Here is a 288,358-nt window from a genome sequence, read left to right as displayed (position 1 = left end):
TCAGTTTTACATATACATGTATCTATTCTTTTTCAAATTCTTTTCCCATTTAGGTTATTACAGAGTATTGAGCAGTGTTCCCTGCGCTATACAGTAGGTTCTTGATGGTTATCTATTTCAAATATAGTAGTGTCCTAGCTTATGGTGAACTTTAGAAAATGTTTCCTGTGCATAAGAATGAAAACAGTGAGCATTCTGCAGTTGTGAGCTGTAATGATTTGTGTACGTCAATGAAGTCAAGATGTTACTCATTCTTTTCCAGTCTTTCCCGTACTTACTGGGTTTTGGTCTACTTTTCTATCAGATGGTTATTAAGGGTAGGGTTTGTCTATTTCCTTTTTTAGTTACATTTTTACTTTATATATATATGTATATATATTGAAGTTTTGTTATTAGGTGATCTATCAGTCATTTGTTGTTGCACAACAAGCATCCACAAAATCTTAGTGGCATACAGCAGTAACTACTTAGTTAGTTCTCACTCATGGGCATACAGATCAGCTGAGGTAGCACAGCTGCAGATTGGCTGGACTTAGTTCCTGGCTGTTATCTATTCCAAATGTCTCATTCTGGGGCTTAGGTTGAAGGGGCAGTGCCTTCCTGGGGCTATTAGTTTCATCATGGAGGTTAGAAACTCTCAGAAAGACAAATGGAAATATGCATTCCCTCTTAAGGCCCATGCTCAGAGCTGGCAATCTGGCACTTCTATTTACATTCCATTGGACAAAGCAATTCATTCCCATGGACAAGCCTAACTTCAATGGAATAGAGAAGTGTATTTCTCTATGGAGGTGGTGAGGAAGGGTTAAGTAGTAGATATTTGCTGAACAATGATCTAATCCAGATGTGCTTACAATTAGCAATTTTATATGATCTTATTGGATAGATTCCTTTATCATTGTTAAATGTGTCTTATCTCCAGTAAATTTTTTTTGCTTTAATTCTACTTTGTTATTAATATAGTTTCACCAACTTCCTTTAGGTTAGTGTTGCTTGATATATAATTTTCCATCCTTTTAATGTCATTCTAAGTGTCTTTATATTTCAAACATGTCCCTTATAAGTAGCATATACTGGAGTTTTGTTTTTTAATCCAATATGATCATCTTTATCTTTTAATTGGAGTGTTCAGTAGATTAACACTTAATATAATTATTCATACATTCTGGTTTAAGTTGACTATCTGACTGTTTTCTTTAAGTTCCATATGTTCTACGTTCCTTTTTCTATCCTTTTATTTCCTTGCTTTCAATTTACTAAGAATTTTTATTATTCTATTTTTCCCCTTTACTAACTTGTTAGATATAAATTTTTTTCACTATTTTTAGGAGTGGCTCCAGAAATAACATGTGTTCTTGTTTTATTCAAGTCTAATGTAGAATAGTACTTTTGTTACTTTCTAAATAGCAGAAGGACCCTAGAACCTTTTAACTGCATTTCTTTTTTTTTTGCCTTTTATTCTACGGCTAGCGTATATTTTGATTATATATATTATTTATAAACAGTTGAACCTTGAACAACATGGGTTTGAACTATGTGGGTCCACTTATACATGGATTTTTTTCAATAGGAAATTCTACAGTACTAAGCAATCTGTAGTTGGTTGATCCAGGGATGTGGGACAGCAGATGTGGAGGAACCCAACTGCATATATGTAGGGCTGACTATAAGTTATATGTGGATTTTCCACTCCACGGAGGGTCAGTGCCCCAACTCTCTCTTGATTCAAGATCAACTGTATATATATATACATATGTATATAACTTCTGTATGTAGATAACTGTATATATATACATATATATAATATCACAAGATATTGTTGTTTTTTTAACATCTTTATTGGAGTACAAGATATTGTTGTTATTTTATTATTACTGTTGTTATTTCATGCAGTCAATATTCTTTCAAATTTACCCATGTATTTATCTTTTATTTTTTTATTGAAGTATAGTTGCTTTTCAATGTTGTATTAGTTTCAAGTGTACAGCAAACTAATTCAGTTATTTATATATATGTATAGAGATTCCTTTTTAGATTCTTTTCCATTTTATAGGTTATTACAAGATATTGAGTACAGTTCCCTGTGCTATACAGTAGGTCCTTGCTGTTTACTTATTTTAGATATAGAAGTATGTGCATGTTAATCTCAAACTCCTAATTTATCCCTCCCTGCCCCACTCTCCCCACTCTCCCCTCTGGTAACCGTAAGTTTGTTTTCTGTCTGTGAGTCTTTTCCTGTTTTGTAAATAAGTTCATATGCATCATATTTTAGATTCCACATACAAGTGATGTCATACGATATTTGTCTTCCTCTAACTTACTTCCCTTAAAATGATACTCTCTAGGTCTATCCATGTTGCTGCAAATGGCATTGTTTCACAAGTCGAGGAAGCACAGAGAGTCCCATACAGGATAAATACAAGGAGAAACAAGACACATATTACAAGACACATATTACAAGACACATAATACAAGACACATATTAATCAATATCAAAAATTAAATACAAAGAAAAAATATTAAAAGCAGCAAGGGAAAAACAACAAATAACACACAAGGGAATCCCCATAAGAATAACAGCTGATCTTTCAGCAGAAACTCTGCAAGCCAGAAGAGAGTGGCAGGACATATTTAAAGTGATGAAGGAGAAAAAACTACAACCAAGATTACTCTACCCAGAAAGGATCTCATTCAGATTCAATGGAGAAATCAAAAGCTTTACAGACAAGCAAAAGCTAAGAGAATTCAGCACCACCAAACCAGCTTTACAACAAAAGCTAAAGGAACTTTTCTAGGCAGGAAACACAAGAGAAGAAAAAGACCCATAAGAACAAACCCAAAACAATTAAGAAATTGGTAATAGGAACACACATATCAATAATTACCTTGAATGTAAATGCATTAAGTGCTTCAAACAAAAGACACAGACTGGCTAACTGGATACAAAAACAAGACCCGTATATATGCTGTCTACAAGAGACCCACTTCAGATCTAGGGACATGTACAGACTGAAACTATGGGGATGGAAAAAGATATTACATGCAAATGGAAATCAAAAGAAAGATGGAGTAGCAATACTCATATCAGATAAAATAGACTTTAAAATAAAGACTGTTACAAGAGATAAGGAAGGAAACTACATAATGATCAAGGGATCAGTCCAAGAAAAGATATAACAATTATAAATATTTATGCACCCAGCATAGGAGCACCTCAACATATAAGGCAAATGCTAATGTTCATAAAAGGGGAAACTGACAGTAACACAGTAATACTGGGGGACTTTAACACCCCACTTTCACCAATGGACAGATCATCCAGACAGAAAATAAATAAGGAAACACAAGCTTTAAATGACACAATAGACCAGATAGATTTAATTGATATTTATAGGACATTCCACCTGAAAGTGGCAGAATACACTTTCTTCTCAAGTGAACACAGAACATTCTCCAGGATAGATCACATCTTGGGTCACAAATCAAGCCTTGATAAATTTAAGAAAATTGAAATTGTATCAAGTATCTTTTCCGACCACAATGCTATGAGACTAGATATCAATTACAGGAAAAAAAATCTGTAAAAAATACAAACACATGGAGGCTAAACAATACACTACTTAATAACCAAGAGATCACTGAAGAAATCAAAGAGGAAATCAAAAAATACCTAGAAACAAATGACAATGAAAACACGACTACCCAAAACTTACAGGATGCAGCAAAAGCAGTTCTAAGAGGGAAGTTTATAGCAATACGCTCCTACCTTAAGAAACAAGAAACATCTCAAATAAACAACCTAACCTTAAACCTAAAGCAATTAGGGAAAGAACAAAAAAACCCCAAAGTTAGCAGAAGGAAAGAAATCATAAAGATCAGATCAGAAATAAATGAAAAAGAAATGACAGAAACGATAGCAAAGATCAATAAAACTAAAAGCTGGTTCTTTTAGAAGATAAACAAAATTGATAAACCATTAGCCAGACTCATCACGAAAAAAAAGAGGACTCATATCAATAGAATTAGAAATGAAAAAGGAGAAGTAACAACTGACACTGCAGAAATACAAAGGATCATGAGAGATTACTACAAGCAACTATATGCCAATAAAATGGACAACCTGGAAGAAATGGGCATTGTTTCATTCTTTTTTATGGCTGAGTAATATTCCATTGTATATACGTATATACACCACACCTTCTTTATCCATTCATCTGTCAATGGACATTTAGGTTGCTTCCATGTCTTGGCTATTGTAAATAGTGCTGCTATAAACACTGAGGTGCATGTATCTTTTTGAATTAGAGTTTTCTCCAGATATGTGCCCAGGAGTGGGATTGCAGGATCATATGGTAACTCTATATTTAGTTTTTTGAGGAACATCCATACTGTTCTCTATAGTGACTGCACCAATTTACATTCCTACCAGCAGTGTAGGTTGGTTCCTTATTCTCCATACGCTTTCTACCATTTATTATTGGTAGACTTTTTAATGATGGCCATTCTGACTGCTGTGAGGTGATACCTCATTGTAGTTTTGATTTGCACTTCTCTAATAATTAGCAATATTGAGCATCTTTTCATGTGCCTGTTTGCCATCTGTATGTCTTCTTTGGAGAAATGTCTGTTTAGGTCTTCTGGCCATCTTTAGATTGGGTTGTTTTGTTTGTGATATTAAGCTATATGGGCTGTTTGGATAGTTTGGAAATTAATCCCTTGTCGGTCACATCATTTGCAAATATTTTCTCCTAATTTGTAGGTTGCCGTTTCATTTTGTTTACAGTTTCTTTGCTGTACAAAAACTTTTAAGTTTAATTAGGTCCCATTTGTTTATTCTTGTTTTTATTTCCATTACTCTAAGAGACAGATCCAAAAAAATATTGCTACAATTTATGTCAAAGAGCGTTCTGCTTATGTTTTCCTCTAGGACCTTTATAGTATCTGGTCTTATATTTAGATCTTTAATCCATTTTTAGTTTATTTTTGTATATGGTGTTAGAGAATGTTCTAATTTCATTCTTTTACATATCCAGTTTTCCCAGCACCACTTATTAAAGAGACTGTCTTTTTCCCATTGTATATTCTTGCCTCCTCTGTTGTAGATTAATTGACCATAAGTGTGTGGGTTTATTTCTGGGCTTTCCATCATGTTCCACTGATTTATATGTCTGTGTTTGTGCCAGGGCCATACTGTTTTGATTACTGTAGCTTCGTAGTATAGCCTGAAGTCAGGGAGCATGATTCCTCCAGTTTCATTCTTCTTTCTCAAGATCGTTTTGGCTATTTGGGGTCTTTTGTGTTTCCGTACAAATTAAAAAAAATATTTGTTCTAGTTCTGTGAAAAATGCCCTTGGTAATTTGACAGGGATTGCATTGAGTCTGTAGATTACCTTGGGTAGTATGGTCATTTTAACAATATTGATTCTTCCAATTCAAGAACATGGTATATATTTCCATCTGTTGTTTTGTCTTCAATTTATTTTACCAGTATCTTATAGTTTTCAGAGTACAGGTCTTTTGCTCCCTAAGTAGGTTTATTCCTAGGTATTTTATTATTTTTGCTGTGACGGTAAATGGGATTGTTTCCTTAAGTTCTCTTCCTTTTTTGTTGTTAGTATATAGAAAATCAGGAGATTTCTATATATTAATTTTGTATCCAGCAACTTTACTGAGTTCATTAATGAGCTCTAGTAGTTTTCTGGTAGCATCTTCAGGATTTTCTATGTATAGCATCATGTCATCTGCAAACAGTGACAATTTTACCTTTTCTTTTCCATGTTAGATTCCCTTTATTTCTTTTTCTTCTCTGATTGCTGTGGCTAGAACTTCCAAAACTGTGTTGAATAAAAGTGGTGAGAGTGGGCATCCTGGTATTGTTCCTAATCTTAGGGGACATGCTTTCAGCCTTTCACTGTGGAGTATGATCTTATCTGTGGGTTTGTCATATATGGCCTTTATTATGTTGAGGTACGTTCCCTCTAAGCCCACTTTCTGGAAAGTTTTTATCATAAATTTATGTTAAATTGTATCAATAGTTTTCTTCACCTATTGAGATGATCATATGGCTTTTATTCTTCATTTTGTTAATGTTAATATTATTCTTTAATTTATCACATTGATTGATTAGCAGATATTGAAAAATACTTGCATCCCTGGGATAAATCCCAGTTGATTATGGTGTATGATCCTTTGAATGTATTGTTGGAGTCCATTTGCTAGTATTTTGTTGAGTATTTTTGCATCTATGTTCATAAGTGATATTGGCCTGTAATTTTCCTTTTTTGGTGATATCTTTGTCTTGTTTTGGTATCAGGATGATGGTGCACTCATAGAATGAGTTCAGAAATGTTCCTTCCTCTGCAGTTTTTTGGAATAGTTTCAGAAGGATAGGTATTAACTCTTCTCAAAATGTTTGGTAGAATTCACCTGTGAAGTCATCTATTCCTGGACTTTTGCTTGTTGGGTGTTTTATAATCCCTGATTCAATCAGTACTGATAATTGGTCTATTCATATTTTCTATTTCTTCCTGCTTCAGTCTTGGAAGATTGTACATTTCTAAAGATTTGTCCATTTCTTCTAGGTTGTCCATTTTATTGGAGTATAGCTGCTCATAGTAGTATCTTATGATCCTTTGTATTGCTGTGGTGTCAGTTGTAACTTCTTTTTTATTTCTGATTTTATTGATTTGGGCCCTCTCCCTTTTTCTCCTGATGAGTCTGGCTAAAGGATTATCAATTTTGTTTATCTTTTCAAAGAACCAGCTTTTAATTTCTTTGATCTTTTCTATTGTTTTCTTCTGTATTTCATTTATTTATGCTCTGATCCTTATGATTTCTTTCCACTACTAACTTTGAGTTTTGTTTGTTCTTCTTTCTTTAGTTGATTTAAGCATAAGGTTAGGTTGTTTGAGATTTTTCTTGTTTCCTGAGGTAAGCCTGTATCACTATAAACTTCCATCTTAGAACTGCTTTTGCTGCAAACTGTAGGTTTTGAATCATCATGTTTTCATTTTCATTTGTCTCTAGGTATTTACCTTTTCTTATTGATCTTCACTCCCTCTTGCTTCTGGCTTGATTCATTGTCCTTTTTCCTGAAGGACTGTTATTAAATGTGCTGGTGATGAATTCTCCAATTTTTTGATTGTCTAAAAGTATCTTTCTTTAGCCTTTTTTTTAAAGAATATTTTTACTGGCTGTAGAATTCTTGACAAATATTTTCTCCCAGTGCTTTGAGGATCACATGACTTTGTCCTTCAGCTTCCACTGAGAGGTTAGCTCTAAGTTTTAGTATTGCTAATTAGAAGGTACTATATCATTTTATTCTAGCTGCTTTTGTTATTTTGCTCTTGGTCAGCTATTTCATTATATATTTTGTTGTGAAATTCTTTGTATTTATCCTGTTTGGAGTTTAGAGTTCTTCTTAAATCAGTAGCTTGATGGAAGCTTGTGTCAGACTGAGATAATCTTTAAATATTGCATCTGTCTAATTCTCTCCTCCCTCTCCTTCTGTGCATTAGATGTTTCCACCATTAGCTACATGTCTTTTATGCTCTTCTCTATATCTTCTGTCATGTTTTTCTCATTACTTAAGTCTGGATATTTTCTTCCAACCCATCTTCATCAAATCTCTCTCCTGTTATATCTAATAGCTCTTATACATATCCATTAAATTATTAATTTGGGTTATTTTTGTTTTCTGTTCTAAAACTCAAATGTGGTTTTTATTTTTTTATAGATTTCAAGTCTCCTGAAAATGTCCATTTAGTCATCAAATTTCTTAAACATATTAGTTATATGCGAGTCCATGTCAATATCTGGATCTCCTATGGATCTATTGCTTTCTAATTTTCCTATTATTTCCCAATCATGTGGTATTGCCTCCTGGCATCCCTGATTCTTTTTTTAAACTGAATTCTGAGCATTTTGTTTAACGAATTATAGAAATAATTTTACCCTATGTGATATTTTCTTTCTTCAGAGAAGATATAGCAATGAAGGTAGATGAAAGATAACCTTAATCCAATCAGATTTATGCTGCTTTGAAACTGACCATCAGCCTTTAATGATAGCTGGTCTATTTCCAGTTTATACTTACTCTCTTAGCATGTAGCTCTTCTGAGGTCCTAACTAAAAATCTGAAGTGCTTACCAGATCCTCTCTTCTTTGGTGGTGTTAAGCGCCAATTTTTGTCCTCTCAGACTTATAGGACAATTAGCATTTCTGCTCAGATGCCACTTACTGTTCTGATTTTTAACTACTCTGCTTCTGATTTTGTGTTAAAAATCAATGGACGACTTAAGGCAGAAAGCAGTATCAAATGTCATCATAACTTCCCTTCAGTTATATTGATCCCTCAAATTTCAGCTGTTTTGGTACATCTCTGGTACTATCAAAATTCAAAAAAGTATATACTTATATATTTAACATTTGCTTTATTTTTAAAGTTGTTTTGGGGAGGGAATTTGGTCTTCAATACACTAGTCTGCCATTACCAAATAGGACATCAAATTTAATTGCTTTCACTTTAATTTGGCATCCTTACCATAATCAGAATGCATATCAGGTGCTAAAATCAGATTCCACTATCCAAATGATTTAGAATTAAAATAGTTTTATATTGTTTTGATGTGGAAACAATTAAAAGTTGTTCTAAGGAAATACAGAAATATCCACTAGACCAGAGAAAAAATACCTGATCTAGGAGCTGCTGATAGGAATACTCCAGTTGAAATGGCGATTAAACAACCTAATTGGAGTCTCCTAATTTATGGACACTAAAGATAAAAGTCATAGGCTCAATGTTAGAGAAACAATATCCATGAGGAAAGTGGATTAGGGCTGCCTCTAATCTGAATGTACTCCAATTCCAATCCAACAACCTCTCTCTTTTTCTTAAACTAATCTGACATTCTCCTTGTCCCTTAATGACCATAATGTGATATCAATCATATTATCGATAAAAAAGCAAGTTAGGTGTCCTCCTTTCTCATCCTTAAAATGTCCATTTCTTACTCCTATCTTTTAACATACACTAATAATTCCGTAATAACAGGAAAAGAATAATAGTTTGAGTGGTCAGTCTTGTTTAGTTTCTAATTTTAATAAAAAAGCCTCTGATAATTCACTGTTAGTATGATGTTAGATGTCAGCATATAGCCCATGTTTTTATCAAGTTATAGTGATCCATTTTAGTTGTAAAGAGATATTATCAAAATAGATATTGAACTTTGTGGATTTTCAAAATTTATTGAGATTATTATATATTTCTTCTTGTTGGACCAATTATAAAAATTTCTAATATTAAAAGATCATTACATTCCATGAAAAAACCTATTAATTGATACACCATTTCATAAACCATTAAATTAACATGTATTTGAGAAGTGTTAACATATATTTATAATTAAAAGTGATTGATATTTAGGTTTCAGTATCTAGATTTTCGTAACTTAGTTATTTTTCTCAATTTAATTTTTTATATTGGAGTATAGTTGATTTACAATGTTGTGTTAGTTTCAGGTATACAGCAAAGTGATACAATTATACATATACATATATCCACTCTTTTTCAGATTCTTTTCCTATGTAGGTTATTACAGAATATTGAGTAGAGGTCCCTGTGCTATACAGTAGGTCCTTGTTGATTATTTTATATATCGTAGTGTGTATATGTTAATCCCAAACTCCTAATTTATCCCTCCTACTGACCTTTCCCCTTTGGTAACCATAAATTTGTTTTTGAAGTCTGGTGAGTCTGTGTCTGTTTTGTAAATAAGTTCATTTGTGTCATTGTTTTAGACTCCACATGTGATATCATATGATATTTGTCTTTCTGTGTCTGACTTACTTCACTTAGTATGATAATCTCTAGGTCTATGCATATTGCTACAAAAGGCATTATTTCATTCTTTTTTATAGCTGAGTACTATTCCATTGTATATATGTACCACATTCTTTATCCATTCCACTCTGTCAATGGGCATTTAGGTTTCTGCATGTCTTGGCTGTTGTAAATAGTGCATGTATCTTTTTGAATTACATTTTTTTCTAGATATATGCCAAGAAGTGGGATTGCTGGTTCATATGATAGTTCTATTTTTAGTTTTTTAAGGACCCTCCATACTGTTCTCCTTAGTGGCTGTACCAATTTACATTCCCACCAACAGTGTAGGAGGGTTCTTTCTCCACACCCTCTCCAGCATTTATTGTTTGTAGAATTTTTTGATGATGACCATTCTGACCAGTGTGAGGTGATACCTCATTGCAGTTTTGATTTGCATTTCTCTAATTAATTAGTGACATTGAGCATCTTTTCATGTGCCTTTTGGCCATATGTATGTCTTCTTTGGAGAAATGTTTGTTTAGACCTTCTGCCCATTTTTTGAATGGGTCATTTGTTTTTTTGTTATTAAGCTGCATGAGCTGCTTGTATATTTTGGAGATTAATCCCTCATCAGTCATTTCAATTGCAAATATTTTCTCCCATTCCATGGATTGTCTTTTTGTTTGGTTTATGGTTTCCTTTGCTGTGCAAAAGCGTTTGAGTTTAATTAGGTCCCATTTGTTTATTTTTGTTTTTATTTCCATTACTCTAGGAGACAGACTGGAAAAGATATTGCTGCAATTTATGTCAAAAGTGTTCTTTCTTTGTTTTTCGTTAGGAGTTTTATAGTATCCAGTCTTACATTTAGGTCTTTAATTCATTTTGAGTTTATTTTTGTGTACAGTGTTAGAGAATGTTCTAATTTCATTCTTTTACATGTAGCTGTCCAGTTTTCCCAGCACCACTTATTAAAGGATTGTCTTTTCTCCATTGTATATTCTTGCCTCTTTTGTCATAGATTAATTGACCATATGTGTATGGGTTTATTTCTGGGCTTTCTATCCTGTTCTATTGATCTATATTTCTGTTTTTGTGCCAGTACCATACTGTTTTGATTAGTGTAGATTTGTATTATACTCTGAAGTCAGGGAGCCTGATTCCTCCAGCTCCACTTTGCTTCTCAGGATTGCTTTGAATATACAGAATCTTTTGTGTTTCCATACAAATTAAAAAATTTTTTTGTTCCAGTTCTGTGAAAAATGCCATTGGCAATGTGATAGGGATTGCACTGAATCTGTAGATTGCCTTGGGTAGTATAGTCATTTTTATATTTATTCTTCCAATTCAAGAACATGATATATCTTTCCATCTGTTTTTGTCATCTTTGATTTCTTTCATTAGCATCTTATAGTTTATAGAGTACAGGTCTTTTGTTTCCTTAGATAGGTTTATTCCTAGGTATTTTATTCTTTTTGATATGATGGTAAATGGGACTGTTTCCTTAATTGCTCTTTCTGATCTTTTGTTGTTAGTGTATGGACATGCAACAGATTTCTGTGTATTAATTTTGTATCCTGCAACTTTACCGAATTCATTGATGAGGTCTAATAGTTGTCTGGTAGCATCTTTAGGATTTTCTATGTATAGTATCATGTCATCTGCAAACAGTGACAGTTTTTTTCCCTAGAATTTTATTAGTTTTAGATTTTACATTTAGGTCTGTGAGTTGATTTTGCATAAGGTGTAGGGTATTGATCAAGGTCTTTCTTATCTATGTATACATACAAATGTATGTATGTATGTGTATATATATATATATATATATACACACACACACATACACACATATATAATACATATATTATTTGCTTCTAAATGTCCAAATGTTCTAGCACATTTCTTAAAAAATACTGTAATTTCTCTGTTGAACTCTTTTGTAGCTTTATCAAAAATCCACTGACCATAAATAAAATGGTTTATTTCTAGACTCTCAATTCTGTTTCATTGATCTATATTCCTATCCTTTTGACATTATCATACTGTCTATAAGTCTTGAAATTAGGTAGTATGAGATCTCCAACTCTGTTCTTTTTCTAATTTTTCTGTTTGTGTATTTTTAAGCTATTCTGGTTCCCTTGACTTTTCATATAAAATTTTTGTTTGTTTGTTTTTGTGGTACGTGGGCCTCTCACTGTTGTGGCCTCTCCCATTTTGGAGCACAGGCTCCGGACGTGCAGGCTCAGTGGCCATGGCTCACGGGCCCAGCCACTCCGCGGCTTGTGGGATCTTCCCAGACCGGGGCACAAACCTGTGTCCCCTGCATTGGCAGGCAGACTCTCAACCACTGCGCCATCAGGGAAGCCCAAGAATTGACTTCTTAACAATACTGAATCTTCCAATTCATGAATAGTGTATGTCTCTGCATTTTTTAAGATCTTTCGTTTTTCTTGTCAATCTTTTGTAGTTTTTAGCATATACATTCTGCACAAGTTTTGTAGGTTAATACCTAAGTACTTCACTTATTTTTGGTACTATTGTAGATGGTATTTTAAAAATCTTGAATTAATTGGGATTCCTTTTATTTCTTTTTCCTCTCTGATTGCCATGGCTAGGACTTCCAAAACTATGTTGAATAAAAGTTGTGGGAGTGGACATCCTTGTCTTTTTCCTGATCTTAGAGGAAATGCTTTCAGCCTTTGACTGTTGAGTATGATGTTAGCTGTAGGTTTGTCATATATGATCTTTATTATGTTGAGGTTTGTTCCCTCTCCAGTTTCTGGAGAGTTTTTTTCATAAATGGGTGTTGAATTTTGTCAAAAGCTCTTTCTGCATCTGTTTAGATGACTGCATGGTTTTTATTCTTCAGTTTGTTAATGTGTATCACACTGATTGATTTGTGGATATTGAAGAATCCTTGCATCCCTGGGATAAATCCCTCTTGACCATGGTGTATGATCCTTTTGTTTTCTTCTCTATTTCATTTATTTCTCTTCTGACTTTATTCTACTAACTTCGGGTTTTGCTTTCTCTAGCTGTTTTAGGTGTAAGCTTAGGTTGTTTATTTGAGATTTTCCTTGTTTCCTGAGGCAAGATTGTACCACTAAAAACTTCCCCCTTAGTACTGCTTTTGGTGCATCCATAGGTTTTGGATTGTCGTTTTTTCATTCTCATTTGTCTCTAGGTATTTTTTATTTCCTCTTTGATTTCTTCAGTGATCCATTGATTCTTTAGTAACATATAGTGTAGCCTCTACGTGTTTGTGTTTTTTACAGTTTTTTTTTCTTGTAGTCGACTTCTAATCTCATAGCATTGTGGTCAGAAAAGATTCTTGATATGATTTCAGTTTTCTTATATTTACCAAGGTTTGCTTTGTGTCCCAGCATGTGATCTATCCTGGAGAATGTTCCATGTGCACTTGAGAAGAATGTGTATTCTCCTGCTTTCGGATGGAGTGTTCTATAGATATCAATTAAGTCCATCTGGTCTATTGTATCATTTAGGGCCTAAGTTTCCTTATTGATTTTTTTCAGGAGTCTGTCCTTTGATGTAAGTGGGGTGTTAAAGTTTCCCGCTATTATTGTGTTACTGTCAAGTTCTCCTTTCATAGCTGTAAGCATTTGATTTACATGTGAGTTACTCCTATGTTGGCTGCATATATATTTACAAGTATTGTATCTTCTACTTGTATTGATCCCTTGACCATTATGTACTGTCCTATTTGTCTCTTGTAACAGTCTTTATTTTAAAGTCTATTTTGTCTGATATGACTATTGCTACTCCAGCTTTATTTTGATTTTCATTTGCATGGAATATCTTTTTCCATACCCTCACTTTCAGTCTGTGTGTGTCCCTAGATCTGAAGTGGGTCTCTTGTAGACAGCATATATACAGGTCTTGTTTTTGTATCCATTCAGCCAGTCTATGTGTTTTGGTTGGAGCAGTTAATCCATTTGCGTTTAAGGTAATTATTGATATGTATGTTCTTATGGTCATTTTGTTGATTGTTTTGAAGTTGTTTTTGTAGGTCTTTTTTTTCCCCTTCCACTTCTCTTCTCTTGTGATTTGATGACTATCTTTAGTGTTGTGTTTGGATTGCTTTTTATTTTTTGTGTATGTATCTATTGTAGATTTTTGCTTTGTGGTTACCATTAAGTTTTGATATAGCAGTCTATATATAAACAACGTTATTTTAAGTTCCTGGTTTCTTAATTCCATATGTATTTCCAATATCCTGCATTTGTACTCTCCTTATCTCATGATTGTTAGTTTTGATGCCATATTTGTTTGCAGATGATATCCTACCTTTCCTGTATTTTCACTTTTACCAGTCAGCTTTTCCATTCATAATTTTCTTGTTTCTAGTTCTGTGCTTTTCTTTTCCACCTAGAGAAGTTCCTTTAGCATCTGTTGTAAAGCTGGTTTGGTGGTGCTGAATTCCCTTAGCTATCCTCTTCTGTAAAGCTTTTAATTTCTCCATCAAATCTGAATGACAGCCTTGCTGGATAGAGTATTCTTGGTTGTAGGTTTCTCCCTTTCATCACTTTAAATATACCATGCCACTCCCTTCTGGCTGCAGAGTTTCTGCTGAAAAATCAGCTGATAACCGTATGGGGGTTCCCTTGTATGTTATTTTTTGCTTTTCTCTTGTTGCTTTTAACATTTTCTCTTTGTCTTTAATTTTTGATTAATAAATGTCTTGGCAAGTTCCTCCTTGACTTTTTCCTGTATGGGGCTCTCTGCACTTCCTGGACTTGAGTGAGTGTTTCCTTTCTCATGTTAGGGAAGTTTTCAGTTATTATCTCTTCAAATATTTTCTAAGGCCCTTTCTCTGTCTCTTCTCCTTCTTGGACCCCTATAATGTGAATGTTAGTGCATTCATTGTTATTCCAGAGGTCTCTTAGACTGGCCTAATTTCTTTTCAGTCTTTTTTCTTTATTCTGTTCTACAGCAGTGGTTTCCACCATTCTATCTTCCAGCTCACTTATTCGTTCTTAGGCCTCATTCACTCTGCCGTTGTTTCCTTCTAGTGTATTTTTCATTCCAGTTATTGTATTGTTCAACTCTTGGTTTGTTCTTTAAATCTTGTAGCTCTTTGGTAAACATTTCTTGTGGGGAATTCCCTGGCAGACCAGTGGTTAGGACTCTGTGTTTTCACTGCTGAGGGCCTGGATTCAATCCTTGGTCAGGGAACAAAGATCCCAGAAGCTGTGCAGTGTGACCAAAAAAACATTTGTTGTATCTTCTGGTCTGTGCTTCCGTTCTTTTTCCAATATCTTGGATCATCTTCACTATCATTATTCTGAATTCATTTTCAGGCAGATTTCCTATCTCAACTTCACTTATTAGCTCTTCTGGGTTTTTATCTTGTTCCTTCATGTAGAAAATATTTCTCTGCCATCTCGTTTTGTTTAACTCTCTGTTTGTAGGCTCCATTCTGCAGGCTGCAGGATTGTAGTTCTTCTTGCTTCTGGTGCCTGCCTCCTGGTGGGTGAGGTTGGTCCAGGGGCTTGTTCAGGTTTCCTGGTGGGAGGGACTGGTGTCTGCCCACTGGCGGGTGGGGCTGGTTCATGTCCCTCTGGTAGGCAGGGCCATGTCAGGTTGCATGTCTAGAGGTAGCTGTGGGATCAGGACAACTTTACGCAGGCTGTAAAGGGTGTGGCACTGTTCACACTCTGTTGGTTGTTTCACCTGAGGTACCCCAGCATTGGAGCCTGCAAGCTGTTGGGTGGGGTCAGGTCTCAGTGCCAAAATGGCAACCTGTGGGAGATCTCATACTGAGTAATAGTCCCTGGGGCCTCCACCACCAGTGTCCTTGCCCCCACTGTGGGCCATAGCCAACCTTCACTTCCCCAGTAGAACCTCCAAGACCCGTAGGTAGGTCTGGCTCAGGCTCCTATGGAGTCACTGCTTTGCCCTGGGTTCCAGTGCATGTGAAACGTTGTGTGCACCCGCCAAGAGTGGAGTTCTGTTTCCCCCAGTTCTGTGGAGCTCCTGCACTCAAGTCTCACTGGCCTTCAAAGCTGAATGCTCTGGGGGCTCCTCCCCTGATGCCAGACCCCAAGGCTGGGAAGCCTGATGGGGGCTCAGAACTTTCACTTCTGTGGGAGAACCTGCCATATAATTATTTTCCAGTTTGTGGGTCACCCATCCAGCAGGTATGGGATTTGATTATATTGTAAAAAGCACCCCTCCTACCATCTCATTATGGCTTCTTTTTTGTCTTTAGTTGTAGAATATCTTTTTTGGTAGGTTCCAGTCTTTTTTTGTCAGTGGTTGTTCAGCAGTTAGTTATAATTTTGGTGTTTTGTGAGAGGAGGTGAGCTCAAGTCCTTCTACTCCATCATCATGTCCTTGTTCTATTTATCATATACTCAGATCATTTGCAATGGTGTTGAATTTCACTTCATTTCTTCTGTCAAAGACTGAAAAAATATGTATAAGTAAGTTTGACACCAACATTGTGCCTCTGGATGTATTTCATGGTATTACCATGTTTTTGCTTCATTTATTTTGAAACTGAATTTTGTAGCCTTAAAAGATCATGAAAGTTTTGTCTTCACTGTGGGTTATACCTCTTATCATTATAATGATATTATAAAATGGAACTCTTTTATAGTTTAATGTTTTTTCTTTGAATTTCACTTTCTGTGATGTTAATATTTCCACCTTGTTCTTTCTTTTTTAGAAGTCACCATGTATATCTTTGCCCATCATGGCAGCTTTAATGTTTCTGTATCATTTTGTTATATGCTTAAAGCACCATATCATTAGATTTTTGTTTCTTAAATCTGTGCCTTTTAATGAGGATACTTAAAACTTTGTATTTAATACCACTGTGATTTTTACATATACTGTTATAAATTATGGGTTTAATTTATTCAACTGTCTTATTTGATCATTTTTGTTGTAAACTTCCTTTCTCTACTTTTATTTTTGCCATAAAAATAGACAAAAGAGCTAAAGTTCATCAAGCTATCAGCCAGCAGTGTTCTGTATACTATTTAAAAAAAGTCTTTATTCATTATAACATCCTTGTAAGGTAGAAGTTCCATTTTTAAAAACGAAGATACTGAGTGTGTCTGAGACCATTAACTTGCCTAAGTCACTTAGCCAGTAAGTGATGGAGTCAGGATTGATGTCCAGTACTTCTTCAGTACAAAATGAAAATTCATGACCAATCTCTTTCCCTTTCTCTCTCCCCGCCCCTCTCTTCGGCTTCATTGTTTTATCATCTCTAGTGAATTGGAACATATAGCTTGTGACCTTCTGATTATAAAATGGTCTACTGAGCATATGATGCAGTATTTCTTTTAAGAAACAAACCATGGAAAAATATTAAAGAGGGTTTTTAAGTGAATTTACCTATTGTCAAATCAAAAGGGTGATTACTTAGAAGACCAGATATTAAGCAGTTACTGAGAAACTGAAAGCAGTTCTGATGGTACTAAAGAGAGAAATAGTAACTTGAAAGTATGCAGGGGTGAACAGAAAAGTACCAACACAAAAAAGTAGGAGAAAAATCAGAAAGTTTCCTGATTAGACAAGTAGAAGCCAGGAAGAGGGGAAAGTAAAAGGGTACCAATAGGGAGGGACTTTGGTTGGAGTAATGCATGAGCAAATACACATGGCATCAGACAGGCAACTGCAACTGGGTGACATGTTTCATTGTAGGACCAGAGCTCGGGAAGAAGAGAGTGCCTCCCTTTGGCTGATGATGTCAGGGAAGAACAATAAGTACTGGAGGCCAGAATAATATTACCTGGTGTACCCTATCTGGCAGCATATGCCCACATAAAATCAAATTTCTCCATAAAGTATGGAGCTCAAGCCCTAGAAGCTGCTGCTACTTCTCCACAAAGCTATGTAGTTGGGAACCTCAACTGCAAAGTTCATAAGCAAAAGAGCAAAAAAAAAAAAAAGTATATATAATACACAGACAAGCTCTACCCACCACCAGTCCCTCCCATCAGGAAACTTGCACAAGTCTCTGAGATGGCCTCATCCACCAGAGGGCAGACAGCAGAATGAATAAGAACTACAGTCCTGCAGCCTGTGGAACAAAAACCACATTCACAGAAAGATAGACAAGATGAAAAGGCAGAGGGCTAGGTACCAGATGAAGGAACAAGATAAAACTGAAGAAACACAACTAAATGAAGTGGAGATAGGCAACCTTACAAAAAAAGAATTCAGAATAATGATAGTGAAGAATATCCGGGACCTCGGAAAAAGAATGGAGGCAAAGATCAAGAAGATGCAAGAAATGTTTAAAAAACACCTAGAAGAATTAAAGAACAAACGAACAGAGATGAACAATACAATAACTGAAATGAAAACTACACTAGAAGGAATCAATAGCAGAATAACTGAGGCAGAAGAACGGATAAGTGACCTGGAAGACAGAATGGTGGAATTCACTGCTGCGGAACAGAATAAAGAAAAAAGAATGAAAAGAAATGAAGACAGCCTAAGAGGCCTCAGGGACAACATTAAACACAACAACATTCTAATTATAGGGGTTCCAGAAGGAGAAGAGAGAGAGAAAGGACCAGAGAAAATGTTTGAAGAGATTATAGTCAAAAACTTCTCTAACATGGGAAAGGAAATAGCCACCCAAATCCAGGAAGTGCAGCAAGTCCCATAGAGGATAAACCCAAGGAGAAACACGCCGAGACACATAGTAATCAAATTGGCAAAAATTAAAGACAAAGAAAAATTATTGAAAGCAGCAAGGGAAAAATGACAAATAACATACAAGGGAACTCCCATAAGGTTAACAGCTGATTTGTCAGCAGAAACTCTACAAGCCAGAAGGCAGTGGCATGATATACTTACAGTGATGAAAGGGAAGAACCTACAACGAAGATTACTCTACCCGGCAAGGATCTCATTCATATTCGATGGAGAAATCAAAAGCTTTACAGACAAGCAAAAGCTAAGAGAATTCAGTACCACCACACCAGCTCTACAACAAATGCTAAAGGAACTTCTCTAAGTGGGAAACACAAGGGAAGAAAAGGACCTACAAAAACAAACCCAAAATGATTAAGAAAATGGTCGTAGGAACATACATATCGATAATTACCTTAAATGTAAATGGATTAAATGCTGCGACCAAAAGACACAGGCTTGCTGAATGGATGCAAAAACAAGACCCATATATATGCTGTCTACAAGAGACCCACTTCAGACTTAGGGACACACACAGACTGAAAGTGAGGGGATGGAAAAAGATATTCCATGCAAATGGAAATCAAAAGAAAGCTGGAGTAGCAATGCTCATAACAGATAAAATAGACTTTAAAGAATGTTACAAGAGATAAGGAAGGACACTACATAATGATCAAGGGATCAATCCAAGAAGAAGGTATAACAATTATAAATATATATGAACCCAACATAGGAGCACCTCAATACATTAGGCAACTGCTAACAGCTATAAAAGAGGAAATCAACAGTAACACAATAATAGTGGGGGACTTTAAGACCTCATTTACACCAATGGACAGATCATCCAAAATGAAAATAAATAAGAAAACAGAAGCTTTAAATGACACAATAGACCAGATAGATTTAATTGATATTTATAGGACATTCCATCCAAAAACAGCAGATTACACTTTCTTCTCAAGTGCGCACGGACCATTCTCCAGGATAGATCACATCTTGGGTCACAAATCAAGCCTCGGTAAATTTAAGAAAATTGAAATCATATCAAGCATCTTTTCTGACCACAACGCGATGAGATTAGAAATGAATTACAGGGAAAAAAACGTAAAAAACACAAACACATGGAGGCTAAACAATACGTTACTAAATAACCAAGAGACCACTGAAGAAATCAAAGAGGAAATAAAAAAATACCTAGACACAAATGACAACGAAAACATGATGATCTGAAACCTATAGGATGCAGCAAGAGCAGTTCTAAGAGGGAAGTTTATAGCTATAAAAGCTACCTCAAGAAACAAGAAAAATCTCAAACAATCTAACATTACACCTAAAGGAACTAGAGAGAGAAGAACAAACAAAACCCAAAGTTAGCAGAAGGAAAGAAATCATAAAGATCAGAGCAGAAAGAAATGAAATAGAAACAAAGAAAACAATAGCAAAGATCAATAAAACGAAAAGCTGGTTCTTTGAGAAGATAAACAAAATTGATAAACCATTAGCCAGACTCATCAAGAAAAAGACGAAGAGGAATCAAATCAATAAAATTAGAAATGAAAAAGGAGAAGTTACAACAGGCACCACAGATATACAAAGCATCCTAAGAGACTACTACAAGCAACTCTATGCCAATAAAATGGACAACCTGGAAGAAATGGACAAATTTTTAGAAAGGTATAACCTGCCGAGACTGAACCATGAAGAAACAGAAAATATGAACAGACCAATCACAAGTAATGAAATTGAAACTGTGACTAAAAACCTTCCAACAAACAGAATTCCAGGACCAGATAGCTTCACAGGTGAATTCTATCAAACATTTAGGGAAGAGCTAACACCTATCCTTCTCAAACTCTTCCAAAAAATTGTGGAGGGAGGAACACTCCCAGACTCATTTTATGAGGCCACCATCACCCTGATACCAAAACCAGAGAAAGATACTACAAAAAAAGAAAATTACAGACCAATATCACTGATGAATATAGATGCAAAAATCCTCAACAAAACACTAGCAAACAGAATCCAACAACACATTAAAAGGATCATAAACCATGATGAAGTGGGATTTATCCCAGAGATGCAAGTTTTCTTCAATATACTCAAATCAATCAATGTGATACACCATATTTACAAATTGAAGAAGAAAAACCATATGATCGTCTCAATAGATGCAGAAAAACTTTTGACAAAATTCAACATCCATTCATGATAAAAACTCTCCAGAAAGTGAGCATAGAGGGAACCTACCTCAACATAATAAAGGCCATATACAACAAACCCACAGCAAACGTCATTCTCAATGGTGAAAAACTGAAAGCATTTCCTCTAAGATCAGGAACAAGACAAGGATGTCCACTCTCACCACTATTATTCAACATAGTTTTGGAAGTCCTAGCCACGGAAATCAGAGAAGAAAAAGAAATAAAAGGAATACAAATTGGAAAAGAAGAAGTAAAACTGTCACTGTTTGCAGATGACATGATACTATACATAGAGAATCCTAAAGATGCCACCAGAAAACTACTAGAGCTAATCAATGTGTTTGGTAAAGTTGCAGGATACAAAATTAATGCACAGAAATCTCTTGCATTCCTATACACTAATGATGAAAAATCTAAAAGAGAAATTAAGGAAACACTCCCATTTACCATTGCAACAAAAAGAATAAAATACCTAGGAATAAACCTACCTAGGGCGACAAAAGACCTGTATGCAGAAAACTATAAGACACTGATGAAAGAAATTAAAGATGATACCAACAGATGGAGAGGTATACCATGTTCTTGGATTGGAAGAATCAATATTGTGAAAATGGTTATACTACTCAAAGCAATCTACAGACTCAATGCAATCCCTATCAACTTACCAATGGCATATTTTATGGAACTAGAACAAAAAATCTTAAAATTTGTATGGAGACACAAAAGACCCCAAATAGACAAAGCAGTCTTGATGGAAAATAACGGAGCTGGAGGCATCAGACTCCCTGACTTCAGACTATACTACAAAGCTACAGTAATGAAGGCAATATGGTTCTGGCACAAAAACAGAAACATAGATCAATGGAACAAGATAGAAAGCCCAGAGATAAACCCACGCACCTATGGTCAACTAATCTACGACAAAGGAGGCAAGGATATACAATGGAGAAAAGACAGCCTCTTCAATAAGTGGCGCTGGGAAAACTGGACAGCTACATGTAAAAGAATGAAATTAGAACACTCCCTAACACCATACACTTAAAATAAACTCAAAATGCATTAGAGACCTAAATGTTAAGACTGGACACTATAAAACTCTTAGAGGAAAACATAGGAAGAACACTCTTTGACATAAATCACAGCAAGATCTTTTTTGATCCACCTCCTAGAGTAATGAAAATAAAAACAAAAATAAACAAATGGGACCTAATGAAACTTCAGAGCTTTTGCACAGCAAAGGAAATGATAAACAAGACAAAAAGACAACACTCAGAATGGGAGAAAATATTTGCAAACAAATCAAGGGACAAAGGATTAATCTCCAAAATATATAAACAGCTCATGCAGCTCAATATTTAAAAAATAAACAACCCAACCCAAAAATGGGCAGAAGACCTAAATAGACAATTCTCCAAAGAAGACATACAGATGGCCAAGAAGCACATGAAAAGCTGCTCAACATCACTAATTATTAGAGAAATGCAAATCAAAACTATAATGAGGTACCATCTCACACCAGTTAGAATGGGCATCATCAGAAAATCTACAAACAACAAATGCTGGAGATGGTGTGGAGAAAAGGGAACCCTCTTGCACTGTTGGTGGGAATGTAAATTGATACAGCCACTGTGGAGAACAGTATGGAGGTTCCTTAAAAAACTGAAAATAAAATTACCATATGATCCAGCAATCCCACTACTGGGCATATACCCAGAGAAAACCATTATTCAAAAAGACACATGCACTCCAGTGTTCATTGCAGCACTCTTTAGAATAGCCAAGTCATGGGAGCAACCTAAATGCCCATCGACAGACGAATGGGTAAAGAAGATGTGGTACATATATACAATGGAATATTACTCAGCCATAAAAAGGAATAAGACTGGGTCATTTGTTGAGACATGGATGGATCTAGAGACTGTCATACAGAGTGAAGTAAGTCAGAAAGAGAAAAACAAATATCATATTAACACATATATGTGGAACCTAGAAAAATGGTACAGGGCAGGGCAGAAATTGAGACACAGATTTCAGGGCAGAAATTGAGACACAGATGTAGAGAACAAACATATGGACACCAAGGGGGGAAAGCTGCGTGGGGGTGGGGGTGGGGGTGTGATGAATTGGGTGATTGGGATTGACATATATACACTGATGTGTATAAAATTGATGACTAATAAGAACCTGATGTATAAAAAATATAGACAAAAAAGCCTAGGGCCTATGTGAAGAAAATAAAAAATTATACTGTAAGCAAAAAGAAAAGGCTGAAACAAAGAAAAGGTAGAACAAATTGTAAAGCTTACTGCCAAAGTAATATTGACATATTGGTGAAAAAACAACTCCAGCTGAAATCTCAAGGGAATTTTTCAAACTAAAAATCCAATTATGAAGTGAAATTATAAGAATAAATGAAAAAATAACATAAAAGTATAAACATTAGAAACTGGCATTGTTACATATTAAAGTATATACCGTATCTACAGTCATTAGAGAGTGCGGCACTACTGTAAAAACAGACACATCAAAGAATAGAATAGGAAACCTAGAAATAAAAGCCAGTGAATATAGAAATTTAAGACAGGTTTATAAGCTCTCATCTCCAATTCCAAAATCTCCAAAAATCTCTAAAAGCCAAACTTTTTTTTCCAGAACTAGTTTGGAGGAAACACTGGAAGTTAATTGATATGAGGCTATTTGTAGACTCTTAAAATCCCATGTAGAAGGGGTACTCAGAAGTTTCATTATAGAAATAGTAATATGTTTGACTACAGGGTGCAGCAGAGGTGTTATATAATATGTGGTATATTCCATATAAATTTTTTCTGAAGGATTGGGGTAACATCAGAAATATACTAAAATCTAGATGGGTGAGTAAAATTTTCACTAATGTGGACTTTATGTCTCATATGAAAAGTTATCTAAGTCTTAGTGTTTTTACATGTAGAAAACTTTAAAGGCAATATATTTTATTACCCAAGGAAGGGTGCCAAATTCTATTATATTTTTAAGGCTTCTTATGGAAGAAAGAAGGTTATTAATTGTTTCTGCTCTATTTTAAATGGATAAATGTGAGTAGTTCTGCATATAAACTGAGTGGATATGCTTGATGGAAAGGGAGAGACAAGGGAAGTGAAAGAGCATGGTTGATTCAGAGAGATGCTCAAAGAGAAGGGTTAAGATGGAATACAGAGCAGAGAGAAGCACTCACCAGAGGTGAAGGAGAAGGGCCTCCTCCCCACGCTGGAGGGGAGAAAAGAATAACTCCATGTGTGGGGATTAGGGAGTTAGAGATCGCCCATAACAGGAACAGGAACATGTCCTCTGCCAATTATCAGCTGAGAGTTAGGAGTGTGAGGTTAAAGGAGTAGGTAGCTTCAAGAGAGTAATGAAATGACTGAACTTGTCAGTGAGAAAGGAGAGTATATGTACTTGGTTGAATAGAGAGAGAGAGAGAGAGAGAGAGAGGGAGTGTGTGTGTGTGTGTGTGTGTGTGTGTGTGTGTGTGTGTGTGTGTTTTCAGAATGCTAGGACTATCAGGGAATAAAGACTCTAAGCAGAGTCTCATACACTGGCATTCACCTGGTCCCCTAATAGTAAAGCCATTTATAGCCAGAAGCATTCTGCAGTCCTGTGTCCTCCACTGGCCACAGCAGGACTAGTAGCTTGTCCCTCTCTGGACTGAGAACCACTTTGGCTCTGGCTACTGCTGCCTCTCCCATGGGCAGTGAACTGGTCCTGGCTCCCAACAGTTCTTACTCAACATCTGTCTCCAGGGCTCAGCTGGCACAAGATTACCAACGAGTTGACGAAAAAAGAGATATAAGTCACATAAACTGGGCAGGTGCTGTCCTCAGGACTGAGGGAGACAAAAGGAGAGTAAAATGATAAGGAAGAGTACCAGATTCTCTTAGCTGAGACCAAAAGACTCAAATCAGCGCAACTGGATACTGGGACACTTTAGCCTTAAAGAGTGGATCTTTTATAGATTAAAAAGTCCTATTCACTGAGTGTGACTCAGATCGTTGTCCCACCAAATGAATAAGTATTTGTTTCTCTCCAGGGATAGGATATCTAAGAAACCATGACAAATCTTAGCATTATTGATGAATTTGTGCTGCTTTGATTGTCTAGTGACCCGGATATCCAGACCATGCTCTTTGTTCTCTTCCTGGGGATTTACCTCCTGACCCTGATAGGGAACCTGATGATGATCCTGTTGATCAGGGCTGATTCTCACCTCCACATGCCCATGTACTTCTTCCTTGGACATTTATCTTTCCTAGACATATGCTACTCTTTAGTCACTGTGCCCAAGATGCTGCAGAATTTCCTATCTCAGAAGAAAACCATTTCGGTGTGGGGCTGCATTACCCAGAGTTTCTTTTTCATGATTTCTGGAATCACTGAGAGCTGCTTGCTCTCTGCTATGGCCTATGACCGCTATGCTGCCATGTGTCACCCTCTGCTCTACACCGTGGTCATGAATAGACCTCTCTGCACTGCAATCGTTGGTACAGCATGGGTGATGGGGTTTCTGAACTCACTAGTGAATCATCTTTGTGTTCAGAACTTACAGTTCTATGGTCCCAATATCATCTCCCATTTCAGTTGTGAACTTCCTTCACACTTCCCTCTGTCCTGCAGTGATACCACACCTAACACCATCCTGCTGGCTAGGTTTTTTGCATTTCTAGGACTTGTGACACTTCCCCTGATTCTCTTCTCTTACTCAAAAATTATTCTTGCCATTCTAAGTACCTCTTCCTCTAAAAGCCAAGGTGAAGCCTTCTCCACCCGCTACTCCCATCTCACCGTGGTGCTCTTGTTCTATGGGACGGCTCTATTCAGGTACATCAGCTCCTTTTCAGGACCAGTACTGTAGTGAGTTATCTCTATACGGTATGGTGTGATCACTTCCTTATTAAACCCTCTCATTTACAGCTTCAAGAACTAGGAGGTAAGGGCAGCTCTGCAGAGGATGCTGAGGCAGCAAATATGTGTCTCAGGGTAAGAAACCTCAACATGATGTTTGTTCTATAAGAGAACCAATCTACAAGGGCTGAGAACTTTGTAAGCTTAGAGCTCATGTATAACTTGATTTTTAATTAAATTCAACTGTTTTTATTTCTTATTCAAAGTTAAGTAACTTCCAAAAGATAAGCAATATAGTCAGAGAAGTATTTGGCCCATCCTGGGTTTTAGGGGAAAGGTTCACAGACATTAGCTCCTACCATAGCCTTTGGAAACTAATCCAGAAAGAATGACTTCACTACAGTTGAGGAGGCTGAACCAGAACAAAGACTCTGACAAGAACTAAGATTCTGAACCCAGGACTTTTACCTGTGGAGTTACACAAAGGAACCCATTAGTAGAAGGGCACAGAACAAGTAAACTACACGCAGACAATGCTCCAGGATAAGACAGTTCAGCACCCTCCATTCACCTGACCTGGTGGCACCATAGGCATCAAATGGCATGTGTGCCTGCAAACAGTCAAAGAATAGTGAACACAAAGAATGAACATATTAAATGTCCATGAACAGGTGAATGGATAAAGAAAATGTGATATATACATACAATGGAGTATTATTCAGCTTTAAAACAAGTAGGCAATTCTACAGTGTGTGACAACATAGATTGAGACCATTGTGTTAAGTGAGAGAAGCCAGTCGCAGGAGAAATACTGTGTAGCTCTACTTATATGAGATATCTAAAGCAAACTCACAGAAGCAGAAAGCAGAATGGTGGTTGCCAGGGACTAGGGGAAAGGGGGAACTGGGAAGTTGCTACTCATTGGGTATAGAGTTTCAGTCAAGAAGATAAAAATAGTTCTGAAGATCTTCTACACAGCAATATGCATATAGTTAACAATACTGTACAGTTAAAATTTGTTAAGAGGGTAAAATTTATGTTTTGTGTTTTTTACCACAATAAAAATAAATATATATATAAGAAGATTGAACATATTGTTACGCTAAAAATTGATTTTTCATTCTGCTACAGCCTCTTGCCTGAAGGCATACATTATAAAATGCAGCATTTGTATTTGATGTATAAACATTCTGTAAACAAAAAAAAGCAGAAGTAAATTAAAGCAAATTAAAACATCAAGAGAGCATTATTTTTATATTTATCTTAACAAACATAAAGAAATATCAAGAAATACAATGATAAAATGGGCACACAGATATGTGTATACATTGTTGACCATGCTTTATTTTAGCTAAACCTTTCATAAATCAATCTAGTTATATGTATCAATATTAAGAGTTATAACATGATCATACAGGTTTTAAAACACCACTGTTACTATAAGTGAAGAAGTTCTTACACCTTCCCCTAAATGAAGATGCACACTGTCCCACTAGTCATTGTAGCTACCCTGGCTAAATTCATCACTACACATATTCCACCACAGTATCACAAAATAATCTGTTCCTTAAAGATTAAACTGCGAGTGAGATCAGCAAAATGAAGAAATAGGAATACTCAATCGTTGTTCCCCCATAGAAACAGCGATGTAAAAATTATACATGAACCAAAATACCTTTATGAGAATTCCAGATTCCAAATAAGAAGTTTCAGCACCCCAGATAAGCACAAAAACCAAGAACAGCCACGCTGAAATGGGTAAGAAGAGCAATTTCACTTTAACTGCATTAGCCCCTCCCTGCAAACTGCACAGCCCAGGGCCAAGAGAGATCTCCTCAGCCAATGACTTCTCCCATGGTGGGGAAAAGAGAATAGAGTGTGCGCTCAGCCTCCCAGCCTTTCAGTGCACTCACTACCCAAGAGTCCAGGTCCTGTCTCACCTCACACCAAGTGCTGAAGGAACTAGCATAGTCCAGATGCCTGGGGCAGCTAAGAACAAAGGAAAAGCAGAGGGTGGCTTCCTACAGCTAGCAAGGATCTTCAAGATTGGGAAAATGTGCAGAACTGAGGCTTCTCCCTCAGAAGGGAGGCAGAGGAGTAGGGCATGCCTCCAATGTCTTTACCTTTCAGGGTCCTACCCACGGCACTAGCTTCTGTGTAGCCTCACATCAAGTGCTGACAGAACCAGCAAAGTTAGACACCAGAGGGAATGAGAGATTACAGCCTCCATTAAAAAAAAAAAAAAAAAAGGCTGGTCATCTGGAGCAATTTAGAGTGTTTGTGTCTTCAAAAAATGCAGACATCAGCACAAAGCTACAAGGGACTCGACTGATCTTTCAGGAAAATATAACATAGTCAAAGGAGAAAAATAAATCTCTAGTAACTGACCCTAAAGAAATAGAGATCTCTGAATTTGCTGACAAAATTCAAAACAATCTTCTAAAAGAAGCTCAGTGAGTTACAGTAGAACTCAGTCAATTAAGCGAATTCAGGAAAATGATATATGAACAAAATGAAAAACATCAATAAAGAGATAGAAACAATAAAAAGAACCACTCAGAAATACTGGAGATGAGAACAGATTGGTGGTTGCCAGAAGTGGGGGATGGGGGTTGGATAAAATGGGTGATGGTGTCAAAAGGTACAAACTTCCAGTTATAAAATAACTCCTGGGGATGTAATGTACAGCATGACGAATATGTTAATACTCTATTGTATACTTGAAAGTTGCTAAGAGAGTAACCTTAAAAGTTCTCATCACAAGAGAAAAAAAACGTAACTATGTGTGGTGATGGATGCTAGCTAAACTTATTGAGGTGATCATTTTGCAGTATATACATACATCAACCATTATGTTGTACACCTAAAACGAACACAATGTTATATGTCAATATCTCAATTAAAAAAAAAAACCTCACCATTTAAAAAATGACCATAAAGATACAGAAAAGGAGAAAAACTGGCAACAACACTATGGATTTTAAATGAGAGAGGAACAGTTGCTAAAATCCAGGTGGAATTTCAACCAACTGTTTCATTGATGATGGACTGAAAACATACTTTTAAACTACTTTTCATGATCCCTTCCCTCTGAAACATGACAGATGATGTCAAAACCCAGGGAAAATTTGGCATCCCCTACCCACACTGTCTGCATTTAACTCCAGTATGCAGGTACTTTGCTGACCATAAACAAACACCTACTGAGGCAGAGAGAACTAAAGTTCTATTATTTACCTTCTCTTCCACCTCCTAATCTCATTAGCATCTATCTCTCCTTTAATTCAGAAACAAGTCCCAGAAACAACACAGCAGAAAGAGGGATTCTGTGGGTCAGAAATTGGAAAGGGCACAGTAAGGATGACTTTTATGTGCTTCACCCCATCTGGGCTTCAGCTAGGAGGAGTCAAAGGCTTGGGGTGACTCAACAGCTGGGAGCTGAGATTACCTATATGCTCCTTCAGTCACAGAATCTGACACATAGGCTGGAAGGACTTGATGACAGAGAATGCCCATCAGAGTGGTTTGGCTTCATCACTGCATGGTACCCTTTGGATAGTCAGACTTATGCATGGCATTCCTGGGCTCTGAGTATGAGAGTTCAAGAGAAGAAGGTAAAAGTAGCATGGACTTTTCTGGCCTTACCTATGAAGTCATCCAGCATCACTTCTACTTCACTCTGATTACAAGTGAGTCTAAGCCCACTCAGATTTGAGGTCAAGAGCAGACCCACTAATCAGTGAGAATGTCAAAGGAGATATTGCATCATCTTTAGAAGATAGAATCTGCCATACCCTGTAAAAGAAACTAATAAAATAAAATAAAAATACTGGAGCTGAAGAGTGCAATGACTGCAGTGAAAAATTCAACAGCAGACTTAGAAAAAAAACAGAAGAAGCAATCAGTGAACTCAAAGACAGAGCATTTAAATTATACAGCCAGAGGATCAAAAAGGAAAAAGAAAGAAAAAGGTGAAGAAAGCCTAAAGGGCTCAGGGAACTCCATCAACTGAGCCAATGTACACATTTTAGGAGTCCTGAAAGAGAAGAGATAGAGAAAGGGGCAGAAAGCTTATTTAAGGAAATAATGGCTGAAAACTTCCCAGATGTGGAGAGAGAAATGGGCATCCACATTCAGGATGCCAAAGGATGTCAAATAGAAGAAACCAAGAAGTCTATACTGATACATTATAATCACATTTTCAAAGATAAAGAAAGAATTTTCAAAGCAGCAAGAGAAAAGCAACTCATCACATATAAGGGAACCGCATAAGGCTATCAGTGGATTTCTCAGCAGAAACCTCTCAATCCAGGAAAGATTGAGATGATATATTCAAAGTGCTGAAAGAAAAAAATTAAGAACCAAGAAGACTGTACCCAGTAAAACTGTTCCTTAGAAATAAAGGCAAGATAAAGTCTTCCAGAAAAACAAAAGAAGAAATAGAAAACCTTAACTGGCCAATATAAATAAAGAGATTATCAGAAAAAGTAAATAACCACATTAAAAAATGGGCAACAGAACTGAATAGACATTTTCCACAGAAAACATACAAATGGTCAACAAGTATATGAAAAAGTGCTAAATATCAGTAATCATCAGGGAAATGCAAATCAAAAACAGTGAGATATCACCTCAAACCTATTAGAATGACTATTACAAAAACAAACAAAAGATAAAAAGTGTTGTTAAGGATCTGGAGAAATTGGAACCATCTACTCTGTTGGTGGGAATGTAAATTGGTACAGTGGCTGTAGAAAACAGCACTTATATTAGGTGCATATTTGTTTATGATTGTTATATCTTCTTGGATTGATCCCTTGATCATTATGTAGTGTCCTTCTTTGCTTCTTGTAATAGTCTTTATTTTAAAGTCTATTTTGACTGATATGAGAATTGCTACTCCAGCTTTCTTTTGATTTCCATTTGCATGGAATATCTTTTTCCATCCCCTCACTTTCAGTCTGTATGTGTCCCTAGGTCTGAAGTGGGTCTCTTGTAGACAGCAAATATATGCGTCTTGTTTTTGTATCCATTCAGCCAGTCTATGTCTTTTGGTTGGAGCATTAATGTAGAACAATGTTAACTCTCATTTGGGAAAAAGGTTTAGTTACCCATTATGTAGTAAAGTTAATTCGGCCCAAAATTGTACTATTAGGGATTTATCCTAGAGAAACTCATACACACTGTACCAAAATAAATGTACAAAAATGTTCATGGTAGCCATGTTTGTAATAACCAAATATAGGAAATAACTCATGGACACGTACAATAGAAATTAAAAGATAAATTTTGATATATCCATACTGTGAAGTGAATACAACCAAAGAAAATGAATAAACCTTTTCACATGAAGTAGCATGGATCAATCTTAGATATAATATTGAACAAAATGATACATAAAACATTATTCCATTCATATAAAGTTCAAATAAAGGCAAACAGGACTATATTATTTAGGGTTGCACGTATAAATGATAAAACTATTTAAAAAGTAAGGAAGTCAGTAAGAATGTTAGGGCAACCTGTATTATCACTAAGAGGAGAAGGAACAGGGTTCTTGTAGCAGAGTTGTGTACAGTCCCAGTGCTGGTAATGTACTATCTCTTAACCTTTAAAATTTTTTCTTGTACAGTGGTCACATAGATCTTTGCTTTACAATTATTTGTTAAATTGTACATGTATGTTGTGTGTACTTTTCAGTATATATGGCATATTTTACTTTCTTGAATAAACTGTAAACAACAAGATAAATGGTGAAATACTAAAATAATTTCTATTAAAACCAGATATTGGGCAGAGATGCCTGTTTTCTCCACTATTTCCTAACATTGTTTTGAAAGTTATAACTAATGTAATAGACATGAAGATGAAATACTTAGAATAATTATAAAATACCAAATTACTTATTTTGTATGCACATGATATGATTATATTCTTGGACTCAATAGGCTGAGGGTTGGGGGGAAGAATGAGAATTAATAAGAGATTAATTTGGCAACACAAAAAATAAATACACAAAAAATAGTCTTTCACTATCCTATTAATAATCAATTTGAACTGAAAATAGGAGAAAATCCATTCACATTAGCAACAAAATCATAAAATAACTAGTAATAAATTTAACCAAAACAGGTATAGAATTTGTATGACTAAAACTATATTTAGTGTCATAAAACAAGATCTGTATAAAAATTTCTGAAAACAAATGTTTGTAGAATTACTATCCTTTTGTTTAAGCTTGATCAAATACACCAGGAAAACCACCTGGACCTTGGGTTTCCTTCTGATTTATGGTTACAAATTCAATTTATTTAGTTGATATGGGACTACTGTGGTTTCCTATATTTTCTTGTAATTTGGTAATTTGTGTCTTTCAAAGAATCTGTCCACTTCAACTAAATTGTCAAATTCATTGGCATAAAATCATTTATAACATTCTCTTATTAGGTTTTAAGTCTGTGAAGGATCTGTAGTGATACACTCTTTTATTCCTGATACTGATAATTTGTCTTTTCTCTTTTTCTCTTAATCAATCTAATGGAGGTTTATTAACTTTACTGATTTTTTAAAAAAGTTTTTGGTTTAATTCATTTTCTTTATTGTTTCTTATTTTGTTGACTTCAACTTTGTTTCTTTATATTTATTTTCAGTCTACGTTGATTTTTTCTGACCTCTTAAGATGGATTTTAGACCTTTCTTCTTTTCTAATATAAGCATTTAATTTCCCTTTAAGTATTAATTTAGCTGTACCCCACAAATGCTGATGTTTTCATTTTCATTCAGTTAAAAAATAATTTACTATTTCCTTTGTGGTTTCTTCTTTGACCTCTGGGGTTATTTGAAAGTGTGTTGTTTGACATTTAACTATTTTGGGATTTTCCATATACTTTCAAATATTGATTTATAATTTAGTTCCGTTGTGATCAATTTCCTTAATGGATAATCATAGTTCTAGCTTCAGACTGTTCCATGTGTATTCAGCTGTTGTTGAATGGAGTGTTCTATAAATGTCTACTAGATAAAGTTTGTGGTTATGTTATTCAAGTCTTCTATATCCTTACTGATTTTCTGTCTACTTTTTGTATTAATTAGTGAGAAAGGAGAGTTAAAATAAATTCACAAGTATCATTGAGAATTTGTCTATTTCTTCTTTCAATTCCATTAGTTTTTCCTTCATTATTTTGAAGCTCTGTTGTGTCTTCTTGGAAAATTGATTTTTTTATTATCATGAAGTGTCCTTATTTATCCCTAGTAGTATGGCTTGTTCTGAAGTATACTTTTCCCTATACTATGGCTTGTTCTGAAGTCTACTTTGCCCTAGATTTCTATAACGCCTTCACTTTCTCATAATTGTATATAATGTTATATCCTTTCCCATCCTTTTACTTTTAAACTAAGGCAAAGGCTGCCATTGCCAATAAGAGTGTGCACACATAGAGGGAAAAGAGCTGACTTGAACTCCAGACCTGCCTCTGACCAGGGCAGAAGCAACCTTTCCAGTGTATGTGTCCCTGCCTACATTTGGAAGGAGCAAAACTAGTTCCAGGGTGGAGACCACCAAAGCCTGTAGGAGAAAAACCAGCTTAATAGTGTAGCGCCAGGCACTGAGGCCCCAACCCAGCCTCTAACTAAGGCATATACACAGAGGAAAAAGTGAAACCAGCATAGAAGTGCAGTCCCTCAGGCCCCAGCCATAACCCAACCAAGGCAAAGACTACCATCACACCCAGGAGAAATACAACTGCTTCAGGGGTCCTGCTCCAGCACCTTGGGCCCCAAACCTGCCTCCAACAGGGTGGTAATAGCCATTAAGCATAGGAAAAGTCCTGATCACACTTGGCTCTGGCTCTAGCCCTTCAAATCCATCCCTACTTCCCACCAAGGTGGTGGTTGCCAGCAGAACCCAGGGTAAGATGTGGCCCATGCTCACTTCATATCCAGCTCTCCTACCAAAGCCACTGGGCACATGCAGACTACATAGGGATGCTCCCACACAAGGAAATGACTTCAAGACTGAGATAGGTAACTGCTTCACCTAATTTCATAAAGAAAGAGAAAGTTAAAAACAAGATGAGAAGACAAAGGAATATGTTTCAAACAAAAGAACAAGAAAAAAACCACCCTAATGAAACAAAGATAAGTAATTTACCTGATAAAGAGTTCAAAGCAATAGTAATAAGAATGCTAACTGAACTTGGGAAAAGAATAAATGAACACAGCAAGAATTCTTAAAAAGAACTAGAAAATATAAAAAAAGAGCCAGTCAGAGCTGAAGAATACAATAACTGAAATAAAAATTACACTAGAAGGAATTAACAGCAGCTTAATGATACAGAACACACAAGTGATCTGGAAGATAGAATAATGGAAACAACCTTATCAGAACAGCAAAAAGAAAAACACATTAAAAAAATAAGGATAGTTTAAGGGACCTCTATGACAATGTCAAACATACACCAAGAAGGAGAAGAGAGAGACAAAAGGGGGTAGAAAATGTATTTGATGAAATTACAGTTGAAAACTTCCTGAACCTAAAGAAAGAAATAGATGTCCAGGTACAGGAAGCAAAGAGAGTCCTAAACAAGATGAAACCAAAAAGACCCACACCAAGACATGTCATAATTAAAATGCCAGAAGTTAAAGAGATAATTTTAAAGGCAGCAAGAGAAAAACAAAGGGTCACATACAAGGGAACCCCTGTAAGGCTATCAGCTGATTTTTCTGCAGAAATTTTGCAGGCCAAAAAGAAGTGGAATAATATGTTTAATGTGCTGAAAGAGAAAAACCTACAATCTAGGATACTCTACCCAGCAAGGTTATCATTCAGAATTAAAGGAAAGATAAAGAGCTTCTCAGACAAGCAAGATCTAAAGAGTTAATCAAAACTAAACTGACCTTACAAAGTGTTTAAGGGTCTTCTTTAACTGAAATAGAAAAGACTACAACAAAAATAAGACATTATAGGAAAGGAAAAATCCCACATGTAAAGGCAAATATATGGTAAGGCTGTGGATCAACCACTTAAATAAGTTAGTACAAAGATTAAAAGACAAATGGTAAAATCAACTATAACTACAATAAACAGTTAAAGGATAGACACAAAGGTGTAAAACATGATATTGAAAACACAAAACATAGTGGGGGAGGGTAAAAATGTAGAGCTTTCAGAATGTGTTTGAACTGAAATAAGATTAAAACGAGTAGGTAAGCTATAATAGGTCAACATATATGAACTCTATGGTAACCACAAATCAAAAACCTCCAATAGATACATAAAAACTAGAGAGAAAAGAATACAAGCGTACCACTAAAGAAAATCATCAAACCACAAGGGAAGAGACTAAAAGAAGAAAAGAACAGAGGAGAACTACCAAAACAACTAGAAAACAACTAACAAAATGTTAATAAGTACATACCTATCAATAATCACTTTAAATGTCAATGAACTAAATGCTCCAATCAAAAGAAACAGGATGGGTTGTTTGTATAAAAAACAAGACCCATCTATATGCTGCTATAAGAGACTTATTTCAGAGATAAAGACAAAGAATGAAAGTGCAGGGATGGAAAAATATACTCCAAGCAAATGGAAACAGAAAGCTGGAGTAGCAATACTCATGTCAGGCAAAATAGACTTTAAAACGAAGTCTATAACAAAAGACAAAGAAGGGCATCATGTAATGATAAAGGCATCGATACAAAAAGAGGATATAACACTCATAAACAAATATGCACCTAATATAAGAGCACTTAAATATAAAACAAGTACTAACAGACATAAAGGGAGAAATTGAAAATAATACAATAATAAGAGGACACTTTAACACCCCACTTACATCAATGGACAGATCATCCAGACAGAAATCCACTAAGAAAACTATGGCCTTAAATGACACATTAGACCAGTTGGACTTAATAGATATCCACAGGGCATTCCATCAAAAAACGGCAGAATAAAACAAACAAACAAAAAACAGCAGAATACATATTCTTTTCAAGTGCACATGGAACTTTCTCTGGGATACCTCACATGCTAGATCACAAAGCAAGTCTCAACAAATGTAATAGGATAGAAATTATATCAAGCACATTTTCCAACTATAATTGCATGAAACTAGAAATCAATCACAGGATGAAAAATGGAAAAAACACAAACAAGTGAAGACTAAACAACATGCTACTAAAAATCCAACGGGTCAACAAAGATATCAAAGAGGAAATTAGAAAATAGCTTGAGACAAATGAAAACAAAAATACAACTTTCCAAGTCTATGGGATGCAGTAAAAGCAGTTTAAGAGGGAAATTTATAGTGATATGGGCATACCTTAAGAAACAAGAAAAATCTCAAACAACTTAAACTACCACCTAAAGAAATTAGAAAAAAGAGAAAAAACAAAGCCCAAAGTCAGGGGAAGGAAGGAAATAATAAGGATCAGAGAGGAAATAAATAAAATAGAGACCAAAATAATAGAAAAGATTAATGAAACCAAGAGTTGGTTCTTTGGAAAGATAAATAAAATTGATAAGCCTTTAGCCAGGCTCATCAAGAAAAAAGAGAGGGCCCAAATAAAATAAGAAATGAAAGAGGAGGAATTACAACCGATATCACAGAGATACAAATACTACAAGCAATGTATTCATGTAGTATTCATGAGAAAATACTACAAACAATTACATGCCAACAAATTGGACATACTAGAAGGAATGGATAGATTCCTAGAAACATACAATCTTCCAAAACTTAACCAGGAAAAAACAGATAATCTGAACAGACTGATTACTAGTATTGAAATTGAATCAGAATGAAAAAAACTCCTAAGAAACAAAAGTCCAGGACCAGAGAGCTTCAAGGGGAAATATACCAAACATATAAAGAAGAGCTAATACCTATCCTTCTCAAACTATTCAAAAAAACTGGAGAGGACAGAATACTACCAAATTCATTCTATGAGTTCACCATTACCCTGATACCACAACCAGACAAAGACACTACCAAAAATAAAGAAAACTATAGGCCAATATCCATGATTAATATATATAAACCTCAACAATATATTAGCAAGCTGAATTCAACAATATATAAAATGAATCGTACACCGTGATGAAGTGGGATTATTCCAAGGGTGCAAGGATGGTTTAATATTCACAAGCCAATCAATGTGATACACCACATTAACAAAGCAAAGGATAAAAATCACATGATCATATCAATTGACACAGAAAAAGCATTTGGCAAAATTCAACATCTCTAATGATTAAAAACCTCAACAAATTTGGTATAGAGGGAACATATCTCAACATAGCAAAGTCCATTTATGACAAAATCAAAGCTAGCATCACACTCAATGGTGAAAGCTGAAAGCTTTTCCTCTAAAATCAGGAACAAGACAATGATGCCCACTCTCACCATTTCTATTTAATATAGTATTGGAAGTCCTAGCCACAGCAATCAGACAAGAAAAAGGAATAAATGGCATCCAAGTTGGAAGGGAAGAAATAAAACTGTAACTATTTGCAGGTGACATGATGCTATATATAGAAAACCCTAAAATCTCTACCAAAAAAATTTAGAATAAATGAATTTAGGAAAGTTGCAGGATACAAAATTAATATACAGAAATCCATTGCTTCTCTATACACTAATAATGAGCTATCAAAAAGAGAAAGCAAAAAAACCCATTCAATATCACATCAAAAAGAATAAAATACCTAGGAATAAACTTAACCAAGGAGGTGAAAGACCTGTACTCTGAGAAATATAAGACATTGATGAAGGAAAGTGAAGATGATACAAATAAATGGAAAGACAGCCATGTTCATGAATTACAATTAGAAAAAGTAATATTGTTAAAATGGCCATACTACCCAAAACAATCTACAGATGTAATGCAATCCCTATCAAAATACCCAGGACGTTTTTCACAGAACAAGAACAAACAATCCTAAAATTTATAGGGAACCACAAAAGACCCTAAAATAGCCAAATCAATCTTGAGAAAGAAGAACAAAACTGGAGGAATCATGCCCCCTGACTTCAGATTATACTTCAAAGCTACAGTAATCAAAACAGTATGGTACTGGCACAAGCACAGACACATAGATCAATGGAACAGAATAGAAAGCCCAAAAATAAATCCATGCACTGCGGTAAATTAATCTATGACAAAGGTGGAAAAAACATACAATGGGAAAAAGACAGTCTCTTCAATAGCTGGTGCCAGGAAAACTGGACAGCTACATGTAAAAGAATGAAATTAGAACATTTTCTCATGCCATATACAAAAATAAACCCTCAATTTGGATTAAAGATCTAAATGTAAGACCAGAAACCATAAAACTCTTAGAGGAAAACATAGGCAGTACACTCTTTGACATAAGTCTTAGCAATATTTTTTATGGATCGGTCTCCTTAGGCAAGAAAAACAAAAGCAAAAATAAACAAACAAATGAGACCTGATTAAACTTAGAAGCTTAGAAAGCATCAACAAAACAAAAGGACAACCTACCGAATTTGGAGAAAATATTTACATTGGTATGTCTGATAAGGGGCAATATCTAAAACATGTAAAAAGCTCATACAACTCAATATCAAAAGACCAACCTGATTAAAAATGGGTAGATTGCCTGAATAGACATTTTTCCAAAGAAGAGATACAGGTGGCCAACAGGCACATGCAAACATGCTCAACATCACTAATAATCAGGGAACTGCAAATCAAAACCACACTGGGTTATTACCTCACACCTGTCAGAATGGCTATCAGCAAAAAGACAACAAATAATAAATGTTGGCCAGAATGTGGAGAAAAGGGAGCCCTAGTACACTGTTGGTGGGAATGTACATTGGTACAGCCCCTGTGGAAAACAGTATGGAGTTTCCTCAAAAATAAAAATAGAACTATCATATTATTCAGCAACTCCACTCCTGGTTATATATCCAAAGAAAATGAGAAAACACTAATTGGAAAAGATATATGCACCCCAATGTTTATAGCAGTATTATTCACAATAGCCAAGATATGGAAGCAATCTAAGTGTCCACCAACAGATGAATGGATAAAGAAACTGTGATTATATATATATATATAAAATCATACACACACACACACACACACACACACACACACACACACACACAATGGCATATTACTCAGCCATAAAAACGAGCATGAAAATTTGCCATTTGCAACAACATGGATGGACCGGAAGAGTATTATGCTTGGTGACATAAGGCAGACAGAAAGACAAATACTGTATGTTTTCACTTATATGTGGAATGTTAAAAATAAAACAAATGAATGAATATAACAACACAGAAACATACTCAGAGGTACAGAGAACAAACTAGTGGTTACCAGTGAGGAGAGGGGTGAGGGGAGAGGCAAGATAGGGGAAAGGGATTAAGAGATACAAACTAGTAGGTATAAACTAAATAAGAAAGGCAAATATATTGTACAGCACAGGGAGTATAGCCAATATATTATATTTACTTTAAATGGGGTAAAATCTATAAAAATATTAAATCACTGCTGTACACCTGAAACTAATATAATATTGTAAATCAACTATACTTCAATTTAAAAAAAGACAACAAATAACTAAATTAAGAAACTATACTATGTCAATGAGAAATCTGCTTAGAGTAAGTTTGTGCACTATAAAATAATGGCAATTTGAGATTACACCACTTTGAAGCCGTCTGCCTGTAACATGATATTTCACAAGTGCTAGAATTCCCTGGTGATCCTGTGGCTAGGACTCCGTGCTTCCACTGCAGGGGGCCTGGGTTCGACCCCTGGTCAGGGAACTAAGATTTTGCAAGCCTCACAGCATGGCCAAAAAAAAAAACCAAGTGCTGTCTTGACCCAGTCTTCCTGCCATGACTGAAACCCTCTATTCCACTTAACCTGCAATTTGTCAAATCCCCATCCCAACTACTTCCCTTATCAGGCTCTAACATTACTGGGTTATTTCTTTTTCTTTATTTTTTTGGCTGTGTCAGGTCTTAGTTGCGGCCTGAGTGGTCTTCGTTGCAGCCTGCGGGATCTTTGTTGTGGCTCGCGGGCTTCTCTCTAGTTATGGCCTGCAGGTTTTCTCTCTCTAGTTGTGACGCATGGGCTCCAGAGTGCATGGGCTCTGTAGTTTGTGGCATGCAGGCTCCAGAGCACGTGGGCTCTGTAGTTTGTGGCACGCAGGCTCTCTCGTTGAGGCGTATGAGCTCAGTAGTTGTGGCACGCTGGCTTAGTTGCCCCACGGCATGCGGGATCTTAGTTCCCCGACCAGGGATGAACCCGCATCACCTGCATTGGAAGGCGGATTCTCTACCACTGGACCACCAGGGAAGTGCCCACTCTTGGGTTATAATACATATATACCCAACTGCCAGAGGCCCCCTTCTCCATACCTATACCGAGGGACAGCCCCTTCTTTCTTAGGCCTGAAGAATTATTCAAAATACCCAATACCCTAGAAGCCTATGAAACCTAGCTACTCCTGTTTGCCATACATAAGCATTTCCTGCAGTTCCAGCTTACTGTTACCTATCCCTGGGTGCAAATTCCTGTGTGGCCCTGTGTGACAGCCTTGTCTGGTTTGGAGCTATAAGTAACAAAGAGTTCTGCCTTTCATCTATCTGTCTTTGAGTTGTGTCCCATCATCAAAAAAACTTTAAATCTTATAAAACATCTAGTCTTACCCTGACTGCAACACCAGCTGTCACTAACTGACAGCTGCCTGTACTTGGTTCACTATTTACACTGACTACAAATTATTTCTGCCAAGTAGCGCCAATTGCCAACTTCTTGCCTTTAAATAGTGCTTTATAAGTTTTATACCATATGCCTATATTTTTCCTTAATTTAGTCCTCACAACAGCTTTTAAGGAAAAAATGGCATGATATTACACCAATTTGATTGATGAGGTTAAGGCTCTAATCTGTCACCCAGAGGCAAAGCCAGAACTAAAAACAAATCTTCTGGTTCTTAGTTTAGTGCTATTTCTAGCACAACTTTGTGCCCACCATTCAATTTAGCACTATCTTTTAAATTAAAATTTTCCTATTTAAAGAGTACACAAGAAACTGTTAACTCCTTGTAAGGCCACTCCTTTCCTCCCCCTCAATATCAAGGACAATAGGACTTAAGGGTAAGCCACAGAACTCCCTAAGCCTTGACACCATCACCACCATTGCCAAGCGTGATTTAAGGGACCTCGGAACTCTGGCACTTCTGGAAAGACAGCCCCTCTAGCCTTAACTCTGTCCACAATAGGATTGGAAGGGGGTCCACAAGTGCAGCACACTTCTAATGAGATCCTCATTCTACCACACACACCTCATCTACTCACTCCCAGCCAACCCTTATACCTTACCTCACCACTGACAAGATGACTAGACCAGTCCCAAGAAGGGGGCTATAATTAGAACTGATTATCCACCTACCCCTGAGAGTACTAATCCCCTCATGTCCTATATCTCTGCTTACAACACAAGAATCCTTGGCCTCCAGATCATTCCTCATCATAGAGATTCTTACCCTATCATAGTCCTCTACACTGCCTAATTTGAATTAGACTCTAACCCCCCAAATAACATCTAACTCCTTCCACTGTGACCTCTGGAATTCAGGATTTGTCATCAGTAAAATCGAGTAAATATTCTCTTTGCTCTTCATTGCTGCCTCAAGTACCACTTTCCTCCTTCCTCCCTAAATAATGTCCTGATGCTTTGAGACATCAAGCCATTCCACACACTACCCTTCCTTGTTATTATCACCTACCATAGTCCTGGTCATTCTCCTTCTTTCATTAAAGACTCCCTCAACTAGCTTGCTATCTCACTCTCCATAACCCCATCATCGTTCCTGGTAATATCCATGTGGACGATCCATCTTATGGCCTGGGTTCGACTGCACAAGTATGATCATTAAAATACTGAAACATTTTCATAGCCACTAGTGCCTCCAAGACCCCGCATAGCACGATAGGCTACATTCATTTTGATGGATCCATGCCTACCCCTAGTACTGGCAGTTAAATATTTTGATTACTATCCCTGCTAACACCAAGCCTCCCAGTTCTTTGACTTTTTCTTACCTTAAATGATCTTGTCCACCACCTCAGTCACCCACTTTCACAATCATATCCTATATCTAGTTAGTACCAACAACTGCAACCCCCATCCTAATCTCCAGTCAAAGCATCCTACTCTGCCACCTACACCTTCAGCTTCAACCAATTTGTCTACCTCACTGTGACTCAGGAATAAAATTTATCTTTCATCCCATCTTTGCTCTGTCCCACCCTACTAAAGTCTTCTTTTCACCCATTATGCAGCTTCAATTCCTAAGTCTTATCATTTACTCTATTCTTACTATGTATTAAATTGTCTATTTTGTCAACTGAAAAAAAGTGCACAATGTGAAAGTTGTGAGTTAAGTTTTATTTGGGGCAAAATGAGGACTATAGCCTGGGAGACAGCCACTCAGATAGCTCTGAGGAATTGCTTCGAAGAGGTGTGTGTGGGGGAGGTCAGTATATATGTGATTTTGCTGAAGGGCGATACGTGCAATCAAAGCACACATTTTGGCAGAAGGTTACTGCTGGTCACAAGAAGGTTGCTGATAGTCACAAGGAGTAGATGTCTCCATTAATGATTTTAGTGCTTTCCTAGATATGAGAAGATGCAAAAAATTGGGCTCATTAAAACCTTCTCCTAAAAATATCTAACTATCTGAAGGCCTGTTCTGTCAGTTTTTCCCAGAGCACAGAGTGCCTCATTCCTGACCTCCACCCTGAACTCCTTTTAGGGTGTGTTGAAGGTCAGCAACTACAGTGGCTAGTGACCTAATCCTTGTAGAGGCAGATGGTGAGTGACATTTTTTTTTTTTTTTTTTGCAGTATGTGGGCCTCTCACTGCTGTGGCCTCTCCCGTTGCGGAGCACAGGCTCCGGACGCGCAGGCTCAGTGGCCATGGCTCACGGGCCCAGCCGCTCCGCGGCATGTGGGGTCTTCCCAGACCGGGGCACAAACCCATGTCCCCTGCATCGGCAAGCGGACTCTCAACCACTGCATCACCAGGTAAGCCCAACGAGTGACAATTTTAAGGTGGCAATTTACATCATCTCATTTACTCTTCACAGCAACCCTACAAAGTAGGTATAATGATTTTCATTTTATTAATTAGGAAACAGGTATATCTACATAAATCTGCCCAGGATTATAAAAATAAAAAGTGAGATTCTACGATTTTAAATGTCTGAACCACTATTTCCTTAAAAATAAACTAGGGATAAAGATAATTTATCTATCTCCCTGAGTTGTGAAGATCACATGTACAAAAAAGCACTTTGTAAATTGTGAAGTGCTCTACAAATACCAGTTTTAATTATCGACTACTGACTAGGGGACCCTTACCCTTTCTTTCCACAGGAATCCTAACCTGACACTTCCCTCAACCTTCCTCTTTCTTTTATAGTCCTAGACATAGTGGACATAAACAGCTGCACTGCCCTGTTGGTAGAAAACTCATCTCTGACATCAAGCTTCAAAACTTTGAATGGAAGAAAAGCAGTGTTATAAATGGTGATTAGACTCTAATTAGCAACGGGAGGTATGGTTTATTATAGCGGAAAAGGTTTTTGTAAGCCAAGCTGCTAATTCATTGCAATCAACTGACTAATAAAGAAACTCTTATAACACAATCCTAAACTGGTGAACACCTGCATTATATGTTTTTATTCAAACCACAGCAGAACAAGAGTTCAGAAATGAAGGAGCTAAGGCTGACAGGCAAGAGACTGAGTCTCTTAAGGTCTTTTGAAGTCCAAAGGAGAACTTGGAACCTTAAATGATTGTGACCTCTCCCTGAGCCCCAGGAAGAACACAGCTGTGTCCTGAGGAACTGTACTCCACACACTAGAATCTGGCTTTGGGTCCAACTCATCCCATTCGGTCGTTCTGAACTCTATCAACAGGGCAGCCCTGGATGACCAAGTTTCCTTAGAATGATATAATTGGACCCACCAGGTATATCACTTCCTTATAACACTAAATATAGTGACTCTCTATTACTTGATATGGCAAATTAAAAATCCTTGACCCACTATTCTAATCTTTCTATCAATTTCCCCATTTCTTCTCTACTCTAGATAGGCATGTCCACACCTGTGTGTTCTTCACCCCACAGCAGGTACACTTCTGCCTTCTGATTCTACCCAAGGTGCTGTTCCTACATTTTGCCTTCAAAGCTGATCTTGAAACTCTTCCACCAGAAAGTCTTAAAAAGATGGAATCACCTGCCTGCTACTCACTGCATATTTAATTACCCCACCTTACACAGGAGTTTGGACTTGTCCATATATTACTGTGAAAGGTAAAGTACCACTCTGGTGACAGGTGCACCAGATTATAAGTCTAAGGCCAGGGTTCAATTCCTAATTTTGCCTTTTGGCTCACTGGATGCTCCTAAACCCACGCTGAGATAATATCTACAGTTTGCCGATTGAAAGCTAAAGAGATGGCACATTAAAGCTAATAAGCTAAATATAAAGGTATTTTATATTTTTTTCCCTGTGATGTTAAAAAACAAAGTTCTGGCATAAAGTAGATGTTTATTAAATATTAATGACCCATTATTGGGTCATCAGGCCAAAGATGACTATTTTGCCTCCTTTTTCTTTCCTCTTTTGATATAATCTGCCAGCTCTCCCCAAATCTCTCTTTCAAGTAAAGACAGCTTGGTTATTTAACTTAATTTAATTATATGTGTGACAGAGGCAATGCTAATTGTTCATCAAACCCCATTTCCTTTTCTACTGGGGTGCACACACTTTACAGCCGCCCTGCAGTTAGGTGGAACCATATGATCATGCACCTTAGTCATGAATTCTGGCTAAGGAAATGGGTGAAAATGATGGAGAGCACTTCCAGGGCTTGTCCCTGATATCTCCAAGAAGTCAGCCACAGCTTTCCTCCTTTACCTGAGGCCCACAGATTGGATGATTCCAAGGCACCAGGGGATGGTAGAACCACAAGATAGAAGAAACCTGGTCTTTCCATGATTGCAAGGAGCAGACACCCCACCCACTGGCTCCAACAAGCCTGCTACACACTGTGACTTATGTGAAACATAAGCTTTTATTATGTTAAACCACTGAGACACTGGTATTGTTAACATACCCAGATTAACATACCTTGTATTTCTCACCTGTGGAAACATAAATGCAAAGAACCCCTGGACTTAGTTCCAGGACCTGAGATACAAATCCTGGCTTAACACCTCCCCCAAATACCCTATGATCTGCTCTACAACATGGTCTATACCCTTCCTCAACTGCATGTCTAGCACATTCTCCTCTTTTTTTTTTTTTTCTGGTACGCGGGCCTCTCACTGTTGTGGCCTCTCCCGTTGCGGAGCACAGGCTCCAGAGGCGCAGGCTCAGCTGCCATGGCTCACGGGCCCAGCCGCTCCGCGGCATGTGGGATCTTCCCAGACTGGGGCACGAACCTGTCTCCCCTGCATTGGAAGGCGGACTCTCAACCACTGCGCCACCAGGGAAGCCCACATTCTCCTCTTTTTCATTAATGGAGACCTCCCCACTCTTCTCTCCCTCAAGACTTCTGTCAGGCCTATCTCTGACCTCCCACCCATACATGTTTACTTCTTTGCTCCTAGTGCAAAGTATATTCCTCTACTTCAGCATTTGTCACATTTTATTGCAAATATTTGTTGACATGTGTTTCCACAGACTGAGTTCTTGAATCCACAGACAGACAATTCCTTTGGGACATTTGACTTCCAGGATTTAGTTACAGTGCCTGGCACATAGCAAAAAATAAATATATATTAAAGGAATGTTTGTCACCTATGACCTTAAGTGAGTCACTTATTTTTTAAGTCTATAAAATAAAATTGTACAGAATTGTTCAGATGATGAAGTAATGAATGTGATTTGTAGATTATAAACAGATTCTAACAGTAGTCTGTTTATTCTGTTTTGTAGGCCCTTTCTCATCTTTTCCAGTCAAATCTGTCTAATGCTTCGAGGTAGCTTTGTCCAGTAGAAATAAAATGTAAGCGGCAAATATAAACACCTTAGTACCCATAATTTTAAAAGTTGAAAGAAAGAATCAACATTGTGAAAATGACTCTACTACCCAAAGCAATCTACAAATTCAATGCAATCCCTATCAAACTACCACTGTCATTTTTCACAGAACTAGAACAAAAAATTTCACAATTTGTATGGAAACACAAAAGACCCCGAATAGACAAAGCACTCTTGAGAACGAAAAACCTAGCTGGAGGAATCAGGCTCCCTGACTTCAGACTACACTACAAAGCTACAGTAATCAAGACAGCATGGTACTGGCACAAAAACAGAAAGATCAATGGAACAGAATAGAAAGCCCAGAGATAAACCCACGCACATATGGTCACCTTATCTTTGATAAAGGAGGCACGAATGTACAGTGGAGAAAGGACAGCCTCTTCAATAAGTGGTGCTGGGAAAACTGGACAGGTACATGTAAAAGTATGAGATGTATGAGATTACCCAATAAAGATGTTAAAAAAAAAAAGTATGAGATTAGATCACTCCCTAACACCATACACAAAAATAAGCTCAAAATGGATTAAAGACCTAAATGTAAGGCCAGAAACTATCAAACTCTTAGAGGAAAACATAGGCAGAACACTCTATGACATAAATCACAGCAAAGATCCTTTTTGACCCACCTCCTCCTACAGAAATGGAAATAAAAACAAAAATAAACAATGAAACGTATGAAGCTTAATGAAACGTAAAAGCTTTTGCACAGCAAAGGAAACCATAAACAAGACCAAAAGACAGCCCTCAGAATGGGAGAAAATATTTTCAAATGACGCAACTGACAAAGGATTAATTTCCAAAATTTACAAGCAGCTCATGCAGCTCAATAACAAAAAAACAAACAACCCAATCCAAAAATGGGCAGAAGACCTAAATAGACATTTCTCCAAAGAAGATATACAGACTGCCAACAAACACATGAAAGAATGCTCAACATCATTAATCATTAGAGAAATGCAAATCAAAACTACAATGAGATACATCTCACACCAGTCAGAATGGCCATCATCAAAAAATCTAGAAACAATAAATGCTGGATAGGGTGTGGAGAAAAGGGAACACTTCTGCACTGCTGGTGGGAATGTGAATTGATACAACCACTATGGAGAACAGTATGGAGGTTCCTTAAAAAGCTACAAATAGAACTACCATATGACCCAGCAATCCCATTACTGGGCATATACCCTGAGAAAACCATAATTCAAAAAGAGTCATGTACCAAAATGTTCATTGCAGCTCTATTTACAATAGCCCAGAGATGGAAACAACCTAAGTGCCCATCATCAGATGAATGGATAAAGAAGATGTGGCACATATATACAATGGAATATTACTCAGCCATAAAAAGAAATGAAATCGAGCTATTTGTAATGAGGTGGATAGACCCAGAGTCTGTCACACAGAGTGAAGTAAGTCAGAAAGAGAAAGACAAATACCGTATGTTAACACATATATATGGAATTTAAGAAAAAAAAGTCATGAAAAACCTAGGGGTAAGACAGGAATAAAGACACAGACGTACTGGAGAACGGACTTGAGGATATGGGGAGGTGGAAGGGTGAGCTGTGACAAAGCGCGAGAGAGGCATGGACATATATACAGTACCAAACGTAAGGTAGATAGCTAGTGGGAAGCAGCCGCATGGCACAGGGATATCAGCTCGGTGCTTTGTGACCGCCTGGAGGGGTGGGATAGGGAGGGTGGGAGGGAGGGAGATGCAAGAGGGAAGAGATATGGGAACATATGTATATGTATAACTGATTCACTTTGTTATAAAGCAGAAATTAACACACCATTGTAAAGCAATTATACCCCAATAAAGATGTTAAAAAAATAAAGTATTAAAAAGTTGAAAGAGGTGAAGTGAATATCAACAATACATTTTAGCCGAACATATTCAAAATATTGCTTATTAGCTATTGTACATTTTGTTAATTAAGTCTTCTAAATCTGGTGTGTATGTTACAACACACCTCAATCCGGAGGCTGGTGGCTCCCGCAAATTGGACAATGCAGGCGCAAGGCCGACTTCAGACACACGTCTTGGTGAAGTCAACCTCGTTCAGAATTAGTGACTCCTCCTCAACGCTCTCTCCAGCCCCTTATCATCACCCTGGCTATCCTGAAACCTAGAAGGTGAGCTCCTTGAGGAATTCCAGACCGTTGTCTCGAGAAATCTCTCTCACATCGATCGTTGGCATGTGAGGATAGGTTGTTAAATGTCGAGGTAATTAATGAACCTGTGTGCAAAGGACCCCACGGGAGGCCGCGTGGCCAGGACGGAAGATGGTCAGTCAGGGAGAGGGCGGGGTCGAGCCGCCAAGGTCGGCCGGGATCCTGGCGCCTGGGCCCACGGCGTCCAGGGGCGTCGGGCGCCGAGATGCGGGTCCGGGCCGCCTGGGGGCCCTGGAGGCGCAGCCCGTCCCCCGCCCCGGCCCCCACGCCCCTCGGCGCCGCCGCGGCCGCCGAGCCCCGGAAGCGGGCGGGGATTTCCTGTGCCCGCCCCGCCCGCGCCCGCTGGGCCGCCGTCTCCGCCTGTCGCTGGCTCCGCGGCCGCCGGCTCCGAGGAAGCGAGGGCAGAGGGGAGGGGCAGGCGGCGTCCGGGAGGGAGGCACCGGGCCACAGGCCAAGACGACCGGGGTGAGTGGGGCCGGGCGGAGGGAGTCGCGGCTGGAGGGAGGGACGCCTGGCTTCCCGGGGCGGTGAGTGGGGCCGGTCACCCGTGGGGGCGGGGAGGAGGGTCGTCGCGGCCTCTGGGTCGCTGCCATTCTGGGGGGATGTGGGTCGGCCACACTGACACTCTGTGCTCGCCCCTCCCGTCTCCCCGTCCCCCCATCGTCGCTGTCAGGCCCCGCGGGTTCGCACCGCTGTCACCGCTCGCAGGTTACCCCGCGGCTCCTTTTTCTTCACTTGCTCATGCCCCAGTTCACGAGAAACCTGTTTTCTGACCTCACTTCCCCTGCTCCAGCTCTGCCTCTCTCGGGTTCTCTGAAATCTGACCCTCTCCAGGGGCACTGTGACAAGGAGGGCAGAAGCAACCTTACTCTGGAGCGGGCGCCCGTCCCGCCCACGCCCCGCCCGGGACAGGGGCCAGGCTTCTCTGACACCGCGACTGTCCCTGTGTCCTTGGACTACTCATTTCGGTAGCATGGCCCTTTCTCTATCCAACAACACTTGCTGCAGAAACCAACTTCTGCAGGTGCTATGCCCCCCAGATATGTGAGGAAAAGGGGGAAGTGAAAGTCTTAGAACCCCGACTCCAGTAGGCCTGGGATCATCCTGGAGCCGGGAGAAACCAGGTTAGGGCTGACACCTTAACTGCCCAGATGCTGGCTCTGAGAGAGGAAATATTTTAGCAAATGCAGTTTGAGGACAAGTACCTGCCCCCTCCTTTGCTGATATTTCTGCTAGCACTTCCACAGGTTTTCTGTCAGTGGTCTGGAGAGGCTCACATCTGGCCTGTGAAAGAGGCTTCCTATCAAGGGACTCTGCTGCTGGAGAGATGGAGAAGTGGGTCTCAGAGGTGTCCAGATATTTACCTAGAGGTAAAGTCCTGAAAGAGGACTTTCAAACGGAGCTAGAGAATGAGGAAGACATCTGGTGAAGAGAGGGAATCCATGCTTTACATGTTAAAAGTTAAGTGAATACAGGGGCTGGAATTCAGAGGAAAAAGCTAAAATGGAACTTTTCCTTTATTGCTTTATTGGGAATTGTCCTTTCTCATGAGAATTCTCTGAAAAGGAAACCTTGTAAGCTGGGAATCAGTCCAGGATGCTCCCATGAGGCCCTGAGACATCTCTGGACTTCTGAGATGAAAGGGAAATTTGTTCCCTTCCTGTGCATTGAGCTTAGAGTTCCCACCTACCTCTTTTGTCGAAGACAAATAGGCAAGAAAATAAACAACTTGACAGTTGTCATTACCAATCCTGGGCTCCTGGATTCTTACAAATGTTTTTGGATGGATATGAGTGAGCCAGAACAGTTACCAAGGTTCTGACCTGTTTTTGGAAGACTTTCACTGGCTCTGACTGCTTGGGCATTGAGTAAGAATCACAAAAATATGACGTTGCCAAGCAAAAAGGGACTCTTCACAGTCTCATAGACTATTTCCCTGCTGTAAGTCAGGGAGACCGCTATCACAACACAACCTGTCCTGCTCCTAAGATGTCCAGAGCAAAAAGCCTTCAACCAGGTCCTATGCACTGCAGGATTATTAGGAATGTTTTTTTAATCTAACCTAAATCTCTTCTCTTGCAATCAAGAGAAGAGATCTACATAGAGATAGAAAACATCTCTTTTTATTCATTGGCAGCATCATTCATCAGCCTTCTTCCCTAGTCAAGAGAAGACTATGTCCACTGTTTTGAACTTTCCCCCAGTGTACATATTTCCCATCCCTTTCTTCACTTTTGTTTCTTCTGATGGAACACACTCTGGCTTGACCATACACTTCTTTAAAATTGAGTACATTTTTATAATGAGATCTGACTGGTTCTATCCTGTGTCTCAGGTTCTTTCCTGTGTCTTAAATCACAGGGCTGTTAATTCACCCCAGGGTCATGTTAGCAGCACCTGCTTCCCCTTTTCTACCTAGTCCAAACCCTTTCTTTTTTTCTTTTCCCAATCAGACATTAGCTCCTCACTGACCAACAGTTTCTCTTATCTTTTAGGGTTGCTTTAGAGTCTTATACTTGCTTTCCAAGTTATTGATCTTTCTACCATATTTACTACCAGTTCTCATTTTCTGCAACAGAGTGACAAGTTATATGTCTGTTTGTTGAGGCTTGTCCTAAGTAAGGCACCATTTGGTACAGCCTCATAAAAAATACACCCTTTGACTAGGATTTCTACCTATAGTAATCATTTCATTCTAAACTAATTGATGAGAATGGGATTTGTGGCAGAAAATCTTATGTGTAATTACATCTGTTTTTGTTGAGTGCAAGTCTGTTTGCATCCTGTCCTGCATATTTCCAGATTGCTTACATTCAGTGGTTGAAATTTCCAGTTAAGTATTTTCAGTTGTTGAAATTAATTGATAGCTTTTGAATTTCCAGAATTGTTCTTTTTTTTTAAAATGAAGTTCTTCCAGCCCCAAAATAACCATTTGTGACTTTGCTATGTAGCACCTGCTCTTTTCTGGCTCAGCTTCAATTGATTGGAACACATCAAGCTTTTAAAGTTCATCTTTCATCAAGCTCCTCCTATCCAGTGTCATCTTTTATCCCTGGGCTGTTCTCCATAACTCTCTTAGGAATATCACCCCTTTCCATTTTCATGGGCATAACTGATATGAATTTGTTCCAGGTCACAATTTGGGTTTGTAGCAAAGATGCTTTCAGAACAGACTGCAGCCTTGGGGACAGGATGGGAGTCAATGAGTGTTCAGCTGGATGGAGCAGAGCCCCAGGTGGAAAGGGGAAGCCAGGAAGAGGGGCCATGGAGGACAGCACCAGGGCCACTGGAGCACCTGTGCTGTGACCTTGAAGAGGAGCCACAGTCGCTTCAGGAGAAGGGTGAGAGCCCGGAGGGGGTGTGTGTGGGAAGCACAGTGCAGAGAATAGTCTTCTAATCTCTGTTGAAAAAGTAGAGTTAAAAATCCCCAAATCGCCATGGACTGACTGCACAGCATAGTCAGTACCAGGACTAGGTCACAGAAATATAAGGAACTTCTGGACTCTGGTCACAGAAATACTAATATAATGAACACCTGGATTCTGCAAACCATGTAACTGGGCTTCTCCCGTTTCTTGCATAATCACTCCCTCCACGTGCTACATGGTTAGTGGTAACAAATATGGGAGACAAAGGAAGTGACAGAAACACTGACTGCTGTTGGAAAACACACTCAGTAAAATGCACTTTACAAGATGAAAATTACATTCAAATAATATAAGTTCAAACCACAGCTAGTCGAGTAGAAATGGATGAGATAAATACTCTACTAACAACCACTCAGTACCCTTTCAGGATATTTTGAGGGAGGGTCTTTTCTACTACATTTATGCATTGGAGTCTTACCAATGGGTATAAATATAGAAAAAAAAAGTGACCCTTAAGCCCCTCTAAAATAGGGCCCAGGCTCTAACTGGGAAAGATGGATGCTCCATGTCTAATGGTTCCTCTCTCCCCTCACCAGCTCAGTCGGCTCCCTGGGTTCCTGCCATTCCCCAGGAAGGGAGCACTGGAGATTGGGAGATGGCAGCTGCACTGCTTGCAGCTGGATCACAGGTGGGCTGTGTTCTTCCTTTGGCCTCTCTCAGGGTTTTCTCAACGCTGCCTTTCTACAGCCTTTGCATCATTCCATTGATTTGTCATTTCACATGACCACTAATGGTATGTCCATTTTATGTCTGAACAGATTCTGTCCCTTTCCAAGGGGCTCATAATACCCTTTTAAAAAATGAATGGAGGCATGATGAGAAGAAGGGAATTCCTAGAGGTTAGGTGTTTTTTTTTTTTTTTTAATGGATGGCTGTGCTATCCACAGGGGGAATTTAAGAATAATTCATTAATGTCCTTTAAGAAATGAATCTGGAAATATTAGGAAAAGAGGACCTGAAGGAAGCTTAGAAGAACATAAAGTAGACAGGATTGGGTGGATGATAGAGCATTTATGGAAAAGAATAGAAGATAGAAAGATGTAAAAAGGGGCAGAGCCAGAGAGAGAAAACAGGTTTAGATTCAGAAGGCAAGGGGAGAGCCGTGGGAAGACAGTAATAATAGTAGTAGTAGTATCCATACTCCCAAAGTGCTTACCATGCTTGCTGTTCTCTGAGTGCTTTATGTATATTAACTCATTTTACCCTGAGAGAAACTCAGTTATCCCCATTTTACAGATGAGAAAATTGGACAGGAAAAGATTAAGGCACTTGTGTAAGGTCATACTGCTAATAAGTGGCAGAGCTAGGAGTCATTTGGCTCCAGAATCTGGGCTCCTAACTGCCACACTATGCTGCCTTAAAAGACAAGGATATGGCATAATGGGGGAAGGGGGCAAGAAAGAATATTTTCTCTATATTCTTTCGTGCTGATAGGAAAGGAAAGGTCAAGTGGAGCAAGGAGGAGCTAGGACACAATTTCTACAAGGAAAAGAATAAGGCCGGTGAGAAGAGACTGGGCAGACACCTGTAACTAAACAGGGACCAAAGAGTTTGTGGTGCCTCCAACTTCTCATGGTCCCAATTTGGGAAAATCCTCTACAGCCGTTTTCCTCACTCATTCACGGACCATTACCTTTACCCCTTTCCTCATTTCCTCTTCACCAAAACCATGTGCCCTGCCCAGGGACCTCTGGGCAGTTCTTTTTCTAGACACTCTCTTGCCCTCTCCCCTCTACTACTACCTCAGCCTTTTATACTGAGAACCCATTTCCCTTAAGGAACAGCTGCTGACAGATGATGCTACATTTTGTTTCAGGGCCTGGTAACCATCAAGGATGTGTCACTGTGTTTCTCTCAGGAGGAGTGGCGGAGCCTGGACCCTTCTCAGACAGACTTTTATGGAGAATACGTCATGCAGGAAAACTGTGGGATAGTAGTCTCTCTAAGTAAGCATGACCTTCCCCAGCCACTAAATGACTGTACTCTGGGAGAATGGAGTCGTCTGCTCCAGGGCTGTTGGAGAGCGTCTATTTGGGGTTCTTTTCTAGGCAGAGAATCTGTCTAAGCTTCCACTAGAGAAAGAATGCTAGAGTTAATTCAAAGGGAATGGAAGTAAAGTGTCATATTTTTAAAAACAACAAAATGATGTGAATTATTAGAGAAGAGAACTTTAGGCTCTTCTTGGTTGGGAATTGGGAGGTTCTTTCAAAGCAGAGAGAAGGACGTCTAAGAGATGGAACTGAGTCCTTGGAAACTCAGAAACCACCTAGGGAAAGATGGGAGTGTAGGTGGTGAGACAGCTGCAGTAGGGCTAATTAAGTGAAGTTATGACCAGAAAAGACAGTGGGACTGGAAGTATTTGAAATTTGAGTGGAAGAGAGCACTCATTGGGAAGAAAGTATGATTTTCTGAAAGAAAGAAGAGGGACTGAACAGAAACGGGAGGGGGGAAGAGGGAAAGGCTTGTATCTGGCCTTCTGTCTTTTCATTTTTTAATATTTCTCTGCTGATGTGGTTGCGCTGTGTCTTAGCTGCGGCACACGGGATCTAGTTCCCTGACCAGGGATCGAACCCGGGCCCCCTGCCTTGGGAGCATGGAGTCTTAACCGCTGTACCACCAGGGAAGTCCCCTGGCCTTTCTTTTATCTATAGAGTTCCAGGGAATAATCTAGGAAACAGCTTTTTTCAGAAATGAGAATTACGGTTGAACTAAGTGACATCTCTGTTTCCCTTTCCCATGGGCAGGATTTCCAATCCCCAAACTGGACATGCTTTCTCAACTAGAAGGAGGGGAAGAGCAATGGGTTCCTGACCCCCAGGACTTAGAAGAGAGGGACATTCTGAAGGTCACATATACAGGTAATGACATAGAACACACTCAGCCACGGCCTTCACCCCTCTTGGAGTTTCATCATTACACGTCCCTCTAACCCCTCCTCTGCCTCAGAGAGTTACAGTACTGAAAGGTTTAGAGATCTTTTTCTTCAAAAGCAAGACGGTGTAACACAGTGGTTTAGAGGGCAGGCTCTGGAGCTAAACTTTGTGGATCTGAATCCAGGACCATACCTGTGGAACCTTGGAAAAGTAATTAACTTATCTTTGGGTTCCTCATCTATAAATTATCGTGAGATTTAAATATGTAACCATAGTAGAACAGTACCAGCCACATAATAAGCACTCAATAAATGTTAATTGTTGTTGTTGTTCAACCTGCCACCCATTGTGGAAATGCCTTCCACAATGTCTCTAGTGCTGACAGGTGGTCACCCAGCCAGTGATGATTGTAGCACGTTTCTTAACTCTCTCCATCTATGCTTAGGCAGGAAGATGGTGATTAATAGTTTTTTTTTAAGTGCTAAATAAATAACAGTAATAAATAAGTAACAACAATAGCATAGACCATTTACTAGTGCTTACTATATGCAGGTACTATCCTATCTGTCTTATAACATCTATCTTATAATGATTCCCATTTTACAGAAGAAGAAATGAAAGCCTACAGAAGTTAAGTGGGAAAGCTGAGATTCAAAATTGGGTATCTGTCTCCTAAGCCTAGGCTTTTAACCTCTGTACCTCTTGCACTGTCTTATACAACATTAAAATCTGTTCTCTCAGCCTTTATGGGGTGAGGTTTAGGCCCTAATAGGCATCATACAACCTCACCTCTGACTCAGGTCCTGGGGTACTCCCTTGTGACTCCCCTCTTGGGGTCGGTATTTTCCCTTCTCCACAGGAGATGGAAGTGAGCACGAAGGGGATACCCCTGAACTAGAAGCAGAACCTCCCAGAATGTTATCTAGTGTGTCTGAAGATACCGTTCTCTGGAACCCAGAGCAGGATGAGAGCTGGGATTCCATGCCCAGGAGCTCCAGAGGCATGCTCCTTGGCCCACCATTTCTTCAGGAAGATAGCTTCTCAAACCTTCTGTGTAGCACAGAAATGGATTCCCTGTTAAGACCGCACACATGCCCCCAGTGTGGGAAACAGTTTGTGTGGGGCTCCCACCTTGCCAGGCACCAGCAAACACACACTGGGGAGAGGCCCTACAGCTGCCTCAAGTGTGAGAAGAGCTTTGGGAGAAGACATCACCTGATCCGACACCAGAAAACCCACCTACGTGACAAACCCAGCAAGTGCTCTGAGTGTGGCAAGAATTTCCGATGCAACTCCCATCTGGCCAGCCACCAGAGAGTACATGCAGAAGGCAAGTCCTGCAAGGGCCAAGAGGTTGGAGAGAGCCCTGGGGCTCGGAAGCGGCAGCGCGCTCCCCCAGTGCCGAAGTGCCACGTGTGCACTGAGTGTGGGAAGAGCTTTGGCCGACGGCACCACCTGGTGAGACACTGGCTGACGCACACCGGGGAGAAGCCCTTCCAGTGCCCGCGCTGTGAGAAGAGCTTCGGCCGTAAACATCACCTGGACAGGCACCTGCTGACCCACCAGGGACAGAGTCCCCGGAGCAGCTGGGACAGAGGGACATCTGTCTTTTAAAATCTGTTTCTGTTGCAGCTGTGGTCACATCTTTCAACCGGTGCTACCAGGAGTCTCTGCCAGAGCTGACCCTCTCCTGCACCCCCGTGGCCAGAGTCATGAGTCCCAGTCCATCCCTAGAAAGATGAGGTTCCAGCATTGCCCAGAGTATTTCTCACCAGTTCTATGAGATGCCACATAAAGTAGAGTTCTTTGGGCAAAACTTTTGGGAAACAGTGCCTACTGCATGGGCTGATATTCAGCCTGAGCCCATTCTCCAGGGTACAGTGGTACCAGCAGTTTTTGGCCAAGGCCCAAACTGCTTGGATTGGTTGGTTGGAGCTTATGCCATACCAGTCATTAAATATTTTGAGTATCACCCTTCCGTAACATAACTATTCTCTCTCTCTCTCTTTCTCTCTCTCTCTCTATATCTATATCTATATCTATATCTATATCTATATCTATCTATATATATATATACACATATATATATATGAAGAGAAAGACCATATTGGCATATTAAAGGCTCTGAAAATTTATGCAGTAGAGCAAATGGTTAAGCCTCTTTTAATGCAGTGTTTCCTAAATTTATTTGACTTCAGTATCCTTTTTATCTCACATCCCACAGAACTGGTGACTCCATGAAACATACTGGTGAACACTGGGTTAGAGAGTAACGAGGAAACAGGAAAGAGAGAGTGATCAGGCACCCAGAGCCCCCTTTTTTATCCAGATGAAAGCTGAGGGGCCGACCTCCTTCTTGTGTGGGCCCATCATCCTTACACCGATCATCTGAACATACATCCACACCTCTCACCCAACCTGCTGAAAAACAGAAACAACAACCTTCTCACCCCTATTCCTGCTCCCTTCACCCTGCATATACATATATCCAGCTGAGAGACCACACTACAGTGCTAAGAGATGGACCTTATACCCCCAAGTAACCCAGGCCCACACAGAAGAAAAATACTTTATCCCCTTGAACAGACCCCTTTCCTCTTGACAGTGTCTTTATGTGTCTGTGTATCTGTGTGCAGGGTCTTTGAAGAGAGCATGCAAAGTGCAAACTGTATAAGCTAGATTTTCTAGGGGCTGTGTTCTGGGGATGAGGGTAGTGGGGATTGTAAGGATTTTTTGTTTTGTTTCAAGATAGTAAGTAAGCTGAGTGATCAAGGGAGCCCTAGTGGAAAGGGTTAAGTTGTGGGAGTTGAGATATAAAGCCTTCCCCAGTATCACTGAGATCAAGACAACTGTAGATATTTAAGTCTAGGTCTGAATCTCTGGGCCACAGATTCTTTTTGCCAAAGTGGAGAGAGAAAGAGACATCCTCAGTGAGGTGAGCTGTTTCTTAATTGATTTTAAGCAAGGTACATATAGAAGCTTTGTGCTTAGTGGATTTTTTGGTCTTGTTTGAAGTGCTGGGAAATTAAGGCAGGAGTCACAGTGCCTGCAGGTTGTTATCGTCACTCTTGTTTGACCCTGACTGCCTCATCAAGGGGGCAGAGTTATTCTTGTGGATCTCATTCCCCTAAACAGAACTTTAGGGGAAATGGCTGTGGCTTAGCTATTCAGCTGTTGCAGGGTAATGAGCTTTCTGGTTGATTTTCATCCCAATTCTGGAAAGGTGTTTGCACTAAGACTCTTAACTCCAGAACTTGCATAAGTATTCTAGCATCCATTAGTTGATGAGTTGGTCATTGTTTCTCTTTGTTGATGATGTGTTAATACCAATCTTATCATTTAAAAATTACCTTGTATGTAAGAGCAGTTTGGGGTTAGGGAGGGAGAAAAGCAAAGAGGATGGAAGTGGGATATTTTCTCTTTAATGCTTAGATTCCGGTTTTTCCTTAACACACGTTTCTCAACCACAGTTGGTGGAATTAACCAGAGAGGCAAGAGGAAGTTAGCTGCAACAGTCTAGTTTAATGACTGTTCCACTTGCTTAGGAAAAACTGGGTGAATCATAGCTCCTTAGAGTCCTGGGCCCAAATGGAGCCAAAAATAGGGTCATTTTGCTCACTGGGCTTCTTAGAGTGGATATGCCTTGAGCAACCCAGCCCCTACCTCCCTTCTACTCAGAGCAGCCTTCCCTCTTTGCCCAGAATGTACTTCTCTTGCTTATGTTCCTATGAATAGAGCAAAATGGCCAGCCCTTTGTAAGGCATCCTTGTCCCAGGTCCTCAGAGACAGGAGCATTTTAGGATCAGTATTAGGAGATGCCCCAGGGCACAGGAAAATATTGGGTTCCACTGGCAAAACTGGACTGTGCCATTTCTTTTACCCTCCCACTATGCCTCATTCATTACAAATCAGCTCTTTGTGAGCAATGGTTCAGTACCTGTTTTGGATCACAGGCCCTTTTGAGAATCTGATAAAAACCAGAAACTCACTTTTGAGGAAAAAAAGATCTTAGTAATTCACTTAGTTTTGCATACACATTTAACAGGTTCAGAGCTCATCCACGGATTCACTAAACAGGGGTCACAGAAAGGGAGTCACCCTGACCCAATATGGTCATTATATATTTGTGTCAAGAATTACAAGGCAAGGATCACTGAACATTTTAAGGACTAAGATACCAGAGGCAATAGGATATAAGGAGTGTCTAGTCTTTAATGACTTGAAGGGTAGTGCTTACATTCTACTCTATGTTTTTTAAAAAATTCATATGACATGCTGACAAATCCAGCTCCTCACGAACCTTGTTTTAAAGACTTGTATGAGGTGACTGTCCGTACCATCGGATCATGCCTCTTAACGACCAGGTGTTAACCTCCAGCCTTTGATCTGTTTTAGTAATTGTAAGGTGAGAAAGTGAAGCCCCCAAAGTGTAGGTGCACTCATAGCACCCAACTGAAAGGCAGCATGGCGTCTAAGGGCATTCTGCAGAAGGGGCATCCCTTTAGGTCATTTCTGCTGTACTGCTGTCTTCTCTACCTCCGTCCAACACCACTTCCCTTGGACGAAAAATAAAATAAGCAACAGCCATCAGCTGGGCAAAGAGATTTGAGTGGTTTTTCCCACAGGGAACACTCCCATCTTCCTCCCAACTGCCTCTGCCACATGTCTACCCTATCCTATCCCCTTTAAATAAAAAATATCTCCGTGTTCTCTCTGAGCAAAATGTAAAATAGGGAAGTCCATCTTTAGGGACCTGTCACCTTTTTCCCTCTGTGTGGTGCCTCTACCCTATTCAGAGCCCAAGTATCCTTGCCTTTCCACCCCATCAGAGTATCTCTGCAAAGAATCCCTTACAATGGAGATTGTAACCAAAGGGTTAGCTTTCTCAGAGCTATCTACGTTTTAAACTGTAGTTCTGATGGTGGCAGTGGAAAAGGGAAAAGATTTTCCCTTGTTAAAGTGATGTTACGCCTTCAGGGAGCAAAGGGGTGATGACTGGGGACAAAATCCTCCCTTTTCCAGCACTCCTACAGTCAAACCACTGTTTCCTATTTCCATCAAGGGCAAGGTGAGCCCTGACTCAGAACCAGAGGTTCCAGAAGACAAGTTCTTTCCACCTCTATTCAGTTGAGTACACTGGATGGGGGTGAGTGGGGTTGGGCAACAACGGAAAAGTGAAATCTATTCCCTTAGGCCCCTTAGAGATCCTGAGATGGCAAAGTTTACTTCTATTCCTCAGAGTGCTGTACTAGGCCATGGATCTCAAAATGCAATCTTCGGACCAGAAGCATCAATATCACCTGAAACTTGTCTTAGAAATGCAAATTCTCACCCTGGACAAACTGAATCAGAAACTTTGGGGATGGAACCCAGGAATCGGTCTTTTAACATGCCTTTTAACCAGGGTATTTGATGTAGGCTTAAGTTTAAGAACCACTGGCTAGGAGATTCAAATTCCATTTTAATCAGTGGTTCCTCACCGTCTTCAAATAGGGAGAGATGGAATCTTCACACCCCTGTTCTCAGATTTATTTTCTGCAAAATCCTAGGCTAGTTGCTCCTCAGTTCAATTCCTCTCGAGTCCCAAGTTATTCCCCCACCCTTAAGTCAGTGAAAGAACTGGGTTAGTCACCAATTTCAGAAACTGTGGTGGGGTAACTACCAAGCTGTTGTAATTGGTTGGGGCTGGAGCTTCTTAAATGGGTATTGAGAATTCATGGGTCTAGAAATCTGAAAAGACAAAAAGGAGCAGACACCTCAAAGAAGGTAAATCCAATGTAAAACTGAAAAATCCAAAGAAATGGTCCTCCTTTGTTAGATATCTGGTCCTTTTTCAGGCCTAATAAGTTGCCCTGGAGGTAGGCGGGGTGGGCATTTAGCACAAAGGTAGAGAGTAAGGCCATCTGTCCCAAGCCCCTAAGGACCCACGTATTCCTACCCCACAATTGCACTGGAGACCAATAAGGGGCCATGCAGAGGATTCCTAACCATGATTTGGCCAACCCAAATCATGGGCAAGGGCAGCAGGAGTATTAGAGATTCCCCCAGGACATAAGAGGAAACCAGGGTCATTTAGTAAGATATGACACAAGCAAGATTTGAACCTAGACTCTGTTTACTAGGTAGAGGATGTAACCAATTAAGCCATGGTACCTATGTCAAAACTGCTTCCTCCTGCTTTGAAGATTCTGTCCAGTTCAGGCTACAGGAAGGGATCTGTCTTGCAGGCCCTGGCCCTGATACCTCCTCCACCCCCTCTCCTAGACATACCCATGAAGATAGTTGCAAACCTGCCACCTCTGTGGGGCTCTGCAACGTCAGAAGGTTAGAGTGAACCCAGGTTTCTTTGGGGGAGGCAATCAACCCCTGTCTCCTAAGGCAGAGAAGGGTGGCTACAGCTTTCTTCAATTCCAGGCCTCAGGCTCTCCCTCTCTCCTTTCCTGCCACAGCCTCCATCCAGTAAGCAGAGCTCTTCCTCCACTCTTCACTCCCACTTCTGTTTTTCAGTTGGTTTGGTTTGGTTTGGCTTTCTGTTTTGTTTTGTCTGGGGAATGCCACACCTTTCCAAGGGTATTTGTTCTTCCCAATTCCTCTCCTTCTTCCATTATAGTTTCTCACTTCACGTTTCTAGCCAATTCCATTCCATTGTGAGCCCACTTGCTACCTGTCCCTCTGCCTATTGTCGCGTTTCTTTTCTGTCATCTTCAAGCCTAAGTAGAGTCCATTGCTCCTATTTCCCACTTTCTTCCCTCAGATTCTTGGCTTGGCTGTAGCATCTCAGCTGCCATCTCCCCACTCTACCTCTCTCTCTCATACACATCTCCGCACATCTGGACTTGGCCAAGGTTGCCTGTACTGACAAATCCAGGCTCTTTACTCCCTCCCTACAGGCTCTTCTTCCCTTGATGAAGTTTCCATTTTTTGCGTGCTTACTACGTCCCAGGCACTGGCTGTCCCAGGCCTGGGAGACTCAGTATGGTGATGGCCCCTGTACTTAGCATGTTCCTCAGCCGACCCCTCCACTGCCACCACTTTCCTGCCACACCTCAGGACACTGTGCGCCAAGGGACCCTCTTCCAGGCAACTCTGGGGGTGTATGCCCACTGGCCATCCAGCCCAACAGCTTAGTGCCTGCCAGATTTCTAGCTATTGTCTGACTTGGTTCCCTCTGATGGACAGTGAACTTCCCATTGATTACCCAACCAGGGACCTTCATCTGTATCTTTAGAGATCTATAATACAGTATGATCCCTGTCAGTTGAATAAAGGATGTATTGGCTGTGTCGCTGACTTCCTTTCTCCATCCTCTCCTCTCCCTTCCATTCTCAGCTCTTCTCTCCTGATAAAAAGGCTGCAGCAGAGTGGGAAACACCAGATGGCTCCAGGGGGAGTCACGCAGCCATGCAGGAGCCCCCTCGCCGCCCCTCCCAAAACACACACCTCAAGATACCACAAGTTAGGTCTCCCCACCTCCCTCCTAGTGTCTTGGCTCCCAGATGTCACTCCCAACAACTAGGGAGGCAACCCATTCTGGAGCCTCAGGGAGCAGAGTGCTGAGCAGGCCGGGCCAAGGGTGAGCTGAGTGAGGGCCTAGCACATGAATTTAAGGACGCCTTCCATCTCAGGGTCGTTTAAGGGCTGATCCACTCTTGAGAGACCCTTAGAGTGCTGAGCCTGAGTCTGGAGCCTGAGGTGGTGGTGGTGACTGAACTGACCCCCTAGACAAATTTGCAATTATTGGAGGTTTGGGGGGAGCCAGAGGAAACCTGCACAGATGGGGTTAGACAGGAACTGGGTCCGCCAGATGCATTCACCTTTGAGGGTGAAGAGGATGGGCATCTGGTAGAGGGTATCAAGAGGACAGGGTAAGAAACAGTGTGGGGAAAAAACATGGAAACCTGGCCTGGGTAAAACCACCAGCCTGTGACCCACTGACATGGCCTCTCACCCATGGAGCTTCACTGGGGTGGGGAGAGGGAATCACTTTGCAGGCATTGGGTGCAGCCCAAAGGCTTTGCTCTTCTTCATGGGAGTTGCCTTCAAGAGCTTCAGTCCTACTGCTTAGGGGGTGATCTGCCTCTGCAGCTTTCTTAACACCAGCCAGGCTGTTTTGCTACCTGCCTCGTACTGCGTATGTTTCATTATTTTCTTGCGTTCACTCTTACTTCCCCCCCCAGGCACTTGGAGTAAAACGTTTGACATGTCTGATCTTTCCCCTAACCAAAAAGGGGAAGAGGGAAGGAACTGACAGAGGGAGGAGAAACACAACTGTGATTGTTCATTGATGGGCCTGTTCTCTCAGCCAGTTCCAGTGGTCGACTGAAATCCTGACTTCCTTCTACTTACTCTCCTATCAGTGTCTTTCCTAGCATTGACAGGACTCATGCTGACACTCCGTCAGTCTTCAGTTCCTCTCTTCCAAATTCTTTGGCTTTTTTAAAGTCCTTTCCAGCATGGTGTCCATCAATTAATTCCCCAAGCAACCTGTCTTCCTGTCCTTGCTAGGCCCTTAGGTTTTGGCTGGATCTGCAGCCCAACCAGACAGCCTTGCCATGTTAGAAGTCCTCAGAGGAGAAAGAAGAATAGGAGAAATCTATTGCTTTGAGACCACTGACAAATGGAAATATTTTCATGTTCTGAAAACACACTCCCCCCAATGTGTTGGAGAACACTTTTCCCTACAAGAAACCGCTAAATTATTAAAACACTCAAGTGTATAAATGAATTCTAAACTTCTGACCTTTCCCTACATAAAAAAAGATGTAGAGCTAATGAGTAGATGGTGAGGCCCCACTCAACATCTATAACTGTAGTGAAGAGAGCACTGGATTTGCAGTTAAAAGTCAATTTCTAAATTGTACATTTTCTAAACATTAGCTTTTTAATTTAAAATCTAAGAGATTGTAGTGAAGTAAAATGAAATAGTGCATGCGAAAGTATAAACCACCTTATAAACGAAAAAGCTATAACTGACAATTATGTGGAAATTTCTACCTTCTTTTTGAACAAGTTACAATTTATACGAATCTGAAAATGTGTTAAATGAAACACATTTCTATGTGTTTCCTACAATTCCCATCACCTTCCCTCACAATAGAGAACCACTTAGATTTTTTGTGTGTAATCTACCAGAGTTTCTTTATACAATTGCAAAGAGATATGTTTTCCTTCATTTTACACAAAAGGTAGTCTGTATACTCAATGTCTTGAATTTTTTCCACTTAATTTATCTTGGGGAGCTTGTCATAACAATACATAGAGAATCTCCCCCTTTTTGTAGCTGTATGCTGTTTCACTGTATTGAAGGTTCACAGTTTAACCAGTCCCCTAGTGATATTTCCATTAATATCATTTAGTGCAATGCTGCAGTAAATACCTTGGACATAAGTCTTTTCACAAATGCATTAATATCTAAAAGGTAAATTCCTAAAAGTGGTTCCACTGGGTCAAAGGACATCTGAATTTGTAATTCTGAAAGCCAAATTTCTTCCACTGGGGTCATGGAGATTTACACTCCCACTAGCATTGTATGTGAGTGCCTGTTTCCCCACAGCCTCACCAATGGAGTAGGTTCTTAAACATTTTAGATTAAAAATGCTGTCTTATTGTTTTAATGTGCATTTCCCTTATGAGTAAAGTTACACTTTTTTCATATATATATATATATATATATATATATATATGTGGGGGGGGGGGGTATACGCGGGCCTCTCACTGTTGTGCCCTCTCCCGTTGCGGAGCACAGGCTCCGGACGCGCAGGCTCAGCGGCCATGGCTCACGGGCCCAGCGGCTCGGCGGCACGTAGGATCCTCCCAGACCGGGGCATGAACCCGCGTCCCCTGCATCGGCAGGCAGACTCTCAACCACTGCGCCACCAGGGAAGCCCACTTTTTTCACATTTTTAAAGGCCATTTGTATTTTTTTTCAACAACTATTGAATATTTGATGCTAGAGGACATTACAACTCTAAGGTCCAACAATTTTCTGATCATCGTTACACTAGGCAGTTGAGATAAAAGAAGAGCAAAGAATTGATGTCAGGGATGTCCTATTTGCTCTGACCAAGGTTAAATACCCGAATATGCCATTAGAATGTGAGCACTGAAAAGTGGGGATTATGTTTTATCCATCTTTAGTCCCAGCAAAGGGTTTAGAATCTTGCAGACACTTAGTCATTTGTGAACAACAGGGATGAGATGAGTTATTCTTAGGAATTTCTTCCACAGAAGTATGGTCTAGATAATCTGGATAGCCTACCTATGAGTTAAGGTCATTTCTCATATTTCATCAGAACCACCCTAAAGCTTATAAATGAAAAATAATCTGAAATGACCATTGTTAGCTATGTAAGTTATATAAGTCTGGCACTTAATAAATTTGATAAGTTTACTGAGTGAATGAAGTTTGCTTAAATGAAGAAATCATCATAATACAAACAGAAGCATGAAGATTCTTAGGAAATCTAGAAAACAAATTGTTGTCAGTGTCCTTCCCATCCTAACTTAGGGGAAAAGGATTTCTAATTCCAGACCATCTTGTTCTTTAGGTAAAAACATCCTGGGACTATGAAGGAGCAATACATCTGGCTATCACAAGAGCATTTGATTAATTTTGTTCTGTGTTCAATAGACAATGTTTCTCATTACCTCTTTTCAGGTGTCTATTTTCTGACCGTTTGCTTCATTCTGCCACTCACAGACAATTCAAGTGCACAATAAACCTAACTACAGCAGGGGCAGATTTCAAAGTTCAAATCATCTATTGATGAGATACACTGCAAGCATTTTGCTGTTACACTGTATAGGCTTAAAGCAGTGATTCCCATTTAAGGGTGTGAGAGTGAATATCAGCATCACTTAAGTCTGTTTGTTTTAAATACAAATCCTGTTCCCCCTTGTAGAAGATATCAGACTTCCCTGGGGAAAGACTGGTCAGGTATACTCTAAAAAAACACTGATGTTTACTTCCCTAGGCATCATTTCTGTGTCCTGTCATGGCCTATGGCCTGAGAACTACTCTCGCACTGTGCTTAAGCCCTGCTTTCAGAACCCAAAGAAATCGTACATTTGCTCCAATTTGGTATATAATGCTTAGTACATGTTGTTTTTTTAAGAAGAGCAAAGACCTAGCTATTCATTATTTAGCCTTCTCCGTCTTATATTTCTGATATGCATTCTGTATATCTTAATAGTTTCCTCTCTAGGAGCTATTACTTTCCCAGTTGATAATTCCCTTAATGCATTTTGTCAATCAAAGCATATACCATGATGTCTAAGTCCCTCTTATCATTTTGCTGACACTTAATATCACCTAAAATAATCCTAGTCCAATTCCAACTTTTTTTTACAGAGAAGGAAACCAAGACCATGAATGATTAAGTGAATAACTCAGCTAAGGTCAGAGTGGCAGAACTCTGACTAGAATCCTGGTCTCATTAAGTACTGATCCAGTGTAGTTTTCTGCTGTAGCACATTATCACTCCATCACAAATTAGTTATACTCATATTTAACTCTCTGTGATAAGCACCTACCATGTGTCAAGCCTTGTGCTAGCTTTCACACACACTGTTACTTAACTAAGGATTAACATATGAGACATATTTTCTAAGTTAAAACAATTATCAAATCAGGGCAAAAACTACCAACCCATTACAATCAATTTTGGGAGAAGGGATTTTTTCCTAAAAGGAATTTCAGGTAAGAACACTTTGGATCAGTGGGACCACTTAGCCTAAAGGCTGTCTATTCTTCTCTTGCCCCAGTGATGCCCACACTTCTCTCCTTACATGCCCGTCCCCCCAGAACTCAATATGTATTTGCTAGGGTATCTAACATTAATTCAACACTTCGTCTAATCCCATGAAGTTGCTGGCTTTCTTCTACCTGTTTTCTTTCCTTCTGAAAGGCATTTTCTTGGCTCCTGCAACAGGAACCGAATCTCAACTCCTTTTTCTCTCTTCACCCGTCATGCTTCTGCTACAGGTCTCGCCTCAATACCCACCCTTTCCCTTCCAGGTGCGGCAGAGAGGAAACAGACACAATGTGGTGGAAAGGTCTTGTAAATAGTTTTGCCCATTTCAGTGAGTATGGAGCTGCTCTCATTGGAGCCTGCGGGGAAAGGCATCTGTGCCCGGAGGAAGGGAAGTTGCTCCCGCACTATGGATTCCTGGCTGCATTCTGAGGACCTTCAGATTTAATGGCAGTCTTTGTGCGAGCAGCCCTTGGGTCACGAGTCCTCCCCCGCCTATTCGAAGCCCTGTCGGTTTTAACGGAGGTTGGCTTCTGGATGGTACATTTCACCGGCTTCTCCGGGGCCTGTTTCTTTGCTTCCCTGGGCTTCGAGCGTGGCCTCTTCTTGTCTGGGGTCCTGGGCCTGATGTCTTCCTTCTCGGTCCGTCCTCTCCCCTCGTCCACTGCCTTGGCCCTCCCTTCCTCCTTGGCTCTGGAACTCACCGGTTCCCTGGCCCTTGGCCTTAGCCTCCTCATCCTCATGTCTGCCCTCAAGCTCTGTCTCCACACTTCCTGGGCCTTCTTGGCCGCCCTGCGTCTCCCGCAGCGCCTGCGTGGGCTCCGCGTCCAGAGAAGGGTTCTCCTGGGCGAGCGGACACCCTCCTCCAAACTCTGGCGTCCCGGCTTTCTCTTCGACTTCATAATCTTCCAGACCCTGAAGCAGCCGGCGGCGTCGCTGCCGCTGACCCGGAGGAGGGTGCCCTTCACACGAGACCCGGACCCTTCGTGCAAGTGGTGGCCGCAGTTCCTGCTCACTCTGTAGCCAGAATTTCTGAGCTCCTTTTTGAGAGCTGCCAGAGTCAGCCCTTTGTGTGCAGCGATGGCTTGGAGCAACAGCTGGGACACTTTGAGCACGGAGAGCGGGCCCCGCCTCGGCGGTCCCCCGAGGACGTTTTCCGTGGTCTGCTGGGTTTTAACGTCAGCACCTTGGGATTCGCCCATGGTCTCGGCCCCCTCAGCCATGGCCCCGCTCCCACTTCCGCGGGGCCGCTGGCTTTGGACCTCACTCACCAAGGTGTGAGCTAAGGCTGAGGCTGGCTGGGCCACGTCACAAAGGCAGGTACGTCACGTCCTAGTAAGAGGGCGGCAGATTCCAACCAGGTAGCGGGTCTTTCTCACTTTGAATAGCCAATCAGACGCCACTTCCTTCTAGGTCTAAACCAATCCGGATTTTCAGAGCCTATGCAGACCTAAAGAATCACCTTCATAATGTCCAGGGTTTTGTTTCCTGCTCTTATGTTCATACTTCTCATTGATCTTGATCTCAGCTGCTTTCTGAAGGTCACTATTTTTCCTGTGGTCCCGCACGCCATCTATCCACATTCTCCAAAGTGAGAGAAGTTGCTCCCAACCATCCACAAGTAATACGATGCCTTCAGAAAGTAGGTGTAGTAGTCTATAAAACACAACCCGGCCGAGAAACTCCCACCTTTAGGTCCCACCAGATAGATACATGCAGTCATATCTCCCTGACTCTCTGCACGGTCGATTTTTTGCAAGACTATGAAACAAAGGAAGAACCCACTGTGGTCCCTCTATCCTAAACATAATTCCCACACCTAGGAAGTTCAGATGCTTCATTTAATTGGATTGGAACAATCCAGATTCCAAATAGCCTAAGAACATTGGTCTAATCATTATTCTCCGAACAGACTTTGTGCTTTTCTGCTTCTTGTCCTGATTGCCTATCCCTTCCCTGTCTAGATAAATCCTGCTCATCTTTCAAAGTCCTACTAAATGCTTCCTTCACTGAAGCCTCCTCAGACTCTTTCAGTCAAATAATTTCTCTCCTTTTAACTCCCACAATTACTTCTGCAATCCTATACTGTTTTTTCTTTATCTTAAATTAATTTGGTATTAGATGGTACAATGTGGCACAATATTTAAAAAAAGAAAAAAACCTGGACCTGGAAAATATGGATACATATCCTAGCTCTTTAATAGCCATATGACATTAATAATCCCTTAATATTTTTGAATCCTACTTGTTTATCTAAAAAAATAAAATAAAAAGCCTTAATAATCCCTTCCTACCAATATCACAGAATTATTGCAAAGATTCAAAAGAGGTGATGGTAGATAACAAAGAGCTACTCAAATATAAAGCATAAAATTAGCATAAAGTTATTTTACTCTGAATGTTAATGTCTTTCCAACTAAATAAAAAGGTCCTTGAGAGTCAGACAGTCTTTGAATTTCTATGCCCCATGCTGTACCTAACACTATCCTTCATTATATATAGCAGGCATTTGATTGAGTCTGCTTAAGTTCCTTGCTGGTGAGGAGGCTTTCTCTGGATTCAGAAGGAAACTCCCAGAAAATCAGGAGAAAAGAGCAGGATGAATTTCAAAGGACTGGAAATGAAGGCAACCAAGGAAGCCAGTTGCTCAAGTGCCTCTTATTTTGGACACAGTTTAGCTGGGAATAATTCAAAGAATACCTCAAATTGCAAAGCATATCATACTTTTCCAGAGAACATTCACATATAATCTGCAGTCATAGGCTAGACTGTGGCATTGTTTCTTCCAGGAATCAAAGTTCCAGGAAGTTGCTTAGACCAGTGCTTCTTAAACTTTAATGTGCACTTACTTCATAAAGTGCAGATTCCAATACATTAGATCTGGGATGGATCCAGAGATTTTACCTTTCCAACAAGCTCCCAGGTAGTTCCTGGTTAAAACACAAGTGTTGGGGGGTGGGGGAGAGTAGACAATGAGAAGGGAAGTGGCAGGAGATGAGGCTGGAAAGGTGGGTTAGGGCCAAGGTGTGAAGGACAGATACAATAATAATGACACAGATGTCAGTGGTCACACAGTAGTACATGGTAGAGTTTGGATTTAAACCTAAGTCTACTTAATTCTAAGGCCTGAGCTCTTAAAACTACTATGCTAGGTTTCCTTTTCTCCAAGGTTGACCCTCCCCACCCCCTTATACATCTCCATTATAGACTAGAGGGAAGTTTATAATCACAGCTCAGAATCAAGAGTATCTATAAGCACTCACTGTACCTTCTCCCAATCTTTTAATCAGGGCAGAGTACTGGGACGCTGAGGATCTCCAGGGGCAGGGGCTAACACATCAGCACAGGGACAGTGCATCAAGGAAGAGTTGCCAGATGGAGAGGCAGAACCACATGGTGCTGATTTCTCCCATGTGTGGCTATTCTTCATGGTTGCATAGGCCAGTGGTCACAGGATGGGGCAACCACCAGAGAAAAAAAGAAACTAAAGCGTTTGCTTTGAGAATAGGAGGAAAGTCAATGAAGTCTGACCTTCAAATCAGCTGACTCCAGGTAAAATCAGGTTGGCTGCACATAATGGTATCATCACAAAAGAAAGACAAGAACCAGATCAAACAACCATGTTTATTGATACCCCTGTGATTAGAAAGGAGGCCAACTGGAAACCTTTGGGAGAGGTTGAAATCAAAGGAAAAGAAATACATGAAAAAATATCAAAAACACCTATGGCAAAAAAGAGCAAACATCTTGATTTATATATAACCATTCATTTCATATAGATTTCTGTATAAATATGCTGTAAGTAATAGAGGAATAACCAAAAATGGGAGGTAGGAAACAAATGCCCCACCACCACTCAGCTGGTTCAGAGGGCAAGAAAGCCAGTTGACATTTTCCATAGCACCAATCCCTCCCTCTTTAGAATAAATCTACGTGCTAGCCCCCATTATCTGACACCCCAAAAGGAAAAGATACTTCAGGAAAAAATGATTTCTTCAGGAAAACAGTCAGTGCAAACCAACATCATACCCCCAATCAGGAATTACCAACCCCAGCTGCAGAAATATAAGACTCAACTATCCCTTCCAATTTTAATAGTCTATGATTACAAACTAGAAGTTATCACCTAGAGAGGACAGCACCACCCTGTTGTGAGAAAGAACAATAGCTCTTAATTTCTGGAAGTCCTGGGGGCTGGAGGTGGCAGAGGGTGGGGGGAGAGGAAAAAGTATACTTGGGAATAATGTCTGGTCGTAATCCTTCTGCTTCAAGTTCCAGAGCAAGATCGTTTTGTCCTTGGTTGGAAACAAGACCCTTCCTCTAGGGTAGTCATGCCTCTATGAGGTGTCTATAGAGTATCTTCGTTGATTTAGACAATAAGCAACCTTTAATTACTATACTAAATTCTAAGAACATCAAGGTTTTATTAATCTCATTCCCTCATACAGAGTTATATAACTCTAACGTCACCAAGGATAACTCCATGTCAGAGCACAGCAAAATTCAGTAGCACACTCTGATCTAACCTCAATCTATATCTCACTGCCCTTCCCTGATCCACAGGCCTGGGGTTCCCAGGGGCTAGGTCTTTCTGACTCAGTTATCTTGCACTGATTTGATTTATCTCTCCCCAAACTGAATGACAGAAACCTGTTCAACAATCTATTACAACTGACCTTAAACTGCTAGCTCTTTTTTTGCAAAAGTAACTTGCCATCTCATTTTGTTTTATATTGTAAAACCCTTTTCCTCTTCTGAACTATTGTGCCTTCCACTTTAATGCAAAGAACCCCACAACAGTTATCTGAGCAAATAAGCCCACTAGTCCACTCATGGCTTTCGGGAGGACTAAAGTGGTTTCACAAAAAGGAATGCAAAGATAAAATATCAAGATTCCTTAAAAGCATGGAGACAGTCTGGCAATTGGACATTCATCATTTTAATCCTCAGCCCAACTGTTCAGAAGTGAGTACAGAGAATCTAGATCCAGGTGATCTTACTGGAGGACCAGGCAAACCTCTCAGCAATTAGCCTGCAGATATGAAGATCTGGTTTCCCTAACCCCTCCCAAGAAGCTCTAAGAATACCCATCCCCACATACATAAAATCTATATCCCCCAAAAAAATGACAGCAAGAAAGAAATATGGGCTTTGGTATTACTGAAATCTAACCCAAACAAAGATATGCTATACAAATTAAGCCTTTCATCCAAGGCTTATTAATAGTTAAGTCTTTCCATGAGTCTAAAATATGGGACATCTAAGAACTGTTCTACTACAGTCAGTTACATCTCAAGCTGAAAACCCATTTCTCTGAGGATTTATACTTTCAACATGAGGCTTGGAAAATCGTAAGACACAGTCATACTGCAGCCCCCCAATAACACTACATCCTGGGGATCATTCAATTCTGTTATCATAATTCCCAGCCATCCACCCCTTTTCAAATTCCCAGAATATTGTACAAATGAAGCCAAAGCAGAAACAGAAATTTGCAAAGTAGCAATCATTTACCATGTATATGTTAACTCCTATAGTCCGAGAATTAAAACATCTCATACCTACATGCCCAATTTGATATACCAATCCCACCATGAAGAACTTTATTTCTATCCTAATCTCTAAACACCTAAAGTTCCACAAAACTGAATTCACTTATTAAAAATTGCTTTTTTTTTCCATGCTAAAGAATACAGCCAAAAGCAGGCTTTATTTGCATTCCCATTTAACAATACACATTCTTGTATTATACTGTATAACTTCCCCCAATTTTTTCTTCAAAATTCCAGTTCTAAATATTTCAATTCAAAAAACAATTCTCGGGCTTCCCTGGTGGCGCAGTGGTTGAGAGTCCGCCTGCCGATGCAGGGGACATGGGTTCGTGGCCCGGTCCGGGAAGATCCCACATGCCGCAGAGTGGCTGGGCCCGTGAGCCATGGCCGCTGAGCCTGCGCATCGGGAGCCTGTGCTCCGCAACGGGAGAGGCCACAAGAGTGAGAGGCCCGCGTACCACAAAACAAACCAAAAAAACAATTCTCCATTTCCTGGGAAAATAATACCCATTTTTAAATTTTAACACAACTACTCTCCCATGGATTTTTGTCAGCCTTTGATCCATCTAGGGAAGAAGAGCTACTATTTATTGAAGGCCTATGGACCAGGCATTACAATTAGTTATAAATTATCACTAATTCTTTCAACAACACTGACAAGTGGATAATATTATTCACATTTACAGATGAGAAGGTAAATGGTGTATAAAAGAAAAATTTCAGAATGAGAATTCTCCACATCTCACAAGTAAACCCAACAAGGATCTCAAATTTTCCTCTTCCACCTAGGGAAGAGAAATTGCAGCACCATCTCTCTTTTCTTATATCATTTCACTAATCAAAGCTTTGAACAAGCAATACATATTCTCCTTTTCCTACCATAATTTCTACCATACTAGCTATTCCAGTTACCAGTTTATTGCCTCTTCACCAAATTAACCCTCTGTTGTGGGATATGTGAAAATGGATCTGGGCCTTTTAAATACTTTTCCTTTTCCAGCTGACATGATGTTAAGCCTTGTCAGTAGAGGGCACTGGAGAGACACTGCAGGAGGAAAGGGTTTTTCCTCCTTTACTCAACACAAGAAAATTCCTACTGGTGAGAAATGCTGTGAATGTAATTAATGTGGAAGATGTTTCAGTACTACTCTTAACTTTCTATGCATATGGGAATACATAATGAAGGGAAACCCTAAGAGTGTAAGAACTATAGGAAGGCCTTTGGTTATCACTCATCCCTTTGGATACATATGAGAATTCACACTAGAATAGAACACTATGAACATAAGTGTGTTTTTGAGTCTTTAGCATTAGATCTGTCCCTGGAGGGCATGAGAATTCATACTGGGGACAATCCCTATAAATGTAATTGATATGGAAAGGCTTTCAGTGTAAATTCTACCTGCACTGCACACATAAGACTGGTGAGAAACTCTATGAATGCCATGATTGTGAAACAATCTTCAGGAAGCACTCATGAGAACTCACACCTGAGAAAACCCTATGCTTATAATCAATATGAAAAATCCTTCAGGAGTAGCTTTTCCCTTACTGTGTAAAACAGAACACAAAATGGAATTCTCTGACTGTGGGAAAGCCTTCAGTGCTACTTCATCCCCTAGGAAACATGACAAACCACATCAGAGAAAAGCCCTATGAATGTAATCAGTAGAGAAAATCCTTCCACTGAAGTTCTTTGCTCACTGTGCATAAGAGAGTACTCAGTAGGGAGAACTCCTATGAATGCAATGAGTGTTGAAAAGCACTTATTGATCTTTCATCCCTTAGACAATCTAAGAGAATTCACACTGGACAGAAATCTTATGAATGTTACCAATGAGTAGGGGGCAATTTCTCTATCCTTAGGTAATGGATGAGCAGTCACACCATGGAGAAACACTTTGAATGTCATCAGTGTGAATGAGCCTTCTATTTTGCACAAGATAAATAACACAACAGGAATACATAAGGAATGCGCATCCCTCATCTTTTACACTGGAGAAAATTTCTTTAATGTAATTAGCAGGGCCAGGTTCTTGGGCATGTGACTAGTGCAGTCACACAGGGCTCCATGTGTGAAGTTTAATACTGAGGTTGCTATCTTAAAATTCTTAATAACTTTATTTTTGAATTTGTGTCTGGTAAGTGAAATTGTATGGGACAATTAAGCATGAGCTGGAAGCCTGGAAGCTCATGCATGGTCTTGCCTCATACCACCCCCTGCCTCTTGGGGACAAATTATCTATATCAATATATATGAGAGTTCTGAAATTATTTTTACAGCTAAGTATTATACAAAAAAGTCTCCTTTGACACTAATATACAAAAATATGCCAAAAAGAGGTGCAACCTTCTCTACAAATACTAAAAGAAATAAATACATGGACCTGTGGACCTAGGCTAGAAATCTGGATTATCTACCAATACTACAACTGCAAGACGACTACAAACTTAACAGATTAAAGAACTAACTTTACAAAGCACTTAAACTGATTCAGAAGTTATACTATTAAAAACATAGAATTCTACTATTCATATTATGTGCTACAGAATCATTTATCTAGCATAAACTGACACAAAACAGCACATGTTGGAAACAAATCCCACATATTTCAATCCCCACCCTCATCACCACCAGAAGTAGTTTTGTCCTTCAACAACTACACTGCTCTTCTAAAACAACAGATATGATGGTTCAACACTCAAGGATAACTCCAACTTGAAATCAACCCAAAGTTTTCATATATAAAATACCTGGCAAGCTTTTCCTCTTACACTGGATTCCTGTTGGCCTATCAGATTCCACCTTTCATAGATTTCAGGAAAACCGAGATACTCTTTCTTTGCCACTCATTTCCAATTTCCCTTATTGGATGCTTGGGAAACATTCCCCTTCATAGTTCCTGTCCCACTTTCTTACATGCTTCCTCCTTCAACCATCAAAAGAGTAAAAGTTATGGTTTAAACTTATTTTTTAACTATTTTTAAAACCAATAGGGAAAAAGCCTCTAGGGTCTCTGTCAATAAAGTATGTTTAAACATTAGCAAAAAAAATTAGGTTTCAAGATTAGTATCCAAAGGCCTTAATTATCCAAAAGAGGGTAAAATCACATTCATTTCATGTATCAGAATTCTAAAATATGACTTTCCAGAAGAAAAGGACCAGACTACAGATAAAATACCTAGTCTGCTGAGAACTATTATTTCGGCACTGTAAGAACTTTCAGATACAGCTGCTCCTTTTTCCTAATCTACTAATTGCTTTTATCAAGCGATTCTTCATATGTTCCTCACCTGTGTCCTTTCGCCAGGATTCAGTTGCCTTAAGATCCTTAAGATACAGTACCAAGTCTCTTTGTGCCTGTAGCTGGATAAGGTTGAAGAAGGCACCTTGAGTCCTAAAAAATTGAAACAATATGTTAGATAAACTAATTCTGCCCTGTCTGCAGCCTCTGAACTTCAACAATTATTTTTCTTTTCAAATAATATTTATATCCTATTTTTCTGATTCATATAGGTGCATTATTAAGAATGTGGAAAATACAAAAAGTGCTACAGATAAATAAATAAATAAATAAGGGCTTCCCTGGTGGCGCAGTGGTTAAGAATCCGCCTGCCAATGCAGGTGACACAGGTTCAAGCCCTGGTCCAGGAAGATCCCACATGCTGCAGAGCAACTAAGCCTGTGCGCCACAACTACTGAGCCTGCGCTCTACAGCTCGCATGCCACAACTACTGAGCCCACGTGTCACAACTACTGAAGCCCGCACGCCTAGAGCCCGTGCTCTGCAACAAGAGAAGCCACCGCAATGAGAAGCCCGCGCACCGCAACGAAGAGTAGCCCCTGCTCGCCGCAACCAGAGAAAGCCTGTGCGCAGCAACGAGGACCCAATGCAGACAAAAATAAAAACAAAAAATAAATAAATTTATAAAAATAGATAAATAAATAAGAGTATTCCTAAAGGAGCCTTAAAAATGAAAGCATCTACTCTGAAGAAGTTAAGGTACGCCTTTTTTAGAAAGAGAAAATTAAGGACAGGGAAAGAATGCCCAAATAAATTAAGACTCCAAGGAGGACTGCTCCTCCCGTGGTCACAAAGATGTAGGGGTTTTCAATCCATAAAAGACAGGGAAATTTTCTCAAAGAAAATTTGAGAAATTTTCTCAAAAAAGTGAATCTTCCTCCTGTTCGCTTTACCCGCACTGATTACATAATGAATCTCCATCTGCCTCTTCCATTCCTTCCACAGTTGTTTATCATTTATACATTCTCAAAGGCATAAACTAGCAGTAACACTGGGAGTTAATTTTAATAACACTACTTGTCAAAACTTGCTGATGGGCAGGAGAATGAGGTAAAGAGAAAGCGTGAGTGCTCAAGGCCACTACAAGCACGCTAAATGGAGAGCCTGTAGTGGGAAAGAACATCAAAAAACCGTCAGAAAACCTCCATTAACGGGTCTTCTAAAACCCGGTTTCAAAAATTCTTAATCTTTCTCACCTCCAGAAGCGAGGGGTCACAACAGGAAGTCCTGTGAGTGATGTAGGCAGAAGGCTTGCCAGGGAGGTTGCGGGGCCCCTCAGGAGCTCAGAGTAATCCACATTAAAACGATGGTTTCCAGAAAACCTCCTTCAGAGAGAGGGTAGAACCTCCCGGAGCTGCCCCGCCCACAGAGGAAGGTAACCCAGTGCCTTGAGGACCGGGAAACCATGCGCCCAATAGCAGTGAAGTCCAGTAATTAGGGCAGTGCTTCCCCTCCCAGGAACCACCCCCTCCCCAAAGGTGGGGGGGCAGGGAAGCAAACGTTGGCCAATGAGAGCAGCTTTCCCCTGGCCCCGCCCCTGCTGTGTTCCCACCCTTTGCCCCGAGGCGGTAGGTAGGAGGCGCCTCAGAGCCTAGAACGGGAATTGTGAAGGGAATTGGTAACCGCTGGTGAAGAGCACGTGCCGAGAGGGATACCCGGAGCAAAAAAAAGACAAACAGTTAAGGCGTGAAAAGTCTCTATTAGGGTAAGGCCAAAGAGCAAAAGGAACGCAGAGAACAAAGGTTACTTCGCTAGGCCGGGGAGAGGAACATGCTGGCCAAGTGGACCGCTCAGGAGACTCCTGAGGTGAGGAAGAGTTGCTTATCAAAGGACTAGGCTGGGCAGAGAAAAGGAAACAAGGCATTTAGTCAGAATGAATGGCGTGGGCAGAGCCAGGAGACGGCCTTTCCCCAGCGCTTAGAGATTTCTGAATAATTAACGAAAATACCCTTTCCCTTCCTGCGTTTCCTCCGCCTTTTGATGTTCTTTCCCACTACAGGCTCTCCATCTAGCGTGCTTGTAGTGGCCTTGAGCACGCAGGCTTTCTCTTTACCTCATTCTCCTGCCCATCAGCAAGTTTTGACAAGCAGTGTTATTAAAATTAACTCCCGTATTACTGCTAGTTTATGCCTTTGAGAATGTATAAACAAGATACGTGTAAATATATCTTCAGGAGAATTTCGGTTTTTTTGTCATGCTGGGAACTAATTCTCAAACTATACATATTAGAATCACTTGAAGAGCCTGTTAAAAAAACATTGCTGGGTCCTACTCCAGAAGTTTCTGGTTTAGTATATTTAGGGTTAGGCCCAAGAATTTGCATTTTGTTTGTTTTTATATAATTAACATATAGCATTATATGAGTTTCAGGTGTACAACATAGTGATTCTATATTTGTATATATTGTCTAGTTACCATCTATATATATAGTTACAAAATTGTTTTTCTTGAGAACTTTTAAGATCTACTCTTAGCAACTTTCAAATATGCAATGCAGTATAATTAACTCTAGTCACCATGCTGTACATTACAACCCCATGACTTAGCTATTTTATAACTGGAAATTTGCACATTTTGACTCCCTTCACTTATTTCACCCACCCGCACCCCCCACTTCTGGCAACCACCAGTCTGTTCTCTGTATCTATGAGCTTGTGCTTTTTTTTTTAGATTCCACAGATAAGTGAGCTCATATGGTGTTTATCTTTCTCTGTCTGAGCATAATACCTTCCACATCCATGCTTGTTGTCGCAAATGGCAAGATTTCATTTCATTACTCAGCCATAAAAGGCTGAGTAATATGCCATTTTGTGTGTGTGTGTGTGTGTGTGTGTGTGTACACATGTACATACCTCATCTTTATCCATTCACCTGTTGATGGGCACTTAGGTTGCTTCCATATCTTGCCTATTGTAAATAAAGCTGTGATGAAATTAGAGGTGCATATATCTTTTCTAATTAGTGTTTTTGTTTTCTTCAGATTAATTTCTAGGAGTGGTATTGCTGGAACATATGGTAGTTCTAGTTTTAATTTTTGAGGAACCTCCATACTGTTTTCCATAGTGGCTGCACCAATTTACAATACCAACAGCAGTGCACGAGGGTTCCCTTTTCTCCATGTCCTTGCCAATACTCATTATTTCTTGTGTTTTTGGTAATAGCCACTCTGACAGGTGTGAGGTGATAGCTCATTGTGGTTTTGACTTGTATTTCCCTGATGATTAGTGATGTTGGGCATTTTTTCTATACCTGTTAGCCATCTTTATGTCTTAATAATTTGCATTTTTAATAAATTCCCAGCTGATGCTGTTCTGGGAACCACATTTTGAGAACTACTTGTCTAGCATATCTAATTGGTAAAATTTATTGAATTTCAGGCATTCTACTAAATGAGTGGTTTATTTTACATGAAATTCTTATAAAAACTGTAACAGAGGGCTTCCCTGGTGGCGCAGTGGTTGAGGGTCCGCCTGCCGTTGCAGGGGACACAGGTTCGTGCCCCGGTCTGGGAAGATCCCACATTACGCGGAGCGGCTGGGCCCGTGAGCCATGGCCGCTGAGCCTGCGCGTCCGGAGCCTGTGCTCCGCAACGGGAGAGGCCACGGCAGTGAGAGGCCCGCGTACCGCAAAAAAACAAAACAAACAAAAAAACTGTAACAGATAGGGGTTAATATTTCTCTAACAGCAGAAGAAACCTGACTGAACATAATGACTGATATTATTCATTCTCAGAGAAGGCTACTGGAGTTTACAAAAAACACACCTCTCCACCTTCAGGCCAGCCACCAGCTTCACATTCTTCTCTGATCTAAAGAATAAACAGTCACAGAACACTATTGCCCTATGGTTTAAAATACCTGTGCAGATAAAGACAGGCATATACACTACTGGGACAGAATAGAGAGCCCAGAAAGTAAACCCTCCCATACACAGTCAAATGATTTTTTTTTTTTTTTTTTTTGCGGTACATGGGCCTCTCACTGTTGTGGCCTCTCCCATTGCGGAGCACACGCTCCGGACGTGCAGGCTCCAGACGCACAGGCTCAGCGGCCATGGCTCACGGGCCCAGCCGCCCCGCGGCATAGTGGGATCCTCCCAGACCGGGGCACGAACCCGTGTCCCCTGCATCGGCAGGCGGACTCTCAGCCACTGCGCCACCAGGGAAGCCCCAGTCAAATGATTTTTGATAAGGGTGCCAAGATCATTGACTAGAGAAGGATAGTCTTTAAACAAATAGTGCCGGTAAAACTGTATATCTACATGCAAAAGAATGAAGGTGGACCTTTACCTAATACCATATACAAAAATTAATTCAAAATGGATCAAGGACCCAGATGTAAGACCTAAAATAATAAAACTCTTAGAAGAAAACATAGGACCAAAGCTTCACAACATTGGACTTGGTAATGATTTATTGGATATGACACCAAAGGCATGTAACAAAAGAAAAAATAGACAAATTGGACTTACAAAAATTTTTTAAATTTGTACATCAAAAACCACTATCCACAGAGTAAAGAGGCAACCTACAGAATGGGACAAAATATTTTCAAATCGTATATCTGATAAAGGATTAATATCCAGAATATACAGAGAACTACTAAAATTCAACAACAAAAAAGCAAACAGCCTGATTCAAAAATGGGCAAAGGACTTGAATAGACTTTTCTTCATAGAAGATATAGGAATGGCCAATAAGCACATGAAAAGATGGTCAACATCACTAAGAATTGGGGAAATGCAAATCAAAACTGCAATGAGGGCTTCCCTGGTGGCGCAGTGGTTGAGAGTCCGCCTGCCGATGCAGGGGACACGGGTTCGTGCCCCGGTCCGGGAGGATCCCACATGCCGCGGAGCGGCTGGACCCGTGAGCCATGGCCGCTGAGCCTGCGCGTCCGGAGCCTGTGCTCCACAACGGGAGAGGCCACAACAGTGAGAGGCCCGCGTACCGCAAAAAAAAAAAAAAAAAAAAAAAAAAAACTGCAATGAGATACAGCCTCACACCCATTAGGGTGGCTACTGCTGAAAACAAACAAACAAACAGAAAACAAGTGATGTGGAAAAATTGGAGCCCTTGTGCTCTGTTAGTGGGAATATAAAATGGTATAGCTGCTATGGAAAACAGTATTGTTCTTCAAAAAATTAAAAATAGAATTACCATATGATCCAGCAATTCCACTTTTGTGTATATATCCAAAAGAATTGAAAGCAGGGTCTCAAAGAGATAGTTGTATACCCGTGTTCATAGCAGCATTATTCATAATAGCTAAAACATGGAAGCAATCCAAATGTTCATTGATAATAAATGGATAAGCAAAATGTGATATATATATCTAATGAATATTTTTCACCCATAAACAGGAAGGCAATTCTGACATATGCTGCAACATGGATGAACCTTGAGGACATTATGCTAAATGGAATAAGCCAGTAACAAAAAGACAAATACCATATGATTCCACTTATTTGAGGTACTTATTAGAGTTGTCAAAATCATAGACAGAAAGTAGAATGGTGGTTGCCAGGGCTGAGTGGGAGGGGAGAATGGGGAGTTATTGTTTATAGGTATAGAGTTTCAGTTTTACAAGATGAAAAAGTTATGGGGTTGGATGGCGGTGATGGCTGCACAGTAATGTGAATGAATGTATATATAATACCACTCAACTGTACACTTAAAAATGGTTAAGATGGTAAACTTTATGTTATGTATATTTTAACACAGTAAAAAACATTTGTTTACATACCTTTGCTGAACTGTGTTCCCTAGGAGAGTAGCTTTGGGCAAATTATTTCACCTCTCCAAGCCTAGGTATCCTCAAAATGGGCAGGTTGACTACAGCAGTGAGACCATCAGGAACCCTAACTTGTTACTATTTTTCCTCCTTGGGTCTCATGCTTTGAAAGATTCTGTCTTGTAAGGTACATACCATATTTATTAAAAAAAACTGTTTTCTATTTCTTATTAATTAAAGAAATTTTTGTTTCTGATTAGCATAGGATAAACATGATTGCCACCCTGAGTTGCTATGTCAGTCAAAACCAAAAAACAAGGTTTTATTTAGCATGCACAGACTTAGGTAGCTATGTGATTTCTATGAGAACATTTGAAATATTGAAAATTGTTTATGAATTCCTACAGGTTTGGAGACCACACGCTTGACATCCCAGAAATGTTTGATTTTCAAGGTTATTCTTCCTAATACTATGATTCTGAAGGTCTGGCTTCCTATAGGCTTAGTGCTGACATAAGGTTATGGAAACTTGTACTACATCAATTATAATTGGCTTGACCAAGGCTTGAGTCTGTAGGATAATTCCATAGATATCTCTGTTTCTTTACTTTGGCCCAGAGATGAAATAGGAATGAGAAGTGAAAATGGAGTTCAGAAAAATGAAATTCAGTTTATATCAACACATTGCTTGGGATCTGGAGCCCAGTTCAAAGAGTCAGAGCACAAAGTTCAGCCACAAAGCCTGGCTTGCACTGTTGTCATGCTTAAGAGCATAGACTTTGGAGTTGGGCCGACTTGGGTTTGAATCATAGCTCTGTCACTTATTTGCTGTGTGACCTTGGGGAAGTGACTTAACCCCTCTCAATTTCATCTACAAAATGTAGATATTTTGGGGAATAAATAAGGCTAATATTTCTAGAGCGCTCAGTGCTTTATAGACAGTGTTGTTATCATTTAAGAAAGCAAATACAGTAGTCTTTTACCTTAGCTCTTAATATCCTCCTTCTCATTTCAACATGTGGAAATCATAAGTTCTCCTCTACTTTGAGACCAGTTTCAAAATATACCTCTTCATGAAGTTGTTCTGATTTCCCTCAATATAATATAACCTTTGCTTCTGCTTAAAATTCAAGCATTTTGTGCCTCATTAGTGTGCTCCCTTTGTCCCTCAGTAGATTATAAGCTCCTTGGCACAAATAATTCCTAGAACCTAACACATTACCTTGCATATAATATAGGGTCAATACATGTCTAGTGGAATTTATCACCAGTTACTTTTGTATTTATGCTGTCTACGCTCTTCAGCCAAAAGCTACAGGAACACTTGCAGTTAAATTAGTTGAATCTATTACTCATTGTAGCAAGGTAGAACACACACCATGGGAAGCTGTGCGGTGTCTCAGTAAGAGGATGTTAGCAAAAACTTATTCTGGGATTTTGACTGATAATTTTGGGGAGAGTCTAAGGAAGCGGACATTCTAGATTTGGTGGTGTCAAAAAGCAGGGACAACACTATGATTGGATATATCAATAAATTTTATCTATAGGGAGAGGAAACTAGAGCAAAGGTAAAGCTATAATGGTAAAGAAGAAGCAATCATTCATTTAGGTGACAGGGAAATATTTGGTATTTTGTGGGGTTGTTGAATAATCTTATCTGGAGTGGATGTTCTTGTGAGACTGTTTATGTCCAGGGACAACATAGCTTAGCTGTATCAAATCAGTTCCTGGATATTAAGGGTAGTTTTTTTTTTCTTTCTCACCACATTTCACTTATAAAAACCTCATTTGATGTTTCTAATTCAAAAATTATAAAAGGTAGTTTTGCTTTGCTCTTGTTATTGAACTCTAAAATTTAGGCTATCACAAATAAGTGTTGGAGGGCTCTCTAATTGGTCTTGGACCTAAGAAAAATTTTTCCTTTTGGGAACTTCTCCCCTCAAAAGTTTTGCATTTTGAGCAGTATAAGAACTCCTTGATATACATGTAGATAGAAATATTTTATTACCCTTGATTAATTAACCATGATCATAACATAAAGGTTTTAAAGTGACCTTGGAGTCAGGCCATCTAGGTTTATTTCTCAACTCTGACACTTGCTGGCTTTGTGATTTTTAGAAAGTTGTTTAATTTCTCTGTTCGTCAGGTTGCCTTATCTATAAAATAGGTTTAATAATACCTATGAGACATTGTTGGAAGGATTATATAAGATAACTCATGAACTCTACTAGAAAATAAGCCCAGTGAAAGCAAGAATCTTGTCCAAGTTGTTAACCACCCTATTCTCACTAGCACAGTGCCTACTAGCACATACCAGGTGCTCAATAAATATTGGTTAAATGATTGAATGTAAAGCACTTATCATGGCCTTACAACATATTAAGCATTCAAAACTGTTGGTTATTATATTTATTGTTATCACTATTATTATTCTCATAAGGATATGAGAATATCCTTTTACCCAAATGAAATTGCCCATTCATCTCATTCTCTAGAGCTATACCAGCAATGTAGGTATAATACTGTTTGGATCCAGTCATATTACAGCAGCTGTACTTTGCTTATATCTTTTAATTGGGTCTAAACTTTTATTATGCTCATAAGCTTTCTACCATCAAGTTTAACCTGCCATCACAGTGTTATATAGTGAACTCCTTCAGCAAACCCACTGAAGCCCTTATTCTTACCCCTCTCTATAAAACCATTTCAAAGTCTATGTGGCAGTTTCACTTGGAGCCTGACCCTTACCACACCATAACCCTGAAATATGTGTGAGCCCTGCTCTTACGCCTCTTTACCAGTTGGACTTCCTTAGACTTGCTTCTTGGTTACATTTTCTATTCTCTTCTTATTTATGGTGGAATTACTTCCATAAGCTCAGATGATATCTGCAACCGTGGGATACACTTTTGTCAAAATTTTAAAAGGCCTGGAGTTTGATCATATTCTTCTCCAAGTTCTGTGTTAATTATTAAATAATGGCTCATGGTGAGAGGAAATGATATATCTGGTTTTGAGCATTTTGCATTTGAGTTAATAAAAGGAGATATTCCAGAAGGAAGTAAAAATATGAAAATTAAGCTTCAGTGAAAGTTAAGCATATAGAAACAGTTTTAAATATTTTATCATGAATAGATTTATATCCTATTAGTATATTACAAATTTTTCCCTAACCTCATTCCTGAAATCTCACCCAGTCCTTGACCCTATTTGGCAAAGCTCAGAATTGGAATAAAGCCAAGGATTTGGGTAAGGCTCAGTGATAAAAATAATAGGGCCTGATGCTTGGTAATTAAAAATAACAAAAGCTTTATAAAGCAGTATTAACATGTCACCAGGGTCACTAAATCAGTTTGGAACATGGCAGCACCTGTGCATAAGAGCATCCAGATTTTAAAATGGGTCATGGAGTCTGGGTACTTTTGGAAAATCTTGTTTTTCCTTGTGAACTCTTCGTTGCATAGGGACTAATTTTTGACAATCGTTTAGCCAGTCCAGCTAGTCTGGATTAGTACTTGCTGACGTGTTGTAGGCTGCTACATTTTTTAAATGTTCCTATTCATTTCTAAAAGAAATGCATACTAATTAATCACAGTTTGGAAATACTGAAAATTAGAAAGAAGGGAAAAAATTTCCCATAGCCCCGCCATCTAAATATACTATTCGTATTTAGGAGTATTTCCTAAATCTTTTTTTTTTCCTTTGGAAATTTTTTAAAAAATAGAATCATACTGATGTATAACTATGAGTGCTGCTTTCCTTATTAAATGTTATGTCATAATTGTGTTCCTATGTTGCTACTTAGAGCCATAAATATTGACTTTCAAGTGTTTTTTTTTTAAATTAAATAACAGAAAGTTAAATAAGATCAAACTTAAACTACTGTGAATTATTCCTTTTTGCCAGTTATTTAGGTTTTCCAGTTTTTACTATTATAAACATGCTACAATAAATATCCTTTTATATTCCTCTTTGTGTACATGTGCATATAATTCTCTAGGAGAGATTTCAAGAAATGGAATTCCTGGTTGAAAGGTACTTGCGTATAATATTTTGGTAGATATTGTCAAATTGCCATCCAAAAAGCCTGGACCAATTTAAATTAACACCAACAGTGTTTTACTGTTTTAATTTGCATTTTCCTATTGGTGCAGTTGAGCATCTTTTCATGTGTTTAATTATTCATTTTTATTTTTTCTTTTGTGAATTACTGTTCTTATACTTCCCTAATGTTTTATTGTGTTGTCTATTGTTTTGTTATTGACTTCTACGAGAAACAAAAATGACAGGTGTCAGATAGAAAGAGCTAGCCTGCAACTAGTACTTAGGCCCAGGCGTTCCCTACTTAATATAAACAACTACAGAGAATAACCAATGTCAGACAAGGTTATTCTGTGATTCCAATGGAGCAGGACAACAATGCAACCATTCTGAAATTATCTGAGCACAGATAAAAACAAGAACACTGTACAAATCACAAAAAAATGACCAAACATCTCCTTCTCCCAGGGAACAGGAGGGCCTGCTGCTGCTTTACCAATTACAGCTTCAGCTCCATTCAGTTTCTCTCACATCCTAGATAAAAATTAAGATATCCAATCATAGAATTGCCCCGATTTCTGAAAGACTCTCCGCAAATGTAACACAAGCCCAAATCACAAAACAATCCCCTCTTAACCCCATCTTACAGAAATGTCCCCCTTGTTGCCCATGGTGTGCAGTCTTCCTTGCTGCAGTAAGTATTAGACTCAACTCTGCTTGCCTACTGTTGTGTTTCCTGGTACTTTTGGCTGGTGGGCACAAACATCTGGATGTTGATTGCTCTCGTGCATGACACAGATATTTTTTTCCTTGTCTGTCTCTTGTCTCTTAACCTTGTTTATGGTATCTTCTGTTATTCATAAGTTTCTAATTTTATGTTGTCAGTTTTTTAAATTAATTTTTATTGGAGCATAGTTGCTTTACAATGTTGGGTTAGTGTCTACCGTACAGCAAAATGAATCAGCTATACATATATCCCCTTTTTTTTTGGATTTCCTTCCCATTTTGGTCACCACATTGCATTAAGTAGAGTTCCTTGTGCTATACAGTATGTTCTATGTTGTCAGTTTTATCAGTCTTCTCCTTGATGACTTCTTAGTTTTGTGACTTGTTTCCCTGCCTTAGATCATAGAAAGAGTATTAGTATCCTATATTTTCTTTTAATACTTCTACTTTATTTTTTTTAATGTTTAGCTCTTTAATCATCTGGACTTCAATTTCTTTTTTGGGCTTTAATTTTGTGTATAGATAATGAGGATTGAAGTTCTTTACAAATATAGGTCACTTCAGAACTTAATTCACATCCATCACTTTCTCTGGACGGCTTTCCTTGACTCTCTCCCCCTCCATTTTAATGGTCTGGGTTAGGAGTCTTTGCCTTTTGTTCCCATACCACACGTCACAACAATCATCGCTTCTGTCGTAGAATAGTTTGCAGGAGAGCAAGGGCAGCACTTTATTTATTGTTTTACCTCCGTGTCTAATGTGTTGCCAACATAGGAGTTTAATAAATATTTATCGATTGACTGTCATCTTTACTTCGTCTCCTGGAGAACAAGGGCCAGGTCTTATTTGATGGGCCTCTACCAGTGTTTGTTGATCTGAGAATGAAAGAAAAGAGAAATTTTTGTCCCTGGGCTATTTATGTTGCCTTGGTAACGGGGCGGGCCTTTCAGGCCTGCAACTGCACTTGTGCATTACAATTGGATAAAAAATTGACTGCTTATCTCATTCTTGTTAACAATTTTCTCCCCACCTACTACACTTAAAACTAAAATTATGCAAGCTGCAGGAATAATTTCAATGAAGATTCGCCAAAGCCCCTTTTGTGGGGCTTTGGCTCCTCCTTCTTGTCTTAAGGCTGAGGGGACACACGCAGCGGACTCCCGTCCTCAAAGGACGACGGGCATCGAAAAGAGGGACGATGTGGGGTCCCGGGACTACCAAAAGAGGTGGAGAAAGACTGCGCGCCTGGAGTGGGTGAAAGCCAAAAGCTCCGGTCTTGTTGCTCACCCCTTTCCGGTACTCTGAAGGCTGGGTGGGTCTAACTTGTCAATACTCCAATCGCGGGGTTGGGGGAGATAGGGGGCGGAGGAGAATCTGGTGCTAATGGTCAGAGCATGCGTGCCCCCTCAAAAAGCTGTTCTGTGGCCACAAGCGGAGCGGTGGTTTCTGGGAAATGTAGTCTCAGAGCCTCCTGTATCCTGAGGCTGATGTGGAGCCTGAGAGGCCGCTAAGCCTCAAGATGCTGTCGTGGTCATTTGCCTCTGAAGGAAAAAGGCTGTTGTGCTCCTTATTAATGAGACAGAGAAGAATAAGAAATAGGTAGAAAGATAGCTATAGACAATCTGGAGTAGAATTTGGCAGCCTCCTAAGTTTCACCCTCCTGAACAGGCCCTACTCTCCTTCAGTCTCTTGCCTTGGAACCGCGGAGTGTTCCAGAATCTGACTAGGACTTTTGTTCACCCAAGCATTAGGTGTGGAAGTGAGGATGTGTTTAGTTTTTGTTTCTCCCCGAGAGTGCCAATTGGAAAGCCCCAAATATGTGAAGATGCTCAGCACAGTGCTTGGCACAAAAAAGCTAGTAGATATTGGTGTTTGTTTGTACCCTAACATGGTAAAGGGCTCTGGGAATAAAAGTATTACCCATTATGGGTTAGGAACTTGGAAGGGAGCAATATATGGTGTGGGTCAGAGGCTCCATGGATCTGCCCTTGTCCATTGCTTGACTACTTACAGTAGGTCTTGGCCAGCTCTCTCATTTCACAGCAGAGAAAACAGAGATAAAAGGCCCCGCCCAGGGTTTCACCACTGTATAGCAAAAACATTGAAACTAGTACCCAGGGCTCTCCCTCTAATGACTTAGCTCTAAGTGAGCCAATGAAGTATGGAAATCAGCTTCTCACACCTCCGGGGGTGCATAAAGGCCAGGCAGGCAGTGTCAGGGAAAGGTAATGTTAGAATCTGGGTTTTCTGCCTAGACAAATGGAAGCCTCCTGCTCTTAGGGAATATGTTGTGTAGCTTGGCTCTACAAAGAGAGCTTACCCTTCCTTTGAGCTTCAGGACAGGAGGATTAACTGTTTGAATCCCCAGTGACAAGGAACTTGGGACACATGAAATTAGTAAAGTGGACATATTCAGTTGTATCACACAGTCCGGCCTAAACTAGATTATCCTTTCCATTTCATGTCTCTTCCTCCTCTTAATGATTCTTATCAATTCTAAACTAACCTCTGAAATGATGGGTTTAGAGGGTTTCATTCTTTCTTTCCTAGATAACTTTAGAAATTGAATTTCTAATTGAGTGATGACCCCCAACATGGAAAATGGAAAGAACAGAGGCCTTGGTCTTAGAAAAGCCTAGATTCAAATAGCAGCTCTATCATTAAATCTGACATAATCAAGTTACTTCTCTGAGTTTTCTCATCTACTAAATGGGGATACGAATACTTCATAAGGCTGTGGTAGATAGTCTTGAAAAAAAAACCTCACAAATGAGATTTTTATCAGAGTAAAGCACTAACACATGGTAGAAAGCACACTGGTTTCAAGGGTTTTGAACTTGGCTTCTCTCTGGTCCCCAAATGTCTGTGAATTATAGTTGAAGAACTAGAAAAGCAGGATACACAAATAAACGCTTTTAGAGGAAATCCTGGAAGAAGATCTTTCTCCCTGAGGGAACAGTGTATGACAGAAATTTGGAATGCTATCACATAGACTGAGTTAGTGTTTAATTTCCATATAGCTCCTGTATTCACAGGGCTGCACTTCTGAAGCCTGTATCTCTTTTCACCTGGGAATAAAGGAGGCCTAAGGAGGCCAAAGACCTGTATGCGGAAAACTATAAGATACTGATGAAAGAAATCAAAGGTGACACAAACAGATGGAGAGATATACCATGTTCTTGGATTGGAAGAATAAATATTGTGAAAATGAATATACTACCCAAAGCAATCTACAGATTCAATGCAATTCCTATCAAATTACCAATGGCAGTTTTCACACAACTAGAACAGAAAATTTTACAATTTGTATGGAAACACAAAAGACCCCAGATAGCCAAAGCAATCTTGAGAAAGAAAAACAGAGCTGGAGGAATCAGTCTCCTTAACCTCAGACTATATTACAAAGCGACAGTAATCAAGACAGTATGGTACTGGCACAAAAACAGAAATATAGACCAATGGAACAGGATAGAAAGCCCAGAGATAAACACACGCACCTATGGTCAACTAATCTGTGACAAAGGAGGCAAGGATATACAATGGAGAAAAGACAGTATCTTCAATAAGTGGTGCTGGGAAAACTGGACTGCTACATGTAAACGAATGAAATTAGAACACTACCTAACACCATACACAAAAATAAACTCAAAATGGATTAAAGACCTAAATGTAATACCAGACACTATAAAACTCTTAGAGGAAAACATAGGCAGAACACTCTTTGACATAAATCACAGCAGATCCTTTTTGACCCACCTCCTAGAGTAATGAAAACAAAACCAAAAATAAACTAATGAGACCTAATGAAACTTAAAAGCTTTTGCACAGCAAAGGAAACCATAAACAAGACGAAAAGACAACCCTCAGAATGGGAGAAAATATTTGCAAATGAAGCAACGGACAAAGGATTAATCTACAAAATATACAAATAGCCCATACAGCTCAATATTAAAAAAGCAAACAACCCAATCAAAAAATGGGTAGAAGACCAAAATGGACATTTCTCCAAAGAAGACATACAGATGGCCAAGAGGCACATGAAAAGCTGCTCAACATCACTACTTATTAGAGAAATACAAATCAAAACTACAATGAGGTATCACCTCACACTGGTTAGAATGGCCATCATTTAAAAAATCTACAAACAATAAATGCTGGAGAGGGTGTGGAGAAAAGGGAACCCTCTTGCACTGTTGGTGGGAATGTAAATTGATACAGCCACTATGGAGAATAGTATGGAAATTCCTTCAAAAACTAAAAATAGAACTACCATATGACCCAGCAATGGGCATATACCCAGAGAAAACCATAATTCAAAAAGACACATGCACCCCAATGTTCATAGCAGCACTATTTACAATATCCAGGACATGGAAGCAACCTAAATGTCCATCAACAGAGGAATGGATAAAGAAGATGAGGTACATATATACAATGGAATATTACTCAGTCATAAAAAGGAAAGAAATAGTGCCATTTGCAGAGACGTGGATAGACATAGAGACTGTCATACAGAGTGACATAAGACAGAAAGAGAAAAACAAATATAATATCGCTTGTATGTGGAATTTAGAAAATGGTACAGATGAACTTATTTGCAAAGCAGAAATAGAGACATACAAGTAGAGAACAAATGTATGGACACCACGGTGGGAGGGGGGTGGGATGAATTGGGAGATTGGGATTGACATATATACACTGTTGATACTATGTATAAAATAGATAACTAATGAGAACCCACTGTATAGCTCAGGGAGCTCTTTTCAGTGCTCTGTGCTGACCTAAATGGGAAGGAAATCCAAAAAGGAGAGGATACATTTATATGTATAGCCGATTCACTGTGCTGTACAGTAGAAACTAACACAACATTGTAAAGAAACTATACTCCAAAAAAATTAATTTAAAAAAATAATAATTAAAAAAAAAAGAAGCTGGCTTCCCCCTGGCCTGAAGTTGTTCTCTGAGCTAGGTAATGCCTTTAGGGCCAGGCATTGGAGCCAGAAGGGTACCTGCAGTGAAACTCAGGAACATTCCCCCCATGGAATCAGAAGTTCAGCCTAAGTGGGATCTCTTTTGGCCCCAATATTTTCTGCCATAGCTTCTTTGGATTAGTTCTGACTCAATTCTGGCAGCTATGCCTTGAGTTCAGGTCAGAACCACACCAAGGAACAATTCTGCCCAAGAATATCTAGTCCTGGGTTCAGTAGCAGCATCCAAAATGTGGTGAAGAATTTGTGACCATGACATAAGAGAAAACTTGCAGAAAGAGTCCTGGAAGCTCACACAGTAGATGAAATGGGGTACTCGTATTAAGGGGGGGTGTGGGGCTAGAAGGGCAGAGTTGGAGAAAAGGAATGGAGCTCATTGCCTCTTTGTTTTCTGTAAGGACACATACAAATACAGTATGAAGAATACTTGTAAATGTTTTTGAGAATTTTCTCCCAGAAAGGAAAACAATGAACAGAGAGGAAGGAGTTTATGTTTGGGCCAGTACCCTTCCTTCATGTTACGAAGATTTATATTTCTTTTGGGCCCCTAATCTTTTGAGAGAAGAGGTTAGTGATTCTTTCCTGAGGCCCATTAGCCCCCAGTATTGACTTGTTTCTTTGCTTGAAGTTATTAAATATTGAAGCACAGCAGAGGTCATGATAGGTATGAATGAAACTAGAGGGCAACAAAGTAGAGTAGTGACTGGAAGGTCCTGCTAACTCTCATTACCCTGTATCTCAGTAGATCCCAGCTCAAGCTTTAAGCCAGAAGTTTTTGGAAATTTCTTTATTCTCCTTAACAACCCCTGAAAACAGGACTTTATTTTCTGTTTTCCCTTCTCTTATTCTATGCAAAAGTCAGGCCACTTTTTTCAAGAAGCCTCAATCCTGAATGCTACAGCAAACAAGGAATGGTGTTCAGGTCACAATCCAGAAATAGGATCAGAGAGTTCTTTTGGTGGAGTTAGCATCACTGAGTTCCCCAGTAGCGAAAACTGTACCATAACCTGAAGAAGAAGAGGAGTCACAACATCTGTATCCCAGATTAGAGGAAGAGGGAAGGCCTAGGTAAGTGAGTGGAAGTTTCAGAAGTTTAAGCCCGATATGGACTCACGGGACAGAGAACTGTTTATGACCTCTATCCTTTGTCCCCACCCAAAACTTTTTAATCTCACTTTCTGAGAAGCATATTCAGATTGGGACCAACCAAACTAACTTTCTAGAATCAATTTTATGGAGAGTGGATCTAGATTTCAAATTAATGATAAAAAAAACTACATTTCAGTTTTCATTTTCTTAGGGTCGCTAGTAGTAGTACCTTTGGGGAGATAGACCCTCTTGTAATGAAAAAAATCAAAATATTGCTTTTTTCTAATTACTTTCTTTTATGGATCATCCACCTTCCTAGTTTCCCTCTCTTCCTACTGACAGTAATACTAGACTGGAATATGGCATCCCTAGTTTTCTTACAGTCAGGTCCTCAGTTTTTCTCTGTTCTTAATTGAGAAGATGACAGACTAAGTTAATGATTCCAAAATCATAGTGCTGGGAAATGGGGACTGCAAGGAAATTTCGGTGATGAAATTTGACAAAAAGCTTCAGTAGTGAAGCTAAAGGAGATGATTTTCTGATAGTTTAGAGTGTGTGTTCGCTTATATGTGCATGTATTTCTGGAATATGATTTCAGAAAGGTGCTAAAAGAGGAAGGATGGTCCTATGTGTACCCATCCTGTGATACTAAGCTTCCAGGTTATGGGTATACAAACCTTTTCTGTAGAGGGCCAGATAGCAAATATTCTTTACTTTTCTGGCCACAGTCACTGTCACAACTACTCAGCTCTACTAGTAGCAAAAAAAAAAAAAAAAAAAAAGCCATGGACAAAAAATAAACAAGTGAGTGTGAACGCCGTAATATGAATTTCGTATAATTTTATGTGTCATAAAATATTCTTCTTTTGATTTTTTTCAGCTGCTTAAAATTGTAGAAGCCATTCTTACCTCATAGGTCATACTAAAACAGGTGGCAGACTGATTTTCCCTAAGGGGTGTAGTTTGCCCACCCATATTCTATGTCCATGAGATTTCTTTGTGCATTTTGGGACATAAAGAGGGGAGTGTAAGCTGTGGGCATTTACAAGGGGAGAGCAAGCTGGATATTCAGAGTGAATATCCAATTTATATATAGGCCAAAATCAGGTATTATGGCCTCTCTTGGAACCCAGGAATTTTAAATATTACTTTTGATGTTGATTAACATAATACACGCACTAAGTATAAAGAGTTATCAAATAGCACTGAAAGACTTAGTGTAAATATAGTGACTACCCCGCTCCTCTTTGCTTCCCCAAGTCTTCCTCCTCAGAAGCAACAACTTCTGACTCCTTTTCTAGCTGTGTCTTCTGGCTTTTATACATCTCCATTTACTTATCTCCAAATTTCTAATCTTGTTCATTCATTTATTTTTGACATTGTCCTTTGACATCCTATTTTGGTAGATAGGAATGGTAGAGAGAGGATTTAGCTCTGGTGTGCTTCCATCCTCTCTGGCTTTTCCTTCCCCATCCTCCCAGTGGAGTTATAGTATAGTTTTTTATTAATCAGTATTCAGTATTTATATGATTATTGTCTGTCCAGATATGTCTATCATATTATTGTAAGGTACTAGGATTACATTCTTATGTCTTCTCCTAAAGTACATGGGGAGGGGGAAGGGTAAGCTGGGACGAAGTGAGAGAGTAGCACTGACATATATACACTACCAAATGTAAAATAGATAGCTAGTGGGAAGCAGCCACATAGCGCTGGGAGATCAGGTAGGTGCTTTGTGACCACCTAGAGGCGTGGGATAGGGAGGGTGGGAGGGAGATGCAAGAGGGAGGGGATATATGTATACATATAGCTGATTCACTTTGTTAAGCAGAGACTAACACAACATTGTAAAGAAATTATACTCCAGTAAAGATGTTAAAAAAATAATTAATGTTTTTTTCGCAGTTTTTACATAATTTTTCTTTTACCGATTGCTATTTCTTCTCATATCTTCCAACAATCTCTCACTATAATTTTCCACAAGAGCAATTTTATCAGCTAATATATCAGTTCCAGAGTGTGTGTGTGTGTGTGAGTCTATGGGGGATTGAGAGAGAGACAGACACACAGACAGATACTTAAGACTCTTCCAAGAGATTCATTCTGCCCTGATTGCTTTTTGGTCCTGCTCTGAAACTATGATCCTGGGACTTCCTTTTACTGCCATCCTAGGAATTCCCTTTGGCTTTCTTCTGATTTGGATTCCCTGTTTCCTGGATCTCATGCCTTTGTGTTTTGGGGGGGAATACACTTACTAGTAGCTTTGTGAAGATTAAAAAATGGAATAATGACAGGGAATGGGGATGACAGCCCTTAATATGTATTTTTTTGAGTGGCACTGCTCTAATCTGGTACATAATTCTCATTTTAGGATATCTCTTCATCCTTGGGGATTTCTTTCACCTCTCACTTCTGCTGGATCTCCTGTCTTCTGCATCCCATATCTTCCTCTTAGTTTACTCCCTTTTTTTGAAGTAAACTGTCCTCTAGTATCTACTGAGAAAAAAGTGCAAAGAAGATAAATGTAAGAACTTGCATGTCAAAAATGTGTTTATTATACCCTCTCATTTGATTGGTAGTTTCACAGGATACAGTATTTTAGTTTGGAAATACTATTTTTCTTTGGTATTTATCCATTGTTTTCTAGATTCTGGAGTAACTTTTGAGAAGTACAAAACCATTTTCGGTTTATGATTCTTTTTAACTTATTATTTCTATCCTATTTTTCCATATTTCTATCTATCTGGAAGCTTATAGAATTTTCTTTGTGCCAGTGTACTATAATTTTACAGTGGTGTACTTCAATGTTTTTTTATTTTCTTTATCACAATGATAAAGAACCCTTCAATCTGAAAATTCATGCAGTGTAAGAAACTGTTAGGTTCTAAGAAAAAAAAATTATCATGGTGATGGTTTTCTCCCACGTGGTAGCCTCTTTGGCTCTTTGCCTTACTTCCTGGGAGATATCTTTAACTTTGTTTTCCAATTCTATTGAAATTTTCATTTCTGTTATCATATTTAATGCTAAGAGCTCTTTCTTTGTTTTCTAAATATTCCTTTTTATACTTGCTTCATGGATGCATTTCATCTCTCTGGGTGTTGACTTTTGGTTTTCTTCTCTCTGTATATTGTCTGTTTCTTCTAGCTGCTCTTTTTTTTCTATTAGTTTGATTTGGTCTTTATCTTTCATATTGAAAGCTTTCCCCATTTGCCTAGTAATACTTTGTTGCCTGTTCATATTTACAGTGGAAGACGAAAATATGGATGAAATTCCAAGTTCTTTGGTGGGACTTGTCAACTTTGAGGGTTTTTTTATTGTTTAATTTGGTTGGGTCTTTGGTTAAGAAGCCCTGATGTCAATACATTTAGGCCTTTCCTCTTAGGTTGCTCTGATTCCTCAGAGAAGACTCTTCCAGTCTTCTGCCTGGAGGCTTAAGACGTGGGTGTCAGCATCTGGAAGTTAAGGTGGGAAAGAGATCTGGGCCTCTTAGCATTTAGGAAGCATATGTTTCTTTAATCCCTCCTATTTTAAGCATAATATTAATGCTTTCAAGTAGACCTAGTGTGTCTGAGACCAAATCACTGCTTCTTCTCTGCAAAGAATAAACTCCCAATTTTCTGCTAGGGTGAGTGAGAGATGATCTCACAACAGTGTGCAATGGGGAAAGGGATGAAAGGATTGAAAAGTTTTTAAGGTAGCTTTCAACCAGTTCTTCCTATTTTAGCCTTTACCTCATACCTTTCACTCCCAATTCCAGAGGATTTTGCAGTAGACATCAGTTTATTCTCAGTTCCATAACACTGCCTAGCTACTGGCCTGGAATTTATCTTTCTTATCTCTGCAAAATCAGATACCACACATCTATCTACCTTCAGTTTCCAAAATATATTGTTGATGTTTTATCTTTTGTTTACTCTGTAGGTTTGTATCTTTTGAAAAAAAAAACAAAACCCTCTTTCCTATAGTTTATGCAAGGTTTAGGAGGGAGCAAAATTAAATGTTTGTGTTCAGATTACAGTCTTCTGGCTCCCATAAACTTTGACCTCTCTGGTTGGCCCTCAGTTAATTCACTAACAATATGTAGAATGCCAGTTCAACAAAAGCAAATGGCCAGTTTGCCAAATTGTCAATTCACCAAATCATCATTTCAACAAATTTACCTCTTTATTTTAACTATATACTACTATTTAAAGCTTTTAAAAAATTATTTGTTGCCTAACAGCGTTTTAAATAATGTTTTGTTTTCTTTACCCCATCTCTTGCTACTATAGCTAGATTTTGAGGGACAGATAGAGGAAGAGATTAAAGATCATAAAAATAATAGAGTAATAAGAATGTATTCTGGAATATGAAGACTTCTCGTGATTTTATTTAAGAATATATTTTTCATGAGTATATTTTAATAATTACTTAAGTAGATTCTATTTATTAGGATAAAAGTATTGAAAAATTCTTATTAATAGAATATTAATGTTCTATTATTATATAATAATTAATGCCAATAAAGTTCTTCTTTGGGCAGAAATCCTTATTTTTTAATGTATTTTTAAATTCTTGTTTAAGAATTCTTTCTCAGCAGATTATTTCATCATTGATGCTAGATATAATAAGCTATCTTGAAAGCAAAAAGAAAAGTTCAATCAGAAACTTATTCATTTGACTTCCTCTATGATGAAGTTTTTATGAATCCTACTATAGAGAATTTTGTTCCCTATACATGTAAAACGAAATTCAGACTCCTTCCCTGACCTACACTCCCTGCATGAACTGTCCTCTGGACACCTGTGCCACTCCTCTCCACTTTGCTCACCCTGCTCTAGTCACAGTAGTCTTTCTTATTTCCCTCTTAACACTCGGCACTTTCTGTTCTTTCTGCCTGTAACCCTCTGTTCCAAAATCTTCATACTTGCTCCTTCATATCATTCTTTTCTCAGGTCATTCCTTGAACACCCAATATAAAGTAGTATAGCATTTATTATTATCTGAATAATATCCTGTTTGTTTACTTATTGATTTGATAGTTAACTTCCCCTTCCCCTAGAATCTACAATCCATAAGAGCAAGGGACTTGTCTGTCTTCTTCACTGCTACATCTCCTGCATCTAAAAGAGTGTCTGGAGCATAGTAGATGCTCGATAAATATGAGGCTGAATCTCAAATGTTTAAAGTTCTAGAATACAGTGGTCTAGAAGCCCCCTGATACATGGATAAAGGAGGAACCCATATGACACACACATATAACAGTGTGTGAAGACTTAAGTGTATCTTTCTTCCAGAAAGAATGGAGGAGCAAAATTCCTCAATCAGAAGAGGGACTCAAGCAGGAGACCTGCTTAGATATTGTTTCACTGGATAATGATTTGTGCTGGCTTTTTTTCATTAAGCAAGAGCTAACTTTAATTTTATATAAAGCAGAGTGAATGGCCCATAAGTAGAAAAGGAATTACAAGAATTTAATGGAAATAATTGAGCAGTGATTTATCATTAAGAGGAAGTCTATGCCAATCGGAAGTCTCTGCCCCTTCTGCTCACTTCTGTCTTTCCTTAAAAAAACTTCTTACCTTCTATTTGGCTTTCACCTCTTTTGCTTGTTGCCTACCCTTTTCCTTTTAACTAGACCCCTTTCCATCACTTACACAATAGCTTCTTGGGTTATAAAGAGAGATTTGTTTTCTCTGTTAAACAGTGCAGGAGTCAGGAAATACTACCACATTCCTCAAGTATTAAATCTCAAATTTACTTACCTTTGTGCATTTAAAAAATTTCTATAGACTTTTGCCTTTCTACTATTTGAAGAAAACATCCAGCTAAGGAAAGAAAAAGTGAGGAATTTTTTAATGGGATACTACCAAGGTTATGGGCAGACTTCATGTGGGGGAATGAATGGTAAATCTTGCAGGATAGTACTAGACTGGCACTTTATCTAATATTGTTCTTCCTTCTGAAATTTCATTGGGCCTATTCATGACTGACCTTATCCTAGACTTAGAAATAAGAAGTGACAGAATGGGAATCGTTAATTAGTTGAGTCAGTGTCTAAAAATTCCTAGTATAGGACTTTCTGGTAAATTATGAGTTAGCAGGTATTGCTTAGACTCAAGCCTTAAATGAAGGCTTTCTCTTTTCTCTGATCCCCAGCTCTAAATTTTGGGACCTATACTCCCAGGTGTGCTTGCAAAGAGAAAATAATAGTGTGGCTCCCCAAGAGGAGCCCTAAGTCCACTTATGCATTTAGCTCTATGTGGAAGAGAAATGTTAATAAGGGTAGCTGGCCTGCCCCCTAGGGACTAAGGTCAGCGGAGGCAAGAAGGCAAGAAGGTGCTTGGGGACTTTAGAGCTTATATAATTTCCATGGTTTCTAAAGCTTCATGCATAAACGTGAAAACAGGCTGTTTTTTCACTGATGATGCATACTTGCAATAACAACAACCATTTAATGGACCAGTGGAATATATTGTGGAAGGAAAAGGTGATCAAGATCCCTGCAAACTAAATTATGAAGTAGGGCTGGAGAGTTGGTATATCTCTGAGGTAGGACAGTGAAGGTGTATTGCTTGCCTTGTCAACTGAAAGCGAACTGCTTCTTGTGGTCTTAACTAACAGGTATCAAGAAAAAAGCATTTGGTTAAGCACTGAAACCACATCTGGTACAGAAGCTGCAATTGGAGTCACCACCTGATAAGCTTATGATAATCCACTCTCATTCTCCAAGATCCATCTGCCTTCTGCACAGGCCACATAGGAGAGTTGAATGGGGATGTAGTGGGACTCACCACTCCTGCATCCCTCAAGTCCTTGATGGTGGTACTAATCTTTGCAATCCCTCCAGCAGTATGGTAGTGCTTTTGGTTTATGATTTTCCTAGGTAGAGGCAGTTCTAGTGGCTTCGACTTTGCCTTTCCCACCATAATAGCCCTCACTCTGCAAGTCAGAGAACTAACGTGGGAATTCTGCCAAGCGTGTATTCTTATTTTTTAGTAATCTTTTATTTATTTATTTGTTTGTTTTTGTATTTATTTTTGGCTGTGTTGGGTCTTAGTTTCTGTGCGAGGGCTTTTTCTAGTTGCTGCAAGCGGGGGCCACTCTTCATCGCGGTGCGCGGGCCTCTTCACTATCGCGGCCTCTCGTGTTGTGGAGCACAGGCTCCAAATGCGCAGGCTCAGTAGTTGTGGCTCACGGGCCTAGTTGCTCCGCGGCATGTGGGATCTTCCCAGACCAGGGCTCGAAACCGTGTCCCCTGCATTAGCAGGCAGATTCTCAACCACTGCGCCACCAGGGAAGCCCTAAACGTGTATTCTTGAAATGGAGAAATAACCACACAATAGGTTTGGTGACCCACTGCGCCCTCTCTGAGATGGATCTGACCTAAAACTTCATTGATCACCTAACTTCTATAAGCCTGTATTCTGCCTGGTGGACCACAGTGACATTTTGGGTTTCCTGGAATTTGTGTCAGTTCAGAGTCGGTGTCCAGTAGTCCCTGAAAGGTTTGATTATTTCATTTTCTTCAGTGCACAGTAACTCTGATAAAAGGCCATAAGTCCCTTTGGGGAAGGCTGGGAGAAAGATTAACAGTATAAATTTCATATATCTCAAGAGGTTTATTATGAGGAACTGGCTTGTATGATTATAAAGGCTGAGAAATCCCACCGTCTGCCATCTGCAAGCTGGAGACCCAGCAAAGCTGGTGGTATAGTTCTAGTGCAAGTCCAAGGGCCTGAGAACTGGGGCACCAATGATGTAAGTCCCAGTATAAGGGCAGGAGAAGACCAATGCCAAAACTCAAGCAGTCAGAGAGCACAAATTCTCCTTTCCTCTGCCTTTTTATTCTTTTCAGGCTCTCAACAGATTGAATGATGCCCACCCACACTGGAAAACACAATCTGCTTTACTCAGCATACTTATTCCAATGCTAATCTCTTCTGGAAACACCCTCACTGACACACCTAGAAATAACATTTAACCAAATATCTGGGCATCCTGTGGCCTAGTCAAATTGACACATAAAATTAACCATCATACTTCCATTGCCCCCTATTACCCTACTAGCTCAGGTTACCGCAGCAAGCCTCTTACAATCAGACATTTCAAGGCAAAATGTAGGCACACATCTTTAGGAACATATAAATATGACAAGATCCCTGCAAAATTTGGTGGCAGCTCATCAGTTCCACCATTCTGTGAGCATCCAATCAGGGATTTACACACCTGCTTCCCTTTTCTAAATACAGCCCCCCAAACTAACTGGAGGTTTTCTTGGGACCTCCCTCCTCACTTGTCTGGGGTGGTGGTGGAGGAAGCTGCCCTGTCCTCTATGAGAAAGAAGAAGCTGCTTAGGGTGAGAGTAGCTGGAGGAGGAACTAGAGCAAGCAACCCCAGGCCTGGGCATATATACCCTGAGAAAACCATAATTCAAAAAGAGTCATGTACCAAAATGTTCATTGCAGCTCTATTTACAATAGCCAGGACATGGAAGCAACCTAAGTGTCCATCAACAGATGAATGGATAAAGAAGATGTGGCACATATATACAATGGAATTACTCAGCCATAAAAAGAAACGAAATTGAGTTCTTTGTAGTGAGGTGGATGGACCGAGAGTCTGTCATAAAGAGTGAAGTCAGGGCTTCCCTTGTGGCGCAGTGGTTGAGAGTCTGCCTGCCGATGCAGGAGACACGGGTTCGTGCCCCTGTCCGAGAATATCTCACATGCCGCGGAGCGGCTGGGCCGGTGAGCCATGGCTGAGCCTGCGCGTCCGGAGCCTGTGCTCCGCAACGGGAGAGGCCGCAACAGTGAGAGGCCCGCGTACCACAAAAAAAATAATAATAAAAGAGTGAAGTCATAAAGAGAAAAACAAATACCATATGCTAACACATATATATGGAATCTAAAAAAAAAAAAGGTCATGGAGAACCTAGGGGCAAGACGGGAATAACGACACAGACCTACTAGAGAATGGACTTGAGGATACGGGGAGGGGGAAGGGTAAGCTGGGCCAAAGTGAGAGAGTGGCATGGACATATATACACTACCAAATGTAAAATAGATAGCTAGTGGGAAGCAGCCACATAGCACAGGGAGATCAGCTCGGTGCTTTGTGACCACCTAGAGGGGTTGGGGGGGGGGGTGGGAGGGAGGGAGACACAAGAGGGAAGAGATATGGGAACATATGTATATGTATAATTGAGTCACTGTTATAAAGCAGAAACTAACACACCATTGTAAAGCAATTATACTCCAATAAAGATGTTTAAAAAAAATAAAATAGAATAAAATGGTGCCCCATTGAATCTCAAATAAAACGGATGCTAAATGGAATTTTAATGGGCATGTGCAGCAGTTTTTGTATTCTAATAAAAACCATTATTGATTTTCAAAAGTGGAAAAAAATATGCAAGGATCTCTCTCCTCTCTAATTCAGATGGCTTGCTCTAGATCATGTTAAAAAGATTTTTATTAATTTCTGAATTTTTGTTCTGATTTTGCAAGGCATTGTTGGATATTAAAAAACAGACCTTCTTTCACTGTTAGGAATTTATCATACAGAAATAGTTGTTTGTTTAACTGTGTCAAGGATATGTGTTCATTTACTTGTAACAGTGAAAGTTTAGAAAACTAATTATCCAACAATAGGAGAATTGTTCAATAAATTATGATTCATCTTTGGAGGCAGTACATGTAACAGTGGTTAAAAGCATGGGCTCTGGAGCTAGAAAGTCTGTCTTCAGAGTTTTGCTTTACTGTTTACTAGACGTGTGTCTAAACCCCAATTTCCATATCTATAAAATAGAGATACACTAATCCCTACCTAATATAATTATTGTGTGACTTTGAATACATTTCTTCTCTCTGCTTGATCTCATTTTTTCACCAGTAAAATAAAAGTAGTAATATCTACCTGGAAAGAAAATAATGACTGTGTAAGCTGCCTAGTTTAATGTCTGACATAAATAATAACAACAACAGTAATAATAATATCTCACATTTATTGCACCCTTGTAATATGTGAGTCATTGTTTATGTACATTGATGGATTTAATCTTCACAAGAGATATGTGACATAGGTATTATTATTACTTCCATTTTGCAGATAAGAAAACTCAAGAGAGATTAAATTACTTGCCCAAGGTCACAGACTTTAATAAGAGTTAGATACTCAGTGTGGCATAGCTGCTGTTTAACAAATAAGTCACAGTATTGTCTGTCGGGATACTTTTAGTTGAACTTAATATAAATTCAACCAAAAGTGACACAACAATGAATACATTGTTAAATCACATAACAAGGACTATAGAGATGGATGATCTGGGGTTGGTTAATTCAGCAACATTATCAGAATCCCAGATGTTTGCTAAATCTTTCTGCTCTGCCATCTTCACTTAGTGTTGGTTTGCCTTCTTAGTCTGGATGCCCACATGCTTCCAAGATGGCTGACATGGTTCCGGGCATCAGATGCAAAAAAACTACATTCATAGGAGCAAGAAGTGTCTCTGTGTTTGTGTCCCTTTTAAGAATGAGGGTGATCTTCTCAGAAGCCTCCCAGGAGGTTAGCCTCACATAGTTTTTGCCAGAATTGTATCATACAATTATACTTAAAGTAACCCTTGGCAAAGGAAATAGGGTAACCATGTTTGGTTTAGGCTAATTAAGATTGACCCCCTGGAGCTGGGAAGGGACCCAGCTACCTCTGAAGCATTTGGTTGTTAGGAAGAGGGGAACAAAATTAGCCCTCTATTAGAGAGAATGAAGGGGGCCATGTTGTTCACATTCTTATTTAATTCTTTCTCCTTGAGTGTGGACTAGACCTACTGACTTCCTCCTGATGAATACAGTACAGGAAAAATGATGGTGTGTCACTTCCATGATTAGGTTATAAGAGACTCCAGCTTCCATCTGGCTGGAATTTTCTCTCTCTGGATCTTCTTGAGTCTTTACTTTGATGAAGCAATGTAAAAGGCCCACATGGCAAGGAACAGCCTCCCAACAAGTGCTAGGGAGGAACTGAGGCCTCAGGCCAACCATACAAACATTCATGACACTAAATAAATATCCACTGTTCTAGGTAGCTTCCTTTTGCCGTTACAACTCCATTCCTCACTCTGCTTAGTGCTCCCAGAGGATGATGTGTATGGTCTCCATCATAGGCTTCCTTGCCCTCTGGCTTCCATTTAGGTTCTACCATTTGGCTGGAGATGGGAGATAGAACAGAGTAAAGTCTGGGTATTTATTCTCCAGCAACCTGTGAATGTGACCTTATTTGGAAATAGGGTCTTAGCAGATGTAATCAAGTTAAGATGAGGTCATACTGGATGAGGGTGGACCCTTATCTAATGACTGGTGTCCTTATAAGAAGAGGGAGATTTGGACAAGAACACACAGGGAAAATGCCATGTGATAATGAAGTAATGTTTCTACAAGCCAAAGAATGCCAGGGATTGCCAGCAACCAGCAGAAGGAGAGCTGTATGGAACAAATTCTCCCTCAGAGCCTCCAGAAGGAACAAACCCTGCCAACACCTTGATTTTGGACTTCTAGCTTCCAGAACCATGAGAGAATAAATTTCTGTTGTTTTAAACTACCCAGTTTGTGGTAATTTGTTATGGCAGCTCTAGGAAACAAATACATTGATCAGTGATTTTTCTTTGGTGTTATGTGAGACAATCATAACTCTGTGCTGAATGGCTCCATTACCATTTTAATGTGTTTTTCCTTATTATGATAGCAATACATGCTATTGAAACTATAGAAACATTTAAAGAAAAATAACAAGTAGGAAATATTATCTATAATACTTCCATTGTTCTCATTTTGGTATATTTCCATTTATTCCTTCCCTAAATGTGATTTTATATAGCCTTTTCATATTACATATAGAATTCTTCATCCTGACTTTTCACTTAAAATTATAGGTAAATAGGTATTCATGGAGTAAACAACTCATAAATATTTTTCTGACTGCATAAAATGTCATTATATAGGTGGTCCATATTTTATTTAACAGTTTATCTATTGTTGAATAATTGGATTGCTTTTACTTTTTTGTTATTGCAAACAATCTGTGATACAGGGTAAATAAGATGAAAGTCTTGTTTCCAGAGGAATTTAATCTGTCTATGGGTGATTGGGATGGATTAGAGAAATGCACAGTTAACAGGGATGTCCCAAAATCAGAGATCCGCCTTTCCTGACTAACCCAAAAGAGACTGCAAAGGAAAGATTTGTGGTGGGAGTAGAGAGAGTCTTCCAGGAACAGTCTTTAAGTTACTTAGCAGGGACAGTTGGCCCTGGAGTTGCCAGGCTACTCAGGATGTTCAGAACAAGATCTGCAGGGACATCTCCTGGACGTATGCCCTTTGCTCACTCCTTTAATAAATCCCAGCTGCTCCTGATCCTCTTTAGGCTGTCACTCAGGGAGTTCCTGTAGGCATCTTCTTAACTAACCTCCTGAGACTCATTTAGAGTAAAAGCAAAACTCAGTCTGGCCTTAACTGGTCTGAAGTAAAGCTGCCTGTTGGGATGTCCACACTTGGAACCTCTGGGAATCTCTAAGTAACAAATGCTAATGAGGCCGTGAGGGTCTCAGTTTGATTCTACCTTCTCTTCCCCTTAAACCTATTCCCACACACACCAAAGGAGGGAAGAGACTGGCTGGGACCCAAGTGCCTCCTCAGAGTGTGTTCAAGACTATTACCAGGTTTCCCCAGGGAGAAAAGTTTGCAAGTTCAAAGTAATTTCTATTGGCCTTACTGGGTTGTGCTGGGAAATGCTCTGTATTATAATCATTCGGGAAATAACAGGCTTTTTACTCAAGATTATTAATTCTGGAAAGAGGTCAATCCATTATTTGTATCTTTCTTTGGTCTCCCTCAGAAAGTGAAGCATGGCAAGCTCATGCCCTGGGCAAAGAACTTTTGTAATGAGATTGGAAAACTTTCAAGAAGCATGAGCCCCTCCCTCCCCTCATCCTAGAACAGGAAAATGTTCAGATCATCCCCTCATCCTTTCATTCAAAACATATATTCAGTCTACTATTTGCCAAGTCAGGTGCTGCATATTATGGGAGATAGATGAATAAAATATAGTCTTTGCTTTAAGATAGGTAAAAATCTGACAGGAGAGAGTAGTTGTTCAAAACAATCACTACAAGAGTTAGAGAATGTTAAGTACCACAAATTAGGCACAAACAAAAATCAGAGATCGTTCAGCCATGGAACACTATACTCAATTTCTTAATAGAGAGATAAGGAGAGGCCTCAGAAAGGATTGGACATTTAACCTGGGTCTAAAAAGTTTCAAGTGTTCTTTCTTTTCTTTCCCCATGGCCACTGCACTGGATAACAACTTCATTATTTCATTTATTCATTAATACACTCATTTATTCAACTTTTTTTTTAAACCTACAAAGTACCAGGGTCAAGGCCAGGTGTGGGGATACAACAGTGAGCAACACAGAAATGGTTCCTGCCTTCATTGTGCTTACACTCTAGTTGAGGAGATAAGTAAACGAACAAATAAGAGTTATGATAGAATCAAACAAAGAGCTAGGTAGAGAATAGCAGGGGGACAGACTTTAGAGAGGAGGGTCACAGAAGGCCTATCTGAGAAAATGATACATAAACTAAGACTTAAGGGATGATGATGAGCATTCTAGAGAGATTGAACAGCATATGCAAAGGGAATGATACAGGAAAGAGCTTGGAAATTTTTTTCTGAAATAAGACTCTTGTGGCTGGAATATAGTGAATAAAAGAAGAAACCAGAATGAGATGAGATTAGAGAGATAGGCAGAGGGAGGATAATACATGGCTTCCAATGCTGTTAGGAGTTTAAATTTTATTCTAAGTACAATAGAAAGTCTTTTTTTAAGTGAGTGAACAATGCAAACAGATTTACATTTTAAGATCAGTCTTGCTGCAGTGAGGAATATTGACAGGCGAAGTGTAAGAGTAAAAGTGAGAAGACCAATTAGGAGACTCTTGGAGCCCAGGCAAGAGGTGATGGTATCTTAGATTAGCGTGGCAGAAAGAAAATGTATGGACTCTATGTACTTTGACAAAAGATTCAACAGGATGTCCTGATGGAGTAGATGTGAAGAGTGAGGAAAATGGAGGAATCAAAGGAGACTCCTAGGTTTTTGGAATGGCAATTGCATAGCTTGATTTAATAGACTAGTTTCTATCTCCTTGCAATAGGACAATAATCCCTATCCATCATCATGTGACTATACATTTCTACCCATTGAATCTAACTTGACTAAGTGACTTTCTTTGACCAATAGAATGTAGGCAGAAGTGATAGTATGCTAGTATCCTCAAGGTCATCTCATAGTCACAAAGAACTTTTGTTGTCAGTTGTTTCAAGAAGAAAAGAGAATTAATATCTTTAAAATATCCATACTACCCAAAGCAATCTACAGATTTAATGCAATCCCTATCAAAATACCTATGACATTTTTCACAGAAGTAGAACAAATAATCCTAAAATCCATATGGAAACACAAAAGACCCCAAATTGCCAAAGCAATCTTGGGAAAAAAGAACAAAGCTGGTGGTATAGTCCTCCCAGATTTCAGACTGTACTACAAAGCTATAGTAATCAAAACAGTATTGTACTGGCACCAAAAAAAAAAAAAAAAAAAGACACATAGATCAATGGAACAGAACAAAGAGCCCAGAAATAAACTCACACACCTATGGCTAACTAATCCATGACACCAGAGACAAGAATATACAATGGACAAAAGACAGTCTCTTCAACAAGTGGTGCTGGGAAAACTGGACAGCAACATGTAAAAGAATGAGATTAGAACATTTCCTCACACCATATACAAAAATAAATTCAAAATGGTTTAAAGACCTAAATGTAAGACATGAAACCATAAAACTCTTAGAAGAGAACATAGGCAGAACACCCTCCAACATAAATCATAGCAATATTTTTTGGATCTGTCTCCTAAGGCAAAATAGCTAAAAGCAAAAATAAACAAATGGGACCTAACCAAATTTTAAAGTTTTGCACAGCAAAGGAAGCCATTAACAAAATGAAAAGATAACCTATTGAATGGGAGAAAATATTTGCAAATGATATGACCCATAAAGTGTTAATATGTATACAGCTCATATTAACCCAATATTGTAAAAACAAAGAACCCAATCAAAGAATGGGCAGAAGACCTGAATAGATATTTTTCCATAGAAGACATACAGATGGCTAACATGCACATGAAAAGATGCTCAACATCTCTAATTACTAGAGAAATGCAAATCAAAACCACAATGAAATATCACCCCACATCTTTCAGAATGGTCATCATTAAAAAGTATACAAATAACTGCTGACAAAGGTGTGGAGAAAAGGAAACCCTTGTACACTGTTGGTGGGAATGTAAATTGGTGCAACCACTATGGAAAATAGTATGGAGGTTTCTCAAAAAAACTAAAAACAGAACTACTATATGATCCAGAAATTCTACTCCTGAGTATACATCCAGAGAAAAACAAAAACACTAATTTGAAAGGATACATGCATCCCAATGTTCATAGCAGCATTGTTTACAGTAGCCAAAATACGGAGGCAACGTAAATGTCTATCTTTATGTTATTGATTTCTATTATAATTTTGTTATTATCAAGTAACATAATTTGAATGATTTAAGTTCTTTAAAATTCCTTATTTATTGCCCAGAGTAACGTCTATCTTGGTGAATTCTCCTTATGCATCTGGAAAGGACATGGTATTTATATTGTTAATGCTAGGTTCAGTGTTCTGTAAATGTCACTTAGGTTAACATGAGTGATAGAGTTGTTCAGATCTATTATATTTTGGGATTTCATCTACTTGTAGAATTGATTACTGTGACATCTCTGACCGTAATTTTGTAGTCTTTTTCTCCTAGTTTTATTTACTTTTGCCTCAGGTATTTTGGAGTTTTTTTTACTAAGTTATACTTGACATACAATATTATATTTGTTTCAGATGTACAACAAAGTATATAGTTCAGTATTTTTATACATTATGAAATAATCACCACAATCAATCCAGTTACCATCAAGCACCATACAAAGTTGTTACAACATTACTGACTCTATTTCCTATGTGTACATTACATCCCCATGACTTATTTATTTTATAGCTAGAAGATTGTACCTTTTAATCTCCTTCACCTGCACCCATCTTTCTTCTGGCCAGCATCAGTTTGCACTCTCCATCTATGAGTCTCTTTCTGTTTTGTCTTGTTTGCTCATTTCTTTTGATTTTTAAGATTCCACATGCGAATGAAATAGTACAGTATTTGACTTTCTCTGTCTACCTTATTTCTCTTAGCATAATACCCTAAAGGTCCATCCTTGTGGATTTGATTTGCACTTCCCTGATGATTAGTAATATTGAGCATCTTTTCATGTGCATTTGTGTGTCTTCTTTGGAAAGATGTCTATTCAGGTCCTCTGCCCAATTTTAAATTTTTTTTTAGTTGTATGAATTCTTTATGTATTTTGGATATCAACCACTTATCAGATACATAGTTTGCAAACATCTGCTAGTTGCTATCTTCTACATATTGTTGGTGGTTCCCTTCAGTGTGCAAAAACATTTTAGTTTGATAGAGTCCCATTTGTTTATTTTAGCTTTTGCTTCCCTTGCCTGAAGAGACAGATCCAAAAAAATATTGCTAAGAACTATGTCAGAGACTGCCCTGCATATGTTTTCTTCTAGGAGCTTTATGATTTCAGGTCTTACATTTCACTCTTTAATCCATTTTGAGTTCACTTTTGTATATGGTGTAAGAAAGTGGTCAAATTTCATTCTTTTGCATGTAGCTGTCCAGTTTTCCCAACACCATCTATTGAAGAGACTGTCCTTTCCCCATTGTATATTTTTGCCTCGTTTGTCAAATATTAATTGACCATATAAGTGTGGATTTATTTCTGGGCTCTCTGTTCTGTTCCATTGATCTATGTGTCTGTTTTTGTGCCAGTACCATACTGTTTTGATTATTATATCTTTGTAGTATAGTTTCAAGTCTGGGCATGTGATACCTCCAGCTTTGTTCTTATTTCTCAAGATTGCTTTGGCTTTTGTGGTTCCATACAAATTTTAGGATTATTTGTTCTAGTTCTGTGAAAAATGCCATTAGTATTTTGATAAGGATTGCATTGAATCTGTAGATTACTTTGAGTAGTATGGACATTTTAATGATATTGATTCTTCCAATCCATGAGCACAGTATATCTTTCCATTTGTGTGTCATCTTCAGTTTCTTTACTCAGTGTCTTATGCTTTTCAGAGTACAGGGCTTTCATCTCCTTGGCTAAATTTATTCCTAAGTATTTTATTCTTTTTGGTGCAATTGTCATTGAAATTGTTTTCTTCACTGCTCTTTCTGATAGTTTATTATTAGTGTATGAAAATGCAACAAATTTCTGTGTATTAATTTTGTATCCTGCAACTCCACTGAATTCACTTATTAGTTCTAATTGTTTTCTGGTGGAGTCTTTAGAATTTTATATATATAGTATCATGTCATCAGCAAATAGTGACAGTTTTTTCTCCTTCCTTTCCAATTTGGTTGAATTTTTGAGTTCTCTTGCCAGTTGCTCCGGCTAGAGCTTCCAATACAATGTTGAATAAAAGTGGTGAGAGTAGGCATTCTTGTCTTGTTCCTAATCTTAGAGAATTGAGTTATGATGTTAGCTGTGTGTTTGTCATATTGGCCTTTATTGTGATGATATATGTTCCCTCTGCACGCACTTTGTTGAGAGTTTTTATCATACATGAAGGTGAATTTGTCAAATGCTTTTGCTGTATCTATTGAGATGATCATATGACTTTTATCCTTTGTTTTGTTAATATAATGTATCACATTGATCAATTTACAGATGTAAAATCATCCTTGCATCCCTGAAATGAATCCCACTTGATTGTGGTGTATTGTTTTTTTTTAATCTTAACTTCAGTTTTCTAATATTTTGTTGAGAATTTTTGCAAATATGTTCATCAAGGATTTTGGTGGTGTTGTTTTTTGCATTGTCCTTGTCTGGTTTTATAATCTGTCCTCATAAAATGAGTTTGAATATGTTTCTTCTTCAATTTTTGGAATAATTTGAAAAGGATAGGTATTAAATCTTCTTTATAGGTTTGGCAAAAATTCACCTGTGAAGTGTTCTGGACCTGGAATTCTAGGATGCAAGTTTTCTTATTACTGATTTAATTTCATTACTAGTAATCAGTCTGTTCAGATTTTCTAATTCTTTATGATTCAGGCTTTAAAGATTATATGGTTCTAGGGATTTATTCACTTCTTCCAGCCTGTCTAATTTGTTGGCATTTAATTTTTCATAGTATACTCTTATAATCCTTTGTATTTCTGTAGTGTCCATTGTAATTTTTCCTCCTTAATTTCTGGTTTTATTTATTTGGGCTCTCTTCTTTTCTTGGTGAGTCTGGCTAAAGGATTTTTTATTTTTTTAAATTTTATTTATTTATTTTTAACATCTTTATTGGAGTATAATTGCTTTACAATGGTGTGTTAGTTTCTGCTGTATAACAAAGTGAATCAGCTATATATACATATATGTCCCCATATCCCCTCCCTCTTGCATCTCCCTCCCACTCTCCCTATCCCACCCCTCTAGGTGGTCACAAAGCAACAAGCTGATTTCCCTGTGCTATGCAGCTGCTTCCCACTAGCTATCTATTTTACATTTGGTAGTATATATAAGCCCATGCCACTCTCTCACTTCATCCCAGCTTACACTTCCCCCTCCCCTTGTCCTCAAATCCATTCTCTATGTCTGCGTCTTTGTTCCTGTCCTGCCCCTAAGTTCTTCAGAACCTTTTTTTTAATATTCCATATATATGTGTTAGCATACAGTAGTTATTTTTCTCTTTCTGACTTACTTCACTCTATATGACAGTCTCTAGGTCCATCCACCTCACTACAAATAACTCAGTTTCGTTTCTTTTTATGGCTGAGTAATATTCCATTTTTTATATGTGCCACACCTTTTTCTTTTAACATCTTTATTGGAGTATAATTGCTTTACAATGGTGTGTTAGTTTCTGCTTTATAACAAAGTGAATCAGTTATACATATACATATGTTCCCATATCTCTTCCCTCTTGCGTCTCCCTCCCTCCCACCCTCCCTATCCCACCCCTCTAGGTGGTCACAAACCACCGAGCTGATCTACCTGTGCAATGCAGCTGCTTCCAACTAGCGATCTATTTTACGTTTGGTAGTGTTCCTCCCTCTGCTATAATTTGGAAGAGTTTGAGAAGGATAGGTGTTACCTCTTCTCTAAATGTTTGATAGAGTTCACCTGTGAAGCCGTCTGGTCTTGGGCTTTTGTTTGTTGGGAGATTTATAATCACAGTCTCGATTTCAGTGCTTGTGATTGGTCTGTTTATATTTTCTATTTCTTCCTGGTTCAGCCTTGGAAGGTTGTGCTTTCCTAAGAACTTGTCCATTTCTTCCAGGTTGTCCATTTTATTGGCATATAGTTACTTGTAGTAATTTCTCATGATCCTTTGTATTTCTGCAGTGTCAGTTGTTCTCCTTTTTCATTTCTAACTCTATTGATTTGAGTCTTCTCCCTTTTTTTCTAGATGAGTCTGGCTAATGGTTTATCAATTTTGTTTATCTTCTTAAAGAACCAGCTTTTCGTTTTATTGTTCTTTGCTATTCTTCATTTCTTTTTCCTTTATTTCTTGTCTGATGTTTATGATTTCTTTCCTTCTGCTCAGTTTGGGGTTTTTTTTTGTTTTGTTTTTCTTTCTCTAATTGCTTTAGATGTAAGGTTAGGTTGTTTGAGATGTTTCTTGTTTCTTGAGGTAGGATTGTATTGCTATAAACTTCCCTCTTAAAAGTAACTGCTTTTGCTGCATCGCATAGGTTTTGGGTCATCGTGTTTTCATTGTCGTTTGTTTCTCGGTATTTTTTGATTTCCTCCTTTGATTTGTTCAGTGATCTCTTGGTTATTATGTAATGTATTGTTTAGCCTCCACATGTTTTTATTTTTTACAGATTTTTTTCCTGTAATTGATATCTAGTCTCATAGCATTGTGGTCGGAAAACATACTTGATACAATTTCAGTTTTCTTAAATTTGCCAAGGCTTGATTTGTGACCCAAGATATGATCTATCCTGGAGAATGTTCCATGAGCATTTGCGAAGACAATGTATTCTGTTGTTTTTGGATGTAATGTCCTATAAATATCAATTACATCCACCTTGTTTAATGTATCATTTAAAGCTTGTGTTTCCTTGTTTATTTTCATTTTGGATGATCTGTCCGTTGGTGAAAGTGGGGTGTTAAAGTCCCCTACTATGATTGTGTTACTGTCAATTTCCCCTTTTATGGCTGTTAGCATTTGCCTTATGTATTGAGGTGCTCCTATGTTGGGTGCATAAATATTTACAATTGTTCTATCTTCTTCTTGGATTGAGCCCTTGATCATTATGTAGTGTCCTTCTTTGTCTATTGTAATAGTCTTTATTTTAAAGTCTATTTTGTCTGATATGAGAATTGCTACTCCAGCTTTCTTTTGATTTCCATTTGCATGGAATATCTTTTTCCATCCCCTCACTTTCATTCTGTATGTAGCCCTAAGTGTGAAGTGGGTCTCTTGTAGACAGCATATATACGGGTCTTGTTTTTGTATCCATTCAGCCAGTCTGTTTCTTTTGGTTGGAGCATTTAATCCATTTACATTTAAGGTAATTATCCATATGTATGTTCCTATTACCATTTTCTTAATTCTTTTGGGTTTGTTATTGTAGGTCTTTTCCTTCTCTTGTGTTTCCTTCCCAGAGAAGTTCCTTTAGCATTTGTTGTAAAGCTGGTTTGGTGGTGCTGAATTCTTTTCGCTTTTGCTTCTCTGTAAAGGTTTTAATTTCTCCGTCAAATCTGAATGAGATCCTTTCTGGGTAGAGTAATCTTGGTAGTAGGTTTTTCCCTTTCATGACTTTAAATATGTCTTGCCACTCCCTTCAGGCTTGCAGAGTTTCTGCTGAAAGTTCAGCTCTTTACCTTATGGGGATTCCCTTGTATGTTATTTGTTGTTTTTCGCTTGCTGCTTTTAATATTTTTTCTTTGTACTTAATTTTTGAGTTCGATTAATATGTGTCTTGCCATGTTTCTCCTTGAATTTGTCGTCTGTGGGACACTCTGTGCTTCCTGGACTTGATTGACTATTTCCTTTCCCATATTCAGGAAGTTTCCAACTGTAATCTCTTCAAATATTTTCTCAGTCCCTTTCTTTTTCTCTTCTTCTTCTGGGACCCCTATAAATCGAATGTTGGTGCATTTAATGTTGTCCCAGAGATCTCTAAGACTGTCCTCAATTCTTTTCATTCTTTTTTCTGCTCTGCAGTAGTTATTTCCACTATTTTATCTTCCAGGTCACTTCTCCATTCTTCTGCCTCAGTTATTCTGCTATTGATTCCTTCTAGAGAATTTGTAATTTCATTTATTGTGTTGTTCATCATTGTTTGTTTGCTCTTTAGTTCTTCTAGGTCCTTGTTAAACGTTTCTTGTATTTTCTCCATTCTATTTCCAAGATTTTGTATCACCTTTACTATCATTACTCTGAATTCTTTTTCAGGTAGACTGTGTATTTCCTCCTCATTTTTTGGTCTGGTGGGTTTTTACCTTTCTTCTTCATCTGCTGTATGTTTCTCTGTCTTCTCATTTAGCTTACCTTAATGTGTTTGGGGTCTCCTTTTCACAGCCTGCTGGTTCATAGTTCCTGTTGTTTTTGGTGTCTGCCCCCAGTGGCTGAGGTTGGTTCAGTGAGTTGTGTCATCTTCCTGGTGGAGGGGCGAGACTAGTGCCTGTGTTCTGGTGGATGAGGCTGGATCTTGTCTTTCTGGTGGCCAGGACTGCATCCGGTGGTATGTTTTGGTATGTCTGTGAACTTTGTATGATTTTAGGCAGCCTCTCTGCTAATGGGTGGGGTTGTGTTCCTGTCTTGCTAGTTGTTTGGCATAGGGTGTCCAGCACTGTAGATTGCTGGTTGTTGAGTGGAGCTGCGTCTTAGCGTTGAGATGGAGATCTCTGGAAGAACTTTTGCCACTTGATATTACGTTGAGCTGGGAGGTCCCTGGTGGGTCAATGTCCTGAACTCGGCTCTCCCACCTCAGAGGCACAGCCCTGACACCTGGCAGGAGCACCAAGACCCTGTCAGCCACATGGCACTATGGCCTCCACAGTCGAAACACCTGCATCCTGCTCTGTTTTCAGGTTGATGGGTCCTCGAAGGTCACACAGAGGACTCCAGAGACTTTTGGATCATTTGACATCGGGTGCTGCAGCCTGTCAGGGCCAAGGAGGCCTCCAGCTCTGCCTGTGACCTGCCCCGAGAGGTGTGGCTCCTGGAGACCCCACAGGCCGTTTTTTTTCTAATTTTGTTTACCTTTTAAAAAAATCAGCTCTTAGTTTCATTGATTTTTTTAAAATCTCTTTTTCACTTATTCCCACTCAACCTTTATTAATTCCTCTTTCTACCTATTTTGGTGTTTGCTTGTTCTTCTTTTTCTAATTTTTTTAAATGTACGTTTAGATTTTTTTTTTTTTTCGGTACGTGGGCCTCTCACTGTTGTGGCCTCTCCCGTTGTGGAGCATAGGCTCTGGACACGCAGGCTCAGCGGCTATGGCTCACGGGCCCAGCCGCTCTGTGGCATGTGGGATCCTCCCGGACCGGGGCACAAACCCGTATCCCCTGCATTGGCAGGCGGACTCTCAACCACTGCGCCACCAGGGAAGCCCCTACATTTAGATTATTATTTGAGATTTTTTTTCTTTCTTGAGTTAGACCTGTATAGTCACTATAAACTTTTCTCTTAGAACTGCTTTTGCCATGTCCTATAGATTTTGGAAATCTGTGTTTTTATTTTTATTTGTCTTGAGGCATTTTCTCATTTTCTCTTTGATTTCTTTTTTGACCCATTGATTATTTAGTAGCATGTTATTTAGTCTCCATGTGTTTGCTCTTTTCTCATTTTTCTTCCTGTAATTGATTCCTAGTTTCATATCATTGTGGTTGGAAAAAATACTTGATGTAATTTCTGTCCTTTTAAATTTGTTGATACTTGTTTTGTGTTGTGTATTCTGCTATTTTTCAATGGAATGTCCTGCAGATATCTATTAAGTCCAACTGGTGTAATGTGTCATTTAAGGCCAATGATTCCTTATTGATATTCTGTTGGGTTGGTCTGTCCATTGATGTAAGTGGGGTGTTAAAGTCCTCTACTATTATTGTATTATTGTTAGTCTCTCCCTATACATCTGTTAATATTTACTTTATATATTTAGGTGCCCCTATATTAGGTGCATATATGTTAACAAATGTTATATCCTCTTCTTCTATTAATCCCTTTATCATTATATAATGCCTTTATTTGTCTTTTATTATACACTTTGTTTTTTTTAACTTTTATATTGGAGCATAGTCGATTAACAATGTTCTGTTAGTTTCAGGTGTACAGCAAAGTGATTCAGTTATACATGTATCTATTTTTTTTCAAATTCTTTTCCCATTTAGGTTATTACAGAATATTTAGCAGAGTTCCCTGTGCTATACAGTGGGTCCTTGTTGGTTATCTATTTTAAACATAGTAAGTGTACCTGTCATTCCCAAACAGCACTTTGTTTTAAAGTCTATTTTGTCTGATATGAGTGAGTACTCCTACCCCAGCTTTCTTGTCATTTCCATTCGCATGAAATATCTTTTCCATCCCCTCACTTTCAGTCTGTGTGTTTAGCGCTGAAGTGAGTCTCTTTTAAGAAGCAGGTAGAAAGACCTTTTTTGCTTATCCAATCAGCCATCCTATGTCTTTTGATTGGACGATTTAGTCCAATTGACACTTAAAGTAATTATTGATAGTTGTGTACTTATTGCCATTTTACACTTGTTTTCCAGGTGTTTTTGTAGTTCTCTGTTCTGTTCTGTTCTTCTCCTTTTAGTTTCTTCCCTTGTGGTTTGATGATTCGTTTCAATGGTATGTTTGTGTTCCTTTCTCGCTAGTTTTTGTATATCTGTTGTATATTTTTGATTTGTGATTACAATGGGGTTCATATATATTGACCTATAACTATGTCTACTTGTTTTAAACTGGTAATCATTTAAGTTCAAGCACATTCCAAAAGATCTACATTTTTTCTCCCCCCCCCAACGTTTTGTGTTTTATTATGTCATATCTTACATCTTCGTGTTTATCCCTTAACTGTTTATTGCAGTTATAGTTGATTTTATATTTTTTGTCTTTTAATCTTCATACCAGCTTATTTAAGTGGTTGATCCACAGCCTTTACTATATATTTGCCTTTACTAGTGGGGGTTTTCCTTTCCTATAGATTCTTACTTCTTGTTGCAGCCTTTACTTTGCCATTTAGAGAAGACCCTTTAACATTTCTTGTAAGGTTGGTTTAGTATTGACGAACTCTTAGTTTTTGGTTCTCTGAGAAGTTCTTTATATTTCCTTCAATTCTTAATGATAACCTTGCTGGGTAGAGTGTCTTGAGTGGCAGGTTTTTCTCTTTCAGCACTTTAAATATATAATGCCCCTCCCTTCTAGCCTGCAAAGTTTCTACAGAAAAGTCAACTGATAGCCTCAGGGTTCCCTTGTAATATGACCCTTTGTCTTTCTCTTGCTGCCTTTTGTATTCTCTCTTTAACTTTTGCCATTTTAATTATGATATGTCTTGGTGAGTGTCTGTTTGGGTTTGTAGTTTTTAAGGAACCTCCATACTGTTCTTTGTCACGTGGTTCCTAGATCATTCGCAATCTTTTTTGTCTCTGAACATAATCCCATTGGTATATAATCATTTGAAGTAGATATCACAGAACTGGATACAGTATTTCAGGTCCAACTTGATTCATACGAAGTACAACAGAATCATACGAAGTACAACAGAATCTCTCTTGATTCATACGAAGTACAACAGAATCTCTCTTGGTTCATAATATGTTTCCATTATTCCTGCCTACAGTAGAACTGGTATTTTCAGTGCCCATGACACTGCCGACTCACATGGAGTTTACTGAAATTCCCATCTCTTTCACCCTTTTGCCCTTAATCTATTTTTATACACGTGGATAAAACCTGTACACAGGTATCCTGTCTGTGTTTTGCTGTCCTCCCTCTTCAAGCAGGCCTCAGATTGTGGATATAGGGAATAGGAGCACAGTGATAGAGTTTATCCTCATGGGTTTCGAGCAGAGCTCCCCTTCCACACGGGCATTGCTCTTTGTCCTCTTCCTAGCCCTCTGCCATGCCCATGAATGGCCTCATCATCTTCATCACCTGGACAGATCCCAGGCTCAACAGCCCCACACAGTTCTTTGGCCACCTATCCTTCCTGAATATCTACTTCGTTCCTACCACCATTCCACCTGGTGGAATGCTGATGCGGATCCACCTGGTGGTCAAGAACTGTGTTGTCTCCTTTGCCTCGTGCTTGACCCACATGTATCTGGTTTTTGGTGTGGGTGTGGCTGAGTGCATCCTCTTGGCTTTCATGGTCTATGACCATTATGTTGCTATCTGCCACCCACTTAGCTGTGCCCAGATCATGAGCCAGCAGGTCCATGTGACGCTGGTGAGTACTGCCTGGTTCTTTGGGCTGATCAATGGCATCTTTCTTGAGTATATGTTATTCCAGAATCCCTTCTGCAGAGACAACCACATAGAAAACTTCTTCTGAGAGGCCCCCATAGTGATTGCTCTCTCTATGGAGACCCCCAGTTTAGTCTGAGAGTCATCTTTGCCGATGCCATTGTGGTGCTGCTCAGCCCCATGGTGCTCACTGTCATCTCTTATGCCCGCATCCTGGCCTCCATTCTGGGCAGAGCCTCCTGCTCTGGTCTGGGGAAGACCTTCTCTACTTGTGCCTCCCATCTGACTGTGGTCATCTTTTTCTACACCTCAGCCATGTTCTCTTACATGAACCACACAGCACACATGGTCCTGACAAAGACAAGCCTTTCTCTCTCCTCTACACCATTATCACCCCGATGTGCAATACCATCATCTACAGTTTTTGAAATAAAGAAATGAAAGGGGCCATGGTGAGGGCCTTTGGGAGGAGCAGCTTTTCCCAGGCAGAGTCTGTCTAGTGGGAAGACTCCTGGAGGGGAAGATCCCTCCTCCAACCCTGACTATTGGGTAACTCTCCAGTGCTGAAAGGCTCCAGGAAAGAGCATTCATAGCTTCCTTTGCAATAGCATCAGACCTGGAAGATCCTATTGATGTCTAATGCTCATCTGTCTGATGTAACTTTAAGCACTGTTTTCTCTTGGACCCTCCTCAGGAGAATTTGAGACTTTCCTGAGTGATTTTCTTCTAAGTTATCACAACAGGATCTATAAGCACACTTAAGTCCATTTCATTTTCTTTCTATACATGCTCTTCCTAGCCTGAGTTCTGCATATACATTTAGGTAAACTTTTTTCTCTTTCAACTTATCATTTTAATCTGTTTTTCTTTCTCACACTCCACTCTCACTTCCTGAATCTGCCCTCATCCACCCTGCTCCTACATGAGAAACAGTAGAGGAAGAAGTAAGAAAAAGGGAATTAGGGAGCAGTGTTGACATTAAGAAAAGTCAGTTAGAGAAAAAGAAGAAAAAGAAAAACTAAGGATCAGCAGCCTGAGCTTTATCTTGTTTGCCTCCACTAGGCCATGAGGGAGAATTTGTGGTGGCATTAAATAATCAACACTGCATTCAATGTGTGTTTATGCTTGTGTGTGTCGGGGAAGGGTAAGGGGGAGAGGCCAGGTGTCAAACCCCTTCTTCCTAAGTCCTCTAGTTTCCTTAAATACATGACTGTTTGATATTTCCCTTCAGATCCAAGTAATAAGTGCTTCTACCAAGCTTCTTAGGCTACCAGTTTCCTTCCCTGTTACCCATACTCCTAGTTAACTCCCCTCTCCCTACTGCCTGTTTTTCTCAACCATCTTTCATTTCATTCCAATTCAGTCCTATTCCACTTTACCTCCTCGTCGTAAATGGGTCCACTTAATTCCCCGTACTTTAAGGAACACCTCTCCACACTACCTCCACCACTGCAGAATGCTTTCTATTTGCAACCCTTCCTCTCTGGCTTAGCTTCTCTTCTTAACAAAAGCCAGTGTCCCTTGAGAGGGCATTATATTCTCAGCTGTTCTCTTTTTTTGAAAATTACATCTTTCTCATGCTCCTTTCATAATAGATAGGAAAGGAAAGGGCATAGGCCTGTGCTTTGTTTTCTGGTGCTAATTCCATAAGATGAACACACCTCACTTGGGATGCCCTCAAATAGATGTACTGCCCTTTCCACATCCTGCACATCACATACTAACTACCCTGCAGTGAATTGAAGCAGTAGCTTCACTCCACAAAGCTCTACTCTTTTCAGTCCAAATTGGTGAATCTGTAGATAATAGAGGACATGTGATAAGCACTTCTCAGACAGCAAGAAGTAAGAAATGAGACAACACTGTAATCAAGAAGAAACAATAAGCACAGAACCTAAACATTTACATTATCAAAGAAAGACTACACCAAGGCAAAGTTAAGCAGGCAAGAAAGATTTTATTTAAGGCTACTGCAAGAGGTAGGAGACTGAATTCAACTCTGCTGAAACAAGTGGCTGGAGAGTTTTTAAGAGCTGCAGTAGGGAGATCTTAGGCCACCTGTGGGTGGTAATTGCTCTTACCCAAAGGAAAAGTAAGTTTATATGCTGTATTTTACAATTTGGAGCAAGACACCCAGTAAAGTTGGGCTCCTACCCTCCCACAGAGACTAGGAAACAGGGGTGCTATCTTCCTTGAGGATTACACTTCAAAGGGATGGCTCTTGAGAAAACATTCCCTGGGTCTTAAAACTGGCAAGGGGCTTTTAGGGAGATTTCTGTACATTTCAAAGGGGCAGAGAAAGAATTTGTAATTGCAAGTTTCTAAAGTAAATGCGCTGAGAAAAAAGAGATCAGGAGACAACAGTCAAGAAGAAACTTGCCCTAAGTGTAGTCAAGGGAAAGGGAAATGTTAAGGCTTTCCTGGTCACCATGGAGAACAAAGAAGTGCTTATTCTTGCCTCAGGATCTCAGCTCCCTCTCCAAGTTTAAAAATTCCTGTCTCAAGGAGTCTTTAAGAGTAAAAAGAAAAAGTGAAGGAAAGAAAAAAGGAAAAAAGCGAAAAGAGAGGAAAGGGTGCTTTTTACAAAGTTTTCTGAGAAATAATATAACATTTTCCCAGCACTATTTACGCTGATGCTATAAACAAAACACAGTTCCAGCTTTTAAGCTCTAACAGGGCGGATAAGAACAAATAACGGTTATACAATGGGCAAACTTAATAACAAGCCTATACAAAGTACACTGGGATGACAGATAATAACAGCATTCACAACTATTAAGCACTTAGGTTCTAACAACGTTACATCTAAACCTCACAAAACCCTTGAAGTAATACTACCTCCATTTTGAGAAGCAAAACTGAGGCTCAAGGAGGTTAAGTAATTTGCTCAAAATCACAGCGCATTTCAAATGGCATAGCCGCAATACTAACTGGGCACCACTTCCTGAGCCTGCACTCCTTAAGAGGTAATAGAATAACTATCCTGAAGAATGGGCAGGCTTTATACTGAGGTGATACTAGATCTAAGCCTTAAAGAATAGTGAATTAAAAGGTAGAAAATGGGGCGGGGTGCGGCGTTGGCAGGGACTAGTAACTCCAGGCAAGAGGAACTGCGTGATTCGTCATAAAAATGTTGCGTTCAACGTGGATGGAGAAGGGCAAGTATGGCCATGAATGCTGGAAAACCAGGCTGAGTGACCTAGAACTGTCTTCTCAAGGCCACGCACTTTCTGGTTCAAGGTCCGGCTCGCAGGAGCCACGAGCGCCAGACGGGAACCGACGCATGGTGGGGCTGTAGCGCTAGAGATACACCGCCCTGGCCCTGTATCCCTTGCAGCCTCTGCCTTGGTCCCTGGGGGCACAAGAGCCCACAGGGACAGCGAAAACTCCTGTAAATGCATTAACTAGAAGCCATCCTGAAATGCGCGTCATCTCCCGATGCAAAGTCACTGGTCACCAGACCGCGCGACCAGGCTCTAGGGTTACCGCAGCCCGGCCGAAGGGCCGAAAATGTGGGAAGAAAACCCAGGAATTCTACTGAGAGTCCCGACTCAGCCCGACCTCAGCTGTGGCCCGGCCCTGCTTTCCTCCCATCTAAATCCGGCGCCATGTTAACCAGCCCGGTTTGGCACCGCACCAATAAACTACCCAAGAGGCCTCGGGGCCCTGACCTGATTGCAGCTGGCAGAGGAGGCGGGCGTGGTCCGCGCTAAGAACCTGCGGCCAATCAGCCTTCCCCAGCCTCTCGGATCGCCTCTATGGCAACCAATGAGCGCCTTGTCCTTGGCTAGCCCTCCCGGGCAAGAGAGCCCTAACCAGACCAGTCTGGGAGACACCAGCTATTCTGGGAGACTCTGCAGACATCCGCCCCAGCTGGTGATGCGGACCTCGGGCTTGGGATGTTCCCCCTGCCGAGTGCAGTTGTTGAAATGCCGCGCCCCTTTGGCTGTCGGTGGGGTGGGATGGGATAGGGGCGGAGCAGGGCTGGAGGCTGGACTGAGCGAAGATCTTTGCCCGTCACGTGCAGTCACCCTAGCTCCGAGCCTTGTACGCGGATCTGTATCTTAGTTCTTTCCAGGTGATAGCCCCCCTTTCAGCGAATTGCATAATGTTGGACTCCTCTTCCCTCTTTAGACAACGGCAGTGTCCTCTGAGGTTCCTTGCCTCCCTTTCCAGTTACCGACTCCGGGAAGCCTTCCTTGATCCCTCGCCCCTTCTGGGTTCACTGGACTTTCTTTAACCCTTCATCACCTGTGCGTTTTCCTAACACTGTACTGTTACTTACTTTTCTGTCTTCCCCACTAGTCTGTGGTTCGAGTCCTTAGCATATTGCCTGACTATAGGTGGTGCTATAGCGCTGTTTCCTCAATGAAATCTTAAGCAGAATCCTGTTGTATTAACCAAATAAAAGCAGAGCTGTTCTGATAGGAGTGGAGAGGGAGTGTCCAGAGTCCTGGACCTCCAAGGAAGCCCCTGAGGCACCATAATTAGTGACTTCAGCTGAAGTAATCAGTTTAATATATATGGCTTACCCAGGACATGAAAATTAAACATATCTAGAGCCTCTAGGAACACCCTTACAAATCTCATTTTTGGGTTTCAAATCTGACTACACGTGTTTATTTTTATTTTCCAGTCTAACGATCTAGATAGCTGTTTCTTTCTTCTGTTTAATTCCTTATCTTCTTCACCCAGCTCTGGGCTTTGAGGCTAACCTGTATGGACCACATCAATAGATTCCCTTACTTCCCTGGCTTTCTATTGGGTTCAGCCAGTGAGTAGCATAGGCAGAATATCAGAGGGAAGTAGGAGTGTGAGGTTGGGTATTTAATCCTCTGTTTCCCTTTGAGGGTTGTGGACTCACTTGAGTCCCCTTGCTAAGATCTCACTCCTGCCATGTGACCCCCTCTACATAGCTCTCTGTTTCTAAGTTTGAACCACCATCTCCCGTTACCTCTTCAGGCTCAGCCTCTCTAATACTAGATTCTGGGAACTGCCCACTGCCCTTGTGATTTCCCTACACCATGCCCACACCTTTGCAAATAAATCTTTATTAAACTTCCTCAAATTATTGTGATTTGAATGTGCCATCTGTTTCCTGGGTATGCCCTTATACAAGACTATTCTCTTTTACTGAGGTAATGGAAACAGTTATCTCACATGCAAACATTTGAAGGCTACATGATGTATTAGAAAGAGCATGCACTTTGAAGTTGGAGAAACCTGAGTCTCCTGTCATTCAATCATTCATTCATTTGGCAGATACTGCACAGTCCTATCAGTCGCGGTAGAGATTTTAGAGAGTATCTGCTATGCACACAGCCCCTTCCCTAAGAACCCTTTTCTCCTCCCATAAGGGTGAACCTGGCAATCAAGTTAGTAAGTGCCATGGGACACCACCCTCCACCATCAGCACAATCAGTGCAGCAAAGCTTTATGGATTAAGTCCTCTTTCACAGGAGTTTGGAATTGGTATGCAGTGGGTATAATCAGTTCAGGGCTGGAACAGGCAGACACCCAACCTATGGAGCAATTGTCTTCTGCCATGTACCTGAAGAAACAAAGTTAGCAGGGAGAATAGGTTGAAGTCAGAGGAGAGGGAAGCAGAGATAAAACACCATGTCTCTAAGAAAGAGCCCAAGATAATGACTGCCCAGGTTTTAGTCAGCCTTGGAGGCCCACCTGCATTCTTGCTCTTGGGTTTTATGAGATAACCTTGCATCCTTATAATAAGCTCCTTCTTTGTTCCCCCTCAAAACTAATACAGATGGGTTTCTGTTTCTCGCAACCAAAAAAGTCTTAGCTGAGGCAGTATCTACCGCAATGTGATTATAAGGACTAAATGAGATAAAGTATTTCAAACATCTACATCAGTGCCTCCAAAAATGTTACTTTCTCCCTTCCATCTGTAAATGGCACCCATGTGCTCTGAGCATCAGACTTCCCTGTTCTTTGTACTTCTTATTTGGAGTGACAAGCCCATTTCGCTGTCAGTATTTTTGCAAGATTTTCTTCATTCCTGCTTTTCCTCTTCCAGTTGCCATTCTGTTCATGGTCCAAGCGCTGATATATTTGTGTTTGTGTTTTGCTATGTTTTGTTTTGAAGTTTTTGTTCCTCAATGGATGGAATTAATCATAATCCTCAGTTCACGAGACACCATCATTGGTCCCTGCAAGGAAAGGCTCTCTTGTTTTATGTCTTTATTTATTGCTTTATTCTATCTTTATACCCTGTATCTTCACTCCCTCCACCCCGAAAAATAGGCAGTTTTCTAGTGTGTATATATCTGTTTAAATGTGTCTTCAGAAAATAGTTATCATTTTGTAGGCATTTATTTTTAAATGTACTCCAAAGCTACTGTTACATGTCTCATTCCGTGTCTTACTTTTTTCACTGAGCACTGTTTTTCATTTCCATCCACACTGCCAGATGCTAATATTTAATTTGTTGCTTCACTTTGTTACCTGCTATTCCACTGTGTGCACTCTTCACTCACGATGTTGCATCTATCCACTCCTCCATTGATGAACACCCACATTGCCCCCAACTCCATACCACTACAAGTAACCCTGCAAAGAACATCCTCCTATTAGTCCCCTGCTGGACTTGTAAAGAATTTGTTTTATATTTCTTAGGGGAGGAATTGCTGGGCTATAGGGTATGAGTCTATTTAATGTAACCAAGTTTTGCCAGATTGCTTTCCAGAAGTGGCGAAACTAGTCTTGCAGCAGCGCAAGTTTCTACATTTCCACATTCCTGACAACATTAGTAATTGTCTAGATTTCTGATTTTTGCTGTTTTTATAGTTATAAACTGATCTCATTGTTGGTTTAATTTGCATTTGATTAATAATGGTTTTGATCAAATTTCCATATCCATATTAGTTTTTTCTATTCTGTACATTGCCTATTGATATTATTTGTACCCTTTTTTTCTATTGGGTTGCTGTCCTTTCCCTGCTCATTTGTAGGAGTTCCATGTATATTTTAGGATTATATTACATCCTTGTCAGTTTTAGACAAATATTTTCTTCATTCTGCCATCTGCCTATTAACTTTGTCCCTGGTGCTGTTGATAGAACATAAATCTTTAATTGTTTTGTAATCGAATTCCTCAGTTTTTGCCATATGGTTTATGCTTTTGAAAGTGTTGAAATATGTGGACTACTCTCTTAGTTATACCTACTCTCAGCCTGGCGTCTCTAAATCTGAGTTCACTGGAGAGGTCCCTGTAGTCATTGCATCTACTCCTCTTCATTGGACTCCAAAGGATTTGCACTGACTGAGTTTCATTCTTAACAGAATCACATCTTCCTTGAGCCTTTTCCTCCATAGAATCTCAGGCTATGAAAATCATATCTTTTATCTATTTGAAGTCAATTTTCCCATAATCCTGGACACACATCTCACTTTATCTCCTTGGCTGTCAGGGAGAACCAAATCACCATAGTTACCGTCTTTCAAGATTTTCTTCACTCCCATTCCACTAGTCAATTTCATCTTCGTTGGTCAAAATTAGATCCAGAGTTGCAATCTATTCTCTGCCAACCTCTTCCTTATGAAGGATGAGACTACACTCAATCAACATTCTCCTCACTTCTGGAACTTGGCTTTGTGCCATTTCATGGCTTGTCCTGGGATCTGTAATAGAGTTGATCTGTTTTGGCAGACTCTAGCACATTTTTACAATGATATATTATTTTCCTCTCCTTTATCCTCACCTAAATAATTCCTTTCTTGTTTCCACTCTCAAGGTTATAAAATCCCATAAAAGACTCTATCTTCGTGATGTAAAGTACTACTCTGACTTTCCTTCTATCATTTTCTTTTGTTTTTATTCCTCCTCCTTACTTCCTTGTGTCTCTTTTCTTGTTTCCTTCTTTCCCTCCCTGCCCTTTTTCTTCCTCCTTTCCTTTCTGAATTTTACAAATACTGAGGGCCAGGGCAGGCTTTCTGTAGATCAGAGCAAAGAAGCTGCTTCTATCCCAGAAGCAAATTCCCCACAGACAGGTGGTGTGTGTCACATGACTGGCAATTCCTTTCCAGTTGCACATCAGAACCCAGTTCTGTTTCTTTGGAACAACGTACTCCACCTTTTTTCACTGCCGTGGTCCAGGCATGAGTCCCATCCTACCAAGTTTCTTTATACATGTGACATTTTATTTTCCTCATTGTGTAAAAACTCAAGTTCTATTTTATATTACCTGTACTTTGTGCACTGGTGTAGAGGCCATAACTACTTTTTTTTTTTCCCCAACCCTTTTCTACTTACTTTTTCCAGAGAATTATGGGATGCAGCTTCGGCTACTGCTTTTCTTCTGGTGTCATATCTGATATCCTCTGTGGTATAAAATTTTGTGAGCATTCTTTTTAACTGTTGTCCTCTCCATTTTGTCTTGTCATCCCACCCTCCCACTGACTCCCAACACACCACACACACACAGACACACACACACACACACACACACACCATTCCCATTTTCAAATTGAAGTTCTCTTAATTCAGTTAACATTGCTCACAGAAAACATTCCCTTCAATCTTTTTTATTTATTTATTTATTTTTGCTGTACGCAGGCCTCTCACTGCTGTGGTCTCTCCCGCTGCACAGGCTCCGGACGTGCAGGCCCAGCGGCCATGGCCCACGGGCCCAGCCGCTCCGTGGCATGCGGGATCCTCCCGGATCGGGGCACGAACCCGCGTCCCCCGCATCGGCGGGCGGACTCTCAACCACTGCGCCACCAGAGAAGTCCTCCCTTCAACCTTTTGAGAAGCGCTGTGTTCCAGTTCAAGAACATATCATCCCCTCATCATTAGACTGAGAGCAACATAAGGACAGGGACCCTGACTTCTTGGAGTCTTCCCCAGAGCCTACCACCTTCCATGAGACATGGTAAGCAGTTGGTAAATACTTCCTGGTAGATTGAGTCAGTCATGGTTCTCTTCTTGGATGTCTTTTTCCATCATCCTTATAAGAATTATTCACCTACTCTAAAAGGAATTTTCAATGTCCCTTTTTATTCCCAAAGCAGAATCCAAGCCACCATAAGCTTCCCTTAGTATATTGTAATTACTTATAACAGAGTAAGATGCAGAACCATTTAATGAGAAAAAAACAAAACAAACCAAAAAATCCCTGATTTTTATTTCAGACGAACAGGATTCTAGTCCTAATGCTGTCATTGACTATGCAAGCTTGCACATGTCATTCCATCTATTACTTTATTTATAAGCAATGACATAATGTTTATTCACTGTTAACCCTCTTAAAAGGAGACCATACATTTTTTTTAAAGTACTTGAGGTAGAAATAAGGTAAATTTCCCTGACCCAGGGGTCTAAATGTGAGATAAACTGTTTGATAAGAAAAAGAATTTGCTTGAATTTGCTTTCAATATTCTGAAGAAATATTAGTCCTGGTCGTTGTCTGAACATCTTTCTTGACCTCTCACTGGCAAGATCAAAAAAAGTCCCCGTTTTAAAACTTTCAGCATAGGTGGTGTGGAAATTCCCAGAGATAATAGTCACCCTCTCTTTCAAGAAATGCTGCTTCACTAACACTCAAAATGGCCCAGAGAATATAAATGCATGAAAAATACAGGCATCAACAACTCTGAGTCAAAAAGTGATTCAGAAGTGTCAGACTCAGTATGAAGAAATTATAATAATACTATAATGACTTTCAGTTATGTTTGTGTGCATTGTAGTGATATAAAAAAGTTCATTTTCTAAATAAGTCTAAATAAGCTCTTTAAATAAGAGTGAACTTTTAAAATACGTGATAAGAAAGCATGGTGATAGTTGAATTGGCAGTATTTTTTCTTTCTTAATGGTACCTAAAATAATGACGTGCCACACAATTGATAGTGCCTTAAAGTCAATAAAATAAGATAAATATTTCAGAGACTATAAAAATGAGAACGCAGTTCCAGCTCAAGATATTCATAATCTGGAAGGGGGAATAACAAGCATAAAGAATAGTAGAAGTGAGGGAAAATATACTAATTGTCCCCCAAAGAGTTACAAACAAGAAGATTTAGATATTTAAGGGAGGAAGAGATCACATTAGGAAAGATTCCATGGAGGAAGTAGCCTTTGAGAAGGGCCTCGAAAAACTGATAAGATTCCAACTGGCAGAGATGGAACAGAGTAAGAATAATAGAGAGCAAGAAATCAGCTGCAGGAAAATGGGCATTTCTAGAGAATGGTGAATAGCATATTTTGATTCAAGGGTTTGTTAACCTTTTCTGGCTTTAAGAATTTTATGAAAACTATGAACCCAATTCCTAGAAACAAAAGCACAAATTTCATAATCAAAAGGTTTTTTGCATACTGTTTCTGGGGATTTCCTATTTACAGATAGCATAAGAGACAGGAGGGAAAAGCAGCCTTGCAGGACACCCCATGAGAGGCTGGTGCAGGTGACCAAGGCTGCAGAAGTCCCTTTTCTGAAGGAGAAATTTGGACCTGACTGCATTTGGGAAGAATGGCTAAGAGAAATTGTAGCAAGGGCCAGGGGGACACAGCCAGTCCACTCATCCAGAGATTAAAAGAGCTGATATACACTTGGGAATCGTTTCTAGCTGACTGGATGATATAGGCTTCCAACTGATGGTATGATGGCTAAAAAATATACCTGGGAAATGAAATGTATGGGTTTTAAAGTATGCCAGGGCCTTACTGGGGGGAGCTTGGCTACTGCCACTGTATTTTATGCTTAATTTGAGAAGTAATGGGACATGATGCAGATTTCTGAGCAGAATGAATGTTCAGAGCTGTGGTTTAGGAAAATCAATCTTCAGGATTATAGGTGAGTGAGAGGCCAGGGGAGACCATTTAGGAGTTCATTGCAGTTAGTTTTTATATCCTTCAAATACATTCTATTTATTCGGTTCCCCTTCTGTCCTCGCCACCCATTATTTGGCAGAGCCAGGCCTTTATAAGCATTTGGTGGTGCTTGCTGAATTGAAAACCACAAATTTACCTTGAGGGTCCCTTTGCAATGTCCCTATTACTCACCAGGTGGCACCATTACAGCATTACTTACAGAGCAGACGTCCTTCTATATGCACAGTGCTTCCAAGCAGAAAGGCTGTGTTTCTTTGAGGGAATTCCCCTTCTGGGGACAATCTAGAGGTGTGGGGTTGGGGAGTGGGGTGGAGGGAATGGTAGCTAAAGATTCAAGAATATTCTTTTTGTATTGTACATCAACTATCCCTCAACTTTTAAAAATATTCCTTTTGTACTTCTATATATCATTTCTTATTGTAGCTGAGAATCTTGGCTGAATTTCTGTTCCTAGGCATATAAATGGAGAAAGATGCTTAGGAAAACCTGCCTTTTCAAAGATGCAAGCAGTTTTCTGTCTTTCAAGGAGTATTAGACTCAAATATATCTGGGGAAGAACTGTCCCTTAGTTCTGGGAATACTTCTAGGTGAGCCATTTCATTATACATATCAAGCAAAGACCATATTCTGGTGATACTGAAGCCACAAAAAACTGCATATTTATGTTGTGGGCCAGTTTGCATCTCTTAGAGAAATAACTATTTCTCTAGAACAGATTTTAGTTGTACCATGCTAAAGTTGTAGCTTATTTCTATGAAGTTGTATGTTTTCATTTTGAGATTTAGAGCTAACCCTGAGAGATTTCCCAGTGAGAGATAGGAGTGCCAGAAACAGAAAGAGTTGTGATGACTTACATGCAGCATTGCGCTGGGTTCAGACATAAAGTGCAGCATAAAGCTATGGGGGGAGGGGGTGGGAACCATCACCTCACTGCCACACATCAGCAGTGCTCTGAAAAACTCCCAAGTACTGGAAGACTTGGAAATAATGGTAGACAAGATCCTTAGTGCATTCGAATGGGTAACAGTATAATTTGAATTTGTTGAATAAGTGGTAAGTAATCAGGTTTATGCAAAGATTTCACTTCAGTGTAGGAAATACTCTGGAGGCCCCAGGAGGCAAGGGTGTATCAGTTCAGGCAGGGTCATTTCTTCTTTGTTATTTTTTGAATTTAAAAGTCTCATCTTTTAGTTCAGTGATTCTTACCTTTTTACTTAATTCTTACCTTTTAGAATTAAGTTAAAACAATAGATCTTCTCTCTAGAGAATATACATACACAATTTTGCATTCAATTTCAAGGGGCTATGGCCCCCTGAAATTCATAGTGACCCCATCCATGAGTCCCAGGTTAGAAATCTCACCTGAAACTCACTCATCAAAAGCATTACACAGGAGAAATGCCAGAGGAGAGTGGGGAATCTGGAGAAAGGAGGAGGTGGGAGAGAAACATGTGCTGTATCCCTCTGAAATGCTGATGCAGGTCACTAAAGAAAGCTGAAAAATTGCTTTATCTGGGGAGATTTTTATCTATCTGGACTTGGAAGAGCTGGAGAACTTCTAGGAGCCCTGCTAAAGGACTGATGACCATTTAGGGTGGTAGGCATAGGAAGAGGAACTGAATTGTCATCAAGGGTTAAAAGCCTAAACCAGACATTTCTACAGGTGCTAAAGAGCTAAGCTGCCTTGAGATTCATGTCACTCTCTGCGGAATCTGAGCTACAGGGAACAGGAAAGAGGCACACGAATGGATCTGTGTCAGGGAATATCTGGGGACATCAGCTTCTTCCTCTCAAGAAGCAAGTCCAGAAGACCATCTTCTCTGTGCCATTATTGAATTATCACCCACTAGACTCTGAGAAGGCTCACTAACCAAAACCTGATCTGCGATTACTTGTTCCCACTGAGAAGATGAAAAGTGAGTAAAACCAGCATTTCTTCCTGTTCAGGACTCTTAGACTCTTGATTGGGGAAGTAAGGGATTTCCTTCTCTGAAGATGAAATAATAGAGCAATTAACGGAGTGGTTCCCATCTAGGGTTCTTTAAGTCAAAAGATCTGGATTAAGTCCTGGTTCTGCCAAGTACTAGCTGTATGACCTTGACCAAGCCTTGGGAGTCTGTTTTTGGAACTGTTAAGTGAAAATAATAATAGTGCCTGCTTCATAGGGTTGTTGGGAGATAAAATTGGGCACAGTGTCTGGCACACAGTAAGTGCTCAATAAATGATAGCTGTCATTGTTGTTATTGGTGCAGAATGCTGGAACTGTAACAGGAAACTGTCTTCCAGCCCTCAGGGACACTTCCCCACTAATATACTTTAGCTGCCCTCTCTAGGGCCCTGGCACATATTCCCCAACCACTGCACAACTCAAGGCTTCCTCTGGTCATCCTATGTGTACAGAGCTGACTTTAAGTCCTTTTTGACCCATAACTACATGACATTTATGAAGAAAGTCCATGTCAGCTTGGGAATCTCATCATCCCCTTGACTATCTTGAATGATAAGAGTTTTAGATAGGGAAGGATTATATTAAACAAGAGCTTCTAGAACCTTCCCTGAGTAATTGTATTTTCCCAGAGGAGCCAGTCACCACCACCACTGCCTATCCCAAGAGAACTGTAAGAAAAAACTAACATTTGCACAAGACTTCCCAGGAATCTTAGATATTTTTCTCCTCAACAATTTTTGTCCCCATTTTACACAGGCAGAAACTAAGCCTCAAGCAAGGAAGCAAGTCTCAAGCACTCATTTACTGTTGGAACTGAGATTCAATGCCAGTGCTCTTTCCATCTCTCTGCCACAACCACACAGCAAGAACACACACACATACATAACACACATGCATACATACGCAGATATGCAAGTGCAAGTGCACACACACACACAGAACCCCAGCTCATTCTTCTCCCAAATTTTGTTTGGAGCAGCTTGGAAAATCTCCAGTGCCCAAGGGAGCAGACTAGAGCTGATGTCAATCTAAGCTCCCGGGGGAACACCTTACGGGCATTCTCCACGAGAGGTCTGAGGCAGTTTTTGTGGTTTCCTTTGTGATATGCCACTCTACTGCCAGAGATTCCGGGCAATCCCTCCTGAACAATACCCCTTCCCTAACCCTCCCATGGAACAAGTGTCATGCCTACCGTTCCAGGACTCAGATTTGGAAATCATCTCCCAGGAGCCAGGTGCTTCACTGAAAAGAAGTCTCCTGCACATCTGGAGTTCTAGCTACCAAAAACCCTTGTTAGTTTGGGAGTCTCAACACGTACCGTCTCCAGCTTGAGGTGAAGGTCCAGGTCGGAAATGACCGCAGGTAGAGTTGGCAACGCATGTCCCAATCACAGCAGGGACGGTCAACTCCTTGGAACCAGAGGCAAGAAGAGAGGAGGAAAGGCATGGTCCCTGTAGTTCCCGCTAAACCTGTGTCCATGCAGTGGGTCCAGAAGCCCCACCCTGACATCGCCCTAGTACTAGTCAGCAAGGAGGGGAGATGACGCCGCTTTATTAAGGTTAACACCAAGGAAAGCACTGAGAAGGGATACACGGAGGAGGAGAAAGGGCACACAAAGTCACCACTTGAGGAGGTGGGAAGGAAGCACGTCAGTTAGGAACCTCAGGGCAGCCACATGCTCCATGCCCTGGTTGTGGGGGTGAAAGAGGAGAGGAGAGGGGAAAGCGCCGTGAGAGCCTGGGCCTCACAGACGGGTCTGAAGCCCCCGAACCTAACACCAGAGCCACAAGCCCTGCCCCTCAGGGCTCACACACTACTACACAGGTCGACACACATAACGCACACAAGACATTATGGGGGCAGCACCAAGAGGCAGCGGGCAGGGAAGTGTTGACGGGAAAAGGAAACTGAAGTTAAGCAGGTATAGCCAGGAAAGAGACAGTTTTTGGCTGCGGCCCCCAAGAGCCCCTCAGTGTCCCCTAAATCTGGGCTGTTGCTGAGCATCCCCAAGTCTCTGCCTGTGAACTGGGCTCTTTGTTCACTAAGCCTCAGTGAATGGATAAAGCAATCCCAGATGAAGTCAGTGACAAGGCAGGATCCACTCTGCATGCAAAATCCTAGAGGTTGAGCTATTATGTATGTCTTCATGCACATTGATAGTCAGCTCCTCCCAGCCCAGAGGCCCTTGGAACCCCATTCACCCAGACTCCTAGGGCTGCAGTTCCCTCCTCAAGCTTCTTTTACCAATCAGCAGCCGCAGAGATCTGTGAGGGGGAGAGGCTTCTGCAGAATGCTTAATAGCTTGGATTTCATCAGAAGGGTAAATTTTCTGTTGCCAGAACAGAATACCCCCAACTCCTTAATTTCTAGGTAAATCGTTAGAGATTATTTGCCAGAGTCCTAGATAAGTCCTTTTTCAGAATAGAAAAAGCAGAATTTTATTTACACAATTCAGGGGTTCTCCTGCTGGCTGGAGAGGGGGAAAGGGCAGGGTAGGGGGTTGGATGGGAGTCCAGAGATGGGCGCTTTCTCTCCCGCAACCTCACCTTTCCGCAGTTTGCTACGTCTCGCTTGGTCAGGCAGAAAGAATTCCTGATGCTCCCAAAGTCCTTCACCCTATAAATGCTTCCTCCAGGGAGTCTCTTCCGCCTGACCCGCAAGAGTAGCGGTCGGAGTGAAGCATGCTGCACCGCGCGGTTCAGTCCTCTCGCGTCATGCTCTCGGAAACCCAAAGCCAGCCCGGGAAAGTAGTGCCCCCTCGGAGTCCTCACAGAGAGGCCTCTCCCTCCAGCTGCAGCAGGGTAATGTCGGGCAGGTCGAGGGGCTCCACAAGTGGCCCGTCCCCCGCAAGGAGGCCAGCACAGGGGCTCTCGGGGCGCTCACAGTGACTAGTGGGTGTGGCGGAGCTGGGCATCTCCTTCTCTTCTGAATCGTCGTCCTCCTCGTCCTCAGGATCGCGACCCAGCAAACCGCTGTCCTCGATCCCAAGCGAAGGGGTCTCCGGCTCTTGAGGGGCGCCCGGGAAGCTCCCCTTGCCGCCGACCACGCCCAGGCCACCCTGGCGGGGCGCGGTGGTCATAATCCGGCACATGGAGACGATGGCTCGCTGGTTGGCGCACACGTCGTCCGAGAGCACCTGGATGTGCGAGGCCTGCTCATCCAGAGCCCCCCGCATGGCCCTCACGTCCTCAAACAGGGCCTGCAGCTGGGCCTTCAGGTGCTCCATCAGCTCCTTCATGCCGCCGTTGTACTCCCCGGAGATCACGTCCCCCACGGCCGGCACTGTGGACACCTCCAGAGGTGCCGGCATGTCGCCGCCGTCCTTGGTCATGATCTCCAGCAGACCGTCCTCCATTGAATGGCAGAAGCGGGCGGTGGCGGCTCCGGGTTCGGTCCAGCCCGGCCTCGAGGTGGAGGGAAGGTACGGGGAGGGGGAGAGGTGCCTGGAGGGGCTGGGAAGAGGAGGCTCCCGAGAGGGGCAGGGAGCCGACGTGAGGAGGTGAGTCTCGGGCGGAGGGTGCGGGCGGGATCGGGGAGGCCGGGAAGAGCCTGCGGGACGAGGATCGCGCTACAGTCCCAGGGCCGGCGTCTCTCCGGCTCGCCACGGGGCGAAAGCGCCCTGCCCTACCTGGCCTCCTGAATTGCACCCGTGTCAGCTCCGCCCTCTGGGCGCCAAGAGCGGCAAGTGCCTGCGGGTTGCCTGGGTCACGGAAGCGCTCGCACAGGGGCTCAGGTCGAGGCAGAGGCCAGCAGCGGGTCGAGCTCGGGACTCCCCTCGGCCATTAACGGGCAGCGTCCGCGAGTGTGGTTGGAAGTGACACGGGCGGGTCTCCCAGCCGAGCCGCGGATGCTCCTCTGTTTCCAAGGCGACGCACGGCACTTAAATGACGTGTGTCTCCATGGCAACCAGGAAGTGGAGAAGAAAAGGGAGGATGGTTGGGAAGCTGCAGTGGGGCTCTGGAGTCTGAGCTAGCGGGCGGAGCGGGAGGGGAGGGGACGCTGCAGTGGCCTCAGCTGAGGCTGAAAGAGCGTGTGGCTGCAATGTTTAATAGGGAAGCATGAGAGAGCAGTTTGCTGCATAAATCCCCAGGTCGGGGAGACATCGTCCCTCCCCTAGCCTGGGTGGTAGACAGCGAGCGCGACTGCCTTGGAAGGATTTTCACCCACCCTAAATCCTTTCCCTGAGGATGACGTTAGAGCCGCGTCCTACTTCTCTGTCCTGCAGCAGGGAAGCAGAGCGGGTAGCGAGGCCGACCCTATTACCCAGACTAGAGCTGGTGCGCGACGGCGACCTGGAGCCGGCCCCGCCCGGCCTTAGAGGTGCAGAGGCGCAGGAGGGCAGTACGGAGGTTTCCGCCACTCCCTTCTGCTTCTGCAGTAAATCAGCCCTCGCTGTAGATAAGATAGTACAGGAGCCGAGAAAAGATGGGATTCCCTCCCATATGAGACCCAACCGCTTCTACTCAGGGCACTGGGGGTTCTTCCAGCACGGTGAGGCAAAGCGCTTCAGTTTTGAGAAAGAAAGCTCCGTAAGAACAGAGATTTTTGTCTCCTCCGTGTCCTCCAGCACGGAATCCCCAGCACCCAAAATAGAACCTGGCGCGTAGTAAGTAAATGCTCAGTACGTTTGTTGAATGAATAATTTAACAAGAACCACTGCGTCCCATTCCCTCATCCATTACTCTCCAGCTCACAGTTAGTGGATTTTAGGAGACCTGAATTCAGTTTTGTTTCTTCCATTTATTAGTTCAGAATAAATCATTTTCCTGATCTGTTAGGGGATTGGACTGGGCAATATTGGGTAATATTATTTCTAACTCTGAATAACACTGCATGAGCTCACAGTTGAAAGGGCGAACTGTCGAAAATGTGTGGAAGGGATGGGGAGGAAGGATTATGTAAGGGTAATTCCCCCTCAGCAGGCCCATCACCCATGTACAGACATACATGGGGTGTCTCAACCTTTGTGACAATGCCTTTCCCTTTTTGAGGAGCGGAGTGGGAAAGGAGGAGGAGGAAGAAAAGTTGAATTAAATACATTTACAGATGACTTCAGATTGCAAAGCAAGCAATACCTAGGCAGCAGCATATTAACTAATAATGACCTTAGTAAATTGGAGAAGCCAAGTGTTCAGAAACCAAAAATGAAGTTCACAAGAAGAAGTAAATCTGGGGAAGAGAAAAGCTGTATCATTTCAAGATGGGGAAGAGCTAGGTATGGGTGAGTGTTTCGTATACTAGTGGTTCAGGGATAGCAAATGTGTTACCTTGAGGTTTCCCTGCTTGCATACTCTAGTGGTGAGGAGTGGGGCTGGCCCAGAGAAACTTTTCTGGCACTAAAAAACTCTTTGGCTTATTCCTTGTCTTACTGCTATTAAAATAGAAACAAGTGGGGAAATATCCTAAACAGCAAAATGTTTAATCAGAGGCAGTGTTGATATAATAAAGTATTATGCAGCCATTAGAAATTTGATTTCCCAAAACAAATATATGGAGAAAGTTTTAAAACCTATTTTTTCTATTTTTCATTTTTCTATGTATTTTCTATGATTCAATCCCATTTGCTTGCTCATTCCATCCTTCCTCCGTTCCACAGACTTGTGACTCTCACCTCAGTTATCACTCCCACCTTCACCATGTGTCCCACAGGTTATTCCTAAAGCTCAGGAGAAGACAGAAATGCTTTTCCTTGGTTTCCCTAAGCACAGCCAAAGTGCGCTGATATTCACGAAAAGACTTTACCAAAAAGGAGCTGTAGGAAAACTAGAAACAGACAAGACACACCAAAAACAGCTGAGCTTACACAGTATAAGTTTATAGCAAGCATAGTCTCAGGGCTTATGGATTCAACCCTGCTGTTCGTCTTTCCCTGGAGACTTTTTGCTATAGTCAGAAAAGACTGGCATGATTTTCAGATTTTTTGCCTGGGTCTGTTACTTCACGTCTCTTGACCAGCACTTCACAAGGATGATTTCACCTTGCCAGCTCCCTCACTCTTCAGATAGGCCCCTGCCTTCTACCTACAAGAACTGACCCTGTCCCCAGCACAGGGCCTCCCATCTTAGCCTTAACCTTACATTAAACATAGCCCCTATACAGTAGGAGCTGCTTTATGCCGTCATACAAGGCCCTTTGCCACTGTTGTTGCGGATACCATTATGTCAAGGCTTTCAGCATAGATTACATTATGCTCCCCAGAGATGCTGGCATAAGGTCTGCTGAGAGTACAGGGGATCTGAGCCTAGAGGGAGGGGAAATTATTGGAGAAGCACGAAAGAATATGGGAAACAGTGCAGAGATCAAGGGGTGTGGCTGATCCAGTCAAGTTCCAAGTCAGGCATTGGAGAGCCAAGGGTAGGTGGGATCTGGGGGTGTGGACTAGTAGCAAGACTTGAAAATACAAGGAGACAATTGGCGCCTCAGATTCAGAACCAGATAATTTTAGGAATTCTGTGTGAAATTGAGACAAGGGGAAATAGGAGAGGTCTAGTCTCAGAAAAGTAAGGGGGACAGATGCAGAGAGTGCAGCAGAGCCTCAGTCAGCTGTTTGGGTTACAATGCTGGGCCCTCTGGAAGCCAGGGCCCTGGGGTTTGTTAATTGGGTCCATCCCCAAACTGAATGGATAGGTACTCTGGCCATATCACTAGAGTGTTTGGACACAGCAAGAAAAAATAAGCCCTATGCACTCCTCTTCTGCTTTCTGCCTTTATCTTTTCCTCTGGGAATCACCTTAGCTGTTCTATTCCTGCATCCCAATCTCATCAGCTCATGGGGGGAAGAGACTCATGCTGCATAGATAAAGGTCTCCATCAGGTACACCTAGTTCCAAACTTCAAATTGTCACTAAAATTGTGATTCTTAATAGTCTCTGCCGTTTTCCTCTGTCTCGTGTCTAGTTTATCTCCAGTGTCTATTTTATATAGCTGGTGTACTTTTTGCACTATAAATCCAGCAATTGTAATTAAGATGCTCGCTTGACTCAGATCTAGAATGATGGTCAAAATCAAGGAACAGCTGACTGCTGCACCACAGGTCTGCAATCCCAGACAGTACTCCCCAAATGTAAATGTTATGAAGCTGAGCTGCCTTGTGGCCCATCTCAGCATGATATCACATTCAAAAGAAACACATCTAATAACAAAAAAGAACTGAAAAGCAATTGAGATTTTTATTATGTCTCTGGAAAAACTCTAAAGGGGTTTACATTCTTGGCACAGAGCAAAGCATCTTAAACTTCTCTTCCCCCCTTCTCTATTCATCTCGCTCATGTGAGCATAGCTGTTGCTGCCCTTCTCTCTCCCCTCTCCCCCAACACCCCCAAACTTTCTCTCAAGGCTGGCCCTTGCTTCTTCACTCCCCCACCCCCTTTACTTCTTTTTTTTTTTTTTGCGGTACGCGGGCCTCTCACTGTTGTGGCCTCTCCCGTTGCGGAGCACAGGCTCCGGACGCGCAGGCTCAGCGGCCATGGCTCACGGGCCTAGCCGCTCCACGGATCTTCCCGGACCGGGGCACGAACCCGTGTCCCCTGCATCGGCAGGCGGACTCTCAACCACTGCGCCACCAAGGAAGCCCCCTCTTTACTTCTTGAGTGTATTCCTTTTCTCTTCTGCAAGAAGAAACTCCTTGTCCTTGTTTCAGCTCCTTTGATTCTGTCCCTCAGTTCCCTGATCTGCACAGGTACCAGGAGCCCCAGCTGTCAGTGACAGGGGTCTCCTTCCAAGAGGAGGTCTCCTCAAGGAGGAGGAGACAGGGGTCTCCTCTCAAGGCTGAGAGGCTGAGAATAATCACATTATTGTGGATTTTGTCTGTCACATAGACTAAATTTTCTCACCATGAGTGGGTGGGTGGCCTGGTGTTACAGCCAACCTGCTTTGTTCATCTCCACACTTGTACAGAGAAATGAACGTGGTCATTTGCAAAGATCAGAAATCCATATGAGTCTCTGACTGGAGAGGGGGTCCAACTGTTCACACACTCAGGAGTCTCTACTGTCACAGATATGGTCATGAGGTGACACACACACACACACACACACACACACACACACACACACACACACCTCACTTAAGCCCAGAGCTGGGCTTTCAGTTGCTTGCTTTGTGCCTTCAACCTAATTTTAGGAATCCTAAAGGCCACCCCTCCCCATTTCTTTTTCACTCGTATTAACTTTACTCAGAGCAAGAATACCAGGGGACCTTCCGAGTTCTCATGCAGTCTGCACTTCCACTGAAAATAACCTGTCATTTCAATTAAACCTGCTTTACTTGTTTCTACACTACTTCCCCTTTCTTCATTGCCCACTGCAACAGCTTTTCTTGTATCAACACTTGCAAAGGTTTTTCCCCTTTCAGTGCATGTGTAGTCATTTATCCTGTACCACTCTGGACTAGTTCCAGTCCAAGTGTCGCTGGGCAGTTGGCCATAGACACAGACATTCCAAGCTCTGGAGCCACCCATGACCTCTGGTGCAGGGCCTGGGGCACCCTCCCCATGCATCTTCTCCATCTATTTTTCTGCGGCCAGAAAGTTGCCAATAGCTCAGGGCCTGGTTTGTCCACAAGTGAGGATCTTCATCAGGCATGGATAATGCTGCACCACCTGAGAACACCCACAATTTCTGGTGCCATGGGGCGATTTTGCTTGGCAAATTGCCTCTCCCAGAGTATCAGTCAAATTTGGAGGAAATTATGTCCAAGTATCTGGGCAGGGTATGGACTGTGGTATGTCTGCCTCAGACTTCTCTTCCATTTAAAAGAATTTTTAGAAATTTAGTTCCTTAATACTGACTTATGCAAATTTCTAGGCCCCTTCTCACCTGTCATATCTTAAGGAAGTCTGTGGACAATGTATAAAAATTTTTCAGGTCTCACTCTTACTAATGCCTCTACTTATGCTCTCTCCACACTTCGCAAAGGCCCTAAAAATACTATCAAAAGTGGTTCCTACCACTTCCCTTTTGCTATGAGGTGGTATTCCAAGGGCCAACAAGGCACTGTCAGCTGCAGTAGTAGAGCAACCACTGTGGGGGTGCACTATGGTTCTACTCAACACAACTACACTAGTATTCATGATTATGTCATGAACAGGGTCCCCCAAAAGTAATCCACATCTTCAAAGGACTGCAAAGGTGCTGCATCTTAGGCAGAAGTGAGGAGGAGGGCCCTTTCTCCAACTTTTTCACCAAGACCCTGAAGCCCCTGTTTTAAGAAGTCTTACATGAAAGGAGCTCCATCTTCTGTGGTCAACTACACGTTCACAGTTTATAGACACAATGCCTGCTTTCTTTGTTTTACGGCACTAGGATCCCCTTTGCTCTGGAATGCTCTAGTCCCTCTACTTTGCTTTATACATCTCCACAGCCATTAACATCTGTGATACTGTATTTTTACTTGTTTGTTTATTCAGTTATGTATTTATTTATTGTCTTTCACCTCCAACTAGGTGTAAGATCCATTAGGACAGAGGTTTGGTTTTGTTCACTGCAATATCTCCAGCGCTAGAATAATGCCTGGCACCTGGGAGATGCTCAATAAATACATGTTGAATAGATGAATGAATGAAGCCTGAATCCATATCTAGAAAAAGAAACATCTCCCTTAAGGACACATAGCCTGCAGAGCTCCAAGTCTGCCTTATCTTAGAGAGCAGGTTATCTTTGGTTTTAGCTGTCTACTTTGATTATCTGTGGCTTATGTTCACACAGTTAAATGGCCCTTTTACTGACTTTCCTTGTACAAAGGAATACTTACTGTAAGACACATGGAAGTCCCCACCTCCTGCAAGATAACAAAGTGCTTGTAGCTTTGAAATTAAGAGTTATCACCTAGCCATCCACTGGAACCCCCAGCAGCATATTCCACCACTATCCCCATCAAAGTGTCAAAGAATGGGGCCAAGTTTTAGTCCATCTTCAAGGTCAGAGGACTGCATGCTGTCCTCTCCCCTCAAATGTTTAAGAATGGGCTGATGCCAAGCCTGTATCCCCATCCTGTATGTCACAGAGAAGAACTCCTGATTTATACTCTTCTTCTACTGGAGACAGGCTCAGAAAAAGTACCCTGCTACTGGTTATAAGATTGGTAGCTGAACTGTCAGCTGAGCAGCGCTGGGTGGGGTCGCGAGGCCGCGCGTCCGCCAGAGGCTCCCCAGTCCCCGCCGCCGCCGCCCCCGGCCGGTCCCCTGGTCGGCGTCTGCATCCGGGTCCAGAGCCCTCTCCCAGCGGTAACGATGCCGAGGAGGCAGTGACCCCGAGGGAGGCCAGAACCCGGGCGGCGGAATTGCCATCCTCATTAAAGAATTCCATGAGGATGCCTTTCCTGTGCCAGCTGCTCTAGAGGAATCACACAGGCCACAGTGCTGGGGGCCGGCTGTCCCCTCAGCAGCACTCTCTCTGATTTCCTACAGGAACTGCTGCCATGTCCCACCAACCAGTTAGCTGCCTGACTGAAAAGGGGGACAGCCCCAACGAAACCACAGGAAATGGACCCCCCAGTCTGGCTCACCCGAACCTGGACACGTTCACCCCGCATGAGCTGCTGCAGCAGATGAGAGAGCTTCTAATTGAGAACCATCAGCTGAAAGAAGCCATGAAGCTGAACAATCAAGCTATGAAAGGGCGATTTGAGGAGCTTTCAGCCTGGACAGAAAAGCAGAAGGAAGAACGCCTTTTTTTTGAGACCCAGAGCAAAGAAGCCAAAGAGCGCCTAACGGCACTGAGTCTTGAAAATGAAAAACTGAAGCAGGACCTCGGAAAACTAAAAGGGAAAACTGAAAGGTCATTCGAGGTCCCCAAGGCAGAAGCAGAACAGGAAGTGGAACAGCTGAAGACCCAGGTGGCACGCCTTCAAGCTGAAAAGGTCGATCTGCTGGGCATCGTGTCTGAATTACAACTCAAGCTGAACTCAGGTGGCCCCTCCGAAGACTCCTTTGTTGAAATCAGGATGGCTGAGGGAGAAGCAGATGTGGCAACGAAAGAAATCAAGCCAAGTCCTGGGCCCACAAGAACTGATTCCATTGACACGAGCAAATCTGCAGAAGGTGCCAGGAATTATTTGGAATTTGAGGAATTAACTGTGAGCCAGCTCCTGCTTTGTCTAAGGGAAGGAAACCAGAAGGTGGAGAGACTTGAACTTGCCCTCAAGGAAGCCAAAGAAAGAATTTCTGATCTTGAAAAGAAAGCGAAGGATCATTGTGAGATTGAGACCCAGACAGAGGGGCACACAGAACAAGAGAAAGAAGAGGAGAAAGGCACGGAAACTGTTGGAAGTGAAGTGGAAACGTTGAACCTTCAGGTGACAACCCTGTTTAAGGAGCTTCAGGAGGCTCACACGAAATTCAGTGAGGCTGACCTGATGAAGAAGAGACTTCAGGAAAAATGTCAGGCCCTTGAAAGGAAAAATTCTCCAACCCCATCAGAGCTGAATGAAAAGCAAGAGCTTGTTTATAATAACAGAAAGTTAGAGCTCCAAGTAGAAAGCATGCGATCAGAAATCAAAATGGAGCAAGCAAAAACAGAAGATGAAAAGTCCAAATTAGCCACTCTACAGTTGACACACAACAGGCTTCTTCAAGAATACAATAATGCACTGAAAACAACTGAGGAACTAAAAAGAAGAGAGTCGGAAAAAGTGGATAAGGTGGTGCTGCAGGAACTGAGTGGAAAGCTGGAACTGGCAGAGAAGGCCCTGGCTTCCAAGCAGCTCCAAATGGATGAGATGAAGCAGACCATCGCCAAGCAGGAGAAGGACCTGGAAACCATGGCTGTTCTCAGGGCTCAGATGGAGGTTTATTGTTCTGACTTTCACGCAGAAAGAGCAGCAAGAGAGAAGATTCATGAAGAAAAGGAGCAAATGGCATTGCAGCTGGCAATTCTGCTGAAAGAGAATAATGCTTTTGAAGATGAAGGCAGGCAGTCCCTGATGGAAATGCAGAGCCGTCATGGGGCGAGAGCAAGTGACGCTGACCAGAAGGCTTATCTCGTTCAAAGAGGAGCTGAGGATAGAAACTGGATGCAGCAGGAACAACAGAATATTCCAATTCATTCTTGCCCCAAATGTGGAGAAGTGCTGCCCGACATAGATACACTACTGATTCATGTTACAGACTGCATCATTTAAGTGTTGACCTTTCACCTCCCCCAAACTGTTGGTAAATGTCAGATTTTTTCCTCCAGGAGTTGTACTTTTGTGTCATTTGTTTCACTCAAATATTTTGGCTCATTATTTTAGGAGAAAGAAAACCATTATGTTCTAAAAAGGACATTTTTTGGTGCATTCCCACAAACTCGCAAAATAGAATCCTTAACGTACCACTCTTCTGATAAGAGGTTTGTTTTTTTTTAATATTGTTGATGTGAGCACTGAACTGTCCATGCGGGTTATGAGTGTGTGACATCGTGGATAGAGTAAATGTGGTAATAAGATGGAAGAAGCCTCACTGATTAAGAACTTTCTAAGGAGGCAGGAAAAATGAAGTGGTCACAGATTTAATCAAGAAAAGTGTCTTTGAAGTATTTTTAAATAAATTACATTGTTATTTTTCTTTATTCATTTAAGATAGATCTATCTGGGGTTGTGTATGTGTGTATATCTTACAGTTTTATTTCAGCCACAGCCCCAAAATTATGATGTGGCTCTTTTCAGATGAGCCCTGTGACCTTTTACTTGATCCTCAGGACAAGTGAAAAAATACTGACCTACGTGAAGCGGATATATTAGGTTCACTGGATGTCACGTAATCATCCACAGTGTAAAGTTTTCTTTTTCTTTTGTTGTGCTGCAGGTATATGTTTATCAACTATACAGTAAATAGTGTATTAATTTCTAAAAAGAATAGCTATCTATTAATTTTCTTCCTGGATCAGGCTCTATATTCATAATCACAAAAATAGTTATTGCAAAAAAAAATAGTTATTGCAAAATAAAATTTTGCTTATGAATCTTTCACATTGTTCATATATGACTAGCTCATTTCATAGGATGTGTTTTCTGTATTCAGCTTCATATAAGCTTAATACTTATTCAGAACCATTTTGTTAATTCCGTGAATATGAGCAAATCCCTTTACTAGATACCAGTAAGTGGTGTTTGAATTAGAAACTGTTCTTTCTAAGGAGGTGAAAAGATAGGGATTTGCCATATTTTGTAAACCTACAGTTTACCAGCCATAAAAGTTACCAATGTCCTTATGTATCTATATCCTAAAATATTTAAGAGAAAAATTTAAAATCTCCTCTGTTTGACTTTGTCATAAGAATCTCTCCTACACAAACTTGACTTGTGTGTGCCTATGTGTGTAGGTATATATATATTTTAAAACAGGAATCAAAACAGTTAATTACAGCTTCATGCCAGGAGAACACGCTGCACAAATTCAACAGTAATTTAGATCCCCCCCTCACCCCAGGGGGTTTGTTAAAGACATTTCTAAAATAACTATGAAATTTTTACTTTTAATTTCTTGTTTATAGTTCTAGTTTAAATTCTTTTCCCTTACTGTCTTATATTGGAGAAGATAGATTTCTACAGTATCCTAAATAAAAAAGCAAACCAAATGGTTCTACACTTAAGATATTGGGAATATCCTTTTACTTTGTTCAAGTAAAAATATTAACCTGATCCCAATGTGAAATAACAGTGTGAATGTGCTGATTAAGCCTGTTATCAAATTGTTTCCTTGCTAATTAGATGGATTGTAAATGAAGGCAAGTTCATATGGTCAATTTAAATTGAGGCTATTGTTTTGGGGGAATCAAACAGTTTGGTAAACAACTTGTAAAGTCTGTGCATGTCTTATCCAGTTAATTTAGTCTTCAAGGCCTTGTTCCATGTTACCAGTTAACTACACCTCATCAGAATTTAGGCCCCTCTTCTAGGCCCAGCCATGCTGTATTCTTGTGTGGCTAATGGGAACAACAGAAAGATGGCAAATGTGAAGAAATATGAGGGAGCAAAAGAAACTTTGACAGCTAATAATTTTACACAATTAAGTCTTTAAATATTATGTTAAAAATAATTTTGGTCTGGCATGTAAGGAGCTTGGACGTCATCACTCCTATCCTTATAATAAGAAAAACGCCGAACAAACTTAAAAAAAAAAAAAAAAAAGATTGGTAGCTGGGCTTCCCTGGTGGCGCAGTGGTTGAGAGTCCGCCTGCCGATGCAGAGGACAAGGGTTCGTGCCCCAGTCCGGGAGGATCCCACATGCCGCGGAGCGGCTGGGCCCGTGAGCCATGGCCGCTGAGCCTGCGCGTCCGGAGCCTGTGCTCTGCAATGGGAGAGGCTACAACAGTGAGAGGCCCGCTTACCGCAAAAAAAAAAAAAAAAATTGGTAGCTAACTGAGAAGGGATATTATGAAGAGAAAGGTTACTGTGCTGTAAAGCTAGGGTTTCTCTTCCCTTTGAGTTCTTGAGCTGATAGGCTAGTAATTTAGTGTAATGTTAGCCCAGGGTACTTTATACTATAATAAAATTGAGGCCTTTTTGTCCTCTGCTTATTTATGCCTTCCCTACTTCTGTTCTATGAGCAAACCAAAACAAACAAACAAAAACTCTCCACATTGATCAAATGTAGAACAAAGGAGATATAAAGATCAGTTTTTCCAGGATAGTAAAATCAAATTAAAAACTAAACATCAAACCTGGATCAGAAAAACAGTATTCCAGGAATTGAGGTTAGTTTTAAACAACCTTTGTAGGACAATTTCAATAAGAACTTGCTATTCTCAGCAGTGTTATCTGGTTCTCCAAGAAGCAGAGGGCAATTTCACTGGTAATTGCCTAGATAAAATGCATTAAACTGGGACTCAGTTCCCCTCAGAGGGTGATCCTGAGTCACATACCCAATCTCCTATTCATCCTAGCTCATCCGTCACCATATCACACACCCTTCCAGTTACTTCATGTATTATTAAAAATCAATTCCCTCTTACCAAGGACATTAGTGGCTTTTGCTGCTCAGCAGAACAATGAGTACCATCCAAGACACTTGCAGGTGTGAAAGACAATAAACTGCTCACAATTTTACATTACTAGAACATTGAAATCACTGGTGTTTCAACTGTAATGAGATCTCTGGGACATAAGGCCTCTCTGCTTCATACTTGTGAATTTTTATTAGTGTTTCGGGGATATTCTTTTCATAATAAAGAATGATTAAGGAGACAGGTTCAATGCAGATGGAGATGGAGCATGGAGATGATACCAGGGCTATAACTTGAGTCTAAAGTCTAAGGGAAGAAAGGAAATAATCAGCAGAGGTGAGAGAGAAGGAAAAGCTAGGAGATTCTCCATAAATTTTAAACTCTGAAACAAACCAGCACAGAGGATAGAGGGCAGCATCATACCCTGATTCCACTATGAGGACAAGAGGCAGGATGAAGCATTTAAGTAAGATTTCTTAAAGGACTTCTTGAGAGTGCTGGATCCCTGAGAGGAAGGAGCTTGCCTTTCCTTTCCAGGAGGACTTGAAAACTGCGAGAGTCTTACTTGTCTGAGTTTAACTTGGAAGGAAATAGATTTATTTACCCTTGAGACCAGCTCGGTGATATTTTGGCACCCCATTGCCCGCATTTGAAGCACAGACCTAAAGCTGAAAGAGTCCTGAAGCAATTGTGTATTTTTCAAAATAGGAAGATTTACAGTAATCTCTGGTCCCATAGACCCTTCTCTAATCCATTCCCTCCTCCCTTTTCTATAGGCAATGCCATCTTTCAGGCCCTGGTTACCTCATGCCTGGAGGATTGGGACAGTTCCACTTTCAGCCTTTCCTCTGCCCCTCCCCTCTCTCCTCCCTGTAAATCCCTCTCCTCACAGCATTTAGAAGAATCTATTTAAAATTCACATTTGAGCCTTCTCACAACCCAGCTTAAAATATTCCAAAGGTTTCCCATAGCTTCCAGCTTCACTTTTTCCCACCGCTTTCTGCCTCACTGTTTGCCTTCTAGATGCACATACACCCAGCCTCCTCACCTTTATTCATGCTGTTTTCTAAGTTTTCTCACCTTTTCCTCCCTTTCCTTTTCTTCTTTAAAAATATATTTATTTATAAAAGTTTCAATAACTACATAACAAAATAAATATGAATAATGCTTCTTTTCTTTTTTAAATTTTATTTTATTTATTTTTTTATACAGCAGGTGCTTATTAGTCACCAATTTTATACACATCAGTGTATACATGTCAATCCCAATCGCCCAGTTCACCACACCACCACCACCACCACCACCCCGCAGCTTTCCCCCCTTGGTGTCCATATGTTTGTTCTCTACATCTGTGTCTCAATTTCTGCCCTGCAAACCGGTTCATCTGTACCATTTTTCTCGGTTCCACATATATGCATTAATATACGATATTTGTTTTTCTCTTTCTGACTTAACTTCACTCTGTATGACAGTCTCTAGATCCATCCACGTCTCAACAAATGACCCAATTTCATTCCTTTTTATGGCTGAGTAATATTCCATTGTATATATGTACCACATCTTCTTTATCCATTCCTCTGTCAATGGGCATTTAGGTTGCTTCCATCACCTGGCTATTGTAAACAGTGCTGCAATGAACATTGGGGTGCATGTGTCTTTTTGAATCATGGTTTTCTCTGGGTATATGCCCAGTAGTGGGATTGCTGGGTCATATGGTAATTCAATTTTTAGTTTTTTAAGGTACCTCCATACTGTTCTCCATAGTGACTGTATCAATTTACATTCCCACCAACTATGCAAGAGGGTTCCCTTTTCTCCACACCCTCTCCAGCATTTGTTGTTTGTAGATTTTCTGGTGATGCCCATTCTAACTGGTGTGAGGTGATACCTCATTGTAGTTTTGATTTGCATTCCTCTAATAATTAGTGATGTTGAGCAGCGTTTCATGTGCTTCTTGGCCATCTATATGTCTTCTTTGGAGAAATGTCTATTTAGGTCTTCTGCCCATTTTTTGATTGGGTTGTTTATTTTTTTTAATATTGAGCTGCATGAGCTGTTTATATATTTTGGGGATTAATCCTTTGTCCGTTGATTCGTTTGCAGATATTTTCTCCCATCTGAGGGTTGTCTTTTCATCTTGTTTATGGTTTCCTTTGCTGTGCAAAAGCTTTTAAGTTTCAGTAGGTCCCATTTGGTTTTTTTTGTTTTTATTTTCATTACTCTAGGAGGTGGATCAAAAAAGATCTTGCTGTGATTTATGTCAAAGAGTGTTCTTCCTATGTTTTCCTCTAAGAGTTTTATAGTGTCCGATCTTACATTTAGGTCTCAAATCCATTTTGAGTTTATTTTTGTGTATGGTGTTAGGGAGTGTTCTAATTTCATTCTTTTACATGTAGCTGTCCAGTTTTCCCAGCATCACTTATTGAAGAGACTGTCTTTTCTCCATTGTATATACTTGCCTCCTTTCTCATAGATTAGTTGACCATAGGTGTGTGGGTTTATCTCTGGGCTTTCTATCTTGTTCCATTGATCTATGTTTCTGTTTTTTGTGCCAGTACCATATTGTCTCCGTTACTGTAGCTTTGTAGTATAATCTGAAGTCAGGAAGTCTGATTCCTCCAGCTCCATTTTTGTCCCTCAAGACTGCTTTGACTATTCAGGGTCTTTTGTGTCTCCATACAAATTTTAAGATTTTTTTTGTTCTAGTTGTCTAAAAAATGCCATTGGTAATTTGATAAGGATTGCATTGAATATGTAGATTGCTTTGTGTAGTATAGTCATTTTCACAATATTGATTCTTCCAATCCAAGAACATGGTATATCTCTCCATCTGTTGGTATCATCTTTAATTTCTTTCATCAGTGTCTTATAGTTTTCTGCATACAGGTCTTTTGTCACCCTAGGTAGGTTTATTCCTAGGTATTTTATTCTTTTTGTTGCACTGGTAAATGGGAGTGTTTCCATAATTTCTCTTTAACATTTTTCATCATTAGTGTATAGGAATGCAAGAGATTTCTGTGCATTAATTCTGTATCCTGCAACTTTACCAAATTCATTGATTAGCTCTAGAAGTTTTCTGGTGGCATCTTTAGGATTCTCTATGTATAGTATCATGTCATCTGCCAAGAGTGACAATTTTACTTCTTCTTTTCCAATTTGTATTCCTTTTATTTCTTTTTCTTCTCTGATTGCCGTGGCTAGGACTTCCAAAACTATATTGAATAATAGTGGTGAGTGTGGACTTCCTTGTCTTGTTCCTGATCTTAGAGGAAATTCTTTCAGTTTTTCACCATTGAGAATGATGTTTGCTGTGGGTTTGTCATATATGGCCTTTATTATGTTGAGGTAAGTTCCCTCTGTGCCTGCTTTCTGGAGAGTTTTTATCATAAATGGGTATTGAATTTTGTCAAAAGCTTTTTCTGCATCTATTGAGATGATCATATGGTTTTTATTCTTCAATTTCTTAATATGGTATATCACATTCATTGATTTGCATATATTGAAGAATCCTTGCATCGCAGGGATAAATCCCACTTGATTATGGTGTGTAATCCTTTCAATGTGTTGCTGGATTCTGTTTGCTAGTATTTTGTTGAGGATTTTTGTGTCTATATTCATCAGTGATATTGGTCTGTAATTTTCTTTTTTTGTAGTATCTTTGTCTGGTTTTGGTATCAGGGTGATGGTGGCCTTATAGAATGAGTTTGGGAGTGTTCCTTCCTCTGCAACATTTTGGAAGAGTTTGAGAAGAATGGGTGTTAGCTCTTCTCTAAATGTTTGATAGAATTCACCTGTGAAGCCATCTGGTCCTGGACTTTTTTTTTTTTTTTTTTGATGTTGGGGGGTAGGAGTTTATTAATTAATTAATTTATTTTTGCTGTGTTGCGTCTTCATTTCTGTGCAAGGGCTTTCTCTAGTTGTGGCAAGCGGGTGCCACTCTTCATCGCAGTGCACAGGCCTCTCACTATCGCGGCCTCTCTTGTTGTGGAGCACAGGCTCCAGACGCGCAGGCTCAGTAGTTGTGGCTTATGGGCCTAGTTGCTCTGCGGCATGTGGGATCCTCCCAGATCAGGGCTCTAACCTGTGTCCCCTGCATTGGCAGGCAGATTCTCAACCACTGCACCAGCAGGGAAGCCCTGGTCCTGGACTTTTTTTTGTTGGAAGATTTTTAATCACAGTTCCAATTTTATTACTTGTGATTGGTCTGTTCATATTTTCTATTTCTTCCTGGTTCAGTCTTGGAAGGTTATACCTTTCTAAAAATTTTTCCATTTCTTCCAGGTTGTCCATTTTATTGGCATAGAGTTGCTTGTAGTAGTCTCTTAGGATGCTTTGTATTTCTGTGGTGTCTGTTGTAACTTCTCCTTTTTCATTTCTAATTTTATTGATTTGAGTCCTCTCCCTCTTTTTCTTGATGAGTCTGGCTAATGGTTTATCAATTTTGTTTATCTTCTCAAAGAACCAGCTTTTGGTTTTATTGATCTTTGCTATTGTTTTCTTTGTTCCTGTTTCATTTCTTTCTGCTCTGATCTTTATGATTTCTTTCCTTCTGCTAACTTTGGGTTTTGTTTGTTCTTCTTTCTCTAGTTCCTTTAGGTGTAACGTTAGATTGTTTATTTGAGATTTTTCTTGTTTCTTGAGGTAGGCTTCTATAGCTATAAACCTCCCTCTTAGAACTGCTTTTGCTGCCTCCCATAGGTTTTGGATCATCATGTTTTCATTGTCATTTGTCTCTAGGTATTTTTTAATTTCCTCTTTGATTTCTTCAGTGATCTCTTGGTTATTTAGTAACGTATTGTTTAGCCTCTGTGTGTTTGTTTTTTACATTTTTTTCCCTGTAATTCATTTCTAATCTCATAGTGTTGTGGTCAGAAAAGATGCTTGATATGATTTCAGTTTTCTTAAATTTACTGAGGCTTGATTTGTTACCCAAGATGTGATCTATCCTGGAGGATGTTCCATGTGCACTTGAGAAGAAAGTGTAATCTACTGTTTTTGGATGGAATGTCCTATAAATATCAATTAAATCTATCTGGTCTATTGTGTCTTTTAAAGCTTCTGTTTCCTTATTTATTTTCATTTTGGATGATCTGTCCATTGGTGTAAATGAGGTGTTAAAGTCCCCCACTATTTTTGTGTTACTGTCGATTTCCTCTTTTATAGCTGTTAGCAGTTGCCTTATGTATTGAGGTGCTCCTATGTTGGGTGCATATATATTTATAATTGTTATACCTTCTTCTTGGATTGATCCCTTGATCATTATGTAGTGTCCTTCCTTATCTCTTGTAACATTCTTTAAAGTCTATTTTATCTGTTATGAGCATTGCTACTCCAGCTTTCTTTTGATTTCCATTTGTATGGAATATCTTTTTCCATCCCCTCTCTTTCAGTCTATGTGTGTCCCTAGGTCTGCAGTGGGTCTCCTGTAGACAGCATATATATGGGTCTTGTTTTTGTATCCATTCAGCAAGCCTGTGTCTTTTGGTTGGAGCAGTTAATCCATTCACATAAGGTAATTATCGATATGTATGTTCCTATGACCATTTTCTTAATTGTTTTCGGTTTGTTTTTGTAGGTCCTTTTCTTCTCTTGTGTTTCCCACTTCGAGAATTTCCTTTAGCATTTGTTGTAGAGCTGGTTTGTTGGTGCTGAATTCTCTTAGCTTTTGCTTGTCTGTAAAGCTCTTGATTTCTCCATCTAATCTGAATGAGATCCTTGCCAGGTAGAGTAATCTTCGTTGTAGGTTCTTCCCTTTCATCGCTGTAAGTATATCATGCCACTGCCTTCTGGCTTGTAGAGTTTCTGCTGAGAACTCAGCTGTTAACCTTATGGGAGTTCCCTTGTATGTTATTTGTCGTTTTTCCCTTGCTGCTTTCAATAATTTTTCTTTGTCTTTAATTTTTGCCAATTTGATTACTATGTGTCTCGGCGTGTTTCTCCTTGGGTTTATCCCCTATGGGACTTGCTGTGCTTCCTGGACTTGGGTGGCTATTTCCTTTCCCATGTTAGGGAAGTTTTCAACTATAATCTCTTAAAATATTTTCTCTGGTCCTTTCTCTCTCTCTTCTCCCTCTGGGACCCCTGTAATGCGAATGTTGTTGCATTTAATGTTGTCCCAGAGGTCTCTTAGGCTGTCTTCATTTCTTTTCATTCTTTTTTCTTTATCCTGTTCTGCAGCAGTGAATTCCACCATCCTGTCTTCCAGGTCACTTATCCTTTCTTCTGCCTCAGTTATTCTGCTATTGATTCCTTCTTGTGTAGTTTTCATTTCAGTTATTGTATTGTTCATCTCTCTTTGTTTGTTCTTTAATTCTTCTAGTTCTTTGTTAAACATTTCTTGCATCTTCTCTATCTTTGCCTTCATTCTTTTTCCGAGGTCCTGGATCATCTTCACTATCATTATTCTGAATTCTTTTTTTGTAAGGTTGCCTATCTCCACTTCATTTAGTTTTTTTTCTGGGTTTTTATCTTGTTCCTTCATCTGGTACATAGCCCTCTGCCTTTTCATCTTGTCTATCTTTCTGTTAATGTGGTTCCACAGGCTGCAGGATTGTAGTTCTTCTTGCTTCTGCTGTCTGCCCTCTCTCTCTTTCCTTTTCTTGGACCTTCATTAACTGTGAAATATAGGACAAATATATAAAAGTAAATAAACATACATGTACAATTTAATGAATAATCACTCTACCGAGGTCAAGAAACAGAGTACTGCAATTATCTTTCCTCCCCTCCCCAATGTCCCTCACTGCTATGCTGAAGTCAAAACTCCCTCCCTCCTGTGGGTAACCACGGCCTTTATTGCCATGATAATTGTGTTGCTTTTCTTTATAGTTTATCACATATTTATACAGTGCTAAAAATGTAGTGTGATTTTGCCTGTTTTTGAACATTATATGGATAGAATCACAATGAATTCATTCATTTGAACTTTATATGAATGAAACCATACAATTTATCATTTTGTGTCTTGCTTCTTTTTCACAACATTATATTTGTAAAAGTCATCAGTGTTTTGGGGATACCTGTGCATTGTTTATATTTATTTTTCTACTGTATTCCATTGCATGAATATACTGCAATGTATTTATCTGTATTCTACTGCTGTATTCTACTGTTGATGGACATTTCAGTTGTTTAAAATTTTAGGATATTACTATTGTTACTAATGTTCTAGTACATATCTTATGGTGCACATAACGAGTTTTTCTAAAGTTTATACATACAGGTGGACTTGCTGAATCGTAAGGTATGAGCTTCAGCTCTATTAGAAAGTATCAAATTATTTTCAAAAGTGGTTTTGTAATGAGTTACACTCCACCAGCAGGGTAAAAGTTCTCATGACTCCACATGCTCTCCAACATTTGGTATAGTCAGACTTTTAATTATAAATTTCTCTCTGATATAGTAATCCCAAGTGTCTAGACTGTGCCTGGCTTATAGTATGCATGCATTAAATATTCATTGAATAAACTAATATTTCTTATTTTCCAAACGTGGGAGTTTTCTAATTATCTTTTGGTTATTAAAACTTAAATCCATTGTAGTTGAAGAACCCTTCCTGTTCAATATCAACCTTTGGAAACTTGTTGAAATTTTTCAAATAGACAAGTTGTTTGCAATTGTTATGTATATGCATCATGGAAGAATATGTGTTTTGTGTTTGTTGGATGCAAGGTTTAGAGACACCCATTAGTACAAAATTTAAAACAAATTTATAAATTGTTTATTAAAAATTTTTATATCCTAAGTGATTTTTTTTCTATACATATTACAAATTACTAAGAAGAGGTTTTTATAATCTTCCACTATGTTTATGAATTTATTCTTCTGGTAAATTTTTTGTAGTTCTGATAATTTTTGCTTTATATATTCTAGTGCTATGTTGTAAGTACAATTTAAATTTTTGAATTGTCATATTTTCCTGGTGAATTGAACGGTTTTCATTGGGCAGTGTTTTTGTTCTCTAATAATGCTTTTTGCCTTAAAGTCAATTTTGACTGATGTTAATATAGCTACACCAGCTTTCTTTCTTTTTTTTTTTTTTTTTTTATGTGGGATCTTCCCGGACCGGGGCTTGAACCCGTGTCTCCTGCATCGGCAGGCGGACTCTCAACCACTGCGCCACCAGGGAAGCCCCCAGCTTTCTTTTGAATGGGGTGCATCTCTCCTTTTCCATTTCTCTACTTTCAACTTCCTAAGCTTTAAGTGTGTTTCTGACAGATAGCATATAGTCACATTTTGTTTTGTTTTGCTTTTTTTCCATTTTAGCAGCCTTTGTCTTTTATCTAGTGCATTTAATGCAGTTATATTTAATATTAATAATTTGGATTTAAACCAGATTTGTGGACTTATCTATTTCTCATTTCTATTGGGTTTTGCCTCCTATTTTGGAAGATCTTTTATTATATATTTAACAATTTAGGATTGTTATGTCCTTTTGCTGAATTGACTACTTTATCATTATGAAATGGCCTTTCTTTATTCCTAGTAATATCCATTGCTCTAATATTTACTTAGTCTGATATTCATGGAGCCATTTCACCTTTTTTTTTTTTTTCGCGGTATGCGGGCCTCTCACTGTTGTGGCCTCTCCCGTTGCGGAGCACAGGCTCCGGATGCGCAGGCTCAGCGGCCATGGCTCACAGGCCCAGCCACTCTGCGGCATGTGGGATCTTCCCGGACCGGGACACGAACCGTGTCCCCTGCATCGGCAGGCGGACTCTCAACCACTGCACCACCAGGGAAGCCCCATTTCAGCTTTTTTAAGTGTTTGCATGGTACATATTTTCTATTTTTTTCTTTTGTCATATCTGTGCCTTTACATTTCAAGTAGGTTTTCTATAGATAGAATGTACTTGAGTCTTACTTTTTATCTAACCTGACCATCTTTACCCTTTAATTGGGATGTCATTTATACTTATTATAATTATTAATAAGATTGGATTTCCATCTATCATCTTGCTGTTTTGTTTCTATATGTCTCATCTGTTCTTTGTTTCTTTTTTCTTATTTCCATTCCATTGTTTAGACTAAGTGAATTTTAAAATGATTTTTTTACCTTGGCTTTTGGCATTTTAGTTCTTCCTCCTCTTTTCTCTTTGTTTTGTTTTTATTGCTTTAGAGCCGTTCTTTCCAACAGAATTTTCTGTGAAGATGGAGTTCTGTGTCTGCATTGTCCAGTATGGTAACCACTAGCCACATATGACTATTTAAGACTTGAAGTATAGCTAGTATGACTAAGGAACTGAGTTTTTAATTTTTTTCTAATTTAAATTTTAATAGCCACATATGGCGAGCGGCTACTGTATTGGACAGTGCAGTTCGAGTTTACAATGTACACCATTATCTTGTCACAGTGCAAGAAACTTACAAAGACATACTTTCATTTCCTCCCTTATGGTCTTTGTGGTTTTATTGTCACACATATTACTTCTACATAAGCTAAAATCCCAAATGCAGTTTAATTATTTTTACTTTAATTATTTATTTTTTAAGAGATAAAATTTGAGGAAAATATTTTAAAATATTTTACCAAGTATTTATCATTTTTTGCACTCTCTATTCCTTTGTGTTGATCCAAATTTTTCATGCTATTTTTTTCTGCTTGAGGAACTTCCTTTAACATTTCATCTTCTGTTTTTTTAAAATGGTCTTTAGTTGAGGTCTATCCCAATGAGGCTTTTTCTGTAAACCTACATCATTGGAAACGCCTCACAGAGTAACTGTGGTTTCCTTTACTCATAGAACTACCTGTTAGATCAGTGGGGAAGAACTACAAGACAGAGCTGCCAAGCAAACTATGAAAAACCTAACAGTCAAACTTTTTTTTATCTTCGGTATTGGCATATCCCAATGATCTCTATGTACTGTTCTAGGGTTTGATGGCTTAGGAGTGAATATGATTTGCACCTAATACATTTTTAGAGGGTGTCAAATTCAGAACCAGGCAGATCCATCTCCTGACCCTAAACATGGTCCTAAAGTAAATTGCTTGAGGGAATTGGATCCCAAAGATTACAGGTGGGGAATTTTGAAGTGTGTCCATATTCCACTGGAGATCAAAGAAGCCCAACTAAAAGAATTGTGGGCTGACTCACATGACAACCTCTTTTTGAAAGGGCTATTTTATCTTATTGAGTTATTTGTAGTGAGGTGGATGGACCTAGGGTCTGTCATACAGAGTGAAGTAAGTCAGAAAGAGAAAAACAAATACCGTATGCTAACACATATATATGGAATCTAAGAAAAAAAAAAGGTCATGAAGAACCCAGGGGTAAGACAGGAATAAAGACACAGACCTACTAGAGAATGGACTTGAGGATACGGGGAGGGGGAAGGGTAAGCTGGGACAACGTGAGAGAGTGGCATGGACATATATACACTACCAAACATAAAATAGATAGCTAGTGGGAAGCAGCCGCATAGCACAGGGAGATCAGCTGGGTGCTTTGTGACTACCTAGAGGGGTGGGATAGGGAGGGTGGGAGGGAGGGAGACGCAAGAGGGAAGAGATATGGGGACATATATATATGTATAACTGATTCACTTTGTTGTAGAGTGGAAGCTGACGCACCATTGTGAAGCAATTATACTCCAATAAAGATGTTAAAAAAAATAATGCCACAATGACTAACCTTGTGCACATATTATTTCAAGTTTGTGCAGTGTACTTTGAGTATAGATTTCTAGAAAATGTGATTGCTGGGTTAAAGGGTGAATGCATCTATGTGTAATTTTGCTAGATAATACAAAATTCCCTATAAAATAGGTAACTAATAAGGACCTACTGTATAGTACAGGGAACTCTACTCAATACTCTGTAATGACCTATATGGAAAAGAATTTGAACAAAAAAAGAGTGGACATATGTATATGTAGAACTGATTCACTTTGCTATACAGCAGAAACTAACACAACATTGTAACTCAACTATACTCCAATAAAAAATTAATTCAAAAAATACAAAATTCCCCTCCTTAAGGGCTGTATCATTCTACACTTCCACCAGTAGCATATCAATATCTCTTTCCCTAGAGCTTTGGCAACAAATTGTTCTCTCAGACTACTGGATTTTTGCCAACACAGCAAGAAATTCTATCTCAGTGTAATGTAATTTGCTTTTCTTTCTTGAGTGAGTTGAGTGTGTTTCACTATAAAAGGGCCACTTGCGTGAATCTTTTTAAACTATCTGTCCATGTCTTGTGCTCATTTTTCTACTGGGCTTACGTCTTTTTATTTCTAGAAGATCTTTATATATTCGGGAGATTAACTTTTTCCTGTGATAGAGTTGTTAATATTTTGTCCAGTGAATTCTTTGTCTTTGGTCTTACAGTATTTGGGCCATGTAATTTAAAAAACTTGTATGTAATAGAATTTATCAGTCTTTTATTGATTCTATATTTTGAATCATGCAAATACTTTCCCCACCACCCCTATGGGAATACTATACAGAAATCCATGCATATTTTTTTCTATAACTTGTATGGTTTCCATTTTTGTTATGTTTAATTAACTGATCCATATGGAGTTTATCTTGGTGTTCAGTATAAGCTATAGATACAAGTTTATCTTTTTCCAAATGATGCCTAGTTGTCTCAACAGCATTTATTTGAGTCCATTTTTTCATTATTCTGAAACGTCCTTATCATTAATAAATTTCTTCATGTATTGGATTGACTTTATGTTATGTTCCACTAGTGTCTGCCTATTCATGTACCAACTCTACACCATTTAAATTATGAAGGCTTTATAGTACTTTAAATGTCTAGTAAGACTGGCCCCTCCTCATTGCTCTTCTTTTCGGGGTTTCCCTGGAAGTTCTTGTTTATTTTTTCCATACGAGCATAAGAATCAATTTGTCTATCTAAAAAACAAACAAAAATCTTGTCGAAATTTTTATTGGAATTATATTAAATTTACAAATTCACTTAAGGTATGTCTTTTATTTGTTCAAGTCCACTTTTGTGTCTTTGGGTAATATTATAAAATTTTTCTCATAGATTTTTACATATTTCTTCTTAACTTTATTCCTAGGGGTTTTGTGATTATGGTTGCTATTAAATGGGATGTAGGTGTTCTCTATGTTATCTTCTCACTGGTTCTTCCTTGTTTCTATGAAGCCTACTGACTTCTGCCAATTGCTTTTATATCCTCCTGCCTTACTGAATCATCTTTTTGTATGCAGTAGTTTTTCCATTGACTTACTTTCATTTTCCAGACTCACCATCAGATTATCTACAATTCTCATACATTTAATTCTTTCTCTGTAACAATGCTGTGGCAAATACGTCCAGTATTTACAGTACTACTATTTACAGTAGTAGTGGATAGCCTCGTTTTGTTTTAGATATTAGTAGGAATGCCGCAGCTGCTTTCCCATGAAAATAGTAAGATAGATGTTGGTAAGCAAGATACTTTGCGACATTAAGAAAATAGTCTTGGGCTTCCCTGGTGGCGCAGCGGTTGAGAGTCCGCCTGCCGATGCAGGGGACACGGGTTCGTGCCCCGGTCCGGGAAGATCCCACATACCGTGGAGCGGCTGGGCCCGTGAGCCGTGGCCGCTGAGCCTGCGCGTCCGGAGCCTGTGCTCCGCAACGGGAGAGGCCACAACAGTGAGAGGCCCGCGTACCGCAAAAAAAAAAAAAAAAAAAAAAGAAAATAGTCTTTTATTCCTCTTTTGAAAGTCATTTTTACTAGGAATACATCTTGAATTTTCTGAAATATTTTTCCAGCACTATGGAGATAATTGCAAGATCTTTTCTTCTTATATATAATATTATTAAGTATATTAATGTATATTATAACATTGAACCATCTTTGTATTTCTGAAGCAGTTGACACTTGGTCATGACATTTCATGCTGTTTGATTCCATTTGCTAATGTTTTATTTAAGATATTTGCATTGATATTCATACATGAGATTGTGTTCCCTTTTGTGCAATCTTTATCCGATTCCGGTTTCAGTGTTATATTTATTTCTTTAAAGAATTTTTGAAGTTGTCTTTCTTCTGTGTTTTGGAATAGAATTGAGATTGTAAGTCTTTAACTCAAAGATACAGAAAACAGGGCTTCCCTGGTGGCGCAGTGGTTGAGAGTCCGCCTGCCGATGCAGGGGACACGGGTTCGTGCCCCGGTCCGGGAAGATCCCACATGCCGCGGAGCGGCTGGGCCCGTGAGCCATGGCCGCTGAGCCTGTGTGTCCGGAGCCTGTGCTCTGCAACGGGAGAGACCACAACAGTGAGAGGCCCACGTAGCGTTAAAAAAAAAAAAAAAAAAAAAAAAAAAAGATACAGAAAACAAATCAGCGAGGAGAGGGAAGGGGGTAGAGACAAGATAGGAGTAAGAGATCAAAAGGCATAAACTACTATGCATAAAATAAATAAGCTACAAGGATATATTGTACAGCACAGGGAATATAGCCAATATTTTATAATCACTTTAAATGGAGTATAATCTATGAAAATACTGAATCACTATGTTGTACACCTGAAACTCATATAATATTGTAAATCAACTATTCTTCAATTTGAAATAAAATAAAATAGATTATAGGTCTTTAAAGAATCCCATTTGAAACCACCTTTGGTATTTTTAGGGAGATTTAAAAAAAATATTCTATCCAGTATTTTAATTGTTTTCAGAAGAATGACTGGTCTAAATAAGTTATTACTTCTTTTCCTGAGAAAAAACTCCCCCCTTTCTTTACCTTATTTACTCCTTCTAATCTTTCAAGACTTTGTTCAGTTATCATCTCCTCTGAAAAGTCTCTGAAACCCCCAGGTTGTGCTAAGCTGCCTCTTTTCTGGGCTTCTTCTGGCCATTGTTCATTCTTGCATAGCTACATTATATTGAAGTAATCTTTTAATGGTATCCTTACTCTGCCCCTTCTATAATCCATTCTTCAACAGAAAGTCAAAGTAATCCTTTAAAAACACAGTTGTGATCGTGTCACTTGCATAAAACCTATTGATAGCTTCCTATTCTTTTGGGATAAAGTTTCGAATCCTTCACGTGGCCCCCAAGACACTGCCTGATCTGGAGCATCCTTACTTTTCTGGCCTCAACTTGTGCCCCAGCCTCCTTATTCTAACCTCTTTCTCTTCTTCCAGCTTCCTAAGCTCTTTCCTTCTTGAAGTCTTTGAATACTCTGTTCCATTTGCTTGAAGACCCACTCCCTTCACTTCCTCCACGCCTTTGATCTGGCTATATACATGTATCTTCCAGGTCTCAGGGAAGTTTTCCCTGAACTCCCGGTCCGATTGAGGTCTCCTTTGAAAGGTCATATTATCCTCCACACTTTTCCTTTATGTAACTTATAACTATTGTGATTATCTAGGCATTCAGGTGACTCTTTAATGTTCATTTCTCACACTAACCTATAATTTCCCTGGAGACAGGGACCGTGCTGATCTTATTTTCAGCTGGATCATAACAAACAGCAAAATAATAGGATTAAATAAGTATTTGTTGAATGAATGGATGAACGAAGGAAGGAAGGGAAAAAAACCTAATTATTGAACTCTGAGCAAGAAACCTGAAAGAACAAATGCTCTATTTCCCCTCCAGGGGGAGACATACTCCTACTAGAAGTAGCACAGGCCTAGGAGAGCTCAAAATTATGAGATCAACCAAAGCTTGCTTCTCAAGCCCCTAAAATTGATCCGAAGAATCCAATCATTTCCTTGCTAGTAGGACTCTTCAGATCAGTCTGAACCACTCACTGAAACCAGGCAAGTGGGCATTTCCTCTGTTAACTTCCCTCCCCTGAACAATCTTAAGAACTCTCCTGCTAGAGTTAGTCTACTCCAGTCTCGGTTTGCTAGGAAATAACTGCTCACAATCTTGAAAAAAATAGTATCATGTATATGTAATTTAAATATTATCATTAACATTGTTATTTGTATTTTTACTGTAACTTTTTTTCAAACTCCCTCAGTCTTTCTTTATAAAGTCTCAAAATTAGCAAAATTATTCTGATAGTAGAAAATACTGGTAAACTGTAGGTCCAAAAAATAATAAAATACTGATGAAAAGCTAACTGAAAAAAAAAACCCAATGATTCATAAATTTCCCCAAGCCTTGGGGAAATTTAAAGGGAAAAAGAGCAGAGTTTGAATACTGAGAGTATGTCTGCCTCTGAGCAATTCTGAAAGAAGTGCTTGTTTAATCTTGATAACATGTCTTGGGAGACTATCCCTGCTGTACATTAATACTGTTCTTTTCTTCACTGAACTACTTTCTCTAGGACAAGGTTTAAGTGTATAAAAAGTTCCATGAGGTTTACATTATATTTCCCTGAACTTTTTTTTTCTTTTCCTTTGCTCTATTTCCAAAGCCCTCTTTCAACTTTCCTTGTAAATGTGCCACTGACTTTTTTCTCAATATCAGGAACCAGTACATAGAGGCATTCTGCTATCCCTGTCTTTGAGAAGTCAGTTCACCATAGTTCAATTCAGTTCGCATTTATCCAATACCTACTGTGTGTTTGGGACTGTGCTATGGGGAGAGGTGAACGCAGGAAATCTAAATGCCTGCCTTAGCTTGCAGTGTAACTGAGAGGCCCAGACATTTGGTAACCTCCTTGAACAAATACATAGATGACATAGATAAGAACCAACATTTATATAGTTTAGAAAACCACTTTTCACAAATATGATCTAAGTTTTGTGAAATTAACTGTTGGGGGTAGGTGTTGCTACTCTCATCCTGTTGTAAAGTCATCAGTAAACTGAGATAACGTAACTTGCTTAGACAAGTAAGGTAACTAGAGCTACTATCAGAACTGGAACCTTGATCCCTATGGTGTTTTCATGGATATTTCATTGTTTCTAAATTAAGGAATACACTACAAGTGATAATCCTAAAACTTAAAGAAACTCAAAATAGAAAGAGAAAATGCACCATTATACTAATGAAAGAAAGCTATTTTTCCCAACCAGTCTGACACTTGGATCTTATCTTTTCACTCCACGTTGTTAATTTTGACAGCTTTCCTTCACTCTTAGGGTATCTCAAACTTCCTTTTGGTTCTTTTCATTTTCTTTGGTGATGGGGGAAGAGCTTCTTTGGAAGGAATCACTTCTTCTTACTTAAGTCACCTTTCTCTAGGAAAGGTGTGAGGAAAACTTTTTCATCAACATTAGTCAAGCAGCCCCTGAAGAAGGACGAGGCTTTTTAGTCAGAAGAGTAATTGATGAGTTCTAGACAGAAGCCAGAAAACTTGTGTTTCGTGTTACCACTTAAGAGAGCTTGCAGGGCAGAATTCCTCTCCTCCAGGAATTGTCATTCTAGAGGACTGCGCTCAAAATCAGGAAACGGTTTGGAGCCAACTGGTGAAAAAAGGAGTTTTTTCACTCCAAAAAGGAGTTGTACAAAAGCCCACCACTGTTAGGTTGCTGCAGCACTCAAGAAGAAAGACACCCAGATTTGTAACCTGGGACAGTTCTATGGCATCTATCCACGGAGACTGGATACTAATATATGTTGAACAGTGATAACAGCATTCATTACAAGCAAAACATTATTATCAGATTTCTAGTTCCAGTTTATGCCAAGGTCTGAAAATAGGAACACTAGTTGTACTGTCAATCAACACCATCTCATGAACAGTTCTTCAAAACAGAACTAGAACTAGCAAGGGAGAGAAGAAAAAATAAAAGTCTTATGAGAGACACAACATATTAAAAAAAAAACCAAACTCAGGGAATCACTTGTAATCAAAGCATGAAGATTGTAAATAAGCTGAAATATATAGAGATGGTGTTGGGATGTTGAATGGAAGATTCATGGGATATGATCAAAATACCACTTTACTTTTTGGCTTTTATCATCTTTTAAAAATATTTATTAGGAGGGGATAATTCATGCCCCTGAATGGAAAATTGGGCAGATTCTCTGACTTTTTGGTTTATTCTTTGATAATGGACAGTATTTTAAGTAACAGTCATTTTAAGTCAAAAAAAGAGTCTTGATTTAGTAATTAGAATGTTTCTAGTCCAAGATGGTAACCAAATACTTCAGGCTTCATTCTAAGGTGCTAGTCTAAGCCCTCTCCTCCCCTCCCCCATGAGGGAGGGCTGGTGGCTGCCTCCTGTGGCTGGTGGCTGCTGCCTTCAGGTTTCTCCTCAGCTTACCACTAGCTAACTGCTGTTTGATCTGCTGTGTACAAGTGGGAGGAGGCAGGACAACCAAGGGGATAGGGCAGTTCTGTTTTGATAGGATGGGTCTGTACTACCTGGGTCTGGTACATGGTTACTCTTTCTCTTGTAAGGTGCTTTTAGAGGTTCTTGGGAGAGTCCCATCATCAGAGACCTCTCACTTGAGTCCCTTTGGCCTAGACAGACACAGGTGGTTGTCTGCAACAGCCTCTCTGGTTTCTAGGATTCCTGCGTTCATCTCTAACTTCTGGTCACTGGGTCCCTCTACACCTCTAGACAAGTCTTTTGAATAGACCAAAGGCAACCTCATGCTGACTGTCCTCTATGTGGCCCACATTGGGTCCAGGAAAACATTTCACATTTGTCATCCCTACCGAATCTGGGTGTGCTGGTGGATCCCAATGCAGCCACCTCTGTTTTATGGCCACTGCCTTCTTTTATTTATATGCAAGAGTCAGTGCAGTCCTCTGTGTTTTACAACTATGGGAAACAATTTCCAAGCTCTCTGGTCCCACAGAGTCCCCTCTTTAGGCTTGAGAAGGATGCAGCACCAGCACTGCCTCTTCCTCTGAGTGGGAAGGGAGCGGGATCTCAACAAAACACATTTCTCCACAAGAAACCTCTTCACAGACCCTCTCTCTCTCTACACTCTCTTGATCTCACCATGAAGTAGAACTGTTCTTCAACATCAGCTTTGTACAGTAAAATGTTGTTGAAATAGTGATCTTTAACTGCAATTGACTGTTTGCAAATCTGTCTCCCAATCCTTAATAATAAGGAAATGTACTAAGCATCCTTAATTTATACGATGTTGGGAGGAGACTCACTGAACTTTTCCAGTTCGCCATTCCCTCGCTGACATACAAGAACTATCTGGGCCCTGCTTTACTCTCAAACTGGTCAAATTCTGTTGCTCAGAGCAAGCTTTGAGGAAGGGGTGCTGGGGAACTCTTGGTTAAACGGGCTGCGGGGTAGATCACGGCTCTTAACAGTCTGCCTGTGTGGGCTGCTTTACTCTTCGCATGCACCACCACGTGCAGCTGGCTTCGAAATGTTTATGCTTTGTATGGAAAAAATCATCACTCGGAGGTGTCAGCATCTCTCTGGTTGGGAAAGGTTAATGTCAGCATGTACGTATTTGTTCAGCCCTCAACATTTGGGCTAGTGCTCCTCATGAGTGCTTGTTTATCTTTGATATATCAATAGTTTCCTTTGAGGGAGGGTGGACAATAACCAGAAGGGTTCCGAGGTGCATCGATGCGTTCCAATGTTATGAAAAATGCTGGAAGTCTCTTTTATTTGCCAAAGACACTTCTTACTAACAGTTTATTCTCCTAACGAACCGCATCGGTGTCGCGAGTTTGGGAATAATCTGGGAATTGGCTGTTCAGGTCCGGTATCAGATGGAGACAGTGGGAGGCAGCGGAGGGCTCGGATGAACTCATTGCAGGCCTGCTCCACGCAGGCACAGCCCCACGGAGTTGGTCGAACAGCCAGCGGGGAGTGAGCTCTTTGCCCACGACCGCCACGGACTCAGCGCCTGGCCAGCAGCCGACAGCGCTACATTGCGCCTGCGCAAACCCTGTGGCGGGGCTAGATAGCAAAGTGGTTAACTAAGCCTTGGTTGGACCAAGGCGGCGTCACAAGCCTGCGCAGGCGCGTTCCGCCTTCGGACACTGGTCGCTGCGCAGGCGCCCGTTCTAGTCACCTATCCTGTAAACAGAGGGGCCCCCGGGAGGTAACTTCTGCTTCCGGGTCACGTCTTGACAGCGGCTTTCACCACCCAGGTCAGCCCTGCAGTTCGGTGAGTGTTACCCCGCTGCAAAAATGTCTGCAGCCTGGTTCCCTAATCCGGGGCACCACGCCCAGTAATGCTTCCTCCACTCCCAGCTCGGGGTCCGCCAGCCCTCGAGGCTGGGACCTCGTTCCGGGCCTTGGGGAGATCGGGGCAGGGGTTGGTCCGCCTCAGGGGCTCCCCTGCCAGATTTCGCGACCCCGTTTCAATACCGGCCCCGGGAGACCCGCTGGAATTGCTGCGGTCTCTGAGGAGCCCGTGCGGAAAGTGACACCACATGTCTTCGCATTTCGTGCAGTTGTCCATCACCCCCCTAGATTCGGCGAGACCAAGCTGCCGCGACTCCTCCCCCAAGCAGGCGCGGTGGGGCGGGGGCCCGCCTGGGTGGGCGGAAGCCTGGTCTCACTAGCACCAGAGCTCTTGAACGTCACCTCTCTCCTACTTTGCTTCTAGCTTCGCAATAAAAAATAATAATAAAAAAAAAAACCTTGGGGTTGTCTCTGGATCCGAAGTGAAAGAAAACGGGAGAGAGAGGACTTCCAGTACCAGCGGAGGAAAGGGGAGACTTGGGGTCAAACCGTGCATAGGCTGCTGCCCGGATATACGTCGAGTTTAGATTTCGTTGACCCTCCCTGACGGTGAATGTTGTCTATGTGCCCCGAAGTTTCACTCTTCAGCACGAGCTTCGAGGCGGCAGCAGCAGAGGACCAGTGGTCATATTCTGAGTTAGGAGTTCTTAGCGTGGAGCCCAAGGGCGCTCCGAAAATGATTGCAGGGTGTAGTTTTTTCAGATTATCATGACCCGGAAATGGTTAACAGAACCACTTCGGTGTAAGCCTTCCACTTTGGACGCTCTGTTTTCTGTCCCCGTTCTTGAAATCGCTGACTCAAATGCAGCTATGCCTTTTCCCCCTTTTTCCTTGCAACAATGAAGTGTAAGATACAGACCCTTTGTCTCTGAGGAGTTTCGTGGCTGTTGGAGAGATTAAAACGTATGCCAAGTCTAAACTATCTAGAAAATTTCAGGGAGGCATATAAACAAGTGTGTAAGTTTACTTATTCTTAATAAAGTAGGGGAGAATACCCAATTTGAATCATTGATACCTATGAATTGAATATTTTTAACTTGCATTCCATTAATTAATACTGTATATATTTTAAACAGATAAATGGCTACTGATTAGCAAAATGGAAACTATTAGAGTTTATAGTATATTGCATAATGTATAAGGGGATAGTCCTTCACAAAAGGCAAAAATTACATAGTATGAAATGACCAAAATAATTTTTGGATTTTTCCCTTAGTAGTCATCATATGCATAAGATGTTTAATTACTGCAAGTCTTGGATTTTTTTAGGATCCAAAGTAATAAGCTTTACACTGGTTCAACAGATATTTATTGAGAACCTGCCATGTGTGAGGCACTGTTAAAAATAACACTGTATTTACCGCCAAGGAGCTTATAGTTTGATAAGAACATGGATTCCTAAACAGTTATACCTAGAGAGCCGTACAGCATACCGTGCTTTCTCTACAGTTTGATATATGCTTTTTCATAGAAATACTCCACCTTCTTTGCTGTAATCTTAAGTGTTCCCCAACTGATACATGGCTCTTATACAGCCGAAACTTATCATAGTTGAATTTATGTATATTGCATTATTTTCTTCTTCCAACGCCGAACTCAAGTCTGCTTCACAGTTGTCACAAATGGCCAATTTTTAAATTCATTTTTCACTCTTAAATGTGCTTGTTTTCGTACAACTGCAAGCATATGTCATTGGTGTGAACTTTGAAATTTTTTTCTAATTTTATATAGATGACCCCAGAGTAATTATACTTTGGCGTTCCTTCCTTATTTTAGAATATTACCTCAAAAACTTCCTATTTTTTTCTTTGCTGAAGACATTTTAAACTGTTTCACAGATGCCTTGTCATTTGTATTTGTTCCATCTCTTCTCACAAGTAGCAATCACTCCCATACCTTTAGTCAGTCAATCAACCAGTATTTATTAAGTACCTACTTTTTGTAAGACTCTGTGGCTGGCCTTATATGGGCCAAAAAAGTAGAAGACAAGGACCTTGCCTTCCAATTGATTACAGTTTAGATGGAAAGACAATATGACCATAACTATACTGCAAGGCCACATGTAACAAGTAACCTAAAGGGGATGCTGATAATAAAGACCACATAATTCAGAGGAGGAAAAGAATGCTTTGTGGCATCTTTAGCCTTTAAAAGAATCCCCTTCCTTGCCTAGTCTTTTTTAAACCACACAGAGCTCCATGGGGAGCTTGGAGCGTCTTGGGGAAATCTTGTGCTAGGCTAGGTCAGAGAGTAGAACTGAGATTTCAAGGGTCAGAACATTTGCATCCAGGTTTACCCAGCTCCTTCAGCAACTATTATAATCTATTTCTTATGATTAAGAAAAAATGATATTAATGAATGAATCATTGATCTATTTGAAATCTGGTTTTAGTAGTGGGAAGGCCTCAGAGAACCTCTAACTAAGGACAGGTGTGCTCAGCGAGACTGTGTATGCCTAAAACATCTTTGTTTCAGGCAGTTTGGAGCATGTGAACGTACTCTGAGCCTTGATGAGTTCCAGTATGTGGTATATTATGCAGAGCATTCAGAGCAAATACTCTCTCTCAGAGCGCTTAATCCGAACAATCGCTGCCATTCGCTCCTTCCCACATGACAATGTAGAGGACCTCATCAGAGGGGTGAGTGCGCTGTGTTGATGCGAGAGCCCTTGGGGAGGTGAAGTGGGAAAGCTCCCGGGGAATCCTAATGGATGACAGGTTTGCAGCTCTGACTCAGCACAAGATCACAGGGAGTTTTTACAGTCTTCTAAAATGTATTAACTTGACCATTAAAATATATTTAGCCTATGTTTTGCTTCTCTTCCCTTCTGCCTTTCACTTTGCGCCTATGATATTTTTCTTCAGGAATTATGTTCTAGATAAACCTAGTCCCTTGTTCTCTATAAAATCTCCGTCTGCATATGGTGCACATGGGACCCAGCAAGCTCAAAGTCTTCAACACATGCTGTACTAAGGGAGGAAGGAGGCAAGCAAAGCATAAGCGGCTTTCAAATCCTTGTGTTTTGTAATAATTACATGGAGAGATATCACTGGCCTTCTGTCTTACCAACAGCCACCACTTAAAGTTCCACAGAGAAGATCAACCCCTAACATGCATGGTAATTTTTGACTTAAGAAAACTTAACTATCTGATGTCTAACCACTACTATTCAGTAATTCTGTTGAATGACTAGTATCCTAGAAGGGCTTTGATGCCTTTTTCTGTGTATTATTCCTGTTGAAGAGAAGTTACAGGGTAATTTTTTTGGTCACTAGAGAATGCATCCAGATAGTTACTTCTGTACATTCTTTTTTAACAACTTTAGAGTCCTTATTTAAAGCCTAGAGCCCTGTAGCTGCTTCAGAGTTGTGTGGCACAGCTGTGAGAAGAAAAAGTCATACAGCATTAGCTTGTTCTCGGCAAAAGTGGTATCAGAAGACTCAGCAGTAGAAACTTGGTCACGTTCTAATTCTAGCTCTGCTGCTGAGTCATTCTGTGACTTTGGTCTGCTGTGGTATCTCCGTCTTCTTTACCAGATTTGAAATAGAAGTACCAGTGGGGGGCTAGGTGGCAGAGAATGCTGATAATGATAGGCTACTTTGAAGATGTTTATAAACAAAGAGATAACATTAAGATGACCTTACTATTAGTGATGGTCATCTGTCAGGTGGCAAAAGAGCATGCCAGTTCTCCTGGCTTCAGGCTGAAAGACTCCCTTTCCTGACTTTTTCAGAGCATGGTAGCCATAGAAAGTTGATTGCTTTTCCAGCCTTCCTGCCTGATGATAAGGTTCCACTGCTTTTACATATAAGGTTATGTCCTCAGTGATGTCCAAATGACCATCTGGCAGTCTAGCTTGTGGAGAATCTTAATGACTTGATCTAAGGGAGCGACAGTTCCTTTCGTTCATCTTCAGTGTATTCTCTTGGTTTGGATATTGGCATTATAATATCATTTAATGAATAGGAATAGAAACTGGGGCTGGTAGTATGTTTACAGTACAGAGTTAGGACCCTTTTCCCCCCCGGACCTTGTTCTGAGTCTTGTCCTGCGTGGTGAGCGAGAGCTGAAGACACCGATCGAACTTTCCTTCCGCCCACAGGGAGCAGATGTGAACTGTACCCACGGCACGCTGAAGCCCCTGCACTGTGCCTGCATGGTGTCCGATGCTGACTGTGTGGAATTACTGCTGGAGAAGGGAGCTGAGGTAAGGTTTCTGACGCTGTCACATCAGTGATGCACTAAACTTGAGCTTCACACTTTCCTACAATTTCTTGTCTCTTCTCCCATTTCTTCCCACCTTCTAGCTCCTGGTAACATTGGCGTGGCCAATATTAAAACAAAATGTAATGGTGAATCATCCGAAGTATTTCATTCCTTTGCCTTTCTTTCTTACACTGTCCATGACTCCAGGAAGAGGGAATTTTTATCTCCCCTTAATCTCTCAGCCTTCCTTCTAGGGTTGTTTATATTTCCATTTAATCCTGTCATTGCCTGTTGACTATCCAGGCCCCTCAACCCTGATCCAACGTAAACCACTTGAGACTTGCTACTGGATGTACACTTCTAATACCTCTGTCACTGGAAAATAGATCACTAGGCAGCCCCTTCCCCAGGACTGAGCTACTTGTGCTCTTTCTGCCCACTGATTTTTTTTCTGTCTTAGCATATCTTGTTCCTATTTTCTTTCGAATGTATCTTAACATAAAAAAACATAGATTACTTTTTATTGGCATTAGCAAGAAGCAGCATAGTATAATGAATGATTAAAAGAACAGAGTCTGGAACCATACTTCATAAATTTGAATTCCAGCTCTGTCACTTCCAGCTGTGTGACCTTGAACAAGTTACTTAACCTTTCTTTGCCTCAGTTTCCCCATCTGTAAAATGAGGATGATAGTGGTGTCTTCTTCATAAGGTAAACTGTTTAGAGCACTGGCATGTAGTAATTACTAAGTAAGTGCCTATTAAATAAATAAATCAGCAGTTTCAACAGCTTTTGAGGCATCCTCAAGGTGCACACGCTGCGGCACTCATCTGAATCAGACATGCATGAAGCTGGTGTGCAGGCCCCAGACACACTGGTCGGTAAGCCTGCTGCAGCCCCCAGCATCCTCACCTCCACACCGCCATGTCGTTCTCTACTTGTCATTAACTATCCCATAACTTTTATGAGTGACCCTGAAGTGAAAGCCAGTGATTAATGTCAATGATAAAAGTGAAACTACCCCAGGGGGCGGTGGGGGAGGCAGTTTTTAGCTAAGTAGAAGGTTGAACTCAGTTAAATATCGCAGGGTTTTTTTTTTTTTTTTTAGTGCCTTTCATGGGAGAAGATAATTCGCTATTTAAACCTGGGATCTGAAGTCTTTGTAGCCTTCAAAAATTATAGGTGATGCTGAGTTTTAGCAAGCCAGCTGCTCTTCCAGCACTGGAAGATCTGTGTTCTTTCCTCCACATGCTTTCCTCCAGGCTCTCTTGTGACCTCACAGCATATGTTTGCAGGGGGATGACTTGGATGAACAATCTGAGCTTCTCTGGATGGTTAAAGAACACAGCAGAGCTACATGGGCAGAATCTTGACCTCATTATTTTTCAGTCTGGTTGCCATTAGCCACGGGATACAGAGTGAGTCAGGATAAGTAAAATAATCCAAAACCTTTTCTCTAGCCAGTATATGCAAGCCGCTTTCCAATAAACATCTTTCAGAGTAGTTACGAGGACTTAGACTTCATCTTCTCTTTCTTTCCCCTTACCCTGTGGTAGAGGTCCTAGTGAATAGTAAATAAGAACGTGGAAGCAAAACCCTAGATAATGCAGGCCAGCTAATCGGTGGACATCATAGTGTCGGTTGTCTGGGGACAGTTGTTTTCCTATTTGCTCCTCAGCTCCTGTCATAGCTCCATCCTGATCACCATGACTCCCTGGGAATTGCTTGTTGACCCTCATGTTCAGAACGTTACATAGCAAAGGTAATGGATAGACACATGCAGGTGTCTTTGCCAGCCTGTCGTCCTCTCAGTCGTCTATACACTGTAATGTAGTTGCTCCCCCTTTACAGGTGAATGCCCTGGATGGTTATAACCGAACAGCCCTCCACTATGCAGCTGAGAAAGATGAGGCTTGTGTGGAAGTCCTGTTGGAATATGGTGCAAACCCCAATGCACTGGACGGCAACCGAGACACCCCACTTCACTGGGCAGCCTTTAAGAACAATGCCGAGTGTGTGCGCGCCCTCCTGGAGAGCGGGGCCTCTGTCAACGCCCTGGATTACAACAATGACACCCCGCTCAGCTGGGCTGCCATGAAGGGAAATCTTGAGAGCATCAGCATCCTTCTTGATTATGGTGCGGAGGTCAGAGTCATCAACCTAAAAGGCCAGACGCCCATCTCCCGCCTGGTGGCTCTGCTAGTCAGGGGACTTGGAACAGAGAAAGAGGACTCTTGCTTTGAGCTCCTCCACAGAGCTGTGGGACACTTTGAATTAAGGAAAAATGGCACCATGCCACGAGAAGTGGCCAAAGACCAGCAGCTATGTGAAAAACTGACTGTTCTGTGCTCAGCGCCAGGGACCCTCAAAACCCTCTCTCGCTATGCTGTGCGCCGGAGCCTGGGACTCCAGTATCTGCCGGATGCGGTGAAGGGCCTTCCATTGCCAGCTTCTCTGAAGGAATACCTGTTACTCGTAGAATAGCCCAGAGGAGACGAGTGCACCGTCAGGCAGGCAATTCTGGGTGAGGTTTTGCCCTGCAGCACTGTCTCTGTCTTGGAAAACAGGGAAAGCAGTTGTTCCTGCTCTGTGGTTTCTATTTCGAGGCAACATGTCACAACAGTAACCTCCACATCACCTCCCCTCCCCAAACCAAGCAACCAAAAACGTCCCTCACTTTTGTTTCTGTTTCTTACTTACCTGGCCTTTCATATTGCACCCTGAAAAGGAAGAGGTCTCCCTAACCCTCCCTTTAGGGAAAAAGTCAACAGTGAGACTAAATTTGTCTCGGAAGATGAAGCGTATTTATAGAACATGTGTTTGGTTTTCCTTTGGGGACCTGATTAACGTTTTCAGAAGAATCCCTCTTAGAAACATTTTAATTGATCTGTGAAGAAGTTTAAGAAAATTCCAGCTAACAATTGCAGCCCCCAAATGAAGATACTACAACCTCAAATGGTGTGCACGTTCAGAATTGGGCTGGATGATATCCCTAGAATCATCCTGGGGCATTCAGAAGGGACTGGCCCCCTTTCTCACCATCGAAGGGAAGGGCAGCCTTTGCTTCTTTTCCATGGGTGTGCCCAAGGGTTACAGTAGTTCAGCAATATTATTTTAGAAAGACGGTCTTGCTGCTTTCCATATAGTAGAAGGGATAGGAGGTTCTAAGCAGTCCTAAGAACTAAAAGTCCTCAGAACTTTTCTTCTAATGCAGTTCTTTCTCCTCCTGACAGCCAGTTTGCTCTAGTGGGCTTGATAGGCACTTCCTGCGCCGTAGGCAAAGGTGTTTGCTGTAGCACAGGAGGACGTGGGTTGGGCTGCCTTTTCTCTCTGGTCTTCTTCATTCACTCTGCTAAGAGTTTGGAATTTGTTTTGTTTTGTTTTGTTTTCAGGTGTTTTGGAAACTTTACTTTTTACTGATCTATACTAGACATTGGTGGAGGGGGTGGAGAGTTGAGGAGTGGGGGAGGAGCATTATAAGAGCTTCCTCAGAGATGACCCACCTACCCAAAAAAGATCTGTTTTAGTGAACAATACTTAGTCTACAGTACTCTCCCTTTTCATGTTCCTAAACTAGATCAAGTTGTTATTGATCCTAGATGACCTTATGCAAATGTGGAAAACTTTTTTTTTTAACTGATTGGGAACTATAAATAAAAATGAACTGCTGACACAGCTAATTTGAAAAAGTTTGTCCGCTTTTGTCCTTTTGCTGTTGGTGTTTTTTGCTCACTTAAAAAAAAAAGAAATAAACAGTTCTAAAAGCAAGTTTGGCAATTTCTACTGTTCCTACTTTTCTGTACATTATTTAATTACCGTGAGCCTCAGTGTCCTCATCTCTGAAATGGGGCTGTTACCACCACCTGCATTGGCTGTTTTGAAGAATCAGTGATAACAGTGCTTGATATTAATTTTTCTTCCCCTTAAAGAACTGTACAAAGAGCATTTGGCTGCTTTAATGCTGGGCTCTGACAAGACTTCTCGGTCATTTTTTGTTTGCTTTATAAATTATTTTATTTTATTTATTTTTGGCTGCGTTGGGTCTTCGTTGCTGTGCATGGGCTTTCTCTAGTTGTGGCGAGCGGGGGCTACTCTTCATTGTGGTGCGCAGGCTTCTCATTGCGGTGGCTTCTCTTGTTGCGGAGCACGGGCTCTAGGCGCGTGGGCTTTAGTAGTTGTGGCACACGGGCTCAGTAGCTGTGGCCCACGGGCTTAGTTGCTCCGTGGCATGTGGTACCTTCCTGGACCAGGGCTCGAACCCATGTCCCCTGCATTGGCAGGCGGGTTCTTAACCACTGCGCTACCAGGGAAGCCCTCGGTCATTTTTTAGAACTGTTTTTAGGGTATAGCAGTTATACTTTGGACAGCCAGCAAAAGTGAAGTACTACAGATAATCCTTTCCTCCATCCCTTGTAAAACCTCAAACTTCCGTCCTGCTTCAGCAAGCAAGCGAGGAAACTGTGTAGGTTGGGAGGAATATGTACGCTTGTGCCAAAAGCCAGGATCTGATTATTGGAGACTAATCTCAAGCCTGGCATTGACAGGGAAGCATCCTATCAACTGGGGGAACAGTCTGTAGTCCCAATCCTAAGAACCAACTGTATTACATGGATACTTGCTAATGAGGCAGTATGGGACAGAAAACAAATTGAGCTGAATAAGAACTGACAATTTTCCTAATCAGTATTTCAACCAACCCACCAAACTAGGTCCAGGACTGGTCTCTATTTCCCAGGCATTCAGGATGTACATGTCTCCCCACCAATGGTGTCTGGCTTTCATCGAGGAAGGAGCACAGGGGAAAAGTTGAGAAGGAAGAACCCTGTATTGTTAGAGGAAGAGTAGAGATTGGGGGATGGCTGGAAAATAGCAACGCTGGGTAATGGGTAGATGATCAAGAGGTGAAACACAACTTCATGCTTAAGGAAGACGGGAGCATCCTGTTGGCTGCAGAGGATGCAGGAGGGACTAGTTGCGGGATGAGGATAAGGACAGTGTCCTGTGCTTTAGGACCCTGTGTACAGAGTCAAGAGATGTCCAAGAACAGAGAGAAGTACATGGGGTTAGCGCATGGGCTGCATTTTCCTAGGTGTCTGCTGGGCAGAATCTGGTGCTTGAGGCTGACAGGAATGCACTTGTGAAGATGATAACAGGAGAACCAAAAGCACAGTGACCAGTTGGCATTTATTAGTGTAGTTATGGCTTGTCACTGTCGTAAATGTAGTAGAGGAACCAAGACTTTGTTATCACAAAGAAATAAATAAAGCTTATTTTTAGGAAAATTCTAACCGAGTAACTGAAATCGACCAGTAGCACTAGAGGAGCCCAGCCTCGTGTGACACATGAAGCTGGGGTGGAAGTCAGGATAAATTCTAACTACAAGGAGCTTACGCTTACTTGCCCCCTGCCCCAGCTCCCTGGCCAGAGCTGACCATGGCTGCAGTTACAGAATAAAAGGAAACCTAATTGAAAGTGAGCTGAGCTGAAACACTTGAGAATGCATGGACTTGGATCTATCAGGGTGAGCTGACCATGATCAGACGATCCGTTCCTCTCACTGCAAAGAGGTTTAGATGGCAGCTTCTCCGGACCGCTTCCGACTGACGTGCTCAAAGTGGGCGTGCTCTGAGGTATCCAAGTCAATCTCATACTTGGCTAGGATTTTGAGGATGGGCCTCAGCTTCAGCCACCACTGTTCCTTGGGGATGCGGTGCCTACAGAGGAACGAGGTAGATGACGATTTAATCTCTAGCACCCCAATCAACTTCTATCAGAGCCTACGGGAAGAAGTTGAGCAGAAGCGGCTGGATTTGGGGCCTGGGCAGCAGATCTGAAGTAAGTACGACTACAGGTGTTACTCCTAAAAGAAAAGGACTGAAGAAGGTGAGTAGCTTGGGAAGGGTAGATCTCGAAACTACCGGGGAGGGAACCACCGCAGGAGGTAGAGGTACTCACTCAAAATCTGTCTGTTCCTTCAGCTCAGCCACGGGTTGAAAGACCAGGGCCCTCTTACGCATCCCCAGAACACAGCCCGAGTCTGGGGTATTGGCAAAGATCCGCCCTGCAACAGGGATAGTCAGTCAGCTTCTATACTGGGAACCAGCTTCTAGGAAGGGGGCTCACCCTCTTACCCCACCTACCATTACGGTAACTCTCTTTGATTTTCCCAGACATCCAGTTCATAGCCTTTGCACCCATCTTAGTGGCAAAATTCCTGTCAAATGGAGTTGGGCTCCCACCCTGGAAAAAGAATCATAAAAATTACACGGGGAAGGACTCTAATGAAGTGGCAGAGAGATGGGAATACACAGAGGAAAGTTTATAACCAGAAAGAGGAATCCGGAAGTCTAACTGTGAAAGGAAATCCTGAAGCAGGGCCGGGAGCCAGGGCAAGCTGGCCTGGTGTATTTGGCCGTTCACCAGACTTCAGAGTAACTAATCAGAATAAGGGGATGACTGGTCTCACAGTCGCCTCTTCCAGCTCTGTAGCTGCATGACCCTGTTCATTTCCTTCTAGTCTTACTGGCCATTCAGTCAATTCCCTGCCCCTCATTAGCTTAGCAGCTTCTGTCAGTCACCATCATCGATGACACAAGTGTTCCTTGTGACCCAATTTGGATGCTCTTGGTAGCACCTCAGAATAATATAAAACATGGTGCAGAGTTTCTCTGAACAAAGCAGAAGTGGGAAAATGGGAAGGAAGGAAAAACAGAAAATAGGTCGTCATACTTTATCCAATAGTACCCCATTCCTGCAGGAGCTGCTAAGCCCATTCAAACTGAGATAATGTGAATTCATCTGTGGGTATAGAAAGGTCAAAGGTCAATGCTTAAGAGGCATCTGTGGGGACATTTGGGATGGGGTAGGCCTCAGACCACTAGTATCATCTGTGAGTGAGGCCTGCCTTGGGTGGGGATTGAATGTGGGTGATAGAAAGGGATTCCTTTCCCCTTGAAACTCCAGAGATGGAGCCCAACCCTAGCAAGGTGCCTGTACTCATCTCACAGGTTCCCCACAAAAGGCAGCATGCTATGGTGGCGAAAGCACTGGACCAGCTCATTTTGACCTCATTCCAGCTTGACTAGTGGCCCTGAAAAAAGCAGTTCTCCTCTGTGGCCTCATTTTCTTCATCTGAACCAGTGGTTCTCAACTGGAGACGATTCGGCCCCCCAGGGGACATATGGTAATGTCTAGAGACATTTTTTCAGTCGTACAAGTGAGGAGGGTGTGCTACTGGCATCTAGTGAGTAAGAGTACAGGGATGCTGCTAAGTAAGCAATCCTACACCACACAGAACAACCACAAAGAATTTTCCAGCTCAAAATGGCAAGAGTGCCAAGGTTGAGAAACCCTGCCCTGAATAAAGAGGACGAACCACAGAATGTCTAAGGCCATTTCCAAGGTAAAGATTTCTGATTCTGTGACTGTAAAAGCCTGCAGGCCCACGCCCTGTGGCAGCCCCGATAGCCTCCAGCGGGTCGGAGTCTACTGGGAGATTCAGTGACTGTTGGGGGTTATTTATGGCTGTCTGGTGACGGGCATGGCGTGTCTTCCGCACCTGCTGCATGTGGCCGAGCACATTCTTCCTGCTGTCGAAGATGCCCTTCCCCTCCTCAGAGTACAAGTTGAAGATGAAGTCAGTGGTATAGTTCTCATTGCACTTCTCATTCCTGCAGGAGAGACCGAAACCTGTGCTGGGCATTGTCCCCCTCCCTCCACCCGCCTTCTGCCTTGGTCAGCTTTGCCCCTCCCGGTTCCATCTACCCCCGCGGCCAGGCGCTCTCCATTTGTATCCAGACTCCTCAGGGTGTCCCAGCCACGGATGCAGTCTGACTAGGGCCAAAGCCTGACTATTGCTTCTCTTCACTTAGGAGCAAACCGGGGATGAGGTACCTTAACACCAGTCCCCTCTTCACAGTTGTTTTCATCTTTTGTACCAGATGTTCCACATTCACCTGAAAATGAAACAGAAAATCCAAAGCCCGGCTGAGAGTGGATCCAGCTGGGCAGGCTCATAGATCCCTTCTTCCCCTCCAGGCATCTGCAGGAGGGAGAGGGACATGAAGAGGGCTATTTACAGCCCAGGGCCTGAACCGTGCCTAAGCCCTTTAAGAAGGTCAGTGCAGACTGAAATTAAGACTCCAGATGCGACAGGCAGAACAGGCAGAGGGAAAGTTGGACAAAGCGTGGCAACTGTCAGTTTTCGGCTCCTTCAGGGGTTTCCAGTTCTCTCTCCCTCAGAGGGCTGACCCTGCTCTCCGTGTAGGTCTCTAAACGGGTTGCGTCCGGGTCCGTGTACAGCAGTGATTCACCCAGAAGCAGTCGCTTCATTGGGCTTTGAGTTGGGGGTGAAGGAGGGAAAAGGTCACCCTCCACTGCGGGCAGGGGTTGGCTGGGCCCTTGGATTAGGGAGTTCCCTCAGCCGGCGGCCCTCCACTTTGTGGCTCTTTTTCCTTCCAATGAACGGGGATCTTGGAAAACGAGGATCATAAAGGTATCCCCTCAAAAAATGGAATGAGGACTCCGGTTTGGTAGCAGGGGAAATCTGGCGGGGGTGGGGGGGTGGGTGTGTGACTTTCTCAGTCAGTTAAACCACCTACTCAAAGTTTAGAAAGGTTTTGTAACCTCACTAAACCTTTCTGATCTGTAATATGGAGATAATAGCTCCCTTGCATGTCTGTTATGAAAATAAAATGCAAAAACGCACGTAAAGTGCTTAGCTGCATACCACCCTTCAAACAAATGCTCCGTCACCAGGAGCAGCGGCCACGTACAGGAGGTTACACCAGAGAATGCCCGCCCGGTGCTCCTTCTAGGACTCCACACAGATCACACATCAGCTCTGTCCTCGCCTTGGGCTCGCACAGCTTAGGTCGCCATGGGGACAGTGGGGAGAGACTGGGGCGGGGAGAGGGGCTCTGGGTAGCCGTCTACCTGCAGGTCTCGAATGGTGAAGGCCTCCTCAAAAATATAGGCAGCATCGGCCCCGGCTGCCAGGCCCGCCATGGTGGCCAGGTAGCCGCAGTAGCCACCCATGGTTTCAATGATAAACACCCGGCGCTTGGTGCCTGCCGCTGACTGCTTGATGCGGTCACAGGTCTGCAAAGACAACAGGTCATAGAAAGACACGGTCAGGGGTGTGATTCTTGTCACTTTGCTGGCCCCTGCCATCACCGAACTCTGGAGCGACATCCTCCCCAGGCCAGCGGGGCCCCTACGCCTCATCGAGTGCTTGCCTTCCGGGACGGCAGGCACGTCTGCTAAGCACAGTGTGGAACTCCGCCCCTGGAAGGAAGCTGTCCCTACCCCTCCTGTTGCTCGGAGTAGGAGAACTAGGCTGTAGGACCTCAGAAAGGAAAAATCATTTGATATGCAGAGTACAGACGCCTTTCTAGGTGACAGGACTCACAAGGCGTGGAGGATGGACACCATATGCACGGTTAAAGGCAGTGTGTGTAAATGCCGGGGCTTGAAGAAGCATTCTTCTAACACTGTGACTTGGTTGGTACAAAACAAGTGGCTCACTTTCTAGGCCCAGACTCGGTCCAGGGATTAGAGTCCTGGCCAGAGGCTGGGAAGCAGTGGCGGCCCTCACCATGCAGATGGTGTTGAGAGCCGTGTCGGTCCCCACGCTGAAGTCCGAGCCGGGCACGTTGTTGGAGACCGTGGCAGGGATGACCACAAACGGGATGCAGAGCTCGTCATACTGCTTCCTGCCCTCCATCAGCTCTAGGCCCCCCGTGTAAGCCTGAGAAGACGAGAGCAGCGGGGGCGGGAATGAGGTGAGAGGGAAGGTGGGGGCGGGGGGAACGGGGGTGGGGGCACTCACCTCAAAGCCCCCGATGATGACAAGGCCCTGAATGTTGAACTTGGTGATGTTGGCACTGATCTGTTCGAAGCTCTTCTTGGGTAGAGTTCTAGTTGATTGGGGCAGGGGGAGGGGAATAGAATTTGGGGAAGAGACAGCAAAATTGAAGGAGAGAAACGCTAGAGTTAGAAGGCACTTTGTTTATAGTTTCTTAACTTGTGCCCCCTTCCCTACCCCACTTTCTCATCCCCGTCTGAGGATACACGCTGGGGCTCTGAGTTGCCAGAGATGCTAAGAGATGTCTGGATTGGCTCGTCTGCCCCCATGAGGCAACTGTGAGCTTGTGGAGAGCGGACCCAGAGACAGCACTGGTCAGGCAGAGCCCGACTGGATGAACTGACGCCCGCGTGCCGAGGCCCGCCTTTCAGGGCGACGAGGAGGAGGCGTTCCTGTAATGCACTGACCTTTTAGTTCCAAGTTTAGAACCACCTTGGCCAGTCCAGCCCCCAACATAGCTCCAGCCAGCCTCCTCGATCTGCAAGGAAAGGTTGCACAGGTCCGCACGGTGGCCTGACACATCTCCTTCAGCTCTGACCCCGCCCCTACACCCACCTGCCCGGACAGAGGAACGCCAGGCACCAGCTTTTCCCACCTCACTCAACTTCCTCCCCTTTCTGCTCGTTCACAAATCTTAAGCGCCTTAGATTACGCCAGGCCCTGTGCTGAACTCTGGGACAGAGAATTAAATCAGACGCGTTGTTTGCAAAGGGTTCATTTCAGTGGCCTGTTCCCACTGCCCTAAAATTAAATACAGTAGTCCCCCTTTATCTGTGATTCCACTTGCCAAGCTTTCAGTTACCTGTGGTCAATCTCAGTCCAAAAATATTAAATGGAAAATTCCAGAAATAAACAATTCACAGGTTTTAAATTGCATGCTGTTCTGAGTGGTGTGATGAAATCTTGCACCATCCCACCCAAGACGTGGGTCATCCCTTTGCCCGGTGTGTCCACGATGTATATGCCACCCACCCGTTAGTACAGAAAAAACACATAGTATACAGCTGACCCCAAACAGCATGGGGGTCGGGTGCCAACCCTCTGCGCAGTCAAAAGTACACGTGTAACTTGACAGTCAGCTCTCACATCCACCGCTCTGCACTCGTGGATCCAACCAACCCCGGATCATATAGTACTGCGGTATTTGCCACTGAAAAGTTCTGGGGACTTCCCTGGCAGTCCAGTGGTTAGGACCCGGTGCTCTCACTGCCGTGGGCCCAGGTTCAGGTCAGGGAACTAAGATCGCACAAGCCGTGCAGCATGGCCGCCCCCCCCACCAAAAAAAAAAAAAATTCTGCATGTAAGTGGGCCCATGCAGTTCAAACCCGAGTTGTTCCAGGATCAGCTGTACCTGGGGTTTGGTGCTATAGTGGTTTCAGGCATCCACTGGGGATGTGCCCCCAGCAGATAAGGGGGGACTACTGTATCTACTTCTGCTTGAACCCCAAGAGGAGAAAAAGGCAGTGAGGGATGGGGGAAGGTAAGAGAACAGGCAGGTCAGCCACTACACTTATCCTCTGCACCACTGCTCCTTGGCCCCAAAGTAAGCGCCCTCCTTCCTTGTATCCCTGTACCTGACCCTTGGCCAGGCCCTCGAAGCCGTCGTGTACAACCAGCACTCGGTTGCCCTGGATGAGACCGATTCTCACGGTGGAGCGGACGGCGGCATTCATGCCTGCGGCCGGGGCCCCCACGTTCATCACGGCCACTGTGTAAGAGCCACTCTGGAGAAGGAAGCAGAGGGGGAAAGGGGAAAGAGGGGACAGCAGTGGGGTGGGGGGACAGGTCAGTGAGGGGAGCTACACTCTGAGCCCCTTATGGTCCTGACAGCACACCCCTCCCCCAGGGAACGCCAGCACAGCCTGTCCCCTCCCCCATACGAGGGAAGCAAAAGTCTTCATCACAGATCAATAAATAAAGCTGTGCTCCCTGATCCCAGGTATCACTGCAAAATGAATAGGAGACCCTCCAGAGCAGTGTTTCCCAAAGTGGGATCCTTGGACCACCTGCTGTATCAGATCCACCCAGCGAGCTTGTTAACTCTGCATATTCCTGACCCTACCCCCATCTGAATCCCCTCTGGGGGGGGGGGAATATGCATGTTTAATAAGCAACCCAGATAATTCTGGTATATGGTAAATATTAAGAACCACTACACCAATGGAAGAGGTGGCTCAAATACACTTAGATGTGATTATTCCAGATTTGCCCAGAGAAAATAATACATGAGCCTTCTTTCCCATTCCTTGCATGCTATCTTGTCAGCCTTAAACTGGATGTGGGTCTTGGCTCAGAGACCTTCAGGGCACTCTAAGAACATGGGCTTATATCTGGGGTGACTGAGAGAAAATTATCTTAGTGGGGTCTAGGACTCAGCACTGAAGATTACAGGCGGGCAAAGAAGTAGGTTGTGTGGATTGAGGGTAGCACTTCATAATGGGAGAATAAGGGAAGAGAGCAACTTGCCAGTACCTTAGATACTGGGGGTCTGACATGAGCCAGAAGCTTGTATACCTCCCAGTTGTTCATGAAGCTCCTAAAAAAGTACAGAGAGAGAGAGAGAGAGAGAGAGAGGGAGAGGAGAGAGGGAGGGAGGGAGAGAGGGGTGGTGTCTCCAGGCCATTCCCCAAGGCCAGCAGCCAAGGGGATCTGGTCTGAAGTTTTGCTCCCAGCGTGAAGTTCCACAGGGCAAACCTCTAAGGACATAACTGGGGCCGAGCAGGGCTTGGGCGGGGCTGCAAAGAGGCCACTAACTCACCAAACACTCCCTGAGCACTCTTCCCCCCTTGCCTAGAGAAACTTATGATCTAGCTGGGTCCACATATAGAAATGACAGACTATGAAAGGCTAAGGCCAGGGAGAGAATCCCTGGGCTGAACTGAGCCACCTGGTCATCTCACAACTAATTCTCAGAAGAAACTGCTGCGGAGACAATAAGAGGAGGAGAAAGCAGAAGCTCCTATTTGGGGTCTGGAGCTACGTTGATTTTGGGCTTCATTCTGGCATCTGATTTCTGTAGCTAGTGAGCTCCTGGTCATTTCCTCACCGGCCTCTCAGCTTCAAGGCTTCATCAAATCTCTTCTCTTCCATGGCCTTGGTCACGTCTTTGGTCTGAGGGAGAAGCACAGCAACAGTCAGACTCTAGCAGCGCTGGATTCCCATCCCACACTGAGACCCTGCTCATCTCTGGGCTTGTGACTGGATCCTGCCCATCCTGTACCCCACCTTTTCTATGCCCCCCAAACTTTCTTAGAAGAAGTATCTTTGTTTTTCCTTAATTTTCTGAGTAATGAGCAGCAAAAGAAAAGGGCTGATTCTATGCTCTATTTGTTCGAAGATGGGCAGAGTGGAGGAGTACACACAGATAAGATAGCATCCTCCTCCATTCCACACCCAGGGCCCCAGCCTCAGAGTAGCCTCTAAACTAATGACTAAATAAAACGATCCTGCAGATAACCAGTTAGGAGGAAAGGCTGATCCCTGCCATGTGCTTCCCAACTACTGCTTTCTGCTCTGCGAGCCACGGCTTCAGCTTGGGGCTTTTAGAGATACGGTTCCAGGTAAGGCTGGAGCCTGTCTGGGCTGTAGGTCATTAGGACTCCCAAGTCTCAGAGAGAAGCAGCCAGGAGACGGAGAGCCAGCCCTGAGAATCAACCGGACACCTGAGCTTCCAGCCGCAGCATCTGCCCTGTGGTATCAGAGGAGCGATTCCTCCGTAACTAGAGCCACCACTTCCTGAGCACTCAGCATCTTCCAGACCATTTACATGTCTTCTCTCCAGTCCTTATACTCACCCTCGAGGTGAGTGTTTCTTAGTAACCTCATATTGGTTCAGAGAAACATGTTCAAGGGAGAAATCAGAGAGAGGGATAAGCTACCCAGCCAGACCTTAATAGTATTCCCCTGCTTTTAATAAGTTTGGAGAGAGACTGCATGGGTCTCATTACTAGGTAGGATGCAGAGTTTCGCATCTTCTTTAGCGACATCTGGAGGATGGGAAAACTGAGGCTTAGTTAGAGAGGTGGCAGCTCCTGCACAAAGCCCATCGTCTGCCTTCCCCACACGCCTCTCCCTGTGCTGCGCCACCTCTCCACCTGCCCCCGCCCTGGGAGCCTCGGCAGCTACTCCCTTTCCCCATTAGCTCAGAGACGGGTTTGGGGATGGCAGGAAGGCAGGCTGGGGTCAGTACTCACCACCTGGACACACTCCATGAGGGGCAGGCGCACAGCCTGGTTACCAGAGAGGCTCACCACACAGGCTGGGGTGTCCGGGGTCCCCTCCAAGAGTGCCATCACTGCTTCCACACCCATCCTGCTGCCCTGCAGGGAGCAAAGACAGTCTGGTTCAAGCCTCCCCATCTAGTCTTGGCCTAGAGAACCTGGGCATTCAAGGCCCTTTCCAAATCACGAGTTGAGTTCCGCATTTAAGGACTGTGGCCAAGAACTCACTGGGCTTTACCTCCTGACCCAGATTTTGTCTAAAGCTTGATGACTCTTCATCCTTTTGCCACCTGAACCCCAAGGATTCTACCTGGTTCCAGAGAAACATATCCACTATAGTAATCAAGGGGATTACTGGGGCTGAATAATATTCCCTTCCTGATGAAAGTAGGATAAGAGGGTACAAACTGAGTATCTGAGGTTAGATCTTAATACTTTCACTCATGCTCAAAGCTCTGAGATATCAGACCTTAGGGGAGCATATCGTTTCCCAACATTTTCTGCAACAAAAGAGAACTCTTGAGCACATGGGAATGGGTCAAGGGCCACTGCAGTCCAGAGTCTGGTAGCAGGGTGGCATGAGCAACGGTTGAAGCCCCTGTGCTGGTGAAGCACTGTCCTGCTGGGAAAGGACAGCAGGTTGAGGGTTCTATGGTGAGGACCCCAGAGCCCCATGACTTACCAGGATTCTGTCAAAGGCCGACGGTGTCCCGCCCCGCTGCACATGCCCCAAGACGGTGACCCGGGTATCATATCCCAGACGCTTGACCACCAGCTGAAGGGATCAAGGGAGGGGCAGAGAGAGATACAGAGTCAAGGACCTAGACCTAAAGTCAAGGTCCCTAAACAAGCAGGGACCTAGATAAACCAAGGATGACTTAGCCTCTTATTTTGTAATGATTCCTAGGTGGGAGGAAACCAGGGGGCAGGAAAGCTGGGGAGAGACGTGCAGGACTCAGGGGAGACTCAGAAACCACCAGGCAGTGGGGCCAGGATGGGTAAGGTGTCAAGGCCTCTCTGGCTCCTTTCATACTAACATTTTTGATGTCTTCTGAGCTGATTGGTTTCCCGTTTCTGTCAATCGCACCCTCAGCCACAATGATGATGTTGAGACGAGAACCACGGTTCCTGGTCTGGTCAAGAACAAAGGAAAAAATGGTCAGTGTTATGAAACTGCTGGACAGGAAAGGGATCAGCAGCAGAGCAGGGCAAGGGGTTTCAAAGGGCGAAATAAGGCACCGGTACCTCACTGAGCCGGCGACACAGGTGCTCCTCCCAGTCATCATCTGGCGGACACTCAGGAATAAACACCCAGTCGGCCCCACAGGACAGAGAGGTGACAAGGGCCAGGTATCTGAGACAAGAGCCAGAAGCGTCGCGCCAGGAGCTACGCTCCACCAACAGCCTCTCCCGTTCCTGACAAGGCCTAGTCCCATAGCCACTGAAAGGTCTGAGGAGCCCGTTTCATTCTTGGGGCGAGGGGAAGAGCCCCACTGGTTCCGCTAATCAGCGGGATTCTGTCCCTGAAGAGCCCCTCTATCCACGCTCACCTGCCACAGCGGCTCCCCATCTCAGAGCGCTGTCTGCTCTTTCACACGCGCATGTGTGGGATGTAAGGGAGGCTGGGTGGAGACGGGGAAAGGCAGCCACCCCAAGAGGAGTGTGTACACCTCCAATCTGCCACCACTGGGAGGCCTCCCTGGACTCCCCGGGGAAGAGGAAAGGGCTATTGCCTGGTCCATGGCATAAACGAGTCAAGGTGGGGGATCTTACCCACAGTGCCGGCCCATCACTTCTAACACAAACGTCCTCTGGTGGCTGTAAGAGACAGACATAGGGCTTGCACAGTCCAAGCGGCCCTACGGCCAGGACCAAGCCCCCACCCACACTGAGGCCAAGGAACCTCTCGGCAAGATGCATTTACGCCGTGGGCTTTCTAGCAGGTCTCCTGAGACACTTGGAAGACGCAGGGTAAACACTTTAGCCACAGGGTGTCCCAGGCCTGAGAAAACACCACAGAAAAAGGTGACAGTACTGAGGCTCTGTGCCTGGGAAGGAGGGGGCCTGGGAAGGGAAGGAGCGAAGGGAAAAGAATCGGAGGGAGGACTCCACTAACCTTGAATCCTCCAGGACCAACCTGCAGGAGACTGTCACCCGCCCCGCCCTCCCGTTCTCCTGCACTGCTTCCCGAGTCCCTGCCCTTCTGAGCAGCGGCGTAATGGCCACTACTATCTCTGTGACACGGTTGGAAAGGTTTGGGGCTCCCTGGATTTGTCTCAGTCTGGAGACAAATCATTTAGACAAATCATTTTTAATCATTTAGGAGACCCCACAGGTATTAAAGACCTCAGAGCGACACATTTGGACAGTGGGTAGATAGTGGCCAGAGGCAAGTCTTATGGCATCTATAGAGCAGTGCAATTCAGTGCTCTAGGGATAATTTTTAGTTAAAAACAATGTTCTGGTCCCAGAAAACTGGTCACTGTAGTCACCATAGCTCAAGCACTTTCATCTTCTCTAGTCCCCAGCTGGTTGGTCTGTCCCAGCGCCACCCTCCCACGCCTCCTCCCACTGGGCCCTCACCTCTGAGCGGTAGTGGTGATGGCATCTACAATCTCTATGATCCGGTGCAGGGCAGAGTCAGTGCCAATGGTCATGTCAGTGCCGCAAAAGTCGTTGTCAATTGAGCCAACCAGACCCACAATGTTCAGGTACCTGGACTTTGCAGCCTCCTCCGCTGTGATCTTACCTGACAAGGGGAAGCAAAGCAGGAGGCACTGGGTGAGGTCCCTGGCATGCTAGCGAGCAGGTGACTGGAGAGGAAAGGGGCTGCAGCCAATGGCAGCTGTTGACAATGGCAGATAAAAGAGGGCAAAGACGGCCCTCTGTGTCTGGGCAACAATTTTCTTCCATGGGAGGGAAAGGCGTGTGTGTGTGCCCATATGCAGAAACCACACTCACGAGAGCAACGTCTCACCTGATTTCTGGAGGTCGCTCAACAAGTCACTCCACTCAGAGCGGAAGGTGTCGGCCCCGGTGAGGCTGCCGTCACCCCCAATGACGCACAGGTTGGTGATCCCGCGCTTCACCAGGTTGTGGGCAGCTCGGAGCCGGCCCTCTCGTTCCCGAAAGTCCTTGCACCGGGCGCTTCCAATCACCGTGCCTCCCTTTGGGGAAGAGGTGGGAGTCAGCTCCCCAGGTGACGCGGCCAAATTTGGGCTCAACACGCTGAGATTGCCCTATCCCAACGCTGTGATGGGCTGGCATCACCACGTGGCTCCCTAGGAAGTCCCCTGACATCCTGAACAGTCACTGGCCCCTTCTTTCGTGTGTGTGTGGTTTTAAAGTTTTATTCTTCATGAAAAGGATGAATGAAGTTCACATGAGTTTCAAATTCCGGAGTCACGAATACTGATGTTTAACTCTGTTGTCTGAGGGTACGTGACTGTACAAGCTTAGCTATTAATAGAAGACATGCGAGTCTTGATTGCCTCAGACACGTTTCTACTTCATCTGCCTAACTCCTCTGACTGCATTCAAGATTGTTCACTTTATCTTAATTTTCAGCTTGGTTTGCATGGGCCTACCCAGAGCTTTCCCTGTTTTTAACCTCCTTGTAGTTCACTGAGTTGGTTTTTGTTTTGTTTTGTTCTGTTTCTGGCCCCTTCTAAAGGAAGGCGAGATGGTGCTGGCTGAAGCATCACAGGGTCATTCCCATGTTCTGCTACACTTCTTAGAAGACTGCTAAGATGGGCCCATTCCACTGAAGGCTTTGTCACTGTGACTGTCCTAAAGAGAATTAGGAATACACACGTATCTGTAGGCTTCTGAAATAATCTCCATCTTTCTCATCTTACACGTGTAAGAAGCAGCAGCAGTGACTTCAACAGGGACAAGGCACCGCTAATCCTTTCCCCTTTGCGCCTGGGGATCTGTGTGCTAGTGGGAGGAGCCACAAGATCCAGGCATTCACAGGAAAAACTGCTCTGAATATGGAAAGCCCTAAATCCCCAGGAGCTTGTAGACACCCCAAGAGAGGAAAGTACACTTAGGGTTTTCACAAATCATATGAACTCCTGGCATCCATGACTTCAGGGGTATTGATGGAGAATCCTGGCTCATTCTCAGACCGCTTTATGAAGGCACCATTGCCTGTATAAAACCTTCACAAAGTGCTGCTCATTAAATTTCTTCCCATGGATTTTTTTTTAGGGGATTGAGGTAAAGAATGAGGATACAAATGTAATGTGCAGATTTTTCAGTAAATCAGAAGATGAGTATAGAATGACGGAGAGAAAGTAGCAAAAAGGGCTGTGGATACAATAGAAATCATCTTAGATTCTTCTTTAAACTCTAAAACGCTCTCTCGGTTCCTTCCTTCCTTAAAAGGTCTGGTATCAGGTCACCTCATCGCCATCACATGAGGACTGGCAAACTTCAGCTCTACTCTGGCTCTGGCTCCAGTCCTCTGGTGAGGTTATTTTCAGGGCCTGACCTTTCCTGTGAGTAGGACCTGTTACGTGCCAGTTCCTCAAGTCTTGCCTCTGACCTTTCTATAAAGAGCAAAGTGTCCTGTGATCACACCCCCAATCCTCCATCCCGCCCCAGGAAACCAGGGTGATGTTTTCAAATGTAAAGAGTAAAGGACAAACATAGCCCCTCTCTGGTCACAGAATCCCTTCTTATCAAACCGCATGGCAGGGAATTCAGGAAACCACGAGCCCCAATCCAAGTAGGGGTGAGACAAGAACAGGACAAACACGGGACAGGAATCCTCTGGAACATACCAGCTGAAGCATCATCGAAACACTCTCCCAGGTGGCTTCCCTGATGTTATCTCCACCATCCACCAGGCCTTGATAACCCTGTGGGGTACATTACACCCATTCAGCCTCTGTTAGGCTTCCCCCAAACCCCCAGGATTAAGACCAAGTCCCTGGGAAGAGGTTCTCTGAGAATCAAGTCACCCATCCCGACTCCCATTACTGACGCCTGGGTGCTCCTGAGAATAACACAGTCCAAGGAAGGAGACGTCAGCTTTTTCAATACCCTCTTCTAGTTTCTCTCATTCTCTAAACATCAGAATGCTCTTCCTAATATTTGATCTTGATTCCTCTTATTTTTGGTTCATCCCATTTCCTCCCAGGGGAACTAGATGACAGATGGTTTTGATAACCAAAAATGGAGGAAGAAAAGAAGGGTACGTTGGAAGGAGAAAGGGAGATAAATGTGACTTGAAAAGATAAGAGACTATAACGTTTGAGAGAAGAAAGGCAGACAGACCTTATGGAAAGAAGAGTGGATAAAGGATGAGAGGAAAAGGAGAGGAGGGAACCAAAGAGGACTTAGAACCTCAGAAAGTAAGGCAAACTGCAGAAACACAGTGGGACTCTAGGGCTCTGTCCCTCCTAGGGCTCTGTCTCTGGATGTATTGAATTTGCTGTGAAATACTAATGCATTTCACCTTCTCTTGGGGGAAGTAAAGGGAGGACAGAGCTACTTCTTACTTTAAATCGAATAGGCAACACGAGGACCCAGCCTGCAGATCCCTGGGACCCACCGTCATTACTGGAGCCCCGAGTGGGGAGGGCTGACTTGTGAAGACAGGGAACCAAGACTAACCAGACACAGCAACGTAACTGGGAGGTAAGGAAAGAGGGTGGGGAGGGGGAGGAGAAACCAGAGAAAGAATAATGGGGAGCAGAGCAGAGAACCAACCTCATGGACAAAGAAGACACGGGCACCAGTATAGATGCCAACTCGAACCACAGCCCTGACAGCAGCATTCATACCTGCAAGGAGGAAAGTGTCAGAGAGAGGTTATCCTAAGAAACGCAGCCCTGGACTCTAGGATCTGAGGCAGTCCTTTTCTAAGGCTTTTCTCTGAATCTAGAATCCTCTCATCCAATTCTTCTGGCCTCACCACTAAAGCTGAATTACTTCATTCAATGTTAATATAGCACAAGTTACCTCCATTCCTCTCCCCTCCCCCCCCCAAACCCCATCTTTCCTAAGACCTTTCCTTGCCAGGGCAATCTGGGGGATAATAATCCTGAATGCTTATTGTGGGGTTAGATGCTGCTAGATGCTTGTCGATCGCCAACTCATTTAATCCTATCCACAGCTCTGGAGTTGCCTCCATTCTACAGATTTGGAAACTGAAGTTCAAAGAGGTCGAGGTCACAGAGCTGGGATGAGCTCAGCTTTTAATCCAAATCCTAAATGTCTCAACCAACACTGCTGACCTCCATGCTAATCCCAATGTCTGTACGAGGCTTTTCCTTGCCTTCTGCATTGAATCTAGGTATCCAGCTTGTATAGGCTTTTCAGGACAAAGACATGGCTCTCTGGGCTCAGTGACCTGACCATTCACAAGCTGTTCTTGAGCACAACAATTACTGGCCGGCGGATTCTCCCAGTCTCCACACACACACACAGCTTTTTAGTGTCATTGAGTTGGTGTATGTTCCAGTGTGCACCACGCACTGAGATTCTCTGGCTCCCAAACTACCAGAAAAGGTTGTGACCGAGTGTGCAGACAGAATTTGTGGAGACTCTATGCTCTCCTTCTCCCGCACTGATCTTCTCCTGTGACCCTGTGTGTAACATGTGTATGAGGAACTTACAAATCACACTGCCAATTATTCTGTTTCCACTGGGAGAAACAATTAGGGATGAAACAGAGAGGAGAGCCTTTCCTCCTTTTCCCATGTGAGTACCATCCTTCTCCTAGTAGCTACTCAATGACAAGAACTCTCTCCCAAGAGTATGGGGAGGAGCTGACCTGTCTCAACACACAACACATGGTTGTGAAGACCTCCACGGTAGAAACGATGCCACTGCTTACTGTGCTCAGCACAGCCTCACTGGTGAGACGTTCCTGGGTCTTGATCCTGGCAACCCTGTCTTACCTTGTAATGTGAGGAGGCGATGCTGCGATGGATCAGCTTCCTGTGAACCACTTTAATCACCCTCCCTCAGATACCCCTGTATACATTACACATTTTTTGTTTCAATCTAAAATCTATTCATAGGGTCCTTAACCCTGCCTGGGGAAATATCATATACCAGTGAGCACTAGAGAAGTCAGTAACTGGAAAAGTCTGCAGCAGCAGACTAAAATCCATGACAAACTACTGCATTATCCAAAGCTATCTGGAATGGAATAGAATCAAAAAGACCAGAATGTCTGTTTGGGGGGTTGGTTTGTTTGCAGGCTGACAAAGGTTGGTATTACATGGGGACAAGCTCCAAATTAAATTGAAGGTTCATTCACTTACTGAACAAATATTTATTAAATACCTCTCATGCTCCTGACACTATGTAGGCACTGGGTACGCATCACGGAATGATAGAGAGTCTGGGGATACAAAGATAAAGGACTCAGGAATGGTCCTCAAGACTTGGGAAGAATTATAGTGTTATTCCAAATTGGATCCATATGGAGGGGATTTGTACAAAGTGCAGGGGGGACAAGGAAAAGGAACATCTATGCTGCCAGGAGGAAGCCGGGGAAGGTGATACAGAAAACACAGCATTTGTCCTGAGGCCTAAAGGATAATTTCCTTTCAAATCTTTTTGCTAGGTGGATGAATTTGGGGAGCGTGTTATAGACAGGAGGAATAGCACAAATAAAGGTTGAGGGTCAAGAAATAACCTTAGGAAATTCAGTATTCTAAAGAATGAAATGTAAAATGATGGCGAGATGAAGCTACACAGATGGGCAGGCACCTGTGTGCCCAGCGAGGAAGTCTGGCTTTTATTCTGAAGGCCAGGGCTTGACTGGGGATCCATGGGTGATAGTTTCAGGGAATCCATGAACCCCATGAAACTATATGAAAATCTTTGTGGGCACAGGCATTTCTTTTGGGAGAAGGTCCACAACTTTCATTTGATTCTTTTTTTTTTTTTTTTTTTGGCCGCACCGCATGGCATGCGGGATCCTAGTTCCCCGCCGGACCTGGGATCAAACCTGCAGCCCCTTCAGTAGAAGTATGGAGTCTTAACCACTGGACCACCAGGGAAGTCCCTCACTTGATTCTTAAAGGGGTCTGTAACCTTAAAAAAAAGTTGCAAGCAACAGAGAATCTTTGAAGAACTTTGAGAGCGGTGGGACATGATGAGATTTAAGTATCAGAAAGATCACTCTGGCAGCAATGTGAAAGACAGAATGAAAGAGGTGACACTAGGGTTAGATGGCAGCCTAGACAAAAACGATGAGGGCCTAGACTGGGAGAGTGGCATTTAGGACAAAACAGAGATACTGGACAAGAGACGCCTAGGAAACAGAAGCAACAGGACTTCCATCTAATCGGCCATGTGATTAGATTTCAAGGTGTTGGAGAGGAAGGAGGAGATGTCCCGTGACTGGCTTAGGCCACGGGGAAAACAGTGGTGCAGTTAACTGAGCAGAGGCGGTTTTTGGTTCGGGAAGGTAGGGGTGGGGGTGATATATTTATATTTGGATCTGTTGAGTTCGAAGTTCTTGTGGGACATCGATGTGGACTTGGAAGAGACTGTCTCAAGAAAATATGTAAAATTAGAAGGGAAAAGGGCAAGGAATGGAACCCTGAGGAAAACCAACATTGAAGGAATGGGCAGAGAAAGAGGAGTTCCATGATGAAAACTAACACTAACACTAACTAACACTAAACTAAAACTAAAACTAACATGATGAAAACTAACAGGGGTTCCATGATGAAAATTAACTAGCAAGAAAGGCAAGAGGAGAACCAGGACTTAGCAATGTCTTGGAAGCCAAAGGAGACAGTTTCAAGAAGTGGGAACATTGCCAAATGCATCTGATAATTGATCTAAGGTGAGGATGAGAAGGTTGGGCTTGCCAACAAGAGGTCATTGGTGAGCAATGATGTCAAAACTTACTTACCTCATACAGAGTGAAGTAAGTCAGAAAGAGAAAAACAGATACTGTATGCTAACACATATATATGGAATCTTAAAAAAGAAAAAAAGAAGGTTCTGAAGAACCTAGGGGCAGGACAGGAATAAAGACGCAGACATAGAGAATGGACTTCAGGACACAGGGAGGGGGAAGGGTAAGCTGGGACGAAGTGAAGAGAGTGGCATGGACATATATACACTACTAAACGTAAAATAGATAGCTAGTGGGAAGCAGCCGCATAGCACAGGGAGATCAGCTCCGTGCTTTGTGATGACCTAGCGGGGTGGGATAGGGAGGATGGGAGGGAGACGCAAGAGGGAGGGGATATGGGGATATATGTATATGTATAGCTGATTCACTTTGTTATAAAGCAGAAACTAACACACCATTGTAAAGCAATTATACTCCAATAAAGATGTTAAAAAAAAAAAAGAAAACTTACTTATGACATCACTAAGGCAAAGCCCCATGAAGTCTAGAAGTCTAATTGAAGGACTTAAACGAATCAAAACAAAAATTTGTAAAGGAAGGGGGCTTCTCAGAAGCTTTAGGAAAAGCCTGTGTGTATGAAAAGGTTAGAGTCAACACAAAGCCATCAGTGCTTTAGGAAAGATGAATAAACTCAACTTAAAAAGATCAGAACAGATACGAAACTATTGTTTGTTTATTTATTTTCTAGACTTTCACAAGGCCTATGGAATTCTCTTTCAGATACCTGGAGTCCCGGAGTATATATCTGTAATATTAAGAAGTAAGGAAAAAACCTTCTGAAACATATAGGCTGGAATGCTGTTTCCTGCTCCGGAGGTGAGCAAGAGTAGGGGAGAAAACATTTAAGGAAAACAAATCACTTAAAAGGTTTTAAGTGTAAAGCAAACAACAGATGGTGGACATGAAATATCCAAATCCATTGGGCAGAAGAGAAATCCCATAAGAAGATTCTCTTTTCTCCTCCCTCTGCCTTCTCACTTCAACCGTATCAACCTCCAGAGGTCATCCTTCCTGCCTCTGAATTGGATATCTGAGTGTTTCCCTAGTAATCGAGTTTTAGGACCCCTTTTGTGCCTCTGTGCCTGTGTCTCAAACTCCTAGTTCCCTAGAAATCACAGACTGGGCTGTATAGATAGCTTACACTAGAAAGTCCCAGCAATTCTTTTTTTTTTTTTTTTTTGCAGTTCGCGGGCCTCTCACTGTTGTGGCCTCTCCTGCTGCGGAGCACAGGCTCCGGACGCACAGGCTCAGTGGCCATGGCTCACGGGCCCAGCCACTCCACGGCACGTGGAATCTTCCCTGCAGGGAAGAACCCGTGTCCCCTGCATCGCCAGGCGGATCCCCAACCACTGCGCCACCAGGGAAGCCCCCCTAGGAATTCTTTGGGCTCTCCTACTTAACATCACTGGCCTCTTCTGGTCCCAGGCCAGTCTTTGGCTGCTCCATGTTACCCTAAATAACCCTCTATGAGCAGCTGTCTGACTCATTAGAAGCAAGATGAAGGATAAGATTACAGGCACCATCCAGTGGGTACTCTGGGTACAGCCAGGAGGGGCTCTGGAGAGCATCAGACGCACATACTTTGGAGTCTCCAATTACAGCCTGTTGGGAAGAGGCTTTAGGGAGAACTAGGGGTGATGGGCCTCTATGACATGAGATAGAAGAAACAATGTATGACTTGGTCACTACCTTTTTGCTGAAAAGTTTCTTTCTACCCTAACTGAACATTAAATAAGAAATAAAGGACATGAGGAGCAAATGTTTGTTAGATGTGAATTATACTTTCTGATGGATATGCAATTAAAAATTGTAAATCCTACAACAGCAATCCAGAGAGGGAATAGAGTCCTCCTCCTATGAACCTTTAAAAATAGGATAAACATGCATTTGGAATGGACTGCCTGTCTGGAGACAGAGGGATAGAGTAGATGACTGAGGTCCTCTCCAGCAGAATATGCCGATTTCATAAGGCCAAATGTAGCATGGTTTTAAGAGGACTGGACCACTTCTGGGCTGGAAAGGGAGTTAGGATTTGGTATCTAATCAGCCCAGTTTCTGAGTTCAGGATGTCTGATTCCTGGCCACTCTTCTACTTTAAGAGGTTACTAGCCTTGCTAAGTTCAGGGAATGACAGAGCTGAGGCCCCTCTTGATCTTACAGAGCCCAAACTCACTTTCCCATGTGTCCCACAGCCTCTAGGGAAAAACCTTTCTGTGCCCTTTCCCTGTGAGAACTAGGGCCCCTCAAACCCATCTCCAGGAAGGTCACTTCTGCATTTGAGCTGCTCTCTCAGTTGGGACCTCTCAGCTCTACTTTGAGTTTTCTGTTTTGCTTCCTTCCTCCCTAGAATTCCATCCTCTACCACTCTCAGTCCCTACTGACATGCACCTGTGATGTTATGGGGATTCACAGTGGGGTGTTTCCCTGGGTACACTGTGCCTGTCACAGAATCCCATAGGCGTCAGTCCAGTTGGGCCCTCCAGAAATGAGCTTATCAATAGCCCCCGCCTCCACAGAAGACGATCCTTCCCTTAAAGTGGGTGATGGGCATCTCTAGAATAAGAGGGTCTCTCTGCTCAGGATCAGAAGCTGAGAGGGCTCTGCTGCTCTTGGACCCACGTTAAATCTTAGACCTTTTTTTTTTTTTTTTAGCCTCTTTCCCTTTCCAGGAAGCTCTACTTTTTCATAAATGCAGAACTCTGTGTGCTCCATCTGGAGTTTTCAGCAGGCTCTCACTTCCCCTAACCTGACAATCCAATTCCACAGGCCATCCTACCAAGGCTTTAGGATCAACACTCAGAGTTCCTGTTGAAGAACTCATTATTGGCATGGGATTCTTTCCAGGAGAGGAGAGAGAAGCAACAGAAGCCAGGGCAGCAGTCTCTACAGCCTCAAGGAGGGCTCTGCATTCCTAACCTGGCTCCTATTCCTAAACTCAGGACTCTGTGCCCTCCTTCCTGTTTCCTCATTAGAGCGTTCTCCTGTTCATAATACATATCACAGTTATAAACATTAGTTTAAAATATACTTAAGTCTCGCTTAACTAATATACTAATAAGAAGGATCATAAGAGCAAAGATGGTGTGTGACTTTCCCACTGATGTAGCCTTAGTGCCTACCATCCTGTTTGGCACACAGCAGATGCTCAACAATTCACTTTTTATTTAGTTAGTAATGCATTTATTGCATCATGTACTATTCTAAGCACTTTACTTAAATGAAGAGTTCAGTTTCTTGAAATCTATCTTTTTCATGGACTTTTCCCTGGTTAATCCAACCAACGCCTATCATTTCATTACGTAAGTGGGTTCTACTTGGTTGAGACACACGTGATTATTTTTATTTATGTGCCTTACGTAAGAATTCTAGTAATGTATGGTATCTTTCCTCATTAAAGTTCCCGAAGGAAATCAACTTCTCCACAACACACAGGACAGGGCACTATACAAAGTGGGTGCTTGACACAAAGTCTAGGAAAGTCTAGGGAGAGTGGAGCAGAGGGAAGGGGAGGCTAGCTGAGATCCCCTTCTTTCTCTCTTTTCCTCATCACAGTCTCCATGTCCTAGTACCCCTTTCAAAGAAATTCTGCCTCTCTTCAACACATCACAAATTACGATATACAAGAACGTACATGAAAGAGGGAAAACAGTAAAAATAAATAAATAAATAATAAATTGAGAAAAAAACACCACATCCCCTATCTGCCACTTCATCTTTCCATATACCTGATATTTCTGACTCCTAGGTTTCTTGGACTCAACCCAGAGACGGGTTCTCTCTGGCTTTGCTTTCTGCCCCACCCCCTTGGATATGTACTGATTAACAGCTGCTGTTCCATCTGTTCAAGGGTTAAAGGAATGGAAGGGGAAGAAAGGCCAGAGAATGACAGAATGACGCAGAAGTGTGCCTAGTAGAAGGAACTGTGCTGTAAGAGGCACCTAACCCTGGACAGCGCAGGAGCTCTGCAGACATCAGAACTGGTACCTGAAGATTCACTAGGGCCCACCAAACACCAATGCCAAATCTCCTCCTTTCCCCATCATTTCCAACGTACTTGAAGTGAATCCACCTACCGCCCCCTCAACAATTTTATCTCTTTAGTCTATTTCTTTCCAATGTTGCTTGAGAAAACACCAGTTTTCTAGGTACCAAAGGACCAAATGGTCCCAAATCTTCAGAGAAACTTGGAAAGATGATTTATGGAGACTTAAGTAAATAAAAGTAGAGCAAATGAAATCCAAAAGCACTTGTGGACTTAGCCCTGACAGAGTTTTAGGGAAGCCCAAGATTCCAGTGTGAATCTACAGCAGGAGGATCTTCAGGAGGATAGTTCTGTCCTACAGGCTAGGGAAGTGAGGAAACTCAAGGCAGCCTCCAAGCCACGGCTTTCGTCTCCCCCCAAGCTGGGCCCTCCTCCTTACCTTGGGCATCGCCACCGGAGGTTAACACGGCGATGGCTTTGCCAACCCCCAGGGTTTTGGCTGCATGGTGCTCTTCATGGGTCATGATCCACTCTAGAATTCAAGAGAATGGCCAGTTAAGACACAGCGGGATCAAGGTGCTATGAGCTCAGGGGATGATGGCTCTGTTAGACTGGCTCAGTCAGGCTCTCCCACTGCACTGAGTCTGAGCTTTGCAGCCTGGGATCTTTGGACTTCCTCCAGAAGACAGCCACACCCCACAGAGTGACAAGCTGAAATGTCACAGAAATCAAGCCCAAGACTGCAAAAATCCTCGCTAATCCCTCCCACCCCAATTGGAGCCTATTTGGAGAATGAGCTAAGGTCAAGGAGAAGGGTGGGTGACTGAACAGAAATGAGAAAGGAAAAAGTTAAGTTAGCCTCAAAGATTCCTCCCTTTTAATGAAGGGAAGGGCTGTTGCAGCAGATAGGAATCAGATGAGGCTTGGGGCACTGAAAACTAGCAAAGTGGAAGCAGAAAAGCAAGGGCAGGGTGGGTTACAGTGAAGATTAGGGTCGGGTGTGATGGAATTGGGCTAAGCTAGAACAGGAGTTTGAGGTTATAGAGGCACATTGGAGCTCGGGCAAAATAATGGTTCAGGCTCAGGAATGGTTAGGGACTTGCTCTGGCTTTTCCCATCCCTCTCAGGGTCTCTGCCTCCTAAGCATCTCTTGATCCTTTATCTTCAGGCCTTGTTCCTCACACTAAATACTATCAAATGGGAAGAGTAACACAAAATCACTGCCACATATACACAGATATGTACACGTGACATGTGAACACCTTCATATTTTTGTCTTTAGGGCTTCTCTCTCTCAAAGGAAAACAAAAGACCTACTTTTGTATCCATAAAAATGCCAATGGAATCATCACTCTCCCAGTTATCTGGGCTAAAATCTGTTATTTTTTAAATTTATCTCCTCTTTACTCTCAGAATCAAAATGGTTACCAAACCCTATTATTCTTCCTTCTTATTATCTTCCCTTATCCTTCTCTTCCTTTCTGTCCTCACTGCCTCTTTCCACCTGAATTGCTTACTACGATAGCTGGTCTCCCTCTGCTTGTGCTTCCCTTCTCCACTCTATTTGAGACACAAAATAAACCTCCATGGGAAGGTCATAGGCCCCTGAGGCCTCGGTGGAGGGAGGATTCATTCACACCAACAGGAGCTGATGACCTTTAAATACAGCTCATGTTTCTGCTGTGAACCCAGGGCAATCAGGGTAGCTGCTGATAAAGACATAGGTCACATACAGATCCACACACATGCCAATAAAATACATGCAATGAGACACTCATGAAGAAAAACATACAGAAACACACATAGTGCTGTTAACAAACACAGATTCACAGACATGCTACATATAATCAGTGCTGACAGATAAACCCAAACTTTTTGGGTCGGCATTCAAACTTCCATGATCTAACTCTTGCCTAGAGTTTCAACCTTTGCTCCCATGAATTCTCTGCTCCGTTATCACCTGAACATTTCTTTGTTCCTCCCCACTTTTGTGCCTGTGCACACTGCATCACTTGTCCGGAAGGCCACCCTGGTTCTTTCCACAGATCAATATCCTACTCCATTATTTAAGGCCCGTCCTAGTCACATCCCTGTTAAACCTATTAAGCCCTCACTGATTACCACAGGTCAAGGAGGGCTTCTTTCTGGACCTCCTCTAATCACATATTGTCTGAAACCAGATCATTCACTTAGCACTTAATTACTACTTTATGTGATAGTTTAATTGCTTCTTACTTACTGGAAATGTTGGACTAGATAAGGAGTCAGCAAACTGCAGCCCATGGGCCAAATCAAGCCCTTCTAATGTTTTTGTATGGCAGCAAACTAAGAAAAGTCTTTACATTTTAAGTGGTGGAAAAAACAATTCCATGACATGTGAAAATTATATGAAATCCAGATTTCAGTGCTCATACCACTCACATTCTTTTGCATATTATCTATGGCTGCTTTTGTGCAGAAGAGATTATTGTGACAGAGACCTGATAGCCTGCAAAGCCTAAAACATTTACTATCTGGCCTTTAACAGAAAAAGTTTGCAGACACCTGGACTAATGATTGCTAAAGTCTTTTCCCCAACTAGACTGAAAACTCCTCGGGGTCGGGGGGGTGGGGGGTGTGGATCATGTTCATTTTTTAAACTCTCCCACGGCCTACCAAAGCCTAAAGAAGTCTATGCACATAAGAACAGGAGTTCAATAAACACTTATCAAAAGCACTAGTGAACTGACAAACAACAGGAAATGCACACAAATATAGAAAAATTTTAAAATATGCTTGGATACAGATGTACCTCTATATTCCCTCTACTTCTAACACATACAGATACAAATAGGACCTAAGAAAGAAGATAGTGACAAACAGTGAGATGAGAGGAATACAAACACACATAGATAGAAACACTCTCCTATTTAACCAGAGTGTTCCTGTGCAAATTTCTGCAGTTCTCAAAAAAAAGAAAGACTAAGTGGTTGCAAATAGGAAGGCAAAATTTTGGAAAGAAGAGAACAAAACATGTGAGTACTATGCTGATCCCTTTTTCCCTGAGTTTTTTCCTTCTCAGCCACTCTGGGAGCTCATCACTAGCAGAAACCCATACAGGGATCTTCCACCCACAGAGGCTTCAGTGAGGGAGAGAATTCATCATAAACGGGGAAGGTTAGGAGTGCGGACCGGCAAAATACAGCTCAAATTCTTCTTCTGCACCTCTATGTTATAGAAGCACCAGTCACAGATATGCAAGCAGATTCATGAATAAACAGATCAACAGTGACACACGTAGAAACAGATATGTTAAAACCTATATATAAAATCACAGGTGCGGAGATAAGCACGCGGGAGGGAGAAATACTGGAGTGGCAGCATTCTAGGTGCACTGATTTGAACTGGACGAGTGCCAGGGTAGGAGTCGGGCGGCCGAGGGCCACTAGGTCCGAATACCACCCACCCATCCGTGATTTCCAGGCAAAGGGGCAGTGCGTGCAAGCCGAGCGAAGGGGCTAGGATTCTTCACCCATCCCCCGCCTCAGCTCCTTCTTCTGATGCTATGCCACCTCTTTTTTTCCCTTCTGCTCCTTTCTGTTCTCCCCACCGCCTCCTCCCAGCACGTTCATTCCCACCTCGCTCTCAGCTTTCCCCCTCGCTCTTTACCCAAGGGCCCCTCTTGCCTTACAGTCTTAGCTCTCCTCCGCCCGGTCTTCCTTGCAGATTGTCCTTGGGGAAGGGGGGAGGGGAGCTTGGCGAACACGGGGAGGAGCCAGGTGGAGGCAACAGGGGAGGGGAAAGAGGAGAGCCTTTCCAGCCTCCACTAAGCAGATGCTGGCCCGGAGGCTCCGCCTCCTCCTGGTCGCTTTTCTCCTCCCCTTCCCCCTCCCGCTAAGAACACAGCTCAAATGTGACACCGGCTTAGTCTCTTCACTCCGCAGAGGGTTCTGGAGTCCCCGCATCTATCTCGGGAGCCATCAGCTCCTGTGTACAGTGGGAATCAGAATTTATTTAGTTGCTTCCCTTGTTGTCATCAGAGACACTTTTTTTCCGAGAGGGGGCTGCCTGAGACTCCTTGCATTCAAACATCCTCCGCAGCCAATAATAAGCCTCCCTCTCTGGCCCTATCCATTGTCTCCCACCTCTATCACTCTTTGAACAAACATTTATTGCAAGTCTGTGTGCCAGGTTTTGTATTAGGTTCTGAGAGATGAAAAGACAAGTGAAACAGAATCCCTGCCCTTGAGGAACATTGATCACTGGTATTTTCTATGGAGGGACCTCAAAAACTCCTTTTACATTTACGTACCTTTCTCAGAGAAAATACGGAGAAGCTACCTAGGAATGAGAGTACTAAGAGGCAAGACCCCTGCCTTGATAGCCTCATTCTGAAGACTGCACTAGAAGCGGGTGCAGGATTCTGATAGTGAACCAAGCATATCTGTTGGGCTACAAAGCAAACAGAATCCATTCTGGGAACATAGGTCCAATACTACCACAGCAAGAGGTGCAACCTTTACTCAGATCCTCTTTACTCTTTCCACTGCTCCACCCATGCCTTGTTTCAATGCCTCTCCACAGTCATCTCTCATCTCCTTGCTGTTTCTACTGCCCTTCCTCTTGCTTTCTTTCGTCTCTGCACCTGCACATTCTACAAACAATAAGAATGCAAGTGACTAGGAGATAAAACCATGTGACTACACAAAATTAACTTTTGTACTGCAAATGATACCATCAAGAAAGTGAAAAGACGGGGCTTCCCTGGTGGCGCAGTGGTTAAGAATCTGCCTGCCAATGCAGGGGACACGGGTTTGAGCCCTGGTCCGGGAAGATCTCACATGCCGCGGAGCAACTAAGCCCGTGCGCCACAACTACTGAAGCCCGCGCACCTAGAGCCCGTGCTCCACAACAAGAGAAGCTACCGCAATGAGAAGGCCGCACACCGCAACGAAGAGTAGCCCCCGCTTGCTGCAACTAGAGAAAGCCCACGCGCAGCAAAGAAAACCCAACACAGCCAAAAATAAAAACAAACAAATAAATAAATTTATTTTAAAAAAAAAGAAAGTGAAAAGACAACCCATGGAATGGGAGAAAATATTTGCAAATCATATATCTGATAAAGGACCAGGTATCGAGAATATGTAGCTCTGGCAACCCAACAATAAAAAGATAACCGAATTTAAAAATGGACAAAAGATCTGAACAGATACCTCACCAAAGAAGACAGAAGATGGCAAATAAGCATATAAAATGATGCTCAACATCATATATCATTAGGAACCACAAATTAAAACAGAGACACCACTACAATCTATTAGAATGAAAAAAAAAACTGACAATACCAAATACTGACAAGAATGTGGAGCAACAAAGAACTCTCATTCTTTGTTGGTGCAAATGCAAAATGGTACAGTCACTTTAAAAGATAGTTTTGCAGTTTCTTACAAAGCTAAATATAGTATTACCATATGATCCAGCAATCACACTCCTAAATATTTACACAAATGAGTTGAAAACTATATCCATACAAAAACCTGCACATGAGTGTTTACAGCAGCTTTCATAAGTGCCAGAAACTGGAAGCGACCAAAATGCCCCTCAAAAGGTGAATGGATAATCAAACTGTGGTACATCCATACTGTGGAATATTGCAATTAAAAAAAAAAAATGACCCGTCAAGCCAAGAAAAGACATGGAGGAAGCTTAAATACAAACTTAGTGAAATAAGCCAGTCTGAAAAGGCTACGTATGTATGATTCCAACTATATGACATTCTGGAAAAAGTGAAACTATAAAGACAGTGAAAAGATCAATGGTTGCCAAGGGCTTGGAGTAGAGATGGAGCAATAGATAGGCAGAACACAAGGGATTTTTAGGGCAGTGAAACGATTCTGTGTGATGCTCTAATGGAGGATACATGACATTATGTATCTGTCAAAAGTTACAGAACTGTACAACACAAAGAGTAAACCCTAGTGTAAACTATGGACTTTAATCAATTATAATGTATCAATATTGGTTCAACAATTGTAACAAATATGCCACACCACTGCAAGATGTTAATAATAGGGGAAACCGAGGAGAAAACAGAGAGGATATATGGAAACTCTCTGTGCAATCTGCTCAATTTTCTGTAAGCCTAAAACTTCTCTAACAAATAAAGTCTATTAATTTCAAAAATATATTCTGTTCAATGAAATATGAAATAAAATTGTGATATTAAAAAAATGGGCAAGGGTTTGAATAGACATTTATCTAAAGAAAATATACAAATAACCAATAAGTACATAAAAGGCACTTTCTTTTTTTGAAGATTATTATTAATTCAATTTCTTTAATACATATAGGCATATTCAAATCATCTGTTTCTCCTTGTGTGAATTTTGGCAGATTGTGTCTTTCAAGGGATTGGTCTTTTCCATCTAGGTTATCAAATTTGTAGGCATAGAGTTGTTCATAGTATTCCTGTATTATACTTTTAATTTCCATGGGATCTGTAGTGATGTCCCCACTTTCATTTTGGGTATTAGTAATCTGTGTCCTCTTTCTTTTCTTCTTAGTTACCCTAGCTAGGGATTTATTAACGTTATTGATCTTTTCAAAGAACCAGCTTTTGGTTTCATTAATTATCTCTGTTGATTTCTTGTTTTCAATTTTATTGACTTCTGCTCTAATTCTTTTGGGTTTTTTTTCCTGCTTACTTTGGATTTAATTTACTCTTCACCTATAGTTTCCCAAGATGGAAACATAGGGAACTATAAGAGATTTAGATCATCTTCTTTTCTGATATATATATCCAAGGCTATAAATTTCCCTCTAAGCACTGCTTTCTCTGTATCCAACAAATTTTAATAAGTTGTGTTTTTCATTTAGTTCAAAATATATTTAAATTCCCTTGAGATTTTTTCTTTGATTCATGCGTTATTTAGAAGTATGTTGTTTAATCTCCAAGTATTGGGGGATTTTCCAGTTATCTTTCTGTTATTGATTTCTAGTTTAATTCCATTGTGGTCTGAAACCAGCCATTGTATAATTTCTGTTCTTTTAAATTAGTTAAGATGTTTTTTATAGCCCAGAATGTGGTCTAGCTTGGTAAATATGTTATCATGTATGTATGAATGTATGAATGAATATGTATGGGTGAATCATGTGACCCTGAGAAAAATTTATATTTGGCTGTTGTTGGATGAATTGTTTTTTACGCTTTTTTCCTGGTAATTGATTTCTAATCTCATAGCATTGTGGTCGGAAAAGATGCTTGATACGATTCCAATTTTCTTAAATTTACCAAGGCTTGATTTGTGACCCAAGATGTGATCTATCCTGGAGAATGTTCCGTGTACACTTGAGAAGAAACTGTAATCTGCTGTTCTTGGATGGAATGTCCTATAAATATCAGTTAAATCTATCTGGTCTATTTTGTCATTTAAAGCTTGTGTTTCCTTATTAATTTTCTGTCTGGATGATCTGTCCATTGGTTAAAGTCTCCCACTATTATTGTGTTACTGTCAATTTCCTCTTTTAAAGCTGTTAGCATTTGCCTTATGTATTGATGTGCTCCTATGTTGGTGCATATATATTTATAATTGTTATATCTCCTTCTTGGATTGATCCCTTGATCATTATGTAGTGGCCTTCCTTGTCTCTTGTAACATTCTTTATTTTAAAGTCTATTTTATCTGATATAATTATTACTCCAGATTTCTTTTGATTTCCATTTGCATTTTCTATCCCCTCACTTTCAGTCTGTATGGGTCTCTAGGTCTTCAGTGGGTCTCTTGTAGACAGCATACATAAAGGTCTTGTTTTTGTATCCATTCAGTAAGCCTGTGTCTTTTGGTTGGAGCATTTAATCCATTCACATTTAAGGTAATTATCGATATGTATGTTCCTATTACCATTTTCTTAATTGTTTTGGGTTTGTTTTTGTAGGTCCTTTTCTTCTCTTGTGTTTACCACTTAGAGAAGTTCCTTTAGCATTTGTCGTAGAGATGGTTTGGTGGTGCTGAATTCTGTTAGCTTTTGGTTGCCTGTAACGTTTTTGATTTCTCCGTCGAATCTGAATGAGACCCTTGCCGGGTAGAGTAATCTTGGTTGTAGGTTCTTCCCTTTCATCACTTTAAATATATCGTGCCACTGCCTTCTGGCTTGTAGAGTTTCTGCTGAGAAATCAGCTGTTAACCTTATGGGAGTTCCCTTGTATTTTTCCCTTGTTGCTTTTAATAATTTTTGTCTTTAATTTTTGTCAATTTGATTACTATGTGTCTCAGAGTGTTTCTCCTTGGGTTTATCCTGCCTGGGACTCTCTGCGCTTCCTGGACTTGGGTGGCTATTTCCTTTCCCATGTTAGGGAAGTTTTCGACTATAAGCTCTTCAAATATTTTCTCGGGTCCTTTCTCTCTCTCTTCTCCTTCTGGGACCCCTATGATGCGAATGTTGGTGTGTTTAATGTTGTCCCAGAGGTCTCTTTGGCTGTTTTCTTTTTTTTTTCTTTATTCTGTTCCACGGCAGTGAATTCCACCATTCTGCCTTCCAGGTCACTTATCCGTTCTTCTGCCTCAGTTATTCTGCTATTGATTCCTTCTAGTGTATTTTTCATTTCAGTTATTGTATTGTTCATCTCTGTTCGTTTGTTCTTTAATTCTTCTAGGTGTTTGTTCTTTAATTCTTCTAGGTCCGTGTTACACATTTATTGCATCTTCTCGATCTTTGCCTCCATTCTTTTTCCGAGGTCCTGGATCATCTTCCCTGTCATTATTCTGAATTCTTTTTCTGGAAGGTTGCCTATCTCCACTACATTTAGTTGTTTTTCTGGGGTTTTATCTTGTTCCTTCATCTGGTACATAGTCCTCTGCCTTTTCATTTTATCTGTCTTTCTGTGAATGTGGGTTTTGTTCCATAGGCTGCAGGATTGTAGTTCTTGCTTCTGCTGTCTGCCCTCTGGTGGATGAGGCTATCTCAGAGGCTTGTGCAAGCTTCCTGATGGGAGGGACTGGTGGTGTGTTGCTCTGGTGGGCAAAGCTCAGTAGAACTTTAATCTGCTTGTCTGCTAATGGGTGGGGCTGAGTTCCCTCCCTGTTGGTTGTTTGGCCTGAGGCAACCCAGCACTGGAGGCTATAGGCTTTTTTGGTGGGGCTATCCAGGAGGGCTCATGCCAAGGAATATTTCCAAGAAATTCTGCTGCCAGTGTCCCTGTCCCCACGGTGAGCCACAGCCACCCCCCATCTCTGCAGGAGACCCCCCCAACCCTACCAGGTAGGTCTAGTTCAGTCTCCTGCGGGGGTCACTGCTCCTTCCCCCTGGGTCCTGGTGCACACACTACTTTGTGTGTGCCCTCCAAGAATGGAGTCTCTGTTTCCCGCAGTCCTGTTGAAGTCCTGCAATCAAATACCTCTAGACTTCAAAGTCTGATTCTCTGGGAATTCCTCTTCCTGTTGCCAGACCCCCAGGTTGGGAAGCCTGATGTTGTGCTCAGAACATTTACTCCAGTGGTGGACTTCTGTGGTATAATTGTTGTCCAGTTTGTGAGTCATTCACCCAGCGGTTATGGGATTTGATTTTATTGTGACTGTGCTCCTCCTACCATCTCATTGTGGCTTCTCCTTTGTCTTTGGATGTGGGGTATCTTTTTTGGTGAGTCCCAGTGTCTTCCTATCAACTGTTCAGCAGTTAGTTGTGATTCTGGTGTCTCGTAAGAGGGTGTGAGTGCATGTCCTCTATTCCGCCGTCTCGGACCAATCTTTGGATGAATTGTTGATGTCAGTAATATTCAGTTCATTGATGGCATTGAGTTTAACTATGTCTGTACTTATTTTCTGTATGCTACGTCTGTCCACTCCTGAAAGATGCTGAAGTCTCCATTTCTGATAGTCAATTCATCTATTTCTCCTTTTAGTTCTATCAGTTTTTGCCTCATGTAGTTTGATGCTGTGTGTTAGGCACATAGACATTAAGAATTATTATATCTTCTTGGAGAATTGAGCCCTTTATCATTATGTAATGCCCTTTTTCAACCCTGGTAACTCTTTGAAGTCTGCTCTGTCTAAAATTAAAATTATCCTGCTTTCTTTGATTAGTGTTAGCATGGGATATTTTTCTCCATCCATTTACTTTTTATCTATAGATATCTTTATATTTAAAGTGGGTTTTTTTGTAGATAACACATAGATGGGTCATGTTTTCAGATCAACTCTGACAATCTGTCTTTTAATTGGTACATTTAGACCACTGACATTCAAAATGAGTATTGGATTAATATCTACCATATTCATTACCATTTTCTATTTGTTGTCCTGTTCTTTGTTCCTATTTTTGTCTTCCACTCTTTTTCTGCCTTTCGTAGTTTTACCTCAGTATTTTATGTGACTATTTTCTCTCCTTTCTTAGCATATCAGTAATACCTTATCACTTCTTTTAGTGGTTGCCCTAGAGTTTGCAATATACATTTGCAACTAATTCAAGTTTCAAATAATACTATTTCTGAAGATTTCCATCTCTCTGCTTACATTGCTTGTCTGTTCTTGCATGCTATCTATTTTATCCATTAGAACCCTTAGCACATTAATCATAGGTGTTCAAAATTTCTGGTCTGATAATTCCAACATCACTGCCACGTTTGGTTCTGATGTTTGCTCTGTCTCTTCAAATTGTGTTTTTTTGCCTTTTTATATGCCTTATAACTTTTTCTTGGCAGCCAGACATGACATACTAGATAAAAGAAAATGGACTTGAGGATATGGGGAGGGGGAAGGGTGAGCTGTGACAGGGCGAGAGAGAGTCATGGACATGTACACACTAACAAACGTAAGGTAGATAGCTAGTGGGAAGCAGCCGCATGGCACAGGGATATCAGCTCAGTGCTTTGTGACCGCCTGGAGGGGTGGGATAGGGAGGGTGGGAGGGAGGGAGACACAAGAGGGAAGAGATATGGGAACATATGTATATGTATAACTGATTCACTTTGTTATAAAGCAGAAACTAACACACCATTGTAAAGCAATTATACTCCAATAAAGATGTTAAAAAAAAAAAAAAAGAAAGTGCTGTAAATAGGCCTTAATGATGTGGTCTTAAATATGGAGGGAGGGAAAGCATACTACAGTCCTACAGTTAGATTTCAGTCTTTTACAGTGCCTATGCCTCTGGACTATGAATTTCACAAGTGTTTCTTGCATTTTTTTCCTCCCTACCCCCCTTAGGTGGGATAGGACAGCTAGAGTGGGCTGGAGTTGGGTATTTCCCTTCCTCAGGTCAGTTAGACTCTGATAACTTACCCCAGTAAGTTAGGCTCTGGTTAACTAGCTTCTCCTGAAGGCAGGCCTTGTTAAGAAGAATAAAGTACTCTTGTAACAGGCAGGAACAAATCTGACTCCATATTGGATCTATTTCTTTTACTTTAACCTTTGTAGTCTATTCCTTTTGCTACAAGTCAGTCACTAACGGGATGCTGCTTATAAGCTTAAATTATACATAATGGTCCATCTCTGAGAACCCTGCCTCCCATATAATGAACGTTAAGCTAATATACTTTGTTTACCTTACAGGAAACCTTCTGACCAGGTTCACCTGTGAATGGCTGCAGGGAGGAAGAAATGAACACATGTAGGAACCAGGACTTTACCCCCCTTTTAGTATAGAAGAAGCCTGAATTCTAACTCAGGGAAGATGGTTTTTGGGGACACTAATCTACCATCTTCTCAGTCTGCTGGCTTTCCAAATAAAGCTGCTATTCCTTGCCCCAACAACTCATCTCTCAATTTACTGGCTTGTCATAAGTAAGGCAGTACAACCTTGGACTTGGTAGCACTCTGGTTTAGTTCAAAATGGTTCCTCTTCTCCTCCCCCTGCTGGAAGCCCAAGGAGATTTTTCTCTGATATTTACTGTGGGAATCTGGTCAAACTCCCAGAAGTAAATCTCACAATATTGTGAGGTCCCCCTTTGATTGGATCCCCCTATAGTTTTTTACTCCTAGAATTGTGTGCACTGAGCCTCCAGCAATTTATCAATTACAGTTCAGGCTTTCCTACCCCTTCACTGGTTCCCGAGGTTTCCACTCCTGGGTCTCTGCTCCAGTAAGCTGTGATGAACTGTATTCACCTGTTTGTCTCTCCAATTTTGGGGTCAACAGTTTGCCCTTTGTCTTCCCCTCTCTTACAGATTCAAGAAGAGTTGTTGGTTTTTCAGTCTTTTTACTATTACTTGCTGTTAGCATGGAGTATGACTTCCAAGCGCCTTACATGGGGAAACTGGAAGACAGAAGCCCAAATTATACATATTAAATGGGTGAATTTTATGATATGTGAATTACATCTCAATAAATATGTATTTAAAATTTGAAAAAGGAGAGGCTGGAAAAGCTCCCCATACATTCTGGGGTTTTTAACTCCAAAAATTAATCTAAAGGCTGAAATTTAAAAATCAATCCACCCCTTCCCCTTTCTACCCACTACCGACTCCTATATCTTCATTGAAAGTGTTCTTAATGAATTACTACATTAATGGGTCTACCTTAATTAGGTAAAGACAAGGAAATGTCACTCACTCATAGCCTTATCCCAATATACTTGATCCTTTAGATCCTTTTTTCTGTCCAGGGATAAATCATCCCTAGGAGTTCCTAGAAAACTATATGAGCACAATTCAAAGAAATATCATCTTAAAAGGCACCTAGGGAACTTTCAGGTCAGTTGGAGGTTGGAATCACAGAAAGTACTTAGGCCTTGCCTATGGTCATCCTGGTGTAATACCCAAATTTGAAGACGTTACTCTCTGAGAGCTAAATTAGTAAAAAACCAACCCAAAATAGAGAGTAGCTAATGGAAGAAATACATCATATTAAGAAATGGCTGTAAATGTTTTCCTGTTAAGAATTTTGAGAAACCCCTATTCATTATTAATTTATTCATACATTCAACAAATATTTATTGAGGACTCATTATGTGCCAGCCACTGTGTCAGGTACTGAGGTATAATAAGCTCTCAAGAAGCTTATCTAGAGGGGCTATCAAAGGTTCATAGGAAGCTTATATTTCATTGGACCTGGGATATAATTGAAGAAGTCAATAACCCAATTAACAATTATAATATATCAAATTCTTATGCCATAAATATATTAGTTGAGGGAAAATGGAGTAAGAAAAAAATGGGACCTGGATAGTAAGAATTTGGCAGTGTTTATTTAGTACTGTTTGAGAGAAGAACACCAATGGATATACATATTCCAGTATTAGAGAGATGGATGATATGATAAAACCATGACAGCTCCTTATATGGATTTTCCTTAATTTTAATCTTAAACTCCAAGACCATACATTTCACTTTTTCATAATTTTCTGTTTATCAAAAAACTTAAATTTCAAATATAGTTTCCCAGGAATCTTAACAACTTGGAAGGGGCATTTTAGTCAGCTATGGTTGACTTATGAATCAAAATTTGGATGTATAATTTGATGGTGGAATGATGACAGAAGGGAATGTTTGAGATCTGGGAAGTTCTAAAAACTATGGTATATATCCAATCCTCGGGCCTCTAATAGGGGAGTCTGAGAAGCATCCCTCAGGGCATGGTGCTGGTATGTGACGCCTACAGGTAAACATAGTATGGTGACTAAGGAAGAAGAGAGTGAAAAAGGGGTCTAAACATTGTCATACAAGCTAGGGTGCCTAAGGAAATTGTCAGGAGTAAAGCACACAGCTTAGCAGAGTTAAGGACCAGGAGTCAAAAAAACAAAGCAGCAAGTTAGGCAAACAAGAGATGGTACCCAAAAAAAACTTGAGGCGACCAGACTAAGCCAGCAGCTGAATTTGCCCTATTACAAGATTATTTTCATTACTGGTATGGTTTAATGGGGCTGAAAAAGGACAGACACCCTGGACCCCTCTTCCAGAGGAGAAAGCTAAAATGTCCTGGGTTTGCACTGGAAAAAAACCTGGGGTTCTCAAATAGGCTTCTCAAGAGGGGCTTATGCCCATTCTAATGACTCAATGATAGGAATTAGCTAGGGTTCTGCTGGAAATCTAGAACTTTGTCCAAAATATAATCAGCTTTCTTCAGTTGTTGAGGTTGGTAGCTAGAATTCAGGCTTTAGGGGACTTGGCAGAGAGTGAGGGGAAAAAAGACTTGAACCCATAAGAAGAAAGTCAGTTGGACCCAGAAGGCCATGTGGTTAAAGTCTACTATTTCTTCTACCTTGTACTATCTGTTGGTGGTCTTCTTGTTTTCAGCACATTGGGTAAAGCTAATGTGCACAAAGGAGAGCCACCTTATACGACAGCTCACCTTATACGTCATACACTGGTACCAAGCAATGAAAGACATATTGTTTACATAGATCCTCATAGTACAGGAAGACATTTAGAAGGTCTTCTTAGACTCCCCAGAGCTTCCTAGGTATTAGACAGCTATTTGGGATATTGGCATGAAGTCCAGGCTAATAATAGGGGCAAAAATTATAATTATCATGAAATAAGGCATTCTGGGGGAGAGAAGTACAAGAAGATGTTTAAAGAGAATTCTGCAGCAGCTAGATAGGAAGAGCACTTGAGTAAACCAGCTGAGATATCCTAAAGTACTTGGCTCATATGCTCTGCCCATTAACCCTGTTAAGTAATGGTAGTTAAATAAACATATAGAGAGCTTTGGAGAGGACCCTCTAAACTAGGATAAAATTAGACATTACTGCCAGGAAGTTGAGTAGTTCATGAAGACAGAAGATCTCTTTCACAATGATTACTAAACGCTGGTATAGATGAGGGGCAATAAAGAGGATGTTGTATGCTATACTCATGAGTCCATTCACTACCACTAGGATGGTATGAGAAGATAAAGATTATGTTGATAATGCTAGTGATGGTGTACCAGGACCATCATTTAGGAATGAGAAGTAGGTATGTCAGTCATCCAGGTGTAACTCTAACCCAGGAGAAGAGGAAATAGCATACTATAGGTTTCTTGTGTTCAGTCAACAAATATTGAGCACCTATTACATGTTAGGCACTGTTCTAGACACAAGGGGATCCAGGATTGGGAAAAAAAAACCCTGTCTATCCTTATGGAGCTTAGATAATAGTGAGGAAAGCAGATAATGAACAAGTTAGTCAATTAGTGATAAATGCTTTGAAGAAAAATAAAGCAGGGCAAAGAAGCAGAGCAACAAGTGTGCTATCTGCAGTAGGGTGTTCTGGAAAAACCTTGCTGAAATGACATTCTAGGAAGAAGTCTGAACAAACAGTAGAGAAAACCATGCTACCAGATGGAGGGAGAGCTTTCAGATGGGGAGAATAGCAAATGCAAAGGTTCTGAGGCAGGAAGAAGTTAGGAGTATCATACCCGAGGATCACCAAGATTTCCTTTGGACCAGAATCAGAATTGTAAATGGGTTACTATGACTTGGTGGGTTCATATTGTGAAACATATGTAGCAATTAGGTATGGGTCTCTCTCTGGGTTGAAACAAATATCTATCTGGTTCTTTCACTTCTACACAACCCCTGGATCTCATCTAGTCCTTACCTGACTAATATGCTATTGTGTGTTTGCCTCCACTAGAATGTAAGCTCCCTGAGGACAGACCCTGGGCACAAGCATGAAACCACTGTCTGTGCTGGAGAGTCATCTTTAGCTCTAGTTGGCATAGGATGACCCCTGGAGACCCTACAGCCTCTACTAGCAACAAATATTAAAGTTTCTGACACAGTGCACTGGCTTAAGACAAAGCTTCTTGATTCCAGTCCAGCAGATTCAGCATCACCTGGATCCTTGTCAGAAATGAAAATTCTTGGGCCCTACCTGGAACCTACTGAATCACAAACTCTGGGGCTGAGGCAGAGCACTGTGGTTTAACAAGCCCTCCAAGTGATTCAGATGCACAATGAAGTTTGAGAACCATTGTTCTAAGTTGTGGCGGTCTAGGAACACCAGTCACTTGAAGAATAAATCTGCATGTCTCAAAGGCCTGGGTGGTTCCTATGGAGTCATTTCTGCCAATGAGGATCAACTTCTTGAGAAAGCTAGCTCAAGAAAGAGGTTACAGGTAATAAGATGACCCCTACCGCAGGCTGAAGCACCACATTCAAGTCTTGATAAGGGCAGAGGTAAACAAAGTCTTTAGCCGAGGTGTGAAGACTCAAGCTTGGACCAGATACACTTTTTCTTTTCTTAAAGAAGAAAGTTTGGGGGGATATCAGAGAAGAGAAGACAAACAATCATTATATAAGACAATATTGGGAGTGAGTCTTCTACTTCAGATCTTCTGCTTTACCTCATCGAGCATAATGTGAAAGGACTAGCTGTTTAGCAAGTCCAAGGAATATATCTTCAGGCTCTTATACACATTTCCCTGGGTTAACTGAGAGGCAGTTTAACAGGGGGCTCAGAGTAGGGTGGTCCAAGAGGATAAATAAGATCATTTCTATTAACCAATGGAAGATGAAAAAAAGGGTTCCACAGGTCTACTCGTATCCTTGCATACTTGACTGGAAGAAAAGCATCTTTAAGGTTATTTTCCCACTCAATGATCTTTCCAATTTAGTTGACACTATAAAAGCCCTGAAAATTCTAGCTTCATGAAAACACAAGTTCCTTGGAGCTGGTCCTGGGAGGTTGGGATCGGGAGCTCAATGTTGAATGGTGACTAGGTTGAGATGAAGGCAATCTTGTTAGAGGCAGAGCTCCCACTGATTTTCCTTTAGCAAGAATACAGGTTCTTACAGCTTAGAAGTGGTGAGATCCAGAAGGCATAGCATGATTTGGCTCTTCTACTATCTTTATAGTTGGCTCCCCAGCTACTCCTCCCCTCACTCAAGTTGTAGTGGCCTCTCTACTCCTCCAATGAGCCAAACTCCTTCTCATCTCAGAGCCTACTGTCCCTTTTTCCAGAAAGCTCCTCTTCCCCCTTTGCCTGGCTAATGCATACTCATCTCTCAGGTCTTCCCAAGAAAGGGTCTTTCTGACTTCTCAGGCCAGGTTAGGTGCTCTGTTTTACACTCTGATTACATGGTATTATTTTCCTTCATTGTACTTGCATCATTCTAATTATCTAGCCACATGTGTGATCATGTGATTACTGTCTTCCTCCCACAAGACCATAAACCTCATGAGGGCAGGCAATGTACTGATTTTCCTTACTTTTTTCCCAGTGCCAAGTACAGTGCCTGACATAATATGTGCTAAACAACTTTTCTTGGAAGGAACAAAAAGGAGGGAGAGAAGGAGGGAGGGAGAGAAGGAGGGAGGTAGAGAGGAAGGAAGAAAAGGAAGGGAAGAGGAGGGAATGAAGGAGGGGAAGTAGGCAGGGAGAAAGGCGGAAGAGGAGGAATGGAGGCCCCAGTGGGGCAAATTGGGAAGATATTTGATTCTCAGTCTCTAATGGGAGAGTTGGAAGGGTTAAATGTAGCTCTTACCTGAGGCCTCAGTGCTTAAAGGCAGAAGTTGAACATCAAAATTTTGTCCATGGGATAATGCTGAGTTCAAACCACAGAAGCAGTTCCAAATGGGTCATCAGAGCAAAGGGGGTCTGAGGTGAGTATTAAGTACAGAGCAAAATGAGAATGGGAAAAGCAGGGAAGAAGAGGGCAAATAAGAAATAATCTATACAAATTCGGGAAACTGTAGGACAAGTCCACCAGCTGGGCTTATTTCTTTACCTAGCAGCTTTTTATGCATGGGCAAAGCAATGTCTGATTAAAGGGACACAGACCACACACAGTTGCCATATATAGATATGTATTCTTCCAACAGCTTAATAAATTGGAATTCTTGTATACAAACCATTTTCTTGTGAGTCTGGTTAACCCTGGGTACACTAAGGGGACTGAATTAAGTCAGAGTGTATGCCATTTCAAAGCTTAGGACTGGATCCTGGATCATGGTGCCCTGCTAACATGCTGGAGCTCAGTGAAACTCTACCTAAGCAGTCAGCTCCCTTTCCTACATCTCCAAGGCATCCTCTTTTTAAATTCAACATTTTTGAACCAAAGTTATCAAGCTCTTAACTTATTATCTCCCTTCTTGATCGTCAGCTCCTGGGGGAGAGGGAAAGCATCTAGTTCATTTTCTCATCTCCTACTGAGTCTAGTACAATGACTTCAAATAGTAAGTGCTCAAATATTATTGAATAAATATTGCTATATACTTCATAGGTGCTGGGACTAATTACTCCAATGAATTTGTTAACTTCTTGAGGAAAACCTTTTTAGACCTGAATTCCTTCTGGAAATATAAGGAGTTGGACTAAAGAAACTCTAAGGCATTTCCAAATTGTAAACTACTGGGACAATGACAAGGTTATGTTACAACCTCTCTTATCATTTCTAGCATATTATTGGGTACGTAGTGGGAACTCAATAAATGTTTGCACTGAACTGACTCCAATACAGATATATTTAAGTTGAGAAGAAACACATAAATGTGTTTCTGAAGTTTCATATAAATTGCCTAAGAGTTGGACACTACTTAAAGAGAAATTTATTAAGTGGATTCTGAAGGTGAATATTTTTTAATGATATTTGGAATCACTTTGTGATATAATAACTCCTTAATTTATTTTTTTAAGTTTCACATTTTTATATATCAAGGTTCCTAATAATAGGTTAAACCAGATTAGCAGCTTACAGTTATGAGGGAGCCAAATGACTTACTATTGACTAAATCAAGCTATTCTTCATAGAGGGAACTGTCCCTCTTTCTGTAATTTTACAGATTTCTCTCTCTCTCTCTCTCTCTCTGTCTCACACACACACACACACACACACACACACACACACACACACACACACCCCAACTTTCTCCCCTGTGTCTTAACTCATATTTTGAATTCAGTAAGTCTATCCTAATTTATAATGCTACTCATAAATTTTTCACTTTCCAATACTCCTTTCCACATTCCTCCCCCTTGTTTAACCACGTGCCTCACCATTTTTAAAAATAGGTATGCCTTCCACGGAGTCTGGATCATCCATAGTATCTAGACTCTTCAAGGCGTCTGTCTTGGATGGTGGCTTTTGTATGAGCATGCTGCAAGTTGAAGCTTCCTCAGCTGAGAAGCAACATTTCTAGGTCACCCTCAAGGTGGGATTCAGGGAGGGGAGTGCTCTTTATTCTCTTTCACTTTCTCTAAGGCTCTCAGTTAGCTTTCCAGGGCATTTTTCACATAAATCCAGTGACAAATTAGAGAAGTGATGACTCTTATCAACAACTATCTTACCTCCAAAAGGTTCTACTATTTTGACATAAATGAGGTAAAAGCAGAACACATAACTAGAAACTTTAAGACTGGGGTGGAAGAGAAAGCCATTTTTCTTTGGGACTCTATTTATCTTATAGGTTTTGGAGTGTCAATTCCAATGGCAACAAGGACTCCCACAGATGAACCTGGAAAGGTTGAAATAATTCACAAAGGACAGAGAAATCAACTACCAGCTCATGTGCTATAAATCTTGTTCTCCCTCAACTCCCAATTCCTCCTTACCTGCCTGGGGCCTATCCCCACACATCAGGCCAAAATCTCACCTGATACTTGTACAAGGAAAAGACAAGACTCAGTCATAAACATTTTATCATAGTGGGGATGGAAAAACAAGGTTAGTTGACTGCTAAAGCCTGCCTCTACACTAGTAAGTCTCATATCCTGTACTGTGATTCCCTGCAAGAGAACCCATTCTGTCACTTGAGTATGATCAGGAGACACTGGTACCTGTTCTCTGAGGAGTCCTGACTAACTGGCGAGACTGAATCACACACATGAAAAATTTCAGATGCAACTCCTCTTTATGCACGGTTGTCTCCTAGAAATAGAGACAGAGTTTAATGCAAATCAACTGATCTGTGGAATGAATAAGATGGATAAAAGTGACATGGACCAGGTATGTTCAATACTAACAGGCCTTAGGACCTGACAGTATAAAATGTCAGCATATGAAGTGATACATATAATCTACTTTTATACATTTGACAGGGCAAGATATCCTGAACTCAGCACGCATCTTCTCCAGCAGCTGGGAGTAGCTAAATGGCTGGGGGCCTCCAGCTCAGCCAAGTCTGACCTCAGACTGTGGCTGTCATCTGGGTCTAGAGTGCTTACTCAGAAGCATTTCTCCAAGACTTCTAGACAGGGCTTGGGTCCTGAGGCCCGCCAAGCTGAGGGACTTGGTAACAAGTCTAAATGAACACATTTCTTCTCATTATTTTCTCTTAAAAATAAAGATTAAAGGTTAATCAATTCGGTCCCAGGAACAACAACATGGCCATTTAGTTCTTCAGAGGGCAGAAATCTGGGTTTGACCCCAGATAGCTTTCCTCACACCTCCTGGAGGAGTGTTTCAAACTCCCCCAGAGTTCTGGAAATTTCTACACGTTTCTAGAGTCCAACCTAAGCCAATCCCAAGCTGCTCCCCACCCCCTTTTCCCCAATGGCCAATCAAGCATGATGTAGTGCAAAGGGTATAGGGTTGCAAGTTAAGAAACTTGTTTACTAGGCCCAGATCTGCCATGTACTTTATAACTTTGGGAAAAGACTTCACATCTCTGAAACTCAGACTGAATGATCGCCAATAACCTCTACAAGCACTAACGTTTTGTGATTCTCAATAAAACATGAATCTAGCCTGAGTTAGATTTACCTCTCAGGTCAACATCTGTTAAGGTGGCCACAGGTTCTCGCAGATCGAGGGCCACAGCAAGAAGCTGCCATGGAAACCAGAGCGTAAGCAAAAATCGCCAGAGCGGAACCAGAAGGCAGCAGGTAAGGGGGCCGAGGGAACAGAGAAAAGCGAAGGACGAAGGGCAAACTAACAGTATTCTAACAACGAGAACGAGAAAAAGCCAAAACTGAAAGAGGAACTTATAACCACAGCCTTAGATGATCCCTTGGCTTCTCAGGCCTCGCCACACTGCGCAGGCGTTGCGCGGGTCCTCGACTCTGCTCTTTGACCTCTCACCCCACCCCCTTCCTCCGCTGCCACCGAACAGCTCTTCCGGTGTTGTGGAGGCGGTTCCGGTTCGCGGCGGTTCCCGGGTTTTGCTTTCCGCGCCCGGCCGGAAACCCCTTCGCACAGCAGCCGGTTCCGGTTCGGTGAGTGGCGGCGGGAAGCTGGGGGAGGGGTGAGGATGGAGGGAGCTTGGGCCGGGAGGCAGTGCGGGCCCGGGCCCGGCAGCCTGGGCTGGGCTGGACGGAAGCGGGGACGGCTGTGGGGACGGCGCTTTTTCCTCTGCCCCGCCCCCTGGGACCACCTCCCCTCACCCCTGCTGTCTGCCGGCCGCGATCTGGCCGGTGGCCGTTAGTTAGGTTTCCCGAGGCCGTTCCTTGAGGCCTCTTTCTCCGGGGTCGAGGAGAGGCCGTCTCCCTAAGGTCACGGCCGGCCCCATCTCAGCACCCAGCCCTACGTGTGAGGAAAAGGCCGGTTGGGATTTCGGGGCTTTCCCGCCAGAGCAGGTTTTCTCTCAGGGGAAAGCTGTTTTCACCAGGAAGCTCCGCTTTTCTGTTATACCTGCTTCACCTCCCGCCTTCCTTGAGACCTGAAAGATATTTCTCGACTACTTCTGCGTGTCACGTAAACATTTCTCCAACTCTTTTTACTCTGTGGTGTCTCCCCGAGATGTCATACCGCTAGTGCCACCACCAGAGAGAAACGTCCGGACCCTCCTCCTGCCCAGGTTATGAAAATCCCCTTAACCGCCACCGTTTGCTTACCTGGCTCATCGCCTTCTGGTAATTCCCTTCAACCGTCTCTTTCTTGGGGACCCCTAACGTGATCTCTCTGGATATATGCTCAGTTTCTCTTGAGCTTGGTGATTTCTGTTTATCGGTACCTCTGCAGTATTTCCACTATCTTGTTGGCAATAACTTGCTCCTTTATCACTTTCACGTCAGCCTTGTTAAGTCATTTCACCTCACGTTTGGTTCACTTATATTTGGGGTGGTGGTGATTCTTATGAAATTTACATAAAGCCTTTTATAGGCCACTAACTATTTGATTTAGGGTCCCTCTTCCAATTGGATGTTTTTGGATGGAGTAGATCGCATCATCTCCTAAATCTTTACTCTCTATAAAGATAATTTGTGTTAAGGACTCGTGTTGAAAGATAGATTACACTGAATTTGAAATTACAGTTACCGTGAAGCCTTAAGCATCTCTTTAAGCATGATCCCTTGACCTTCCAATTTAGAGTTTCCCTTTTTTCCCTCTAGTCCCGTTTTGGAATTCTCATTTGTTTTTATCTTGAGAAGCCTCTTTCACTCTTAACCTAATTCCAATTAATTATCCCAACTGCAAAGATGGTCTTCGTATCACCCATCGGATGGCAAATCTAGAGGGAGCAAACGGATTAAAAGACAGGTTTTTCTGCCTCAAGCTATGACGTAACTCTTGACTGCTGCTTCGGAAGTCTTTCCTTTTCTTTAGCTGACTCCTACACCTCCTACCAATTGCACCAGCTTTATTTTATGGCTGTAATATCTGTTGATGAATCTGGTTTCCTCCCGTGGACAGTAAGATGCTCAGCAGCAGGGACCAGTTCTTATTCATCTTTGTATCACCAGTCCTCTGTATGTTACTGGTGCACAGTAAATGTTTGTGTATGAAAGAAAGTGAATCTTTGGTGTTTAAAGTATTAGAGTCTAATTGGAGAGATTCCTTGTAAAAATACGAAAAACAACAACAAAAGTACATAATGATATGGTACAAACTGTCTCATAAACATAATTTCCCAGAGTTCGTAGTAGGATAATTCATATGATCACTTCCACACCCTTCTCATATCATAAATTGTTCTTACTACATCTTGGTCCTGCATAAAGCTAATTGTACAATGCCTCTCCTCAATATATACTTTCAAAAAACTTCATCATAGCTCTAAACATTCACTTTTATTATCACCTCTTTGCATGTATGTAAACTTATAAATGTTTTACCATACTCATTACATTCTGTTATTGCCAGGACTTTGCCATCTTTTTTTTTCTTTCAGATTTCCTATTATCTTGTGTTCAGCTACTTACCTTACTTCATCTGAATACCTGTAACTACTTATGTTCTTTTAATAAATTAAATGAACAAAGTGAAGTAGAAAATGTGTTACTAGAATGCTCTTCTTAGAGGGAAAAAATTCTCATGCTTGAAAGAATTTGGTGGTTTCAGAGGTTCCAGGTCCAACATTTCATGTTGAATCTTGGGGTAAAATATTCCTCTCCCATTGTATTTGCAAAGTGGCAAAAAGGAAGTAGCACACTGAAGAAGCTGGATGTATTTGTATTAAAATGTAAATGTGGGGCTTTAATTCTTAAAATTATAAAAAAAGTGTGGATTCCCCAGAATTAGCTAGGGATTACTTTTATCTTGCCAATGTGTATGAATCCTTGAATAAGGATATGCTAAAGGATGTGATTTTGTATTGTTTATTGAAAGAACATTTGCTTGGAAGTGAGGATGCCTGGATTTTTGTCTTCCATTTGCCCCATCTTTGTGATTTCAGGCAAGTCACTTAACCACTCTGGACATAATCTCTAACATTCTTTGATTTGCTTGCTTCCCTCTTCACATCTATCTCAGCAATGCAAAGGAAGTTAACATGGGATTGTTCTAATGGGCACCAGGCTTTTAAATTGGCATTCTTCTTAACACAACAAAAAAGACTAGTGATGACTCCTGGCCCATGGGCCCCCAGAGCTGGGGGCGGCTGGGGGACAGGGAGAGAAGAGAGGCAAAGTGTCCTAGGGAACCTTTGGAAGTGCTGAAATGATTGGACAGTAGAAAATGAGCAAATATTTTAAAACTAAACCTGAAAAAAATGTCCCCTCACCCCTCCCCACCCAAGCCAAACAGGTGTGTTATGAAACTTTAAATAAATATTAAAAGGGTAGGTTTGTTAAAAAAAAAAAAAAAAAAAGACTAGACTAGCGATGACAGTTACGGGATGACCTGAAAGAGTGAAATGTGAAAAAGCCACTGCTAGTTTATTGGTTGATAGGATTTTTTTTTTCCCTTAATTGGGGACCCAGGGAATTTGGCTTTATTTAAAAAGAAAGAAGCGGAAAGAATAATGTGTAGAACTACCAGATAGAAACCTTTTAGTAAGTTGAGCATTTGGAAATATATTTGAAGCCTAAATCTAGGGCTTAACTTCTTTGGGAAACCTCCCTGGCAAGACTAGGTAATCAGATGATTACTCTGCTTAGTCTGTACCTATGCCAGGAAAAGCTCGAGCAGCCTTCCTTTATGTGTGCACTTCGTTATTGGGGCCGTAAAGAATTCCTGTTATCATCATGCAGTTTCCTTAGATTGAAGCCCTGATAGTGCTATGTATTTGGTGAAGTGCTCAATCTTTTTAAAAATATGTGATAAGATTATGACTATATATATGTACCATCTCTAGTCTCCTCCTATTGTAAATCTGCCAAGAAGCCTGTGTCCAAGGGTACATTTATTAACCTAGTTCCATCAGTTAGGCTTTTAACTTCTTTTTCTGGGCAAATTAGATATATCGAGGAAAAAAATAATTTCATGTAGGCAAAGGGACTTTGGTTTGCAACTGTTTGAGTAATGATGGGGGAAAAAGTACTTAGTACAACTGCAAAGTGTCCCTTGATAACTTTTTGTTTGGCTGCTAAGACGTATGGAAGAGAAGTCCTAACAGGACTACCACAAGATCTGTCACTTGTTTATAAAATGATTTAGTGGGACTTCCCTAGTGGTCCAGTGGTTAAGACTTTGCCTTCCAATGCAGGGGGAACCCTGGTCAGGGAGCTAAGATCTCATGTGCCTCGAGGCCAAAAAACCAAAACATAAAACAGAAGCAATATTGTAACAAATTCAATAAAGACTTTAAAAATGGTCCAAATAAAATAAAATAAAATGGTTTCGCATGAGGTAATAGAAAGATTAATGGATTGGGAAGAATGTTTAGGCTGTAATTTCAGTGCAGTCACTAACTTTATGATCATATGCAAATTAATCTGCAAAGGGTTGGCTTTCCTAACCTGGTTTGTGCTGTAATCTGTGATTCTGTGGGTAGTCCATAATTGCTCTTTAGTATTACACAGGTTGCAGAAATGTTTGGAACTACCTCAGGCTAGTTTTAGTTCCCATTCTCTTCCCATCAACTTGGCTTACCATGTTCTATTTTTCTCCACTAAGAATACAAGTGTCACTTCTGAGTGGCTTTCTGTTGTGTGATGACATGAAAGAGATGTTTCAGAATGTAACATTTCTATTTTCTGTCTTCTTTTATAGGACTTTGTATCTTTGCTGAAGTCAGTGATGTGAAAATACCTGACATGGGTAAGACTGACTATGAAGTAGTGTTCAATCCTTTTAGTTACTCTGATTAGATAAGCTGGAGTGAAAGAATATTTGCATCTTTGTGCTTAATAATATTTTCAATATTTGTGTCTTTGTGCTTAATAATAATTTTAAAGGAGATCTCATCCTAATTATGTAATAGAGTATACCAAACAATTTTCTTTTGGTTGGGATATTGTTTATAGCAACATTTTAAAGCATTTTCTCATTCATTGTGTTGAAAAAGCTAAATACACAGTAGCAAGCATTTCTGTGTGCAAGGACTTGCTTTTTAAGTACTTAAAATACCTAATAGAGTAAGTCCCCTACACACAAACCTTCAAGTTATGAACTTTCTTTTCAAAGATGCGAACATGCGTTTGCATGTCCAGTCACGTAAGTTAGTTCACGTGTCTGGTGTACATCGTCACGTGTGTGCATCCTCTACAAGTCCTTGTGCTTTTGTGTACTTTACTGTACAGTACTGTGTAGAGTACAGTAGTACGGTGTCTTTATTTCAAGCCCAGGATGTCTTGAAGCAAGCGTAAAGCAGCAGTAATGTAGGTGGTACTGCTAAGAAGCACCAGCCGTTTTACTGCACTGTACTACTGTACTTTTCAAGGTACTGTAAGATTAAAAATGTTTTCTTTATTTTTTGTGTTTGTTTTTTATGTATTATTTGTGTGAAAAGTATTATAAACCTATTATAGTACAGTACTATACAGCCAATTGTGTTAGTTGGGTACCTAGGCTAACTTTGTTGGACTTACAAACAAATTGGACTTAACGGACGTGCCCTCGGAACGGTACTCGTTTGTATGTAGGGGACTTACTTTAGTACCTAGTAGGTACTATTATTATCTCCATTTTGTTGACAGAGAAACTGAGACACAGAGGTTAAGAAACTTGCCTAGGATCACACAGCTATAACTGGCAGAGCCAGGATTTAAACTCAGGGACTGGTTCCAGGGTCCTTGTTCTTTAGTACTGTTATACTGCCCTCTATGTGATAAATAATTTGATTAAGGTAAAATTTAAATTTCATTTAGCTAGTGGCATTGAGAATTAATTGTGATTGGAACATTTTCTGCTATTCATAGTACTTTATGTCTATAACAGGGAACAGTATAAGGTCAAGACTAATAGTCAATTTAGGAATAGGTTGAAAAATCTATACAGTTCGATCTTACAATATCCCATAGGCTCCTCTTAAGTCCACATTAGTCTTCCCTCTACTGTTTTTTCCTTTTGTTTAGTCTACCTTCTTTCTCCTGGTCATTTGTTTCCCTTTTCTCTCATTGCTGATAGCAGTATAAATCCCTGAGTTCCCTTACTCTCACTTGTTCCTATTCTAACTCTTATGGTAACAAAGGTCTCAAAAATGGTAATAAAGTACAGTTCTGCCACAGTATACAGTAACTGAGCTGATATCTATTAAGAGCTATATGAATAAATTACGCTTTTTGCATAAAAAATTTTCAAGTGGATTAAATTTTAAAGCACCTTGTTGAGTTGAAACAGAGGAAATAAACCAGGGTTAAGAGTATTTGCTTTGAATGGTGAAATTTTTTCTACAGTTAAAATAAAAAAATTTTTCTTTTGGGAAAATTTCATTATTTTTAAAACTTTGAATTAAGCTCTTTTTATTCTTGTACAAGTTTTGAACTATTTAGTAGCTGATCTCGATTCCAAATTAACCAATTTCTGCACATGGGCCTGTTTTTTTGACAGTGACATTTTGAGATTTCTTGCCAAGAGTTATGAAGGAGCGGTTTTATTTGACTGTAGAGGTGTTTGGGGGAAATCATTTTTATTAGGTGAAAAGATTGGTTCATAGGAAAGTAGGTATTGAAGAATTATGTGACTTGAACTAATCCGGACTCTTTCCCCAGATGATACTGCTGATAGGATGAGGATGGATGCTGGAGAAGTAACTTTAGTGAACCACAACTCTGTATTCAAAACCCATCTCCTGTCACAAACAGGTTTTCCAGAGGACCAGCTTTCACTTTCTGACCATCAGGTTAGTAATAATTTTCTTTCCTTAATTAATTATTTTGGCTTAAGTTTTCATCTGATAGAGTTTAAATGCCACACTCAAAAGCACAAGAATATATGTAAACTTTTTACAATCAGTAATGCTAGTATTTGGAATTCTGTTTGATACGTTAAAGTTAAATAAGAGCCAGGCTATGTACAAATCCTTGGAGAATGATACCTTTTAGAAACTCTTTATTATTCCTCTGAATATTACAATTAACTAATACACAGATCAGCGTTCTTTTAAACTGGTGTCTTAAAATTGCTGAGCATTAAATGGGGGGAAACTATGAAAATATACAGTAGCTCTGAAATTTCTCTGTTCTATAAAGCTTAGTTTCTCAAGGGACCAGCAGCAGCAGCATCACCTGAGACCTTATTAGAAAAGCAGAATCTCAGGCTTTACCCCATACCTGCTGAATCAGAATCTGCAGTTTAAAAAAATCTCCAAGGTTTGAGGACTGTTAATAAAGTAGTCTTTCTCAGTAGGAAGCCATTACTAATTAGGATGAGACCATTCTTTGCTGTGTGCAGAATGTTTAGCATCCTTGGGCACTAAATACCTGTAGCATCTTCCCCCAGTAATCATTTTGATAACTGAATATATATCTACACATTTCCAGATTTGTACTGGGGTGCAGCAGCACCTCTGATTAAGAACTGTCCTGTAAAGTTATCAAGAGAATCAAAACCAGGTTGATTTTTCAGCTGCTTTGATATGTGATACACCTGGCTTTGAGAACAGGCTATATTAAATACGTATTACCTTCTAATGAGCATTCTTTGAATTAAGTTGTATAACAGATATTTTGCCCATTTTTCCCCTTGAAGCCTTAATCATTTCATCATGTTTTCCTTTCTTACTAGTATGTAGCTTAATTTATTTATAATATATATAATTATAATTAATTATATTGCATTCTGAAATATGTCATAATCTTGTTTAATTATATATTTTTCCTAGTGTAAGTTTTTGTTTTATTGTAAAAAATATGGTTTAAGAAAAAACTTTTGTTTTGTTTAGATTTTACCTTCCAGGCAAGGAAATTTGGACCGATCGTATACTTGTTCTACAAGAAGTACAGCTTATCCAAATTATTATTCAGGTATGACACATTACTTGGAGTCAAGGCATTTCTACCTTTCAGACTTCTTCCTAGCAAGTTGTTTGTGTTTACTGTCTCTAAAAGTGAAAACATTGTCAAAAGCAAAATGGTATTTTCTCCACTAAAACATCATTTTAATGAGCTCTCTGTGTATGGTTGCTATAATACTTCACTGATCTAGTCTCAACCAGATATTTTTTAAAGGGAGATTTTTTTTTAGAATCCATTCTCCTACTTGTCTATTATGCCCTTGTTAAAAGCAATACAGCTTTGTTTTTGGCTTTTGGTTTTTTTTTTTTTAGATATGTGTATGTGGTGTAAAGGTTACTTATACTAATTTGAAGCACAGAGCTAGCCTATTTGTATTCTGCTTGAAATCATAAATACTGAAAATTTATTTCTACCCAAGCTTGTCCCTCCATTAGGGCAGGAAATGTTAACTACATGTTTCTGTCTAGCACCTGCCACAGCCATGCTTGCATATTCAAGGGCTTGCCTTTTCAACTTGTGATCCATGACAGAAGTCAGCATTCTCTAGGCTTTTCCTAGCCCCTGGCCTGCCTGACTTTTCATCTGCCCCCTTTCTAAGGTTTGGATTTCCAATGATCTGGCTCTGTCTTGGGGAAACTTGAGAGTTTTTTATTGGTTAGTCTCCTGGCAGTATGACCCAGGAAGATTATAGTGGTCTTCCAAAGTCTTTTCACTCCTCATGCTTTAATCTCCTCACCTGACCCAAGTATGGGAATATTAGCCATACCATTGAACCTGTTTCAATGGGATTTTTATAAGGATAAGTTGAGATAATAAATATGAAATGCAAATAATAATTATTGTTGTTATTTGGCTTCCTCAGGATTCTTTGTCAGCAAGATGAGATCTCCTCCCCTAAAAAGACGTTAGTATGATGCTCTTTTAGATTTATATTATATTTAAATATAATTTAGGTGGGTGGTACTTTACCCTGGGCACTGGATTTCCTCTTCTGGGGTGGGAAATGGTGTCCACATAGTATGTGCATAATTGTATAGAAAAATCAGTTAATTTTTTCAGAAAGTTAACTCTGCCATCATTATTGTTGAAAAGGCCTTTCTGATGAGCAGAGAGCCTGAAATATGGCTTGATAGCTTATTAGTATTGATCATAGGGGAAGGACAGTTGAGTGGAAAATATTTTCATTTGAACTCAGGCTGTGTTTGCTTGTAATTTTGTATGCTGATCTACCATTGGACAGAATATTTGGTTTTTGTTTAAAGTAATTGCTTAATAGTAAACAATCATATATAGAAAATTATAATCAAGGTCTCCTGGCTAACTCAACTCTTACTTAACCCTGTGGTCTTCTCTGTTTTTTTATCTGAGTATATATCTATGTACACATTGTATGATTCGAAATATGATTTTTTTTTGCCCAATATATATTTTTTAAATTTTCTATCTGCTTACCTGTTATTCTTCTTATTTACCTTTTTCTGTTGATTTCTCATAATCCATGGAATTTATATGCACATTCACAATCCTTTATGTGCAATTCCAAAATCCAAAAAGCTCTGAAAACCAAAGAATATTTTCATAATTTATTTGACATCAAAACCTGACCTGAGCTCAATTCATTACTTGGCAAAAGCTACACGAACTGACATTTAACTGACATTTAAATGTTTTGTCTTTTATTTATCTCTGTAAATATGAATATTTACACATTTTACTGTAGACATATCAGTATGTTTGATAACAGGGTGCTGCTTCAGGTTATACTTAGAAGTGCTACATAGTATATACCAGGTTATCTTTGTAAAATCACCAAAATTTTTAATGTAGAAACACAACTGGATCCAGGGGCCTGTGATTTAGGATAATGGCCTGTGTCTTCATTTCCTTCATTTTGTCTATGGTTTAGGTCCCATTCACCCTCTCCATTTTCAGCTATTATAAATAACATGACTTAAAATAATTTGTTTTAGCTTTTTTCTTTTAAATTTCAGTGGACCCTTGATACTCACAAAGGATATTTCTGAGATCATCTCAGGTCCCTATATTTTTGACTGTGGTGGTATTTAACCAGAGTGCTGGCTTTCTACTCAGTTACATGATTCTTGAGGGTTATATTTTTTCTGTTTGTCCTCATGCCACAATTTGATCCCTATATCAAAATCTTATGCCAGAGTTTTTATCTCTCACTTGAAGTCCATTTTTTTAGGAAAAGAAAAAAATTCATAACAGTTACTTTATACATGGTGATGACTAGAGAATACCAACTGCAAATAATAAAACCATATTGAAATGGGGTTGTTGAGCTATTAGATTCATTCTCTAAAATACAGCCTGAAGCAGAGGATTCAGATTTATGCCTCTGCCAAGTTTAGCCCCTGACCAAGCAAGCTTAGGACATGCCACAGACCTTTTAGGTTGCTCACGGACAATCAGAACTTTCAATCTGTGAATGCCAAGGGTCTGTATACTTTTTTCTTATAATAAAGACTTTAATTCAGATCTTTTTACTGTGTACTTTTTTAACTTTGTTCCTTTGCCACACCCATTCTTGTTCATTACAAGTCCTGCAGAATATTGTCTCTTATCTCCTATTCTTTTCCAATAATTTCCACATTGATTTCTGTGGTCAGTCACCTTGAGACTTACCTCTTGATTGGACTAGATGTGGGTCCCCAGTTTACCTGCCTCAGCCTCCTCATTCTGACTGTACTGGTCTTTGTCTCCCCTCCTACCTTAGTATCCTCTCCTCCACTAAGATGAAAACAAACACAGGAAAAACTCAAACTTCAGAACCTAGAGTCTGGAGCTTCCCATTTATACTTTACTAGATCTGCCTCTCTGTATCAAGCTTTTTAAATATTTGCTTCTTAATCTCAAGATTAGACTGTTAAAAACATTTTTTTTTAATTTAGAAAGCAGAGAAAATGCAACATTATCACTTTAATAACTTAGTGCTGGTCAGACTTGAAGACCTCTTGATTTTATTAAGGGCACAATTGAAAAGAAAATTAAAACATTTTAAACCTTAAAGAAAAGTAGCTTAAGATGAAAAAAAATGATTTTGCTCAAGCTTAGAATCATTGTCAATGTCTTATCTTTGGAAAACATGTTAAATTAGGTTGCCAAATAGGCATTTAGTAGGTAAGATGAGTTAAAGCATCCTGTATTCATAATAACTAAATAAATCTGAAAGTTAATAGGAGCAACTGATGGTTACTTTCATACTAAGTGATTGCCTGACACACTTTTTTTTAAATATAAAATTTCGTTATGTCCATAAAATTACTACCTGTCATTGTAGAAAATTTGTAGAGAAAAGTAGAAAAAATCCCCATCATTCTATCATTGGAACACAACCAAAGTTAAAATTTTGGTGTATTTCCCTATAGTTCTATGTGTGTGTATGTACACATAAGTAATCTTATTTGTGACATTTGCAATCTGACTTCTTAATGATGACAGAATACTGGGATAAACTGTCAACTAAAAAAGAATGAGTGCAGCCTCCTGTTGGTCCCTTTCTAGCTTTGCTTGATCCCATCAGCAGTAGAGCACTGTTCAGTGATTTCATTGAGTGGGGATGGAACCACCTTATTCTGGTGAAACAGATTGCCTGATCCTGTGCTTTTCCCTTGAATTTTAAAGCCCAAACCTCTGTCAGATGCCATTGAGGGGGCTACTCTGGTTTATCCTTGGTCTCAAATTTGCATTTTTTGGTAGACTTATTCCTCAAGTAGACATCTCTAGTTAGATCATTCCCTAATCAAATTTTAACAAAAAAAAAAGTATGAGAGAGGAAGATTTCTACTGTTATTACTTTGCTTAAAGATAATGATTTTCTGGTCCTTTAATGAAACTCATTTTCATTAGCCTCACATCTCTTATTTTTACAGTAATAGTAATAGATGTCAAGCATAGTTGTTGATTACAAAGGGAAAATGTTGTAATTCATTTTGAAAGTAAATTAGGTCATCCACTGGTGCATCAACTGGTACTAATACCACCCCTGACTGCTGCTTTTTCTCCATCTTATTTAGCCTAAATTCTGATAATCCTGATCAGCTTTAAAAAAAAATTCCAATACAATACAAAACTGATACTTTTGTCAGCTGCCAAACTTTTTGGATAGAGTATCAAAAGCTACGTTAAATAGTTTAAATAACATAAATACATAATATTGTGCAAAGTTCCATAATAATATGCTTTGAAAGAGGATCCTCAAAGTGATGTTGGCATTAGACAAAAATTCAGGGAGTAGAGAGTTAAATTTTTGTCTTTCTACTGGTGCTCCTCAGTTACATAGCCTAACATCTGAAGTTATTTTGAAGGTGTCCCATCCTGCTGATGGAGAGAGGAGGCTATAAAAATTATTCTACTCCTAGCTGAAACTTACAAATTTACACCCAGTTTGTAAGCCACAAGTCAGAAAATTCAAATAATAATTAAACCTCGCTTAGTCTGATTGCAATAGCAAGCATCCGAGTATTGATATGTCTGATGATTATAACATTAAGTGACTGAAGGTTATCATACCAGAACCAAATGCATAATGACGGGTCATTCCTGCCATAAGCCAGCCAGAATAAGCAGCAATTAGGTTATCTCTGCTCTTAGACAGAGCCCCTGAGTCGTGAACACGGTAATTAAAACAAGAAAGTGACACCAGCTGCTTATTAAGCAATAACTGTTGTTCATTTGAATTACAATTCTCCTTGGCCCTCCACCTGCTTTCTTACTGGTCTGGCCTACCTTCTTTCAGGCCCAGGCCTGGGAGTGCTTGCAAGATATAGTTGGGGTAAAATGTTGACTTTTGGTGGACACCACGGAGTCACATTGATGCAGATAAGGCACATGGCTGTGGCAGGATTCAGCTCCTTCATCAATTTTCAGGTTAGTATGGCTGAATCAATTATAGTTTGTAGAAGTTCCCTTACTGCAGACTTTACTGGCAGTTGACACCGGGATCTTTCTTCCATTAGAGACATGGTGATATGCCACATTACTTTGGAATACAATGTTGGACATGGTTGCAGTCATATGGAGAACCAGTATAGGTATTTGTTTAATTTATTCAAACTTTTATTCTTCTAGACAACCCTTCCTCAGACAGTTTTCTTGGCTCAGGAGACCTAAGAACCTTTGGCCAGAGTGCAAATGGCCAGTGGAGAAATTCCACTCCAGCATCAGGTTCAACTTTACAAAAATCAAGAAACAGCCGAAGTCTTTACCTCGAAACCCGAAAGACCTCAAGGTAAGTATTCTGGCTGCTCAGTTCACAAGCTCTTCCTCCAATATAAGGGAAAATGGCTATAAGATAGTTCTTACATTGGCATTTTTAAAAAGTAACAAACACCACTTTTGAACTTTAAACCATAGAGATACGGACAAATTCATTTTGAACTTTCAACTTTTAATTTATCTTGTGCTGGATTTTGGTGACAGCCAAATCTTATAATTAGAGGGAGAGAATTTTTAGGGAAATCTTGGTGGATATGAGTGTATTGGGACCCTTCAGAATCAATATGGCTATTTTGAACCTTAAAGTGAAAATTGATCAATTTCTGCAACTTCGGTAGCAAAGAAACCAGCACATTTTGTAGGCTCTCATGTGAGCGGAGACCTGACTTAAACCAAAGCAACCTTACGCCTTAGTCAACTACTTCTATTGTAAAATTAGACTCAGAAAGAACTTGATCATATTTAGCCTAACTTATAAGCCTTGCTTATTCCCTCACCAAACTTCTACTGATTATTAAAGGCAGATGAGGTTTGGCTTAGAAACTTTTCCCTCAAGTACTTTATTATATTAGTAAATATTTCTTTTTTAATATGGTATTTATGACTTCTTAAATATTACTCTGGTGATGGTTTTAGGCATGTGGGATGATTCAATTTCCTGCTTAGTCAAAGCTAAGCTTTCTGGTGCTGATTAAAACCAACAAGATGGTTTTTATTTTATTTTATGATTATCAGCACATGGACTCTGGAAACATGTGTGAGTACTCCCAGGGATTGTCTTCCCCACTTCTTAATATTTTTAAAAATTACATAAGAATTCATTAACACAGTCACATTGTAAAAGTTAAAACATTGCCAATAAAGCCAAAGATCCCTTGATCGCTACTCACAATCTTACTCCCTTCCCCTTCATGTGTTTCCTTCCAGATCTTTTCTTATGCTTGTTTCTTTTCACTTTCTCTTGCTTAGATATAGAATGATATATATGCTGTGTAATACTATAAAATGTATAATATGTTATCTTCATTAAAGATATTCTGTATGCATCATTTGGCAAGTTGCTTTTTTTCCTCAATAATGCCATGCTGTTATTTTTTTAACTAATGTTATTACAGAAACAGTGCGCATGCTTTGTACAAAATCAGAAAATACAGATAAGCACAAATAAACAATAAATACATCATATTCCCACCAGTCAGAGGTCACCTTTGTAATGTCTTAGTACATATCCTTCCAGGTATTTTTCTGTTTGCACACAATTTTTTCCAAAAATGAGTTCATATTGTGCATACTCTTTTGTAATCTTTTTCAGTCAGTCATCTTCTCTTTTTCATTCAGTAAATTTTATCTTATACACTGAATAAGTTATATTTAAGTTTTCCTAGTTGACCCCAAAGTATCCTTTACAGCTAGTTTGTCCAAAGCAGTATGCAGTTTAAAATCACATCTGGTATTTATCACCCTTAAGTCTCTTACAATCTTGAACAGCAGCCCCTTTTTTTAATGACATGACTTTTTTCTGCATAATGTTCCACCTTTTGGATTTGACAAGTTGCTTTCCCATAGTATGATTTTGTCCTCTATCCTCTGTATATTTTATAAACTAGATTTTTGACTTTAATAAAAGCTGATGCTGTGTTACATCATATTAGAAAACCTACAGTCCTATCATTAGTGATGCTGGATTGACCTCTAGATTAGAGTGATAGCGCTCTGGTCCTTAATTGTACAGTTAGGTTTTCTTCCCCCTTGTGACTAGAATGTAATCTAAATGATGTTACTTTTATGAACAACCAGTTTCACATCAGCCTAGGAGTTATTAATATCAGTTGATAATCCTTAGCTGATAGTAATTTTTTAATTGAGGTATAATTGACATATAACATTATATTAGTTTCGGGTATGCAGCATAATGATGAAATATTTGTATATTGATCACCACAATAAGTTTAGTTAACATCTATCACCATACATGGTTACAAAAATTTTTTTTCTTATGATGAGAACTTTTAAGATCTACTTTCTCAGTAACTTTCAAATATGAAATACGGTATTGTTAACTATAGTCACCATGCTGTACATTACATCCCCATGACTTACTTGTTTTATCACTGGAAGTTTGTACCTTTTGACTTCCTTTGACCTGATAATAATTTTAGTAGTTAATGAAGTAGTATTTTTCTAATTTTATCATTTCTTTTACACTAATTAATTGGCGCTCTGCTATAAGGGAGAGCTTTTTACCTCATTAGTTAGGGCTGTTTGGTCACCCTGAAATAGTTTTCCTACTGGGAAGGCAGGGTATGTGATTAGATCTTTCTTCTGCATTACCGGTTTTCAAAGTAAGTTTTTTTTTTTTAATCGCCACTTGATGTGGTTCAAATGAATTTTTCTGTTCTTTTTTCAGTGTCATGGATTCAGTGTGTTTTAATCCACTACTACAATCATTATTCTTTGAATGCTTACATTCTCACAACTTTGGCTAGTGGAAGTTCCTTCAGGCTTATGTCTGTGTCTGACTCAACCTCGTTAGTCGTTGGTAGCACCCTTGCTTTCTGGCATCGCAAATTCCCTCATACTGTTTCTTTAGGAAGAAGAATCTTTTGCATTAAACACACACACACACTCTAGGAAAATTAATACAAAAGACATTGTGGGGAAATCATTATATCTTTACCAAGCAAATTATATTGCCCTTGCCATTTTTTCCTAGCCACATCTACCCATCCTAAGAAAAGAACCGTGTTTCTGAAATTCCAAGTTCTTGCTCCTTTCCCCACTCTAACACACATAGGAAACATTAGAGATTGAAGAGTCAGAGGGAGTAGATGTACTTTTTAATTTTCTTTAGACCTAGTCTGATTTCATTTGGATCAGACCACATGTACTGATTTAAAGAGTTCATTTCAATAAGTTCAGCTTAGTCAGCTATGTACTTTACTCTTCAGCCTCAGCAGAAAGAAAGAAAATTAATTATATTGAGCACAAGTACCTGTGCTGGGTAATGATATTTGAAAAAGAGCACATAGAAAAAACCTTTAAATTATTAACCTAACCTTAGAGATAAAATTGGATTTTGAGTCCACAGAAATATTTTTCTTGCCAATTTTTCCCATTATTTGAGGCACATATGGTATAAAGAAAGAAAGCAAAATTCTCCTTCAGAAGAGGTAGATAGTGAGGGCAGGAGGAGTAGTCACAGCCATACAGCCTCATAAAAAGCCTTCTATTTTTTTTAATGGAGGATGGGAGCCCTCTGTTGGTCTTTTAGGAAACTTAAATTCAATTGAAAAACAGTTGAGAAGCTTCAGCTTTATCCACCTTTGCATATTTAATCTTAAAGTAATTCCCTCCAAAAGGCTGGGAGAGGGGACTGGAGGGAGTAAATAGAAAGTGTGTGCATATTAGCACACCTAGAACCCAGATGCATACCTAGAACCCAGGTTTTCTGAAGAAGTCTAATCTGATAGGCTTTTTGTCATACCACACAGGTCTATGGTTCCTGACCAAAGGAACTTATAGATGGCGAAGCTAAGAAATACAACTTTAGGTGTTTGATAATTACATAGTTTGGCAGTTTAAGACCTCCTAAGTGGCAGAACCTAATGCAGCAACTCATGTATCATTTCTTGTGTATTTCCCTCACAGGGTACATCTGTCATTCTGCTAATTTTTTGTTTTTGTTATTTCTTAAAAGTGAAAATAATCACCTGGTTAGACTTTTACTTACTGTTCTTGTCTTTTACAAACTTTTTTTTTTTTTTTAGTGGATTATCAAACAGTTTTACAGGAAAGTCAAACCATCACTGTCATGTGTCTGCATATGAAAAATCTTTTCCTATTAAGCCTGTTCCAAGTCCATCTTGGAGTGGTTCATGTCGTCGAAATCTTTTGAGCCCCAAGAAAACTCAGAGGCGACACATTAGTACAGCAGAAGAGGTAAGGAAAACCTGCAACAAAAGCTACTAAAAGTTAGACTCTCCCTACATTCAACCATGTGTTCCCTCTGACTTAGATGTTTATTAACCATTCCATTAATCCTTTCTGTGTTTTTTTCTTTCTTAATTGCTCTTTTTGAGTGCCAGCATCTCTTCTAAAGAATGTAAGGAGATATTTTAGCAGGACTTCAGTATTTTTCTTACCATCTTCTATTCCTGTTGGACAGCACACTTAATCTTCAGTATTGTCTGAGTGGCTTCTCATACATCAAACTATCTCTGTTCTCTTTTGGACCCTTATTAAAGCTCTAGTTTCATGTGGCAAAGCTGTTAACCTTGCTGGATTTGATACCTGCCCTTCTTACTAGGATAATTTTTCCTCAATATAAAAGAAAAATCAAGAAGCCAGCTAAATAATTTACATCCTTTCATTTGAGTAAGATCTTTGAGATCATAAACTTTCTCCACAAGAAAGATGTTGTGTTGACACTATGTTATATTCATTCAGTAAACTTAGGAAAAAATCAATTCCTTATATATAACATATAATTTATACAATAAGGAGATGTGCTTACACCTGTTCAATTAAATATTTATTGTGCATCTAGTCAGCTTTGGACTGGTTGCTGTGGAGATACAAATGAATAATAATTACCTCATACTTACATAGCATTAGAGTTTCCAGTGTGCTTTCCACATGTATTATTGTTTTGAATTCTTTTAACCTTGTGAAATAGGTAGAGATGAGGTAATAACCACATTTTACAAAGTTGAAAAGTAAAGGTCAGAGGTCACACAACTAATAAATGGCCAGCCTGCAGCCCAGTTCTTCTACAGGAGTCTAGAAGGTATGCTTTCTGTTATACAGCATGGTTATGTGGTTCCTGTCCATTGGCGCTTACAGACCGTGGAGTCAAGAATATAGCATTATGTGCTAAATAATAATGTAATTTGGCGGTGAAGATCTCTTAGGTGGCAAAACTTGATTATTTGTCACATAGTTAGTTTAAAATTCTGTATATTTTTTGGTTTTAAATTTGTATTGAATCTAAAATATTCAAGCAGAGCATGACAGAGCTAGTAAATCATAATTATCAGGGGGAAGGATAGACAAGAAACTGGCACCAGTTGCATTTGGTGATAAGAGCTGAGCAACAGTTATGAAAGGGCGATTTATTTTTCACTGTACCTTTTGAAACATTGAATTTAGTACGATCTGTGTATCAGTTATTACATACATAAATAATTCTTTTTTAGTTACTGGAGCTGTGGGGGTTGTGCTTGTGCTAGAGTGCAGGCAGCCAGCAGGGTACCGAGAGACTTGTGGGGACCAAGACGGTAACAGCATGGCAGCTGGTACAGGCCTCCCAAACCTGTCCCTGCCCCGTGTGGCTGCTGCTCGCATCACCAGTGCCCTTTAGAATGTGTTCATTGTAAGCCCCCCATTCACGCACTAGCCAGCCAGTCCTTGGGACCACTCAGCCCCTCCTCCTTTCACCTCTACTTCCAGCCTGAAGACTTGGGCTGATGCAATACTTTAATCCTTCCAATCCACCTTCCAGGCCACAGGCTGGGTCAAGGGAGGACATGAAGCTGGTTCATCTTTCCTTCTGCAGTGTCAAAAAGATGCCAAGGATTGAACCTGTCCTGTGGAACAACAGATGCAGGGAATTTTGCCTCAGTTGTTTTTAGGTCTATAATCTGCTGTGAAAAGCAAGTCACCTGTAGTGTAGAAATAAGGAGTAACCCGTCTTATATGCACGAGACGAAATATTGGACCAAACTTTATTAAATGAAACTGTCAACAGATTATTTAGATATTTAGTCTTGGGTATTACAGATAATCCAGATTAAAATGTTACTTTTCCCCCTGGACTAAAATATTGATGGGAGCTTATAAGCTGGAGGAAAAGTTATTTTCCATGGAAATATTGGGATCTCCAAGAGACATCTGTTGCTTATGTTAAAGAAGGAGAATTGTGTGTGAATCTTACTTCTGGAGTTGTCTAACACCTTCAGGAATATGAAGCTATCTGCGGAATTAACATGTCACCACTGTGCTGTTCAGTCTTACAAAGGGTTTGAAGATAATACATGAGGAAGAAGAATTTGGAAATATGCAGGTGGTGGCTGTACCACCACTTGGCTGATGGCTGGTTCAAGGGCAACATTAAAGAACGATACTATCCAATAGGGCAGGGGTCCCCAACAGCCTGGCCACAGACTGGTACTGGTCCCTGGCCTGTTGGGAACTGGGCTGCACAGCAGGAGGTGAGTGGCCCGTGGGCGGTGAGCAAGTGAAGCTTCATCTGTATTTACAGCCACTCCCCATCGCTCACATTACCGCCTGAGCTCCGCCTCCTGTCAGATCAGCGTTGGCATTAGATTCTCAGAGGAGCTCGAACCCTACCGTGAGCTGCGCATGTGAGGGATCTAGTCTGCGTGCTCCTTATGAGAATCTAATGCCTGATGATCTGAGGTGGAGCTGAGGCAGTGACGCTAGCGCTGGGGAGCGGCTGCAAATACAGATTATCGTTAGCAGAGAGGTTTGACTGAATAGAGACCATAATAAATCAATTGCTTGCAGACTCACAAAACCCTATCAGCGAGTGGCAAGTGAAAACAAGCTCAGGGCTCCCACTGATTCTGTATTATGGTGACTTGTATAATTATTTCATTATATATTGCAGTGTAATAACAATAGAAATAAAGTGCACAATAAATGTAATGCACTTGAATCATCCCGAAACCATCCCCCACCCCCACCCCCCGTTCCAAGGAAAAATTGTCTTCCACGAAACCGGTCCCTGTTGCCAAAAAGGTTGCGGACCACTGCAGTAGGGTTACTACCAGCCACGTGCACTATTTAAGTTAATTCAAATTAAATAAAAGTAGTTTCTCAGTCACACTAGCCACATTTCAAGTACTCATTAGCCATATGTGGCTAGTGGCTACCATATTGGACAGTACAGAGATCATTTCCATTATCACAGAAGGTTCTCTTAGCACTGTTAGAGAAGATGAGAGTTTCTGTTTAGGAAAGAAAAAAATATTAGGGACAATAGAAATGTTAAATAGTAAAAACACAAGTAGTTTCTTTTCAATTATATGTTGCTTCCAGACATGCTTCTCTGCTACATATTGAGCAGCATTTTAAAATGTTAGACTGCCTTATAGATGTCACTGATGGTTTTCTTCTTTTTTTTGTAAGAAAAACATACTTTACTAATTGTCCTTATACTTACTAAACTTTCTTTGGTCCTCTATTAGGTTTGAAACATAACGTTAGCCAACTTCCTTACATTTTATCCAATTATAGCTTCCTTTCCTCTCAATTTCCTAATTTGCTTTCTCAGTAGAAAATAGTTTAATGTTATGTACATAGAAAGAATTTTTTTTTTACATTATAGTACCAGATGCTCCAAAAAAGGATTATGTTTGAAGTTTCAGGTGACTTACCTCCTTGCATCTTGCATTTGCTTTTGGTAAAGCCAAATCTTATGTGTTCTTTTTTTTTATAATTTCAGTTTTTCCTTTTTTTAAAATTCTTTTTTTTTTTTAAACCCCACATTTGTTTATTTATTTATTTTTTTGGCTGTCTTGGGTCTTCGTTTCTCCGTGCAAGGGCTTTCTCTAGTTGTGGCAAGCGGGGGCCACTCTTCATCGCGGTGTGCGGGCCTCTCACTATTGCGGCCTCTCTTGTTGCGGAGCACAGGCTCCAGACGCACAGGCTCAGTAGTTGTGGCTCACGGGCCTAGTTGCTCTGCGGCATGTGGGATCTTCCCAGACCAGGGCTCAAACCCGTGTCCCCTGCATTAGCAGGCAGATTCTCAACCACTGCGCCACCAGGGAAGCCCTGTTATGTGTTATTTTGAGAGTTGCTTAGACTGTTCTTTCTTTGTCCGAAATGGTTCTAAATAAAATGTAATATACCCAGTGTTTTATTGTTTAATGAAGCCCCAAAAAGAAAAGTGCCTTGCATCATTTAAAAAAAAAACATAAATTCTTGTAACTTCCAAATAAACATGTAGAACAGTGAAAACTTCTTAACCTTTTTTCTGTAATTTCTTTTTTTTTCTTTTTGCGGTACACGGGCCTCTCACTGTTGCGGCCTCTCCCACTGTGGAGCACAGGCTCCGGACATACAGGCTCAGCGGCCATGGCTCATGGGCCCAGCCACTCCACAGCATGTGGGATCTTCCCGGACCGGGGCACGAACCCGTGTCCCCTGCATCGGCAGGTGGACTCTCAACCACTGCACCACCAGGGAAGCCCTGTAATTTCTTTTTGAAACCATAAATCAGTTTAAACTGAAAGTATGGGATTTGAAGGAGTTCAGATAATTATTTGGAATATGGATTTATTTCTGTTCATTTTATGTTGTCTAATGACTGAGGTTGTTTAGACTCAGACAGAAGCTTTCCTTTGAAGATATATTTATTGGGGAAAAAGATTTGTGGGGGACTTTTGTGTGTGTTAAATTATTTTAAAAAATCAACTCTTTGCGTTCAGTTAATCTAGATTTCTTGTAATTTGCATTAGCTGAGTTGCTTAATGGCTCCTTGGTTTATTCATGTTTTATTTATAAGTATAAAAAAATTTTTTTTTGGCTGCGTTGGGTCTTTGTTGCTGCACGCGGGCTACTCTTCGTTGCAGTGTGTGGGCTTCTCATTGGGGTGGCTTCTCTTGTTGCGGAGCACGGGCTCTAGGCGCACGGGCTTCAGTAGTTGCAGCTGCGGGCTCAGTAGTTGCAACATGTGTGCTTAGTTGCTCTGCGGCATGTGGGATCTTCCCGGACCAGAGATCAAATCCGTGTCCCCTGCATTGGCAAGCAGATTCTTAACCGCTGCGCCACCAGGGAAGTCCTAAGTATAAAAATTTATTTCAAGAAAACATTTCGCTATGTGATATCAGGAAGGAGGGAAATGTTTCTAACTTTTTATGGTTTAAGTCTTTTTAAAAAAATTTTTATTGGATTATAGTTGATTTACAATGTTGTGTTAGTTTCAGGTTTACAGCAGAGTGATTCAGTTATACATATACATATATTTATTCTTTTTCAGATTCTTTTCTCATATAGGTTACCACAGAATATTCAGTAGATTTCCCTGTGCTATAGAGTAGGTCCTTGTTGGTTGTCTATCTTATATATAGTAGTATATGTACGTTAATCCCAAGCTCCTGATTTATTCTTCCCCCCACCTCATGTTTCCCCTTTTGGTTGAAGTGTTTAGGGTACCACAAATAAAGGTCCTTTCTATCTCATTATTCTTGGTGTTCTCTGGAGGTCTTTAAGTGATGGGCATATTTTTTATTTTCCCTTGGTATGCAGAGTAACCTCCTACACCAGTTTATCTGCTTTACTTTCCTCCCTATGTTATGATAATACAGTCAGAGCTTTTTAAGATGTAGTTTGTTGGGACAGTGAAAATGAACTAAAATGATTGAGTTAATATCCATGACTCAGGTGTGGTATTCCGCTTACGGTTTCCCTTCCCTCCTTCCATTTTACCACCCCTGAAAGCAACATACTGTTAACCCCATAGTATTGTGGATTAGGTTACTTGGTGTAGTGGGAAGGTGGAGTCAAGATTTACATGGAGGGGTATTCAAAATTCCAGTCATTAAAGTGCCAGATAACACAGCTTTCCTGTATATAGATCACAGTGGAGTTGGTTGGCAAAGATCTCTCTTACAATCTAATAATCTGTAATGATGCTTCATTCTTCATATTATCTACTTGAAGAATTTTCATAATAGCCAATTTATGTTTTAATAAAGAGGCATTTATTTTAATTATGGTTTTTAATACTGTAGACAGTCTTTTCACAAACACTAAAAAAGAAGACCACCATCATCTTGAATATAATATTAATGTCTAAGGGATAAAATAATGGTGTGTATTTTCTTCATATAGAATATTGCAAATTTGTTTTTTCTCTTGGGTCTATTTTGCCACCAAATGCTCAACTAGTTCTACCTTTTCTGATCACTCAACTATTCAGATTTAAGGATAGCTCTTTCTCATAAGGAGTTGTCATGCAGCACAGTACAAGGTGTATCTTGTTAGATCAGTAACATTACACTGACAATGTAATTGAAATTTACTATGTACAAAAAAAAAGATTCAAGAAGAAAAAATTTAGTGTCTCTTTACCTTTGCATAGATAATTGCTTTATTTATTGTGCTTTTTAAAATTAATTATTTATTTATTTTTGGCTGTGTTGGGTCTTCGTTGCTGTGCACGGGCTTTCTCTAGTTGCGGCAAGCGGGGGCTACTCTTCGTTGCAGTGCACAGGCTTCTCACTGCAGTGACTTCTCTTGTTGTGGAGCACGGGCTCTAGGCACGTGGGCTTCAGTAGTTGCGGCACGTGGGCTCAGTAGTTGTGGCTCATGAGCTCTAGAGCGCAGGCTCAGTAGTTGTGGCGAACAGGCTTAGTTGCTCTGCAGCATGTGGGGTCTTCCCGGACCAGGGCTTGAACCTGTGTCCCCAGCATTGGCAGGCGGATTCTTAACCATTGCGCCACCAGGGAAGTCCCTTCACTGTGCTTTTAACAAACATTTGAAACTGAATGAAATGCTTATGTTCATATTGAAATGTCACAGTGTAGGATGTTGCTAGCACTGACACAAAGTATTAAAATTATTTTGTGAAGATTGGTGCTTGTATTAAACTCTTTATAAGATTTTGAAAATGCTGGGGCATGTTATTTAATGAATGCAGCCCATTGCTTCAGGGGATCTGTGCAGAGTAGATACTTTACCATGATTATAGTTACAAGTCCTTATGTAATCTGGTTCTCTGCTAAGTGACCTCATTTCTTATTATTCTTCTCCTGATTCACACTGACCTTACTATTCCTTGAACACATCAAGCATATTTCTGTCTCAGGGCCTTTGCATTTGCTCTGACTCTACCTGGAATACTGTTTATAAATTTCTATGACTGATTTCTTCCTTTGATTTAGGTTTTTATTGAAATATCACCTTTTTAGAAAGGTCTTACCTGTTCTTGCTGTTCCTCCTCCATCACTTTCTATTCTCTTATCTTTCATTTTCTTCATACTACTTGACTAGTTTATTTGTCAGTCTTTCAACTGTAATGTAAGCTTCACAAGGGCAGGGACTTTATTTTATTCAGTGCGGTATCTTAGTGACTGGAGCATAGTAGGTGTTTAAGTCAATAAGTGAATTATGTTGTAGATGTAGAGTATGTGCTTTTCCCTAAATTCAGTATTGGGACTTGAGAGGGGAGAAAAGTAAATAATGAAAACCATCTCTGGAAAATATTTACACTCTTAAAAATTGGATAGAATAGGAAACTTTAGCAAGATATCCACTTGACTGTTCTGGTTACCTCCTCGTGGTTTTTCTAACAGGTATTAGGAGTCAAGGGATTTGTTGGAGTCCTATTTAGAGGTCCTCAAATGTTTTATTTCTGGCACTCTATAAGTGACACAAAAGTGGCCTTCTGTTTTCATATCCTGTAGTTTCTCTATGCTGTTATTTACATATATGCCCCATAATTTTCCAAAATATACTGTCTGGTATTTGCTTCACTCAACTCCTCTTACGTATACTTTATAATTTTCTAGAGTATTATTAATGAACCATAATTCTTAATTATCGTGAGGACGCTGCCAGAGCTTTGACAGAGCTTCTGGGAGTCTAGATACTACTTTGGGAAACATTTGCCTCATTGCATGTATTTAAGATTTTTTTTTTCTTTTATAGACAGTTCAAGAGGAAGAACGAGAGATTTACAGACAGCTTCTACAGATGGTCACAGGGAAACAGTTTTCTGTAGCCAAACCCACCACACACTTTCCTTTACACTTGTGAGTCACAGAAACATTCTTCAAATGAATTTAATTCTACATTTTGTTATTTGATATTGAAGTTTTATTCTTCTTTTCCTAGGTCTCGGTGTCTTAGTTCCAGTAAGAATACTTTGAAAGACTCACTGTTTAAAAATGGAAACTCTTGTGCAACCCAGATCATTGGCTCTGATACTTCATCATCCGGATTGGCCAGCATTTTAACTGCCCAGGAACAATTGTCCCACAATGTGTTTTCCATATCATCTTATACCCCAGATGTTGTTGCATTTGGATCCAAAGATTCTGATCCTCTCCATCAACCCCAACATCACCACTCTCTTTCACATCAGCCAGATAACTTACCAGCTTCAAATACACAATCTGAAGGTAAAAATGGTGTGTTGTATAACTGTATTTTGAACCCTAATAGCCAATTAACAGTTTATTGGATCCATGTGAATTATAGGCAAGGTAGTAATACACATGTAACTTAATTAAGATATAAGATACAAGATACCTTACATACATTTAATTCAGTTAGCTGTGCCACGAGTAAATGAAGCATATAATAAGTAGCTTACTTTTTTCTTACATGGAGATGCAAATGATTTCCTATAATATTTTATTTAAAAGATTAACTTCCTGAGTAGTCTTGTGTCAGAGTATATTAAGCCCAATTACTTCAGTACTGTCTCTGTTTCTAGTACTTTACAATGAAAATTAAGCATTCTGAAGTTCTAGGAGTTTTGGAACATCAATTAAGAACTAAAGTAAAAGTTCTTATACAAGTACTACTTACAAAACCTGTATAGTAGCCTTTTGGCTACTTTTGACCATTTTGGAATGGTCATCGGCAAGTTTGGAAAACAAAGTTTCCTACCTTACTTTCAGCTAACCAAAATATTCCGTCTCTTAGCATTCCAGTTAATTAAAAGTTTTGCTCTGGTAGTTGTTTTTTGTTTGCTTAGTTTGCCCCTTCTTTAAGTATGCGTTATGTGTGTATTTATGGTATGTATATAGGCATGTAACTTAAAACAAGTTTTATGTTAAGTTGTTAGACATTAGGGATCTTTTGCTAGATCAGTCTCTAAGGCTCTCCCCTCCTTCTTCAGGTCATTTAATTTTTTTTTTTAATCTATTCCTCACTTTCTTAAAATTCTCACTTGGGGATTAAAATTATTGGTGACATCATTATATAGCTACACATATTCATGAAAACTTAAATTTTGTGAGGTGATTTACTGAGAACTATTATTAAAAGCTGTTAATTTCAGAAGCATGCATTGTATGGCAGATGCTTAGATACAGCTAAACTGGAACAAATATACTACACTGAGCTGTTTAATTACTTGTACCATTTATTAAATATTCTAAATGCGATTCTAATCATAGTGCTTTAGAAGGACATGATTTCTTCCTCTATCAATAGAAAATAGATGGTAGAATAATAGAATTTATACTCTTTAGAGTCTGCTACTTCTCACATAGCGGTTGCTCTCTTTCTTTCTGCCTTCCCTCCTCTTCTTGTCCCCTCCCCTCTCTTCCCTTCCTCCTTCCCCTTCCCTCTTTCACCTTATTCAGTCTTGTGGTAGCTCATGAACTAAAGACTTTTGAGAAATCTTGGCACATTCTTGTTTCCCAGGAATAGAAAGAAGAAGCACAGGCAGCAAGATGATGAAGGGCATATATACTTTCTTCTAGAGTGATTGCTTTATTTGTGAGGCAGGCTCTTCACTAAGCCCTATTTATGGCTCAGTGAAAATGGACCTGCCTCTCTTTCTCTTCCATCTTACCTTTATCCTTATGCTGTGTTATGTTTATGGAAATAGAATATAACAAAGTATAGGAACTTAAACTACAGACATCTAGAAGGTACAGCCATGTGGAATTTTGTTAATAATGATATGCTCTTGTGTTTTATTGTTTAGGATCAGACTCTGTGATTTTACTCAAAGTGAAAGATTCCCAGACTCCAACTCCCAGGTAAACTTTGGTTAAAGGACATTTTTAACATATTGTTCTCCCTCTATTTAATCACCGTTTCTTCACTAAGATCTAAGTAATATAAAATGGCCTCAACTCAGACCTCTCTTATATGTTGTTTGAATTATTTCAGTAACTTCCTGATGAATCTCTTTTCCTCCAGCCTCCATTTTGTTCTTCATTCCATTTTCCACAATGTTTTCTAATCCATTCTTTGCCTTGTTCTTTAGTCCATCTTCCATTCTGCAGTGATCTTTCTAAAATGCTTATCTAATCATTCATTAAACTCCCTTGAGGGTGGCTTATCAGACATAGAATCAAGCCCAAACTCCTAGTATGGTATACACCACCCTTCCTCCACAAGTCTTGCTTCCTATCATGCGTTCTTTCCTTTAACAAGTATTTATTGATAGTCTGTTGGGTGCCAGGTACTAGTATAGACATTGCAGATAACAGCAGTGGACAAAATGAAGTTTCTGCTCTCAAGGAGTTTACATTCTAATTGTAAGGGGTGTAAGGGGGGGATGGGGGACAGATAGAGAACAAATAGGCAAATAAACACATGCCTGTTGGTGATAAGTGCTGCAAAGAAAAATAAAGCAGGGTAATATATAGACTAGGGTCTGGGGGTGCTATTTATGTAGGATAGTCATGGCAAGTTTCTGATAAGGTGACATTTGAGGAAAAACACAGTGGAGGTTAGAGAAGGAACCATGTGTAAATACTGGATTCTTTCATGTGTTTATTATACGCTGACTTATAAGATGATAGGTATTTTCTTACCTTCACATTGTGTGCCTTCTGCCTGGTATGCTCCCCTTCTCCCCCCTCCACTTGTCTATCTGGCAGTAGTCTTTTTCTTATCTTTTAAGTCTCAATTCAAATGTGATCTTCTATATGAAACTTGACCCCTCTGAGAGGTACCAAGTACTTCTTCCTCTGTAATCCAATAAGTTGCTACTCAGATTGCTATGTCTTTGCCATATCTGGCCTTAGCAATTCAATTGCTAGAATAATAATGGTATCAGTTTTCCATTGAGAGGATTAAGGATAATAAAATGTTCTTTCTCATCTCAGTTCCTCTATGTCTTTGCAGCTCCCCTGTATGTTCTAAACTTTAGATATTTTAAAAAATTCTCTTGTTGTTATAGTTTCTCAAGGAGACTTTATAGTTTAGATGCTTTATTCTTTATACTTTTTTAGTTTTTTGAGTTAGACCTGGGTTCTGATCTTGCCTTTTCCAGGCTTCATGTAACTGTGGACAAGTTACTCTTCTAAACCTCAGTTTCCTTATCAATAAAATGCGAGTATTAATACCTTACTATTGAATTGTTGTGAAGATTAACTTCCAGATAAAACACTTATAAAAGTGCTTTACATGTATGTGCAAAAATAGGTGTTCTTTCTTGGGAAAAAGTTGATTTCATGTAATGGGTGCTCTCAGTTCTTCAGTTCTTTACTGAGTCTGCCTTTCCTTTATGGAGAATTTCTCCTAGTGATGACTGAAGAGTGAGATGGACAAGAAGTAGTCTTGGGTAAGGCTTATTGGATGATGCTGTTTATCAAAGTTGGAGCCTGCTCTCCCAAGGCTTGGTTGATTGATTGGCTCTTTATTCTTAATCTTCCAGCATTCCAGCTCGGTTAAGTTCCAGCAATGCAGATCTGCCCTTATTTCCCAGAATGTGCCATGTATTTTATGCCTTTGTGCCATTGTACATTCCAACCCTTCCCCTTCTGCCTGGAATTCCTTTTCTCTCCTTGTCCACTTGTTACACTCTTATTTTGCTTTTCAGAATCTGACTCAGGTGTTAATTTTTTCTCAGGACATTTCTCTGGCTTCTCCTGATAGCATTAGTCTTTCCTTCCAGTACTTCTATCTCTGTACTTTGTTCGGTACTAGTACCTTTGCACTACCACCTGGTGCCCATAATAGTACATGGCACATCATGGGTACTTAGTAAATAAATCTGTATTAAATAAATGAATTTCCTAGAAAGCCTGAAATACTCTCTTGAGTAGCCCAAATACTCATCATCTCCATTTTGGCTTAATACTTTGGTTTATTAGAAGATACTTTATAATAATAGAAAGAACATAGTCTTTGGAATTGGACATACATAGTTTCTGATCCTGGCTCTTCCAAAACAAATTATTCTTTTGAACTCAATTTCCTTTTCTGTACAGTATAAGTAATATTTCCTTATTACACATTATATTGAGTCTTAATTTTTTTTCCACTGCCTCAAGTTCCTTTGTCTTTATTATTTTTTTTTACATCTTTTTTGGAATATAATTGCTTTACAATGGTGTGCTAGTTTCTGCTTTATAACAAAGTGAATCAGTTATACATATACATATGTTCCCATATCTTTTCCCTCTTGCGTCTCCCTCCCTCCCACCCTCTCTGTCCCACCCCTCTAGGTGGTCACAAAGCACTGAGCTGATCTCCCTGTGCTATGCGGCTGATTCCCACTAGCTATCTGTTTTATGTTTGGTAGTGTATATATGTCCATGCCACTCTCTCGCTTTGTCACAGCTTACCCTTCCTCCTCCCCATATCCTCAAGTCCATTCTCTGGTAGGTCTGTGTCTTTATTCCTGTCTTACCCCTAGGTTCTTCATGACATTTTTTTTTTCTTAAATTCCATATATATGTGTCAGCATATGGTATTTGTCTTTCTCTTTCTGACTTACTTCACTCTGTATGACAGACTCTAGGTCCATCCACCTCATTACAAATAGCTCAATTTCGTTTCTTTTTATGGCTGAGTAATATTGCATTGTATATATGTGCCACATCTTCTTTATCCATTCATCCGATGATGGACACTTAGGTTGTTTCCATCTCCTGGCTATTGTAAATAGAGCTGCAATGAACATTTTGGTACATGACTCTTTTTGAATTATGGTTTTCTCAGGGTATATGCCCAGTAGTGGGATTGCTGGGTCATATGGTAGTTCTATTTGTAGTTTTTTAAGGAACCTCCATACTGTTCTCCATAGTGGCTGTACCAATTCACATTCCCACCAGCAGTGCAAGAGTGTTCCCTTTTCTCCACACCCTCTCCAGCATTTATTGTTTCTAGATTTTTTGATGATGGCCATTCTGACTGGTGTGAGATGATATCTCATTGTAGTTTTGATTTGCATTTCTCTAATGATTAGTGATGTTGAGCATTCTTTCATGTGTTTGTTGGCAGTCTGTATATCTTCTTTGGAGAAATGTCTATTTAGGTCTTCTGCCCATTTTTGGATTGGGTTGTTTGTTTTTTTGATATTGAGCTGCATGAGCTGCTTGTAAATTTTGGAGATTAATCCTTTGTCAGTTGCTTCATTTGCAAATATTTTCTCCCATTCTGAGGTTTGTCTTTTGGTTTTGTTTATGGTTTCCTTTGCTGTGCAAAAGCTTTGAAGTTTCATTAGGTCCCATTTGCTTATTTTTGTTTTTATTTCCATTTCTCTGGGAGGTGGGTCAGAAAGGATCTTGCTGTGATTTATGTCATAGAGTGTTCTGCCTATGTTTTCCTCTAAGAGTTTGATAGTTTCTGCCCTTGCATTTAGGTCTTTAATCCATTTTGAGATTATTTTTGTATATGGTGTTAGGGAGTGATCTAATCTCATACTTTTACATGTATCTGTCCAGTTTTCCCAGCACCACTTATTGAAGAGGCTGGCCTTTCTCCACTGTACATTCCTGCCTCCTTTATCAAAGATAAGGTGACCATATGTGCGTGGGTTTATCTCTGGACTTTCTATCCTGTTCCATTGATCTATCTTTCTGTTTTTGTGCCAGAACCATACTGTCTTGATTACTGTAGCTTTGTAGTATAGTCTGAAGTCAGGGAGCCTGATTCCTCCAGCTCCGTTTTTAGTTCTCAAGATTGCTTTGGCTATTCGGGGTCTTTTGTGTTTCCATACAAATTGTGAAATTTTTTGTTCTAGTTCTGTGAAAAATGCCATTGGTAGTTTGATAGGGATTGCATTGAATCTGTAGATTGCTTTGGGTAGTAGAGTCATTTTCACAATGTTGATTCTTCCAATCCAAGAACATGGTATATCTCTCCATCTATTTGTATCATCTTTAATTTCTTTCATCAGTGTCTTATAATTTTCTGCATACAGGTCTTTTGTCTCCTTAGGTAGGTTTATTCCTAGATATTTCATTCTTTTTGTTGCAATGGTAAATGGGAGTGTGTTCTTGATTTCACTTTCAGATTTTTCATTGAGTCTTAATTAATTTGAGGATTATTGTGAGGCTTAACTAATATGTAAAATCCCCCAAAGAGGGTTTTATACATAAAGCACTAAGTAGGTGCTCAGTAAGTAGCTGTAATTATTATTGCTTCAATTATATGAGAAGTAATGTATAATCTCTGAAAAGCAAACAGATTTTGCTTTTTACTCTGCATTTTGCTTTCCTGCGCCAGCAGATACCTTGATCCGTTAAAGAGAAGTGCTCGGCCCTTACATTATTTATTTATTCAGTAAATACTGACTGCCTGCTATGTGTCAGGCACTATTCTTGGTGCAGAGGATACAGTAGTAAATACAAAAGAGAAAAATTCCTATCCTCATCAAGTTTATATTCTAATAAGGGGAGCAGACAAATTTGAATAGCATGATCTGGTACCATGAAATTCTGTGTGATTCTTGTCACTTCATTATATTGTTCAATAAATGTATTCTCACGTTCATTTGTTTTTAGTATCCCACACTAAGTAGTTCCTCACAGTGCTTCCACTGATCTCTGTGACTTTCTTTCTTGGCTGTTACATCAGTTTTTCACTGTGTTAAGGAGGTAGGCTACCGACAGTGGGGAGGTAATAGAACAGCAAGTTTATCACCAAAACCCAGAACTAAGGATGATTGGGAATACTAATTCTCAGAAGTTAGGCTAAGGAGCAAGGGGATAATGTCTGAGCCCTTATTCTTGCCTTTACAGGGCAGACTGTAGAAATTTAAGAACTGAAAGGGACTGTAATCTCCATGTTTACAAACCCAGAAATTGAGGCCCATGGAAAGGAAGTGACTTGCTCAAGGTCACAGAGCAGCTCCAGGAGATACTGGTCTCTTAAATGCCAATTTGATGCTCTGTTTACTTGTTCTACATATCTGAAAGTTTTCTTTGGAAAACTGTTCACTCTTCTTTAATTTGGTTCTATGAGAACTCCTTCAGTTAGGGGCAAGGAGATAAGAAAGGAGACAAGAAAGTCTGAGAAGAGCAAAAGGCTCTAGAACAGAGAGCATACCTGTGACTCTGCTAAGCACTATTGACTTGGGTTGTCAGCAAGAGCTGCATGGAGTAGAACTAACCTTTCATCTTTGGAATGGAGTTGTATTGCTGATTATCCGCTTTGGTTCATTGGCTCATTATCCATTTGATATGGGCTGTTCTGTGGCGGGGGGATTTTCAGTATCTAACGTGATGTGGTTGAATGTATTTTTACTCAAGTAGACCTACGAGAAGTCCAAGAACCCATAAGATTTTTTTAAACCATTAATAAATCTGTCAATCTGAGCCATTTGGAAAGAGGAACGTTCTAGCTTAATATATTGCCTTGACAAGTGATGTACTCTTTCACATCGTGTTGGTCTCTCTTCCAAGTAAGAAGCATGCTAAACTTAGTTTCTCAGCTGAATGTTGGGTCATCTTTTTAACTGTACATGTGCAGATGACTCATATTTGTATTCCTTTACTTCCCAGTTAGAATTGTTTTATGTAATTTAGGTCCTTTTATTTATTGCATAGTTGTAAAGCATTTTTATAAACTGTTTAAATAATTGGTTTTCTTGATGAAAATATTTGATTTTCCTTTACGTCTCCTGCTCATTTGTCACATTTTTCTTTTCCCACCCATAGTCCTACTTTTTTCCAGGCAGAGCTGTGGATCAAAGAATTGTAAGTTATTATTTTTGGTATCATTTTTCCCTCTCTGTCACTTTCTTTTCAGTTAGAAGAAATCAATTAGCCAATCACCCTACCTATTTTTAGTCAGTAAAAATTTCCTGTGTTTGTCTATATAGAAAATAACTTTTAAATTATTGGGTTTTAAAGGTTCTGTTGGAGTTGGGACATATCTATGCTCAGGTTTATTAAATCTGTAACAATTGTTGAAGCTCAACTGAATTGGAAAAATATTTCAAAGTTAGCTATTATATAGAAAGGAAAGTAAGTGCCTTTATTTTCACATTGATAAAATTAATTTATTGAATAATCTTCAGTTCTGGAGCTTGCGAAATCACTGAAAGTTTAGTCTCTAGTTTCAAGGACTCACTTTGAGTTATCCAAACCCCCGGTCTAGTTGATTTTTTTTTTAAGAAAAAAAGAAACCCATATTTCTTCTTCTGGATCATAAATACAATATTTGAACTAAAACCTCGATGATATCTTGTATTATTCTCTTCTTTGGGATTCAGTTTCATTTTTGGATTTCTAGAATGAAGCTTCACTTTTTCCATAATCTTAGAAGCATGTTTTTAAAAAAGGACTCCACATTTACGAACACAACAGTCACTTGTTCATGTTTAGCAACAAACTAGTAATTTTCATTATTTCAACAAAAAATAATAGGATAATTTCAGTAAAACCATGTGGTTTCACTTTGTCTTAAAGTAAATGTAGTGATAAGTTAGTATAAGGATTTTAGACTTTCTCTCTGAGGGTTTTATATTTAATGCTCATTGTGCGTCAGCAATGTTCTTGATGCTGAGAGAGTGGTCTGCATTTGTGTCACATTCCTTTTCATTTCCAAGGACTAGTGTTTATGATTCTCGAGCACGGGAAAGATTGCGCCAGATTGAAGAGCAGAAAGCACTGGCATTACAGCTTCAAAACCAGGTAAAACAATATTTTTGAGATAATAAATGAATAGCACATCCAGGTTGAAACTAATTTTAGAAGGTTACCTGGATTTGGGATCAAAGTTGTAACTGCAAGATAGTGTGGTAGCATAGCATTGTATGATAAGTGGTCTATGTTCTTGGTCTCTTCAGCTAGTACTACTTAGTGTACATAGACAAATAGTAGATTTCTTTATTCCACTTATTTTGAAGCTCTGTTTTTCAGAGACTGCAGGAACAAGAACATTCAGTACATGATTCAGTAGAATTGCATCTTCGTGTGCCTCTTGAAAAGGAGATTCCTGTCACGATCGCCCAAGAAACAGGAAAAAAAGGTCATAAATTAACGGAGAGCGAAGATGAATTTCCTGAAATCACAGAGGTAAACTATATACTCTAAATTCCTACACTAGCAAGTGTTGTGTTTAGAGAGAATTCTTTGGACAACTTTCAAACATAAAAGTAATCTGGTATTTAAATTGTATTGCATACTCCTGCTTTCATTTGTATTGCATACCAATCTTGGCTTTATTTTTAAAGGATTATTGAAAATTCAGGAAAGAATTATGGGTGACTTATAGTGACTTCAGTAAAAAAGCATTTAATAAATTTGTGTTTCATTTCATGTGCACTTTTACTTAATGCATGTGTCTGGTACTTTGATATCAAATAGTAAGTTGAGCCTTACCTTTTTTTTTAAGCAATAAAACACAGACTAAAAATTTGGAAAATACATAAAAGTCTGCATACATTTAAAAATCTGTTTCTTAATTCATTCTTCTGTTTGAAAAACTATCATATAGCTGGTGAATGTAACACATTTATTATAGTTGTGCTGAATTCCACAGTTTTACATTAAAAAAGTAAAACAAATTTTTCTAGGAAAATGTTTCTAAAAGACTTCACTACCTTTATTTCCTTATTGCCTTTAAGAAAGATTCTATTTCTCAGGAAATTGTTTGGACCAAAGGTATAAAATATAATTAGGTCTTCTCATGAACTTAGGAAATTTGACAGCAAAAGGTTATTTCAGACTTCAGGAATAATATGAAACAAGGGTCTGAAATGTACTGAAACAGAGAAGGGAGGACAAGCTAGGATGGAAGGAAGTAATCAGGGAGATTACTGGAAGGAATAGAAACCAAAATGTTAGAAGTAAATAGTTGATTTAAGTCTAGGGATTTCATGGAGCTTGGTGAGAGATTGCTATGTCTAAGGCCATGTATGCTTGATCTCTGACACTTCTTGGTTCCCTAGGAAATGGAGAAAGAAATAAAGAATGTATTTCGTAATGGGAACCAGGATGAAGTTCTGAGTGAAGCATTCCGCTTGACCATTACACGCAAAGATATTCAAACTCTAAACCATCTGAACTGGCTCAATGATGAGGTAATCTCACACTTGTTTTTATATTCAAAGAGTAAGTGAACATCAAGTGGAAACGAAAGGTATTATTTCACTGTTTCTCAAAGTGTGGTCCTTGGATGACCTGCTTCAGAATCAGCTCTCACAGGCCTCTCCATTCTCCTGAATAAGTTTGAGGCAGTGTGGTAGAGTGATGTATTTTAAACAAACATCTCAGGTGTTTTTTTAATGTACCTTAATGTCTGAGAACTGCTGATTTATCTCTTTTTTTTTGACATCTTTATTGGGGTATAATTGCTTTACAATGGTGTGTTAGTTTCTGCTTTATAACAAAGTGAATCAGTTATACATATACATATGTTCCCATATCTCTTCCCTCTTGCGTCTCCCTCCCTCCCACCCTCCCCATCCCGCCCCTCCAGGCCGTCACAAAGCACCGAGCTGATATCCCTGTGCTATGCGGCTGCTTCCCACTAGCTATCTACCTTACGTTTGTTAGTGTATATATGTCCATGCCTCTCTCTCGCTTTGTCACAGCTCACCCTTCGCCCTCCCCATATCCTCAAGTCCGTTCTCCAGTAGGTCTGTGTCTTTTTATGTGTTGAAGATTTGGATGCTGAGGGAGAGGACATTCGCTTATTGGTATGCTCGCTCTGTTTAAGGCACCACCTGCCCTGCAGTTCACATCTTTTGAGCAAATATTTAATAGCTGACCATGTTGCAGCATGAAGGAATACTTTGGGATTTCCATATAGGAATCCATTTCTACTACCCTTTCTGTCTCTACTTAGGTCATTTACGTTATGAGTGGGAAGCTTTCTAAAATAGTCTACATTTATACGTGTTATTTTTTAAACTGAATAGAAGTTACATTATTAAATATTTGATGTATTGAGTTAAAAAAGAAAAAAGGGTATGGCTCTCAGCTCCTGAGAGTTCTAATTATTTTATGTAGGTTAGTAACATTAGAATCTTTAAACTGATCTGTCCTATTCCTAAACCTGTAGGAGCCTACAGGCTTAGGAAGGATACTTTCACAGCAAAAGAGAGCTGGGTTGGGATTTTTTCCCTAAGTACCTGCCTCCTTTCTTAGGCCCACTAGGAGCATTCCTGCCTGATATCTTGGGTGTACTCAAGCTTCATAGCTATGGATACGTTTTAGATGCTCAATATAGAAAGCACTAGATATTCTAGGTACCTGTATGCTGGCCTTGTATGTTTAAAACCTTCCAAATACTAATATTGGCCAACGTCTGCTGGGCATTTACCTCATGTTATGCAGTATTTTTTTTGAACTCAAATACCTTTTTTTTTTTTTTCCGGTACGTGGGCCTCTCACTGTTGTAGCCCCCCCTGTTGCGGAGCACAGGCTCCGGACGCACAGGCTCAGTGGCCGTGGCTTACGGGCCCAGCCGCTCCGCGGCATGTGGGATCTTCCCGGACCCGGGCATGAACCTGTGTCCCCTGCATCGGCAGGCGGACTCTCAACCACTGCGCCACCAGGGAAGCCCCCAAATACCTTTTTTTTAAAAAACATCTTTATTGGAATATAATTGCTTTACAGTGTTGTGTTAGTTTCTGCTGTATAACAAAGTGAATCAGCTATATGTAAACATATATCCCCATATCCCCTCCGTCTTGCGTCTCCCTCCCACCCTCCCTATCCCACCCCTCTAGGTGGTCACAAAGCATCGAGCTGATCTCCCTGTGCTATGCGGCTACTTCCCACTAGCTATCTGTTTTGCATTTGGTAGTGTGTATATGTCAGTGCTACTTTCTCACTTTGTTCCAGCTTACCCTTCCCCCTCCCCGTGTCCTCAAGTTCATTCTCTACGTCTGCATCTTTATTCCTGTCCTGTCCCTAGGTTCATCAGAACCATTTTTTTAGATTCCATGTATATATGTTAGCATACGGTATTTGTTTTTCTCTTTCTGACTTACTTCACTCTGTATGACAGACTCTAGGTCCACCCATATCACTACAAATAACTCAATTTTGTTTCTTTTTATGGCTGAGTAATATTCCATTGTGTATATGTGCCACATCTTCTCTATGCATTGGACACTTAGGTTGCTTCTATGTCCTGGCTATTGTAAATAGTGCTGCAGTGAACGTTGTGGTACGTCTCTTTTTGAATTATGGTTTTCTTAGGGTATATGCCCAGTAGTGGGATTGCTGGGTCATATGGTAGTTCTATTTTTAGTTTTTTAAGAAACCTCCATACTGTTCTCCATAGTGACTGTATCATTTTACATTCCCATCAACAGTGCAAGAGGGTTCCCTTTTTTCCACACTCTCTCCAGCATGTATTGTTTGTAGATTTTTTTGACGATGGCCATTCTGACCGGTGTGAGGTGATAACCTCATTATGCTTTTGATTTGCATTTCTCTTATGATTAATGATGTTGAGCATCCTTTCATGTGTTTGTTGGCAATCTGTATATCTTCTTTGGAGAAATGTCTATTTAGTTCTTCTGCCCATTTTTGGATTGGGTTGTTTGTTTTTTTGATATTGAGCTGCATGAGCTGCTTGTATATTTTGGAGATTAATCTTTTGTCAGTTGTTTCATTTGCAAATATTTTCTCCCATTCTGAGGGTTGTCTTTCGTCTTGTTTATGGTTTATTCTAAGTGTTTTATGTGTTCTACTCATGTCATAGTCACCACAACCCTTGAAGGTAGATACTGTAATTTTATCATCTCCATTTAATAAAGAAACAAGGCATAGAAAGATTAAGAAACTTGCAAAGTTACATGACTAGTAAGTAGCAGAGCCAGGATTCAGACTCAAGCATTGGGTCTTATCTATTATGTCATACTGCCTCAGAATCTTAAATTGGATCCCGTTTTAGGATTAGATGTATAGGATTTGAGAACCATGTCTTGTCCAGTAGGTTGATTTTCTATGGGGCCAGCTGAACTAACCCTACTGTCTTTGCCATTGGTGAGTTTATAAGATATAAATTTCAGAAGTTCATCACTCCCTGAATAATATCTTTGACAAAGAATAGTAAAGAAATTATGGTTTGATGTCTTGCTTTAGGGGAAACATCCCTTGCTTCTTGTGGCTCAGAATAGTGATATTAGAACATTGGGTCAAATAACAGGGGAAAAAAAGAGCTCACGAAATCAAAGGGCAAAATGAAAATCAAGAACAGTCATAAGTATCCACCAATTAAGTGTTTTTGATTTGGAGATACTAATCTGTGGTCTTTTACCATTTCTTGACTGCCACTGCTAAATGGGAAAGAGTCAGTTATTCTATAGGGATTGTAGCTCGTGTTTGTTGTAAATTATACAGAACCTTCTAGGGGGCAGCAATGAGTAGGATATGAGCTGAGTTCTTGCTATATATTCTGGTATTACCTCAGTGAGCTCCCTTACAGAGGCAGCATTCATCAGGACATATTTTCCATTCCCTGGGCCCACCAGAGGCTGGATTTTTACCAAAGTTCATGGAAATTACATTACTTAGAAGAGACAAGGGAAAGGAAAGATTCCTTGCCTACTTTATCTCTACCACACCTACCCATAACTTTTGTAAGGAGTACTTGTCTTCTGAGTTCAGAATAATGTTAACCTTGAAAGCAGGTGCAAATTCACATGTCCATGATGATGATGAGAACTGTTATAATAAGTACTTTAATAACTATTTTAACTATTTTAAAAAGCACCATTTTCAAAGTACCACATTTCTCAGGCTTTTAGAATTACTGCCCTTGAGAAGCTAATACCATCCTGAAGGGGAATTAGTAGATATCCTTGATTATTCATAATCATTTTAAAATACTTAATTCCATTTCTCAATTGTGAACTCTCAATCTTTTGCAAGTAATTTGCTCTCTCTTCAATGCTATTCTCCTTCCCGCAAACAGATATTTTCATTAATAACCATTTCTTTTCTTTTCATTTCTCATGTCAGTTTTATAGGCTGCATTAAAATTTTCTCCAAAAGAAGGTGGTTGACACGTTATTTCTACTGTTTTATAGACAAGGAGTATAAGGTCCTAGAAATGAAAGGGATCAGGTTTAGTTTATAAGGAAAGTAAAATCCAGAAGTCCTGTCTTTGGGATATGTACAGAAAGCCATTAGGCTACCCTTTCTCTGCTCTCTTTCCTAAAAGAAGAGTAGGCCACAGTGCCTGTTCATACAATAGGCTTTCTAACATGTTTTTTTTTTTCTTAACATCTTTATTGGAGTATAATTGCTTTACAGTGTTGTGTTAGTTTCTGCTGTATAACAAAGTGAATGTCCTCCAGTCCATTCTCTACGTCTGTGTCTTTATTCCTGTCCTGCCCCTAGGTTCATCACAACCATTGTTTTTTAGATTCCATGTGTCTGTGTTAGCATACGGTATTTGTTTTTCCCTTTCTGACTTACTTCACACTGTATGACAGACTCTCAGTCCATCCACCTCACTACAAATAACTCAATTTCGTTTCTTTTTATGGCTGAGTAATATTCCATTGTATACATGCGCCACTTCTTCTTTATCCATTCATCTGTCCCTGGACACTTAGGTTGCTTCCATGTCCTGGCTATTGTAGATAGAGCTGCAATGAACATTGTGGTACATGACTCTGTTTTTTATTTTTTACTTTAAAATATTTTTATTTATTTGTTTTTATTTTTGGCTGTATTGGGTCTTTGTTGCTGTGCTCGGGCTTTCTCTAGTTGTGGTGAGTGCAGGCTACTGTTTGTTGCGGTGCGCAGGCTTCTCATTGTCGTGGCTTCTCTTGTTGCAGAGCATGGGCTCTAGGCACAAGAGCTTCAGTAGTTGTGGCTCGCGGTCTCTAGAGCGCAGGCTCAGTAGTTGTGGCGCATGGGCTTAGTTGCTCCGTGGCATGTGGGATCTTCCCAGACCAGGGCTCGAACCCATGTCCACTGCATTGGCAGGCGGATTCTTAACCACTGCACCACTAGGGAAGCCCCCATGACTCTTTTTGAATTATGCTTTTCTCAGGGTATATGCACAGTAGTGGGATTGCTGGGTCATATGGTAATTCTATTTTTAGTTTTTTAGGGAACCTCCATACTGTTCTCCATAGTGGCTGTATCAATTTACATTCCCACCAACAGGGCAAGAGGGTTCCCTTTTCTCCACACCCTCTCCAACATTTATTGTTTGTAGGGTTTTTGATGATGGCCATTCTGACCAGTGTGAGGTGATACCTCATTGTAGTTTTGATTTGCATTTCTCTAATGATTAGTGATGTTGAGCATCCTTTCATGTGTTTGTTGGCAATCTGTATATCTTCTTTGGAGAAATGTCTGTTTAGTTCTTCTGCCCATTTTTGGGTTGGATTGTTTGTTTTTTTGATATTGAGCTGCATGAGCTGCTTGTATATTTTGGAGATTAATTCTTTGTCAGTTGCTTCGTTTGCAAATATTTTCTCCCATTCTGAGGGTTATCTTTTCGTCTTGTTTATGGTTTCCTTTGCTGTGCAAAAGCTTTTAAGTTTCATTAGGTTCCATTTGTTTGTTTTTGTTTCTATTTCTCTAGGAGGTGGGTCAAAAAGGATCTTGCTGTGATTTATGTCATAGAGTGTTCTGCCTATGTTTTCCTCTAAGAGTTTTATAGTGTCTGGCCTTACATTTAGGTCTGTAATTCATTTTGAGTTTATTTTTGTGTATGGTGTTAGGAAGTGTTCTAATTTCATTCGTTTACATGTATCTGTCCAGTTTTCCCAGCACCACTTATTGAAGAGGCTGTCTTTTCTCCATTGTATACTCTTGCCTCCTTTATCAAAGATAAGGTAACCATATGTGTGTGGGTTTATCTCTGGGCTTCTATCCTGTTCCATTGATCTATATTTCTGTTTTTGTGCCAGTGCCATACTGCCTTGATTTCTGTAGCTTTGTAGTATAGTCTGAAGTCCAGGAGACTGATTCCTCCAGCTCAGTTCTTCTTTCTCAAGATTGCTTTGACTATTCAGGGTCTTTCGTTTCCATACAAATGGTGCAATTTTTTGTTCCAATTCTGTGAAAAATGCCATTGGTAGTTTGATAGGTATTGCATTGAATCTGTAGATTGTTTTGGGTGGTATAGTCAGTTTCACAATGTTGATTCTTCCAATCCAAGAACATAGTATATCTCTCCATCTGTTTGTATCATCTTTAATTTCTTTCATCAGTGTCTTATAGTTTTCTGCAAACAGGTCTTTTATCTCCTTAGGTAGGTTTATTCCTAGGTATTTTATTCTTTTTGTTGCAGTGGTAAATGGGAGTGTTTCCTTAATTTCTCTTTCAGGTTTTTCATCATTAGTGTATTAGAATGCAAAAGATTTCTGTACATTAATTTTGTATCCTGCTACTTTACCAAATTCATTGATTAGCTTTAGTAGTTTTCTGGTAGCATCTTTAGGATTCTCTATGTATAGTATCATGTCATCTGCAAACAATGACAGTTTTATTTCTTCTTTTCTGATTTGTATTCCTTTTATTTCTTTTTCTTCTCTGATTGCTGTGGCTAAAACTTCCAAAACTATGTTGAATAATAGTGGTGAGAGTGGGCAACCTTGTCTTGTTCCTGATCTTAGTTGAAATGGTTTCAATTTTTCACCATTGAGAATGATGCTGACTGTGGGTTTGTCATAGATAGCCTTTATTATGTGAGGTAGGTTCCCTCTGTGCTACTTTCTGGAGGCTTTTTATCATAAATGGGTGTTGAATTTTCTCAAAAGCTTTTTCTGCATCTACTGAGATGATCATATGGTTTTTCTCCTTCAGTTTGTTAATATGGTGTATCACATTGATTGATTTGCATATATTGAACAATCCTTGCATTCCTGGGATAAACCCTACTGGATCAGGGTGTATGATCCTTTTAATGTGCTGTTGGATTCTGTTTGCTAGTATTTTGTTGAGGATTTTTGCATCTATGTTCATCAGAGATACTGGCCTGTAGTTTTCTTTTTTTGTGACATCTTTGTCTGGTTTTGGTATCAGGGTGATGGTGGCCTTTTAGAATGAGTTTGGGAGTGTTCCTCCCTCTGCTATATTTTGGAAGAGTTTTAGAAGGATAGGTGTTACCTCTTCTCTAAATGTTTGGTAGAATTTGCTTGTGAAGCCATCTGGTCCTGGGCTTTTGTTTGCTGGAAGATTTTTAATCACAATTTCCATTTCAGTGCTTGTGATTGGTCTGTTTATGTTTTCTGTTTCTTTCTGGTTCAGTCTCGGAAGGTTGTGCTTTTCTAAGAATTTATCCATTTCTTCCAGGTTGTCCATTTTACTGGAATAGAGTTGCTTGTAGTAATCTCTTATGATCCTTTGTATTTCTGCAGTATCAGTTGTTACTTCTCCTTTTTCATTTTTAATCCTGTTGAGTTGAGTCTTCTCCCTTTTTTCTTGATGAGTCTGGCTAATGGTTTATCAATTTTGTTTATCTCCTCAAAGATCCAGCTTTTAGTTTTATTGATCTTTGCTATTGTTTTCTTCATTTCTTTTTCATTTATTTCTGATCTGATCTTTATGATTTCTTTCCTTCTGCTAACCTTGGGGGTTTTTTTGTTCTTCGTTCTCTAATTGCTTTAGGTATGAGGTTAGGTTGTTTATTTGAGATGTTTCTTGTTTCTTGAGGTTGGATTATATTGCTCTAAACTTCCCTCTTAGAACTGCTTTTGCTGCATCCCATAGGTTTTGGGTCATCGTGTTTTCATTGTCATTTGTTTCTAGGTATTTTTTGATTTCCTCTTTGATTTCTTCAGTGATCTCTTGGTTATTAAGTAGTGTATTGTTTAGCCTCCATGTGTTTTTATATTTTACAAATTTTTTCATGTAATTGATATCTAGTCTCATAGCATTGTGATCAGAAAAGATACTTGATACGATTCAATTTTCTTAAATTTACCAAGGCTTTTGTTGTCCCAACACATTTGTTGTCCCAAGATATGGTCTATCCTGGAGAATGTTCCATGAGCACTTGAGAAGAAAGTGTATTCTGTTGTTCTTGGATGGAATGTCCTGTAAATATCAATTAAGTCCATCTTGTTTAATGTGTCATTTAAAGATGTGTTTTCTTATTTATTTTCATTTTGGATGATCTGTCCATTGGTGAAAGTGGGGTGTTAAAGTCCCCTGCTATTATTGTGTTACTGTTGATTTCCCATTTTATGGCTGTTAGCATTTGCCTTATGTATTGAGGTGCTCCTATATTTGGTGCAGAAATATTTACAATTGTTATATCTTCTTGGATTGATCCCTTGATCATTATGTAGTGTCCTTCTTTGTCTCTTGTAATAGCCTTTATTTTAAAGTCTATTTTGTCTGATGTGAGAATTGCTACTCCAGCTTTCTTTTGTTTTTTTGATTCAGTATGCAGGCCTCTCACTGTTGTGGCCTCTCCCGTTGCGGAGCACAGGCTCCGGACGCGCAGGCTCAGTGGCCATGGCTCACGGGCCCAGCCGCTCCGCGGCATGTGGGATCTTCCTGGACCGGGGCACGAACCTGTGTCCCCTTCATTGGCAGGCGGACTCCCAACCACTGTGCCACCAGGGAAGCCCCAGCTTTCTTTTGATTTCCATTTGCATGGAATATCTTTTTCCACCCCCTCACTTTCAGTCTGTATGTGTCCCTAGGTCTGAAGTGGGTCTCTTGTAGACAGCATATGTGCAGGTCTTGTTTTTGTATCCATTCAGCCAGTCTATGTCTTTTGGTTGGAGCATTTAATCCATTTACATTTAAGGTAATTATGGATATGTATGTTCCTATTACCATTTTCTTAGTTGTTTTGCATTTGTTTTTATAAGTCTTTTCCTTCTCTTGTGTTTCCTGCCTCGAGAAGTTCCTTTCACATTTGTTGTAAAGCTGGTGTGGTGGTGCTGAATTCTCGTAACATTCTCGTAACTTTTGTTTATCTGTAAAGGTTTTAATTTCTCCCTCGAATCTGAATGAGATCCTTGCTGAGTAGTGTAATCTTGGTTGTAGGTTTTTCCCTTTCATCACTTTAAATATGTCCTGCCACTCCCTTCTGGCTTGCAGAATTTCTGCTGAAAGATCAGCTGTTAACCTTATGGGGATTCCCTTGTATGTTATTTGTTGCTTTTTCCTTGCTGCTTTTAATATTTTTTCTTTGTATTTAATTTTTGATAGTTTGATTAATATGTGTCTCAGAGTGTTTCTCTTTCGGTTTATCCTATATGGTTCTCTCTGTGTTTCCTGGACTTGATTCACTATTTCCTTTCCCATGTTAGGGAAGTTTTTGACTGTACTCTCTTCAAATATTTTCTCAGACCCTTTCTTTTTCTCTTCTTCTTCTGAGACCCGTATAATTCGAATGTTGGTGTGTTTAGTGTTGTTCCAGAGGTCTCTGAGACTGTCCTCAATTCTTTTCATTCTTTTTTCTTTATTCTGCTCCCTGGCAGTTATTTCCACCATTTTGACTTCCAGCTCACTTATCCGTTCTTCTGTTATTGATTCCTTCTAGAGTATTTTTAATTTCAGTAATTGTGTTGTTCATCACTGTTTGTTTTCTCTTTAGTTTTTCTAGATCCTTGTTAAATGTTTCTTGCATTTTCTCTATTCTGTTTCCAAGATTTTGGATTATCTTTACTATCATTCCTCTGAATTCTTTTTCGGGTAGTTTGCCTATTTCGTCTTCATTATTTGGTCTTGTAGGTTTTACCTTGCTCCTTCATTTTTAACATATTGTTTTGTTGTTTCATTTTTTGTTTTTTTTTGATGGTTGGTGCTGTATTCCTGTCTTACTGGTTGTTTGGCCTGAGACGTCCAGCACTGGAGTTTGCAGGCAGTTGGATAGAGCTGGGTCTTTGTGTTGAGATGAGGACCTCCAGGAGGTCTCACTCTGATTAATATTACCTGGGGTCTGAGGTTCCTGTTAGTCCAGTGGTTTGGACTCAGAGCTCCCACTACGGGAGCTTGGGCCCAACCTCCACCCTGGGAACCAAGATCCCGCAAGGTTTGTGGCACGGTAAAAAAAAAGAAGAAAGAAAAAAAGGAGCAGTACAATATCAAAGAATAAAAGACAAAGTAAAAGTAGAAAGATAAAAAATATATTAGGAAAAGTTAAAGTATAATTGAAACAACTGCAACAAGGCAAAATAAAACCACAACAGAAAAAAGGAAGAAAAGGCAGGGGTGGAGGACAAGCCAAAAGGAGAGATCACTAACAAAGTATAAAGAATAAAATAAAATTAGAAAAATAAAAGATTTATTAGTAAAAATAAAAATATAAAAGAATCAACAACAATGAATCAACAAGGTAAAACAGAACCCCAATCTAAAAGAAAAAAAGGAAAAAAAAAAAAAAAGCCTTGGCCATGGGGCGGAGTTTAGGCTGGGGTGGCATTTAGGCAGGGACGGTGTTTAGAGTGGGGCAGGACCTAGGCGGGTGGGGGGTGACATTTGAGCATGGAGTGGGGCCTAGGTGGGTGACATTTAAGTGTGAGGTGTGGCCTCTGCTTAGGACCTGTGGGGAAGAGGAGAGGCAGCATGTCCAAAGTAGGGCCTCAGGAGTGTGGAGTTCCGTAGTTTGGAGGTAGGGCGCTGAGTGAGGGTGTGTGGGTGGGGTTTAGGCCCAGCTCGTTGGAGGGGGTCTCCGAGTGTAGAGTCGAGGCCCTGGGTGGGGGTGTAGGGGTGGGGCTTGGGCTCTGCACTGCAGGAGGGAGGCTCCGAGGGCAGAGGATTAGGCCCAGGAGCCCAACAGGCTTCCTGGTGCCTAAGTGGACAGGGTGAGCAATGGCTCCGTTCCTTCGTGCCCCTCCCCCACTATCTCGCCCAGGGTCTCCTGTTGCTCCTGGACCACTAACCGTGGGTGGGTCCCGCTGGCTGTAGGAACTCTTCCCCTCCCCCAGTCACCCCTCAGGGGTGCTGGTCCTGGAGGTCCGGCCTTAACTTTTGCTCCCCCTTCCCTCCCTCCCACTCCCTCAGGACCCACGTGGCTGGAGGGGGCCTCAGTGGGCAGAGGACCAGGCCCGGGATCTCAGCAGGTTCCTGGGGGTTCAAGTGGGCAGCGGAAACCTGGCCACACTCCATTTTGATCCTCTACCCTCCCAGTGGTTCCCCGATTTACCCCTTCTCCTCCCTCAGCCACCCCTCGGGGCACCAGTCCCATCCCGCCTCCACCTCTCCTCCCCCTTCCTTCCCCCAATGACCCACGTCCTACCCAGTTGCTGGGGGTTCCTCCCGCCCCCTTAGGTGTCCGTGGTCCCCCACTGGTGCCTGGTAGGTGCCCTAGTTGTGAGGAGGCATGAATTCCGCGTCCCCCTAGTATGCCATCTCGACTCCGCCGCCCCCAACATGTTTTTAAGAATGGATTTTTTTTTTTTTTTTTTTTTTTTGCCGTACGTGGGCCTCTCACTGTTGCGTCCTCTCCCGCTGCGGAGCACAGGCTCCGGACGCGCAGGCTCAGCGGCCATGGCTCACGGGCCCAGCTGCTCCGCAGCACGTGGGATCCTCCTGGACCGGGCACGAATCCGCGTCCCCTGCATTGGCAGGTGGACTCTCAACCACTGCGCCACCAGGGAAGCCCAAGAATGGATTTTTGTATAGCTGAATACTTAAATTCTATACAGCTTCAAAGGACTAATGATTGACAGGATTAACATTTTACCTTCCTATAAGAAAATGAAACTTCTCAACATTGGAATGTGGGAAGTGGCTGCCTTGTAAAGAATAGAAAATGAGGCTGGAAAGCTAATGACATATAGACGGGGATTTCTTTACCAGGTCTGTGATTAGTTATTAAAAGAAATTCCTAATTAAGGGAAGGAAGACAGGGTTAAAGAGAGGAGGAATTAGTTGCAAAAGTAGATTGAAAGTCACAGTTAAACAAAAGGAAATATTTTTAAGTGTATGTCAGTACTAGAAATTATTATTTCCTGGAGATTGAGTTGAATAACTTCTGGAATCCAAGTCTAAGATTTTAGGTTAATGATCCTGAGGAGAGGACTACTTTAGGCTTTGTGTTTCTCTTTATGGCCTGCTAATTCTGCTTCTTAGAGGGCCTAAAAGTTGTTTTATAAAGCATCAGATAAATTTAGAAATACATGGAAATTATTTAGGCATACAAGTAAATGAATCGGACTTCTTCTGGTCTTGATAGAATAAAATGGATCAGATTTACTCTTTCAACTTAACTAGAAAACTAGATAAAACATCAAGCAAGAATTTTCAGACATTGGATAACAGTGATTCCTGAGAGAAGGGAAATGGAAAGGATGAGCCTATGATTTCCACAGCTTACTGGGGTGGTGTGTTGAGGGGAGAGAGCTGGTAAAGCCTGGCAGTGCCTGGCAGTCTTGTGAGTGGAGGAGACAGAGTTCAGGGAGGCCAAAGTGGCTAAGGTTTGTGAGATAAATACTGGAGGGGAAGTTGCTGAACAAAGAGAAAAAAGCTCCAGAGATGTGCAGTGGGCCCCTCTCAAATCTTTGGCTGAGTACTGATCTGTACATATATGGGGAGAAACTACCAGAGCCTGGAGAAAGAACCACCAGGAAGAAGGAATGAGAACAAGCCTGAGAGCTAACACAGGTGCCAAGAATAGTTCATGTCCCAACCATCTAGAGTAGAAAAGTTGTGGGGCATTGAATAGAGTCCTCAAAAGGGCATTGCTTCAAGAGTGGGGCCAAAGTGACCCTAGAATAAAGGCCGCCTGAACCCAAGGTAACAAGCTTAAATACAAGTCTTGAAAGCTTGAAACTGATCCAACTAACTTAACTATATCACAGAACAAAGCCCAACAATATTTAAAGGAACACAGCAAATTCTGGTAACAACAAAACCCAACAACATGAAATTCACAATGTCTAGCATCCAATTAAAATTTCTCAGGCATGCAAATAGAAGAAAAATATAACAAAGGGAAAAAACAGTCACTATAGAAATACAAAATATAGAAAAGACAAAAATGATAGGATTAGCCAAGAAAGATATTAAAACAGATATCATGAACATATTCACATGTTCAGGAAAGTAGAGGAAAGTGGACATTATGAGGAGAAAAATGGAAAATATAAAAGACCCAAATTGAACTTCTAGAGATGAAAAATACAGTATCTGAAATGAAAAATACATGAGATGAGATTAACATATTAGACACTGTGGAAGGAACAGTTAGTGAACTTGAAAATAGAGCAATAGGAACCATTTCAAATGAAATAGAAAAAAGGCTGAGAAAAGATGACTAGAGCTTAGTGAGCTCTGGGGCAGTGTTAAGCCTAAGGATGTAATTGAAGTCCCAGAAGGGAAGGTGGGGTATAAGTGGTATCAGAAAAAATGTTTAAAGGAATAACGGTGGAAGATTTTCCAAATCTGGAAATATACTGACAGATCCAAGAAATTCAGCATACCTCAAGTAGAAGAAACACCATAGTGAAATGTATAATAATCAAATTGCTAAAGACCACTGATAAAGAGAAAACTAATGAAAGCAACCAGAGGAAAAGAGACATATCATGTACAGAGGAACAAAGATCTGTCAGAAACCATGTAGGCCAGAGGACAATATAGCTACATCTTTAAAGTTCTGAAGGAGGAAAAAAAAAAAGCTTGGCAACCTAAATTCTATACCAGCAAATATATCTTTCAAAAAATAAGGCTATACTTTTTTAGGCAGACAAATGCTGAAAGAATTCATCACCAGCAGACTTCTACCATAAGAAATGTTAAAAGATATTTGTCAGGCAGAAGAAAAATATGAGGTAAAAGTTTCAATCTACACAAGGAGTGAAGAGCAGTGGAAATGCTCTCAGTTTTTAATATCTCTGAAAGACAATTGACAAGTCAAAAGTAGAACAACATACTGTGGGGTTTATAACATGTTGAAGTAAAGTATATGACAATCATAACACAAAGGAGGGGAAAAAATGGAAGTACATACTTGTTTAAGGTTCCTATACAATACATGAAGTGGTATAATGTTATACGAAGGTAGACTACAATAAGTTAAAGACATATAAATCCTAGAGCAACCAGTTAAAAACAAAAACAAAAAGAGATATCGTTATAAGCCAGTAATGGAGATAAAATGGAATTAAAAGATACAATCCAAAGGAAGGCAGGGAAAGAGGAAGGATACAAAGAACAGATGGGACAAATAGTAAAAGAAGAACATGATGGTGGATTTAAAACCAGCCATCTCAGTAATCACATTAAATGTAAATGACCTAACCCAGCACACCCAGTAGAAATATAATGTGAGCCATCTATGTAATTTTAAGTTTTCTAGTAGTCACATTAAAAAAAAAGTAAAAAGAAACAGGTAAAGCTAATTTTATAATACATTTTATTTAACCCAATATATCCAAAATATGTTATTTTGGCATGTAAGAAATCTGAAAATATTGTTAATGAGTATTTTACCTTCTATTTAAAATGTGTGTATTTTACACTTACAACACAACTTGCATTAGTCATATTTCAAGTGCTCAAGAGTCACATTTGGCTAGTAGCTACCGTATTGGACAGTATAAACATCCTGTTAAAAGGCAGAGATTGTCAGATTAGGTTAAAAAATCTGTCTACAGGAAACCTGTTTTAAATATGAAGACACATATAGGTTAAAAGTAAAAGGATGGAAAAAATATACCGTGCCAACACTAAACAAAGGAAAGATGAAGTAACTATATTAATATCACACCAAGATTTCAGAGCAAGTCCATATTACCAGTGATAGACTTTTCATAATGGTAAACGGGTAAGTTCATCAAGAGGATTAACAACCTAGATACGTACACACCTAACAGAACTTCAAAATAGATGAAGTAAAAACTGAGAAAATTGGAAGGGGAAATAGACAAATTTATAATTACTGTTGAAGATTTCAATACCTCTCTCTCAATAATTAACTGTTTCCAAGGAGAAGTTAAATCTAAGTGATGCTTGGTAAGAGAGGAAACATCTTGCCAAACATTAAGCCCAACTAGACAAACCTAGCACAGGGAGTAGGTTTTCCTTAGGAAATAAAAACTGCGTAAGAAGGGAAAAAAATCAGACAAAATGAGATAAATTAGTTAAGTGAATATGATGGGGTCTACGATATAGTATGCACTCTAACATGTGGAATAAAATGACCAGAATGGAAGTTATAGTGTTTCTAACATGACTCATGGGAAGATTCCACGTCATTATAGTTTACCTCTTTAAAGTGTTTCTTAGTAGAACTAGTCCTATTGATAAACCAGGGATTTATGTGAGGTCACAGGGAGAATAATTACAGTTGTCATGACTCCATAAAAATAGATGTTGCCTGCCTGTCTTTCTCTAAAACCTTGGCAGTAATTCTAATAATTTATTACTTGAATTTGCATGTGAGAAAAATCCTGGACACAGTGAGGGATGCAGTAACATAGAGCTTACCTGAAGTCTGCCTTCTTGGTTTCTATAATATTATTAGATTAGATCTTTTTAGGAGTGAGTGACCTTCTGACTCATAATATTCAGGAGTTGTTGCTTGGTTAGTCTTTCGGGTTTTCTGGTTGACAAGGATAAGTCTAATTTAAAAATCAAAATGAGGGAGACTTCCCCAGTGGCGCAGTGGCTAAGAATCTGCCTGCCAATGCAAGGGACATGGGTTCGAGCCCTGGTCCAGGAAGATCCCACATGCCCCAGAGCAACTAACCCGTGTGCCACAACTACTGAGCCTGAGCTCTAGGGTCTGCGTGCCACAACTACTGAGCCCGCGTGCTGCAACAACTGAAGCCCGCGCGCCTAGAGCCTGTGCTCCACAACAAGAGAAGCCACCGCAAGTAGCCCACGCACCACAAGGAAGAGTAGCCCCCACTCGCCACAACTAGAGAAAGCCTGTGCACAGCAACGAAAACCCAACACAGCCAAAAATAAATACAATTAAATCTTTAAAAAAAAAAAATTCAGAATGAGTATGTAGAGGGGAAAATCTGGAGGGGTAAAATAGGAAAACAGCTTTTTTCCCCCCTGAAAGTTATCTGGGTCTCTGCTTAGGAACACTGTCATGCTCAGGACTTTTAGAACATTTATTTCCTAAGTCAATTATAAGGGTTCAAAGTGTGAAATTGGAAAGGGTTAAAGTCAGGATTGTATTGTGAAATGTTTTACTTCTATATGCATGAAAAAACAATAGTTTGGCTGGTTTACTGCATGAGAAGGAGGATACAAATAACAGTCATTTATGTCATTGTGGTAGCATACAGGAAAAGGATTGAGTCCTTAGTTTGAAAACATGGTAGGCTTTTCTTTTAAAGAGAAGCTTTTTTCAGCTTCAACCTGGCAGCTCTTCAAATAAAATCACAAAGGAATAAGACACTATAAACAACCATTCCACCCCCAGACAGGGCTGCATAGACAAGTAGGCACTCATGGCCAAAGCTGCGAAGGCAGCAGGAAGGGCAACTCTTCAGGCACCAGGAGCTGCAGCAAGCAGAGGCAAGTGTGGGCCCCCAAAAGAGAGACAAGTGCAAGACAAACAGTAGGCACAGGGCTGACTTATTACTCCTAGCCCCCTATTCCAAAGGGAATTGAAGATCTTCTGAAGCTAAGAGAGTCCTGAGTGCAGAAAGGCTCTCACCATGGAAGGGGAGGGACCCTTGTCTTCACAAAATACAAGCAAACGCTCTGACCATCACTGCTCCTCTTTCATCTGAAGCACTGTGATCCCTTCTCTCATTTCTTTTTCCTTTATCTTCAGCCCTCTGTGAGATGACGTGTAGGATTCTTTTTGTTCTCCTAACTCCTAGCTTGTTTTTTTGGTATGATTGTGTCTTGGCTGAACTATGGCAATTTTCCTCATTTGTATAGAGTAAGAGCTGAAAAACTGAGGAGAAAAACTCGGATCTAAATTCTGCCTCAGATGTCAGATTACATGTCCTCAGTTAATGGGAGGGAACATTGAAGCCACTAAACTCCCTCCTACTGAGATACAGTAGAAATGAAAAAGAACCCAGACCACTCCATAGAGCTAATTAATGAGCTGACTTTGGAGGAAGCCATTTCCCTCTCAGTGGAGAAACCTTGGTTGGAGGCAGAACTGAAGCAGTGGAAGAGGGATTCTTAGTGTGGTGTCCTGATCACTAGGTCTCTGTTCCTGTTCAGCTGGCTTGGTCTTTAGCTTTATAAGTCCACGCTCTCAAAATAACAAAATGAAATAAGAAGCCAAACAGCTCAGTCTGTGTAGGTCCAGCTAAACTTAATTGGTTTCTGGCACTCTTTCCTCCTGAAAAATAGGATAGTCATGTGTAGCGTGACACTCATTTATGTCATCCTTTTCACTTCAGGGTAACGATCCCAAAGGTGGTATACCCCTCTGATGGGCACCTGGGGGAGATATATCTCCGTGGCTTTCATGTGCTTGGCTATCCTTATCTCTCTCTGATTTCTTCTGCTTCCGTCCTAAGTCCTTGTTGCCTGTTGTAATATATAACTTGTCTGCCCCCTTGGAGGGTTTGGCTTACAGTGACTGACAGGTTGTCTGCCTGTTCACTTCACCCCCTGGATTGAAGGGTTTATTTAGCCTCATAGCATGGCTAATATTGTGGGATAGAATGCCAGAGGAATCAGTCCCTTCCTGCTGATTTTCTCTCACTAGAGGACGTAGATTATAGCTGTGAAATCTGTGCTTGCTGAGCAGATCCTCCTGCATTCCTGGCTGCCTTCACAAGCCGAGAAGCATCCTTTAGCACCATGATCTTCGGGGGCAGGGTTAGATTAAAAACGTGGATTGGAGAAATCTGTGATCCTAATTGTGTAATTCATTGTCATTATTGTAAATAACTGAGCTCCAGTTACCTGTTGGGCATCACTCAGCAGAGAATTAACCACAACCTGAGTCCTCTGGGCCTGTTGTTCTGTCTTCAGAGATGCAGGAAGAACAGTGTCTTTCTTCAGTCCTGGCTCTCCCTCCCACCACCCTCAGAGCTCTGCTTCATGGTGAATGTGGTTTCCCTGCAACTGCTTAGGCATCCTCATCTATAGGCCCTTTCTCTGGTCTAGACCATGCTCCGGTGTGTTCCTGGCAGTGTTCCCTGCTGCCTCCCCAGCATGTAGTTGCCTACTATTGGGCAGTAGCTCACTGCTCTGGCATTCTAGTGTGTAAATATTTGTCAAAGGACGGTGGTGTTTTCCCTTTCCCCAAAAAGCATTCTGAAAAATGTGCCTGTTTTCTTAGTCATATTTCCAAGCTTTGGATCAGTTAGCCCATTCATTCCTTGCAGTTGACAGACACTGGCCTGACCTCAGCTGGCCACATAAAGTAAGTGTGCAGTAACTTCCGGCACAGTAACTTTCAAGCTTTGGTACCAAGGAGTCCTGGACTTAAAGGAACCATGGACGACATAGTCATTGTTAGAGAACACATAGTTTCATTAACATATCTCCTGTATCAAGCATTTTAATTTCTTTCACTTGTACTTGATATTGAAGGCATAAATGAAATCAACAAAAATGAGGCAGCTAACCATGTAGATTCTGGGGGAGAACTTTACTCTTCATGTTTGTCATTCTACTTTCAGGTCTCATGTAATGTAGGTTATACTGTATCCATGTCTGCCTCTATAAAGGTGACATTGCTGAGCTACTACCAGTTTAGAGATGTTTTTCCAGTATAGTTGATGGTTTATTCTGTCACTCAATTCTACTTGAGGCCAAAACAGTTTGCTTCTGCTAGGTGGCTTGTTAGGCTGAAAATGCAATCCTTAGTCATGGAGCAGAATTTTCTATCTTTGTGCAGAATCAGGAGACCTACATAGAAGGATTGAACTACTGATCTTAGCTTTATTAACACTAGACTCTGAGCTCAGGATTTATTTAAATTACTCTCACAGTCCCGATAGATTAAAGGAACTGCTAGTGTGTACCTCATTTAACTGCTTGTACTCCTTCCTTTCGTTTTCTCTGAGTCTCACTTTGTACCACCCCTTCCTCCTCATTTTCCAGTTTTTTTAACCTGATCTTCAGTCTTCTACAAGTCCGACCAACATCTTCCCATATGTATCCAGACCCATATATATACACACACACACACATCAGCTTTTTCTGTTTTCACTGTTTCTAACCACCTCAACACCTTCCTCCCTTCTAGTCAGAATTTGATACAGGGACATGAGGCTGTTGGGTGTTGAAGTCATAATTGAATTGATTAGGAAACTAACCTATGCTGTGCAATATAGCAACTGTGTTTCCTTCTTACAACACAACTATTTTGAAAGGCTGGAGTATCTAGTTTAATACATATACTTTCTTCCCACAGATCATCAATTTCTACATGAATATGCTGATGGAGCGAAGTAAAGAGAAGGGATTGCCAAGCGTGCATGCATTTAATACCTTTTTTTTCACTAAGTTAAAAACGGCTGGTTATCAAGCAGTGAAACGTTGGACCAAGAAAGTGGATGTCTTTTCTGTTGACATTCTTTTGGTGCCCATTCACCTGGGAGTGCACTGGTGTCTTGCTGTGAGTGCCTCTTTTATTGCTGATAAAATTTAAAAGAAATCTATGTAATTATAGAATACACAGAGAGTAGTGAATATTAGTTCTACATTTTCACTAGATGACTGACAGAAAAAGTAGCATTTAGTTGTCTAAAAATTGGATAGATCAGTGAACTCCCTGTCAAGAGTGGGAGATACTTAGTCTTGGAAGAAAGCTGTGGAGTTTTCCTTCTCTGGAAATATTTAAAAAGGGAGTTATAAGTCAAAGCAGGCTAAAGGCAAGGCATGGGGAGTAAAAGTGACTTCTTACTGATGCTGCCAACTCAGATTCTATGACTGTTATTTTCTGCCTAATCATGACTTGTCTTGCATACTTGGTAATTTAATATTTTTTATGACTCTGAGAACATGGATACATGAGCTTAATATATTAATAAAAGTATAAAAAGTATTTCACAGTCTGTTTTGAGTTACCTTTGAAAAGCATAAGCCAAAAGGAAATTCTCCAAGTAAAGAAACAAAACCTAGACTCTTTTACCATCTTTCAGAAAATGTATGGACATTATCTCACTCAACTTTCGTTCTCTGAAGAGCATGTTTTGTCTTCACTGTTACCCACAGTGCAGATGGAGAACCTGAATACTAGAAAAAGGTTTCAGGGCAATTACTGGAGCCGCCAGTCAATTAGCCCCCATTGCAGTTCTGAGTAAATAATCCCCCTGTTCTTCTCTCCTCTGCAGATTAAGCATGGTATAACGCTAAGCATCCATCAGACTTGTCATGATATCATAGGAAATCTGGCAGGAGGTTCCAAACTCCAGGGAAGGAAAAAGCTGAGAAACCAGTTTTCTTCACTTCATAAACACAGATTTTTTTTTTTTTTTAATTCCCAGGTTGTAGACTTTAGAAAGAAGAATATTACCTATTACGACTCCATGGGTGGGATAAACAATGAAGCCTGCAGGATCCTCTTGTAAGTAGGGAGTTGAGGACAAAGAGTTTGATGTTGGGTATATGTTATGTTTTTCCAGCTATTGAACTCAGTTCTCTGATCCCTTCAATGTAGTGATTAATAAAGGAAATCTTTATCTTGAATAAGAATGGGTATTTTCCATCTAAGTAAGTAAAGTTTAATAATAATATAATACCAAAAATACACCCTAATGGGGATAATTACTGTCCCAGTGCTCTAAATATAGAGTGGATATATACATATAGATATAGAAACTACTTAGAAATCATCTACTCCAACCTCCTAAATTTTCAGATGAAGAAACCAAGACCCACAGAGGTGACTTACATTTGCTCAGGTCCTACTAGTTAGTGGCTCAACTGGGAACCAGAATACAAATCTCTTTATATCCCATCTGTTTCTCTTTCCAAAATGTCTATTCCTCACTGTACCATTTTGGCAGCCAGGAGGGGGCTGGGTTCCAGAATGGTAAGCAGTTCACACTTAAGAAGAGTGCTGTATATGAGGTATGCACTCAACAAATTGTTGATTTGGATTGAATTTTCACACAGGAGAATCAAGACTATAAATAAATAAATACCTCAGTATTGCTGGAGAAACATTTTTCTTCCATTAGATTGAGTTCTGTAGGCCCATATAAACCAAGGAGAAGAATCAGAACTTGTTCCTCAGGACGGACAGTAGGTAGAAAGAGCCTGGGTATCAAAGGCAGATGTCATGCTTCTCTTGGGTTGACAGGGCAGGCCTGAATTGTGGGACCTCCAAAGGAAGCTTAGCAGTCCAAAGATTCCCTGCCCAGTAGTATATACTGTTTCCTTAGACGCGCAGAAGAAAACTTCCTAAGGATTGTCAACCCCATTCTTGCAGTGGCAGCTGTCATCACTGCTCCCCAAGCTCATCTCATTCTCTCCCAATACCTTTAGGCAATACCTGAAGCAAGAAAGCATTGACAAGAAAAGGAAAGAGTTTGACACCAATGGCTGGCAACTCTTCAGCAAGAAAAGCCAGGTACATTTCTCCTTGATGAGATGGAAATCCTGAGACTAGGGTATTAGAAAGAAAAGGATTTTACTGCTTGGTCCCCAGAGACCTTCTGTGTTAGTGTCTAGCCTCACCTCAGCTTGGTCGTTTGGTTCCTTGGGGAAGATAGAGTAAGCTATCTGTGGGAAACTAGTATTGTGTTTCTTATGAAGAACTAGGTTTTATAAATGCCCAGCTATTTTGCTAAACTTTCATCTGTGGGAAATGTTTGCAGATTGTTTGGCCCTTGTGGGAGGGGCCAGCTTTTACACCCTTGGGTGTCATGGAAATCTAAGATAGTCTCCTGTGTGATTAATATGAAATACACAGGCTGGACTGAGATGCTGAATTTTTTTCTCTGAGCCTCTGTTGTTCTGAGTGGGGGACCAGGGTCATCTCTTCAGAATTCAGGGAAACCTGTAAAATTTATATCCTTTGGCTCTTATTTATAATCTAAGAAAGAAGGAAGCTTGGAAAGATGTCACATTTTTTATTGTTTTTGGCCTTTCAGGAAATTCCACAGCAGATGAATGGAAGTGACTGTGGCATGTTTGCCTGCAAATATGCTGACTGCATTACCAAAGACAGACCAATCAACTTCACACAGGTGAGCCAAGCCTTCAGGAGGGAGCTCTATGACCACCCCATCTCCAGGCTGCCAGATAGATGTTTTTCCCTCCACTTGCTCCACTTAGGGGCTCTGCTTCAGCTTGTGGCTCATAACACGGGTGGTTACTGCCTGTGCCGCCTCACAAGAAAAAGGGTCGTGATAGGCCACATCCTGGGTTACCATATATCACATATTGTGATGTATGGGCAGAGCCTTCTTCTCCGCCCATCTCTCCCACCTACCTCAAATCCTGTGAGAAGCAGAGAACTGGGACCAGAGCAAGTTTCCTATAGTTTCCCTTTATTTGGGTAGCAGTTAAGTTTTGGAACAGGCCACACCTTGATCTAGTATAATTTGTTATGCTGCCCTCTTCCGCTGCCCCTCACTTGATGCAGCTGGTCAGTCTTCTTATAGTTTGTGATTGTTTATTTCTGTCCATGTGGTCCTTCGGAGACCAAGGTGGATTGAGACTAGAGATTAGGGGTTATTCTGTGTCCTTCACTTAACTCTTTACTTCTGTTTAAATCAATGGCTTTACAAGATTTTTCCACCATAGCCCTTGGGTGGAGCTCACTCTTGCAGTTCCTATAACATCTCCTGTAAAAAGTGAGTTTTTGGTTTTCAAGCTCGGATCTCATATCCTCTTAAAAGTTTAACATAGAGGACTTGATAGACACCGTTCTCAAAATTCTTGGAGACATTTGGGTGTACCCTGGGGACTCCTGGCAATGCCCAACAAAACTTCTAAAGTTACGACAATGGAAAATAGCAATAAAGATAGTAATAGAAAAAAGCAATAGAAAGAAAAAAAATCACATGTGATAAAGAAGGAGCCATTTGAAAGATCAGAAATTCAGCTGAGATTATTTTAGTTGAAAACCTCAAGATGGAAAGGAGTGTTAGGTCTGCATACAAGAAATGAAAATAAGGGTGTCTCTGTGTCCCTACAGCAACACATGCCCTACTTCCGGAAGCGGATGGTCTGGGAAATCCTCCATCGAAAGCTCTTGTGAAGACTGTCTCAATTAGCAAACGTGGACTTGTGGGAGACCAGCTCTTTGTTGTCTACGGCCAGAGACCTTGGAAACAGCTGCTCCCAACCCTCTGTTCTTGTAAAGTCCTTGATCCTGGACCAGGCCCTGGAGAGATGCACTCACAAGCACATCTGCCTTTCCTTTTGTATCTCAGATACTATTTTTGCAAAGAAACTTTGGTGCTGTGAAAGGGGTGAGGGACATCCCTAAGCTGAAGAGAGAGACTGCTTTTCACTTCTTCAGTTCTGCCATCTTATTTTCAAAGGGCTCCAGCCTCACTCAGTCTCTAATTAGGGGCCTGAGAGAAGCTTGGAAAGACTCTTGATTTCATGTAAACTCTTGTTGTTAGGCCTTACTAAGAGGTAGGAAAGGACGTGGGCAAAAAGGTAGGGATGAAAACCACCAGCATATACACGCACACATACATAAACACAGGATTTTCAAGATATGTCACTGGGAAAGTGACTGTAAACTGGACTTTGGGGCACCTGCGTAATTCCCTCCTCCAGGACTTTTCCTATTTATATGCCCCTTTGTAAAATCCGTCTGCTTCTGTACAAGGCTGTTTTATCATCTGTAGCTTCTTCCTCTCCTGAGGCACAACACGTGAGCCCTGGATGGACCCCAAAGTCCCAGGCAGTCCTTTCCTTAAAAGCAGAGGCTTGCATGTGCTCACAACACATGATATGGGGAAGACCCACCCAGGGAGCGGTTTAGTGGAGCGACAAGGCACCACTTTTACTGCTACCTACTTCTGACCAAGAAGAAGGACCTCAGTCTTTAGCATAAAATTCCAGCATTGGATGAATGCAGGTCTAGTTTGGTCTGTGGCTAGCTAGTTTAAATATGTTTCTAACCACAGAGAATTTAATATATATATATATTTCACAGGGATATGTTTTTGTTTTTTTTTTTGAAGGCTGAATGTGTTCACCATTTTAGCCTGTAGGTTTATTACCATTTTCCAAATTTAGCTCCAGCACGCACAGATCCCAGCCCCTATGTGTAGGGTGTTTGTGGACTTCCTAACAGAATATTTTGATTCCTGGATGGATTTGGCTTAGGGGTAGAGGTTACAGAGGGAGGCGAGATTTTCAACTGGAAAACGGGTGGAATTTGTACTGATCAACCTGAGAATGAAAAACTGCTATTCCTTTTGTTCTATGTGGCATCTCCCCACCCTCTGAGCGCTCCTCAGGCTAGATAGTGAAATGATCCAATGCCAGTGTCATTTTGTACTTAAGTTCCAAAATAGGAACATTTTATACTTTTTTCTGTATTGTAATAGGTAGTTTTGTACGAAATCTTTTCTTCTCTTCCCATGTACCTCATCCTTTCCAACATTGTGCTTTCTCCCTGGGCTTATTTGAAAATTTTACTCTGTTTTATATCAAGCTTGTTTAGTACATTTTTCTATGTGTTACCACAGGTTACAATTTGAAAAGAAAACTATTTTTTTTAAATATTCCATTGTTAACTGAATGTTACTGTTTTCCACTCCAGCAACTAGATGTCCTACGTTTTTCATACTGCCTGCCTTTAGGGGGAAGACCACCTTTTGTTTGTTTGTTTTCTTTTTTTTTCTTCTTTCTTTCTTGCCTGTTTTGTTTTGTTCTGTTTTGTTTTGTTTTGGGTTTTTTTGGTGTTTTCTATAGGAAATAAATAGCTTTCTATATATGAGTTCCTGGGACTTTCACATTCTCGTTTAGAGAGCTATGGCATGCAGGCTCATTGTGGGACTCCTGAACATTGATTCTTGGTACTTAATGTATTTAAGTGACAACTTGAAAGGTGACAATATGGTATAGATTTTGGACCATGAATCAAAAAGACCTGAGTTTTTCAGGCACTCTTGCTATTGTCTGGGGGACTCAAAACAAGATACTTCTCTGTATTTATTGTTTGTCCATTTAGATAACATCTGTCTTACCTTCCTCACAGACTTTTTGTACAGACCAAAGCAACAAATATTTATTGCCATGTACAGCAGAAAATGAAACATGCAACAAAAGCACTTTGAAAAATATACAAGGAATTGTTAAGCCTGTCTGAATTTGGCCCCACTTTCTGACCAGTGCAGTTTTGTACAAGGTGAAGTTAGTGATCCTGAGATGCCCTGCATGAGTGGGCCAGGCTGAGACACAGGTTGTGGTCCAGGGTGGGAACCAAGTAGACTTAACACAGTGGGGGCCATTCTTTCCAGAGAGCTGCCCAAGAAGAGCAGGACTAGCATCTGGAAACTTTCTTCTTCATTTAAGGGCGGACCTTGATGACAGGGGGGAAAACTAGGACGTTCCTGTATTCCATGGCCAAGGGCATGTTACCAATGTCTTGTTTAACCTGCTTTAAACTAAAGCCTATTGCTTTCCTTTTCTCTGATCTTCCCCTCTCCTCTGTGTCCAGTGCTCATAATTACCTGCCTCCCCTAAAAAAAGGAACACTTGATGGGTGATAAGCTCTAGATGCCAGATATCAAGCCTTCAGCAGAAACCAGTCTGAACAATCACTCCTGGACCCTGTACAGAGAAAATCAGACCATTCCTGCCCATTTGAGGATACATGGTGCGAGGCACAGAGGCTAGTTCCATCCCATTTGTCACCTGGGACCCACCGTTGCTCCCGGCAGCCCTGTTTAGGGTTGAATGTAAGCGTTTTTCCCTCATCTGGCCTGGAGACTGTGTAAACTGACTCCTCTGTATATGAGGTGCTACATATTTCTCTGTGGTATCAACTTCTCTCTTATTTTGCCCTTGTAATTGTGCTAGCCTCTTCTACCCACTGCCCCTAGCAAGATTAGCCCCAAAGTTTTAGTGTTCTGGGATAGAAACAGGTTGCCTGGGAAAGCACTGCCAGCAGCCATATTCCATAGTCTGTCCATCGCCACCTGGTTCTACGTGGCCCATAAAAGGCTCTAGTGGGTAGAGAGAGAGGGTTCACTTCAGAGCCCCAATGTTTTTAACGTTTCAGCTTCTGGTCCTTCTCCTGTGCCATCCCTCCAGCTCTCGAATATGTCTTAACCCAGAGTAAGAGAGACAACTGACACTCGGCACTTGTCTTCTCCTTTGCTCCACCTGGATGGGCCAGGGGGGTTGAGGTAGGGTGGAATATGATGCTTTCATCCTGGGAGCTCACATACTCAAGAGAGTCAGAAAAGGACGTGAAATGCTATCAGGCCCTGTTGTTGACTCAGACTACATGCTGAGCTCCTGGCAAAGTGGCCATATTTCCCTACCCAGGAGCAATCTGTCCACAGCTTCAAATTCATCCTAAAATTTGGGAAGGGACAAGTAAGGCTCAACCCAACAGCTTTCCTAATAGCGCAGGCCTTATTTCACCTGTGCTGAATCCTAGTATCTGTCTTTTAAGAGCCCATAATTCCTATTCCCAGCTTTGGGGGTGGGGAGTGACGTAACGTAAGGGTAAATGGGGTTATGCTGGTCACCACTAAGAGAAGAGTACTTAGACATGCATCCCCTGTGGGAGAGAAATGGGAAACTAGGAGACTTTTAGCTACAAGTTAAACCTCGAGGAAACCTTAGTGCAGGCTGCCTCTCTGGCCTGTCAGGGAGAGGGTGGGGAGAATTCCAGTTGGGAGTGGTTGAACCAGATGTCCAGGGTCTGGTCAAAGTCTAAGATTCTGAAATGTTATTGAGGGTCATAATGCTGCTTGGAATAGAAATTGGGCAAGGTAGAGATTCAAAGTCAAGTTTAAGGCCAGTGTTAACACTGGCTTGATCTTAGAGTTAAGGCGCAGGTCAGTCTTTCCTAATGGAACAGATCATAGCTGCTGACTTTTCTCCATTCTGAACTGAGGAGTAACCATCAACTGCTTGACTTCTGGAGATTGTCCTTCCTTCCTTCGCAGAACTTTAGTGCTGGGAAAGGAAAGTTGTCGCGGAGAGGCACACAAGGAGCCCAGAGTCTTCAACCTGCTGGGCACCCCTCATCCAATTTACTCTTACTGCTTTCAAGAATACACAGCGCACACACACCCAAATCTCACCTCCTTGAAGCCTTCCCTGATTACATTAAAATCTCTTATCTGGACATCTGCAGCGCTTAGAAAATAATACAACTCCACATGGCATGTGTATTGTAATCTGTCCTTTACATCAAGAATGGACTGAGACCCATGTTGCCAGTGAAGGCAGGTGAATGATTTGGTGCTTTTTTTCCAGGCCAGGAGTGCAAGCTGCTTCTCTCTGGCCTGCTAGGGAGGAGTAGGGGTGACTGACTAAACATTTACTTAACCAGCATTGCAGGAGTCCGGGGTAGAAGGTCCACTCACATCAGCCTGCAGTGAGGCTGCACCTCCTTTGTGACCCTAAACCTAATGCCTCACTCTGCCCTTAACACAAGCCCCTTCCTCAGCAGTTTGGCATGTCCTTCAGGGGTTTCAGTCTCTATGCAAGGGGCCTAATCAAAGTATTTTTTCCCTAACCACACACCTTTCTATTATATACAGTTTTCTTTATGTTTTTTTTTTTTTTATTTCCAGTGATGTTGTACATCCAGTATGGATTGTGGGTCCCCTTCTGTCTGCCTTGTCCTTTAAATGGACTGTTTTACATGCTGGCTGTGTCTTGTCTATTAGCCAGAGCTAAGTTCCTGGAGGGCATTTTCCCCATCTAATACTTCTGGGGAGCCTCTTATGCTAGGTGTTTAATAAGCCTGTGTTTAAGCACTGGGCTTGGGGGCCCTGGAGGGTGGAGTGAAGAGATGGTTTGACCATCTGGTGGAAATGGTTTTGACCATTTGGTGGAAATAAAAGCCACCCATCCTCAAATACCTTAGAGTCTAACTCATGTAGGAGGCCAGGCAGATACCAAGCAATGGACCTTATCAAGAAGGCAGACTCATAGGCATATGGTCCAGTTTGAAGCTGGGTGTAGATGATGGAGGGGCAGAGGTGGAGATAAGTCATGGATGATGTTGCCTTTATCTGACTATCTATGTGTGACTCTCTCCCTAGTTTTTAAAAGTTGATTTATTTTAAAGTAAATTCTGTGGATTTTGCTTTCTTGCTTTGACTTGGAAACTCCCTGGTGAAAAAGGACGCGATGGTGTTTGTCTCTCTGACTGTCTCTCTGTCTCTCTGACTGCTTGTTCTGTCTGTGTCTGTGTCTCCTGATCCAAGCTGGACCAGTGATTGGATCCTCAGTGTGGTCTGGATTCAGGAGTCCACGCCTTAACCAGGAGTCTGAATACTGTTCATTCATTCATTTCATTCCACATACCTGGAATTGAAGTCTGAAACGCAAATAACATGCAAATCTGTGGCTCCTTGGCACTTTTTAAAACCAGACCTGTCTGTGGAGCCAGCCAGAGAGCCCTCCTGAGCCAAACACACCAGTGGGGACTTCCAACCCACCCTGGATACCTAACAGCATCCCTTGTCTCCTTGCCCCCCGCACACCCCTTTCTCCTCACCACCTAACCTCCAGGAAGTGCTTCCGCTGGTCTACCTGTAAAACATGCACTCCAAAGAATGAAACAAGAAAGCACCAACTTCTGATAAATCTTCCACTATCCTGGTGAAACAGTTTTATCTGTGTTGAGTTGGAAGAGCTGCTTGTCATCTCCAGGCCATTCTTTTTTTTTTTTCAATAAATTTATTTATTTATTTATTTTTGGCTGCTACTCTTCGTTGCGGTGCACGGGCTTCTCATTGCGGTGGCTTCTGTTGTTGCAGAGCACGGGCTCTAGGCGCGTGGGCTTCAGTAGTTGTGGCATGCGGGCTCAGTAGTTGTGGCTCATGGGCTCTAGAGCACAGGCTCAGTAGTTGTGGCGCACGGGCTCAGTGGCTCCGCGGCATGTGGGATCTTCCCGGACCAGGGCTCGAACCCGTGTCCCCTGCATTGGCAAGCGGATTCTTAACCACTGCGCCACCAGGGAAGTCCCTCCAGGACATTTCTTGAGTTCTAACATTTTTCTGACACAGTTAAGATTTTTCAGCCGTTTGAAAATGGTTGGAGTGAGGAGAGAAACCTTCAAGCCACTCTTGTTTTCTGATTCCCCAATGTGGTTAAAGATAGCTGACAATTGCCTGGGTCTACAGATGGGGAGAAGACTCCATCACAGTGGGGACCTGCACCCAATCGTGAGTCAGATACAGCCTCTACCCCCAGGTGGCTGGGTTGGTCTTGGGCCCCGCAGAAAGTTACAAAGGGAAGTGGGGTGGAATTCACGTTCCTTAAGGAATTCGTGTTCCAGATGCACTTTTTATTCTTTTTCAGATTCTTTTCCATTATAGTTTATTACAAGATACTGAATATATAGTTCCCTGTGCTAGATAGTAGGACCTTGTTGTTTATCTATTTTATATATATTGTTTGTATCAGATGCTCATCTGAAACCCAGGAAAGAAAGTTGGCTTCCTTGTACACCTGAGCTCCGTTTCCGGTCAGCCCACCACCGGCCAATTACCTGTGCCTACACGGGCCCACGAGGCCCTGCATGGTGGCTCCCCACCTTTCCAACAGCTTCCCCCATCACTCTGCCCCGGCTCCTTGGTCTCGGCCACACAGGCCTGCTTGGTGTTTGTCTAACAAACCCACCTTGCTTCTGCCTCAGGGTCATTCTACTTGCAGCTTCCTGTGGCTGGAGGGCTTTCCCCCAGACACTCTCCCCCCCACTCACTCACCTCACCTCCTCTGTCATTCCCACACCCCAGTTCTCACACTCCCTAGCTCCCTTCATGTTTTCTCTGTAGCATTTCATATCTGACTATATTATTTACTCATTTGCTTTGTCAGTCTCTCGCTAAAATGTTCTGTTTATGCTGCATCCCAGGTGCCTAGAACAACGGAAGGAGAGAATTGTTGAAGGAGTGAACGAATTACAGTTATTCAGCATCTCTGAGCAGTGCCTACCTTCCGTGTTGAGAGCCTCCACCCTATCAAGTCCTCACTCACTTCCTTGTATATGGTTGAGAGGGCAGCCTCCCCCAGGGCCTCTGGCTTCAAATTCGTCATCCACTTAGCACTTAGAGCTGTCTTCTTCCAATAATAATAATAAGACTAAGCATTTATTGAGGCCCTGGCCCCAGCCTTGTGTGCCAAATCTTTATATACATTACCTCATTTAATCCTTACAAGTGTATGAAATAGATGAGAAAATGAGGAGCATAGGGATTGCATAAGTGGCCCAAATTCCCACAGATTGTCAGTGATAGAGACTCCAAGCCAAGAGCCTGTGTCCCTGAAGCCTGTGGCCTCACACAGCCAGCCCTGCTCCGTCTCACTCCTCAGGGGTCATGGGGCTCCACCAGCATGAAGCCAGTGAGAGCCTCCGATGAGGTCCACAAAGGCCAAGCCTCCCTCTGTTCCCTCATGAGCAGGATTGAGGCCCTTACTTGTCTCTTCACCTTAATTTGGAAGGTCAAGTGGAATGTCAGGGAACCTCTCCTTTGGGGTTCATTTCCTCTTGACTTCTCTAGCGAGGGGTACCAAGGAATTCCCTCACTCCTCCTTCGACAGCTCTTTCTCCAACTGCCCTTCCTTTTGCCCCCCACTCTTGTCCCCAACTCCAGGTAGCCCATACTAGCAACACTTGTCCTTTGAGGCCTCTGGTTCTGATCCCTAAAGGGGCAGGGCTGAGGATTGGAGGGTGGTGAGTAGGGAGACACCAAGCAGACCCAGCGCATCCCCACCGATTCTCAGGGATCAAGGGCGTTGCGTGGGGGGACACTTGGAGACATTTTGGGTGCTCCACAGTGCTCCATTTTATCTTTTCACTTTTGTCTGTGTCTAGGGCTCTGTCCCCTCAGTATGAAGTTTCCTCTGCCATTCCGTTCCGACTGGTTTGAGAATCTCAGGAATGCAGAGCCCAGTGCCCTCCTGCTCTCCCCTCCCACCTCCGGACAGAGAGCCCCTGTAGAGGCCGAGGGGGAGGAGTCCTGCTGTCTTCCTGGAAAAGAAAGACAGCACACACTCAACCCTTCCTCCCACCCTCTGTCTGATTTTTTCCCCAAAATCAGTCTGCCACTTTCAGCTTCCTCTTAAACAGACGGCCTTTCCCACCATCACCCCTCACTGGGGGCCTCTCTTGATGGTAATTACTCCTAATTGTTTCCCCTTGGCGCACGAGGCCTTTTCTTGCCTGCCCTGAGCCAACAGTTCTGTGTCTGCTCAGAAAATGTGCTCAGCACAGACCAGAGGCAAGCCCCCTCCGGCCTTAAAACCCAGGCTTTCTAGATCTGATTCAGAGGGAGGCTTTGACCATGCATCTACTTTAAGGGAAGGCTCTACTTGGACTCTCCCAAAACAAATTACAGCAGGGAAGAGTGATTAAACTCCAGGAGCACATCCCAGCAACAAGAGCCCCTGAGGAGCTCTGAGAACTTCCTCCCATGAAGATCTCAGCACCAGAGAAGAGCTACTGGATCTGGCCTGGGGACAGGACCCCTGAATGGGGTCTCCAAGCCCCACGGCGCTGGCCTTGGTGGTATGGAGCCGCCCGTCTCCTCAGTCAAGCCCCCTCCTCACGGCCACTCATGCAAGCACACATGCACTCATGTACACACGGCAGCTTTGTGTTGCTCCCTCCTGGCACCCCCAGCTTCTGGATCAGCACCGTGATAGCTAGTGATGGGGCTGGAGGAGGAGGACGAAGGAGGGGGGACCATGGGCAGCAGGGCTGGGGGTGAGAAGAGTTTGGACGGGGGCAGAGATGCCACTGTCCCTTTTTGCCTCAGCAGGGCTGCTGACCCTGATTCGTTCTACCCTCAAAGGAAGGTCCTTAGTGGCCTAGCGCTCTTGAGAATTCTCTATACCTTTTGGAAAAGGATTTGAGGGTGTTATCTAGAGAGAAAAAGACATAGGAATGTTTTATTCATTCATTCAAAAAAATACAAGTGCTTACTATGTCAGGCCCCTGTGTTAGGTGCTGGAAATGTTCTCCACCTCCTTGTCCAAGCACATAACAGTCTGCTCTAGCCCCAGCCTAAAACATTTTGTGCCCAGGGTCCTGTTCCATGGCACCCCCATCAGCCCGAGCCTCATCTCTGCCCAACTATCTCCTCCCTAACTCAGTGCTGCTTTGCCCAGCTGCAGAGCACCTTTTCTAGTGGGCAGAGAAACCTCTGCAAGAAGAGGCCTGAAGCAAAACATGAGGATGGAGAAAAGGCCAGTTTCACCCAACCCCAGACCTCCAGGGGAGTCTCAAGGACACACTGTAAAGAGTCTGGGAAAAGGGATTTCCTTTAGATTCAGGAATAAGTTGGCTGCACCTTCTAGACCTAGGTTTCTCCTTCCTTGTGTCCCACGTTTGGACCAAGAAATCAGATTAGGTTTATCAGAATGTCTACTTGGATCTAAGCGTCTTCATTTATTTATCTATCTTTCTACCCATTCACCCATCTACACATCTACTTATCCATCCAACCATCCAACATTCACTCACTCACTCTTTTAGGACCTACTCTGTGCCAGGCACTGGGGAGAGAGGGACGAATATGGTATGGTCATTGGTCTTTGTGGGCCTATTCTTTGGTCCCTAGGGCATCTCTCTCAACCTCAGCTACTTCCACAGAACCCAGATCTCCCTTCTCTCCTCACATAAGAAGCCAGACTCCTACTGAGGAGGACTCCCAACGGATAACTAGAAGTCCTGAACCAGAAGCCACTGGTAACAAGGGCCAGTGAGGGGAATGGAGGCCAGGCTAGTGGTGGGAGGGATGAGGAAGGCTCCCAGCCAGGCCACTGAGCCCAATCACTGTGGCTTGGCTCTTTTTGGTGAAAAAAAATAGCAAGTTTGGACAAGTGTCTCCCTGTGTCCTGAGCTCTGGGTTGCTCCCGACAGGAGTCACTCCATTAAACAAACCACAGCCAAGGGCCACAGGGGCCCAGAGAGGACTTGAAGTGGGAGGAGGAACATGGGGCTCAGGACAGGACTTGGGCCAAGCCCATCCGTCACAGGCACAACGGTGCAGGTGAGGCCTGCTGGCCGAGTTGGAGTTCCGAGCGCACATCGCGGGAGCTGCAGGTGAGGCAGGTGAGAGAGAAGCCACACCTAGACTCACAGACAAGGAGAAGACAGACACACACAGTACGAAACTGAAACCACCCCAAAAGCAAATAGGGTCAGGTCTCTAGAATCTGTTTTAGGGTATTAGCTAAAGAGCCTTCCCCCAAAGTACCCAAATGTGTGAAAGGAGGTTGACAGTAGGGTTGAGAAGAGGAGGTTATGACAGGGCACCAGGGTGTGTGTGTGTGTGCATGTGTGTGCGTGTGTGTGTGTGCACGCGTACATGCGTGCATGCTCTATTAATATATGAGTTTGGGTCAGTATAATTGTCTTTCTTCTGTGGCTTCTACTTCATTCTAAAATCAGAAGGACTCTGAGTGGTTTGGGCTTCTCCAGGTCTCTCCTCCCCTTTCCACATGTGGCCGAGGGCGAGTTAATGGGACTGCACACACAGAGACTCACACAGCCTTGAAGACAGAGACCCATTCATCCCAGGACACTGCGGCACCTCTCTCCCAGGCTGGCCTGCGGTCCGTAGCTCCCACATGCGCGAGTGAGAGACGTGCGCCTTTGCACACGCCACCTTGCCCTCGAGCACACACACAGAGCCACACTTGGGCTCTGTTAACCCTTCACCACCACGTGTGCGGGGCTCTTGGCTCCCAGCCTGGGCTCTGGCCTTGCCTCTCTCGATCCCTTTTACCCAAGCCTGGCCACACCTGAGTTAACCCTTGAACAACCTCCTCAGGATCCCTGGGGAGCCCACTGCGGGCCTGCAAATCCCCCGAGTACCCGGCAGGGGAAGTGAACACACTCTCAGCCAAAGAACTGGATGAAGGCATTCCTCCCCATGAAGGAAGAGAGAGGACTCTGAATGTCGGGGTTCAAGTCACAGCTATGCCGCCTGCAAGCTGCAGTCCTTGGGCAAGTCAGTCAGCCCCTCTGGGCTCCAGTCTCTGACTGTGAGATGAATAGAGGCCACCCTGAAGTCCATAGAGAAACCTACTAAAGTCATACGCAAAACATGTAGAAGTCTATATTTTGCTGGAAAGAGGTTTCATGAGTTTAGCCAGCTTCTCATAGGTCCGTTGAACTCCGTCAAAACCAAAGAATCAGTGAATTTCTTGACCATTCAGGGCTCTACTTGTATGAGTCATGTGCTTTGCAAGCGACGCAGGATGGCCATTGTAAGTCCCCTCAATCATCTAAGGTCAGTGTCAGCCTCACCCGACATCTACTGTCTGAAGTTCTCCCACACGACCCCCATTCCCATACCCCCATACCCATCACCTCCGTGGAGAGTCTAGCTCAGGCTCAGACTGAGGTGCTCTCATCTGACGGACCCATTTGCTGGGCTGGGGTCGTCAGTTTGGAGGGTCAAGCCTGGTAGTGGTCATGGAGCAAGAGAGAATGGAGGATGGGGTGGGTATTCGGAATAACAACCATGATACTAATGTCTATTGAGTGCTTTCTATGTGCCAGGCATTGTGAAACCAAACAGTGAAGTGAGTGATATCATTATTCTCATTTTGCAGGCGAGGAAACTGAGGCTCAGGGACATTGTGTATTGCTCAGGGTCACTTGCCCAATAAGTGGCAGAAACTAACACTGAAATCAGGACTGTCTGACTCCAAAGTCTTTACTCTTGAAAGAGAAGGACATCAAGGGGATGAAGCCATCCCTGGTGACATTTCAGATGAATTGGGCACAGCACTCTTCAGCATTTGGGGTACAAAGCTACCTAAGGAATCCCCTTTGGAGAGAAGGGCCAGAGCCAGAAGTCCATCTGAGTCAGACCTTGGGAGTGTGAGGGCAGCAGGAAGGCTGGGCCAAAGGCACTGGCTCTTCAGAGCTTTTGCCAAGGCCTGGTTCAAAGCCCTCTTTGTTCACTGCTCTGACTGCTACAGGCTCCTCCATCTCCATCCTCAGGGACCTTGGGCTGCTTCACCAACATCCGGGGGTCTCCAGTTGCTCCCACCCTCAGCCAGAGAACGTCCAGCCCCCATCATGCCGAGGGGTCCCTAAGAGGGTGGGTGGCCAGGGGCAGGGCTGCTCAGGAGATGGGGTGGGCAGGAGGGACTCTGTCTGGGAGAATCAGAGCAGAGGGACTGCATGCCCGCTGCTCCCCAAACAAACAGGCTTTACTTCTTTTGAGGCAGAGAATCAAAGACTTATTAGCTGTTTATTTTTATATTACTTAAAAGAGTTTTACAAATTCTTATTAATTTGCTACTATAGGGCTCAGGATTCCTCCAAACGCTTGTTAATACAGCTCCCCTATCTTCTTCTCCCTACAACCCTTCAGCCCCCTTCAGCCTCTGCTGAAGTAACAAAAAGAGAAGGGAAGATGGGAAAATGTGCCAGCTGGATTCTTGATAGAGAGCCCAGAACTTCATTTCAGCTTCCTCCTCCCCAGACCGGCGTCTAGAAGGAACCAGAGAATACAGGAAGGAGCCCTAGCTCTAGGAAGTTCTGGACGATGGGGTCCACTCCACTAGGGAGCGGGGAGTCGGGAAATCTCCAGCTCCTTTCCTGGTCCCCTTGCTGGACACTCCTAATACTCCATTCTTCTCACACTGTTACCTTGGCCCTTCCGGATTTGAGCTCCATCTCCTTCCTGAGGGTAGCGATGGTAGTCATGGCTGCATTTCCCAAGGCCGGGAAGAATATGACTGACAGCTTTGCAGGAGCCTTCACGTCTGTGGCCTCGTTTCCTTGCCCTCTTTGCCAGGGAGGACGTGAGGCTGTTCCCAGACAGGGCTTGTTCCTCCTGTTTACCTGGGTCCCCCTCAGGGAGCGCCTCCTTCAGGTCTCCCTGTTCTCAGCTTAGCAGTCAGGCATCCTGCTCCGGCACAGGCATCTTCCTGCCCTGTTCACAGACAATTCTAGAGACTTCCTCTCAGTTCAGAGCAGCGTGTTGCCTGGGGGCCCAGGGACCTGTGATGGTGGGATGTCCTCGGAGCTGGGTGGTCCAAAGGTGGGCTAGAAACTACTCGGGACACCAATAGGACAGGGTCGCTAAACAAAAATTTAATCATGTCATCTCTGCTATTTGATTTTTTTTAAGCATACAGGTGGTCATCATGGTAAAAGCCAAAACTTTGTTGGACTTCTTTATACTTACTATACCATTTGAATTGCTTTTATTTGAATATCAATCTTTTCTAAGCTGGCATTTGTAAAAGTTTTAATCCAGCTCCAAGGGCTCTGCATTGTCCCTAAGCAAAAGGAAAATCAGCCTGGAAATGTCAGTCCTATGTGGCCCCCAAAATGGGGGTGGAGTGAGGGCAGTGTGCCAGAAATAAGGGGTATAGGCTTTGGGGCCGAGGGGCTTAGGTTCAGGCCCCAGAGCCATAATGTGCTGCCTGAGAGACCCTCAGCTCACCCTGTGTTCTCTCCCCTCTAGACGGTGCAGTATTATCTGACTCTACTTCAGTGCATTGAAAAGAAGGTCAGTAGGACTGCAGATGCCCGGGCACGTTGAAAATAGTCACGGCATCAAAATCAGTCATCATTAGAGCAAAGGGTGGAGGGAATGTCCCAGAAAGGCCATCAGACGCTTTATGATGGCCTCTTGTCCACCTCTCGGCTCTTAGTCCAACCCAAAGACACACAGGGAAGGAGACCCCAGGCCTTCTCTGTCTAATTCTGGCCTCACCATACTGTGAGGGTGGTCTCTCTCTGTCTACTGCTGAAATAAACACCTTTGGGTTAGTAAACAACAACAGTTTAATTCAAGGTAAATTTCCAAAAGGACTCCCTTTGCTAATTACAAACACAACGCCACCGGGCCTGCAGGGAGAGTGGACCCCACCGTAAGGAGCCCTGTCCAAGTAGGGCTTCTTGGTCCCTGTGGTGTCAGCGGGGACTGTGATCTCTGAGTTCACCCTCTTCCTTCTGGCCAGGGCCGAGTGCAGCCCCGGGTGCTGTTTCTATCGGTGAGCGCACTGTCACAGCCTACTAGTTGAAAATTGGCTCTCCTTGGATGGCCCTCAAGCACTGCATTTTTTTCCAGCAAGTCTCACCAGACCCACAGATGAATTTATCTCCCCTGCGTGCTCCATTCGGCTGTTTCTGTTTCAGGAACTGCTAGCTCAATGAGTGCCACTGTTCTATGGAGGTGGCCAAACAGCCATGGCTCTGTTCTCTCCGCCAGACCCTGGGGCCTGGAGTTCTGCCTCCGGGAATTCCAGAATTTGAGAATGTTAGAGCTGGAAGACACCTCAGCCCTCACCTAGTCTTGCCCCAACCCCTGTACAGATGGGGAAACTGAAGCCTAGGGAGGGGAGGTCCTTCAGGGGCACAGAACGTCAGCCCTTCCTTTAGGCTGTGCAGGCAGATGGGGAAACTGAAGCCTAGGGAGGGGAGAGCTGGGACCCTCCCAGGCAGCCCACTCCATTGCTGGAACACTAGGAACGTTCTTCCTAACATTGGGCTAAAACTGACCCCCTGACTCCCTTTGTTGTTCATCTTTTTGTGCAGTCTCCTTGGAGAGACAGGACCAACCTATAACGAACAATTTAGAAACCAGTTCATCCTCGAAGGGCGTGGAGCAGACCGGCCCGGGTCTTTCCCGGGCAGCCTCTGCCACCAGATTGGAGAGAAGGCCCAGCATCCTCGTCACAGATGCTTGGATTCAAATCACACTCGATCGCTTAAGAGCTATGTGGTGGTGAGCATGTTACTTAACCTCAGTTCCCTCGTCTGCAAAAATAGGGATAATGGTAGTTTCCACCTCTAAAGGCTGTTGTGAAGATGCGACGAAATAACATGAAAAGTGATTAGGCACAGAGCTGGTCTATGGTCAGAAGGCGAGCAATGTGGTTTGTTGATGCTGTTGGAAGAGCATAGGCTCTGGGTTCATATGGCTTTCATTTAAATCCCAGCTCCTTCACTCCTTCATTTATGTATCATACTTGACTTCGAACAAGTTACTTAACTTTCCTG

At 41.0% G+C, this 288,358-nt stretch overlaps 9 protein-coding genes, 1 long non-coding RNA gene and 1 other non-coding gene across 33 annotated transcripts; 8 read left to right on the top strand and 3 right to left on the bottom strand.

Annotated features, from left to right (window-relative positions):
* Positions 1-24,453: 24,453 nt before the first annotated feature.
* LOC101274846 (olfactory receptor 8S1-like) lies at positions 24,454-25,632 on the top strand. The gene has a single exon (XM_049695074.1). The coding sequence runs from the start codon at positions 24,848-24,850 to the stop codon at positions 25,577-25,579; it is 732 nt and encodes a 243-aa protein (XP_049551031.1). The 5' UTR covers positions 24,454-24,847; the 3' UTR covers positions 25,580-25,632.
* A 17,725-nt stretch (positions 25,633-43,357) lies between these two features.
* Positions 43,358-45,616, top strand: LOC125960572 (uncharacterized). Its single transcript, XR_007470378.1, has 3 exons — positions 43,358-43,595; positions 43,756-43,941; positions 45,572-45,616. It is a non-coding gene; the product is annotated as an uncharacterized LOC125960572 (long non-coding RNA).
* A 2,547-nt stretch (positions 45,617-48,163) lies between these two features.
* On the top strand, positions 48,164-61,439 carry ZNF641 (zinc finger protein 641). Of its 5 annotated transcripts, none has more exons than XM_049695069.1 (7): positions 48,267-48,319; positions 49,102-49,224; positions 50,987-51,195; positions 51,819-51,910; positions 53,099-53,228; positions 54,027-54,140; positions 55,015-61,439. In XM_049695069.1, the coding sequence occupies exons 3-7, from the start codon at positions 51,012-51,014 to the stop codon at positions 55,767-55,769; spliced, it is 1,275 nt and encodes a 424-aa protein (XP_049551026.1). In that variant the 5' UTR covers positions 48,267-48,319; positions 49,102-49,224; positions 50,987-51,011; the 3' UTR covers positions 55,770-61,439. The 5 variants fall into 5 exon arrangements, with proteins under 5 accessions (XP_049551025.1, XP_033292330.1, XP_049551026.1 ...); XM_033436440.2 differs by having other exon boundaries at positions 49,102-49,314; XM_049695068.1 differs by lacking the exon at positions 49,102-49,224 and having other exon boundaries at positions 48,164-48,319; positions 53,141-53,228.
* Positions 61,440-66,312: 4,873 nt separating this feature from the next.
* Positions 66,313-67,128, bottom strand: LOC105748207 (testis-specific H1 histone). The gene has a single exon (XM_012534585.2). The coding sequence runs from the start codon at positions 67,126-67,128 to the stop codon at positions 66,313-66,315; it is 816 nt and encodes a 271-aa protein (XP_012390039.2).
* A 19,186-nt stretch (positions 67,129-86,314) lies between these two features.
* LOC101275094 (olfactory receptor 10AD1) lies at positions 86,315-117,453 on the top strand. The gene is given in 6 exon segments (XM_033436559.2): positions 86,315-86,557; positions 113,580-113,701; positions 116,491-116,604; positions 116,606-117,066; positions 117,069-117,281; positions 117,284-117,453. Coding segments are annotated over 6 exon segments (1,323 nt in total).
* Positions 117,454-131,278: 13,825 nt separating this feature from the next.
* CCDC184 (coiled-coil domain containing 184) lies at positions 131,279-133,616 on the bottom strand. Its single transcript, XM_049695073.1, has 2 exons — positions 133,376-133,616; positions 131,279-133,199 (listed from the first exon to the last, which is right to left on the bottom strand). The coding sequence occupies exon 2, from the start codon at positions 133,100-133,102 to the stop codon at positions 132,515-132,517; it is 588 nt and encodes a 195-aa protein (XP_049551030.1). The 5' UTR covers positions 133,103-133,199; positions 133,376-133,616; the 3' UTR covers positions 131,279-132,514.
* Positions 133,617-136,018: 2,402 nt separating this feature from the next.
* ASB8 (ankyrin repeat and SOCS box containing 8) lies at positions 136,019-171,681 on the top strand. 6 transcript variants are annotated; one of them, XM_004274399.3, is made up of 4 exons: positions 163,469-163,626; positions 166,186-166,345; positions 167,809-167,913; positions 169,765-171,681. In XM_004274399.3, exons 2-4 carry the CDS (start codon positions 166,217-166,219, stop codon positions 170,395-170,397), a joined length of 867 nt encoding a protein of 288 aa, XP_004274447.1. In that variant the 5' UTR covers positions 163,469-163,626; positions 166,186-166,216; the 3' UTR covers positions 170,398-171,681. The 6 variants fall into 6 exon arrangements, with proteins under 6 accessions (XP_049551029.1, XP_004274447.1, XP_033292337.1 ...); XM_033436446.2 differs by having other exon boundaries at positions 163,483-163,626; positions 166,182-166,345; XM_033436448.2 differs by lacking the exon at positions 163,469-163,626 and adding an exon at positions 166,779-166,824 and having other exon boundaries at positions 166,205-166,345.
* LOC101275093 (optineurin) lies at positions 139,841-142,692 on the top strand. Its single transcript, XM_004274398.4, has one exon. The coding sequence runs from the start codon at positions 140,164-140,166 to the stop codon at positions 141,862-141,864; it is 1,701 nt and encodes a 566-aa protein (XP_004274446.1). The 5' UTR covers positions 139,841-140,163; the 3' UTR covers positions 141,865-142,692.
* Positions 154,322-154,450, top strand: LOC117203039 (small nucleolar RNA SNORA18). The gene has a single exon (XR_004485619.1). It is a non-coding gene; the product is annotated as a small nucleolar RNA SNORA18 (small nucleolar RNA).
* Positions 171,682-173,078: 1,397 nt separating the features above from the next.
* On the bottom strand, positions 173,079-216,560 carry PFKM (phosphofructokinase, muscle). Of its 11 annotated transcripts, XM_033436450.2 has the most exons (26): positions 214,547-214,620; positions 213,767-213,889; positions 212,256-212,368; positions 206,953-207,101; positions 195,313-195,405; positions 187,717-187,790; positions 186,786-186,863; positions 184,976-185,165; positions 184,582-184,747; positions 183,772-183,816; positions 183,244-183,352; positions 183,036-183,131; positions 182,681-182,773; positions 181,972-182,097; positions 180,825-180,889; positions 180,251-180,314; positions 179,353-179,502; positions 178,186-178,256; positions 177,743-177,830; positions 177,509-177,661; positions 176,848-177,012; positions 175,807-175,868; positions 175,472-175,583; positions 174,054-174,153; positions 173,869-173,974; positions 173,079-173,627 (listed from the first exon to the last, which is right to left on the bottom strand). In XM_033436450.2, the coding sequence occupies exons 4-26, from the start codon at positions 207,065-207,067 to the stop codon at positions 173,483-173,485; spliced, it is 2,466 nt and encodes an 821-aa protein (XP_033292341.1). In that variant the 5' UTR covers positions 207,068-207,101; positions 212,256-212,368; positions 213,767-213,889; positions 214,547-214,620; the 3' UTR covers positions 173,079-173,482. The 11 variants fall into 11 exon arrangements, with proteins under 11 accessions (XP_033292341.1, XP_049551018.1, XP_033292345.1 ...); XM_049695061.1 differs by lacking the exon at positions 213,767-213,889 and having other exon boundaries at positions 214,547-214,637; XM_033436454.2 differs by lacking the exon at positions 206,953-207,101.
* On the top strand, positions 215,828-275,125 carry SENP1 (SUMO specific peptidase 1). Of its 4 annotated transcripts, XM_033436459.2 has the most exons (19): positions 215,915-216,559; positions 220,080-220,127; positions 222,020-222,150; positions 223,192-223,273; positions 224,127-224,168; positions 228,356-228,515; positions 232,270-232,441; positions 240,176-240,279; positions 240,362-240,648; positions 242,190-242,244; positions 248,104-248,142; positions 248,997-249,081; positions 249,310-249,465; positions 250,341-250,472; positions 269,627-269,830; positions 270,702-270,781; positions 271,705-271,789; positions 272,313-272,408; positions 273,362-275,125. In XM_033436459.2, exons 1-19 carry the CDS (start codon positions 216,508-216,510, stop codon positions 273,422-273,424), a joined length of 2,073 nt encoding a protein of 690 aa, XP_033292350.1. In that variant the 5' UTR covers positions 215,915-216,507; the 3' UTR covers positions 273,425-275,125. The 4 variants fall into 4 exon arrangements, 3 of the variants coding, with proteins under 3 accessions (XP_004274454.1, XP_033292350.1, XP_004274453.1); XM_004274406.4 differs by lacking the exon at positions 224,127-224,168 and having other exon boundaries at positions 215,828-215,923; XM_004274405.4 differs by lacking the exon at positions 224,127-224,168.
* The last annotated feature ends 13,233 nt before the right edge of the window (positions 275,126-288,358 follow it).

Source organism: Orcinus orca, chromosome 11 (genome assembly GCF_937001465.1).
Source record: "Orcinus orca chromosome 11, mOrcOrc1.1, whole genome shotgun sequence".
Taxonomy (NCBI): Eukaryota; Metazoa; Chordata; class Mammalia; order Artiodactyla; family Delphinidae; genus Orcinus; species Orcinus orca.
Note: the sequence above shows the minus strand (reverse complement) of the source record. Positions and strands in the feature narration are given on the sequence as shown.

Bases quoted from the DNA above. Each gene is read 5' to 3' on its own strand.
- LOC101274846 (XM_049695074.1), top strand. From the start codon at position 24,848: ATGCTCTTTGTTCTCTTCCTGGGGATTTACCTCCTGACCCTGATAGGG.
- ZNF641 (XM_033436439.2), top strand. From the start codon at position 51,012: ATGCTTTCAGAACAGACTGCAGCCTTGGGGACAGGATGGGAGTCAATG. The intron at 53,229-54,026 runs GTAAGCATGACC...TCCCATGGGCAG, and splicing joins TGGGATAGTAGTCTCTCTAA to GATTTCCAATCCCCAAACTG. The intron at 54,141-55,014 runs GTAATGACATAG...CCTTCTCCACAG, and splicing joins TCTGAAGGTCACATATACAG to GAGATGGAAGTGAGCACGAA.
- LOC105748207 (XM_012534585.2), bottom strand. From the start codon at position 67,128: ATGGCTGAGGGGGCCGAGACCATGGGCGAATCCCAAGGTGCTGACGTT.
- CCDC184 (XM_049695073.1), bottom strand. From the start codon at position 133,102: ATGGAGGACGGTCTGCTGGAGATCATGACCAAGGACGGCGGCGACATG.
- LOC101275093 (XM_004274398.4), top strand. From the start codon at position 140,164: ATGTCCCACCAACCAGTTAGCTGCCTGACTGAAAAGGGGGACAGCCCC.
- ASB8 (XM_004274399.3), top strand. From the start codon at position 166,217: ATGAGTTCCAGTATGTGGTATATTATGCAGAGCATTCAGAGCAAATAC. The intron at 166,346-167,808 runs GTGAGTGCGCTG...TTCCGCCCACAG, and splicing joins TAGAGGACCTCATCAGAGGG to GGAGCAGATGTGAACTGTAC. The intron at 167,914-169,764 runs GTAAGGTTTCTG...CCCCCTTTACAG, and splicing joins TGCTGGAGAAGGGAGCTGAG to GTGAATGCCCTGGATGGTTA.
- PFKM (XM_049695061.1), bottom strand. From the start codon at position 207,067: ATGCTAACAGCAAGTAATAGTAAAAAGACTGAAAAACCAACAACTCTT. The intron at 186,864-187,716 runs GTTGGTTCTCTG...TGTACCCCACAG, and splicing joins GTGTCTTCTTTGTCCATGAG to GGTTATCAAGGCCTGGTGGA. The intron at 175,584-175,806 runs GTACCTCATCCC...TCTCTCCTGCAG, and splicing joins AAGAGGGGACTGGTGTTAAG to GAATGAGAAGTGCAATGAGA.
- SENP1 (XM_033436459.2), top strand. From the start codon at position 216,508: ATGAAAATCCCCTTAACCGCCACCGTTTGCTTACCTGGCTCATCGCCT. The intron at 223,274-224,126 runs GTATGACACATT...TGGCTTCCTCAG, and splicing joins TTATCCAAATTATTATTCAG to GATTCTTTGTCAGCAAGATG. The intron at 240,649-242,189 runs GTAAAAATGGTG...TTTATTGTTTAG, and splicing joins TTCAAATACACAATCTGAAG to GATCAGACTCTGTGATTTTA.